Genomic DNA, 288,358 nt, shown 5'->3' with positions numbered 1-288,358 from the left:
AATTCCACACAAAGTTTCTTCCAAGGGATGGAGAGATGGCACAGCAATCGGAAGGGCTCCTGCTGTTCTTGCCTAGGACCCTAGTTCAGTTCCCAGCATCCATATTAGGCATTTCCAAACCATTGTGACTACAGCTATAGGGTATTTGTGTTCTCTCTAGCCTCTTCAGGCACATTCACACACATTGCATATGCATAAACACACACAACTAAATCTTTTGTCCTCTATCTGAAAAAAGAACTATTCATAACACTTTGATTATAAACATTATTCTTTTGTGATAAAACTTCAATATTCTTACATTGCAATAAAATACCACTTGTAATGACTTTAATTTAAAATCTATTAGCTAAACGCATGTTTACTGGCAATGAACATTTTCATTAAAAAAAGATCTCATAATGAATTAGTTGTAAAAGTAGTTATTCACACACAATTCTAATTAGAATTTTAGTAGCATTTAACTGACAACTCAACCAAGGAGAATGGATGCAATATTAATAATAATTATCTAAGAATTAGACAAAATCTTGAGCCAGTATATTAAGAAAAAGCAAATCCATGTTTCAAGTTTCTTCCAGGATTAGGTTTGTCCTAATTAACTTATGTGGAAGAACTATTGATCAATACAGTAAACAAGGAGCATAAACAGAAGAAGTAAAGGGGTGTGTGACAACCTTCAGATTAAATTCAACTGGGGTTTGAATTGAAGCTCTAATGTTATTAGTCACTTAGACCTAGGCCATAATCTATGCAATTTGATAATAACATCCTACAATACTATTGGGTAGGACAAATGAGTTTGACTCATACAAAGCACTCCTTATACCATAGCTATTAACAACAAACAATAAAGGAGTTATAACACTCTATAGAAAAGTATATAAAGGTATTGCTTTGGTTAATACAGATTTGTCGCAATGAAAACAGAAATACCATTGTAATACCAGTGTAGTCATTTTGGGGCACTTATTACTAGGATATACATCAAGCCTCGTGAAAAAAAAAAAAACAAAATGATACAGCCTCTGGCTCTAGGGTCCCACCTTTTCAGTTGAGATTATACTTTATAAAGACAAGACCTGAAATGTTCAGTTGGTTACTAACATGAAGCAAGCTGTGGGAGCAAAACTCCTGTCAAGCAGCCTCACTTGTTTTGAACTAAGGTGTGAACAGTGAGTGACCCTTGGGGCCCATTCTATTCAAGCCAGAGAGTAAGGAGTAGAACCTCTCATCATCACACATGGCACCAGCTTTAGGCAAAACAATGGGAAAGTGTCACCATCTCCCAGGAGAAAGGTGTGGATATGGTAGAAACTTGATTCTTCATGGAAACCTGGCCAGTATAAAATTCTACCTGGAAACTTTACAAACCGGGTTACACAGCATCCAGGATTAACTGTTATCTATTTAAATTCCTGCTCCTGCACTGTGGGCTAAAATCTCTGCTGAGTAAGAAAGCCAGGGAGAGAATAAAACTCAGATTTATTCAATTACCTTCTCTTAGGGGTCAATACCTTATGCCAGTCTGATATGCAAAGTCTGAACACAATTATTTCATATTTTGTCAGCATTTTAGAAAATGTTTCAGGCAGGAAGATATATCTGGTCCCTATTACTCTGTGTTATCCAAAAGCAGATGTCTGTTCTGTGTGTTGGAATTATGAAATCTCAAAGGGGTAGGAGGAAAGAGGATGCCTGGGTGGATCTAGGAGTTCTCAAAGGAGACTGGAGTTTTGTTAAATCGGAGTTAGACAAATTGGTTTAAAGCAAAACGATCTGCTGCTAAGTTTCCATATGAACATTCCAGGGGCTAACTAGAACCCCTGTCAGAGCATGAAAAACAGCAGCCCACCCCCATGGTTGAATTAAATCCCTGCCTCTCCTCCTTGAGAGATGAACTGAAGGTGTCAGTGCGATGACAAGCCTCTTAGAGTCTTTCATTTATCAAATGTATATGTCATATCTGGTGCAGAGAAAACAGTATGAAGCTAAAAGAATGAGAGGGTTCTATACAAGTAGCAACTTCTATAGAGTTGAACTAAAATTGACTCCAGAGAAGCAAATCTACAGTATAGTCATCTGCATGGTTAGAAGAGAATTCTGCGGACAATAGGCATCTACAGGCAAAATATGAATAGTCCCCAGACAGAAGAAGTGGACTGAGCTCTTGGCTTCACCTCCCCCTCAGACAGACCACCCTGCACAGGAGCCACAGCATTGTGAAGCCATTGTCACTGCAACCATATGCTCAACAGTTGCCCTATCAGACCCTGTGCCACACAATGGAGATATGATTAGGACCAAGACATTCTTCCAATATCCCTATGCTCTTTTCAAACTCACGAGGAGGACGAGTCTGTCAGCTGACTCTGATAAGACTAATTCCATGAGCTTCCACAGGAGAAATCAAGTCCTATTATTTAGATACTTCTTTAGAGTCTTGCTAAAACTAAAAAGCTACTAAGAGTGAAAGTGCATCTCTCCTCCCCTACCAGTTTGAATGGCAATGTGAAAACCTTGGTTCCTTATGAGTGTGGTGATATATTATTTATAATTTATTAAAGCTTGCCTGAAGATCAAAGAACCAAGCAACCAAGCCAGTAAATCTTACCTCTACTCAGATGAAATGGCAATCCTGTCCCCATGAATCCTCAGAGGCAAAAGCTATCAATTCCTGTTTCTTCCTGCCTTTTATTCCTTTCTCTGCCCACCCGTATCACTTTTGTCTCCACCTCTCTAATTCTGGGATTAAAGGCATGAGATCCTAGGTGCTGAGATCACCTTTGTGTGAGCTGTTTCTCTTTAGGACTGGATAAATTTCCTGAAGCTCAATGTGACCTTGAACAGAGATCTGTCTATCTCTTAATCCTGAGTCCTGGGATTCAAGGTGTGTACCACCACTGCTTGATCTCTATAGCCTGTGGCTGGCCTTGTTTTCTGAATACTCAGGCAAGCTTTAATAAATCATAAATAATATGTCAACACACATGGAACAGCTGACCATGGTCTAGACTTGCTCTGTGATGACTCTGGTAAGTGCTGCTTCCCAGCTAGTTTAGTGAATCCTTTCCCATCACTCATCCCATTCACCCTCACTCTCAAGACTGTCCATGCACACCTTGTGCTGCTGTTTGTCTTTCATTTCTCACCCTACATAGCAACATTTATTTTTATTTTTACATTTATTTTTAACTTTACATCTCTGTTAGATTTATAACGTTATTGTTTTTATTTCAGTGTGCAAATATGTGTAACTTCACTAGTGGCTTGTACTGATATTAGTAGATCACTCCCAGAAATTAATAGGATCCTCTTCAAACTTCCAACATTCTAATTTACAGTTGTGTCTTTATAGGGTAGCCTTTTGTAAACTCTCATGTGTCTAAGTATCCACCGCTCTTAACATATGCCATACAAAGTTGTCTCTCTATGCATCATGAATGTGGAAGATGAAAATATGACAAGAATGATAGGCAATATCCTTCTGTATATAAGTTTCTCGTATTGGTTGATGAATAAAACACTTATTGGCCAGTAGCCAGGCAGAGCGTATAGGCAGGACTACCAGACAGAGAATTCTGGAGAGAGGATAAAGAGAATGAGCCACAGAGGGATGCCATGTAGTTACCAGGAATATAAGACACCATGTATTCTCCAGTTAGATAAGGCCATGTAGCAATACATAGATTAAGTTATGGGTTAATAATTGAGAGAGTTAGCCAATTAGAAGCCTAGGCCCTTGGCCAACAGTTTGTAATCAAGATAAGCCTCTGTGTATTTATTTGGGACTGAAGGGCAGTGGGACCAGGCAGAACAGAAACTATACAGGAATGCCTCAAAGGAAGAATATTTAGTAAGAGTGCTGAACATTGAGCTTAAACAAACTAGATAACACTTCAGAGATTGACTACAAATTGCCTTCTTCATTGAAACAAATCACAAAAAGTCTTAAGGTATTAGAAATCAAGTACACTAGAAAGCCAATCTCTAAGTGAACAAAATTGTAATATATTCCCTTTAGGATGCTGTTCTTTCATGGTGTAGCTACTAGATACCTAAGGTCATCATTTACAACAAACATTATACAGACTGAACAGGTCATGTTTAAGGATATATGTGTATACACACATGTGATAACAGTGTAAAAAACAGGTCATGAGTTTGAAGGAGAATTGGGGGCTATAGAAGAGTACTTGGAGGAGGGAAGGGAAGAAATGTCACAATTACAATCTTAAAAACAAAATTAAAAATATGTTAATTCCTCAGTTGTACAAAACACTTGGAATGATTCTTGGTCAGTGGTGCTGGTGGGGAATACCACACTGGACATCGCAGATGAGGGCTATTTCCATCCTCAGAGAAAGCTCAGCACCACTCAGGCTATCATGAGGCCACAATTGTCCACAGTAGCCCAAACACAGACAAGAATTAGTTTAATGGAGAGAAGATGGTGTCACAATCATCATTCTGGGCAAGGTATGATCTAGGTGGTACAGTACTTGCCTAGCATTAAGAAGAGACTGGGATGCATGCAAGGAAGGCCAGCTAAAAGGAGATAGATGTATTGAATGCCAAAGCAAAGGCATTTAGTGATTAACTATAAACCCTCAGTGACACAACTGCTATTTCTAAGGTTTTAGATAAAAAGAACCCTAGAAAGACAATCTGCAGGTAAGAGGAACTGGAATTCAGTAAACCCTGAGGCCCTCACTCAGCTATAAGAGTTTGAGCACCCTCTCTGGACTGCGAGGCATTTGTACAATGATCCTTTTTAACTATGAGGAGTTTGCATTCCGTTGGCCAAGGAGTAAGACACACAAGGCTAAAGTTTAAGAACTCCACTTCATACGATTCTATTAGAACTGGAGACACTGATTTCAGAGATAGCAGCACAATAACAAGAGTTTCATTTAAGACAGAATTTTATTATATTCCATGTTTTAAAAACTTGAATTAAAATGGGGACAGAGGTGTAACTTCTCAGACCTGGATGTCTATTCTGCCAAGTCAGCACCTGCCCTGGGGAGCACACAAAACTTGCTTCCTCAAGGCATCAGCCAGTGTTTTCCTTTAAGTAGGCAACTCTCCTGGAAAAGCCTTACAAGTCAGTTTTTAAGTTCTTATCTTTCTATAGTGTATGACCTCATCCCCAGTTTTATCTGAATTGTGTCAGCTGAAGCTGTTAAAGCTTCCACCTGCTGCTTCCTACTTGTGTCTCTCCTTTAACATAACCAGTGAAACACAAATTATGCCCCCCACCTGCCTCCAACAAAATTCTGACAAGTTCTAATTCTTCTGTAGTGGTTTGAATGAGAATGGCCCCCATAGGCTCATTATTTGAATGTTTGGTCACCAGGGTGTGGTCCTATTTGAATACCTTAAGAGGTATGGCCTTGTTGGTGGAAGCATAGTACTGGGGAGGAGCTCTGGGGTTTCAAATGCTCAAGCCAAACCCTAAGTCTCTCTCTTTCTGCAGCTGCTGATCCAGATGTAAAACCCTGCATGCCAGCATGCTTCCCCACCGTGATGAAAATGGACTAAACCTCTGAAATTATAAGCAAACCCCAATTAAATGCTTGTTTTATAAGAGTTGCCAAGGTCATAGTGTCTCTTCCCAGCAATAGTACAGTGACTAAGACATGTAGATGATTTGCATTTCTCTGAAATGTTTTTTGAGACAGGGTCTTATACAGCCCAGGCTAGCCTTGAACTTGCTATATGACCAAAGATGACTTTGAACTGCTGATCCTCTAGCCCCTTCCTCCCCAGTACCGGGATTAAAGGCATCTTCCACCAGGCCTTTTGTTGTTGTTTTCTTAACTATTCTGTAAGCACACTCATATAAGTTCTGGACTTGTCTATAATAAATTAGTCTTATATTAAAAACTATATTAATTATATTAATTATAATTAACTATATTAATAAACATATACTAACAAAATCATCACATGAATGCTAAGAACAGAAGATCAAAGCTGGCCGTGCAGTTTTAGAGACAGGGACCTGAATAAATGAGCAGCTGTGATTCTTGTCTTTGGCTAGAAGCCAGACATGTCCTTGCTTCTGCTGCAGTGGAGGGAGAAATGTCAGAAGGGGGTTCTGCTTCCACTTGGGTCTCTTATACAACCTACATTAGCAGCACCGCCTGGAAGCTGGACATAAGGACATAACTGGGACTGAGAGGCACCAGGATATCATAGACTGACTCTTCTGCCCCCATGCCTCAACCCAGAAATGCCTTACTAACCTGAAAGGTGGGGGGGGGGTGGCATGCTTGTTGTCCTGGAGCTCTGCTTGCTTCCTCTTTCAAGGTGTCACCTATAAACCTACAATAATTACTTTCTAAAAATTCAACCACCTGTGGGAGTTTTGTGTGACGGAGGTTCCCAGCAGCCCGGCTCCTGATGTAAGCCCATCTGAAGCATGAGAAAGCCTCCACTGTTTCCCATGTCCCACTTCACTGGTTTGACAGTGTCTTAAAATCAAAACTACTTTAGTATCCATGTATCGGGGGATAGTTCTTCCCAACTGTCAACTTGAAGACATCTGAAATCACCTGGGAAAGCAGCCTCTCTAGCCGTGCCTATTGGGATTTTCTTGATTTGATTAGTGGGATTGTAAAGTCTGACCCACACTAAAAGTAGGCTATAAAATTCCCTGGGTTTTTGGTCCTTGGGTGCATACAAATGAGAAAGTTAGCTGAGCATGAACAAGCACTGTTCTGTTCTTCCCAACTATGGTTGCCACCTGAATATCTGCTTCAAGCACCCACCATCTTGGTTGCCCTGACACAATGAGCTGAACATTAAACCCATACTTCCTTTAAGTTGCTATTGTCAGGGTATTTTATGACAGCCCCAGGACTGTAGATAAGCACTAAGGCATTTTTCACACACCCTGTCTTTCCGAATTCCTTATGTAAATTGAATTTGTAATCACCAATACTGAGGCATGATACTGAATACTACATGTAAAACAATAGACCTCAGTGGATCCAATGAGATTATAAAAGTATAGCATTTGCCAGCATGCAAATATTAAAAATATCCATAATATGTATGTGTGAGTTTGTCAGTACAAGGAGATTGTGTAAAATTATTCCTAAAACTCTGTCAGTCATGATGACAGCATTTACTTCTCCAAGAATACATGTGTCAGTTATAAATGTCTTGTAGGGTGGTCACTATGTAGTAAACTAACATCATTAACAAAACATACATTGCGTTTTATGAATGTAATTCATGGACCACATAAACACAAGCATACCTGTTTATGTTTGTTATTGACAAGATTGACATTTTTTCTACATTTAAAAAGTAACAAAAGGATGAAGACATGGCTTGGTGATTGAGAGTGTATACTGCTCTTTCAGAGTTCCTGAATTCTGTTCTCAGCAACACATCTGGCAGCTTAGAATTGCCTGTAGCTCCAGATCCAGGGCATCTGACACCTTCTTCTCTGTCTGGCCTTTCTAGGCACACATACTCATGTCCACAAGCCCACATAGATACACCCACATAATTAATAATAAGAATCTTTTTTTAAATAATGAAAAGAATAATGCCAAAGACTTCAACCATGGCTCAAGATAAAAAGGGAGTGGGGGGAGAAGTCAGTGTCAAAGCCTGTATCAGGATTCAGTGGTACCAAGTATGCCTGTGTCTGTACCTGGCAGGTCAAAGAAACAGATCTGAGGTCTAGCTACTATCTGGAAGTAACAGAACTGTTCGCATGATAGCAGAATTGTCCTCCATTGGGAATAATGAGGAAGAGAGCCCACACCCAGCATGGTCTTCGATGATGTTTGTCTCCCTTGGGATGGAGGAAGACTGCTTTTCTTCCCAAACTCTGTTACTGTATTTGGGAGCCCAGCTGATTACACACTAAAGGGCCTTGTTGACAAAACACACCAGGAATAACAATGTTATGGTGCACATTGATGGACAGCAGTAAAAGTTCAGGTTGGAGGATGGGCAAGCAAAGCAGAGACAGTTTCCTGAAGTGATGATAAAGATGGTCACATATTTCAATGGAAAAGAAAACATTTTAGAAGCTGTCTGTTAAAGGGTATGTGTAAGGTCTGTAGTTCTGCTCATTTTGGGCTTCCTGACTGTGTTCTGGTTTTGTAAGTGGTCACTGGGGGGAACTGCAAAAGGACAAACAGTGATCCTTTTCCATTCTTGCCATGTTTGACATCACAGGTTCTACTTCTGCAACTTCTGTGTAAGATCAAAAGTATTTCCAAAAGAACTCTGCAAGAATGAATGGCTCACAGGTTAAGAGCTCTGGCTGCTCTTCCAGAGGTCCTGAGTTCAATTCCCAGCAACCACATGGTGGCTCATAACCATCTATAATTAGGTCTGGTGCCCATTTCTGGCATCCTGGTATACATGTAGGCAAAACACTGTATACATAATATTTTTAAAACAATGATTGTTGAAGAAATTATATTCTGAAACAAGAATATATAGACATATCTTACATATTTTATGACAGTTTTGAGTTCTGTTAAAATTGAAATTTTTTCAAAGCCAACAGGATATTTGTTTGCTTCCAGAACATTCATAGAATTAGGTTCTGGGACATGCAGAGGGCTGTAGCCCTGAAATGACACTATAGACATGGTCTATGGAGAATGCACTGCCTGCTGTGATTGAGCACAGCCCCAAGGCTTCCAGCACAATGCCATGGACATCGTCCACTGAGGATAGCACTGTCTACTGTGAGTGAGCACAACCCTGAACCTTCAGTAGTGGCACTGTGGACACAGAATATCAAGGTTGAAATCATCTCAGTATATCTCAGGGAGCTAAATGTAACTATTTCCCATGTCCCAAAAAAAAAAAAAACAAACAAACAAACAAAAAAAAAAAACAGTGTCTGTCTGGTCCCCCATTTCTCCACAAGAGTTCTGATTCAGTCTCTTGCTACAGACAGATGGCAGTTGGGATAGCTGTGGGTTTACCTGTAAATAACAACAGGAATGCAATTGTGTACCATGTTTATCCTTCATAGAGAAAGGCTGTCCCTCAAACAATACAATTCACTAAGCAGAGTGAGGAGTTGCTAAAATTAGATCATCAAAAAGCAGGAAGAAGGTCTTCTATAAACAAGTGCCAGAAGAGTGCCCTTGCACACATCACTCTCCTGCCAACTGAGCTAATTCTCATCTGAATGCAAAGACTCCTGAATGATGCCAGGAGTCTGAGGTCCAGCAACAGCCCAGGCTTTCTCTGCAAGGCTCGGGGGTGGGTGACACAGAAGAAGTTGCTTCCTGAGAAGGAGACAGTAAACCTATGCTTATGACAAGTGCAGAGATGGGAATGTGGACCCCCGTGCACATTAGGATGCTCCCTTGTCCTTAACAAAAAAGCAATCAGGTCTCTAGCAGAGAAAGATTTATAACCCTTTTACTTCTGCTGCTTAATAATTGAAGCAGGCATCATAGGAAATGATAGGGATGAAACATAAATTATGCACAAGTGAAAAAAGAGGAAGAAGAAATCTCATAAGAAAGGACTAATACTTAAAGAGAAAATAAATATTGTTGATAATAAAATTGAGGTTAAAAATCATTGAGGACATAGTGTTTATTCTGTAACTACAAGTGACTCATGTAAAAATTATTCAAGCCTGTTTTGGTGTACCAATATAAATTTAGGTGTTGAAATCTTGCCGAGTTTCCCAAGCATCCTGCAGACTTTCCGTTCATCATGCCAGCTTAGTTCAAATCCTCCAACCCTGAGTATATCACAGTGAGCATGCTTTCATTGATTTTACTAGAATGAGTAGCTCGGAGAATTGAAGGTCTGTTAGGCTGTTGGGTTTTTTTTTTTTTTAAATAAATAAGTGAGTTTCACCAAGTGTCTGTACTATTACTGTTATATGTTGTCAAGTAAAATAATTAATGTTACCCACTACCTGTCCACTCTGAAACTGAAGTCATTACATACAGTGAACAAATTTTGCCATTTGAACCAAACATGTTCCCATCCTCGAAAGTAAATTATACATAACTATATTGATATACTTTCATAGATTTATCTCTTTTTCTTGTTTGAGACAGGGTCTTGCCACACAGCCCAGGCAGATTGCAAAACCACTATGATCAGATCTGGATTCAAAATGCAATCCTCCTGCCTCAGCCTTTCAAGTCCTGGGATTTTCATGGTGTCAGGGGGTGGGGTGGGGGAGTATTTAACAGGAAAATGTCAAGAGTTTCCAGACACACTTGGTGCTGCAGTGATATTGAGAAAGCATTGTCTTAGAAGAATTTCCCAATAATATCACTACTTCTTCACTTTCTTTAATGATTTTATTTCTATGTTCTAATGATGTGTCTGTACTGGGGATAGGGGGTTACAGTAAGGGTACAAATGAGTGTGCTGCCCATGGATACCAGTCTGGAGCTGGAATTACAGGTGATTGTGAGCTGTCTGACATGGCTGATGGGAACTGAACTTGGGGTCCTCTGCAAGAGCAGTGTATACTCTTAACAGCGGAGCCAGCCTTTTACCTTAAAAAAAAATTAAGTACTATAACTACTGCTGTCTCCAAAAAAGAAAAAAAAATTGTTTAAGTTATAGAACTATCAGGGAATTTCATGATTTGTGTATCAGTTTAAACTAGTTAAATTAAGTCAAAGTGCAGTAGAGTCTGTGTTGGAAATCTTCAAGAACTCAAAATTAGCTGTATGAGTGGAAATGGGGTAAGTGATAAAATCTAAGATGCTCAGAAAAAAAGATTATGAATTTATATAAATATTAATATATGAGAGAAAAGTTAACTTTATGGCCCAGATAAGTATAATTCATCCCATTCTCCAAAGAATATGTAGAACCAAAAATCTAATGATCATTTAACTTTCATCAAACATATTTGCCAATTGCCATAAATATCAATTTCCTATACAGGCCCCACACAAAATCTCATTTAAATGATAGGCTGAGGGGCTACTGACAAAAAAAGCATGGCTAAATAGAGAACAGGGGAATTGTCAGAGAAATGAATTGGAGAGGAAGTTTGTGGTAAGTCACATCCCAGGGCTTTCTGGATAAAATTAAAAACACAATTGGTAGAAGCAGGGAACAGTGGCACATGCGTATAGTTCCAGCACATATTACACTCAAAGATTATCAGTCCCAGGTCTGTTTGGGACACATAGATAAACCCCACTTTTTAAGTTTTTAACACTCTAGAATCAAGGAGATCCAAGAGAGTTCCTTAGGTAGACATAGAGTTATGTTTGACAATAGTTACCCAACATATTGAGGCTATGGGGCAAGGACCTCAAGTGACATGTTTCATTCTTAGGTGGAGAGAAGAGCCAAGGAAATGGAGCCTCAATTCAGAGTTGACTTCTGTCTCAGCAAAGAGCTCCAGTGGAAACCTTCAACGATAGGCACATGACAATACCAACCACTGCATGAGCATGCATGTGATAAGGAAACTCGATGGGTGAGAAAGAGACCCTTCAGATTTCAGAGGAGCTCAAAGGATGTTGGATATAATTTTTGTTTTGATATCCTACTACCAATCCTGGTTCTTTCAATTTTTTTAGTTCTTTTTACTGTTCTGGGTGGATGTTAATGTCTCATGAATCGCATTAGCTATTGAAGCAGTTGAAAGACATAGAACACCTTAGAAAAATAAAACAAAATATCCCATAATTCCACCATGCAAAAATGAGACAGGCATCATTAAATTTTGATATACAAGCTTTCAGCATTTTTCATGTTTCATAGACAGACGTATATATCATTATTATAAAAGTAGGAAAATATAGTATGTACCCTTCAACAGATGATCACATTATCACAATTACTTATTCATTCTTCTCCCCTGCTGCGCCAGGCAAAGACAGTATTTTATTTACTATCATGTAGTAACTATCTAAAATTATATGTCTAGAATAAGAAAAGAGTGTGTGAATATATCCATAGCTTGTACACAATCACACACATGCTTAAGCTCACATCACACACACTACTCACATGCATACTCACAGATACACACACTCACAGACATTATACCCACAGACATTATACCCAAACACATACACACTCTTATACACATACATACGATAATACACACAAATCACTCCATAGCAAGTTGCAGTAATTTAGACCCATACACAATTCTGTTTATTTTTCTTTACCCATAGCAGAACTGTATTGCATTATAGCTTAAGAATCTTTGCCATTTTGATAAAATTGGCTTGTTTCTAATTTTCCTATCTTTGTATTTCTGTGCTATTAAGCTTGACTAATTTTTATTTTGGGCCAATTGTATTGCAAAGTAAACACTGCTCCTTCAGTGATTAGCAAAGACAATGCTAATATGAATTGCTTCATGTGAAAATTGAGTCCATGTTGTGTTCATTCCATTATTGGCCTCCTCTTTTTTGGCACAGCTGGTCAGCTTATTTCAATCCAATACTTACTGAAGGAGGACATCATACAGAGTGGGCATCTGAGCTGTGTGCCACTCACAGGATTCCTCTCTGCCCTTTCGTATGTGATAACAGAGTTTGAAGATGAACATAAATAAACCCTAGAGAGGAAAATGCTAGCCTATAAATTCCAGTCTGGCTCCTCTAATTACCTTGTGACCTTTAGCAAGACAGTAAGTCCCATGGCTTTGAGCTCCTTGTTTAGTGAAAAATAATGCCAATTAGTCTTGTCAGATTGTGCAAAGATCCAATGTTACAAAAATATGTCAAAGCCCTCTATAAATATAAATGTACATTATTGGTGTTGCTCTTGCCTCTGCCTTCCTAGGGGACATTGCATCCATCCATCATCAGTTTGGAAGCAAATTGGCAAAGACAGGTTTTTTGTCAAGGCTAAGATAAAGCACATGAGAGTCTTGATGTGCCCAGGAGAGACATGTGGCTCTTGAAGTTTGCACTTTCTGAGAAGTTAATGAAGCTAAGCACGGACTAACTCCACTGACACTCTGAGACCATCCTCAGCATAACCCAATTTGCTCCACTTGTCTTGCCACAGAAGTGGAGATTTGTGCCACAAAAAGAAACACGTTCAGTTCCCTCTCAAGGGTTATGCAAACATGAAGTGTATTGACCTGCATGAAAAGAAGCCTGGCACTTGGGAAAGGGCTGGGAGGGAATCCTAAATGAGCAACAATGAGTCTAAGACTGGCAATCTCATTTCAAATTTTAGAAAGAAAAATAAAGACTTTTTAATGTCTCTTATCCAATCTTCCTCTGCAGGCTTTTCACAACTCAGACTAGTGCTAATACACAGCAGTTCCCACCTGGGGCACCCTTGCTGATTGAGAAGTCTGTGACTCGGACAGCATTACATAAGGATGCAAAATGTTTGTTAGCCAATTATGTTGATTTTTGTTCACAGGAAAACACCTAAATATGTCATAATAGGTTAGGGCTGTTCAAAGATCAATCTGTGGGACACAATTTTCCTTACTTACAATGGAGACTCCTTGCACACATGTGCACACAAATCCAGATAATATAAAGTGGACTGCCAAGCTCATATTCCTTAAATTATGGCCATCAAGTCCCAGGGTCCTAACAGCCATTTTCAGTGGTTTTTAAAAATTTATTGTAGCCAGTAAACTACCCCAGAAAATTCAGTAGAACCTTTATATCACCTTTGAATCTACACCCAAGTTGATGAGACACTCTGGCTACTATAACTAATATAAAAACAAACCATTTCCATCCTAGAAGCAGAATTCAAAATTTAGGTGACATGATAACTCAAAATTCATATAAGTTAAAAAGTTGGAAACAACAATTTTATTGAACTAGTTTTATAGCTGTGGGAATTTAAACTTAACAGTGCAGTTATTGGCCTGGGATAACATGAGTGAAATAGTAGATCCTACATGGTAGAAGAAGAGCATGGACTCCCTCTTGGTCTCTGACCTCCATACTCATGAGATAGAATGAACACACACACACACACACACACACACACACACACACACACACACTTAACTAAATGTTTAAAGGGAGAGAAAAAAGAAAGGAGGCTTCCTAGACAAAAATAAATGAATAAATGTCTTGTGTGCTCAGCAGGCAGATAGAAGGCCCATGCAGTATGCTTCAGGGCCCCACTTACCCTTGTTGGGGAGGTACAAAGATAAGGCAGACAAATTCCCTGCCCTTATCGAACATAAAGCCTGATGGGATAATATATTTACATAAGTGAGGAATACAAAATTAGAAGTTAAGTGCTGTCAAAGACATAAAGATGATGAGCTCCTGCAGAGGTTACTAAATACAAAGTTTAAATGGTTTTAGTTTCAGGCCAAATAATTCATTAGCATATTAAAAGGCATGTGTTACTAGAGCACCCAGCCAGCTCTACTTAATATTAGTCACTTTCATCTATTAGTGCAAATTCTTCTCTATGGTTTTATCTTCTAGCATAACAGTCCTATACAGCATTGAATTAAGTGTCAGTACGAACAATGGTTTCCTCCATGTGTTTTTTCTGATCATCTCAGTCAACAACCACATGTGGAGAATCCCAGTCCTGCTGTACTCATGGGGCTTCATCACATCATTGGAGCTGGGCATTTTTACTGAGAGAAAATATTCTTTACTAAATGGTAGCAAAGAAAGACTTGATTTGTAGGAGGATACTGTGATAAAGGCTGTAGTCAGGAGCAGAGCGATCAGACCCAATTTCCTAGGCAGTAAGGACCGCTGGAGATTTATAAAGATACAGGATAGGGTTAACAAATAGGAAATTAAGGGGGGAAACATGAAAGTGAGAGGCATTCTTGCTAGACTGACTCAACAGTGTCTTGCTGAAGGCAGATCAGTGGGGTGGAATGCCAAGGATGAGAGGGTTCTTCTGAACAACTTGGCAGGACTTTTATTGACATGGGACTAAATGGGTCATGGTCAGAGCCCAAGGTGAGAGCCAGTCAAAAAAAGAGTTCAAGAGGATAGAAGTTTGATCAATGCTTTGGTCGTATCGTCCTCTTTGACCTTCTATGTCCTAGCATCATGCCATATTCTCTATATACTTAGTTCCCATTTTTCCCATATACGAGATTCCCTTTTTCTTGGCTTCTTCCTGGATGCTCTTTCCTTCTGAAATGTCTTCCTTTCTCTTTGTTCCCTTGGCACGATTTCCTTCTGTAACCATGCCTAACATTTCACTCTGCTTCCCAATTCTGTGTTGTCTGGTTGGATCTGACAGGGACACAAGCAGGTATAAGAAGCTAGGGTGGAAGCCAGCAGCTGCTTCTGTGAACTGAACAGATTGGCTAGCCCCTGGAGGTGTTATTCTAAAGGCAGTAAATAAGCAAAACAGATCAGTAGAGTCAAAGTAGGTAGCAATGGAGTTTGGGAGGCCAATAGAGCTTCTTCCCAAAAAGTAATTTAAATCATTGTTGTAGCTAGGGTTTCTATTGATGTGATTAAAAAGAGAAAACCACACCCAGAAACAACTTGGAGAGGAAAGAGTTTATTTCAGTTTACAACTCAGGTCATGCTTCATTTCTGAGGAAACTCAAGGCAGGAACTGAAACAGGGCAGGAATTCAGAGGTAAAAGCAAATGCATGGAGGAGTACTCTCTTTACTGACCTTTATTATTAGAATTGCCCAAGACGACTAAAGGAATCCCAGTGTTCAAGCTCCAGCCCAACTTAATGGAGTTATACATACTATAGGGACCACAGTATCAGTCCATTCTCAAACTCTTTAGGCAATTTTGAACAACAAAGATTAAGAATCCTGCCTCATTCAATTGGTATCTGAAGCTATTAAGAATATATAGCTGTGCTTAACTGTCAACTTGCCGAATTCCTGGAACCCAGATGCAGACAGGAAGGAGTGATGAGCAAAGGGGTCAAGATCAGGCTGGAGAAACCTGCATAAGCTGACCTGAGCAAGGGGGAGCTCATGGATCCCAGTCTGATAGCTGGGAAACCAGCAAAAGACCGAACCAGACCTCCTGAATTTGGGTGTTAGTTAGGAGAACTGGGCAGTCTATGAGGCCTCTAGTAATGGATCAATATTTATCCCTAGTACACAAATGGACTTTGGGAGCCCATCCTACATAGAGGGATACTCAGCCTAGACACATGGGGAAGGGCCTAGGCCCCAACCCAAATGATATGACAGACTTTGAAGACTCCCCATGGAAGGCCTCACCTTCCCTGAGGAGCAGAAATGGGATGGGCTGAGGTTTGGTGGGGGTGATAGGGGAGGATGGAAGGGTGAGGGAACTGGGTTTGACATGTAAAACAACCTCATTTCAAATTTAAATAAGGAAAAGAAAAAAAGAATATATAGTAACCTAGAGATGAGGTAAGCTCAAGATGCAAAGCAAATCTGATGGATGGTGTTAAGTCAAGATATTTAATTCCAGAATAGGTACCAAAACTACCTGGGAAAGATTAATCCATGATGAGGAGCAACAACTGAAACACTGTGGTCTTGGGCATTTCCAAGAGTTTTCCCATATATGCCATCTTTGAATACAGATGACTCAAGAGGTATGACAGAATACAGGACACCTTGAAATGTTTTTATTTTTCCTATGACTTTCTAATACATCATCATGTGTTTGTTCAATTGTCTGAATATCCATCATATTCTAGGACACCTATTTAAATACCTACCTAAACTTCCTACTCTATTGGAAGTCTTTCCTGAATAAGGAAAATTGTGTTATTTACTTTTTAATATTTTTGCCTATCTGAGGTATTTCCCACATGAAAAAAATATAATTGTTGAGTAAAGGAATTATTTGTGTGTATATAACTTAGTGTATTGGTCCATTAAGGCTACTAAAGAACAAAAATGCCATGACATGGTGGTTTAAACAACCAACATCTCTCACACTTCTAGAGATGGGATAGAATTGGTGGCTGGTGTCTCTTTGACAAGCAGGCTAACTTTATTCATGAGGGGTCTACTTTAATGCATTGCTTCTCCCAAATCCCCACCTCCCAGCATGTCAACTTCCAAATTTTTAAAGAACATGAATATTCAGTCCACAACACCTAACTTTACATATGGCATTGAGTCCTCTCTCCTTTAAAATACAAATTTGAAACCCTTAGATGAAGGACACAAAGAAATTGTACAGGTATTTCCTATAGAAAATGAAGTAAAATTCTTCTCTTTAGGTATCTCAGTTCATGGAAGATAAATACATGTCCCACATCAGAAGGAGACATGATGTTAGACTCTATATGCTTTGGTGTTATGTAAAACACAAAGGCTGGAGACCAGGATGAAAGGTGGCTTGATTCTAATATGTGTTTATAATTAATTCATAAGGAAAAAAGTTCCATTTAAAAAGCTGCTCTTAAAAAATTACATGCTTGAGGCAGGCCAGTCTATGATGCAAATCAGAATGAGCAGAGACTGATTGAGGGTTCAAGTACTTCTTCCTGAGGCTGCCTCTGCCGTGTTCAAGCTGTATTGGCTTTCTGTCAAATAAAACAAGTGTGCCTTCATAAAAGGAATGACCTGCTTACCTGGTTACTGTTATTAAATTAACTGCTTTAATAAAAAAGATTGTATGTATAGATTAAAGCCCTAGAGATAACCATTCCAGTCAACTGAAGTTCAGAATACTCATCCACTCACTCTGAGTTCACGGAACCCATCTCAAGCTATGTCATCCAACTCAGCCTGGCTAAACCTGCATTTATTGTTAAGTCTTGATCAAGTGGATTGAGTGGAATATTGATAAACAGACACTAAAGGTAGGAGGAAATGAAAGAGTTAATTTGTGTAATCATTCAGTCAACTATAATGAAAAACTGGACATGGGGTCCTGCTTTGTATTTAGGTAACAAAGATGCTACAGTAAATAAGACAACCTCCCATTCAATGAAATTTACACATTACTAGGAAAGAAGACAACAGCAATTGAGCAGAATAGCAAAGTGTGAAGCATTTCTGAAAGGGGGGGGAAAAAAGTAGTTGAAAATACTAACAAAAGCCAAAGTAGGTTAGCTTTGATATGCTAAGATCCCCTCTGCTGAGTCCAATCTCTGTCTCCCCTGAGGCCCTGAGAACTCATGCCAGGAATGTGATGATAGCCTTTCTGCACATTGGGAGCTCAGCTGGGGAATCTATGTTCCTGTTGGCTACAAAGGGCCAATCTCCCTGTGTCATAGACTCTGTGCCATTGGACATTCACCATATTTGGCCCTCTTGGGTCTTTAGCAGAGATTCTAACAGTCGTCTAATAGCTTGTACAGCTAAAGAAAAACAAATGCTTCTGCTGAAATAGCAAATATATATTGCAAGTCAAGAGAAGGCATACCAGGTACCTCAGTATTTCAGTAAGGGTGGTTTTTAAAGCATTCTGTACAAACAAGTGGATGACATTGGATGCATTTGTATGAGGGAAAAATCAAGCTTTGATGTATTTAAACATGAAGCTTTTGGCTTAACCAAGCACCAGAGCACATTTTCTCTTGCTATATTTAGGCAGCAGGTTTCCATGTTTAAGGGACTGTGAATTATTGAAAAGCACTCTGCAAAAATTTGGCAGGAATCCCTAAGCCTCAGTCTGAATGGGGTTTTTTAAACTTCTGCTATTTCTTGAGTGCAACCCTGTATGAAAGGAGTGCTCAAGGGATCATAGCACTAAACAGAGTAAGGATCTTGTAATTAAGCAGCCAAATCGGTGACAAGGCAAACTACAGAAAAAGGAATAGAATATCAGATTAAATGTAGAGAACCTGTGGGATTTTTAAATTATTTTTAATTTAAAATGTGTGGCGTATGTATACCTAAGTGCAGGTAGCTGCAGAAGCCAGAGGAATATATTGAAATATTAGCTCCTGCTGGAGCTGGAGTAACAGAATCACCCTGCCTGAGTACTGGCAACTGAGTTCCGGCTCTCTGAAATATGCTCTTTTAACCACCAGGCCATCTTGCATCCCTAAGAACCATGTATTTGGATTACAGCTTTGCAACCTGAAAACCATGAGGCCACAGGCAGCACCTAACTCCTCTAATTTCATTTTTCTTCTATAAAGTAGAGTAAATCTGTTTCAGAGTATTAGCCAGGGACATAAGTGTGTGTGTGTGTGTGTGTGTGTGTGTGTGTGTGTGTGTATGAGCCAGGCAGTGATAGCACACACCTTTCATCCCATTTCATCCCAGCACTTGGGAGGCATAGGCAGCCAGATCTCTGTGAGTTCAAGGCTTCCCTGGTCTACAGAGCGAGTTCCAGGACATCCAGGGCTGTTACACAGAAACCCTGTATAGGAAAAAAATAATTTATATGTGTATACATATTCACATACTTATGTATATACTATTGCTGTTGTATGTACATATATATACTATTATACTATTGTTACCATATATATGTATATATATATATATATGCATACATACACAGGCTAAACATTTATCTAATATTAGCACATATAGCACATAGACCTTTGTACATACACTACCATTGTGTGTGTACATTTATATACTATTCCAACCTTAAAGGAAATTAAAAAAAATGAATGAATCCCAAAATTTCTACTTCTCAGGACTTCCAGGATTGTTCTTTGGGTCTGGCTGGTGCCCAAGGCCTATTGTTTCTCTTATAAAGTCTTTTATAAATTCCTATAAAGAGTTTAATTTTTCTCAATCTTTCTTCATAATTTCTTTCTTGGGCTGTGTGAGCCTCTTAGTTCTCAGTTACAACTTGAAATAACAGTCCACCATCTCACTGTTCTAATGCTGTTGTTAGTGTTAGCACTAATCTGCTCCACTCTGCTCCCTCTCCTTAGAGGCATGTGTATCTTAGAAGGACACTGGAAAGCACTGTCACCCAGTAGAAGTGCTCCAAAGAATACCATTATTTACAGGCATCCCCTTTCTCAAATACCTCCCCTCACTATAACAAATTTCCAAACTAAAGAAGACTTGAGGGCTGAACTCATACTCTAGCTTTCCTTTTGTTAATATCTACATATGTGGATTTATCTCAAATGCTCCTTCTAACTTTACCACATTGGTGTCATACTCCAATATTTTATCATGGATGGTAAGGATTACTCTGCTCTTAATTATGTATTAGAAGGGAAAATTTGACCATAAACACAAGGGATTTATGACTTTTCTCTTGTTTGATATTCATATTTTTTTAATCTAAATGGGCACACAAATTGTGTTTTCAATTGTGTAAGTAAAAGTGTGTGTGTGTGTGTGTGTGTGTGTGTGTGTTCATTATGTACATGTGTCTGTGGTATGCATTTTTGTGGAAGTACATGTGGAGGTTAGAGGTTGATGTCTAGTGTCTTCTACATCACTCTCCACCTCATTTTTTTTTTTTACATGTTCTCTCATTGAAGCTGGAGCACACTGACATGCTAGGTTGGCTGGCTGGAAAACTCAAGGCACTATGGACATGTGCCATCACATCCAGCTTTTAAGGCAGTGATGGGGCCTTGAACTCAGGTCCTGATGCTTGCCTACCAAGTTCTTTTCTAATGAACAATTTCACCAGCCATAAAAGTAGCTTTTAAGACAAGAAAATATGGATAGCCCAAAGGCAGTCACATTCTTAAGCCCATGACAGAAGCAATTATTTGCTTAGACTCATTGCAATGTCCTAACTCCAAACTAAGAAAAAAAAAATCTAATCAAGACCCTAAAGTCGTATGTTTGAAGAAAATAGTCTTTTCTTCCTGAAATTCTCCTCTCCTGAAATCTATTCATTGTGCATATACAGACTTTTAAAATAAACCAAGCCTGGTATAGAAACAAAGCAACAACTTGATGTTGACATAACTGAACCCTTATATTCAACTTCTAAATTGGTAACATAGTAAATGACACTTCAAAGATGGGATCAACAAAATGCAGGTGTGGGGTAAAATGCCTGCTTCTTTAATTAATAACTGGGAAAAATAAAAGACTTTGCAGTAGAACAACAGAATGAGATTTTGGGAAACATATGTTCATATCATGATAGAGACACTTACTGGCTAAATCAAATACCAGACTGAACCTTCTCAAGGAAATTTAACTCTCCTTGGTATTCAATCATATTAAAAGGGAATTAATATTTTAAGAATGAAGCTAGTTCTAGTTATATTTTCCAAAGTGTTCTTTATCCTTCAAATATGCATAATAGTGTGTTTGAATAAAATTGTACAAAATCTGCTTCCTAATAACTGGGCAGTAGAGTTGAATCAGGAGAGTTACAGAGAAAACAGGGTTGTCAATGGCTTGATTGCTGGAACTGGGTGGTGATACAGGAGGTTTTATCATTCTATTCTTTGTTTTTACATACATTTAGGACCTTCCAAGTTAAAATGCTTGGAAAAGCTAGCTGAATCTTAATGAGGTAACTGAATAAATATTCGTCTTTTCAGCTAACTGTGTTGATGTAATGTAGACTTAGGCTGAGTAAGGGATTGATTTATTCTTTCCTTTATTTACCAAGCACAGAAAAGCAGAGACACAGACACTAATGATAATGAAAGCTCTGCAATGCCACTCACTGCAGAAGCTGTTTGTGCCACATCACAGAGAGTGGAGAAAATGCACAGCACTGTCATTTGATTTGAGTAGGAAGGGCTACTTTCTCCTATGTAAGAGCAATAAAGAAAAAATGCAACAGAATGATCTGTCCTTGCACAGAAATATAAGGACCTTGAGGCATTATTCAGGTTTCTGTGTAGAAAAGGTGATGGATTCCACACGTATGGCTATAGCTAGAATATATTCAAATATCATTTATTGAAATATAGCTGCAAAGAAAAGCACACACAGATAGACTTGATGGTTTCTATAATATTTTATGTCTTAAAAAAAAAAGAATCTCACACAAAGAAATTGAATTTGTAGACCAGATACATAGCAGTTTGCTATGGTTTTCTTTGTGTTTCTTTTCTGATCACCTTACTATCAGAAATATTTAAGGTTTTCCTCAATCTGTTTTTATGCATCTTGAGAACTAGAATAAATATAGTCAATACACTTGCAAACTCTGGAAGCCAGAGAAAGCCTTTTCCATGTAGTGTGATTGACAGGACCTTGGAAGAGCCACTTTCTCTGCCTCCTCTCACACTACCCTTCCATATCAGCTACAATGAAGGACAAAAAAACTGAAGATGTAATCAGATTATTAAGTGTCACAGGTTAAAATGTGAACCCTTTCAGGGAGTTCAGATACCAGCTGCCACTCAGCTGAGTGTGTCATAAGATATGCTTGAGTATGTTCGCTCTTTTCCAGTGAGAACTCCTCACTGGTGAGGCCTGCATTTGATTTTCCATAAATACTTATGCCCACTGAACCTTGTGGATAAACTTGAATGTGTAACATGACTCCAAATACATATGCTGCCATTTTTCAAATGCACACTGTTCTTGATTCACTAAACTGAAAATTTGTTTGCCCATGTGATACACATTGAGAAGAAATCATGCTTCAAACTTTTAGTCTGATCATTTCCCAAGGTCATGCTACCTGGTATTGAGGCAGAGTAGAAAAATGGAAAATCATAGGGAAGAAAGAGGAGCCCTCATTCCCAAGTCTGGCTGAAACCTCTCACTAGCTGGGGAATCAAGAATTCCAGCACAATCAACTTTTGCTGTGAAGACTGCCCACATAGAGACAATATTTCTTTTATATAGGGATACTTCAAAATAAGAATGTTTTTAAAAAGCAATAAACCAGGCTCAGACTTGAGCATTTATGACCTCAAATATTGCCTTCTTTCTCTTCTGGATGTTTTCTAAGAGCCTTACAAACAAAACTATTAACTTTTTATACTCTGAAAAGAAAATAATTTATTCACTCTATCTGTAGTTTTATTTATGTCAGGACAAAGAGATGAGCTTCACTTTAATTCCAAAATTATCTAAAAAGCAGACTAATGGCACTGATGAGATCAATAAAATGCAGATGTTTCCCCACAAACAGGGCTATGTCCTGGTAAACCAATCATATGTTTAAAATACACAGGGTTGAAAGCACACATGACTTCCACGAACTACAGAACATCATAGTTTACCTGCTTATCGCCCATGGGAATGACATTTGCTAGCTATCTTTCCGGGTCTGCCTCACTTCTTTATCCTGTAGTCCTTAGACCCATCCAGGTTTGCATCATCAATCTTTGCCTCTGAAGAAGTGTTGGAAATTGTTTTAATGCCCTGTGCCATGCTTATACTCAACAGCATCTCATTCTTCATGTGTCGTCTTTCTTACCTGATGTTGTCTTTTTTAGCTTTCTAAGACGAAGTCTCATTATACAGATATGTAGCCCAAGGTATGCCTCAAACTCAAGATCCTCCTGCCTCATACTCCTGACTGCTAGGATTATAGGCATGCCGGGTCACATGTTAGCACACTACATACTTTCATTTGCAGTTATTCTGCTCCATATGTGACAATAAAGTATAGACTCTCATGAGAAATCCACACCCAGACCTCCCAGTGTGCCTTACTCCTTTCCCTGAGTGTCACTATTCCTAATAAGTCCTTTGCTTAAATCTGTATTAAAGATATCATGTTACTAAATTCAACTTTGCTTCTCTTTGGTTCATCTTTAAATTCTTTTCTGTGGTGAAAGCTAGTGTTTACTTGAGCAGAGAACACTAAAGGGTGAGAGAACATCCAGGCTTCTGTGGACCATGCTGACATATTGCCTTCCAAAAAGGCTGCAAATTTTTTGTAATTCCAAAGGATATAAGAAGGTACCCTTTTCTCTATCTACATATGGACTGTACCATTCCTTTTGGGTTACTGATAAGTGAGTGCTGAGTGAAATTTTGTTGCTGTTTTCATTGGAACTCTGCTTTAAATTTGTGAATTTAAGCAGCTTTTCATGTTTTACAATCATAATGTTTGTTTTTCTGATCATGACTTCCTTGAATATCTCTGATTTTTTTTTTACTTATTGCTCCACAGGTTATTTATTACATTTATTACAGAAATTTCCCCATACAAGACCACTTTTCCACATCTCCAGTTACTTGTTACCACACTCATAATTTTGTTTTTCCACAGAATTACCACACTATCTGAAGTTATTTTGTTACTTTTTTGTCTATGTCTTTCAACAGAATGTAAATTTCTTAGAAGCAAAGAAACCTCCAATTTTCCCTCTAATTTCCATTTCCTATGGCAGTGCCTAGCACAGGACTGAGCCTTAATATCTAATATCATTATGACAAGTATATAGCAACTATATATGACAAGTATATATTTTCTGAAACCATTTTATTATCTGGGTCCCTTAATTATATTTGCCCCTTTCAGGCCACATGTGTAGGATGAGGTTCATTCATATATGTATAAGTTGTGTATGGGTACGAATAGGAAAGCAATGAACAACTGTGGGGCCTTCTTGGAATAGGATTACAACCAACAGTGGTAATAGCATTGGTCATAAAACCAGGTAGGGGATGAAGAAGGCAGATAGGAGAACTTAAGTAAAGACACAGAGATAAAGGTTAGAAGGACATTTATAGGTTAGTGACATGGTGTTAGGTAAGACTACAGTGGGCATTTGAGTTACAGAGAGGAGCAAAATGGTTTGTGAAGAGGAAGGTGGGTGGTGACTAGGTTGTGGAAAATTTACATACACTACTTGGAATTTCCTTTTTCCTTGTAGGAAATGTGGAGAAAAAAGGAGTCATGACAAATTTTCTCAGTGATAGAGGCAGACATAAATCTACAATCAGGAAGAACACTCTGGAGGCAATACTATGAATTAATTAGAGGGCGAAAGAGAAGACCTTATTAATAGCAATTTTCTCATGGCTCTAAAATAACCCGTGCCAAACTGGTCCAAGGATATTTTATGGACAACATTTTTAATAGAACTAGCAGATTCAGCAGCATACATTTCCCAAATCAGATGACAGAGCAGGCACTCTGAATTCCATCCATTAACTTTTACTGTCCAACTTTTTGTATGTGTTGAAGAGTAAAACACGAGTTGTTTTCATTTCTCCAATAAAATGTATTCTTAAATTGATTGATTTACATTCATTTTCTGCCAAACTATATCAGCTTCCTATTCTAATCTAATATTACTGAAATGCTGAGAAACTTTTGAGCCAAGTACTCTGAACTACCTACAACCTAGAAATGAGTTAAGACTAATTGGTTAATATTAGGAAATATCATCACCTAGCCTAAGCCTTTTCTCCTTAGAATAGATATGCCTACGTGGTCAAGGCCAAGAACAGGATGGATATGTCTCTTGCAACAGTTTAATAAATCTCAGATAAGACCCTTTGGCATGGGTTTTCCAATCTGAACCAGCTATCGATCAGCTAAAGTGGTTCACTGGCACATCTCCCTTTGAAAAGGGACATCTTCAGGGATCATTAGATTCTCCTTGATTAAAAACAGTCTCCTCTGATGGGCTGACCCATATGTCATTGAGAGGGAACAGTTAGTTAAAAGGATATGACTTTAGAGTTAGATGCTCCTGAAGTCAAATCCCTACTGTGCCACTTACTAGTTGAGTAATATCCATTTAATAAATGTTGGAGGATTATTTTATGCCAACAATGGATCTAAACATTAGGGATTTCAAAGCCATGGCTTTAAAGAAACATCTGTCTAGTAAGACAATAATATAAATAATGTACAGTAGAAAAAAAAAAACTAAAAACAAAACAGAAGGTAGCCAAAGAAAGGAATTAACGATGCTCTGTGAACCAAAAGAATATGAAGAATAAGAGTGATGAGTCATATCTATGATTACTAAATCGTATGATCCAAAAACTAACAAGATGTGGTTTATTCACATACTGTGCAAACAAATAATTAGTTTAATTAAACCAATGTAATTTTTCATATCAAATGGAAAATAAGCTATATAGTCAGAATAGTGTCTAACATATGGTGAAAAACATAAATGAAATAAAAGATGTGTCTGAAAATAGTGAGAGCTGAGTAGTACTCCATTGTGTAAATGTACCATATTTTCTCCATCCATTCTTCAGTTGAGGGTCATTTAGGTTGCTTCCAGGTTCTGGCTATTACAAATAATGATGCTATGAACATAGTTGAATAGATATCCTTGTTGTATGAATGTGTACCTTTTGGGTATATGCTTAAGAATAGAATTGCTGGATTTTGAAATTCGCAGGCAAATGGATGGGACTAGAAGAAATTGTCCTGAGTTAGGTAACCCAGTCACAAAAAGACATAGTATATACTCACTCATATATGGATTTTAGACATAGAGCAAAGGATTATTACCAGCCTACAATCCACACCACCATAGAAGCTAGGAAACAAGGAGGACTCTAAGAGAGACATACATGGTCCCCCAGAGGGGGAAAGGGACAAGATCTCCTGAGCAAATTGGGAGCATGGGGGAGGGGAGAGGGAGTTCCGAGAAAGAGAAGGAGAGAAGGGAATAAGAGGGGGGGAGAGGAGGGCATGAGGGAACAGGAAAATTGAGTCAGAGAAAGAATAGAGGAGAGCAAGAAAAGAGATACCATAATAAAAGGAGCCATTATAGGTTTAAAGAGAAATCTGTCATTAGGGAAATGTCCAGAGAGCTAAAGGGTAACCCCAACTAACAATCTAAGCAATAGTGGAGAGGCTACATTAAATGCCCTTCCCCCCCTAATGAGATTGATGACTAGACTACCTTATATGCCATTCTAGAGGCTTCATCCAAGCTGATAGAAGCAGAAACAGACACCTGTAGCTAAACAGAGGGAGGAGTGATGAGCGAAGGGGCCAAGACCAGGCTGGAGAAACCCACAGAATCAGCTGACCTGAACAAAGGGAGCTCATGGACCCTAGTCTGATATCTGGGAAAGCAGTATAGAACTGACCCAAAACCCCTGAACGTGTGTGTTAGTTAGGAGGACTGGGCAGTCTATGGGGCCTGTGGGTAGTGGATCAGTATTTATCCCTAGTATACAAATGGACTTGAGAGCCCATTCCACACAGAGGAATACTCTCTCAGCCTAGACACATGGGAGAGGGCCTAGGCCCCTCCCTGGAGAGCAGAAAGAAGATGGAATGGGGGTTGAGAGGGGTCAGGGAAGGAGGGGAGGGTGAGGAAACTGGGATCACATATAAAACAAGCTTGTTACAAATTTAAATAAAAAAGTATTATCAAGAAAGGAAGGGAGGGGGGAGGGAGGGAGGGAGGGAGGGAGGGAGGGAGGGAGGGAAGAAGGAAAGAAGAAAGGAAGAAAAAAGTGACAGCTAATGCTAGGAAACAAGCAGATGTATTGTGCTTAAGCTTGCATTCTAAGATTTGTTCTTTTTCCATGGCTTATAAATATTTATAAATATTTTCCAAATTAACCTAAGTGCTATGCCTTGGCTGTGCTTTATGTGTGTCTCCTGTGATTTTTGTGTGGCTTGGTCTCCTGTGTGGTAACATTGAGATGGTAGAATCCTTAAGAAGTGAGACCTGGCAGAAAGCAGGTCACTGTGGTGCCACCCTCATGAGTGGATTAATGCTCCTCCAAGGACTAGAGAGGTTACTACAATGGGACCAATCCTGGCTCTTCTGTTCTGTTTCTTGACTTACTGTATGAATTTTGCTGCACTTGCTCACAGCTCTGTGGAGCCACCCATCACCAGGCCCTCCCCAGAGCTGAGCAGGTAGGGACTCCATGCTCTTGAAACTCCAGAACCATGTGCGAAATTAGCCTTATTTCTTCGTGAAACATTCAACCTCTGGTGTTTTATTATAACAAATGAAGGCACTAAGAATTAGATTTACTTGAATCCTGGATCCCTTGTTAAAATACAGATTATGGTTCTTGCTCTTTTTTTTTTTTAATAATATGTATGTGTCTGGTATATGCATGCCATATGTGAAGGCCAGAAGAGGGTGTCAGATCCCCTTGAGCTAAAGTTATAGTCAGTTGTAGCTGCCTTATGTTAAAGCTTGGAACTAAACTGCAGTCTTCTATAAATACAGCATGCAAGCTCTTAAACAGCAAGACATCTCTCTAGCCCCTAGAATCATTTATTAATATTTTTTAAATTTAATTAAAATATGCTTGTTATCATTACCCTCCCCTTCCTGCTTTCCACTCTGCCCATGCTTCCCTTACTTCCTCTCAAATTCATGACCTTTGTTCTTTGGCTTCTATTGGCATATATATACATGTATATACACACACATATACACACACATAAATGTATATGCTTAAATGTATATGCATAAACATAAATATAATCCACTGAATCTGTCTAGTTCCTTGTAAGTATATAATTTCAGGGCTGACACTAGATATTGCATCGTCTGATCCCTAGGAAAGAGTAATTCTCCCTCTCTCAGCAATCATTACTTGCCTGTAGCTCTTTATCTAGGGATGAGTCCCCTGTGATAGATACATCCCCTTTCCATATTAGCACATCTGTTAGTATTGTCACTGTTTCAAGATTGTTTGAGCAGTTGTGTTATTGAGGTCTCATGCGTGTAACTTCCCTGTCATTTCTAGGGGAAACTAATCTTACAGAAGACTTCCCAGTCCTCTGGAACTTACAGTCTTTCTATCCCCTCTTTCTATCCCCTCTTTTATGATGTTTCTTGTGTGCAGGAGTTGTACTGTATCCAATGGGGCTGGCACTCCAGTTATTTCTATTTTTCACTTCTTGTGGTTTTCAGTGATGGTCTGTCTCTGTAGATTTTCTTCTAAGGTCCATGACATCACTAGTTCTAGTACTTGTCTATGTTTCCAGTACCAACCATAATTTCTCTTTTAATAGCTAAGAGCAAGTGTCTAGAAAAAACTAAATATGCATATTTTAAATAGTTCTGCATATGAGACTAATGATTAAATGTTTGAGGAGACTGAGGGAAAGGAGTGAATGCTAACCCAAGTCAGTGAGTGATGTTAATAGAGAATATGAAAAGAGGTATTTATTTTTGTATTATACATTAACCAGGCAGACTTGTCAGACTCAATGATCATTGTAAAATAATGAGAGAGGCATATACGTTTGTGATTTTGGTCCCTGGGTTCATTTGATATTAATAAATTGAATGAAGAACGCTAGAAAAGAAACTGGATTTCCCTCCATTTTATACACTGATTTAAAAACATCGTTTTAAAACAGAACTTGAAACAGAGAATCCTGTATGAGTCAACAATGCTTCTCCTAGAAGCCATGGGTTTTCAGATAAAAATCTCAGTGTTGGTTCTGGGACACATCTCCATGAATTTTTGTTCAGTGAGATTTCAGAGGCTCCCCACACAATATAGATTATTGTCACTGTTCTTGACTGGCCACTAAAAGTGGAAAATCAAACCTAACGGCTGAAGATATCACACACTTTGGTTACAAGACACAGAGAAACCATGGTATAACATAGCTAAAAGATCACTCCCTCCAAGGCCAAAGGGCATCATGGGAAGGGGGCAGAAAGGATGTAATGTAAATGGTGCCATAACATGCTATGCAGATTTCTGGGGAAGAAAACATCCACAGTCTTACATAGATGTTAACTATCATATTAACTAACTATCATATTAACCTGCTAGGCATGATATGCCCAATGGTCTAATATAATAGCATGGCTGAATTGGGGTTAATCAACTACTTTCTGATTGGATATGAGGCCCACTTCATAGGAGGAAATACATGCTGAGCATTGTAAATCTGGTCAAATTCTGTTGTTTCATTAAATGGACATATTGTCAAACTGACTTCTAAATAGTTCTACTTATAGCCATAGACTAGTGCTGCTCTCAGCCTTAGGCAGCAGATGGTCCTTTTTTAAGGTAGGCAACAATTAATGCAGAGGTTTATATCTAGTCAAGGTGCATCATGGAAAAGGAGGAAGAATGTAAGAGCTGGAGGAAGGGGATTTGTGTCATGAAACATGCCACATTGATATTGTGGCCCTTCGAGGAACTGACATCAATGACTGTTTACGGCTAAGCAATCAACAGACACTAATTCTCAACACCTTAGGCTGGGTTCACAAAGCCTGCATAAAATTGGGCCTCCAACATTTATCTTGAATGTGAAAGGTTCCTAAAGTCCCAACCTTTCATGGAAAGCTTCTTTAGTTAATGCTTGATGGGGTAAGATTGTCATTTAGTGGTATAGCTTAGATACTAGCAAATAGCCCCCTACCCATGCTCATACTAGAAATGAGGTTAATTTAAACAAAGGAAAAAAGAGACCTGAGAGAAGGGAGGTGCACTAGTTGAAAAGAGGTTCATAGAGGAGGATAAGAGAGAGTAATGGGGGCAGAATATAATCCCATCACTGTGTGTGTGTGTGTGTGTGTGTGTGTGTGTGTGTGTGTATGAAATTATCAAAAGGAAGGAATAAAAATTTAGCTTAAAAGAGGAAACAATAAGCTTTAGACAGCCCAAACTTGAAATGCAAAGGTAGTTCAAAATGTAGAAAAATAGTGGCACAAATCCAAAGGAAATTCAACTCAAGTTGAATATAGGAAATATCTGCCTACAAAAGGTACAATGTGTCATCTACACAGGTTGTCCCAATAACTTATGTCAACAACACATGAAAGTGTCTCCAGCATAACTTTGTAGACCCAAATCCTCCCAGAAATTCACTTAGAATATGCTTGGGACCATTCTCCGTAGTAGGCCCTTGCTCTACTGGATTTAAAACAAAATCCATTTGAACAATAAACAAAATATATGAATGGGAGAGCAAGAGACAGACAGAAACAGAGACAGAGAGATGAAAAGAAACCAAGCTGAGTACATTCAAATGAAGTCATTTCTTCCCAAATGTCCCATAAATGTCCCATCTGTTTTTTCACAATCCTTCCTGGGTCACATAACTCCACTCTGTGCCAGCTGGCATTCCTGAGCCTTGGGTAAAGTCATTACTCACCATCCAGATGTATCATAATTTTCTCAGGTCAGGTCTGGGTGTTCTTTAAGGTTTTCTGTCTCCCAACAAAGGACTTAGTTTAAGTGTTCATCTTTGATCTACCTAAGTAGCACCTCAGTCTGAGGACAAATGGATTCTAGTGGCTAAATCACCTAGTCACAGACAGCATTACTGTTTCTACATATGTCGTTCATGCCACATTCCCATTTGCATGTTTATTTGGCTTGAAAATGTTTAAAGTCTTTTGTTTCCCTTCTCTTTGTAATCTGGTGAAGGTGTCTTTGCAATTATTTCCTCAAGGGTTGGGAAACAGACTGGGATGAAGTAACACAAAGATAGTAAATATCTCAACTTTAACTGCAGTAGGGGGCTACAGCAGTCTCTGTCATCATCTGGACAAATAATCAAAGTGAGTTTGTGGTTTACCAATCTCCACTGTCTTGTGCTGCTTGTTTTCAGAACACAGCTGCTGGATTATTACTCCAGCAAGTACTTCTTTATTTGGGTGCTGAAGTGTAATGGACCATAAAGTTGGTTTTTCAGAATCTCAAAGATGGCAAATGTGGTGGTTTGAATGAGAATAGCCTCCATAGGCTCTTAGATTTGAGTGCTTGGTCTCACCATGGAATGGCACTATTGGAAGGCCATGGAGGCATGGCCTTGTTGGAAGAGGAAGTGTCACTGGAGATGGGCTTTGAGAGTTCCAATGCTCAAGCCAGGCTCAGCGTTTCTCTCTTCCTGCTGCATATGGATCCAGATGTAGAACTCTTACCAACTTCTCCAACACCATGTCTGCCTGCATACTGCCATGCTCCTCACCATGATGATAATGGACTAAACCTCTGAAACTATAAGCCAAACCCAATTAAATGTTTTCTTTTATAAGAGTTACAGTGATCATGGTGTTTCTTCACAGCAATAGAACAATGACTAAGACAACATTTCTTACTTTCAGATATCTTACATCTGACTACAATCCCTAGGTTATTTTTTTAAAAAAAAATTCTCTTATGATTTATGCATGTGTTATGTCTGTGTACCACTTGTGAGCCTGGTGCCAACGATGCCAGAATAGGGCATCAGATCCTTTGGAACTAGAGTTACATTTGGTTGTGAGCACCATATGGGTGCTTGGCATGGAACCTGAATCCTCTTGAAGTGTAGCCACTGTTCTTAACAGTTGAACCATGCCCACAGGCTCCTGTGTTGTCATTTGTTTGTGGGTTTTTCTGTTTTGTTTTTTGTTTTTGTCTTTTTTTTTTTTTTGATACTAGTTTTTAAACCTTTCAGTTTAAAAGTAACTCCAATTGCTTTTTTAAAAATCCTCTTGCGTGCTGTTTTAGCAGCCTTATTATGAGATGCCTTATACAATTTTCTTCATAATTATCTTGCTTATGATTCCAAGCACTAAATTTTCTCCATGCATTTTGGGAAATCTTAGTCATTGCTTCCCAAACCATTCACTTCTTTCTCCTAATATGCATCTCTAATTATACAGTTAATGTGCTACAAGCTGCTTATGTACTTCTTAGAACTTTCATAGTCGTTGGGTTTGTTTTTTGCCTGTGTCAGTATATTTTCCTCTAACTTCTTCTAATTTTCAGACTCCCCCTCCAGCCATGTCTAATCTAATATTGTCTATTAATTCCTTAATGTTATTTTATTTTCCAATTTTAGAATATAATTTTGGTGTAATACCACATATGTGCACAGGCACACAGAGGTCCAAAAAGGACATACGTTCCCCTGTAACTGGACTGGAAGGCAGCTAAAAGCTACTACATAAATGCTGGAATCTGAAACTTGATCTTCTGTGAGAGCAGTAAGTACACCCAACTGATGAGATCTCCAGCCCCTATATGCTTGATTAGAAATCAAAATTATTTTGTGTTGGATGATTAACTATCTGGAAGAAGGGGCTCTCTATATAGTTTGCTTTTTATTTCATTCATCTGTTGGTTTAAGTAATTTTTATTGATACAGTTTTATGGAATGATATTCTAAATGATACTGGAGAGAGAGAGAGAGAGAGAGAGAGAGAGAGAGAGAGAGAGAGAGAGAGAATATTGCAGATTACAGAAGCTGTTATCTTCCAGCAAAGATTTTTGTTAATTTGAGGTAAAAGTTAGTGGCAACTCACCTTAATCCAATTCCAAACGAAACTTATTCAGGAAGGTCTCAGTCAATGATAGGAAGTGTCTGTTTTTATTTTCTCCATAACACCTGAGTTTGTCTTTAAAGCTTGGCATGGATCATACCCTCAGACTATTTTCTCTGTAACTAAAAAGGCATGTAGCTTTGTGGCCTCTCAGCCTTTGGCTGTTTATAAATAGTCTTCAAAAAGCAATACAAAAATATAAAACTCTTCAGTATTTCTCTTAACTCTAGGGACATGGATTATGAAATCCTTAAAGTTTAATTCCTAACCTTCAATATATTCTGCCCTGTTGTGACAGCAGAAGGCCTGGTTTTTTTTGTCTGCCTCTCACCTGTGGCTTCCTGCTGAGCATCTCAACTTCTCACACCAGGCAGCTTCTGACTCCACAAAGTAGGAACATCAAGGCAAACAGAAAAACAACCTCAACACCTCTAAATTGTCTTCTCCTCAAAGCAGCAGCCACTCAAGCTCTGGCTGTATAGATAGCTCTCTAATACCCTCAACTTCATATCCTGTGTATTATATCCAGGCTTTCTGATTGTTATCTGAATAAAGATTGTTTGGCTATAAGGAAGTTCACCATGGCCAGAATCAGAAATTTCAATGATTATTAGCTGATTCTGAACATACTTCAAAGGTAGGATATACACCAACAGGTATATTTCTTAGGATGTGAGGTGTGAGACATGAATTGAGCCATGGTGAGACTTTGGCCTGAGATGTTAGGAACCAAGTTGTAATGTATCAATATGGACAGAGCTCATGATAAGAAGGTTTTTCGCAGGAATACTAGGAATAAATTTTGAGAAGATCATTTAAAAGTTAACAAAATATCCATAAGTATTTTAATACATGATCCTGAAACTCAGAGAAGATGCTCAATCTGGATATGTACATGTGAAACCCAAGGACATATGAGTGAGATTTACAACCAAGAGACAGGTGGGGTTCCCTAGTGTATGAGTGCAAAGGGATCTAAAGAGCAAGGCTGGAAGGATGCTCACATTCACATAGATGACAGGTAGACAAGGAGAAGACACCAAAGGAGAAGTGACAGTGAGAAGTGACAGTAAGTGAGCTGAAATATGACTTGGAAAGAACAAGGAGTCCTGAAATCCAAAGAGAAGTGTTATCTGCTTCTGAAAATCAAGTAAGATCACTGATAATACAGCCATGGTGATACAAGGCTGTGATCCCAGCAGTTAGGATGAAGCAGACAGGAAGGGTGGCTTTAAGTTTGAAGTTAGCTTGTCCTACACAACATTCAGGTAAGCCAAGAATATACAGAAATACTCTGTCTCAGTAAGAATGCACAAGCATACCCCAAGAGCTGAACATTCAGTCAGCTTAGTCATTTAGAACATTTGATCTTTTATAGCATTTGCAGATATCATTTCAATGCAAGAGAAGAAGGCAGGTCTGATTGCTATGAGTTTTGTTGTGGTTTTCTTACTTCAAGTCATACTTCCTTCAATGTTATCTACAAGGTCTGTTCATGGATGAAGACTTTTTGTCCTGATCAGTCACATGTAAGACATGAATACTTTGCATGCCTTCTACACTCTTCAATCTCTTATCTGGAACCCTTATCCAGTGGTATTGGGGACTGACAATGTAAGTGACTTCTAGAACATACAATGCAACAAATACTTGCTATCTGGGGCTCTCCTCAGCTGCTTTGCTCCTTTCATTAAAGAACTATAACACTCCCATTGACTGTTGCAGCCAAAATTCAAAGATGCCCCAGCACTAAGAATAGCACAACCTGAGCAAACATATCCACACTCCATCCTCCCCCACACTATCCCCAGTAGCCATTTTTTGCTATACAGTGGTCCTCTTAAACATGTTTTGGATCTGTTTAAATTGAACTCCAGTGAATATTGGAAACAGAGGGTTGTCCTTGAACCCAGACATTCTGGCAAATGTATCATGTTCTTCTTTTCCTGTTCCAAGTAAAACGTGTTTTAAACACTATTTATTATGACAAAAACACTGATTTATTTTCACATTCACCCTTCTTTAGTTCTGACTCTTGAAGTCTCTGGACTCAAACACCACGATAAACTCCAAGAACAGCACCAGCAGTTGTCCTCTTCCCACCCACTGCACTTGTTTCGAATCTGTACAGCTTTATAGTGAGTCTGGAGACTAGCATCAAAAAACTGTGTGCACTCTAACCCTAGACAGATGCGACTCCTCTCCATCATTGCCCCATACAATGTTCAAGGATAATGAATTAAAATTCCAAGTCACACCTGTAGTGAGATAGTTCTGTGGCACTGACCACGCCCATTGGGGGGTGGAGCCATGGGAGGAGTGACCTGTGGAAGGAGGTCAGAGGGGGCCAGGAAAGGCGCTCTCTTTCTGGTGTGACTCGGACAGGAGAGGATCGGGTTGAATTTCCTGGTGTTCATCTGTCTAGGTTGTAAGTTATTTCTCCCTGAATAAACATCTATTCGGCCTATTTGTTTATCCTGATCCTTATTTAACCGCGTTACACACCAACACAATGCTTTTCTCTCTCTCTCTCTCTCTCTCTCTCTCTCTCTCTCTCTCTCTCTCTCTCTTTCAAATCCAAAGGGTATATTAGAAGTCTTTACATTTTATCCCAGCATTAATTTTATTCATGGATGTATAACACCATGATGAAAATGGTTCAGTGCTCCACTGGACGAGAGGAGCTAAGAACAGAAATTTCTATGAAGTGTTCATAAAACAAGGAACAAGGAAATATATATGGCTGGTTAAAATCAGAAACATCCTGTTTAGCTGTTAATTAATGTTTTCTGATTAGAGAAGCTTAAGCTTTATTTTATAGGCCAATATTAAATTGGACTTTGGTTAGCTTCAGTGGGAATCTGCAGCCTTTTAGCTGCCTCAATTGAGTGACCTCCCAATGGATTGCATAGTAACTCAAATAAGAACTTTCCTGATCACATGGTTCTCCTGGCCCGTTTTCCCACAAAAAGCTTCTCAAGGCCCCAGACTGTTTTCATGTCTTTCTTGCACCTTCAGTCAGCAAAGGAAAGGTAGAGAGAACAAAGCTTCCATAAATGATTTTGTGGCCAGTCTTGGAAGAAAAGACACTTGGAAAAGTGTCCTTTCTACAACATGTCATTGGCCAGAAGTGATTTGTACTTTTAATCTGACCTGGGGAAAAGATCAGAGAAATGTAGTGTTTGTTCCTTTGTTCCCTAGAAGAGAAGCTTATTGCTTTTAGCCTGTTCATAATGTATGTTTGCAGCTCACCCTTCCTCACCTCTTGTTCTGCCTATAAGGACCATTTAGTCATATTACATCCCTGCATCTTGCTCAGACTTCAGAGTCTCCAGATGATGTACAATTCTTCCATCAAGCATTGAAGTGGATTAACGAATGGGGTGTCCACCTTCTGTCACCACACCTACACATGCAGTAGAGGAACAGCAGACAGACAAGAGCAATAAACACTACCCTTGGCAAAGAGAACAAGTGAGAAAGTCTAGAAACCAGAGCACCCACAAATCTAAAGGCCATTTAACAGAAAATAATTAATTTTAGCATGATGGTCAAAGAAGTTGCTGCATAAGAAGACAGCTGCTGAGGTTGTCTGGAGGGTGAATGTACTCATTTTTTTTTCCTGCAATATTGAGCCATCCTCATAATGTTCACAATAACCATTGTTCTCCCATGGGAAACAATAGCAAAACTTTGGGAGTCATTCCTGAGGACAAACTTGTATTAATAGGTTCCAACAATTTGAAGACAATAGAAACCACCAAAATGTTTTTTTGTTTTGTTTTGTTTTGTTTTTCTGTGTGATTGTTTGTGGTTTATCATAATTTATCTTCAAGAATGTCCCAGGATTATCATCACTTTGTTCACCAGCTTTTTGTAGATGCAGGGACCTCATTCATAGACCTATCCTACGCACAATTTTTAAAGATATTCTCTCTCTGCCTCTCTGTCTGCCTCTGTCTGCCTGTCTGCCTCTGTCTGCCTCTGTCTGCCTCTGTCTGCCTCTGTCTGCCTCTGTCTGCCTCTGTCTGCCTCTGTCTGCCTCTGTCTGCCTCTGTCTGCCTCTGTCTGCCTGTCTCTCTATGTCTCTCTATGTTTCTCTCTGTCTGTCTCTGTCTCTCTCTCTCTCTGCTTCTTTCCAACATGGTAACCTCTTTCAATTCATAAAATCCACCTAAAGGCTACAAGTTCTGAATAAGAATGTTCTATCTTGAAGTGTGTGTGTGTGAGAGAGAATCAGAGACAGAGAGAGAGAGAATTTACTTATTTGAAAAGATTCACTGAACTACTGGTAATTAGTTTTCCTTCCTGCCATTTCTTTTCTTTCTTTTTTCCTGCTTTGGATTTTCTTCTTTAGTTCTTTCTATCTCATTCTTTCCTTTGGATTTAAACTGTATATATTCTTAAAAAAAATTCTAGCACTGCAACACCTGACTTTTCATATTCTCTGCATATTCTCTTATTTACACTTGCAAATTAGCCAGTGTTTCCCTGGGTTTTTCTTGGATAGACATAGCTACAAAACCCACACACCACTGTAATTATGTTTTCATTTCTCCTTCTGAAGTTCAATTTCCAAGTGCTCGTGTTTAATGAACAGTTTTACCCACTCCTTTGCCACTGCATAAAATGATTACCATTATTCTGGTGGCCAGTTGTAGTGTCTTTACTGATATCTGCCAGTTACTAAGCAAATTCAGCATATCATAAATTCATTGTATAACAGCACTTCAAGATGGCAATGTGTAATTCCATAGGCTAACCACTGTGGTAAATATCTAAATGCTTATTGGCTTAGTAAGATAATTTTTAAAAATTCAGTTCAGTGCAAATGCTTTTGTGAGTCTCTGAAGTTGTTTTGCTTCAAACTATGATTAGTGGTTTCAAGGCTTTCACTTTTTACGATTTTGTCATTTTACAAATTCAACCTAATCCTGGAATAAGCCAGTGAGCAGCTGAAGGATGTGGGAGGAGAATAACAGAGGGTTTTATGGCACACCTCACAGTGATGTACATGTTTCTTTCCCAGAAGTCAAATACACCCAACTTAACATCAAAGAAAGCTAGAAAGTATGATCTACTCATGTGATGAGAAACAGGAAATAGGAAAACTGAACTACCTCCATCCACATTTAGAGGAAAATACAGGTAGGGTCTCAGATTATCCTAATGTTGGCAAGCAGACATCATCTAAATCTAAAATATGCAACCAAGGCAGATGGAGAACCCAGATGGTATCCTGAAAGTCTACCTTGCTGATATTTTAGCTTAAAAACACTAGGAGTTTACTATTTGCCAGGCACTCTTCCAACTGTTTTGTAATTATGAAATCACTGTTCTTTAAAATAATCCCATGAAGTAGTACCATTGTACAGACAAGGAAATTGGGAAATTTTCTCTGGTCTCACCTGCTCTTATTTAGCCTTCATCCCAGGTTCTAGAGCAGATTTACCCACTATAATATCACACTGGCTCCAGTCTCTTCTTGAGGTTCTCAGGTGACTGGATTATTTAGCATGGTATTTCCCAGTTGCACCTGCATTCTTTCATCTTTTCACACAGAGTCATTTTAAGACCTTTGCGTCCACTTGTCCCCATCCTATAGCTGATTGCACTTTACTACATCCCTGTTCGATCATACAGTTCAGGACAGTTCCCTTACTTGCTTCAGCTGTCAACATGACACAGCTCAGACATCTGAAGGAATCTCAGTTGAGGGGTTGCCAAGGTCAGGCTGTTATGTGTGTACATCTTGTGACATTGTCCTGAATGTTGATTGATGTGGGAGGGCCCACTGTGGGCGGCAGCATCCTTAGGAAGGTGGGGGCATACTATACAAGAAAGCCAGCGAAGCATGAGCCTATTAGTGAGCTGGGGAGCAAGCCAATAAACTGTGCTCCTCCATGGTTCCTGCCTTCAGGTTCTTGCCTTGAGTTCCTGCCCTGACTTCTCTCAGTGATGGATTTCCCCCAATTACCTGAAAGTGTAATATGAAATAGGCCTTTTCCTTCCCTAATCTGCTTTTTGTAAGAGTATTTTATCAAAGAACAGAACAAAACTAGAGAAAGTGTCAAGAAAAACAAAAAACAAAAAACAAAAAAAAAAAAAAAAAAAAAAAAAAGGAAAAACAAGATATGTGCTGAAGGGCTAACAGGATCAAGACAGTGATGTCTCCTTTTTTGTGGGTTTTTTAGGGCAAGAGTGCAAACAGGGGTTTATGTTCCCTGTATCTGTTATTTAAAAATTGCAAATTAATGAGAAAACATCAGATATAGTATGATTTATCCCCTTCACGGAAAAATATGTCATATTTTAGAATATCTGGCTGAATTTAGAATTCTAAGACTCAACATTCCATAGCATAACATGGTGATTTGGGGAAAGGTTAATCTATTTCACACTCCATCCTTCTTTATTCCCATGTGGACCCAGCTTACATGCCAATGTTCTCTAGAACATATTGATGCGCAGGACATTACAGTGTACACATCTGTGCTATGTCCACAGCAGCTAAGCACTTCTAAATCAACCATCAAGTACATAACACAAGAAGAGAGTTCCGGACTGGTCACCATTTTGTGCTGCTTAATAAAAAGTGCCTAGGTTCCAAGCACCTGGATAATAGCCTAGATAGGTAAAGCTTGGTGCTGTAGCCTCCCTTTAGCCCAATAGAATCCTCATTCTAAGGAAAACTTAGCTCCATAGACTCAGAGAACAGCTAGCTAAAGAGCAGTTCTGAGTACCAGGTTTCTCCTCTGGATTTAAGATCATGTTTACTCTCTAGGATCCTCAAGAGTCAGGACTGGAAATAAAATTAAAGAAAGTCCTTCGTGTATAAAGAAAGTGATTCCTTAGGATAATATAGACAACACAAAGAATGAAGAATGCCAAAATGCTAAGTAGCAAATATCGAGCAAACTCCTCATTTTAATCTCTTTGAATTACAGTGATTTAATAACTATGAATTAGAGATCTAATCTCTTTGATTAAAGACACACACTTCAGCACTGGCAACTGAACCCAGATCCTTGGGAGTGAGAATACAAGTCCACAAAATTCTGGGTAGCTTCTATTAATATCAGACATTCCATAATGATAAGGTACTGTTTCACACAAAGAACATAATGATGTTGAACCTTCGTGTATTTCACAATAGAATTTCAAAATGTAACACCCAATTGAAAGGACTGAAACAGGAAAGAAATCCACAATGATGGAACATAAATGGGAAATAAGTGCATTTACATTATAGTAGAAGATTGTGGCATTTCTCCATCAACAACTGGTAGACAAGCAGATGGAAAGTCATCAAGAATATAAAACACTTGGAAAACTATTTCAGCTGACATGACCTAACTGACATTCATGGAATGCTTCACACAATTTCAACAGAACATACACTTTTTCCTTGAACATGAAGCATTTACCAAAGCAGACCATATGCTAGGTCATAAAACGAGTCTTGAAAACTTTAAAAGATAGAAATCTTACCAAGAATGTTCTCAGATCATAATATAGTGAAACAAAGCCACTAAGAAAGGTATCTGGAAAATGTCTCTAATGTTCATAAGCAGAGCAACCCAATACTACACACACAGAGAACCAGAAAAGCAATCACAAAAGATTAGAATATATACTAAACTGGGTGAAAATGCAAATGTAAACTCTCAGAATTGTGAGAAGCCACTAAGAAAGGGTTCAGGGAAGTCCCCAGGTTGAATGTTTTTGTTAGAAAGTATTCTAACAAAAAGGTACATTTGATTTAGGGACCCACGATTTTGATGTAGAAAACTTAAGAGACCTAATGGCATATGCCTATCATCCCAGCACTCAAGAAGGCTGAGGAAGGAGAAACAAATATCTTAGCCCAGCCTGAGATAGGTAATAAAACCTTGTCTACAATAAAAAAAAAAAACATAAAACAAAAAGACCAGGCCAAATTAAACTGAATAGTAGCCAAAAATACAACCACACAATTTTAGTCAGTTGGTCAATTACAAAGGTGCTAATGTACTTCAATGCAGAGAGAGAGAGAGAGAGAGAGAGAGAGAGAGAGAGAGAGAATAGTTTTTGCAACAAATGGAGTTTGGAATACATATAGATATTTATTTATACACATATACATTTACACATGCACACTTTTGTATGTGATTCTAGGAAGCAAAAGATTAGAAGTATCTCATGGCCCCCTTCAAGAACATGTCCCCCAACCTAAGGACCCACACTAGGCCTGATCACTTAAAGGGTCCAATACCCCCAATACCACTACCTTGAGGACAAAGCTTTGAACACAGGGATCATTGGATGACAGTCAACACCCAAACCACAGCACTGAGAGAGAAGCTAGATTCAACAGTCTAAATGGTAAACAGTACACATGTATGTGAAATTTGAAAAGAGAAGAATGACAAAAAGGAGAGCAACATTCACCAAAAGCCAAGTGTGGAGTAGAAGTCTAATTTTAACAAGGCAATATGGAGGTTACAGACATGTTGTGTCTTACAATTATGACTGTGATCTCACAAATCTAAAAATGGATACTTATCAAATTATGCTTGAAGATTAATGAATGCTATCATATAACTACTCAACCCCAATATAACTGATTTTAAAGAACATATAGCCCCAGAGCAAGAGAGATGTCTTGGCAGTTTAGATCATTCATTGTTTTTGCAGAGGACCCTGGCTCAATTCTAAGCACTCACAGGGTATTTTACAACCATCTGTAATTCCTTTTCCATCTGTTACCGTCTGACATCCATGGGCATCAGGCTTATGTATGGAATACATGTATATATACAGGCAAAACATTCGAACACATTAAAATAAATATAAAACAATAAAGATGAGCCTAAAATAATAAAAATTAAATATAAACAAACCTGAAATAAAAAATAAAATAAATAATGTAGAGCCCAGAGCAGGATATGTTATGGAATAATGGAATAAAAGAACTAAACAAATATGTTTACTACCAAAGGTAGTATAAACCCTGATCATTGTGCCAACTAACATCAATATTTTCCAATAAATAGCAACAATATTTAAGATTTATTGAGAGTTCTTCTGTGATCTGCACTTTTCTAGACTTCTTGAATTAACTTTTAATTTGGATAACAGCCCTGGTATTGGGTCAAGTCTCATACTGATGGCATGGCCAGCTCCGTGCGCCTTCTTACAAGAGGCCAAGGATGAGAAGCCTGTGACATCAGTAAAGTGAATGATTATGTATTACAAATGATGGGTCAGGACCAGATTGGTACTGAGTAAAAACAAATTATGAAAATTAAAAGCCTACAGTAAAAATATGGGTATTTACCTATCAATATGTAGGATTTTATCTTTACGATGTTGGCTGAGGGATCAGTGGGTAAAATGTTTGCTGTACAAACGTAACGACTTGAGTTTGATCCCCAGAACTCACATACAAATGGCAGCCAGCCAGTTGTAAGGTCATAAGCACCAGACCAATGAGAGACCCTGTCTCAAAAAACAAAGAATGAAACTGAAGGTTGACATCTGGCTTCAATATACACGAGTGTGTGTGTGTGTGTGTGTGTGTGTGTGTGTGTGTGTGTGTGTGTATGTGTGTATGCGCGCGCGCATGCATTGGCCATGGGGAAGATACAGAATTATGGTCAGTAGAATATTTATTTTCTTAGCATCTAAGATTTCTAACACATTTATATAATATAGAAAGAGACTTAAAAAAGGCATTAGATTGTAAAAGAATGATGTAGACGATCACTTACCCTTCTGGAGACTCAAATGTCTTAACGATAAAAGGGAAAATCATAATTCCAGTTGCAAATATCTTAGTGAAAAGTAAACACAATAAAATTTTCTATGTACTCTAGCATGAAGCTTGCTATATTTATAATTGTAATTCTTTTACCTTCTTTTCCTGTTATTATCAAACTACAAGTTATCTGAGACAGGTACAAAATGCAAGCGTGCAGAAACACCATTGCTTTGGCTTTTCCTAGGAATCTTACTTAGAAGGGCATGAGGGAAGCTTGAGAATGCCTGTCTGTATTACAGTGATTGATGTCTATGCCACATCCAAGTGCTGAATAGGAAATGAAGTATGGGAATAAATGTGATGCTTTGGGGAAGGAGAAAGAGACAAAAAGGGGGGATGGAGGCTGAAATGACAACATATTTATCCAAAGGGGAAAATGATGGACTCTGCTACTGGAGAGCAATAGCCAGCCCTTTATCTCAGATGACTGTGTAAGGAACTAAGCAGGCACAAGTGTTGTCATCATCTTTGATTGTCCTCCATATGTGGCTCAGCAATGCAAATCTGTAGAGCAGATGAACTATGTGGCATTAGCAGCTATAAAATTGAGAAGATTGACTTTTGGATTCTTAGTTTAAAATTTTAAATGACAACAATTGCCTCAGGGATATATAAAAGCATTCAAAACAAGTGTTGAAGCTAAATGTGTTAATTAGAACTTTTTTCTGAGTTTTCCCCCCTTGAGAAGGCTGAATCGCTGTCCTTTTTTTTCCTTGACTTTTGGCTTCTGGAAACTTTAAAACTGTCTGGCACTTCCTTTAAGATTAAAGCAAAAACAGAATAGAGCTAGGGTGATGGATCTATCAATGATGTTCTTGACTTGCTAACATGAGAACCTAGAACAATCCTGACAGCCACTATTAAGAAAAGAAACTGGGTAAGGGAAGAGTGGCATATGCCTTTAAACCCAGGGCTCGGTAGGCAGAGATGAATAGATCTCCAAGTTTGAGGCCAGTCTGGTCTACACAGAGATCGAGGCCAGTCAGGGACACACAGTGAATGAAAAATTTCACCACAGTTGTACTTCCTCTAGCCTGTCCTTTAGTAGAATGTAGGAAACTGAATGATTCGATTTCTGGGGCTCTGAGTTCCTTGAGGTGACAAAGTCATTTTATAATTTAAAGGTCACATTGCATATGCAAATATCCTGTACAGAAGTAACATATTGGTTTACATGCATATGCAGGGTAAAAATACCCTTACATTCATAATCTGGCACATTTTAGTTCTTCTCTCACAAAATTGGAAAGTTATTGGAGACAGCTCAGCAAATCTCTCACAGAAATGGAAAGCTACTGGGACAGCTCAACAAAGGCCTAACCTGTCCTAACCTATTTCATCTTTAGTGGCTTTCATCTCAGCTAATTATTTTATTCCCATGACCACATCCTACACAGTTTCACTTCACCAAAAACTACTGAAACTCTCCCAGTCATCTCCCTTCCCCTCACTGGTATCTTCAACTTCTTATTTTGTTCATGCTGACGTCATTGTCTCAAAGTTTTGCTTGGCACTAAAAGCAACTCCTTCCATCCTTATCAATGTATCTTTCATGTCTCAGAAAGCACATCATCTTGGTACTCACTAGGATGCTGCACTTGGATATAGACACTCACAAATCAGTGCAGAAAGTTGCTACTAGGAAGTCATGACAGGAAAGCCTTGACTAGACCCTTGAATTATCCCAGAAATCCTTCACTTTGTTATTATTCAAAATCTTCCATTCTTCCTGGCATCTATCTCCAATCTTTGATTCTCTCTTCAAACTTGAGCCTTCATTCTCAGAGAAAAATTCACTTGTTTCATAGAGAAACTACAACACAACAAACCAAAAATCAGGAACTTTCTATATCCAAGTAACTTAGGAGTCTGCTATAGTCATGATGGATACCATTCCTTTACATCCCATTTAATCCAACATCACATTCCATTACCTTTCTTGCTTCTTTATATGTTATCTGCAAAATGCAGCACCCAGCTGCGAAATGCAGCTCGGCAATGCATGGATGGTTCAGTGCCCATCCTCAGCATCAGAATCTCAAGGTTTATTGTCGAATAATTGTGCATTTAATTTTTCCAAGGTTTGTCTTTCTTCAAGTGTGAAATAATTGTCTTTTAACCTCATCAGAATTCTTCTGCTTATCCCCAGGTCTTCAATATTTTCTGTCAATAGTTAAAGTTGCACAATTCTGTCATCAATCTTGATTATACGCATGCACATATGTGTATGCTCACAGAAAGAGACTCCTGTTTTGTCTTGTTTCACAAAACTCTTGAAAGAGCTGCTATATTCACTCTTCATGCTCCCTAAACTTTTGGCAATGAATTTATACTAAAAATAACAAAATTAATTTTTGCTTTGACAAGACTGAACGTTTGCCCAACATTACAACCAAGTTAATAATATGCCTGGAGATATTTTTAAACTATATACCTAATGTTAAACTACTGTGTATTTAGCCTGCTTTAAGTTTGACCTGTACTTAAGAAAGCAATATGACCAACCTTAGTCTACATTGGATTTCCCATGTAATCAGCCTTTATTACCTAAGCTAATGTGCAGCCCCAGACCCCAAATAACTTACGTTTGTATGTTTATGTTGTAGCAGTTATTTGCTGAAAATATCCAACAGGTTAGAAGAAACCTTTAACAAAGCAAATGTCCATCTTAAGTGTTGGAATCAACATTTGGTTGTGGGTTAATAATATCTGTGCATTGTTTTGAGTGCTATTCTGTATTAGTTGGGGCCAGTAAAGTAACTTCTTCCCTTGTAAAATTTCTATTAAAGAATTAGTAGGAAAGTAGCCATAACTCCTTTCTCTTATTTTCTGTGATTTTTCAATAAAGACAAAGCAAAACTCTTTGTCAAGGACAAACCTTCAACAGGGACAAGCACAGGCCTCTCTCTCTCTCTCTCTCTCTCTCTCACACACACACACACACACACACACACACATGCACACACGCATGCACGCACGCATGCACGCACACACACGCACACCCCACACAGGACACAGATCAGAAACTATAGACAAAAAACAGGGAGAGAAGTGGAAAATTCAAATTTAAACTCTTTCTTGATCTAAGTTGTCCCTGCACATTTCAAAGTGAGAATTTTGAAAGTTTTTAACCCAAAGAAATGATAAATGAAGAGATAAATATCTTAAAAGCCTGATATAAGCATCACTCTATATAAATATACATCAAGCATCACATTGATATATACAGCTATTAAGTTCTTTGTGTGCCCATTAAAGATTAATAATAATTTTGAAAGGAGTTGCCAATACACGATTGAACAGAGAGCAATCATTACTTGACTTTGAACTTGGAAAAAAATTATGTAATTAATACAGTGGTAGTGGTGAAAGAATGGACAGATAGATCAATGGAATAGATGTGTGAGCCTTTAAATATCTACTCAAATAGTCAAATGGCCTTTAACAAAGGAGCAGACCAAGCCAATAGAGGAAATTTTTACAAAGCAGTACTAGAACTAATTTTTAAAAGGGAGAATCTACACACTTCATGAGGATGAACTCAACATGGATCATAGATCCAAACAACCAAAATAATACTCCTAGACAGTAACATAGGGGAAAAGTCTAGGTTTGAGTATGACTTTCCCAATGCCATGGTATATGAAAGAAAATTGATGTTTGTTTTCATGAAGAGCAAAATCCTCAAATTCTATTGTTTATCCTCATAGGGAATGAAAAACATAGGCAACAAAGAAGAGATACTTCTATAAAAAAAATTACAAATAATGGACTGGAATTGAAAACAGAGTAACTCTTAATGTACAACAGCCCAAATATGGTGGTGTAGATTTACATTTCAGCATCTGAGAGATGGAGGCAGGAGGATCAGGAGTTCAAGGCCAGCCTGGGCTGTATGCAACCCAGTTTCAAACCTCTCCCCACCACACCCCCTAATAAAAACAACAAAACTCAACAGAAAAAAACAGTAACAAAATTTAGAATAGGCATAACATCTGTATAACAAAACACAGATGGCAAATTAGCATGAAAAATGCTCAATGTTGTATGTCATTCAGTGATTTCGAATTACTTCAACTGTGAAATAGAACTACATGACCACCAGAAGGGCAAAGAACATAGCAGGTGCTGACAAGGATGTGGAGATACAGAAACTGACTCTCATTCATTGCTGGTGGCAATACAAATAGAACAGGAAATCGCAGAGAAAAGTAGCTGACAGTTTCTCAGGAGCATAAACATAGGCTCACCATGATACAACAAGCCATGCCTTAGGTATCTGTATAAATGACATGAATATGTAATGTAACTTTATTCACATCCAAAGCAAGATGTCCTTCATTAGATGCATACTTAAATAAAGTGTCATATTCATACAACAGAATATCTTTTAAGCCATTTAAAAGAGAGCTAGGTGGTAGTGCACGCCTTTAATCCTAGCACTGGGGAGGCAAAGGCAGGTGGATCTGTGAGCTCAAGGCCAGCCTGGTTTACTGAGTGAGTCCCAGGATAGGGCTGTTACACACAGAAACACTGTCTTGAAAAACCAGAGAAAGGGGAGCTAGGAGTCACTTGGGTAATCTGTGCACCTCATATTGAATTTTGCCCCAAGCTTTAAACTGTTCTAACAAATAAAGATTTTTAAAATAAATCACCAAGCCCCCACCCCAACACATACACACACCAAAAAATAAAAAGGAAAATGAAAATTAAAAACAAGGTTTCCTAAAAACAAAACAACAACAACAACAAAAAAAAAACCCTACTACCATATGCTATATCAACACCACTCAAAGGACTCTATGTCCTACTATAACAGAAACTGTACCTCTTTGTTCAATGCTGATATAGTCACAATAACTAGATAATGGAGTCAGCTTAGATAAATTTACACAGTGAAATTTTACTGAGCATTAAAGAAAAGATGGAATACGCAGGAAAGTAGATGGAATTGGAAAATATTGTACTTAGTAAAGTAACTTGGACCCAGATGTCATATATTCTCTCTCATATGTGGATTCTAAATTTAAATATTTAGATTTCCGTATTTAATTGGCATGTCTGTCAAGGTCAGGAAACAAGATTAGATCCATGAAAACTGTAGGATGGAGAAGACTATGGGGGCAGGGGCAGTAGAGCACAGGTGATCTGGAAGTAGGAAGGAGGAGCTTGGGATGGAAAGGGTTAAACGTGGGTAGGCGGTGTGGGGTTGGGGGAAAGGAAGAAGAGGGTCAACCAAAACTAATGATGATAAAAAAAAAAAAGGCCATAAAAACCTACTATGCTACAAATTAGCTGAAATACATGTTAAAGGAAAATGAGTTTGAACAAAGCTACCTTGCATGGATGGATAATGCTGTATACCAGAAGCCATAGGTTTTTAAATCTATGTTCTAGTTCCAGGTATAAGCTGTCTCTCTAAGAGATGTAGCCCAGAGAACTGTCAGAACTTCCCAAAATAATGCAGACTACTGTTACTGCATTTAGTTGGCCACCAAAACTAGAGAGTCTTCAACCTTATTATTGAAGACACCATACATTTTGGATACAGAATACAGAAGAAAAATCAAGCTGGAACTGAGCTGGAAGCCCTTTTTCTGGTAGGTAGTGTTCATAGTAACAGAATCATGCAGGCTGCTGGGAAAGAAATTCCATCAAAAGTCTTGCTCAGCTGAAGGCTACGTCGTATAATACTGACTTGCCCGTCAAGACACGCAATAGTGGCATAATGGTTCTAGGGTTAACCAACCATTTTCTGACTGGATTTGACTTTCAAATGATAGGTAAATTCATACCCAGTATTTTAAACATGGTCAAAAGCTTGTGGCCAGAGAGGTCCCTGTTTCCCAGGTAGGGAGTAAAGAGAAACTACTACCAATATTTGATCAAATGAACAAATCATTAACATGTCACTACTCTAGTATAAGATAAGGAAGGATAATGGGAAGTGGATATGATCACAATACCAACTAATTTGGGATATTAATAACAGGAAAACAGTTTATTATGACACAGAGATGGAATAAAACAGTTGAATTACAAATAACTGAGTAATTTTTCTGGAACCTGAAACAGCTCTAAAAACTGAAGTGTATTTTAGAAATAATAATAAATAAAATGCTACAGAGATAAACTAAAATGTCATCCATTTTTCCTATTTCAATTTTCATAGTCTGTCCAAATGAAAGACCAAAAAGTGAAGTTAAATAAAGGACGGTCTGACCTGGAAAGCTAACCAATATCTGTTCCTTGGAACTTGCTAGCTTCCTCTCACCAGGCCCTGAGATGACAAGAATTCACACTGCCCCTCCTTTCTGCCCCTCCTTTCCTGTGAATCAACAGGTGGTAAATAGGGTCCTTAGGAAACAAAGAGATAGCTGCAACTCTGGTTTGCCCAGACAAAATTAATTAGCACCCCCTGAGGCCCTAAGATCTATTGACCCTAATAGCAAACCATCCAGCCTCCAAGGGTCAAGTACTCAATGGACAGAGGGTCCCACCCCCTCCTTAAGCTAGTGGGTTTGCCTTTAAAAACCCCTGGGCCCAGGGGAGGGGGCTTCTCTCTAGCCAGCGTGCTGGAGGAGCCCGTTTGCACAATTGTTTCCTGTTCATTAAAGCCTCTTGCATTTTGCAGCAACTGGACTGGACATTGAGTTCTTGGGGTATCGACCGAACCTGGAAGACTCCTCATTCTGAGGGTCTTACACAAGCTGCTTCTGTTCTTTTCCTGGTTTACTATTATAATGTTTTACCCCCTTCATATTTCCCTCTCTGATCAATAGTCCATGTTGTAGCAAGAGTTCTATTTTATAAATACAAAGAGTCCTGGGCTCTTAATTCTTCATTCATTTCCCATTGCCTTCAATGAGCTGTGTTGTTTTGTCTGAGACTAAATCTTACTTTGCATCCTAGGTTGGCCTTGAACCTATTATCCTCCTGTCTCAGTGCTGGGGTTACAGGCCTGTGTCACCATGCCTCACCAGAATGCTATTCTGAGTTCTCAGCATGCATCATCAAACTTCCACTCACTCTTCTCACCTCTCTATGAAGCCACTCATGCTTCTACGCTCCCTCAGTACTAAACTGCTTACAAGTTTTCAAGGATCTTATTTCCCTTCTTCTCAACCTTGCTCAGGTTAGAGCAGCTTCTCCTTTGACCTCCCTTTAAAATCATAAAATCATCCCAGTGTAGCAAAATAGAAAATAAAATGATGATGGCAAACTTCAAGTTGAAAATACAATCTTACGAATTTCGAATGTAAAATCCAATAATGTACTTTATTACATTCCAGTAAGAGCCTGAGAAAGCATCCCAGCCTAACCTCTGACTTCAAGGATTGAACAAAGTCATCTGAGAAAATAAAATGGGAGAACTCTTATGTCAGCTATATGTGTAATCAGCTTTCCAAGCACAAATATATCTGAACTGGAGATCAGCCTGGTCCCAGCAAGGACTTCTGGGCCCTGATCCCATGTCACAATTAAAACAAAGTTAAAGAGAGCTCTGGAGAAGCTGGCAGGTCATCAGCTGTGCTGGAGTGGATGCAGGCAGCCTACTCTAGGTGACAGTGACTATAGCCATAGGAGGAGGCCTGAACATTGAATAGGTATTAAACACAGTCCAGGTGCAAAGGCAAGTCACTTGTGTCTGGGAGGAAAAGGTGAAGGGTCAAAGCAAAGGTTAAGGTCTAAATGAAAAACATGCCTGGCTCTCAAAGATCAAGCCAGGAGAAAAGGTGTTTTATGAAACACTGCAGACTAAAGCAGAAACAATGGATAAGCATTTTCCTCCCCAATACACACACACACAAGAAAAAAAAAAAAAAAAAAACTCAATGAAATTGCCAGCATCTCTGAGACATAGTGATAATTACAAGTGAACATCTATAAACAACAGGCTTGTATACTCTGCCACAAACGTGTAAATGGCACACAAAAGTTGTATTTCTTTATAACCCAACTTGAGAGGCAGAGATCCAGGCATTCTGGGTAAAGGGAGGGTGTAATCTGAAAACTGTCAGACCACTCAAGCAATGAGAGGACCCAATTATAGTCTTGCTCCTCAACCTACCCTACACCCAAGGTGGCCTTAGTTAGGTTAGGGGTTGGGACTGAGCTATGGGAGGTGGAAGTAGAGCCTGCAGTCACTTCAGCTGCCTCCTGGACACAGTTTCAAGCCTCTGCCCTAGAGTCTTTAGATCTGACTGTTCCGCAATGGCTGCCACACCAATTCATGCTGTCATGCCCACTGCTTCATTTGTCCATCTGTTATCCACCCAACAAATACACACTGCAGCCAGCTACTGGGGCTACAGGGATAAATAAGATCACAGAATCCTTTGGACTAGGAAACTAGCATTTAATTGTGGAAATGGAAGATAAGTAGACATAAACATAGAAGACAACACAACAGGAATACTAAGAGCTATGAGATCTATTAGGAGAACAGAAAGGGAGAAGATACTGCTTAGATTAAGAGGGACCTCAGACAGTGGAACCAGGATGTATTCCTGGTGCACAAAAGGACCTTGCAGGCACATCCCCCATGGAGGGATACTCCCTTAACCTAGAGACAGGAGAGAAGTCCTACTTGACAAGATTTAGATGACCCCTTCTGGATGGCATTATCCTACATGGGGAGTGGGCAGGGAGGGGGAATGGGAGGGGAAGGTGGTGGGGGTGCATGGGAGGGGGGAGAGAGGGAGGGAGGGAGAGAGGGGGGACTGAGATTGATATGTAAAATAAAAAAAAAAGAGTCCCAAAAAGTTCTCCTGGGCTTTAAAAAAAGAGCTCACATAGAGCTTTAAAAAAAAAAAAAAAAATAGAGCCAAGATTTCTGACAAAGAAGCCAAAAATACACATGAAGAAAAGACAGCTTCTTCAAAAGCTGATGAAACTGAATGGCTATATGTAAAATAATGAAAATAGATCTATATCTTACCATGCACAAAACTTACCTACAGATGGATCAAGTACCTCAACAGAAGTCATGTATCCTGCATCTTACTAAAGAAAAAAAGAGAAAGAAAAAGTAGGGAATAGCCTTGAACTCACTGGCACATGAAAGGCCTTTCTGAACAGGATACTGATAGCACAAGCATTAAATCAAAATATTAATAAATTACTATGTGAAGCTTAAAAAGCTCTATGAAACAAAGAACAGCATTATTCAAGCAAAGCAGAAGGACAGAATGAGAAAATATCTTTGTCAATTGTACATCCAATAAAGGGTTAGTATCCAAAATATAAAAGAATTTTAAAACACTGAATATCAAAACACAAATAACAAAATTAAAAATAGAATATAGAATGAAGCAGAGTTTTCAAAAGTTTCATACACAAATAGCTGAAGAACATTTTTTAAATGTTAAATACCCTTTACTAGTAGGGAGATGCAAATTAAAACTTGGATTGGGGTTGCCTTGTCCAGCCTCACTATGAGGGGATGTGTATAGTCATATTACATCTTGATATGTGATGTTTGGTTGATTTCCCTGAGGCCTGCCCTTTTCTGAAGGGAAATGGAAGAGGAGTGGGTCTGGGGGGGGGGGAAAGGAGGTACAGGAAGGGGAACTGAGAGGTATGGAGGGAAGACTGCAGTTTAGATATAATATATGAGAGAAAAATAAGTAAATTTTAAAAAGACAAAGTACTACTTGGAAGTTAGGCATGGTGTCACTTGCATTAAATCCTAGTACTTGAGAGGCAGAGCCAGGAGGGCTGTGAGTTTGAGGCTAGCCTGGTCTATATATCAAGCTCAAGGGGAGCCAGGACTACAAAGAGACCCTATTTCCCAAAATCAGGAGAAAAAAAAATCTACTTAGAGATTTCATCTTACCCCAATAAAAACGGGCAAGATTGATACGACAATATCACATGCTGGAGAGGATGAAGGGAAAGGGCAACACTTACTTATTGCTAGTGGGAGTACAAACTGGTACAGCCATTATGGAAATAAATTTGGAAGATCCCCCAGAAACCAAAAATTGCTCTACGTCAAAGTCCAAAGAGAATCTACATTCTACTATAGAAATACCTGCTCATTCATGTTCATTGCTGTTCTATTCATAACAGCTTGGATGTCCATCAACTGATGAATAGATAATGAAAATCAGCACATATACACAACTATTATTCATATCTTTAAAAAATGGAATTTGGCTGGGCCTTTAATCCCAGCACTTGGGAGGCAGAGGTAGGTATTTATGAGTTCAAGGCCAGCCTGGTCTACATACTGAGTTGCAGGATAGTCAGTGCTATGTGGATAGACACTGTCTCAAAAGAATGGAAGAAAAGAAAGGAAGGAAGGAAGGAAGGAAGGAAGAAAGGAAGAAAGGAAGAAAGGAAGAAAGGAAGAAAGGGAGAGGGGGGAGGGAGAGAGGGAGGAAGAGAGGAAAGAAGGGGAGGAGAGAGGAGAGGGAAAGACAAATGAAACTTTTAGGTAAATGGATGGAGCTAGGAAAAAAAAATCCTGAATGCGGTAAATCAGACAGAAAAATTTTTTCATGTTTTCTCTTAAATAACAATTAGCTTTAAGTATGTGTATTTCAATCAGAATGACTACAAAGTTTAGATAACTAGTAAGAGATCAGAAGAGAAGATTTCCTAAGGAGAAACAGAATTTACCTCTATGGAGAGATAAAGGGGAAAATATAATAGGATTAAATGGGGAGAGAGATTGAAGGGCAGGGTAAAACTGTCAGTATGGTGAGGGACAACTAACATTAAAGGCCTTTTGGAAGCCATATGAAAGCCTAGTACTATAGAAGCTTCCATATATATGGAATTGAAATAAAGTTACCATACAATGGAAGAGACAGTGAACCAACTAGACATCTTACTTCACAAAATAAAAACATTCCATATCAGGGCAAAGAGGTCCCATACACTCACTCAGACCTCACAGGCCAAGACTACTGATTACTCTCTATTACCTGATGACAAGGCCCTCTTGCTAAAGATACAATAATGTCATCAAACATGGAAAAATCCAGCTAGTGTGCAACTAGAAGCTTCATCTCTATTGACTAATATTTGTGGTGCTAAAAGGTTCTTTGTATACTACCAAAGGAGAAATGTAATCATGAATATCACTCTGAGACCTGCAACAATGACATACCTATGAGATACACTAGTGTGATGGTGCTACAAATGCTATGGGTGTAACCAATTCTTTTTTAATTTAATTTAAGTACCAGTCCACAAGATGGAACCCATATCTGACACTGCTAACATGGCCAAGAACCTGAGCCTAGGCAGGTCATGTGCTTAAATGGAAAACCTATGACTATTATTCTGCTGAAGGAAAATAGCAATAACATGACTCCTGGTGACTCACTGTTTTACCTACAGGCCAGACTCAATCAAGCCACATTAGAAAAGCTTCTTCTTGAAGCAGATGGGAATTAACACACACACCCATAACTAGACAATGTTCAGAGAACACCTAGCTAAAAACTGGATTTCGAGACTCAGGGTTCTATTCATAAGAGTAAGGGGAAAGATTTAAGAGCCAGATGTAGAGGATGACTCCAAGGAAAGAGACTTCCAAACACAACAGGATTGATACACTTGCAAACTCACAGAGACCTTGACAGCACTGCATGGGCTCTAAGAAAAGGAAGTAGATACAAAGCTCCACCTCAAACCAAGAAGCTATTTGCAATTGATACCTGATGTTGAAAAGGAAAGTCATTTATCTTCAATGGAGTGTCTCTAGACATATCAACTATACTCCAAGGCAATACCTATGGGTTGGCCAACACAAAATGACTCCATGTCCTTTTTTGTCTTTGTGCTTTTTGTTTTGTTTGGTTTTGGTATTTTTGTCTTATTGTATTTTTTTTTTAGAAAGAATAGGAAGTTGGTGGTTAAGGATGTGAAGGGGATCTGAAAATAAGTTATCAGTGAGGAAAAACATTATCAAAATATAGTAAAATAATTTAATGAAAATAATTGTAAAAATTGAACCAGTGGTGGTCTTAAAAATATGATTTATTAAAATTACTTTGTAAAAATATGCTTTTTAAAAGTTACTCTCAGTACTTGAGAGACAGGGGCAGGCAGAGTTGGTTTTTATAAAAACATAAAGATCTGCACCTTACCCATTCTAAGTATATAGTTTAGTAATATTAAGATTGAAATGAAATTGGGGTTTTTTTTAGATTACTATAGGCAATGAATTCCTTGCTAGCTGCAGCTCAGAAAAGTGAGCTGGGGATGATGAAATGACCAGTAAGCAATGTCTGCTCGGTCCCCTGAGGACTCTGATGATTGTGGTTATAGCCTAAGGAATGTGTGATGTGATATGATTCACCATCTCATGGATAACAGGCTCTTTACTCAAGGAGCTAGTTCCCATGGGAACACTGCAAACTTAGAGCCCCCAGAAAGACCCCACACCTACTGGCTTTCTATTTCTCTAAGTCTGACTTTGGGGTTATACTACAAAATGAAAAGTCCCTTCTGTTGAGGAGAAAACTGTCACTTCTTATTTGTGTTCATGCATAGATTTGTGGGAGGGTTTGGAGACCTGGGGAGCTGTGATTTCTCAATCTCCAGGGTACTTCCAACATGTTCAGTTATTTCACTTTTGAGGCAAAACAGCACACTTTTCACTCAAGCATACTCATAAAGCTGTTTTGCTAACAATGATGTCTAATAAACGGCTTCTGTTTTACCTTCTTTTAGAATATGATCCATAAATCCTTTCCAAGACCTAACCAGTTGTTTAACTTTTGAAATGACAAGCATTCTGTCTCAAGTGCCCAGGCTGAAGTCCCTCTGATAAAAGGAGAAGAGTGTTTATTTTGACATGGTGATCTATCCCAGACAAAGTGCACAGGATGGGCAGCTAGAGGGAGGGGTCGAGCCTTGCTGGAAAAAATAGGACAAAATTAACTCCCTGAAAACCAATTAGCAGCTGTACATTTGCAGGGTGTTTCTACCCATGCAGAGGGGACCTTCAAACAAAAGTCACGACAGGCATTGATGACTGCCTTCTGAGAGGCACTCTTGAAGAGGATTAGACACACGCTCAGGACACAGAAGAATCAACAGTGTTCCCAACAGATAAAACAGCTGGGAGAATGTTTCAAGGAACCACCAAGGTTTGTGCAAGCATGTCCTTTCCAGAGGACTTGTTTTTCATCACAAAATATCTCATACTATATTCACGTTCCCTCAATATTGTTCAAAAAAAAAAAAAATAGTCACTGACATTTAAGGGCTTAGTGACCACAGTGGTTTTCTTTTTTTTTTTTAATTTATTTTTTATTTTACATATCAATCCCAGTTCCCTCTCCCTCCCTCCTTCCTTCCCTCTCTCCCTCTTACCCTTTCTGCCCCCTCACATGCACCCTGACCACCCTCCCCTCCCATCCTCCCACCCCAGTTCCACATGTAGGGCAATGCCATCCAGGTGGGATCATGTAAATCTGTCAAGTCATTTGAAGTAGGGACTAGGACTTCTCTCCTGTCTCTAGGTTAAGGCAGTATCCCTCCATGGGGGTTGTGTCCGCAAGGTCCTTTTGTGCACCAGGAATACAACCTGGTTCCACTATCTGAGGTCCCTTACACTGCTCAGTCCTTCTGGCTGAGACCCATATTCAGGGGGGCCTGAGTCAGTCCCATGCTATCAGTCTGGGGGCCCGATAGTTCCTCCTTGTTCAGGTCAGCTGTCTCTATGTGTTTCTGCAACCTGGTCTTGTCTTCTCTGTCTGCATCTGGGTTCTAGTTTGACTCAGTGTTTAGATATGGGTGTTTGCTCCTGCTTCCAACAGGTATTAGATGATGGCTCCATGGATAAGTCAGTTGTTGATCTCACTATCCGGGAAGGGCATTTATTGCGGTAAATAAGGATCAGGATAAACAAATAGGCCGAATAGATGTTTATTCAGGGAGAAGTAACTTACAACCTAGACAGATGAACACCAGGAAATTCAACCCGATCCTCTCCTGTCCGAGTCACGCCAGCAAGAGAGACCGCCTTCCTGGCCCCCTCCGACCTCCTTCCTCAGGTCACCTCTGCCCATCGCTCCACCCCCCAATGGGCGTGGTCAGTGCTACAGAAGGACTATCTCACTACAGGCATTTATGGTAGCCTTTCCATGGTTGATCAAATTGTTAGTTGGTGGCAGTCTTGTAGGTCTCTAGACCTTTCTTTAGGGTCAGTTTTCTCTTCAAACCAATAATGACTCCCTCTTTTGTTCTCTCTCTCTCTCTCTCTCTCTCTCTCTCTCTCACACACACACACACACACACACACACACACACACACAATGATTTTTCTTGTACAGTATTTCACTTAAAGTGGAAAGTATCTTTCTGAAGTAAGTGGTTTTCCTCCAATAACATCTCTCTTCAATTCTTTTGGCAACAAATATTTTAGGAGATGAGCTTTTTTAAAATTTGTTTTACATTGTCAATCCCAGTTTCCTCACCCTCCCCTCCTCTGTTCCCCCCAACCCCCATCCCATCCCCTTTCTGTTCCACAGTAAGGGTGAGGCCTTCCATAGAGGATCTTCAAAGTCTGTCATATCATTTTGGAGCAGGGTCTGGGCCCTCCCAGATGTGTCTAGGCTGAATGAGTATCCCTCTATGTGGGATGGGCTCCCAAATCCATTTGTATACTAGGAATAAATACTGATTCACAACCAGAGGCTCCATAGACTGCCCAGGCCTCCTAACTGACACCCACATTCAGAGGGTCAGTCCTATGCTGGTTTCCTAGCTGTCAGACTGGAGTCCATGATCATGAGACAAGCTTTTAAAATGATTTTGCGTGTGTGTGTGTGTGTGTGTGTGTGTGTGTGTGTGTGTGTGTGTTTTGGAAGTTGTGTTTACAGTAGAGTACAAGTGCACACAAAGGCTAGAAAGAGGCATATGATGATGCCATGGACCTGGAGTTATAGGGAGTTGTGAGACACCCCTCATGTGGGTGGGGGAACCAGGACTTGCATCCTTGTGAAGATGAAGTGCTCATAACCACTTGAGCTTCTCTCCAACCCCACAATTTTATTTCCATTTTAAGAGCTAGAAAAAGGATAAATTTAAAATAAAAATGACAGAATTGGGTATGCAAGTTATAACTCAGGAATGGTGAGAAGGGGGTAGCCACACATGCTTGATGGCACTGAGGCGAGGCCACATAGCATAAAGTTCCATGTGAGCTCAGGCTAAGATAGCTGCTCCGGGAAAATAAATTTAGAATGGATTTTCCTAGGAGAGTGAGAAGAATAGATGTGGGAAGTGAAAAGATTAAATGGATGAGCGTGAAAGTAAGACTGTGCATTAGCACTGGCTTCCTCTCCAGATCTGCTCAACTTCCCTGTGACCTTATGTGGAGCTGAGTAACCTTGGTCACCCATCTCTAATATGCAATGGAAGGAACTGAATTGCTACTGCGTGTAAAGTAGACTGCCCAGTGCCTGGCATAGGGTGGTCAGTGAAAGCTGGCTGTCTGAATACCTCTGACTCATAGCACCCAGAACTCCTGAAAGACAGACTGCCTATGGGGTGAGGGGCCACACTCTCAAGTTAGAGCAGCCATGTCTGAGCTCAGAAGAATTGCTTTTTCTGCCAGTGGTCAAAACGAGCTTCAAATTCAGAATGGAGTCACAATGGCAAGTAGGCTAGCATAGAGAAGAAAGCTGTTGAAGGAAGAGAATTTCTCTTCCTGCTAGTAGCAAATGCCAGCAGAAGTCACAAGGCAAGGCCCCTCCCCCTGACTGCTTCTCTTTGGCTCACCATAAGTGAGATAATCTTTAACAAGAAGGTTTTCTGTCTTAGCATTTGGTTGCCCAGCCTATAGTTGGACCTGAAACACTCTTAAGTTTTTTTAAATAAAATTTATTTGGTCAGTGTTTGTAATGACCTCACCTTTGCAAAAAGCCTTACATAACCCATTTTATCTTTAATTTCAGTAATTCTAAAATCATCATCTTTTATAACTGTGATAACCTCTGACTGTACTAAAATAGAAGTGATTATAAACAACTGCCAAGTGAATATTGGCTGAGTAAATGATTGTCTGGTAAAGAAAAGTATAGAAACATTGCCATACATGATTGTCATCCATAATTGCTAAAGAATATGTGCTGGTTCATGCAACTAGTATGTTTACCTTGATCTGTGAAGAACAGAAGGAAATTGTACCTTCAGGCAAGCTCAGTGTGGACCCATGATGTGTATGACCTTAGGTTTGCAAATAAACCCGCTGCCTACAAGTACTTTCTTCTAATTTTAAGGTTTAATTAGCAGACAAAGTATCAGGTTTCACTGTGGCAATTTCAAGCATAATTTGTTTCTGATCACCTGCTCAACCCCTGCCCTTCAATACCCAATGGCTTCTTATCTGCTTCCATGCCACAGCTGTTTTATTACCTCCTCCCTTCTTCAATAACCCTTCTCCTTTCCTGGTCCCCTTTCCTGTTACATGATCTATAACTTCACATATATATTTAAAGCTATGTCCCACAGATGAGAGAGAACATACTATATTTGTCTTTCTGAGTATGGGTAACCTTCTTAAAACATTTTTCAAAGCCATCTATTTTCCTGTAAAGTTCATAGTTTCATTTATCTTTATAGTTAAATAAAATACCACTGTATATACAATTGTACTGCACATTTTTTCATTATCCATTCATCTACATATGGATCTAGGCTGATTCCATTTCCTAGATATTGTAAATAAAGCAGCAATAAATGAGGATTGCAAGATCTTTATGGTAACATATATTGTAAGAGGTTGTGCAAGGGACTCAATAGTAACATATACACTGTTAGGAATATGCCCAAAATGTCCACAAGTACTTTTTATTTTTCTGTCTTCTCCCAAAGATCTTCTAGTTTTAATCAGTTATCACCAAGAGATTATACTCCTACTTCTAACACTAATGCACAGACAAAATAACTTGTGTTAGAGACTTTCACTAGGATCTCTCTTAAATGGCCCCTTTCTTCAAGTAAATCCTGAAGCTGTTAAGAAGTAAAATGCAGGAGAAACACTGGTGAGGGAAAGGAACAGAGAAACAAGCTCCTTGCACATTTGCCTGGACACTAACCCTGATCTCAAAGCAAGTCTCCAACTCACAGATTTAACTTTTGGCATTCTGCCCCCACACTTCCTGGTACCTAATTTTGGCCCACATAGCTGTGAGTTTGGCAGAAACAGGAGTCTGCTATGGTGGCATACATCTGTAATCCCCACACTCCTATGGCTAGATATGAGACAGACCAGATAACTGCCTAGATGGGCCAGGTAGCCAGAGTACACAGTACAGCAGAACAGAAACAATGAGAGAGAACATGCCTCAACAAAGCGAAAGGAAAGGATCAACTGCCCCAAATTATCCTCTTGTCTATGTACATACACTATGGCATGTACTTAACCACATTAATACAAACCACACACACTAATGATAATGACAATGATGATTACAATAAAGTGAGTGTGTTTAAAAAGTTTTTTAAGAAGTCCACTCAAAACTATAGCTGTCTAAAATGTGCAATGTGGTAACCACCTTTCAAAGCATACACATGGGAATAAGGCTTTGGATGGAGCCTGGAAAACAGAGGCAATTGTTGGGTTTTAGTACTGGGATTCAACAAATATTTTTATTCTTTAATGCTTAAATAATTAAAGAAACCATGTCTGCTGTCCCTACTCAGTGGTACTACATAGACATGATAGCAGCAGTACCCCCATCACCCCCAATAAGAATCACCCCACTCAAGAGCTGAGGGGTGCTGGCAGATCTCTAACAGGGGCCTGACTCCAGACACCCTATGTCTGCCTGATTTGAGTCAGAACAGCCCTGCTGTTGTCTCCATATGTCCTCACTTTTATTTTTAAGACATTTAAGAGTCTAAGAATTCTGCATTTTAATGGTAACACACTTCCCTTAGAAATTCAGATGCCAGATAGAAACGCCACTAGACACCAAGGTCCCAGAAGATGTGGCATTCTTACAGAGAGCTGATGGAAAACCTGTGTCCTCGTATCATTTGAACAGATTCAAGTAATTTTGACAAAACTCACAGTTTTGAGGATTTTAGTCTTTCATTCAGGAAGATGTCTGTAATGTAGTCGGCTTTAAGCTATTTATCATTTTCTTGAAATGTATAGAGAGGATGCACACACATGAAACACTCAGTGTCAGCAAGATGCAAACTAACGCATACTGCTCATATTCCTTGGTTCAAAATATATCATGTCTCCAGAACTTCTATCTAACCAGTTTGTCATTGTTCTCATCGCTATCCCAAAGGGTAGTCCTCTAAATTGAGGGACAAATGGTCCAGTTGTCACTGGTTTACTACTCCCATGTCCTGGCTTCCTTAACACACAGGGAACTTTCCTCACTCATGAATACCCGGCTCCAAGTTTTTGAAAACTGTGCACAGCTACAAAAACATCAGACAATGCCTTAAGACAAAGCAGAGAGAGCTAGTTCCCTCTGGAGCATGTTAGATAGGAGGCTAGAGGGTCTGGCAGCTGAAGAAACTGTGGGGATTCTTACTCAGGGAAATGGGAACGGAGAAAACACAAGCAGCCACTGAGTGAGACCCTAAAACTCATTTCTTGGTTCAGTGAGGGCAGGAACAAATCCAGGAGAGCTGACAGGTGCAAGGTACAAACCAGGAGAGCAGAGTGAATAAGAGCAAGGGAGTCTTGCCTGGGGCAGCACTTAATCCTAGGTTCTCTCTCAGCCTCTATACAAGGTTAGCCAGATAAACTTTGCCTTGGAAAATATTTTATCCCCTTTCAAGCACTTTTCCAACCCATGTGTGTATACATGTTTGAGTGTGTATGTATATATACATATACACACATACATACATACATACATATAATCCCATGTCACATACAATTGCCCAAGTTCCTGCTCCCTTCCATGTTTGCTGTAATCCTTTCATCTTTTCCTATATTATGCTTACCATGCGTCCTAATAATTATTATCATGATGTTCCTGAGTATAATGCTTTAAACATACCTTAAGAACAAGGCCCTTTTCATTAGCATCTCTGTCTACAGTGTGCTAGTGAGGTTCTTGGCAGTAGTAGATGTTCAATAATCTTTTGATGTATCGGTGGTATCTCTCTAACATAGATATAACATACAGTGGAATATTTCCTATCCCCCACACTGATGTGGGTCCACAGAGGGAAGAAGGGCTTTATTATCAAAAATACTAATCCAGTGCCTAGCACCCAGAAGTGTAGACAGAGTTTCTGTCCCACCATTTAGTCCCAAGGAAACACACTAAGGCTTATATTAATTAGGAACGGTTTGGCCAATGGCTCAAGCTACTTATTGGCTAGCTCTCTCTTAATTATTAATCCATTTCTATTAAACTATGAATCTCCAAGAAGTCTTGGCTTACGAGAGAATGCCCAGACCTGTTGTTCCTTTGTTGGCTACATGGCTTATCTCAGGTGGCCCACTCTGTGTCTTCTCTCCAGAATTCTCCTCATTTGGTAGCACCGCCTATACTTCTGGCTACTGGCCAATCAGTGTTTCATTCATCAACAAATAAGAGAAACCTATGTACAGAAGGGCATCTCCCATCACAGAAGTACCGATTACAGATGTGTTAGAAGGTGGGTGTATATTTAGAGATACATAACTCCCAGCAACTCTTCATTGACATTTTTTTGACAGTTATCAATACAAAGAGAGGAAGAGATATGAGGTTGTCCTCCTTAAGAAATAACATTTATTCACCCCTGTTCTGGTCCTCAATCTATGTGGGCATAGTCTGGAATTTAAACAGCAAGCATAAGACATAATAGATTTTGAAAAGTACAAAACTGCTGCGCCTGTGTCCTGTCCCCATCAAGAGTGTTCTTGGAGCTCTGATACATCCCCACCAACCACCACCACCGAGAGTCTGCCCTAACCTGTGCCCTACCCTGCCCACTGTCCCACCGCTCAAGTTGAAGACTGGGACATAAAGTGGAGCCAACAGTCCAGACAACTTCGGGGAACTTCTAGGAGCAGCTCTGAACACAGGAGACCTGCCTATGCAAGCAGGACCATGCGAAATTTCCACCTGCCTGGTCTCTGACCCCCACCACCAGTCCAATACTGGAGTCCCGGGCCCCTCCCAGAGATCTGCCTATCTCTGCGGGACCACTCTGAGTTCCTGCTGGCAGAATCCTTGACCCCTCATAGCAGGGGCCTCTGCTAAAGAGGCGTTAACTGGAGAGTACCAGGCCCAGGCTAGATCTGCCTATAGGCACAAGGAACATCCAGAGCCCCAGCCTTTGGGATATTTGACCCCCATCACCAGTTTTCTGCTGGAGCCTGATTGGTGACCCCCATCCCTGGGACCCTGCATGTGGAGAGAACTCCTAGAGCGCTTGGACCACCCAAGCTACAGACATCTAACCTGTCACCCACATTAGCCCACTAGGGAAGTACCATAGAGAGAGGGAGAGACCCCACCAACACCTACTGGAAGAAGCTGTGGGAAGATGGCAATACAAGAAAACACCTAACAAAAGAAAGAAGCATGACACCACCAGAATCTAGGAAATCTACACCAACTAGAACAGAACATAACAACAAAACAAAAGAAGCAGAAGGGAACTACTTAAAAATTATCATCATAAAAACAATAGAGGCCCTCAAAGAATATGTGAGAAAATCCCTTAAAGTAATGGAAGAAAAAAACAAATGAAACAGTGTAAGAAATGAACAAATTTCATAAGGAAAGTAAAGAAAGTACAGAAAGCCAAGAAAAAAACAATTAAGCAGGTGAAGGAAACAGTTCAAGACTTGAAAACTGAAATAGAGAAAATAAAGGCAACACAAAACAAACGAATGCTGGAAATAGAAAAACTGGGCAAAAGATCAGGAACTACAGACACAAGCATGACCAACAGAATTCAAGCGATGGAAGAGAGAATCTCAGGCACAGAAGATAAACTAGAGGAAATAGATTCATCGACCAAATAAAATCGTAAATCCAACAAATCCTTAACACAAAACATCCAGGAAATGTGGGACACCATGAAAAGGCCAAACCTAAGAATAATAGGCATAGAGGAGAAGGTGAGGAAGCCCAGCTCAAAGGTGCCAAAAACATATTCAACAAAATCATTGAGGAAAACTTTCCCAATCTGAAGAAGGACATGCCCATGAAAGTACAAGAAGCATACCAAACACCAAATAGGCTGGACCAAAGAAAAAAGACCCCTCGACATATAATAATCAAAACACCTGGCATACAGAAGAAAGAAAGAATATTAAGAGCAGCAAAGGAAAAAGGACAGGTAACATATAAAGGCAGACCTATCAAAATTACACCTGACTTCTCCATGGAAACCCTCAAGGCCAGAAGGTCCTGGATAGATGCTCTACAAGTACTAAGAGACCACGGATGCCAGCCCAGGCTTCTATACCCAGCAAAACTCTAAATCACTATAGCTGGAGAAAACAAGATATTTAATGACAAAACCAGATTTTCCCAATACGTATCTACAAATCCAGCCCTAAAGAAAGTATTGGAAGGAAAACTCCAACCCAAGAAGTTAACTACGCCCACAAAGATGTAGGAAATAGATAATCTAACTACACCAGAAACAAAGGGTAAAGTAGGACAATATATTCACAATGCTACTGCCAACAACAAATCTAAAACAAACAAGCATTAACAATCAATGGTCCTTACTTTCCCTCAACATTAATGGTCTTAACCCACCTATAAAAAGACACAGGCTAACAGAATGGATACGAAGACAGAATCCATCCTTCTGCTGCATACAAGAAACACATCTAAACTTCAAACATAGTCATTACCTCAGGGTAAAGAGTTGGGAAAAGATTTTCCAATCAAATGGAACCAAGAAGCAAGCAGGCGTGGATATCCTAATATCTAACAAGTTAGACTTCAAGCCAAAATTAATCAAAAGAGATAAAGATGGTCATTTCGTATTCATCGCAGGAGAAATCCATCAACACAAAGTCTCAGTTGTGAACACCTATGCCCATAATACAAAGTCACCCACATTCATAAATGAAACACTACTAATACTCAATTTAAAACCGCACACACTTATAGTGGGAGACTTCATACACCACTCTCACCACTAGACAGAACCACCAATCAGAAACTCAACAAAGAAACAAAAGAACTAACAGAAGTTATGTCTCAACTGGGTTTAACAGACATCTATAAGTATTCTGTCCAAACACAAAAGAATATACCTTCTTCTCTGCTCCACATGGAATCTTCTCTAAAATCGACCACATATTAGGTGGCATAACAAACCTGAACAAATACAAGAGAATTGGAATAGTCCCCTGTATCTTATCAGACCACCATGCTTTAAAATTGGAATTCAACAACACAATTTGCAGAAAACCTGCAAACGCATTGAAACTGAACAATGTGCAATTGCACCACACCTGGGTCAAAGAAGAAATAAAGAAATTAAGGACTTTCTAATATTCAACGAGAATGAGGACACAACATACACGAACTTATGGGACACCTTGAAAGCAGTGCTACGAGGGAAGTTCTTTCACTAAGTGCCCATATGAAGAAAACAGAGGATAGTCACATAAGAAAACTAACAGCACAACTGAAAGCCTTAGGACAGAGATAAGCAAACACACCCTATAGGAGTAGACACCAGGAAATAATCAACTTGAGGGCTGAAATCAACAAAATAGAAACCAGGAAAACAATACAAAAAAATCAATGCAATGAAGAGTTGGTTTTTTGAGAAAATTAACATGATAGACAAACCTTTAGGCAAACTAATGAAAAAGCAGAGAGAGAACATGCAAATTAACGAAATCAGAAACAAAAAGGGGAACATAACAACAGACACAGAGGAAATCCAGACAATTTTCAAGTCATACTTTGAATACATGTATTTCACAAAACTTGAAAATTCAAAGGAAATGGACAAATTTCTGGATAACTATCACTTACCAAAATTAAATCAAGAACAGAAAAACAACTTAAATAGACCTATAACCCGCAATGAAGTAGAAGCAGTCATCGAAATCCTTCCAACCAAAAAAAGCCCAGAGCTAGATGGCTTCAGTGGAGAATTTTACCAGACATTCAAGGAAGAACTAATACTAATACTCCTCAAATTGTTCCACATAGTAGAAACAGAAGGTTCATTGCCAAATCCTTTTTACCAAGCCTCACAAAGACACATCTAAGAAAGAAAACTACAGGCCAATATCCCTGATGAACATCTATGCAGAAATACTGGCAAACCAAATTCAAGAATACATCAGAGAAATCATCCACCATGACCAGTAGGCTTCATCCCTGGATTTCAGGGATGGTTTAACATACAAAAAAAATCTATCAACATGATCCACCATATAAAAAAACTGAACAAGAAAAACTATATTATCATCTCCCTACATGCGGAAAAAACCTTTGACAAAATTCAACACCCTTTCATGATAAAGGTATTGGAGAGATCAGGGATAACAGGAACATACCTAAACATAATAAGAGCAATATACAGCAAACCAACAGCCAACATCAAACTAAATGGAGAGAAATTTAAGCCAATTCCTCTAAAATCAGGAACAAGACAAGGCTGCCCTCTCTCTCCATATCTCTTCAATGTCGTACTTGAAGTCCTAGCTAAAGGTATAAGACAACAAAAGGAGATCAAGGGGATCCAAATTGGAAAAGAAGAAGTCAAACTGTCTCTATTTGCAGATGATATGATAGTTTACATAAGTGACCCAATAAACCCTACCAAGGAACTCCTACAGCTGAAAAACACCTTCAGCAAACTAGCAGGATACAAGATAAACTCAAAAAAAATCAGTAGCCCTACTTTATTCAGATGACAAAGAGGCAGAAAAAGAAATCAGAGAAACATCACTCTTACAATAGCCACAAAAAAGTATCATGGGGTAGCGCTTACCAAACAAGTAAAAGACCTATATAATAAGAACTTTGTGGCTCTAAAGAAAGAAATTAAAGAAGATACCAGAAAATGGAAAGCTCTCCCATGCTCTTGGATAGGTAGGATAAACATAGTAAAAATGGCAATCTTGCCAAAAGCAATCTACAGATTCAATGCAATCCACATTAAAATCCCACCACAATTCTTCACCGACCTTGAAAGGATAATAATCAACTTTATATGGAAAAACAAAAGACCCAAGTTAGACAAAACGACACTGTATAATAAAAGAACTTCAGGAGGCATCACCATCCCTGACTTTAAGCTCTCCTACAGAGCTATACTTCTGAAAACAGACTGGTATTGGCACAAAAATAGACAGGTAGACCAATGGAATTAAATTGAAAATCCTGCTATTAACCCACACACCTATGAACACCTGATTTTCAACAAAACAGCTAAAAGAATACAATGGGGCGAGGCAGCATCTTCAACAAATGGTGCTGGCACAATTAGGTGAGGGTGTGTAGAAGACTGCAGATAGACCCATGTCTATCGCCATGCACAACACTCAAGTCCAAATGGATCAAAAACCTCAACATCAATCCAGCCACATTGAACCTCTTAGAAGAGAAAGTAGGAGGTACCCTTGAACAAATTGGTATAGGAGACCACTTCCTGAACATAACTCCAGGGGCACAGACACTGAGAGAAACAATTAATAAATGGGACCTCTTCAAACTTAGAAGCTTCTGTAAGGCAAAGGACACAGTCGACAAGACCAAACGGCAGCCCACAGACTGGGAAAAGGGCTGATCTTCAAAATATATAAAGAATTCAAGACACTAGTTAAAAAAAACACCAAATAACCCTATTTAAAAAAATGGGGTACAGAACTGAAGAAAGAATTCTCAATAAAGGAAAACAAAAAAGGCTGAAAGACATTTAAGCAAGTGCTCAATATCCTTAGCTATCAGGGAAATACAAATCAAAACAACTTTGAGATACCATCTTACTCCTGCCAGAATGGCTAAAATTAGAAACTAATTAGGACTTATGCTGGAGAGGATGTGGAGAAAGGGGAACACTCTCCACTGCTGGTGGGAGTGCAAACTCGTACAGCCATTTTGGAGATCAGTATGGCAGTTCCTCAGGAAAATGGGAATTAGTTTACCACAGGACCCGGCAATCCCCCTCTTAGGCATATACCCAAATGATACACATCCATGCAACAAAGACATTTGCTCAACTATGTTCATAGCAGCATTATTTGTAACAGCAAGAACCTGGAAGCAATCTAGATGCCCCTCAATTGAAGCATGGATAAAGAAGATGTGGCACATCTACACAATGGAATACTACTCTGCAGAAAGAAATAATGGAGTCTTGAAATTCTCAGGCAAGTGGATGGCACTTGAAGAAACCATCCTGAATGAGGTAACCCCGTGCAAAAAGAGGAACATGGTATGTACTATCTCATATATGGATTTTAGACCTAGAACAAAGGATCACCAGCCTATAATTCACACCACCAGAGGAACTAGGATACAAGGTGTATTCTAAGAGATTCATATAAAGTGCCCCACAGAAGGGGGATGGGGCAAGTCCCCCAGAGCACATGGGAAGGGGGGGGTCAGTGAATGGAAAGAGAAATAGGAGAGAGGGGGGAGGAGAGGAAACCACTGCGACTAGGAAGATTGAGTCAGGCTAGGAATAGAAGACAGGAGAGAGAGAGAGAGAGAGAGAGAGAGAGAGAGAGAGAGAGGACATAAAATAGGGAACCATTATTGGTTTTAAGAGAAAACTGAACCTAAAGAAAGGTCTAGAGACCTACAAGACTGCTGCCAGCCAACAATTTGAGCAACCCTGGAAAGGCTATCATAAATGCCCTTCCCAGATAGTGAGATCAACAACTAATTTATCCACCATCATGGAGCCCTCATCTAGTACCTGTTGGAAACAGAAGCAAACACCCATATCTAAACACTGAGTCGAACTAGAATCCAGATGCAGAGAGAGAGGACAAAACCAGGTTGCAGAAACATATAGAGACAGCTGACCTGAACAAGGAGGAGCTATCGGGCCCCCAGACTGATAGCTGGGAATCCAGCATGGGACTGACTCAGGCCCCCCTGAACATGGGTCTCAGCTAGAAGGACTGAGCAGTGTAAGGGACCTCAGACAGTGGAACCAGGATGTATTTCTGGTGCACAAAAGGACCTTGCAGACACAACCCCCATGGAGGGATGCTGTGATGGGAGATGCTATTATGTATATATGTTTCTCATACTGGTTAATGAATAAAGCACTGTTGGCCAATAGGAAAGCAAGATAGGAGGAACTAGGAGACAAGGAGGAAAGAGGAAGTAGTAAGAAGGAGCCAAGATGGAGTCTGGAGAGAGCGTTATACGGCAGCCGGCTCCGGGTAAGAAGACCACGTGAAAATACATAGATTAACATAAATGGGTTAATAATTAAGGCAGAGCTAGCCAATAAGAAACAAGTAACCGGGCCAACAGAATTATATCTAATACAGTCTCAGTGTGTTATTTGGGGCTGGCGCGGCGGCAGGACAAGACTGGGCAGCAGGTGGAAAAACCATACTTGTTACAATACTGCCTTAACCTAGAGACAGGAGAGAAGTCCTAGTTCCTGCTTCAAATGACTTGACAGATCTACATGACCCCACCTGGATGGCATTGCCCTACATATGGAATTGGGGTGGGGGGATGGGAGGGAAGGGTGGTCAGGGTGCATGTGATGGGGCAGAGAGGGTAAGAGGGAGGGAGTGAGGAGTAACAGGGATCAACATGTAAACTAAAAAATAAATTAAAAAAGAAAAAAGAAATTAATTTGTATTTTGCATTAAACTGTTATGTCAGTGTGCATGATTTTTTTCTGAAATTTATAGAATAAATATTGATAGGTGGATACGGTCTAATAAAGCAGTACCTGGTCTCTCTGAAGTAGTTCACTTCCATGGCTATACAAACATACATTCTTAGTACAGGTTTCTTAGAAAATAAGAATGCATAGTAGTTTGTGGGATTGTGGAGACTGGATAAATATGTTCCCACTTACCTAAAATATATACAGATGGGTCCTGTCATTGTGGACTGTGAGCTTCTTGACAAAATACAGACAAGTTGCTGGGATGAATATTAATGGAGTGGTTTGTGAATACATGCTACAGGACATGGTGAATGCTATGAAAAACCATTAGACACATTAAGGACAAATCGCACTGAACCAAGAAAACACACACACACACACACACACACACACACACACACACACACACACACACATGCACACACACGATCCATGAATTGAATGCTTCAGATGAATCTTGATAGCTTAACAGCCCTAGTCAAGGATTATTGTGACATCCATTTCCATAGAAGAAATTCAAATGTATAGAAAAAGAGCAAGGGTAAAATTCCACTTAATGATGATTATACCTGGCATCTTTCCAAAAGACTATAAATTAACATAAGTTAATGCATTTTGTCTGCATGTAGGAGATTTCTTTCCCGGTTAACCAATAACAAATGATACCTTTATGATAAGCTATGTCAACTACAAGAAAAAGGAAGAGAGATACATCAGATGTCAAATTTTTTAATTGTTTTAGGGGAAAGAAACTCAAATTCATGATGCTTTTGAAGAAAAAATATGCCTAGTTGGTCATTATTACTCAGTTGAAGTTGGATATAATGTGTTAGGAAATATTCAGAAGTCAATTCTTGAGAAAATGCTATGAGTTCATTCTGTGACTTGATAAGCAATAACATCAATTAATTCTAGACATATATGCTTTAAAAATTACTGTATTGTACTTAGTACTTTTTAAAGAGCTATGGAGGGTACTTCAAGGGAAGAAGACAATTGAAGAAGATCTTTAAAGAAGATAAAGGCTATTCTGAAAAGTGCACACTTATAGGAAGGATGAGGGATGTCTGAACAGCAATATGGAAAAGCTATTTGCTTTTCACTGATTGCTTAACTTTTATGCAGATGCTATAATAAGGGGCAGAATTTCAAATGGGAATTCAGGTTCTGTCAAAAAAAAATGCCTGCTTGGCTGGACAACATGACACAAGCCTATACTCACAGCATTTAGGAGGCTGAAGGCAAGAGGATCAAGAATTTGATAACTAAAGTCCAGTCTAGAATACACATTAGTTAATAAACTAACAAATAAAAAACTATGTTACTTATGAACAAAGGACATGATAGTCCCATCAATTCTTGGCAGGTTTGTTTTGCTCTGAGAACTACAGTAGCAAAGCTCAGGGAGATGAGGACACAAAATGATCTGGTCATATGGGACAGATGAAAGAACTGGAATCCACTAGCAGGAGAGGCAGGTTGCAAAGGGGGGGGTTAATATCTTCTATTACCTGGAATCTGACTTGGTAGGACAGGAATCTGCCTTGTTTTCTTCTCAATAAGGCTTACCTGAACACAACTAGGAGCATGAGAAAAGGTTGTACACAATGAGGTCGTGGTGGAATGCTCCCAAAAGTGAGCAATCAAAACTAGAAGATATGTTATTAAATTTGCAATGTCCAAAGCTGCCATTTCTTATAAAGGTGATATTGGAATCATGGCACAGGACCAAAGTGGGGAGAACTAGGAATCATTACAGACACCATACTAGATAGAAAGTAAGAGTGATGTTCAACTATCGACAATCAGCATGGACTCACAGGACCCTGCCCATCCAGTATGGCTACTAATGGATACTGATGAAAGGGCAAACATTGTCTTCAGTTGTGTACCAACTGATGAGACCACCAGGATCCAGTCCGTAGCTCCAAACCCATGTTCACCCACACAGTCCTGGCTAAACTCTATGGGGAAAAATAAAACCAAAAGGTAACAACAAAAACATGTCAGAGACATTTCAAAGCCTTAGAACCACCAGGGGGGCAGTGACTTCCCCCATGACCTCACCTCCACAGGCATAAAGATGGGAATGCCCTGTGCATTTTGTGGAACTAAATAAAAGCAAATGGGAAAATCTACCCAAGCACCTTATGCCCAAATAAGGAAACAGGATATTTTGTATCTGTGTTTTCAGCACATGATACACAGGGTCAGTTCTTAAGTTCTTGTCCCAAGAGAGATCAATTTTAAAATCAGAATATGTGTATATAGTGTATACACACACAAACACACACGCACGCACAGACACACAAGTGTGTCTAAAGTTATGCCACCACCTCAACTACAGAGATAAAAGGCTGGCGTCTACTGACAAGTTTATAATACCATATCTTTAGTTCTTGAAAACATGGATTTATAAGACAATCTGTTTATTCAAGTTACTAATTTATAACAAGGTTATGATTCTAACTATCTTTCTCTAGGTTCCATGGATGGCAGCATTGGCTTCATCTTAGTAGTCAGTTTTTAATACCTCTTGCAAGGAATGGTGGTTAATATTTGCCTTCAGATCTGGAAATCATTGACATGTGTATATGAATGACATTTGAAGAAAAGATGCTAAAATGCTAAAGACTCAATCATAATAAAAGTACAAGCTCAGATGGTCTCTGGAGCCTTATGGATGGCTCAGTGGAGTATAGGTTCTATACTATCAAGCCTGACCACCTACCTGCCTTCAATTCCTGAAACCTGCATAGTAAAAGGGCAGACAGAATTGACACAAGTTGTTCTCTGGCTCCACACATTCAGCATGATGCATCTGTATCCACCCATAGGTGAATACTAAATAAATGTAAGGCATTTTGAATCAGCCTGTCCCCAAAAGATTTTATAATATACCTATTCATTTTCACATGTAAGTGATTTTGAACTAAGTACCATTTGAAGGAAATCATTCAGGCTTATAACAAAGTAAAAGAGGAAATAGTTATTATCTAATTAAAATAGAGCAATAAGTTGAGACACTGGTTTTTTGAATGTTTGTATATTTATACATATATGTGTATATAAATATACATATACAAGCAATACCAAGCTTGCACAGAGTATATATCAGTGGGCTTTTACTAATTAAAGAGGGGCCCTTATTCTTAAACTAGGAGATAATGGGGTAAGGACTCAAGCCAAAGACAAAAGGTCAAAGAAGGTATTTTGTCCTTCTACATTAGTGCTCTACCACAAGCAAACAGAAAATCACAAGGGAAGAATTAGACACAGACGTCACAGCTCCAGATTTATCTATTTCTGATCCAATCACTGACTTGTGTTGGTGTGGGTCTATGGATGACTCCATTGAGAGTCAAGTCAGTCTCAAACTTCATCATGAGTTAGGGTTCAAGAGTTTATTTATATAGCTTGATGGATTCCATCCTCAATGTCTGGTCCAGCATGGCTAAGCTAGAGCTCAAGAAAAAAATCTCTATTCCTAATATGTTCTCAAGTGATATTCATTCTGTTTATCTGCGGAACACATTCCTTTAACTACAGGTCCACTTAAATCATGAGTTAGCCTCTTTTCATGCTAAAAGCTCAGGTCCTGAACTCAACATTCAGGGACCTGAACTTCAACAAATTGCCAGTGTTTCTTGTGCAAGTATTACTCTGAGAAATAGCAACTTACACCCTTTGTTCCCTGAGAATATTCACAATAGCAACTTTCTTGTACAACCCACGCATTCTTTCTGGCTCTTTGAAGGCTTGTTTTGTTTTCCTTTGTTTGTTGTTGAGGCAGGCCTCCAATTCAAAATCCCCCTGCCTCGGTCTCATTTCCTAGTTCTCTTCTGTGGGAAGAAGGAGACATTTCAACTCAGTCAAGAAGTGGGGAGTCTCCAGTAATGGCAGAAGTAATGGGTTGGCACTGAGCAGGAACAGTCGTAAGAGACAGGGTTTATTGATCAGAAGTTAAGCCTCTGGGAGGCAGTAACTGAAACAAGTGTCCATTTCCACTTTTAGGGGCCCCAGTTTTGTCTATAAAAAACAAGCTATCCCTACCCTATAATGTGGATAAGTGCTGGCCCCCAGAGCATACTTACTTGTCTGTGGAAAGTATCTCCAAATTGGTGAGCATCAAAAAAGATGGAACTTATCTGAGATTATCCAATAATTAATAACATGATACACTGAAGCTAACTAGTCATATTCTTGTCAACTTAAAGCTGTAAGTGGAAGAGCTTTTGATAAGTAAAAACAGTGGTAAACACGGTATTTGTGTGTATTGAATTATCATAATAAAACCTATTCATTTTTACTAACATTCCCAGATTGGAAAAGAAAGAGTGGGACTAGGGGGATGGCTTAGAGCCCTGATTGCTCTTGCAGAGGACCCAGGTTCAATCCCAGCACCCACATTGTGGTTCATGACTCTCTATAATTCAATTCTAGAGATCTGATGCCCTCTTCTGGACTCTGTGGACACATGGTAAACAGCCAAGTAGGCAGATAAACACTCACAAAAAATAATAAATAAATCTTTTTTTAAAAAAAGAAATAATTGGTCTCCAAATTCAATAAAATGGTTCAAATTCAATAATTTTATAAATATATTTAACCCTCTCTCCCATAGGAAACTCAGAATTTGTATACCTCCCTAGCTTTAGTTTGGGGAAAGATGAACTTCTGTTTTTTATATATAACATGAAAAGTAACCTTATGTCTACTTTGTGTAATGTTATGTAGATTATGTGGGATAATTTCTTTGAAGTATTTGTCACCATATCTGCTATCTAGAAACTACTCAGTCATATCATTTCTTGACACAGAGTTTCCAATAAATGGCATTTCTTTCCAGGAGATTTTTCCTGGACATTATACTAGCCTCTGGGGAAGCATCCTTGCGTGACTCTGACAATGTCTGATATTGATGTGAAACATGGTACCAGACAACCCATTACTGCAACAAACAAAACAAGGAGGAACATTTGTGCACTGTCATTTTAACAGCAGATATAAAAAGAGTATCTGTGGCTCCTCTCCTTCAGAATTCTACAAATGTGGAAAGCCCCACCATAAGATAGTGACTAAGCTGGGAGTCTGGAAATGCTTTCAGCCCGGGATCTTCTGGGAAGACCTACCTCTGCTCCACCTCCAACATGCAGGGGCTTTCCTCACATCTCTGACCTGTTTGTGTAACTGACCTTGAGCTTCAGCCTGACAGCTTTGGTCACTGTCCCTCAAAATTTCCACTCAGAGCCTGAATTAATTATTCATCAGCTTTCTAGGTGGCGCTGTGATGTTGTTGCCAAGTACGCCCTGATAAGGAAATTGGTTACAGGAACAGGATCATTTTGACTTTGACTAGAATTGTATACCCCCTTTCCTATCGGTACTTTGGTTGATGACTTTTTCCCCATTTCAATGATCAGTGGTTTTATTGTAGTGCTTTTTATTGTAGTGGTTTTTATAACATAGATCAATGTGAAGGATCTGCACAGTCTTGATTCATGTCTCTTAAAGGAAAACAGGAGTCAGATTCTAATGTACATGAATTGCAGATTCTTGGAGGGTTAAGTCGGAGAGAGTACTCCTGGAAAATCCTGGTAAATTGACATCATTGGAATTTTCCCAGCCACCTGTCTTAATAATCCCTAGACTCAAAGGTATAAATGTATTTTTTATATAGAATTGAGCCTATTTGAAATAAGAACAGCATTACCCTCTGTTGACAGGGCATTTTAGGTTTCATCTTGCCTTTTTGCACTATATTTACACATTGTAGTGTGTGTCTGAGGGGAAGTAGTTATAGTTAGGCTCATAGAAGTCTCCACAATATATAATCTGCTCATTTTTGAACCAGTTACAAACTATTTCTTAAGACGTGTCCTTAATCGGTTCCTGATCTCTAATTTTTTTTTTTTAAATCTCTTTACTAATCACTGACTGATGCACAATACTGCCACCTTCAGGTACTTCTAGGAAATGCCCTTTGATGTGAAAGAAAAAAGTTAAAAGTCAGTACCCACAAGAAATGGATGAAACAATATTTGTTTGAGTTGCAAGCTGGGAAAGAAAAGACTGTGCTGTTGGGATGTCCCAACAATTGTGAGAAGGAAATTTTAGTTGTTTTAACAAAAACAAAGTAAAAGCAGGCATTTATGAGAGTTCTTGGGGGTTTCCATAGGAGTGGGATGAATGCCCCAGCTCCAAATATTTTAAGGGACAACACACACATGAAATGTCAGCTAGCACAGTTTGCTTACTGTTGGCCAAATTGCCTGAGATCTGTGCCTCTTTGCGGAAGTGCTTTTTGTCATCAAGGTCACTTGGAGGTCCCTCCTCCTCCTGGTCTTTTGTGGCTGAATGTCACCAGTTTTCTGATGGTCCCACGTTAATGTGCAATCAAAGGACATCTTTGTCCCACTCTGTTGGGTTGCAAATGAATGTAGCAGCTCCCACAAGCCTAGAAGATGGTTCTCTTTGATCTCTAAGTAGCTCAAATGGCCAGTGGCCATGACTGTATCACAGATACTTACTGTTCAAATCTCTGCTCAATCAGTGACATCTATTAAGTAAGCTGGAGCAGGCTCTCTGGTCAGGCACTGACCAGGAAAGATGGCCATGACCAACCCATCCTCAGCATGCGCTCCCCTCTTTCCACTCCTATGGAAAATGAAATGCTGGGGGAAGGCTGGTAAGCCTGCAACAGCCTCCCAGACTGTTCACTCTTACAACAGGTCTGCTGTTGCTACAGCTGTGTCTGAAATCTGACCATCAGAGACAGTGATCTTTCACTGTTTTCAAATAGTCTGTTTATCAAACTATAAGATGGCAATAATATTTCCTCCCTTTGGTGCATGAAAGACTATTGCAAATCTCAGCCACTCTTCCTCTGCTTTTTTGTTTCCTTGTATAAAAGCTGCTTTAATCCAGCCCTAGAAATCTAACTAAGATCCACTAACTGCTAGAAACTTCCAGGTGTCACTTCTGGCTTGTCTTGAACTGCTCCTGAAAGTGAGTGGTGAGCCAGCATCAGGAAGGGCACAGTGGACTCACAAGGCAGGAAAGGGGAGTTGCCAGGGATCAAGAGAAGCTGAGACCAAGACACAGAAAGGTTTGCTCTGTCCAGTTACACTTTCAAGAGTATTGTATACACAGATCTGAAGTTCATTTGAAAGGATGACTTGTTAGTTTTTACATTGACTGCTTTATAGCCTAAAAGTGTTTATAACAGAAAGGAGAGGGAGGATTAAGCAAGGAAGAAATGAGAGAGAGAGAGAGAGAGAGAGAGAGAGAGAGAGAGAGAGAGAGAGAGAGAGAGGTAGAAACCTGCATCTGAGCAGTTTGGTTCAAGATGATTCTCTCAAATTCCAGCTCCACGCCCTGATGAGACCAAACAACCCAGCCAAATGATCATTGTTTATCTTTTACATTTAAAAAACATCCCTATAAATCACTATGTTATAATAAAAAAAAAAGGATGCTGAGAAGCCATTAGAGAACAAAATACAATCTTCTAGTGCCAGATAATTAGCTTGAAATATGTCTGATACAGCAGTTCAGCTGAAGAATTAAATGCTATTGCAGAGAATTACAGCAAGCCACAGTGCTCACAGTTGCAAGATGAAATGGCAGAACAGAGACAAAGTTTCTTTCAGCATCTATTCTGAATGCCTAATGTGTTTGCCTTTCCTAATGACCACACTGAGCTCCATTAGAAGGCATAATTTGAAGATTTGCATTTTAAATCTAGCTGACCCCATCTCTTAATTGTTATCTGTGTTCAGAATGAAAATGGTTTCTCAGTGTGCTGAGGGCTGAACAGAATACATATAGGTGCCTTACCCGTGCAAAATCAAAAGGCGATGGTTGCTTATTATTGGCATCTGAACCAGCAAGAGCAAACAAAAAATGTTCAGAAAACTGAAGCCATGTGTTTCTAAATAAGGCATGTAAAATGCTACATAAGACCTATTACAATGGCAGAAGTTTGTGGACTCAGAACCCCAGAGGCTATGGAAGGACTGCACAAGTCCCATGCCAGCCTGGCCTATACTACAAACTGTCACTGTCACTGTCACAAAAAGACAAGCAGAAGTAATACCAGTCAGAGTGTCCATCATTCTTATAAATCCACTTAATGTGACCATAGCTGAGATAGGAAACAGTATCAAGAATAAACATCAAATAAATGATTAGCACCAAATATTAACTTTGCTATGCTGAGAGGAACTCTTTCATTCACAAGGGCCATTCATCATTCATTCATTCATTCATTCATTCACATAGTTCCCAAATATTTAAGGCACTACAATGAAGCATTCCAAGACACAACAATGACAATTCAGTTAGAAGTCTTTTATAATGCCCCATGTGAGAAGTCAATTATAGCTGGTACCAGCAACCAGACTGGCTGTGTTTGTGGGTGGGGGAGATGTTTTATCCATGTGATGGAAGTCAAGCCACATACCTCTCATGAACTTCCAGACAAGGCTTTCATGTATGTTGTTTTACTCCCCTAAAGCAGATTATATTTAAGCTAATTTTTAAACTACATCTTGGACCAGAAGACATCAATGTCTTCAAACCCTGCAAGACTTCTCATTAGCAATTACCACATAAGAACCTTCCATAACTGATGAGTATAAACTCCAGCCCAATCTCCATGACCACACAATACAGGAAAAGAAACATGAAAGCTGCCTTCTAAGTAGAATGCTTTTGGCCATTTCCAGATTGCTAAACCTGCCAAGGTTGGCAAATACCATTATGAAGTTACTGAGGCCTGAATCCCTAGGAGCAGTAAATGAAACAATATTTGTCCGAGCTATACACACAGGAAAGCCTGTTTTGTAGAGATTTCTATTAAGTTATAAAGAGGGAATTGAAGTTATTTTAGCAAAGCTAAATAAAAACTAGAATTCAAAAGTGTTGCCCACTACTCAGCTATTGCTGAGCGAGACTAGCAATTCTGCAGCATTGTGAATTTGCCATTGGAGTATTTGAGTTCTTCAGCCTCCACATTCTGTCAGAGGAAACTGAAGCTTCTCAGAGTGACAAGTGCTCTCAGTTTACTCTACCCACATCAGCTGCTTTATTCTCACAGACTTCGCTCTTGATGGGTTAATTGTATTAGTTCTTTGTCCTGAAAATAAAATTCGTTTTTCTCATATTCTCTCTGCCTCTCTCTCTCTGTGTCTTTTTCTCTCTCTCCCAAGATGATAAAACTCTATTCAACCACTTGGAATAATCCATGCACCCAATAATACCTGTGATTATAGCACCAGAAAGCTTTGCAGCTCTAGATGGTAACATAATGAGATAACAGGACTTCAGAAACAGCTCCTTCCTGCTTACAGGGTCCGGAGTAGTGCATTAGCTGCTAGAGCTGTGACAACTCACAGCTTCTAGGAAACAATATCCCAGAATTGATGGCTTTAAGGAGGACACAGGTGGAAACAAGGTGAGCATTTAGAGCAAAGAAATGTGCCTAAAGGTAAATATCTCTGGAGCATTTGCTCCATTGAAAAAAACAACTATTACACAATTGTGGGTTTGCTTTCCTACTATTAAGTCCAGGGACTAAAGGACAAAGAGGAAGAGGAGAAGGAAATGGAAGAAAGGATGGCTTTCCACAAGCTCTGAATATTGAAGGTGGTGATTAATGGTATGCTTAGTAGTCAGTCACCCATTGAATGGGTGCCTATTTATAGCACCTATTCTGTGCCAAGTCCAGAATTAGGTTCTTGAGGTGAGACATGGCTTCCTATCTCCTGAGGTTCCTGGCAAGGCAAGGAAGATAGAAATCTTATTGCTATAAATGGGAAGCTGAGAATGTGAAAGGGAGCATTGCTGAGGGAGCTTCACCCTCCTGCAGGGGTGCAAAGAAATTAGGGAAGGGAAAAACAATAGTCACGTCCTCCTTGTGGAACCGTGCTTTTAACACCATAGTGAAACAGTTCACACGGGTCATCGATGAGGCAAAATGTCTTAGTTAGGGTCCCTATTGCTATGATGGAATGCCATGACTAAAAGTTGAGGAGTTCATATGGCTTACACTTTCACATCAGTAATCCATCACTGAAGGAAATCAAGACAGGAACTCAAACAAGGCAGGAACCTGAAGGCAGGAGCTGATGCAGAGGTCATGGAGGGGTGCTGCTGACTGGCTTCATCCTCATGACTTGCTCAGCCTACTTTCTTATAGAACCCAGGATCGACAACCCAGGGATGGCACCACCTACAATGGACTGGGCTCTCTCCTATCAATTACTGATTAAGACAATGTCCTACAGGCTTGCCTACAGCCCCATCTTATGGAGGCATTTTGTGAATTGGGTTCCCTTCTCTCAGATGTCTTTAACTTGTGTCAAGTTGACATAAATCTACTCAACACAAGAAGTTAGCGATTTTGTGTACAGTTTTGAAAGCTGTACCATGGCATCTACACCATCTCACTTTTTGGCGAAATTTTCCTGGTAAATGCAGGTGCAGGTGGCAAGAATCATGACCCTCTTGAGCTGTGAAGAAGACACAGCTGAGCGGAGTCAAACAGAGACTTACAATAACCCTGATGTGAGAACTACCACGTGCCTCCAGAACCTTCTCAGAGCATGCCCGCATTGACCTTTCACCTCAGGCTCACCTTACACAGTGCTACCTTGGGACCTAGGATTTTAGCCACAATGGAGACTTGGAAGATGCAAATCATATTCAAACAACAGCGTAGGATGCGAACAATAATAGCTTAACCAAAGATCAAATTAAGTGACAGAAGAAGGTAAGATGCTGAAAGAGAACAAGTGCAGCTGACAACCTCAACATGGCCAATGTCTGGTTTTGCAAATAAATTTTCATCAAACTCCAATCCTGAGTGTTCACTCATATAAGGATCTAAGTAAGGTTTTAGACCATTTTCACAGTACAAGAGCAAGTTATTAGCTACTCGTTACAAGTTTTTCTTTTGTATTATAGCTGTTTGAGTAGTAGATTGGAGTAAATGATATTCAAGTAATGAAACAAAGGCACATACCAGACCTGCTGAAAGCAATCTAAAAATTCATCCTACATAATGCAATTACACAACGATTTATTCATCATTTTTATTCAAATCCAGCCCAAAAAAAAAAAAAAAAAAAGAAACTAGAGTTTTGCCTAAGCTCAGGGTACAACTTTAAAAGCCAATAGAAGAAATAATAATGTAGATAAATATAGTTTTGCAAAAAACAGTAAGAAGGGATGAAATTCATGGGAATTAAGACTTGTATCGATCCAACATGGCACATGTACAAACAGATATTTATAGAATAAATGCTTTTTGAAACTAATATTTGTGGAGATATATCTGAGGTGATAGTTCCATTGGCAAAGTACTTGTAACATAAGCATGATGACCTGAGTTTGAGTTCCAGAACAAATAAAAATGGCAGGTGTGGTGGTGCATACTTAAGTTCCCAAGCTGTGAAGGCAGACACAGTAAGATCCTGTGGGGCTTACTGGCCAGTCCATCTACCCTAATTGGTAAATTCTTGGTCCAGTAGAGATATGGCCACAAAGAAGGTAGACAGCATTACTGAGGATGACATCCAAGGTTGTCCCTCGGCCTGCTCATACACCTATACACACATATAGTACACTCCATAATCATATTGCCTGCACATATGCAAACATGCACAATAAAACATGTGAATAAAATAAAACACAGGTTAATAAAGTAAATAAATGAAATTAGTATTTATAATACAATTTAATGAACAGTATAAGATATTAAATTATAATAGCAAAAAATATTAGTAAAATTGAGAAAATATAGCCTTACCACACCATACACACACATTCATGTGTACATGGGAAAAATAAGGGTTGGGAGAGTGTCATGATTAAGTTTGTGGTGTTTATAACTTAGCACCATTAGCCTGGAATTCAGTTCCATTCTATAATTTAGTTGGTGGTATCATTTAATTTTGCAAGTTGTACCATATCTTTGTGCCTATTTTTCCTTACAAATACTGGTGGTAACTAAAGTATTTTCCTCACAAGTTTGCTATGAGGCTTGGATGAGTAAATGCATGCAAAACATTTTCCAGCACACGGTCAACACTCAACACATGTTAATCACTGTGGTGGGAGAAAATCACAATATAAACATCATTTTCATTTGAACATTTTCCACATTGTGCTTATTTTATCATGTAACATGAATGGGATTCTGAGAGATTTAAAAGTAAGACATATTCTGTCTTAGAAAACAAAGTTTGCACTTGAATGAGAGTTAGCAATGTATCTACTTAACTAGTATGATACAAAGATGAGTTTTGGAGCAAAATAGCAGCTTCCCAGCACAGCCTGACCATGTTGCAGACCTAATTTTTTGTTCAAGTTATTTGAAAATTCTTCCTGTAATAAATTCACTATGCTCCATACATAAGCTGTCATTCATCATTGCAATCCTATCCTTTGGGGAAACAGATTATGAATAGTGTAATAACTATGACCAATAATAAACAAGGCTATTGCTGCTTGCTCTGAGGGAAATAAATCAGGCCAAAGGTAGCTGCATCCACTCCTCCCAAAAGAGAGCTATCTATTACTGGAGAGAATCTATAATTTAAAATATTTGACTGATCAGCCCAAAATCAAGACAAATTGCATCAATACTACAGAAAATTTTTCAAATATTTTAGGATCTTTGCAAAGCATTTAGGGTATGTTCCAATTCTGAACTTCATAATTCAAACCTATTTGTAGCACATTGCATTTTGAAATAAACTCCTTCGTGTTTTGGGGTATCTATTTAGTTTGGGTAGTATCGGGCATGCAGTATCTAGACGAAGACAGTCCTTCTATAACTATTAACTCTTCCAAACGCCTATGAATTTTGAAGGACGTGAACCTCTGAACCAAACTACTCCACTTCTCTTTGGGTCTTGTACTCTCAGATCTGTGGCTTGTGATGACACCAAGTTTCTGGTTAGGTAGAAAGGGCAGTAGCTTATGAGTCCTTTACCCATCTAGTAATTCTCTGGGTCTTGGCATTCTCATGGAATAAAAAAAGATGTGAGGATGGCCTTTAAAGGCATTCCCAAATATGACCCTCTATGAATTTTCTGCACAGTTTATATCTGGCCTGAGCCTGGAACCAAAAGCTCACCCACTTGCTTTAGAAACCTTCCCCTGGCCCAAGTCTGCAGTCCACTTTGAGTGAAAAACTGCCATGAAATCCTCTCCCAGTTTCAATATGGCCCCACTTTATTTGTTGCTACCTCTCTGTTTACTATGGGGCAGCTGTCAGCCAATCACTTTGCAACACTTTCAGGACTCTGTTTTCCCATCTAGGAAATAAAAATAGTATCAGCTATTCTTACTTCACTGGATCGTTGTGACTTTGGGGGACATGGAATGAATCATGGAGCACACTGCATAAACAGAATGGAATGGGAGTATTACAGGGTGGCTTTCCCTGAAAATTGAAAAGCACCAGAGGTCACAGGGGCATATCTTTAACATCGCTGTTATTGTTATCGCAGAACGTGTGACATTTAAATCTTGTTGACCTCGGGTTTGAGAACTTGTTTTACACTTTGACTAAGCATTGTAAATCTGATCTGACATTGATGAAATGTGCCCGATTGCTTTCTATACACCAATCTTCTGAGTGGGTGGCCACACTCAGGAGAAAATTGCCTCTACCTTTTAATGTAATTATGGTACAATTACGAAGGGCATATCATCTTGCTAAGGCTGACTATATAAATTAAACATATCAATTTTTCATCACAGCCAAGAAACTAAACAGAGCATACAAAAAAAAATTACTTGATTCCAATGTTGGTGAAATGTTGACAGAAATTCCATTTCTTAAGTCTCTAGTGGTCACATTGACTCTGCTCACCACCTCTTTTTCATGCTGCTTAAATCCTTTCCCTTTCCTTCAATACCTTCATACTCTTCACATGGGAGATGAGTTTTCTTCCTTTCTATATAGGAAGGAGCTGGGAATAGCTTAATAAAGAAGTGGGTTAAATATGTTCTAATTTGTAAGCTTCATCAGACTGCAACAGCTCTAACATTCGAGAGGTATCTTTTGTTTTAAGTTGACTGTTTTGTTTTGAGGCAGGTCTTTCTACCTAGTGCAGGCTGGTTTGAATTCATGATCCTCCCGCCTATGTACTACCATACCCAGCTCACTAGTTAGCCACGGAGGTCCTGGAACTCACTATGTATATCAGACTCAGAGATCTACCTGCCTGGGTGCTGAGACTAAAGATGTATACCACCATTGTCAACCACATCTCTTTTTTGGCATTCTTCTTCTGTTTTTGTTTGTTTGTTTGTTTGTTTTTGTTTTGTTTTTGCCATAGATCCCTTTCAAGAATGTTCTGTGAAAGTCATCCAGGAGCCTGGTGGTGGTAGTGCACACCTTTAATCCCAGCACTCAGGAAGCAGGGGCAGGCAGATCTCTGTGAGTTCAAGGCCAGCCTGGTCTACAGAGTGAATTCCAGGACAGCCAGAGCTGTTACACAAAGAAACTCTGTCTCAAAACAAAAATTCAAACAAAGTCTCCAGGCTCTTCTCTGAAAATCTCCACCAAAGCTTACCATTGGCCACCTGAACTAGTGATTGACAAGTTTTGTGAGCCCTTTGTAACACCCATTCTGCTTGATCTCAACTACAGATCTTGGTGAGAATGGCTACCCATTCCTTTCAAAGCTTTCTTCCCTTGACACTCATAGTGGACAGTTCCCCAATCTGACTGCACCTACCTCTTCCTTCTTGGTTTGCAATTTTTACTTTGTAAGACAGAAGCATCACCGACTATGCTACATGCAGACTCAAAGCCAAGCCCTACTTTTATATGTAGTAACCAGTTCAGAAGCTCAGGCATAACTATCCAGTGGACCACAGGATAGGTCTAAATCAGCTTGTCAAGACAGTAGTGTAGAAGAGAAAGACTTAGACCAGGATTGGAAGGGTTGACATCACACTTGACTGAGAACCATTGTGAGGGAGGTCTTGGTTTCCTTCTATAGACTGCCTTTCATTGATAGAGGCACTTACTTCCCTTCAAAGTTTAAAGTTGAACCTAGCATCCAAAGGAGAGAATTTCTCTGTATTAAGGACATGATAAAGTAAAGCTTTTGTATTTTAATACTTTAGAGCTTATTGTATGATAGGAAACATAACAGATGCTCAAAAGTTTAATGAAAAATCACACAATTAGTAGTTAGCTATAGTGTAACATCTCTGGACTCAGTTTCCCAATCTGTACAATGAGACAAGATTTAATGAACTCATGTGCTACATTCTGATTTAAAGCAGTCCTTGCTTTTATAAAAATATTACTGGAACAATCTAGTGATTCTTTCATAATATAGAAACTAAATTGCATAGACTACTCTTTGGTTAAAAGAATATTAAAAACAAAGATGGAAAGAATTCCTCTTTTTCTTTAAATATGTTCTCCTACTGCTGGATGAAATGTGTTAGTTCTGGAGAGAAGCCAATAAAGGCTCAGAAAAGAGTTAAGAGCCAATAGAGATATTGCATTTAATTATATTAAAAGCATATTGTAAATTTCCCATCAGTTACATTATAATTTCTCTCCATTAATCATGGAGGACTAATGTTTCTCATTGAGTCTCTTGTGTATAAAATGTGGATATCTGTCTAAGTTTCCTTGAGGCCTTGTCAACTTAAGATACACACACTTACGTGAGTGTGCAGGTGAGTAAGTGTGTGTCATTTGGCCTTCCCTTCACTCCTCCTCTTTCCCTCCCCTAGAGAAAATTTTAGGTCCAAATTTTAAAAAGTAGTTTGGTGTAAGGCAGGCTGACTGTGGTCAATAGATACCTGCAGTGTTTAGAGAAAGGGATCCAATCTCTCATAACACCATACACTGTCCAACCATGCTTCCTCATGACTGCCCTCGACATCAAGCTGCTTTCCCCTTGTCATGAAAGCCACTTAAGTCTCCTTGATGATTTGTGTCATTTCTAAAGGCTTCCATGTCGTTCAAATTTATATTAAGTAGCTTCTTGCTAGGAAAATATAAAGTTTCTACAAATTTAAAGACTAATTGATTTTTATTGATGATTGTAATGCTGGACAAACTCTGTACTATACATTTCAGTGGGTGGTCTGATGAGTTTGGCTCTACAGCAAGAAAATGATTAAAGAAAGCAAAACCATGACAAAAAGGGGGCTGGTCATTCAAAAATGATTCCCTTAAAGGAAGAGAAGTAATGGAGATTCCTAAGCATGCTGGCTTGAGTAAGATGAGTCCCTTCAACTGTTGTTATGAATATCCTGGTAGAGGAAAAACAGGCTGACATCAACCCTCATGACTGCATGACAAGTAGCATAAGTGATTCCATCTGATTTAGTCTGGCCTGCTGAAGCCCAGGAACCTAGTTCAAAACAATTGCCTCTCATGAATTTTTAGTAGTATTTTCAATTTTCAATCTGCCTTTTATTATAGTCTCACACACACACGTGTGCACACACAGTCACACACAAAGATATATGTACACATATGTAGACATGAATCCATGAATATAGATGAACATGCATATGCATGCATATTTGGCAGATACTCAAAGACATACATGTTCTTGCACACACAAATACACATGTACAGACAAAGGCAAACAAACACACACACACATAAACTGATGGGCCCATTTGTTCACACATTAAAATGTAGGCACACATGTGTACATGTGCATGATCATATATATAAATGCATACATGCATATGCACATGTATATGCATACACACAGATACATGCACATATAGCCACACAAAGGTATGTGTACATTTGATGTGAATACACATATGTACATGGACCCATAAATATTCATGCACACATACATGCATTTATACTCTTGTGCTACTACCCATAGTCATACATACACAGGCATGTACATAATCACATAGATGCCAACACTCATGCATAATTATGAACATTCTCACACACACTTATATATTTACACACACACACACACACACACACCACTGCTTCTTTCAGTTGATGCCTCTGAGAAACCTTTAACTACATGATTAGCATCCAAATTATTGAAATTCTATGTATCTGTGTACCTGGCAAGGTTCTTTTCTGTCTGGGCTATGACTGATAGAACCACAGAACTGGGACTCAAACCAGGTGAGTTGCCTTCATCATCTGTCCTGTAGTTCAGGGCAGGGACAAACATAAGGTCAAGTTTGAGTTTTCCCTTATTCATCATCACAAGTCAGCCTTGTCTCACACCTAATCCCAGACACTGTTTCACCCAGGAAAAAAACAGCCTTGGACACAGCCATGCAAAGCAGCTTAGCTTCTCAGTCTCCTTTCCAACATGGGATCTGGGCTCTAACTTTGCAAACACCACAGGGTGTTTTTTTTTTTTTTTCTAAAATTAAAAAAAAAAAAACTATTACCTACACACGCACACACACACACTCATGCACACATGCATGCACGTACACACACACACACACACACACACACATACACATGCATGCACCCACGTGTGCACACACACATACCATCAATTCCAGCAAAAAGGAAACACTGACATTTTTTGGGGGAAAAAAATCAAATAAAAAGTCAGTATGTGTCTTAGGTTTCACATATTTCAGAACCAATTCCCCAAGAGAACTCCAGGTCAAGGTTTTTTTCTTCTCAAAGGTCTCTTTTCAGTTATAGGTGCCATGGCCTGATATGAAACAGCAGAGACCTGTCCCTGGTCTGTGATTACTCCCACCCAAGTAATCACCAGTGGTCCTGGTAGTATTACTTTGAATGTTTATTTAACTCATTAAGGATGATTTAAAAGCAAATGCAAAAATGCTATTAACAACTCAAGCTAACTGAAGTAGAGAAAATAATTTGGCTATCTGCATTCAGTGGTGTATTACAAAGATTTTAATGGTGCCTGTATCTCTGTTCTACTTTTGTCTATGTAACTCATTTTAATTGGTTTTTTTTTATTATTATTTCCCAGTATACCTCTGCTCCTGAATTAACAAGAACAGGCCTGTCCCTTCATCTAGTGCTTGTCCCTTCATCTAGTGTCTTTCTGATACCTGATTCTAGAGGCTAACTAGCTATTATTTCAATCCCAAGGCCCTTTGTGTTGACTCCTAGCCAATGGCATTGTCTGAAGATTCTTTGGGAATTGGAGCCTAGAGAAGGAAATTAGGTTATTTTGGGCATTTCCCTGAAGGGGACACCTCAACCCCATTCTCTTGACTTCACCATTAGATTCCTAACTCTCATTCCATCATGAACTTCCTGTCATGATATTTTGCTTCATGTTTCTACAACCCGGGAGCCAATAGATAGTGTACTGAAACTTCTAAAGCCATGAGCTAATTTGTTCCCTCCTTAAGTTGTTTATGTCGGGTATTTTGTCACAGTGATAGAAAACCAACTCAAAACCCAAGTTCTTAATTTTTAAGGGGTTAGAAACAGAGAAGGAGCCATCAGTAATGGAGCCAAGCCATGCTCATGTAAGGTTACCAGGGCCACTTATAGTGTCTTTCTCTGTCATTAGCCAGTACTCAATCCCATGTCAGATACTAATTTTTAAAAAAGTCATCCAGTGTAATCTTCTAATGACAAAAGAAAATAATAAAATTAAACATTTAACAAATGCTGGAAGGTTTTTGTTTTGTTTCAAGATTGTATTTTAATTACAACATATTTATCCCTTTCCTTTCCTCCCTCCAAACTCTTACATATACCCTTCTCTGGTCTCCTTCAAAGGCATGGCCCTCTTTTTTCATATTGATATTATATTATATATGTATATGTATATACATGTTCGTGTGTGTGTAAATGTATATATAATCCTAACTATAACCTGTTGAGTCCATATACTCTTACTTGTATATATGTTCTCAGGCCTGAGCATTTGACACTGAGCAATCAATTGGTATGGTTTTCCCTGGTGAGGACTACCCTCCCACTCCAAGCTTCACCTAGTTCTCTCTAGAGCTTTGTGTAGAGTTGGGGCCTCTGAAGCTTTTTCCCACCTTGTTTGGCATATTCATTGGTGTCATCCTTGTTCAGCTCAGGTATGGAAAGTCATGTTGGTGAGATTTAACAGGTATAGCTTCTACTGTTATTAGGAGACAATCTCACAGCAAACTCCCTGACCCTGATCTTTCTTTCCCCCTTTTCACAATGTCCCCTGGGCTTTAGGTATGAGAACATTTTGCAGATAAAGCCACTGGGACTGGGTTTGCTTTGTTTTGTTTTTGTGGTGTGTGGTTTTATTGTTGTTGTTGTTGTTGTTGTTTGTTTGGTAGTGATCTCCATCTGTGGCAAAGAGAAGTTTCCTTGGTGAGTAGTTAAGACTACACTTGGTGGTGTGTTTAGGACAAATGTTTAGACATTGTTGTTTGGATTTATGCTGGGTTAGTAAGTTAGTGGTTGTAGATTCTCCCCAAATAACCATGACTTCACTAGAACCAATTAGTTAACTAGATTTCCAGTACCAAACATGATTTTCATCATGTTGGACATGTTTTCGGTCCAACTAGACAGCAATTGAGTCCCATAGCAAGGTATGAGTGCCACTACAATACCTATAAGGCTATTTTGCCATGCTGGTCATTGATGTGGTTCATTGGCATCTTAGCTGGGGAGGACCGCTGTGTGCCCCCCTCCTTTGGAACCCTGAATGGCAACTTCTGATACCATAAAAACTAGTTCTCAATGAGGGGACATTCAGCCCAGTTCCAATGATGGAGGTCTTGATAGAGACACCTTGTGTTGAGAATTGGGAGAGGATAAAATGGAAAGTATAATGGAAGAGGAAAGACTTGCCAAGATAGTAAATCCTCCAGGGCCATAAGAAATGCCAGGCCAGATTGTTTTTGTCATCATCATCATCATTATGCACAATGTATACTCCCTCATGGAAAATATTTGATATGACTGTAATGTTTATAGACCATGATACAATAAAACCCTAATGATGGGTTAGCAAGAGAGGAGCAGGGAGTGTGCCATACTCAGAAGCTTGTGGAAGACTCACATGACTGAGCATAGTTTTATCTCCTACAAGTTATTCCCACAGCCAAGGACACAGAGCACTTTGCATAACTGACCATTTGACCCTGGGCATCTGTAGGTGCCAGGACACTAATTTGATCCCTGCTCCTAAGGATCCAAAGTTATTTAAACCAACCTCTCTCCCCGCCCCTCTTCCCCATCTCCGTCTCCCCCCACCCCCTCTCCCTCTCCCCCCACCCCTCTCCCTCTCCCCCACCCTCTCTCACGCTTCTCTCTCTCACCTCTCTCTCTCACCTCTCTCTCACACCTCACCTCTCTCTCACTTCTCTCTCACACCTCTCTCACCTCTCTCTCTCACCTCTCTCTCTCACTTCTCTCTCTCACCACTCTCTCACCTTGGTGCATGTGAGAGAGAGACAGACAGAGAGAGAGACAGAGAGACACACACACACACACAGAGAGAGAGAGAGAGAGAGAGAGAGAGAGAGAGAGAGGCTGTTTCCACTCTTTGACCCCTTTAAGGGCTCAGCCCCTTAACGCTATGCTTACTGACCACTGAGTATGGCCTAGGCTGTTCATGTCAATTTTTCGTTGTTATCACAAATCAAGTCCATCTCAGTAAGGAACTGTAGCAATCCCTTCTGTGTCCCCAGTCCCACTCTGAGACCACTGGCCCTAGAATTTTTCCTATGCTAAGAATCATCTGTTCAGATCCTAACTCAGCTTGTCTTGTCACTCACTGTCCCATCTTGAGTGACTGACTACAGGAGCTGCCTTCCTTCTGTGAGGGGGATATGGAGACTAATGATACCAGCACATGTCAGGCTGGGAGGAGCCCTCTAGTACCTAAATTGAGCCCACCCCAATGGCTAGTGTTTGTTTCAAATCAGCATCTTGATGACTTTATAGTGAAAGGGACAAGACCCAAACATTCCTACAAGGAAAAATTTAAGATACATTATGAATGGTGGGTATGGGTTGGTAGAAAGATAGACATATGGTTCTAAAATTTCCACATATAAGCTGGGTGTTGGTGGCACAAGCCTTAAATCCCAGCACTCAGGAGAAGAGGCAGGCGAATCTCGGTGAGTTCAAAGCCACCCTGGTCTACAGAGTGAGTACCAGGACAGCAGGCTCCAAAGCAATACAGAGAAACCCTCTCTCAAAAAACAACAACAACAAAACAAAACAAAAAACTACACACACACACACACACACACATATATTCACATATGCCCGCATATAGTGTGTATACTTCTTAAAGATGTCTGCAAGCTTCTGACACTGAACTCTATTGAGCTGTTATGTGAACTCCAGTGGAAGAGCTGTCACTCCCAATTCAAAATGAACAGCACAGGATCATATTGGTGAAGACGTAGGTCCTCGCCCAAGAGCAGCAAAGAGATAGAATATCCTAATTATATAGTAGCAACTTCTAATTGTGAATCTTCATTGAACACCAGATAGTCTGCTAAAAACCTCACTTGGTTCTTTCACTGATCCTCACTGCACCCCTGAGAGTTGCTTCTGTTGGTATGTGCTTTTATAGAGGGCAGGATGAAAGTGTGATGCTCAAGTGACATGCAGGAGTACAAAATGGCAGAACTGGGCTCTGGGCTTCATTTCACAGATGGAAGAAATGGGCCTTCCTTTCTCCTCAGCTTAGAACAGCTTTCACACAACCTGCCTACCACAGCCAGGTTATATGATGTCAGTCCAATGCTTGGCCTACCCCTCCCTGACCTCTAAAAGGGTCAGAGCCACCTTACCTGTTACACTCCATCAACCTGGCTGGGAAATGCTCCTTATTCCCTCCATTTTGAGGATAAATACCCTCAGAAAACTGAGAATTTAGGGGATGAGAGGCAGTTGCTGTTAAATCCTAAAATGTTCTGCTTTGGATGGCTTCCATGTCCTCGTTTTATAGTTTCTAGAAATTCTATTGGAACTTAGCTTTACAGACACATCAATTAACTTTGGTGAAAATAAATGTATGGTCAATGAGAATCCCTTAAACTCTTGAGATCCAAGTTCCTATCACTCCATTGAAAAAGAACCTTGCTAGCTCTGACTGAGACTTTGTGATAAAATGCATACAGAAATATCAACTGACATTGAAGCTCATCTACAGCTGAGGAGAGTCCACAGTGGAAATTATATTTACCAGCACTTTTTCCTCTTGGTCTTCTTGTAGCATTTTGGTCAGGGCATCGGAATAAAGTCATGGCTGATTAGAATAGATCTTTGAAAGTTTCATTTAGAAACTCCAAAGTTTAAACATTTGCATCAATTTCAAATATATTTTATTATTTAATAGTGTCACCTATTTTGAAGTTCTTATAGAACTAAGAAGTATTTTCACATTAAAATGATACAAAATAGAAATATGAAACCCCTTCATCATTTTCATACATTCAACCACCAGAGACAGAACAATGTCTTCTTTCCAGCTTGCATGAGGAATCACCCTGCTGTTTATCTCCTTTGAAATTCAATGATACACTATGTTACTCAGTCTGAAAAATCATGAATGATAAAGAGAAAACTGTGCTTTTAGAGAGCTTTCTCAACTTGCATGGCCCTATTGAGTTCTTTTCTCTGAGAACTGCAAAAATGGAGAAGCAGTCTGCCATGACCATCTCATAAACAAAACAATTTCCCAACAATATTGAACCGCCAAAGAGTGAAAACCCAGTTACATTCTGATCACAGAAAATAAGTAATGCTGCATTGTCTGTGAGTGAATGGAGATAAAATGGTTAAAGTGTAATCAAATATTTTTCTTTGGTAGAGTGAGAAAAATCAGAGGATAAGTTGAATGATACCAGAAAATAAGAATAAAATCTTAAAAGAGCAGAGCAGATACTGGGGGGAGGGCGGGGAGTATATAAATAATGGAAGACAAGCAAACGTGCACATAAATATACATTCAGATAATCATGAAACAATCAACATTCATGTCTGGGAAAGTAGAAGAAACTAAAATCTAAACAAATACCATGGAATATTAGAGGAAAAAAGTTGCTACATACACTATTCTGTATATTTTCCATGAGGGTTTCCCAGAATGCAGTTGTTCACCTTTTCCTTGTTCAAATGGATCCCTACAGTATTTAAACAGAACCTTCTAACTCTTCTTTAAAGGGTTAAGAGATCAAGGCATTTTCAGATTTACATCTGAACACATTTTCTTCAACTGTTTGAATGATGCATTTGAGTCATTCTAAAGTATTGCAATGTCTGAGGAGAGAATGGATCCTGTGAAACTAGGTGGATCTTTGGGGAGACTCCTCCTTTTCCAGTTCTTCTCCCTGGGCCATAAATGACTTTGTATCTCATGACTGGAGATAACTATGAGATGTTGTGGTACAGTGGAAGGAAGTAATTAAATAATAACACCTGGTAAACGTTGCTACTTCACAGCAGCTAAAGTAGAAGGTGGAGATAGAGTTTGTGAACCTCAAGGACAATGAATCAAGCAAGGAAACCCATGGAAAAGAGGGCTTATAATGAAAATACCACGTGCAAAGACCTATTCTGCCATGCAGTATGCGACTGCCAAGGCTGCTTTTTGCTCTCTGCACCCTGTGTCAATCTGAGATCGTGGCTAACACTACCTGTTCAGCAAGTGACTGTTAAGTGGAATCTCATATGAAAGCTTGTAGTCAAGGGCTCAGTACCTAAGAAGCACTACAAAGAAGATTCTGGCATTATTCCACAAGTGTTAGAAGAGATGCTGACAAAAGGGCTTTAAATTGCTCACCTTGTCACCTCAACCTGCTGACACAAGGTAATGACAAGACCTCCAGGCAGATATCTCATGTTAGAGATATCTGTCACCAATGGGAGGCATGTTTCTTAAAGAACACTGGCAGGAAATATAGGCTTCCAAACAAATCAAAGGATTAAAAAGCAATACTTGAAGATTCGAAGACTCCATTTTTGACATGTAAAAAGCAAAATCTAGACAGATTACATTTGAAAGACTGATCATACTCTACCAAGAAGAGCTAAGCCATCTTTTCAACAGTCCACTCATCCTGCCCAACATACTATCTTCACAAAGGAAAGGTTCCCAAGAGTCCCCAAGGACTTCACCCAGCACCAGCCCTACTATTTCAAGCCCACAGCTAAAACAGAACCACAGTAATCACCTTCCAGAACAAGCTTAGTGTATGACATCCAGGAGATGGAGGAGGGGTGTGCTTTTCCCAATCCTAGTCTGCCTCCCTCCTCCTCTTGCCTCCTGTACCCATGTTCTTTCTCAGGAAGTCCTTCCTATAGGAAAGCTAAAGTGAAGTCACAGAATTCAGAGTTATTGTTAAATCAACATTTTTCTGCTCTTATAAGTTTTTTTTATATCTTTCTATATGACCTTGCCTTCTTCTCTATAAAGAATTAATAAAAGGTTTAGAAATATATTTGCCCTGGGTGAATTTTCAGTCCCCCAATCTTTTCTCCCATAAACTCCCCAAACTTGATTTAGTCTACAGTTAAGTATGGCCACAATTCAGTGATGATTGAGGAGAGATTTCTGCACTTCACACATATTACTTTCTTAGGCCAAGAAGAAAGCCATGAAATACAATCTGAGCTGTAAATGGGTTTTGCCTCACCTCCTGAGATGGAAAATTCTTTACAATCAGGGGAGCTGCACAAGATTATATTTAACCAAGGCTGATCTGTGCTCTTGTATTATTAGTATGACACATAAAGACTGCTCTCTGAGCAAAAAATACGTGGGACAGTTCCCTGTGACTATTTTCTTGAGGACAATGCAAAGCAGTCTCACTATGTAAAGAATATCACAGGGCCCTTGCAAAGATCTCTACTACTCCCTCCACCTAGGACTTTTAGGGGCTAGTAAGATGGTTCAGTGAGTAAAGGCACTCCATGTCAAGCATGGCCACCTGAATTAGGTCCCAGGGACTCACATAATAATAGAAAGGAACCAGCTCCCAAAAGTCACCTCTGACTTCCATGCGCAAACAAACAAATGTAACAAAAATATTAAGGAATTTGATTCAATAGATTATACCATGGCTTATAAGAAGCCCTCATATACGTCACTTCTTTTGTTCTGAGACAATCCATGATTAGATAGAAAGGCACTTTTAGATTCATCAGTCAGCTATTAAGATTGTCACAAATAGCAAGTAAGATACATGATATAGACTAATTCTAGATTTTCCTGAATTATATGTTTGAACTGCTTATGCTTGAGCAAACTAATGTGGGATGAACTTTAAAGTGGTAGCAGCTTAGCTATTGCTCAACACCTACACCCTAATACAATTTGTTTCCATGATTTAAAAAAAAAAAAAAAACCCTGAAAGGTGATTTCAATGCTAATGTGTGGATAGGATGTGGGGGTTAAAGCTAGGGGAGTCATAAGAAAGTGACTGGAAAAGGACATGCTAATATTCTGAAGAAAATAACTGTCATGGTAGGCAGACAGGTATATGTCAAATTTATCAAATCATGTCAGTTAAATATTAAAAACATGATCACCAAAGTGACTTTTATCATTCATTAAAATTTGAGAAACGAAAGATGTGGTGAAAGATAACTTTCTCAAATGTCCAGATCCCACCAAACCATCTTTTCATGGACTGGAAGCCAAGGTTCCCAGAGTGCTTTGCCTAAGGATGAACCTAAAATAGTGAAGCCAGGCCCTATTTCAAGTTTTCAACCCCTTGTCTTTTTTTAGCATCCCTAAAAGTTGAGCATGGTCCTGACGATCCAGAAAAGCCTCTTAAAAAGAACTCAACTGATTTTGGTCAAAGAGTAGCCCTAATTAGAATTATTGAGTAGTTAAACGCTGGTTTATAGTATGCATAAAAATTATGCATGTGTGTTTCTTCCTGTGCTAAGACTGCTCTTCTTTTAACTAAACAGTATCAGTAGTTAGGTATCTGCCCCCACTCAACCTTCTTTGGTGATGCTTTTTCTTAGTCATCTCACTGTGCGCTATAAGGAACATCCAGGTATACTGTCTTCTTCCTTCTTGGTGCCCACATCTCAAGTGAGAACTTCACTTGCCAGAATGTTTGAAAAGCATAAAATAGAGCTTGCTCTTCCCTTGAAGATATTTATTTATACTTTTAAATATACTAACAGAGAATGAATATGCCAGCTCAAGCAAGTGAACTTAACTTCTCTAACAGATTTATAGTACTGGAGTAGTAATTTATGAGATGTGTGTTAGTTGTTGCTGTTAGTTCTAGAAGCAACCTCTCATTTCCAGGTAAATCAACCTCTGAAGAATGGTCCTCTTACTGTCCCTATCTGACATCCAGTTTCAACAGAAGTAACAATATTGATATAATTTGAAATAATCTTGGTGACTAATAAGAGTCATGATGCATGATGGAAGGTGAGGCTTTTTTTGTGTGTAAAAACACAGTCAAGAAACATGGTACTTTTTCATCTCATTTGAGCTCTAGATAAATTTTAGCATTTATTTTTTAATGAGTGCTTAAAGAAAAAAATGTCATTCTGGTGTATTTCTTGCTTCACGGAGCCTTTGAAGGGTACAATATGATGGGAAGTTCAAATCTGAGGGATTTTACTCACTTCTGGTGGTTCCCATGCTTTTGACTTGAAAAAAAGTCAGAGGCCACAATAAAGGTCCTTAACTAGAGCAGAATCCTTGTACATTTGCTCTAGGCAAGCAGATACTTTGCTGGGCAATGCAGAACAAAGTGTACAACAGGTCCCCTTAGTGTATGGGACAGGATGTCAGATCTAGGGGATCTGACTTCAGAAAGCTCTCCTTCCCCAATCTTGATATTAGCATATCATTATAAGAATAGGGCTGAAGACTAAAAACAAAAAAATGTTGCCAGGAAATCTGATCTGTCTTAACAAAGGCATTTTTAAAGTTTTGAAAGTTGGGGTTTCTTTTTAATTTCATTGACCATTAGTGCAATTGGGATTAGTCATGACTAGTCACTGAATACGTTTGCCACAGTGACCAACTTTGAAAACCTGGTTTTCATTTGTTTTAATGGAAGGCTTTTGTAACCTAAACTGTTTCCCTTTATCTTCTGTTTAAAACTATGTAATTCTATTATAGTGCTATATTTAATATGCGAACTACATTGCTAAATAATAAACCATTCTATTACAGTACTATTTAATATATAAAGTATATTACTATATATACACAATAAAGTATATTTTTAAGAAATTAAGCAAAAAGGTTGATTAAAATATTTGATTAATGCATAATGTTTATCATTATGCCTTCATTCCCAGATATGTTGACATTTTGTATTACAGCAATCAGCTAGTGTGATTTCATTAACTCCCACGAGCAAGTGGTACCTGAGAACCACCTGTTTCCTCTGGAATAGATTAGAGTGGGCTTTCCTCACAATCCCCAGCCCTCTGAGACTACTGTACCTTTCTTAAAATCAAGTCTTCAGAGCATCATAACAGAGAGGTTATTGCTTATTAGGTTTATATCATGAAAGGTCAGCAGTGAGCAAATACCCTATTCTCACGTGTTATTTTCACTACTTTCATCCTGACTCTTTTGTCTTCACTTGTTTCTTTTATATAGAGGCCATAGAATCTCCAAACATGGAAATAAAATTAAATTCAATAAGCCTGCACGTGTGAGAGCGTTTTCATTTCACACTTTAATAGCTAGAGTGCTATTCAACCTACCTCTAGAATCAACCAGGCAGGCCACAGCAAGGATGCTAACCATTGCACAATGACATTGCCCACCCCATCTGATTCTGTCTTTCAGGCTGTCTATCGGGTTCTCTCTCTCTCTCTCTCTTCTCTCTCTCTCACTCTCTTACTCACTCCCTCTCTCTCATCTCCTTCCCCCTCCCTTTTGTCTCAATGTTCTCTCTGGTCCCTTTCTCTCTCTGGTCTCTGTCATCTCACATCTCTATGCTCTCTCCTCTCTCTCTCTCTCCTTCCCTCAGTCCCTCTCCACTCCACCCCCCGATTAATCACTTATTAGAAGTATAATTAAGGATATAAGTTACCTTCCCATTTTAATAATTGATGCCTAGATCTGGCTCAGCCCTTAAAAATCTGACTTTTCCCTTCCTTGCCAACAGCTCCAACTTGGCCAGAATTTGACGGTTCAAACAAAGCAAGCTGGCATATTTTATCCCATTAAGGAAAATGGTGGCTTTTCTCCTGTGTCACCATGCTGGGTCTGTAGCTCAGAGTTCGGTTGCTGATGTGGGTCTCTATTCCTTGGTGTTGGATTTGTTGAAGTTGTGATTATACAGACTACTTTAAGAGACATCAGTTTAAAAGACAAGAGGGTAAAAATGAGGCTATCTATTTGAGTGGAGGAAGACATTGAAGGGTTAGAGGGAGGGTGCCTCATAGCAGCTGAACATAAGATAGAAAAGAGATGTAATTTTGTTTCAATTAAAAATGCATTTAAAAATAAAAATACATTTTAAACCCAGAACTTCATGACTTCCTCTGCATTTCTGCCTACATGCCTACATTTGTATTAGTCAATGTAATCCAAATTTGTTCTTCCTTATATTCCAAGGAAATGACCAATACTTTGTCTTATTTCCATGGTAACTCCAACCTGCCAATAGCTAGTCTTGAAATTATCTTTGACATCACACTTTATTCTATTCTATACACACAATAGATGAGCACATTGTTTGCTTCTAGATTTAAAATATATCTAGAATTTAGCTACTTTTGGCACCCTTAATTCATTCCTAATATCCAAATGCAAACAATGATCCCTTGTTTGAGGTATTTGAGTAGCCACTGTACAGGCTTCCCTGTACCCATGACTGTGTGTGTGTGTGTGTGTGTGTGTGTGTGTGTGTGTTTCTGCTTTGTTTTGGTCTGGTTTTGTTGTTTTGTTTTTCAAAACAAGGTTTCTCTGTGTAACAGCTTGGCTGTCCTGGAACTCACTTTGTAGAACAGGCTGGCTTTGAACTCAGAGATCTGCCTGCCTTTGCCTCCCAAGTGCTTGAATTAAAGGTGTGTGCCACCAACACCTGGCTGGCATCCATGATTGTGGTAAAGCATATTCTCAGAAAGCAAATCAGACCACGATGCTTCTCTGTTAAAATTTTTAGGTCACCTGTAGTGAAGCACACAACTTTAGTCCCAGAACTGAGGAATCAGAGCTAGCAAGATCTTTGTAAGCTCAAGTCGAATTTGATCTATATAGAGGGTTCTAGGACATCCAGAGACACATATATCTCAAAAACAAGAACTGAGCAAACTTCAAATACAGAAAAGAACACACTACAGATTTCCTTATAGGCTGGAGAGTTGGCTTCATGGTTAAGAGCACTTGCTGCACTTTGAGGGGAGCCAGGTTTCAGTTCCAGCACCTCCATGTGGCAGCTCTCAACTGTCTTTTAACTCTAGTCCCAATGGATCTGATGCCCTCTTCTGGCCTCCAAGATTACTGGGCATGTACACGGTACACACACACACACACACACACACACACACACACACACACACACACACACATACACCTGTAAGCAAAATAATCATACTCATAAAATAACTTAAAAGTTTTAATCCTTGGGAATGTGCTCACTCAGTAAAAAATCAGGAAATTTTATAATCCTTAGAAACACTATTTGAACCCCACACATCTCATTCTGCTCCTGCAATTCTACCTCCCCCCTCCATTCACCTGTACCAGCCACAATGAGGCTACTGTCTTGCTCTAACAATACTACTAATTTCTTTATTCTATCTTAATTTCTTTTCCATATCCTTTATAACTTTCTAAGAACCTTTATACCGTATTTGTTGTGTTCATGACTGTCAGTCTCCCAAGTTAGAGTATGAGTCTTTGCTCTTGTTTTCATTAACTGGTTCATAAACAATGTTTAACACATAGTAGACACTCAGTTTAAAAAATGATCAAATGGACTTAGTGACATAATAAATCTTGCTATCATATTGTGATGTGGGCCATGGGAATTTGTAATGTCCATAGCAGCCAAATAGTGATGGATACTGTCTCAAATGTAGCTAGACACAAGGCCAATGACTTATGAGGGAGGTTGGCAGAAATGTCTCCATACTGGAACCACTCTTCTTGGAATTCATCTGACTCAACCAATCCAGCTGCCTCTAGATTACAATCAGAAAATAAATCATAGACAGCAAGATGCCCAGGAGCCAAATCAGACATATGCTAAGAAAACTAGTCAAAGTCATAAGCAAACAAAAGCCACGAAACTGTCAGTCTATTGTAGATTATGAAAGAGGCAAAAGAATTTAAGACCCAAAAGTGGTTGCCTGTGAGTTATATTTTACACTGTAGTGGATGACAGAATTTATTTGCAAAATGTGCTGTTAGGCAATGCCATTATTTGTGCAAACACCACGGAAAATACTTACACAGACCTAGACTGAATAGTTTAATACACACCTCAACTGCAGAGTGTAGCAGATTGATCTTGCTGGTTCTGCTAGACCACTCTCACCAGATACGTTCTGGCAAGTACTTCCCTCCACAAACAGTTTGTATGGAGTTGCCAGAAATTCCTCAGCCGCCTTCACTTCAGCACTTAGAGACTCCGTATGCACTTTTCATGTTATGTGATAAATAATGATTCTGTTTCAAACACAGAACTAGCAGTAACATCCACATCATATCCTATTTAACCTTTTCATCCAACTTTGCTAGCAAGCTTTTCCCATTGGCAGCAGCGGGCCAGTGATGAGAGCACAGAGCCTTCCGTGTGTGAGCAGTCTTCAGTCCAAGCATTAGAAGTTTATCCATGTCTTACACAGGCCTTTCTCAAAAGTTCTGTTAGTGTTATTGCATCAACAAAGCAGATCCCTAACAGTTTCAGTAGATCTCTCCTTGTCATTCCATATTGATAACTTTGACAAAATGAAACAAACCTGACAGGTGAGCAACCACCAGCTGATTCTCTACTTCTGTCGGTCTTCATAAACACATATGATTCTACTTTCAGTCAGTCACATAACACAGCTTCTTGCTAGCTACAATGGACTGTGTGAGTGTGTGTGTGTGTGTGTGTGAGAGAGAGGGGGGGGAGAGCAAAAGAGAGAGTGTGTGTGTGTGTATGTGTGTGTGTGTGTGAGAGAGAGGGGGGAGAGTAAAAGTGAGAGAGTGTGTATGTGTGTGTGAGAGAGAGAGAGGAGAGAGGGGGAGAGCAAAAGAGAGTGTATGTGTGTATGTGTGTGTGTGAGAGAGCAAAAGAGAGAGAGTGTGTGTGTATGTGTGTGAGTGTGTGAGTGAGTGTGTGTGTGTGTGTGTGTGTGTGCGTGTGTAGGGGATATACTTTAAACACAAGATTGAAAAGATTGAATCAAGTAGGAGATGCAATAAAGAGATGCAGTAAACACAAACTATATAGGCTACTGCAAACAGCAAAAGGCATACTGCTTCACAACAAAGAACCTTTCTAGAGATAGTCTCATTCTGTAGCCTAGCCTGGTCTTGATTGCCTTTATTCTCCTGCCTCTGCCTCCAAAGTACAAGGGTTATAACCATGCACCACCATGCCTACCTAGTAAACAATTTCCTAAAAATAAATGTACACTTTAAATTACTGATAAAATGTAGCACGATAAATGCATAAGCTATTTGTTTTGTGTATGTATGCATGTGTTCAGGTGTATGTGTGCCTATTCATGTGGGTGCAGGTACATGTGAGTATGCAGGTGCACTACAGGCATGTGTGTGCATATCAAAAGACAATGTCAGGTTCATTTCTTCTTACATGCTAAATACCTTGGGTTTTTTGAGACAGGGTATCTCACAAGGACAAGGAGTTCATTGATTAGGCTAGGCTTGCTGGCCCATGAGCACTAGGTACCTTGCTTACTCCCTCTCCAGCATTGAGATTACATGCATGAACAACCATACTGAACTTTTTATGTGTATGCTAGAAACGAACTCAGGTCCTCATGCTGTCATAAGTACTTTATTGAGATGTCTTTCCAGCCCCCAGTTATATCATTATCAAGCATTATGGGTGTAACTATATATGTTGTACTTTATACCACTATAGCATAGTAGATCTGATTACACCAGCAGCCCCACAAATGTGGGTAATATTTTGTGCTATGATGCTACAGGAGCTGGGAACATCACTAAGAAATGAAAATGATCCAAGTCTCTCTTAGCCCTGTGCATCACCATTGTCTATGTAGTTAGTCCCTTGATCAAAGCACTATTGGGTAGAACTAACTACCTTGCAACTGCTATAGAATCATGAGGTTCAAATCTCCATAAAACCCAATAGTTGCATTTCCAGACTTCTGCTTCATTTTCTATCCCAATTCCTACCATTCTGTGTAATGTGAGTTTAGCTTTTCTCTTATAACCCAAATTTGTTAATAGAGTCATGAAATCTTTGCTGGTCTCCCTATGCCTGCCTAGCAACTCTCAAAATTATACCAAGAGGTAGGAAAACAGAGTAATCAGTAATGTGAGTTCTGGAGGCAGGATGGAAACCCAGCTCTGCCTCCACCCAATTATATGAGTTTAAACAGATTTGCTTATTTTCTCTCTACATACCCTGGTCACTTTTTAATGAAAACATGCTGGATATGTATATTAAAGTTTGCTGATTAAACTTAGACATAAACACATTGTGCTTAATTAGAGTCACGTATTATAGTGGTGCCATCATATATATAATTTTAACATTTTGTAGTCATATTTATAATAATAGATAATAGGAAAGATTAATTTTTATTATTTGCCTAAGAACCCAGAATATTACTTCAACACAGAATCAATATAAAAAAAACTTAAGTGAGATAGTTTATATTCTTGAGATATCTTTAAAACTCCAGTGTATGCTACACCTGTAGTATTGTTCAATTCAAACTAAACATATTATTAAATGCCCAGAGCCATAGAAAGCTAGTGACTAGGAGAATGGAATCCTATGGGGAGTTGCCTGCCCTCTTTTGTCTTTTTAGAACCAAAATTTCAGATTAAGATGGACCTTTATAATAAAAAGCCATTGTAACTAGAGCTCAGGTAGAAGAAGGTCCAAGATTCAAGCCACTACCAGTATCAAAATCTGAAAGTTAATGGCAAGATTGAGTTTATAAGTCTTACACTTAATCTTCTCAATGAATCATGTAATTCATCCTTGAGACACCATCCATTTCTTCATCAGAAGGCACCCTAGTGGTGGCCTTCTGCCATCTTCTACTCTTGATAAACATTTTTGCCTCTACTTTGACTCGTGTTATAATTCATGCATTAATTTTCACTTTACATCTTCCTCAACGTCATCTTTTAGGGAGGCGAGACATGAAATTACATGATATCTATGTAGAAAAGAATAGGGCAAGAGAGCTAAAGAAATTGTTTTGTGGCTTGTTCAGTGTTCCCTCATATAACCCAAGGCCTCTTACCCAGGGATGATACCACCCACAGTGGGCCCCCACACATCAATCATTTATCAAGGAAAGGCCCCCCACAGACTTTCCTACAGGCCACTCAAGTATGGGTCCTTCCTCCCAGAAGAGTCTAGATTGTGTTGAGCTAACCAAAAACTAACCAGCATAGACAACAAGGCTGAATTTCTTGCTCTCTTGTTTAGCTCACTATCTCCAGTAAATGTGTGTTCGTGAGAAAACTGGAGAAGGAAAAGAAGAAAAGGCAGAACAGGAGAAATGAAAGAAAGAGGGAGAAGAGTGCTCTTTGATATACATTTAATCTGCTTTTCCCTTCCTCGTTCATTCTCAAACTCAATACCACAGGCAGAAAGCTTATGCTTGGCATTGCCCCTTGTTCATGTCCTGCTTATTTTGATTCACTCCTCCCCTATCAGAACATCCTAACTAACTTCATCTTTTTAGTTCCTGGCCCTCGTTGAAATTATCCCTTCCTTACACCTTTGTTTTGCTGTTCTTTGTTAGGAATTCTCTCTTAGTAAATTTCCCTTTGCCCTTGAAGTTGCACCTTCAATTTTACCAATAAAAGCATGCATTATTTGATCTTCCCACATCATACTTTGTAATAGCTGTTTCCTTTGCAGTATATTGTCATCCTATAATTAGGTATTGATGGATTTGTTTACCTACTTATGAGCCATTCTACCCCTACTTGACAATGAATCCCACAAAATGCAGGCACCCTGTCTATTTCATCCATCTCTGTACACCAGCAACTGGTACAGTATCTGCCATATATTAGATGTTCGACCAAAACACATGGATCTATTAAAGAGTTCCTTGACATAAAAAAAAAAAAAAATATTTCTCTGGCTAACTTACTTTAGTATTTCCTATAATTCTGAAAATATGGAGCATATGAAGAGGTCTGGATATTCTATTTGCCTGTAGTTGGTACCTTTGCAACTCTGTCAAGAGTGATGGTTCAGCATGCTATAGTCTAACTATGGTTGCTGTTCTGCTAACTGTGAAGAAAATTTTAGTGGCATAATTTGATCCTCCACAAGGGCACCTTGAAGCCCAGACAGAGAGTTCTGGGAGAAACACCTCTTTAAAGACAACAAGGAATCTGGTAATTGACAAAACAGTGACACTGGATATTCTGGAGATTACATAGACATATTACTATCTCCTTCATTCAAACTGTTTGCCTCCTAACGATGTAAAGATTTTAAGAGTATCAACAATACAATACCCCAGTCATTCTGATAACACCTAAAAAAAAATCAACATGCTAGAGAGACGGTTCAGTCATTAAACACTAAACTTAAAACAAAAATGTCAAAAATACACTGGCAACTATTTCCAAGTCATCTGTAATTAAGCAACACATTCTAAAGGCTCCTAAATCAAAAGTGTAAAAACCTTTTGAGTTGCCTTACTTCAACTCATCTGCCAGCACTCTATCACTAGAAGCAGATACTTTTTGTTTTACCATATTTGCCAGTATTTATGCTGTCACAAACATGTGTAGACATGCTTTCATGTTCTTTCTGCTCCAGGTATATTTTGGATAAAATCACCTTCATAGCTGCCTCCAGTGTTCTCCATCCCTTTTTGCCAAAAATAAGATAAAAAAATAAACATTTAAAAAATAAAACATTTTAACCTCACATTCAACACTAGAACATAATAATTGAACAGAATAAATTAAGTTAATGTAAATATGGGAGTCGAGGACCATGTTCTGTGTTAATACTGTGGTAGAACCTACCCTATTTTTTTTTTTTTTGCCAATATGGCCAATTTATAGATATAGGTGCTTTGTACTAGTGTTGCCTAAAAAGCCAATGTTGAAAGTAGGAAACAGGCTATTGCCTCAGAGGAAGTAAATGTGCAGCTTTTTAAATTATTTCTTTTATTTTTCATGAGTATAATAGTATAGACCTCAACAAGTAATCTTATCTTTGCAACAGACATCATTAGAGGGAACCACAAACAATCAAAATGCAGAGTGTGAAGCCCACTCTCATGGGACATGCCTATAAAACAATGCCCTCACTTAAGGCTTGGGGATCACTGTAGAAGACAGAGAGGAAATATTGTAAGAGCCAGAGGACCAGGGAGTTTTCTGCAAGATTGTGCCTCGTACTAACATTAGAAGCTACACCCAAACATGACTGTTTAAACAAGGGCTGAACAAAGATGAGATGACACCAATAAACATGCTAAAGTGGGAGGGGGAAACTAAGTTTTAAAAGACCATACCCCAAACTGTAGAATTTCCAGAGTATAGTATATACAAAGTAGACACAAAGAAAATAGAAACATCAGTCTATGAGTACAATTCTGTTTAAAGCTGCATTTTTAATGACTGATAAAAATCAGATGCATTCAGGTCCATCCATTTTGAATCTACCTTTTCATCAAAAATATCAGTAATTCAAGGAGAATAAGTACTTAGACAAATTTTTCTAAAGGGTAAATATAGCAAGACCATTGGGAAGGAACTTCATATGAACCTGGTGCTGGAAGAGGGTTTGTTTAAATATAAACACTGTCTAATTTAATCCTTGTAAAGAGTAGGAATCTGGGGCTAAGATAGGTTTATTAAGATGGAAACCCAAAGTTAAATTCAGAGTGTTGTAGTTCTAATGCTCACTTTCATTTTTACAGCTTAGTGCCAAGTTTTCTCAGCAAGGAATCTTGTGTTCTTTTTTTTTTTTAACTGTTTTGGCTGTTTTAGAAAGATTCTCTATCTTTTTAGAAGTGACAGAAGCAAACTAACATCTAAGAGGACAATCACAGAGGGCTGATCACATTGGTATACTGAGCAAAGATAGCACAAAGCCTGAGATCAGTGCTCATAACTATGTCTGACCTTGGGATTATACCAACTGGGAAAGCATAGCTAACTTCTACAACTCTAGAAGAATCTTTTCCATGATATCCTACCTTCTAGACATTGAGACATTGGCCTGAAGATCTTGAGTAGACCCAACCCCATTTCTTTGCTACATAGCCCTTCACACAGCTCTCAGAGTGGAGGTGTATGTCAACAACTGTCCAAGGCTAATAGTGTGTACTTGACTCTTTTAAGCTGGGGTATTAGAATTAGTCCAATTCTCATGGTACTAGGAGCCATCACCCAAGTAGGAATGTTATTTAAGTCACGCAACCAAGGCTCAAGGCAGCTCAGTCTATATAGAGGTCCCATACTTCCTTGTCCAATGTACTATGAACACTGAAAAAGATAGCACATCATTGATGTCACCAAGGTTTGCATCTGTATCTCTGTAAAGATGGTTACAAGTAACATCACATTTGGTCCAAGTGACCCCATACTTAGGGTAGATGAGGAACACAGAATGAAAATAATGGAGTTTTAACTTGTTTTGTTCCCCATGTCTGTTCACTCAGTCTATGGTACAGGAGAAGCAGCTTCCATCATTACTGCCATGTTCCAGGGTCATTCTCCCATTGTGCTGGCAAATAGTACCTGGCTTTTGTTGACATAATAATCCCTTGGTCATTGGACAGACCATTATCCTCTAAAAAGGCTTTCCCATCTCTTTTTTTTCTGGTGTAATTAGGCTATTATTTTTACAAATTTTAAGGTTCTACTTGCCTTTTCATTCACTTTTCATTTCTCTATAATTTGACCAAGAGCAGTTAGAAAGATCAAAACTACAATTCACTTATAAATTTTCTTAGCCAAATGTAAAAATTTGCTACTCATATAAAGATAAGGGGAAGATAAGAAAGCACATGGGACTAGGAAGATTGAGTCAGGGAAGGAATAGACCAGATGAAAAAGAGAGAGAGAGATACCATAAAAGAGGGAGCCATTATAGGTGTGAAGAGAAAATTGACTCTAGAGAAATGTCCAGAGACCTACAAGACTGACCCCAACTGACGATTTGAGCAACAGTGGAAAGGATACCATAAATGTTCTTCCCTGATATGAGATTGATGACTAACTTATACACCATCATAGAGCCCTCATCTAGTAGCTGATGGAAACAGAAGCAGACACCCACAGCTAAACACTGAGACAAACTGGAATCCAGATGCAGAGAGGGAGGACAAGACCAGGCTACAGAAACCCACAGAGACAGCTGACCTGAACAAGGAGGAGCTAATGGACCCCAAGAATGATAGCTGGGAATCCAGCATTGAACCAACTCAGACCCCCTGAACATGAGTCTCAGTTAGAAGGCCTGGACAGTCTAAGGGACCTCTGACAGTGAAACCAGGATATATCCCTGGTGCACAAAAGGACTTTGGGAGCACATTCCCCATGGAGGGATACTCCCTTAACCTAGAGGCAGGAGGGATGGCCTAGTCCCTACTCCAAATGACTTGACAGATTTTGTTGACCCCTCCTGGAAGGTATAACCCTCCTTGTGGAGTGGGGGGGTTGGGATGGGTGGAAAGAGGAAAGGAGGGAAGAATGGAGGGAGGGAGAGGGAACTGGGATCGATATGTAAAATAAGAAAAATAAATAAAAAATAAAGAAAACTAAATTTTTAAAAAGTCTACCTTTTGTAAATACTAGAACACAAAGATACATTAGTGTCAGTAACATACATGTTTCTCCCAACTGCTTAGATCTTCTCTAAGAGACTGAGGAGACCTTCATCTCCCACTAAACCCTCACCAGAGTGCCCTTATTACTCCATTTAGTACAATGTAGTCTTCCTCTAGCACTCACCTCCACATTCTTTGACCTCTGACACAGCTTTGAAGCCGCTCCACATTTCAGGTCTTTGTTAAGTAATACCTCCACTTTTGGCATCCATTTCCTTTCTTCATATGTTCAGGTTGCAGAAACAAAAGCCCACAGAGGCTGCTAGTTTATAAACAAGTTATTTCTCAGAGTTCTGGAGGGTGGGAAGGTCGAGATCATGGGAACAACAGATTCAATGTCTCTTGAGTCCCCACCACCACCACCCCGGCTCATACATGTGTCTTGTTGCTTTCTCCTCAGGAGGGAGTCCTCTCAAGGAGTAAAGAGTTCTCTTGGGCTGCTTTATTGTTTCTTTATTTGGGATTAGGGTGTGGGTCTTGTTATACCAGGCTTACCAGGCTAATATCAAATTTGCTATGTAGTTAATGGTGGCCTTGAACTCTTGCCTACACCTCATAAGCATTGGGACCCTTGTAAAAGAAAAATCCCACACATGAGGACTCTGCTCTCAAGACTGAATACAAAAAGCCTCATTTATAGATAACCTGCACTGCATTGGTGATTAGGTTTCAACATATGAAGGTTAAGAAGGTTCAGATAATCAGACCAAAGCAGAGAGATACAAGCATCTAACCATTGCCTATCCTGTTACTCAGAGGCCAAGAGCTATGTTGCTGTTGAGATGGTGAGAAACATTTATCTCAAATGGCTGAAATATCTGTAGTGAGCGCTGCTTATACAGGACTGTAGACAAAGACAAAAATATTTGAAATACAAGCTGCAAAACTAGTTTTTAAGAAAATTACCAGTTTAGATGTTTTATAGTGGGGGAAGTACCAGCAAGTATTGAGTACCTTAGTGGCCCTCTGAGTACTACAATGCCCAACAAATAATCAGAGCTTTAAACTGGGGTCTCTAAGAATCAGACACATATAAATCCAGGGGTATAGGAGCAGGGGTCATATTAGCAATGCTGAAGAAGGCTGTTTATACATGGAAGGACTCATTCTTGGGAGAGCAGCAACAATTTAGCTGCTGATGAAGAGGGGCTATCCCTAGACATGGGACACAGAAAGTGTCCATGCCACAGAGCAAAGAGAAGCCCATTTCACCAACCTGTAACACTGGTCAGAGTAACCCAGGAGCTACCTGGAAGTTCATCCACTGTGTGGTTATGTAAGCCATAAGATCTGCCTATTTTGTCCTAGAGACTATTTAGAGCTAGGGGGGGCACAGGGGTGACTGCAGTTATGGGAAAGGAAACTGAAGAAAGTAGGAGCTCTGCCATGCCAAAACCAACTGGGTCCCATAATTGCTTAATTATCTTAAGTATTGTGAAATTTTTATTGGGTAAACATTATCTGTAGAAACTGAGTATTATAGGTACATCAATAATATATTACTAATTAGGGTGTGTGTATCAGAGAAGACTAAATAGAAGCAACATATTTATTCAGGATGCTAAAGATAATAGCTTGGCATGGTGCATTAAAAACAGTACTTAAAGTAGCCAAGAAATTATATACCCTATATCTGCTTTATATATTCTATTCACATATGAGAATACTAAAATAATGAAAAATAAAGAAGTAAGCTAACTAAACCTCTGTTTAACACATTCTCCCTTTTAAAAAAAAACTTATCTTTTAAATAACCATACATGAATAATTTTAAGTCATATATAACATCCAAAGGAAGAATAATTTTTATTTTGACATAATTTCTTTTCACATACTTTTCTTTTTAATCATGGATTTCCCTTTTTTTCCTACCTATCCTCTTTCTACAAGTGGGCAGCATTGGGATTGGAGAGACGATTTAGTGGCTAAGGCATATGTTAGGCAATCATGAGGACCAAGTCTACTGTGGGTGATGCCAACCCAAGGTAGGTAGTCAAGTTGTATAAGAAAGCAGTCTGAGCAAATGATAGAGAGCAAGCTAGTAACAGTGTTCCTATATAGCCTATATTAGTTGCTGCCACCAGGTTACTGCTTGATTTCCTTCCATGGCTTCCTTTGATATAAGAAAAATCAACCCTTTATTTCCCAAGTTGCTTTGGAGAATGGTGTTTTATCACAGCAATGGGACTCCAACTAAGACAATTGTTTATGCCTATATTTTTAGTATTAAGGGAATGAGGCAAGACAGTTGGGTATTCAAGAACAGAAAAAATTTTTAAAAAAGAAAAGAAAAAGAAAACACCGTGAAGTCACATCTCTTATTCACCTGTGGCTTTGAAATTATTCAGAATTGGCTTTGAAATTATTCAGAACATAAGCACAGAAGTCTCCCCTTAGATAGGAGTGGTGAATACAGATGTATGATAAGCTGTTGTGGGGATGTCTGCAATCCTGTTAGGCAGTACCTAACTCTGTAGAGATGTTATGGTTGCTCCCATACAGAGACACAAACAACTGCACTGAAGTTTAATTTATGAATTAGGCACAGAAGTAAACATAAATGTAACAATGATAATAAAATATTATAATCAAAGTTGTTTAAACTGTATGAATTATTTCTGCAATTTCTGTGTAACAAGTTAACAATAGGTAACGGAAGCCACTGAAAACAAAACTAGGGTGGAAAGGTATAATTCAAAACAAATACATCCAATCATTTTACATGCAGAAATTGGCACACAGTTCAAACCCAATTCAGTATTCATTTTCAAAACTTATTTCTTAAAGCATTTGTAAGCTAGTTTAAATCATCAACACTGTCAGAGAACCAAGGTGACTTCTCTTGGCTTCACTGAATACAGCTAGTGTTTACCTGGGGGCTAGATGTCCTTACAATCAACAGGAGGGACATTATGCCCTTGGTCAGATATGTTGGATTTGTTTTGCAGAAACCAGAAAGTAAATCTGATGTCCTCCTTGTTCAATGCGTTACTATATATGCACCAGCCTTCAGTGTAGTTGTACACTGACTAGAGGTAATTTGCATATTCACATTTTCTGAAAATTATTTTCTCCATTTACATATTCACATTTTCTGGACACAATTCATTTTCTCCCATTCAATCTCTATCAACGCTATCGTCTATACCATCATCTATCGTCTATACCATCATCTATCACTATACCACCAATCGTCTATACCACCAATCGTCTATACCACCAATCGGCTATACCACCAATCGGCTATACCACCTATCGGCTATACCACCTATCGGCTATACCACCTATCGGCTATACCACCTATCATCTATATCTCTGAGCAAGTATTCTACCACTGAATTAAATCTTGTTCTTTTGAGACAGAGCCTCATTATATGAGCATAGGCTTGTCTAGAACTCACAACCCTTCTGCGTCTCTCTCTTGAGCATGTAATGATAGATGGATACCGCCACATCCATACTTTGTATGTCTTTTAATATTAATAAGCTTCTAAAATGTTACAAAAAGATGTTGGATTCAAAATACCTGGCATAAAATAGAAAGTGGGTAGCCATTTGCTAGGTGAGTGGAGGAACAAAAGAGTTAATCTGCCCTAGTCAACTTGAACCTGAACCCCTCACTGGCAAGGGGAAAGGGATAGCCATCACCAGTCCCATTCTCATCCTACACAACCACTACATCAATGGCAGTCTCACCATAGAGAACTCTGTCCCTTAAGAGCCTTACCTCATGGTACAAAGACCCAAAGAAAAGCTTTAGTGTTTTAATTTGGTTGTTTTACTTCCATATATGTTGTCCTTCCTTGTTTAACATCTGGGAGAATGAGCTCTCCTATAACTCGTAAGATGGACAGTAGTAAGGTCCCAGTCCCCACTACACAGGTAATCCCCAAAAGTTAGCATAGGAAAAATGACTTTCCAAAAATATGTGTTGTACTCAGGCCTTGGAAGCTTTATTTTATGGTTTGATGTATTTTTATCATTGGGCGTAAATATTTCATTTCTAAAAATAAGAAAAGATGTGTTCAGGAAAGTTAACTATGAGTATACAGTTTTATGTGCACACAAAATAACAAAACTTCTGAACACCCATAAATGTGACTTTATCTGGAAATAGGGTCCATTATGTGTCATCCACTTAAGGTAAGATATTCTGAGTTATAGAGTCTACCTAATTCATTGACTGGAGACCTTAGAAAAATAGTAAAATTTAGACAGAGAATCTCAAGAAGAGACTGGCAATGTATCTATACCCAAGAGGTTTTAAGGCTTGTCAGCAACCACAATATAAGGGAAAGTCAAGCCTTCAGAGAGAACGGGCTTTATTGCCTTGCACACTATCATCTTCCATCTATAGTCTCCAAAGAGTTAGCCCTAATAACTACCTCCATGGGATTTCTATATTCCAATAAAATATATTCAAAATCTCTGGTGGCACCAAAGTCCACCAAAATTAAATTTATAATAATCTAGAATGTTCTTCCATAAATGTAAAACTTCCAGTTTTCATTCTAGGGTTCTGTCTGCCCAGTTCATGGCAATAGTTCTGATCCACAATGTCTATCAAATCCTCAGAGAGCTAAAAAGCCTTTTTGATGCTTTCTCTTCATCTCCTAGTGTTCATAAAGCTACTAATCTAAAATTGGTCATGCAACATAGCCTCCACCCAACAGCCTCCATCCAGTCTCCTGGATCATATTTCTGCAACATAAATACCACCCTCTCTCCTCATCCTTCCTACATCTGCTGCTGATGCTGCACCAATCCATTCATTTAGCCAGTGATATCTATTATTAATAAGTATGGAGAATGTGCTTTGTATAATAAACTACTCTAAGCATTGAGAATATATCAAGTTGAAACAGGATAAGGAGCACTCTTGAAAAGGAGTTCTCATAAGTGAATGTAATAAACTCAAGTGTTGATAAAGACTAAGAGAGAATCAAATAGAATATTTGAGAGGTTTAGGAGCAGATGCCATTTTGAGATGGCAATGTATTGTAAGCATATTTCCTGGTTAACAAAACACAACTACCAAGGACACTTGGTACAACAAATTCTATTTATAGCTTTGAATAGCTATGTATCCTCTTGATTGTCTAGGATGTATCATCCCTTGGATGCTGTGAGAATCACTTTTGCTCTTATCTCTTGGAGGAGGCTTCTCTTCGAGCCCTCACCACTGCCTAGTTGTAACACTCCCCTCCCTTTGGGAATGATATTTGGAAGCCTGTTGTTGGCTTTGTGCCAGATGTGCTTTCTCTGAGCCTGGTGCACAGAACCGATATCCCTTAATCCACATTAACTCTACAAAAATAAAAAAAGGACCCATCACGTCTGCTATTCTTTATTCTGCATACTTTATGTCTAATGGTGCACATTTAACCATGCCCATTCTTATGCCCATTCTTTTTTGCAATAATATTACACTATTGACACATACAGAGTCCACTAGATTGCTAAGGAATTTTTTGTTTGTTTGTTTGTTTCCCAGTTCTTCAACCCCAGGCTCTTTCTACTCCATGGTGTCTCCTCCCTCTTCATTTATTAGCTTTAGAAAAAAATTAAATGAGTTAAGACACTGGCTGTGGCAGTTGGGACACTCAGCATGTAGTGACCTCTAGGCATCTTCTCTGCTCCCTATAATTCTGTCTAGTTCATTAGAGATTTGATTAATGCCACCTTAAATCTTCAAAACACTGAATTACATCTGCCTATTCCCTTCTGCTATTTAAGAAAAGATCAATCAATAGCAGCTCATGTTTCTGTCCTTTGATTCCTGCCAAAGGTGAATCCTGCTATCCCCAAGTGAGAGCAGGCTGTGTATCTCTCTGAAGCCTCCCTAGTTACTAGTAAAGTCACAGAAACATCTAAATTCACCTCGCTGCCTGACACTCCCTCCTCCAGTTATGGCAGCTAAACCATGTATCGGCAGAGGCTAACCCTCCCATGCTCAACATAAAAGTGTATTCTTTTGCATTCTTTCCTTCTAAAATCCAAAGAAGCAAACAAAAAGGTACCAAGAGAACCTACTGCAGCTGTGTTGATGAATTAAACCCACTAGTGAGTAGCTATGGATACTTGGGCACAATACCCAGCTTCACACCAGCTGTACCTGCAATCACCCCCATAAAATGAAGCTAATAACAGTAGCTGCTTTCAGATCATTCAGTAAGCATTAAATGAATCCACATGTCCAAAGCACTTGAGGTATGAACCTGCCTTCAGAAATTACCATTGAAAAGTCACCTTTCATCTTAAAATTAAATGCATTAAATTCACTTTGCTTCCAACCGTTTGAAGGCAGATTATCTGTACCATGATTTCCTCTGAGAAAACAGTTGTGTAATAGGTACTCAAGCCAGACAGACAAGCAGTAGTGTCTGAATTTAGCTGCATGACATTGAAAATTGTATTTATCCAAGGTGGGCCTCAACTGCATCCTAGACAATTGTAGCAGCATGTCTTATGTCATAGAGCTGATATGAGAGTGGAGTGATCATGTTGGGCACAGACACTGAGTGTTACAGCTTCAGATATACAAAGAGCAAAATGCATTCTTATTCCCAAAACACTGGCTTGCCTTTTATAGACTCCCATAGCACAGGATGACCTCTAACTTGCTATGTAGCTGAGGATTACCTTGAATGTCTGATCCTCATGCCTCAGCTTCCTGAATAGGAAAATTACAGGTCTATGTCACTATGGCAGTTTTGCATGGTGCTAGGGAACTGAACCAGAAGTTTCATGAATGCTAAGCAAGTACTCTACTAAATGAGCTACATCCACGGACCCTGACTTGTGTTTTCTAACAAGAGGCCATACTCTTGTTCTGCTGATCCAAGCTGCACTGTCTCTCCATCAGGTTTTAAAAAGTCCTCAGTCTCAATCCTTGTATGCTTTGCCTTCCAGCCCCATGACTTCACAAGGCAATCATCTCCCAAATCGGTTCCTTTTGTCAAGGCCCTGTCCGTTATTCAAAACTATCTTCTAAATATGGCTGCAATATGGAAACCATAAAGACTTTCCCAATGATTAGGGACTTAATAGGTTACCCTTGTGGTTTGTTAATATTAAAGGCTTTCCTTGAACAAGATGCATGGAAAATCAGAACTACGATGGGCACACTGGAAATGGAAGCAACTGCCAATGAAAGTGGAAAGCACAGCACTTCAAAGACAACTCAACCACTCACCAATGGAAGTGGCCAAGTAGCTTGTGTGTGCGGGACTTTTTGTCAGAGAAAACTCACATAATACCAACAGAGCATGGTTCCCAATTGTATCAATTTTTCCTGTGTAAAACATTTGATAGAAACTTAACAGTTCTACTCAGAAAATAGTAATGTTAGACTTACCTTCAGGATCATTTCTTCTACATCACACCTTTGCATGAGAGCTTGTGAGTGACTTATTCATGCCCCAAAAGGGAAGGAATGCTAGCTATTTCTAGAGCCCTGTTTCCAACTTCTGTTTTGTTTGACACAGGGTTTTTACTATGGAATCCAACCTGGCCTTGAACTCACAACTTTCCTAACTTTGCTCTCCTGCTACTGATATGATAGGCACTACCATACCAGGCCATATTTTGTTCTATTGTTCTTTCTACTGCATTAAGCCTTATTCCTTATGAACCTCAGCCCCCCACAATGAGTGTTCTAAGTAGCCTATACTTTTCTCATTCTATTACTCAAACCCAGATTGGTCACTTTAAAGGAAAACAGATTACAACCGTATTTCACACCAAAGCAAAAGTGCTCCATACATTTAACCTTAAAGAAACCATGCCCAAAATGTGCCTGCCATCCCTGATCAACCATTCTGAATGCATTTCAGGCTTGTGCATCTAATGTTCCAGGTAAATGTCATGAGTCACCTTGAAGCAGGTCATTTCTTGCCAACCAACAGCCCTTATCAGGGGTATAGGCAGTCAGTGTGTTCCACCTGGTCTGTAACTGCCGGAGATGCCCTAGCTCCACATTCCTAATTGCTTAAACAAATGGTTTCCATGGGTGGTTAAGCACTATAGAGTGATCCTGGTGCCTGCTGATAACTAAAATGTATCCACATAGTTCCAGAAGCATGGAGTGGAAAGCTGAGAGAAGTGTGGTGATCCTGAAGAGGGGTGTGAAGGTCAGATCATTCTGACAGCAGGGGAAACTAAAGAGTGTGGGCAAGTGTGACAGATGGGTCTGGCAAGAACACTTCAGTGTTAGTGGGATTTTAAGTCTCAGTTATAATTACGTTGAGAAGCTTTTGACAAAGGGATCCCTAAATGGGAGTGGAGGAGCATTGAATTGTCAAGAAATGGTCTCATAGCGTCATGTTATACCTGCTTCAGCAGCTTTCTGTTGCACATGCATTAACACCCAAGCACTGATTTCCTGAATGGAGTCCAGGAGACATGAAGAAAGCTATGTTAGAGATAAAATGAGAGCAAAATGACTGTAATAAATGAATAAATCAGAGATGGCTGTGGCGACCTTCATCCCTCATGCTCACTGTTCTGGAGTGCATCTGCAACTCTGACCTGGAACTTCAGGAAGATCCCCATCATTTGAATAAGAAGATCCTGTTCACTTTGGCTAGAGAGGAACTGGCTTTAAAGAAAAATACTAGCAATGATATCATCTTTCTTTTGACTTGTCTTCATGATGGATTGTGAAAATCCAATGACCTCTCCTATTCTTTGTTCTTTAAAATAGTATATGCTTTCCTCCTATTTATAGTTAAACTGAGATAAGGTGCTTAGGATACATGAAATCTTGACATTTTTCAATACTGTCTGGCAGTGAGTAGGGAAATTACCACTGCTGCCAAAGATCTAGAATACCTGTACCACCTAGAAACAGCCAATGTTAATAGAGAAGAGATGCCCAAAGGCAAGCTTGCTCCCCTGTATCTCCTAGTACAGTGGTTCTCAACCTTCCTAATGTTGCAACCCTTTAACACAGTTCTTCATGTCATGGTGACCTCTAACCATAAAATTATTGCTACTCCATAATTATAATTTTGCTGTTATGAATCATGATGTAAATATTTTTGGAGATAGAGGTTGAGTAGAGGGATTGTGACCCACATGTTGGGAACCTCTGTCCTACTATATACTATAGAATGATTTATCATTATAGCTTATCTATTCCTATGGTAGTGAGTAGAGTCATGAAGCAGGAGAGAGTCCCAAGATTCTCCACTGCTTAACTTGGAAGACACATGGGAGCTAAGGGAAGTCTCTCCCTGAAGTAATCTATGGTCACTGGGTAGGAATAAAATCATGCTTGTGTGTCATAATAACTGGTTTCAAGGGCAAAAATAAGCCATGCTTTTGACCTTGATGAAGGGAGATACAGAGTAAAGTAAAGCCCCTTTTCTGCCATTCTTTTCTAACTTAACTGTGTCCCTGAGGTAAGATATTCACTGCCATTAATTCATTAATGTCTGAGTTTCTATTTGAAGGCAACTTCTGAACAAGTTCACAAAGTAAGGGTTTAACACCTTCTGGCTTCTCCCACTCTGCCTGCAGCACCCAGACACCAAACTTGAATTCCTTGCCTGTCTTCCTTTCCTCTAAAAGAGCCTTAGGTGTTTCCAGCCTTACTTCTCACTTCTTGATCCTCTGCTGTCTTAGTTAGGATTTCTATTGCTGTGACAAAACACCACGACCAAAATCAAGTTGTGGAGGAAAGGGTTTATTCTGCTTACACTTCCACATCATAGTCCATCACTGGAGGAAGCAGGACAGGAACTCAAGCAAGCCTGGAACCAGGAGGCAGGAGCTGATGCCGAGGCCATTAAAGGGTGCTGCTTACTGACCTTTTTTGTAGTTGTTACTCCCCATGGCTTGTTCAGGGTGTTTTCTTATAGAACCCAGGACCACCAGCCCAGGGATAGCCCCATCCAAAGTGGGGTAGGGCCCTCCCACAATACTAATTTAAAAAAAAAATACTCTACAGACTTGCCTCCAGCCTGATCTAATGGAGGTATTTTCTTAGTTGGGGTTCCCTCTTCTCAGATGATCTAGCCTGTGTCAAACTGACATAACACTAAACAGCATAATTGACCCCTTGTCAGCTTGGCACACATTTTAAGACATAACCCCCCTCTCTTATCCATTCTCAAGATCTCAGATTGATAATATCGCAAATATAAGACATTACAAATTTAAGTGATCCAGTCTTTAACAGTGCAAACATTGTGCAAGTCCAGTCTCTATAAAAATTGTTTCTTTTACCCCAGACCTCAGGTAAAGTGGGGGAGGACAGCTAATGGAGAGAGAAGTAGGAGAAAATGAGAGGGAGGAGAGGAAGGCATGTGCGACCAGGAGGATTGAGCCTGGTTAGGAATGGAAAATAGGAAAGAGAGAGAGAGAGAGACAGAGACAGAGACAGAGACAGAGACCATAAAAGAGGGAGCCAATATTGGTTTGAAGATAAAGTTGAACACAAAGAAAGGTCGAGGGAACTACAAGACTGCTCCCAACTAACAATCTCAGCTCCCGTGGAAAGGCTATCATAAATGCCCTTCCCGAAGAGTGAGATCAACAACTAACTTCTCCATGGAGTCCTCAACTAATGCCTGTTGAAAACAGGAGCAAACACCCATACATAAACACTGAGTCAAACTAGAACCCAGAAGCAGATGGAGAGGACAAGACCATGCGGTAGAAGTACATAGAGACAGCTTACCTGAACAAGGAGGAGCTAAGGGCCACTAGACTGATAGCTGGGAAGCCAGCAGGGGACTGACTCGGACCCCCGAATATGGGTCTCAGCCAGAAGGTCTGAGCAGTCTAAGAGACCTCAGACAGTGGAGCCAGGATGTATCCCTGGTGCACAAAAGGACTTTGCAAACATATGCCCCATGGAGGGATAACTGCCTTAATCTAGAGATAGGAGAGAAGCCCTAGTCCCTACTTCATAGGACCTGTCAGATCTACATGACCCCAACTGGATGGCATTCCCCTACATATGGTATTGTGGTGGGGGGTTGGGAGGGGAGGGTGTTTAGAGTGCATGGGAGAGAGCAGAGAGGGCAAAAGGGAGGGAAGGAGGGAGGGAGGGCTGGAGGGAAGGGAGGGAGGGAGGGAGGGAGGGAGGAAGGGAGAGGGAACTGGGATCGACATGTAAAATAATAAATTAAAAAAAAAAAAAAAAAAAACGCTTTGACTCCAAAATTTAAGTTGAAGAACAAGTTACTGGGGAAAAGTATTTCTATTTTTGTTTCCACAGAAAATGAAAAGATGTGGATTCCTTCCAGACTAATGTGGTTTGATCACGCCAGACCGCCTGAAACAGAGTACAAGCTGATCCTACATTCCAAACAGCTGGACAAAACAGCCCTACAGACTACAGCTAGGATATCTGAATCTTCTTCGAATCCCCCAAGACAGCGCCCCTTACCAGCAGGAAGTAGTTTGGAAAAAACGACGCCCAAATTCCCAAATATTGTGTATAAATGTTTGTTTTCATTTAATTGGACTTTGTTATATAAAATTAAATAAAAATAAATAAATAAATAAATTGTTTCTTTTAAAATCCAAAATCTCTTATTAAAAATGTAATCTCTCAACTATGGGTGCCTATAAAAGTCAACCATATGTTAAGTACTTCCTTTCTTCAAGAGGGACGTACCAGAGCACAGACCCAAACTGAACAAAGCAAAACCATGCCCCATCAGTGTAACTAACTCGATTTTCAATACGAGGACTCACTCAGACACTCTGGGCTCCTCCAAGGGATTCAGGTCCTTTCTTCAGCTCTTCCCTCTATAGCACACACAGTTTGTCTTCTAAGCGTGGGCCATCCCCACTCCACTGCTGCTGCTAATCCTGACAGTAGTGCCATGGTACTGGCATCTCCAGAAAGCTGGAATCTTTTCCTGCAACCAAACTGCACTAGAGAAAACACCAGTAGCCTCTGCTGGGCTCTCTCTTCATGGTTCAAAATCTCAGCTGTTCTGCATGACCCCTTCAATCCTGGGGCTTCCATTCCTACTCCAGCTGTACCTTTACCAGTGGCCTCTCCTGATCTCTCATGGCACCAGGCCTCAGCTGTTCTCCACAACCCCTTCATGCCTTCAAAGCTGGTAGCACTTGAGAGACCCTTACACCCGACAAAATTTGGCTGCCAGCACACGGTACATACAGTCTTGGCCACCTATGAACACAGCTTGCATGTGATGACTGAGGAAACATTTCTCAGAAGATTCACTTCATTGATGTTGGCCTCTTATTAATCACAGCTGATTCTGCAGCCCCCAGCTGACCACCATCCACAGGTTTGACCTGAGTGGTTCTGGATTCTTGTTCATCACAGCTGATTCTTCAATTCCAGCTGATCAGCTACCACAGAGTCTTCACAAAAACAGCTCGGTAGAATAGTTCCTTCCCTCTGAAACTTCACAAGCTAGCCCTCCATCATCTGCCTGCTCTCAGCTCTTATCTTCCAAGTGCCTACAGAAGAGCCCACTCAATGGCTTTTCTAGCCCAAACAACCAAAGTTCTTCCAGAATCCTCCCAAATGCAGCAGCAACATCCCACCATCCTGGTACCAATTTGTCTTCATAGGAGTACTGTTGCTATGATGAAACACCATGACCGAAAGCAAACTGGGGGAAAGAGCTTATTTGGCTTACACTTCCACATCCATAGTCCATCACTCAAATGGGGCAGGAACCTGGAGGCAGGAGGTAATGCAAGGGCCACGACCAAAAGGTACTGCTTACTGGCTTGTCCTCGTGGCTTGCTCAAACTGTTTTCTTATACAACCCAGGAGCACCAACCCAGGAATGGAACCACCCAGAATAGGCTGGGCCCTCCCACATCATCCACTAATTAAGAAAATTCTCAACAGGCTTACCTCCAGCCCAATGTTATGGAGGCAGTTTTTCTTTTTTCTTTCTTTATTTATTTACTTATTTTTCTTATTTTACATATAGATCCAAGTTCCCTCTTCCTCCCTCCCTCCCTTTTTCTCTCCCTCCCATGCCCCCACCCCAACTCCACAGGGAGAGTGGTGCCTATAGAGGCATTTTTTCAACTGGGGTTCCCTCCTCTAAGTTGATTCTCACCTCTGTCAAATTGGCACAGAATATCTATGCCAGCACACCCTCTCAACTGCTTGGGACTCTCCTAGGAATATGTTTTTGGCTGACAAAGCTCATCTTAATGCTACTTGCCTTGATCCCCCTAGAAAACTGAGGTGTCTGTTCTGATTGTGCCTGCAGTAAGCACACCTGCCATGCCCATTCCTACTCCATTTACTAACAAAGCTTAATGATGTGTCTCCTTCACTAGCTGCTGATGTGAGCATCGGTCTTGTTCTCCTCTGCATCCACAATCCCTAGTATGATACACTGCACATGATGAACCTTCAGTGAATGTTTTATGGATGGGAAGCTGAAACTGACTGTGCCTGCAACCAACATGTAGCTATCCTTTGGTTCCTGAGGTGGGATCTTGAACGTGTTTGTTCTGCTTTAGCTCCTGTGAACTACAGGAATGATTATCATGCACAAGCTAAAAGGGGAGGAGTCTCAGTTGCTTCTGGAAATGAATCTACCATGATGTACCAACCAGGAGCTTAACTTAATAAGAAAGACAATCTTGGATTTGCTGAGCCCTGAGTGGGGCTTGTAACAGGTCACTTTCCAGAGGGCTCTAGCTGCAACCCCTGCTATAGGGGAAGACTGGTGACATTGAAGGGGATTTGAACACAGTCCTCTTATAATACAGAGGGCTCGGATTATCAGGCTAATTGGCAAGGCAGACATGTGCATGTTCATACCATACATAATGCTGCATACAGATTATACAAGTAGCACTGCAGAAGGATAGAATTTTTAGAGCTAAAGCAAAAGCCAGAAGGACAAAGGCAACAGGCAATCTAATCCACTTAATGGGGCAAGAAGCTCAGAGTGGAGCCACAAATGCATCATTTGATAATGGTAATGAAAAAGACAGCAATCTATACGTACAAATAGCATTAAGGTAGATTTGGTTTAGAGGCCAAACTAAGTTGATGTGAAATTTACGAGACTGACTGTCTCTCAGATATGCTTGGTGAGGGGGTGGGGTGCATTCAATTCCTTTTTATTTCCTTTGGAGAACACTGGAAATTAGATTTTGTTTCCAAGGTGGGCTTTCCTAATATGTGGAGCTTCTTTTTTTTTTGCTTTGTTTTTTTTTTTTAATAGCAATTAATCATTTGCTTCCCAGGCTTGAGTTGGTGATGAGGCTGCCAATTTTATGAGTGAGGCCTATTTAAGGATGCTTCAGAGTATTTTATTTCCTGTCCAGCATTTGGGCTCTTGCAGGAAAACACACACACACACAGACAGAGAGAGAGAGAGAGAGAGAGAGAGAGAGAGAGAGAGAGAGAGAGAGCGTTACAGGTGACTTCAGCTGTAGTTTGTACTAAGACACATGTCTGAATCCTGATCTAGCAGCTGGTCCAAGAAAATATTTATATTCAAAATGTTTCTTGATGATCTGGAGTGTGTGCTTCACAACTGCAAATCCCATTATAATATTCCTGTGCAAAATGCTATTGGCAAGGGGCTTTTTCTGCTTGTGATGCCTCGGCCAATATCAGGTGGCAGGCACAGAGGGTAATGAAGTCTGCTTTCAACACTACTGTGCGCTGATGGACCCTCGCTTCCCGTTGCACCTGGGCTGAAAGGAGATCTGACCTATTGTGCAGCATGGAGCATGTACAAGTCAGATGCCTTGGCAGAAGCTATGAGCTAGTCCCAGCTGCCTGCAACAGGAGGACTTACTTCATCCCTGTTCCTAATTCAGGAAAAGGGAAAGCAGGTGGAGGGACAAAGGAGGGAGATGGCGTGAACATCTATAAAGTACGAGATGCATGTAGGAAAATGTCATCATGAAGCATACTATTTTCTATTCTAACAAAAACATAACAGTAACGAAGTGTATATGACTATAACTGTGTTAGAAGTTTGGAGCTATAGTTGAGGAAATCAGTCTTTTCTAGTGTCTTCCAAAGATCTAAATTGCTTTATGAGAAGTCCTGCAATGGGCAGTCACATCACAGCTTAATCCACAAACCTCACCATCCCTCCTTCCTCAGCAATTCTCTCCATCCCTCCATTTCCAAACAGCCCAAAGCATAGGTACCTGATCCTCATTCCCAGTATCACATTGGCTCGTTGCTTCTGAAGGAAAAAAATTCACAAAACTCCTTTAAATACTGACCCTTCTGGTCTCTGTTTCTGGTAACTTTCTCTCAGCACAATCACCAGAGTAAATGCCTCCACATGGTATATTCTCATATAGTTCTATAAATTACACACTTCTCAAAGATTAGAATGCAGGTCCAGCCAGAGTGAGTAACTCCATTCCTTTTCTCTGTCCCAAACACTCATCTTCTCATGCATCTTACTTGCCATATCTTCTTGATTCTGGTCCTTGTATCTAGAAATCCCATCTCCATGTGTGTCAGAGTGGCAGTCTACCCCAACAAGAATTCATCTGGACCATGTTTTTTCCTCTATCATTTTATCCAGCTCTAGATCCCTTGTATTGGCTTGCATAGACAAATGGATCTCTGGGGCTGCTTGGCCAACAAGCCTAGTTAATATGGCTCCAGGTTCAGTAAGGGAACCTGACTAAATAAATAAATAAATAAAGTGGAGAGCAACTGAGGAAGACACCTGCCAGCCATTTCTGGCCTATCATTTGTCCTGTGGTCATTAGTCGTGAAGAGCCCATCTCTGTTTGATTATAACTCATTGAGTGCACCTGAGTAGTTGGTGGTCAGCATGAGATATTTAACATGTTTATTTTTTACGTTTCTCAGATCGCCGAGGCATAAAACACTGAAACTTTCCCTTTTGAAACTGCCAGAAAATTGCCTCCAATGGGGCTAAATTAATTCCCTCTTTACAACCAAGCAGAGGCCGCTTAATAACATCATAGCTGATGTTATCAATGGTCAGTAGCTACTAGATACCATAATGTGTTGTGATCTGGATGTAAAATAATGGTTCCTTCTTTTGCTAACAGAACATCATTCAAGATGAACAGGAAGAAAATGATGCTGGAAGCAGAATCTCTTTGCATGGTTTTGAATTGCTAAAGCAAAATACATGAGGCTGGGCAATTTATAAAGAAGTTTATTTCATTCAGTCTTGAAGCCTTGATCTGAGACCACATGGCCTCATCAATTTAGCCTTAGGTAAGGGCCCATTTAGCTGCATCACCACAAGGCAGATGGCATCGTGGCAGTAACATCTGTGAGCAGGAGACATGTGCTCAGTACTACTGAGTCACATAGCCAAGGAGAACAAGAAGGGATTAGTCTTGACCTTATTACTACAGTCTGACCTCTTGTAAACTCAACAGAGTCTTGGAAAACCTGCACCAATTCAATAAAAAAGATGTGGTCTCATCATTTCCCTCCAGGCTCCTGCCAAGCTTCAGGGTCACTCTACCAAGGTCAGAGCTATGGAGCTTAAATCTTTGAGGGACAAACCAAATATAACCACAGGAGGCTATTCCTAGACTCACTGTGGTTCCATCCAATTCCATCAAAGTCTGACAGCTTCCAATTAATAGTGTGTTTTCAGAGAAGATCAGCTTCAACTCAATACCATCTACAACTGATAGCCTCTCCCAGAAGGGCCTCACCATCTGTTCACACCACAAATACACCTCCAGGGTAAGCACTGTGCTGTCATGCACAGTATCACACAAGGAGGTATACCCACAGTAGCTGCCCAAGAGGTGATGTTCTCATGGAACTTCTGAGAGTGATGGGCCCTTCCTTCCCTACCCTTTCTGCATGTGACTTCTTGGGAACTAGGGTGAGCTAGAAACTGCTGCCTCAATTCTCCACTTTGTACTATAATCTATCTAGTATGCCTAAATTATGGTCCTTTTCTCTTCAAAAAAAAAGTCTCCAGAACTGAATTCTTGGGGTTCAAGTATGCCTCCAGACCTCAGAGAGCATGTGAGAGCATGGGTCTTGAAGGATGATATAGCATTGCTCCAGGATTCTGGTATGCTCCTCTAACACCCTCCAAACATTGACTACCTAGAACATCTTTATGATTCTAGAGGGTTGATGGCTTAGCATTCACTTACTTGGGACACCATTCTCCAGTTCTTGATGAAGCCTCCAGGCTTTGGATGAGGTTCTTTCACATCTCCCTCTGGCTTGGCTTTGAGACTCATGAACTCCTCTCCTGGAGCACTGCACTGCTCACTCAGCCAAAACTCCCCTTCCTTCCTCAGCCCATCTACTGAAAAAAGAGGCTGGGGAGTGACAACAGCCACACCATACACTTTTCTGCCTTCTCTAGGAATCTCTGGAGAAGGACTGCTGGCCTTGTGTACTGAAGGGCATGTGAGGTATTATGTGTTTAGGGCCTTTCTTCTTCAGCTTTATCTTATATGCAGTCATATCACTGGGAAAAGAATGTTTTGCAACTATTTTAAACATCTTTTACTGTAGAGATGTAGACTTCTGTGTATCTTGTCACTGTTTCATTATATATGAAGTGTGTGTGTGTGTTTATACATATGATAGAATATATAGTATATAATATAGTATATATTATAGAATATACAGAATGTCTTTTTAAGTATGTGGCTCCCTGCATATACTAAAAACCCTTTAAAGGAATACATCCTCCTCCTTTTCTATCTCATTTCTGAGCACAGTCTGGACCATCTTGTGGGCGTGCAATCAATGTCTGTTATACTCTTTTCTAATCCCCAACAAAGCTAAAGGAAAACCCCAGCATCATGAGATGCCAAGCTCCTCATTTTTCAGAAGAAATCCAGGCCCAGAAAGATGAGGTCATTTATCCAAGGGCATACAGCTAGCTGGGATTCCATTTCTCATACAAATTCATATGCTTAATGGTGCTGCAGAAGCAGAAGCAAGCCAAGCACATTTGATGACTAGCCTTTGGAGAGTCGAGAGTGGGTAATGGAAAACACTCTACAAATTCCAAAAGTTAATTTTTGCAGAAGAAGCACATTTCTCATTCCCTAATCTGGTAGAGTTTGCCAGTGTGCACCGTGACTAATGTTGGCTCAGCCCAGACTTCCTGTTTTCGGGGCAGCATGACAGATTTGTTGGTATAATTTGGCTTTAATTCATTTCAGGCCAATCCTGGAAACGAGAGGCTGTGTCATGTCTCATTGCAACATTAACTCCATTCCTTTGCCTTCACTCCTTCTATTAATAAGCAGAGGCCACTCTATAGGGTAGTCTTAACGGCCTACTGCAGGTGACAGCCAGCAGTATAAATAACTTCTCATTTAGTCTTTTATTCCTTTCCAGGAAAGCTGATGGTTCTTCTCTCATATCTTTCCAGTGGATCCAAGGCTGATAAACTCATTCAAGGCAGTTCACATGTTTCTTGGTCAGATGGATTTCCAGGGCAGGCTGTTAGAGAAAGGGTTGCTTTTGTGGTGATAGCTGATGACCTTAAAGTGATTCACGGTTAATAAAGTATTTCCCCCAGGCCCTGAAGGTGTGTCCTCATTAAACCCCATCTACTCAGAGCACAGGGTAGATGAGATCTTTTCTCCTGCTTTTCATAGAGCTCATCTTTTCTAAATTCTAGAGGAAAGCAAGACAGGTGAGCAGCCAAAGTCTGCACAAGAAATTTTCTCCATGGGAAGGTGGCTCCAGACATATGTGATGGAGAGTGGCCTTCAGAAACAGGCCTAGGGAGGAAACATTAGGTGAGTTGGCATTATCTTTCATCCCATGGGAACCTATGTGTATTGTCACCTTCAGGTATTAAAACGTGCCTGATCTAAAAAAACAAAACAAAACAAAAAACAAAACAAAAACAAAAAACTGTCCAAGGCCTAAAGTCCCTTTTGGTAGAGAAATAGAAGCCACAATTCTTCATTCCCTGGTGACATTTGATTTGTACCCACCAATTGCCATGGCACACCCAGTACATAGTCTGGACAGACCAAGATGGCCACATTAGATCCCAATGAAAGACAAAGCAGCACTTGCAGACTTGAGAGCAAGGGAGGGATAGCTCCTGAGGAATCAGTACTACTAGACAGACATCTGTCCATGAGAAAACACCTCCATGCACTTTTTAATTCCTATTTTAAAATCCAATCATTCACACATTGCCTATTCTGGTATTCCATGTGACTTTTGTGTTTCTTATGGAATGTTTAGAGAATCACTTTGACAGAATGCCAGAATATGTTCTCCATAGACTGTTAAACTATTATTTCATAACTAGGAATTATATACAACGTTGTCTTCTGTCCCACCCCCTACCCAAAAAAAAAATACCATACAGAGGTAGAGGCAGAATTTGACCCAGGAAGGATACAGTGTGAGAATGTGACTGTATATTCCAACTGATTCATTTCCTTTCCTATCTTGAAGGAGTCATGTTGGAAAAATATTTGGAAATAAGAATGAAACAGATGGAAAAGCTTCTGTATACCCCTTGATTTATCAAAGTTTTCTATTTTTAAAAAATGGCCAGGTGTGGTGGTACAGGCAGATCTCTGTGAGTTGCAGGCCAGCTTGGTCTACAGAACTGGTTTAGGACAGCCAAGGCTATACAAAGAAACATTGTCTCAAAAAACAAAACCAAAAGCAAACAAACACAAACTTGAACTGTTCCAAGACATTTAGAAGATTTTCCATCACAGTTTGGAATACTCACATTTTCTGAGGGTGAAAGCTGAATTTCACAAGGTCTATTGTAAAAAATTCTGATACCTTTACTCAGGGCTGGAAAAGTAAGAGTCTCTGCCATCATGCTTCTCCTCTCCTTATTACAACACTGGACTCACAACTATTACTTCTGAGACAAATTACCTAACATTGCAAAGGGAAATTAGTCTGTTTTCCCATTCATCACAAGATGTGACTAGGAGTCCCCAGTGTTCCAAACAATGCCACCCCCCCCAATCCCTGAACTTGCATTTCACTCTTTAAGCAAATATGGACAGCTAAGAATTATGAGAACTCATAATGAAGCATTCTGGCAAGATTTAATATATTTCTAGGCGGTCATTGATGCAATAATGGGTCATGGTTATTTTTATAAATGGGCCTTTCCTCTTCGGAGTGGTTTTTACTTGCTTTCCATCCAAAGATTCACTTAAGCAAATGCATAGCTGAAGGGAGAAACAAAAGAATAATGATTCTTTTTTACCCTCTCATCCACCTCTGCCTGAAGATGCTTTACACTAGGGAGGAGAAATGAAAGGAGGGAGCATCTAGAGAAGGAAGATGCTTTTGGGTAAGGCAAGGTGGAAACAGAGAGGTAATTGTGCCTTAGATGTTTGCTGCATCCCAAATGCTCTTTGTCACCAGGGTGCTGACAATGAACATAAGACTGGAGAAATGGTTCCATGCATAAAGTGCTTTGCGTGACCCACTGTCAAGACAGATACAGTAGCTCCTGTCTACAATCCCAGCATGCTCTTGCCTGCAAATGGAAAACAGAGAAAGGAGACTCCCCAGAAGGGAAGAGCGAAGACACACATTTATTATCTAAGCAACACATTTGTTTTACAGAAGGAAAAGGAAGTTGGCTTGCTGGTTTCATTTTAGCTTCTCCGCTGCATCAATTATATTGATGCATGAGCACTGGGAAAGGAAGGGGTCTGAGCTGTTGGACTGATAAGCCAACAAATTACAAATAACTCTTACCAACATTAAATCCCTCTCTCTTCATCCAAATATCCTTTGCCCCAGACCATTATTTCCCATAGCCCAAATGGAACTCACTCACTTCATAATAGGCATAGCACTTCACTACACAACAGCCATCTTCTGTGTGAGTCATCTCAGGATGAATTCGTGTAGACGTCAACCCAGAAACCTACACTTGAGGGACTTTACCAGAATCACCTATTTGTATTATGTTGATAACAGCTCACCTGTTTTCAACTCAAATGGGCAAGACAAAAAGTCCACTGAAAAGTAAGGAAAATGGACTTAAACCAAGGCTAGCCCACTGAACTTCCCAAGAGATTTGCCTCTACTATATGACATGGAGTTGGCCCAGAAAGTGTGAAAAGGCCCTACGGAGAAGAATCAGCCAAGCTTGGTGCAGGATGGACTTACACAGAGCACTAAGGGACATCAAGACAAACAGTGACATTGGGCTTTAATTAGGATCAGGAGAAACAAATAAGCTGAATAGATGTTTATTCAGGGAGAAATAACTTACAACATAGATGAATACCAGCAGGTTCCTGGTCCCAATGATGACTCCTGTCCCCATGCTGCAAGCAAGAGAGCTGGGGGGTGGGTGGCTCTCCTCAGACTTAGTTCTTCCAGGTAATATCTGCCCCTGTCCCCACCCCTGATGGGCATGGTCAATGCCACAGGTGCGGACAAAGTGAGTATCTCACTACAATTCCCCTTTTAGTCTAAAGGAAAGATTTAGGCTTGCTACAAAACTGAATATAAAACAGTGAATAACAAGTGTGCTCTAAGAAAAAGAAAATAGAGAGCATACAAATTTAAGACCTACACAATGAACTAAAGGAGCGAGGGCAGGATTGATCAGAAGAGCTGGAAGCACAGAGCCCAGGGCCCCTGGGAAATAGGCACCAAACCACCCAGGAAGCTGACAGTTGGGACAACATCTGTGGATGAACAGACACACTCACTGCCTTCCTCTACACCATACCAAGGAAGTAAGGCTTAAACGGAAGTAATCGGCAACAGAACTATGAAATAAAACTGCAGGAAATGAAGGAAGAAGGAAATGCATAAAATGCAAAGTTGCATAGAATGAAGGTGGGGGAATGCATCTGTGGGCTTTAGAAGGTGCTTCCCAAGCTCTTGTTTTAAAAAAAGAAAAGAAAAGAAAACTATCCATGCATCAGTAGAAGAGATGAGGACAACAACATTCCCTGGACAGGAAACAGAATAGACAAAGGTCAATCATTGAGAGAGAGCAGTGGACGTTTGATAACAAACATGGGAGCACGGAGTGCAGAGAAGTGAGACTGGGAAGCATGACAGCTGGAACCAAGAGCCCTTGTGGATCGAAGCACAGGACACCAAGAAGCCACGCTCAGCAGCGGACTGAATCAATCAGACTCAAGATTCAAGAAGGCTGAGTTGTTAGGTAACAGCGTGGAGGGCACAATAATAGAAGAGACTGCTGAAGGAGAGGAGGTTTGGAAGGAAGAAGGGGAAGGTTTAGCAATACCTTAGCAGTAAAGTATACTGACACCCGCCTTGGAAGTATACGTCCCTCTTCAACTAGCTTCCTTGTTGATGACCAACAAGGCTGAAAGTTGCTTTTTAAAAACTTACTCTTCGTTTCACTGAAATTGTCAACACATGGGTCAGTTATATTATTCTTATATTTGTTTCCCTGTACCATTTTAAAAGGCAAGTTCTTGTCTATGCCCAGGTCTGGGGCAGAGCCCACAATGTTCTATTTTTTTCTTTCTTTTTTTTTTTTTTTTTTTCACAGTGTTCTATTTCTAACATGCTCTCTAGTCATGCCCTGAATGCTGGTTAGTAAATCACAGCTCAAATACCAAGGCCACGTACAATTGTAGAGTGAAACAGACAGCAATTTCTTTTTCTGAATTCAATTAAAGAAATTTAAAATACACATCTGGCCCAAAAGTATGGGACTGTACCCCTAAGTAATAGAAAAGTAGAAGTCAGAGAATCACAAGTTCAATGCCATCCTGGGCAACTTAGTGAGATGGCATCTCCAAATAAAAACACCAAGAAGAGCTTGGGTTAAAACTCAGTGGTAGAGCTCTCACCTAGCATGTGTAACATGTTCAAACCTGTGTTCAAACCCAGCATCACCAAGCAAAGAGAATTCATTATGCCTCTGTCACTTTGCTCTCTAGTTTCATAGTACATGGATATGACATGTTTTCCACCAAGTGAACAAAGAAGATGTTTAACTTATTTTGAAGCAATGTGACTCTGGTCATTCCTCCAGAAGCCTGAAGCCCTTCTGACTGTGACCCTACACCACAGTGACACCTGCTGGTCAACTGATGAGTTACATTTAAAATCAATGCTATAGGAAGGTTCGGGAATAAATCTGCATCAAGAGAGGACACACACTTCAGACTCTGCCTGAAGTGAATCTTCTGGGGCAGGGGGCTAGGGGAGTTACATATAAATTATAAATTATATTGATCATAGCATGTGATTCACAAATAAAGAAATGTACAACACATTGTGATAACTCTGTATAGAACTGGATTCTCATAGAATGGCTTAGCTTATTTTTACCCAATTGAATACTGGAAGACTCTCTTCAATTCGGAGGCTATTTACAACAAAACAGCTTTTGACACAACACAATTTTAAATCTAATCCATGTTAACATTTTCCCATGTTTTCTTGAGTAGATGGTCAACAAAACAACAAATCCAACCCAAGTGTGTGGGATTTTTTTTAACTTCTTTAAAATAAAAACACATGTAAATAATTTCATTTTAAAAAAAATGAAAGGATGCTTAACATGATGGTTAGGACCCTGCCATAAAACTATAAGATACCACTTCACACCTAGTCAAATGGTTTCTTTTAAGGGAGAATGTGTGTGTACTTATGTGAGAAAGAGAGGACAAGAGTTTGTTAAAACTGGAAAGAAATTGGAGACTTTATGCTTTGCAGATGGGAATGTAAATTAGTATCCCCATTGTGAAAACAGTACCATGGTCCGTCAGAAAATTAAAAATGGATCCAGCAACTCCAGTTGTGGGTGTATGTAATGTATGTATCTATATAAAAGAAACGAAGCAGGGAATAAAGTAGATACTTTTCCATCAAGTTGTTAAGTAGTAGTTTTCACATTAGTCAAAAGATACGAGCAACCCAACTAGCCAAGAAAATGTAACATATACATGTTGTGATATATATTCAACATTAAAACAAATAAAATTCTGACCCATGCCACTATATGGATGGAACTTGTAAACAACAGGCTTAGTGAACGAGCCAAACACAAAGGAAAATATTGCACATTCTACTTTTATGAGGTATCCAGAGCAATTGCACTAAAAGGCAGAGAACAGAAGCATGGTTGCCTAGTGCTGGGAGAAGAAAAAAACACAGGTCTCATTCAGAGTTTTCCTTCGGGAAGATAAAACTTTCTGGAGACAGATATGGGTGTTTTTAATGCTAGTGAACTATATACCTAAAACAGACGTATATGTTACCTCATTTTTACCACAGCAAAGATTTAAAAGGTAAAACACAAAGAAATGACCATGAATCCACCTCTACTTGTGGAGAGGTTGAGTGAGGAACCTAGACCCTCACTCTTACAAAACTGAGTTCAAGCAAGCATCCATGCTTGAATGTTGCTGAAGAAGGTAAAATAGGAAGCTGGGGCTGTTATCCTTGTGGACTGACTCATCATTCAGAGAGAAAGAGGACATGAGACTGAGAGCATAGACTTCCTCATTTCTAGACAAAGACAAGATGAATACAGAGAAGATATAGAGAATACTCACAATACCCATCGTTGCCCAGCAAAAAGGAAATTACACACACACACACACACACACACACACACACACACTTACTTCAGTATCATTGCATACCATATGGGAAGTTGAGCCTCCATTTTTCCCCACTGGTAACAAGTGCTCTCAAAAGCAAAACGAGATGCCAAGATTTACCCCTAAGTGTCAGCGATAAAATAGTGTATGACTTCCCTTCCACTCCTGGAGAAGTGTTATGAAGTCAGTTAAAACTAAACCAAGTCCAGATATTAAGGTATGATTGTTTTATGTCCAACTTGGTCCATTATAACAGGAGTGGGGAAGTTCTCGAACTACAGAAGAAGGAAAGGAGGGAGGGAAAAAGTCAATGGATACAACAATGAAGAACATAGGATTCTTGCGGGGTGGGGCAGGAATTAAAGTAAATGTGATATTTTTTTCATTCCTGATGCTAAATAGAAGTTTAAACACTACAAAGTTCCAAGAAAGATCATGGAGATATAGCACAGATGTGGTTGAAATTTTTTGAACAAAATAATGTATAATATCTAATTCCTGAAAACTCACTGAAAATCAAATGGAGATGGAGAAAAGGATCTATCAAACAGAAGCTGGGGAGGGGAAGGGAATTATCCAAATTACAACAGAGAAAATAGAGTAAAGCAAAACACAGAGAATCCAGGCCTGAGAGACAGCAGAAGTTTAGCATTTATCTTTGCAGTTCTGAAAGGATAACAAAGCTAGGAATGTACATAAAACAATAAGCTGAACAATCTCTTAAACTCTGGGAAAGACAAACTGACAGATTCCAGACAAAGAGACACACATGAACACACAGAAAATAGACACGAAAGTCCACATCAGAATGTGTCATAATTTAAAAATCTTAATATTAAGGCTGGAGAGATGGCTCATTGGCTATGAGTCTCCTGTAGAGGATCCTAGTTTTGTGCCCAGCACCACAATAATGTCTACCAGCAGCACCCTTATGGGCACCTACACACATGTGATACATATAAACTCAGTCAGGCACATACCCATACACATAAATAAAAAACAAGTAAATAAGTCATTTTTTAACTTCCTAGGATTAATAATAAAGAAGGAATATTTGAAAACACCATGAAGTGATGCCTTACTTACTCAGGAAAAACAGCTCAAGAGAGAACTATTTTTTTTTTCATCAAGAAACTATGGCAGCCAGAAGAAAGTGCCAAGAGATGAAAGGAGACGAGTATCAACCCGGACTCCTATACCAGAAGATATGACCTTGAGGAATGAAGAGTTGAAGATCTGTTCAGGTGGAGGAAATCTTCTTTTGACATAAAACCACCTTTTAAACGTGGCTTGACAATTTTGTTGCAAATAAAGTAAGTTATCGAAGAAAGAATACTAGAAAATCAGGAAGAAAGTACCCACTAAATAAAGAGCACACTGAATAAATACTTTACAGGTTCCCCACCTTAGTATTAGTCATAACATGGACTGATGAGACTCTAAAAGCCTCCTGAGCTGATGCTTAAGGCAACTGTAGGTTAAGAAGTTTAAAGGGTGGACAAAAGTAAAATCTGTTTCTTTACCCACTCAACTTGGCAAATCAACGACACTGGCTCTGTCTATTCCTCATTTTTTGGAGGCTTGGGTTTTGTTGGTTGACTGGTTAATTGGTTTATGATACAGGAACTCTCACTAGCTTAGAACTTCATAAATAGACCATGCTGGCTCAACAGCAAGCTCCAAAGTTCTGTCTTTGCCATCTCCTCACTACTGGAATTATAAGCATACACCACCCTGTGGGCTTTTATTTTTCATGTTCTAGAGATTCATCTCAGGCTCACAAATTTGCAAGACAAGAGCTCTACCCACTGAGCAATCTCCCTAGCTCCATACATAAAACTATATTAAAAGCCAAAGACCTAAATTTACTCCAAACTACAAGTTGTGTCATTTGAAATACTTATAAAGAAATACTTATAAAGGCAATGATAAACATATGTTGAATATAAAGTAACATAGAGAGATATCATGCAAATATTAATCAAAGAACAATCACTAACTCCTACATTAATTTGCAATAAGGATACTTAAAAGCCAACCACATATAGAGATAGTTACTATAGAATGACCAAATATTGCCAAGAAAACATAGCAATCCTGAGGAAGTACCAAATGGCAGAGCTACAAAACATGTGACACAAAAGATAATAGGACAGACAGTACAGACAGAAGCAATCACAGATGAAGATAGCAATAATGCTTAAACATTGATAGAGCATTAGATTAAAATAAAAGCTAACCATCAACCAGTAGAATCTTATTGATACTTAAAAATCACCCTTTACCAGAACACATACTCTGTGTGTTTGTGTGTGTGTGTATAAAACTGTCAAAGAAATTTTAAATTCTTGTTTTTAAATATATTTTAAATTAAAATGTAATTGCATCATTTCTTCCATCCCCTTTCTGCCCTCTAGTCAGTCTGTGCTCCCCCCCTTGCTTCCTCTCAAAGTCAGGGCCCTTTTCTTCATTATTGTTATATACATGTATAAATGTGTAAGTACATAAGTATAACCCGATGAGCCTGTTGAGTGTTGTTTACATGTGTATGATTTGGGGGAATATCACTTTGAGTTGGATAATCAATTAGGGGGTCTCATCCCTGGGAAGACTAATTCCTCTCTCAGTAATCTTTGATTTTCATCTGTAGTTCTTTTAGGGATGGGGCCCTGTGAAATTTCTCCCTTCCATGATAGCATGTCTACTAGTATCATTTTTCAGATTTGTAGTTCTTGCCATTTGCTTCACTGGCAATAGCTTTTAAATGTGTATGTTCCTTACATTTCCTTCTCCTAGAACATACTTGATATTTTCTGCCTTTGCATATAGTTTCATATCAAGCCTAAATCTTCTCTTTAGACTAAAGGGAGATATCCACCCTGTCGGCACCTGTTGCACTGACCATACCCAACAGCTGTGGTCACAAGTATAGATGTGATGGGTGAAGGCTAGGTCTGGAGTCCCAGACCCAAGCTCACTCTTGCTTCCTGCTCAGGTTTCAGAGAGCATCCGAGTGTCATCTGTGGAGCAGAAACCGGCTTCAGTCACCTGTTTCATGTGTAAATGAATTCTCCCTAACTAACCTCATGTAACATACTGAGTGCAATGAATCTTGATTCCCATGCATTACCATATAGTTAAGCTATCATTAGTGTAGCTTCCCTGTCATTTCTAGAAGCCAGAATCTCACAAAAGAGTTCTTGGTCCTAGTCTAGTTTTAATTTGTTTAATTAGCCATAGCCTTTTTATATAACCAAGAAATCTTACTTTTATTGTATATGTCCAAAAGAATTAAAAGCAGATGCTAAGCCCAAAAAAAAGATGACATAAACAATTTTAATCCATAGTTAACACAGAATAACTCAAGACCAGATGAATTCACTGACCATTTCCCCACCCTTTTAAAGAAGGCTAGTACTCATGCTCTTTAAACTGCTCTATAAAAGATGGTAGGTCTTATCAATATGGCTTCTTAAACAAGACCTGAACAGTAACACCAGTTGTCACGCCAATGTGGATGGAGAGTGGGGGAACCACGCGGGTCTCCAATCTAAGTGATGAGCTTCAAGCAATTAACAACTGCTGAGAGAACATTCGTTTTCCCTGGAAATGAGCCCCTAAATGGTTATGGACAGCCATGAGTTTGAGAAGGAGAAGCAGTGTGGGGATATGGGAGAAATCAGAGGGAAATGATATAATTATATTTTTTAGGGAACACTATTGAAGTCATTATATGAAGCCAGAATTACTGAGATATTAAAATTATATAAGGACACAGCAAAGAAAGAAAACTATACACTAATTTCTCTAGTGAATACAAAATATTGTTTGTATTACTAAGATATAAAACTTATCAATAAGATTCTTACAAGTTGAATTCACAAACACATTAAGAAGATAACACACCATGGCCAAGTTAGTTTCACTCCAGGGATGCAAAGTCAACATACACAAATCAAAAAGTGTACTTTAATCTATGAAGAGATTTAGAACAAAAATTACGTGATCATCTCAATTGCTGCAGAACAGTTCTTTTACAATGGTCAAGATTTTCATGAAAACGATCCCCCCACAGAAATTAGGAATGGAAGAAATGAACCCCAATATGAGAAATGCTATTTATGACAAACCTATAGTCATTATATCAAATGAAGAAAAATCTGAGAGCATTTCCCCCAACAACCAGAAGAGGACATGTGTACTCATTTTCTCCACTCAAATCAAATATAATTCTCAACAATGTTTTATTGCTTACAGCAATAAATTAAAGAGGAAGGGGGATTCAAATAAGAAAAGAAGTCAGATTCTCCAATTCTGCAAGCAACATTGTTCTATATTTAAGAAATTCAGGTCAAAGTCATGGAAAATATTTTAAACAAAATCATAGAAGAAAATTTCACCAACCTAAAGAAGGGGTTGCCTATCAAGGTACAAGAAGCATACAAAATACCAAATAGATTGGACCAGGAAAGAAAGTATCCTCGGCACATAAAAATCAAAACACTAACTGTATAGAACATAGGATGTTAAAAGCAACAAGGGAAAAATACCAAGTAACAAATAAAGGCAGAACTATTAGAATAAAACCAGACTTCTCAGTGGAGACTCTAAAAGCCAGAAGGGTCTGGTCAGATATATACTACAGACTCTAAAAGACTACAGACTACAATACCCAGTATAACCATCAGTCACAATCAATGGAGAAATAAGACATTCCATGCTAAAACTAAATTTAAGGAGTATGTATTTATAATCCGGCCCTACAAAGGTGCTAGAAGGGAAACTCTAACCTAAAGATGTTAACCACACTCATGAAAATACCAAGAATAAATAATCCCAGACTAGTAAATAAAAAGAAGAAACAGAGAGAGAGAGAGAGAGACAGACAGACAGACAGACAGACAGACAGAGAGCTAGAGAGAGAGAAGAGTTAGTTCCTTTTTTAAAATGGCATTAACAAACTTTATTCAAATTAACTAAAATCCAGAGAGACAATATCCAAATTAATAAGACTAGAAATAAAATGAGGGACATAACAACCAAGGAAATACAAAAAATCATAAGGGTGTACTTTATTTTATTTAACGTATCAATTCTCTCTCCCTCCCTTCCTTTCCCTCTCTCCCACCCTCCCATGCCCCTCGACCACTCTCCCCTCCCATCCCCCCCACTCCACATGTAGGGTGATGCCTTCCAGGAGGAGTCATCTAAATCTGTCAAGACATTTGGAATAGGGACTAGGCCTTCTCTCCTGTCTCTAGGTTAAGGGAGTATCCCTCCATGGGGAATGTGCTCCCAAAGTCCTTTTGTGCACCAGGGATACATCCTGGTTCCACTGTCTGAGGTCCCTTAGACTACCCAGGACTTCTAACTGAGACCATGTTCAGGGGGTCTGAGTCAGTCCCATGCTGGATTCCCAGCTATCAGTCTGGGGGCCCATTAGCTCCTCCTTGTTCAGGTCAGTTGTCTCTATGTGTTTCTGTAGCCTGGTCTTGTCCTCCCTGTCTGCATCTGGATTCCAGTTCAGTTCAGTGTTTAGTTGTGGGTGTCTGCTTCTATTTCCATCAGCAAGGGTGTACTTTAAAAACCTATACTCCACCAAATTGGAAAATCTAAAATAAACAGGTAATTTTTGATGCATAATACTTAGCAAAGTTAAATAAGATTAGGTAAACAATTTAAGCAGACCTATAATCCTGGATTAAATAGAAGCAGAAATTAAATGTTTCTCAACTCCCCTCAAAAAAGGCCTGGGTGAAAAATTCTAATAGACTTTCAAAGAAGAATTAATACTAATACTCCTCAAATTATTCCACAAAAGAGAAACAAAAGGAAGGCTGCCCAATTCTTTGTATGAGGCCACTGTTACAAATACCAAATAATACAAACACCTAACAAAGAAAGAGAACTACAGACCAATTTCACTTATGAACATAGATGCAAAAATTCTCAATAAAATACTCACAAACCAAAGCCAAGAGCACATCAGAAAGATCATCTGCCGTGATCAAGTAGGCTTCATGCCAGAGATGCAGGGATGGTTCAACATACATAAATTGATAAATGTAGTCCACCATATAAACAGAGAGACAAAAACCACATCATCATCATCTAATTAGATGCAGAAAAGACCTTTAATAAAATCCAACACCCCTTCATTATAAAAGTTCTGGGGAGATTAGTGCTACATGGGGACATACCTAAGCATCATAAAGACAGTTTACAGTTATCCCATAGCCAACATCAACTTAAAGCAGTTTCACTAAAAAGACAAGGTTGTCCACTCTCTCCATACCTATTCAATATTGTAAGTGAAGTCTTAGCTAGGCCAATGGGGCAACTGAAGAAGATCAAGGGGACATAAATTGGAAAAGAAGTCATATCTTTATTTGTAGACAATACATAAGTGACCCTAAGAATTTTACCTGGAAACTCCTACAGCCGAAGACAGCATAAGTCTTGTGAAATGCCATTTTCTGGGCACAATACAGCAGGCATTGCCATCATGAACTCACAGCAGTATGGTTACCAACACTAGGCCTACACAAGTCTGATCCTAACTAATTATAGTTAGGATTACAGTCATGTAAGGGGAAGGGGCTCATGGGGCCCACCCCCTACTGCTAAACTATTGACTTTTGACAGGCTCTGGATTAGGGAGGAGCCATTATCTTCAGTCATTTACCCACCCGGTGACCCTACGTACCAGGCTCCTGTGGGTAGTTCCAAACCCACAGTCACACAGATGGCCCAGGTTAAACTCAATGGATCATCAAAGCACATTTCTTGATTATAGAAGAGATTAGTTGAAATGAAAGGAAGTTGACATGGGTAGAAGGGGGATAGGAAAGGGTTGGAAGAATAATCATAACACACTATATAGGAATGAAATGGTCAAAAACCAAAATGACTTCAAAAGGAAATTGTACTGTCACTCGATAACCTTTAACAACCAGTATCAGATGTCAGCATCTAGGCAAGATCCTGTAACATAAAGAGTCACTGAAGACTCCCATGATTAACATTTTTAAATAAGGTACTTTTAAATTCGGGCATATACATTGCTTTTTTTTTTAGATATAACTGCACTGTACATTCCATTAACTATAATATTATATAACATGAAGTTTGTATGTACTGAGAACTGAAAACATTCATATAGGTCACTTCATTGTGGTATTTGCTTTACTGCTGTGATCTAGAATTGAGTACCATAGCCCTAGGCTATGTCTGGTTAATATCCTACTAACACTCACACCAAAGTAGCACATGCAATCATGAAGTACCAACAAGGAAACTGAAGGAGGAGGAAGCAAGCCATCTCCTGTGCTTGCTATATAACCTCTCTATTACAGCACAGACATGATTGCTTTCCAGAACAAATACTAAGTAATGCCTGCAATGTTAGCACTGGGGATGCTGAAGCTAGAAGATCATGAGTTCAAAGTCAGCCTGAGCTAGAGAGAGAAAGAGTGAGTGAGAGAGATAGATAGAGATAGAGAGAGAGAGAGAGAGAGAGAGAGAGAGAGAGAGAGATACTAAAAACAAAGTAAAATAAAACCTAACTTCTTATTTCAGGTCAATGAGTTTTCCTTTGGAGTAAAAACATTTTACTTATCCCATCCATCACATCCTACTTGTCCAATCATTCATCACAAATACCTCAATTATGATATTTGCTAGGAAAAAAATAAAACTGATGATCATTCGAGAAAATATGCAACTCCAAAATTTCAAAGATATAGTTTTTCACCATCATCATCAGTCAGAATAAAGAGTCTTTAGGTTAGGAAGTGTCTGTGTTGCATCATTTGCAAAGTGGTAAAAAGGCAAAATGGGACGCTTGGCCCTCCAAGCCCACATGCCTTAATCATCTTTCCACCTATACAGATTGCATCACAAAGTGCTAAGAATTTATAAGCTTTTCAGGCTTCAAGAATTAAGAGATTTTATTTTTATCTGTTAGTTCCCTGGGTCTGTTATGATGAAAGAGAGAATCACTAAGAACGAATAAATGGAGTTGCATTAAACTGTCCATGTCTTGATGTGCTTAAAATTTTCAAAGTGGGAAAGATGCCAGCTTCTTGAATCCTGCATGGCTAAGAACAAGCTGTGCTCAGGAATTTGAATTGATCACTGGCTACTCTGGTCCTGTGTGCCTTACAGCCTTACACCTTGCAGGAAGGTCCCTTAGTAACCGTGGATCTATGATTGATGAATATTTGCAGGTTTGAGGACCAGGCTTCTGACTCTTGATCTTTGGAGTGAAATTCATGCTAACAGCTCACTGTGCCCTCCAAAAGACTTCCTTGCTCTTAATTGCTGCCAATCTCCCACCTTATCTCAGGCAGCGCTAAGAGCTTCAAATTAAAATGGCTAATTGGATGAAGGCGGTAAACACATCCTTCTAATGGAGAGCGGGATTATTGTCTGGGTTTTCTCCTTCGTTTGCTGAAAGAAAACAAAAACATACATGAAGGCTGTGATGCAGGAAAACAAATTAGCTCATGCTAGAGCTACAGAGTGTATGCCTCAGCTAAATCTAAGTTGTTTCAAAGACTCCTGACACATAGCCAAAAGACCTATAGCAACCCAAGATAGCAGCTTCCAAATTATCTGGGAGGCAGCCTAGTAAATCCCTTGATCAATATACATTTTAACAGTGCAATTTACCTCTACACACAGGCAAGTTATTTTTACCTAAAGATAATTTCATCATGGCATGGTTTCATGGCATTTTTATTACTGTGACACCTTGTGTGGGTCTCAGGAATAAACAGAGCAGCATAATAAGACATCAAAATAAGGATTGGATTGAAACTGCCTAATGCAATTGAGAGTCACATTAAAGCAACATGACATCTTTTTGGTGAGCATTCTGTTGTTCCAGTAATTCCTTATGAACTAATATGGTCTGCATTAAAATCAAATCTGCACTTGATTCAGGAGAGAAGACTATGTTACATCAACCTATTTTATGTAAAGATGTAATTAAAATGTACATGGAGCAACGAGCAATTTCATCTTTTTTATTCAATTACCCTAAAAGAAAAAGCAGTATTGCCACAGAGTGATTAAGACCCACAGATCTAAAGGAGTTTGAGAGTGAGATAAGTTACTGAATTCATGCCATTTAAAAGTCAGGTCCAAGATTAAGGCAATGGTAATTTTCTTCCAACCATTCATGTCCATGTGTGATACATTTTTAGGGTGGCTTTTTTACTTATAAACAATCATTTTACACATCAACCCCCATTCCCTCCCCTCCTCACATGCCCCTACCTTTAGTGTATTTTTATACTCTGTCCTTGAGGGTTAGAAGTAGTGAGTGCAGTGAGGAGGTACTGTCATGATGACAAGGGGGACAGTGAGGGGATCCTGTAACAGTGGTGGAGGGGATAGTGAGGAGGTGCTGTCATGATGACAAGGGGGTCAGTACAAGGATCGAAGTGGCCATAGGCAATTCCCAAGAAAATAGTCTTGCCAGCTGCTCTTCCTCTGGCTTTTTAACAAGAGCCCTGAATGTTTTCCGTGGGATGTTTTAAATATGAGATTTGTCTCTTATCTATTAAGTCCATCTAAGATGACCCAAAACCAATGTGGCCATATCTGTTTTTTAGGATCCTGTGTTCTCGAATACTCCCTGAAATGCAGGGGGGGGGGGAATCTTTGGTGACAAGAGACAAAGTATGTGGTATGGAAATGTCTGCTCTGTGGTAATACATCTCTGCACATTGCACAAGAACTTTCTGGCAAAGCAAACAAGGGACTACGTTCATATGTCAGTGAAGATTAAGAGGAGACAAGTACGGTGACCCACTAGTCCCAGTACTTGAGAGGTGGCAGTAGATGGTTCAGTGGTTCAAGTAGCCTCTACTACACAGTGAGGTCAAGGTTATCCTAAGCTACATAAAATCGTTTCTCAAGATTTAATAAAACATGGAGATATTATATAATATATATTTTAAACACTTACTGTGTGTGTGCGCGCGCATGCCTATGCACACACAAGTACACACCAATTCATGTAACAGAGCACAAGTAAGTTTGTCAAAGGACAGCTTGTAGGATTAGTTCTCTTCTTTCATCATTTGGATATGGGGGTTTGAACTCATGTCATCAGACTTGGCAGCAGTTCCTTTACCCATTGAACCATCTCTATGAACCCCCCCCAATTCAATAATTTACCAAGCCAAATATGTTCAAATTTTAATTTTTTCATAACTCTTCTTGTGTTTATAGTGAAAGAGAAAGAAAAATAGATTTTTATCAGTGAATAGCTAACAGATGGAACAAGAAACATGTAGGGGAGAGGACACAAAGACAACTATGGTTGTCATGGTTTCTTTGAAATTAAGTAAACATAGGGTCCCAAATGAACAAGTGAAATCCCCCATTGGGGAGAGCCACATGTTGCTGCTTTCTTTCTTGCATAATTGCCAAAGCAGACTTTGAATAATGGGAGTCCATGATTGGTAGAAGAATTGTCACTCATCCCTAGTTATTCTCCTATTATCCTTCTACACAACAGCCATAAACAAGTACTGGCTATTTTAAATTAGTCAATTATTCCAGTGGACAGTACCTAAAAGAAATATATAAACTCAAGAGAAGATGGGTATGGTCTGAGCCAGAGCTCTACTTCCCTGCAAAACAGAATGTAACAGAACATTTCAAATGATGAGTCAATTCTGGTAGACACATTCAGATCACTGGTCCTTAGCATCATTTTCCGGTCATCTATAAACTTTTCCAAACCCCAAACTGCCGTATAATAGCATGTTATGTGTATGCTGTCAGATGTTTCCCCAAAATATGTTTGTGTGGGTGATAGAAAAGAAGGGTGAGTGTAGGTAGAGCTCTTTTGAGATTTCCCAGTGCAATGAAGGCTGGGCCTGAATGATGTCAAACAAACACTGAACACATGGTTTGGCTGAACTTGCATGTTTCGTCTAGAGGATCTGATCAAGTTGACACAGACTAAAAAGTCTTTTCCAAGGTCACTTCAGAGGCTGCCAGAGATGAGATCACTGTTTAACAGAGTTCTCCAGCAAGGCCCTTCTCACCACAGCCAAAACAGATTCTAGTCCACACCAGATCACCACGGATGCTTCTCTTTTTGTTTCCACATCTCCCAAGACTGACCCTCCAGTTCACCAGAGAATTGTGCAACCTCAACAGGGCTATATGAGGCTGTGGGGGTGATGGTTTTGTGAATCAAACATCATCAATCTACAGTGATGGTTGGCAATGCTCAGGGCACCTGAGCTTCCCACATTTGGGGCCAGGCAGTGTAGCTTCTCCTTGTCTCAGTGGCATGTCTTTAGAAGCTAATGTGTCACAGGACCCCTCTTACACCATTGAAATTTGTCTCTCTTATGAGTGTGTCCCTGAAGCCCAAAGCTTGCAACACTGTGTTTCCTGTTTGGGAATTTCTCCCAAATGAAGTGTAGGCTTTGTGGGGTAAAAAAAAAAAAAAAAAAAAAAAAAAAGATGACAGGAAGCTTTTCTTTCTGGAACAAGCTATGCATCAGCTTCGCCGAGAAATCTGCCCCAGCAGTTTAACACTCTTCTGTCACCTCAGAAAGGGCTTCTATAACTTTTTCTACATTTTCCATACTTGTCTGCTCCATGTTGCTAGTCTTGCAAAGTTTGAGAAAATTTGAGAGTCTCTTTATAACAGATGGTCCCAGACTTACGATGGCTCAATTTACAGTGTTTTCAACTTCATGATGTTATGAAAATAATACACATTTATGGGACTGTACTTCAAATTTTGAATTTCAATCTCTTCCCACACTGGGTTCATGAAATCTGAGACTCTCTGGTGAGTTTGGGTGGCAGCCGCAGGTCAGCCACCAATGATCCTCAGGGGACAAACAACAGAACTGTGTGGAGCACTTTCTGGCTGTGATGGAATTCAGCACTCTGGATGGGCAGAAGAAATTTTTAACTTACAAATGTTAGGAAAGTACTTTTTAAGTCAAGGAGCATCTGTTTAGTAAAGAATATTTGGGGATATTTATTTTTCAAAAATGGGTGAGAATACAAACTTGGGAAAGAACCAAATATGGATGATATTGATATAGCTATAGATGAAGACAGGCACATAGATAGACAAAGAAATGTCATGAGATTTACCGTGGGATTTACCTCATGTGATTACAGTTGCCAAGAAACCCCTCTGCCTACCATCTGTGGCTAGAGAACTATGGGAGCCCTGAGTATAATTCCTGACCTGGAAATCATATAAAGACTGGAAAGAGCAGGTTGTGGGGGTGGCAGGGAAATTCCAACCTGAGTCCAAGGCCCCAAACCAAAAACATCACCATTTATGGAGAAGAGGTAGACTTCTGGCTCAGGAAGAGCAAGGAGATGCACCTTGCTAGGCCTCACATCTCTTTTAATATGAGCATCTAGCCTTCCTATCTCAATTGTTATCCTTTATAACTATTCTAATGAGTCTAATAATGGTGATTATTAGCTCTTAGTTATTACTGCTTTACAAAGAGAAAATTGGGAAATAACTTGCTCACTGGAAAGCCCCATTTTCAATTGGTATTACTCATTTGCTATTAGATACACATATGTTCCTCTTTCTTCTCCTGACTTTTTCCATCTTTCTTTTTTTCCATTATGAATTGAAATGTCCCTAAAGGCCATTTGTGAAAGACTTGGTCCCTGTTGGGTGGTGTTGGGGTAGGTAAAAACTTCATAAAGCAGAATAAGTTACAAGAGATTAGATGACTGAGACTCATTCCTTGAGGTGTTTGTGTATGTGTGTCTTCATGTGAATGTAGCAGAGATTAGCCCTGAGTTTCTACCTTTATCATCTTATGGATTATTTTTTAAATTACTATTATTGTAGTGTGTGCATAATGTATGTAATGTGGGGGAAGGTACATGCCACAGTGCATATGTAGACATCAGAGGACAACTCTGTGGCGTCATTTCTCTCTGTCCAATTTAATTGAGGGTTGTCCGGTGTGTATGGCCAGGGCTATACCTATTGAGTCACCTTAATTTTGAGACAGGGTCTCTCAGTGAACCTGGAGGTCGCTATTGGTTAGACTGCCTAGCCAGAGAGCTTGAAGGATCTGCCTGTCTCTGTCCCCATGCCCCAGTTCTAAGATGGCAGGTGCATACCACCATGCTGGGCTTTGTGACCTGTTTCTTGAACAGTCTATTGAATCCCTGGATTTCCCTCTCTATATCCATCATTTCTAACTCCCTACCCCTTGTTGCCTTCTTGGACCATGAAATCAGCACACCCAAAATTATGGTTCCAAGTTATATGCATGGAAAACTACAAAATTATTCAATGAAATAAATCTTTCCTCTTATTCTAACTCACTATTTCGTCATAGAGGTGAAATGCACTCCCTTTCTTTGTCTTAAACTCAAGAACTTATATCATATACCATGGCATACAACCAACTGTTCCATTGACCTGGGTATCAATAATGGATTACCAACCCTGGCTTCCTATCACATAAGTCTCTATCTGGGGGTAGGGGGAGGAATAAGAGGTCTCAGTCATGGTTTGGTCTCTTCAGTTCATCAAGATGTTCTAAATAATAGTAAACTTAAAAGACAAGGAGCCTAAGAATTTAATAATGAAACAGCAATTAGATAAACCTAGACTGTGAAATATTCTGCAAATGGTTTTAACCTTTCATAAATTTCAAGATTATAAAATGCCCAAAACAAAGCAATATAAGCAGCCAAATTGTAAATATATATACATATATATATTTATATATATGACTATAAAAATCTAATCTGATGTTTGATATTCAACTGGATCTTAGGTAAGTAGGCCATAAATACCTACTGGTGCTTGCTCTGGAGCACTGGTTGTGTGGGCACTGAGATATGGGTCAACTTTGACAAGAAACAGTGTTGCAGTGTGCTCAGTCATGACAGCTGAATGTTGGAAGACACTCTCCATGGCAAGTCTTAAAAGCCACAAGAATTCGTTCTTAAATGATAGGATTGTGTGCTATTTTCCATGGGAGTTACTGAAAGAAGGAGGACTGAAGCAGGAGAGACTCTACATGAAAAGAAATACTTTTGGTACTATCACTCAAATAACAGTCCTTGGGTCCTTTATAAACCTCTGAGAAGTGCCTCAGAAACTCCTAAGAAATTGGGTGTCTGAAAGATTCGCTTCATCGTTGTTTAACCAAGAGCCAACTACAGTTCTTACCACCAGAGGTTTGTGATTTCAAGGATCTGCAGACACTAGACCTTTCTATAAATCATTTGGTAATTTTACCCAAGAGCTTTACCTGTACCTTTCCCTATAACACCCCACTGAGGACTACAATCCACTATGGCATGTGCCGTGCCATCTGTATCAGCTGCCCAGCTTCAATAAGCTCTCTTGGCTGGAAACCAACTTACCATTTTGGCACTTAAGTCAATGTGAAGACCTACAGTGCGTGAATATGGAAAACAGCACAGGCTTATTGTCTTATTTGTAGTGTCACTGGGTGTGGTGACTGTGGTACCCTCTTCAAAGGGATTTGATAGTCATGACCTTTCTCTAAAGGAGTTGACCTTGTGGAGTCTCTATTATCTCTAAGCATTTCTGCAGGAGTTGAACTTGCTGTCTCTATCATCATCATCACCATCACCATCACCACCAGAAAATCTCCAGAGCTGCTGTACCGGCCAGTGGGGCACTGTCACTGATGTAGTGAACTCCTGTTTGTCTTTATCTACTCCAAGGTCCTCCCCTTAAGAGAGACCTGGGGGCAGCCAGCTCTGAGAGGATAACTATTCATTTTGTGGCTTGCTGCTGCATCATCGTGGTGACAGGAAACTGAGAGTAGAGACTATTGATTTTTTTACAATGATTTGAATATGCCTTATCTCCTCAAAAAATGATGAAATTAAACAATGATGGTACATTAAGAATGGGACCTTTATGCTGTCTAGATGTGTGGCCTCTGGGAAGGTATTAGACTTAGGGAAGGTCATCAGGTGGGATCCCCATAATTGAATACTAGTGGCTTTATAAGAAAAGGGGGTGGGACAGGGCTGCATCTGTGTTAGAGCATTTGCCCAGAAAATGTGAAACTCTGGAGTTAATCCCCAAATTGGGTAGAAACTATGAGAGGAAAGGCCAGAGAATAAATACATACACTTTCCCTGTTTCTTACAGCTAGTGCCCTGCATAATCCTGGGACTCAAACAATGAGAAGCCACCACCAGATATTGCCCTTCCACACTGGAACAGAATGACAAGCCAAAATATTCCTCTCTTCTTCAATACCTTCCCCATCTCTGGTATTGTGCAACAGAGCATCTGTAAGATGGCCATCGTTTCTGCTCTATCACTTTGAGGCTGACTGAAGATTGGTATCACATCCAGGGGAATGGGAAGTAGGTCACACCTGTGATTAATTCTGGTCCCTAGGGATGCTCATCTGAGTCACCTGCCATCTCTCGGCCAGCAGACCGACTCAAGGGCCAATGGGTCTTCATATTAATGGTGTGTGAACTATGCAAAACCAGAGTGAATGTGGCCTGTAAGATAAAACTTTGCCTCTTTGGAGCTGCTGTGGCTAAGTAAACACTGACTCACCAGGGCCTTTCTACAGATGTGCACAGGCTGGACCATTGTTTGCTTCCATGGACTCAACATTGTTATTTCCACCCCCACCCCTATCTGAATTTTTGTCAAAAATTATCCAACTCCCAGGCAACAGGACCAAACACTGAGGTAAAGAGTGAAGAGGAAAAAAAAAAAAGACCTACAAATGACTGCTTCTAGACATGCCAGCTGTAGAACTGAACTCTTCTTGTTATGAATATAGCCCATTTAATACAATCCATAAATATTGCACACATATCACATTTCACATGGAGTAGTAGAGGGGCCCAGAGGTAAATTTCATCTCACCAGGCTCTTATGAAAAGAAATAAAAGCTTCCTTGAATGTTTTATGTTCTGCTGAAATACTGTAACTCTTTATCCCCCTACTAGAATTAAGAACATGATTTGCAACCATTAGACTCACTCTTGCATGCTCAATAAAAATTTTAAATATATTAATAAGTTCTAGGATGTTTATCAAAATAATAATTATTTTCTTGTTTTAATACATACATACATTTTTCTTATTCCTTAGTGCATATTTTTATTTCCCAATTTAAGAAAACTAAAAACCTTCTATTCCTTGTTCAGACCTTTAACTGTTACTTACATTACTGTCATTTTCAAATGGTCAATATTTGGTTTTGTTATTGGTTTGATTTTTAGAGACAGGGTCTTGAGTTGTAACCTCAGTTGGTCTTGATGTTGTGATCCTCCTGCCACAGTTCACTGAGCAGAGCACTGCAATTAGAGTGGTGAGTCATCAATGACATATTTCTATCAGTTTTGTTGAAACCTCACTTAAGGCATGTTTCAAATAAAATAAATGAGAATGAATGAACAATTCTCTCTCCACCACATTATCTCTCTCTTCTTTAGAATTATAGAAACCAACAGTGAAGAACAGCCCCTCCACCCCACCATCTTACCTTCATTCTGTGTCAAACATAACATTTGTTAATATTCCCTCCCACATCTCCACGGCAAAGTCTGTACTGGGCAATTATCAGGTTCAATGCAAGTAGATGCTAGTTTCCCAAAATTTCAGTTTTCACTTGGAGGCTGTTTTGTTTTGTTTTGAATCACTGACAACCAATTCTATCCATCTTTTATTTTTTTTTATTTTTTTATGGATGTCTGGATGAAATGTTTTAATTATCAAAACATTCTTTCAGTTTAACATTAGCTCAGAGACAAAGCAAGGGTTGAAATACCAGATTCAAATCTGTCTTTGATATTCAAAAGGATGAGCCTGGGCCCCAGGATAAAACTCTGCTGATTCGGCAAGCATTACTGTGCTAGTGGACACTGAACATCTGTTGTTACTGGCTTCTGCCTATGTCTGCTCCATCAGTATCTATACCATATTTACTGATGACATTCCTGGTTATACTTTGTGTGAGCCTATTTGTTGCTGTGACAAAATACCCAACCAAAACAACTCTAGGAGAGATTTATATTTGCTCATGGTTTCAGAGGTTTCATTCCATCGTGGAAAGGAGAGTGTTTCCAGGAAGAATTAACTAAGCATGTGTGTGTATGACACTGTCTCATAGTCTGTGTCTCAGAGAGGATAAAGGAAATAAGGGCTGTTTAAGTGAGGTTTGGCAAGCTTGTATGTTAAAGCCTAGTCATCTTTTAAAAGTGGCAGTTTCACTTTGTTTTCAAGAAAATAACTGACAAAAACTTAAGATTGCATTTGTGTCATTTTCCAGATGGCCTTTTTGAGTAGACGGAAAGCACGGGCTCTCTGCTGACATTCCACCACACAGGACTTTCCCCTCCAAGTCCTACTATAATCTGTAACAGAACTGTCTTTATTTAAAGTCTATGTGTGTGTATATGCACCTGTGCATGTTTTCCTATGCATATATGTGCTCATGGATGTGGAGGCCTGAGGTTGCAGTTGGGTGTCTTCCTCAATAATGCTGCCCTTGATTTTGTTGAACAGTGTCTCTCCCTGAACCTGGAGCTCACAGATGTGACTACACTGGCTGGCCAGCAAGCCCAGAGATCCTCCCATCTCTACCTCCCAGCACTGAAATTACAGACGTGACACAGCACACACATTTTTTTATGTGAGTGGTGGGGATCCAAACTCAGGTCCTCAGGCTTATGTGTCGAGCACTTTACTGATTAGCCCATCTCCCCAACCCCGGCAACGTTCTCATGTGCATTTCCAATTTCATCATTATGGATGATTTTAACAACAGCTTGCCACAAATCAGAGTTATCTGCATTGGAAGCCTCACCTGAAGATTGCCTTAATTCTGTGTGAAAAGCCCACCTGATTGTGAGCAGAACCTTCTGGAAGCAGTGCAGAAAGAAAAGGGGCAGCAGAAGACTCACCTCTTGCTCACCTCAGTTCTCTCTTGGTGAGCTGATTTCAGTTGCTGCTTCTGATGATTTCTTCACTGATAACAAATCCAGTGTTGCCAGACTGCCTTCATGGACTAATGGCCAGCAACTCTCCAGGAACCTCCCAGGTTTTAGGTGCCAGTCTGGGACTGCACAGGCACCCAGCCTTGTGCACTAAGCAACTGCTAGGTGGCTGGCCTCTCGTGAGAAATACAGTTGCTGCAGGACCACTCACTGAGCACCTACAGTTTTCAGCTTCTAGCGTGTGATTCGGTTGCTATTACTCTTTTAAGGTAAACTTAATCTAATAAATTCTTCATATATTAAATTCAAATACATATCCATCTGTAGTGATATATTATTTATGATTTATTAAAACTTGCCTGAGGATTCAGAAAGCAAAGTCAGCCACAAGCCTTAGAAAGCCAGGCACACACCTTTAGTCCCAGCAGCCAGAAGCTAGGAGATGGTGCTACACACCTTTAACCATAGGAGTCAAGATTAAGAGGTATACTGATCTCTGTGAGTCCAAGACCACCCAGATGAAATAAGACTGAATCAGTTTAAAAGAGGATTATAGCTCACACCTTTAATCCCAGCACTAGAGGGGTAGAAAAGTCAGGAGAGAGTAGTCAGTATGAGGTGTTCTCTCTGGCCACGCTGAGGAGAGGCAGCAGTTTGAGATTGGTGAAGAACTCTTGCCTGGATCAGCCCTTTCAGCCTCAGCTAGAGGTGAGAGCTAGTGGCCAGCTTCTTTGCTTCCCTGATCTTCAGCCTGTACCCCAATATCTGTCTCTGGGTCTTTTATTTATTAATGTTGCATCCGTTCCATAATTTCTGTTCTCTCGAGAACCCTAAGACAGTCACACAGAGTAAAAAGACATGCAGTAGTTTAATCATTTTTTATTGTTTATCAAGGGCATTCTTAAACAAAACTGTTCTTTCTCCCCTCCTCGAGTAGATTCCTCAAAGGAATTTATGCTGTGTATTTGAAAAACAACTTGACTTCATTACAAAGGCTCTTGGAATACACCCAGCCTCAAAACCATTAATAGCCCATCAACTACAGGAATGGTCTTTAAGTCAGCTAACCAGTTCAATCATTGCTGAAGAATTGAGTCTATGGTATTAAATTTTGAATATTCAATATATTATAAATATATTTATTGAAAATATTATATTTCATATAATTTCTGATCATGGTTCCTCTCTCCAGCATCCTTGATCCTCCCCACTGATCCAATTCCACATCTTCTTTATGTCTCTAATATATATATATATGCATATCTTATTTTTACTTATTATGTATACAGTATTCTGTCTGCATGCATGCTTACAGGCCAGAAGAGGGCACCAGATTTTATAACATTTGGTTGTGAACCACCATATGGTTGCTGGGAATTTAACTCAGGATCTCTGGGAGAACAGCCAGTGCTCTTAATCTCTCAAGCCCTACAAAAATATTTTTGGAACATACTTGTACTTTCTCTTGTACTATCATTATATATTAATTTGTTTGTTTATTGTGGGTCTATAATATGCAGAGCTTTTCTTTGGATCCCCTTGTAGCCCTGACCTTGAGCGGTGCTTAGGATGTAATAAGTAGTCAATAAATAGAACAAAAAAAATTGAATATTCATAACAGCCTATGTAGGCTGGTTGTAAAATTTCTTCTCACACTCTAGATTGAATGGTGTGGTTCTCATTTTTCATGTTAAATAACATGGAGCACACACTTATAGCCCGATACCCAACGTCCTCAGAAGCATTCATCAGTGTCCAGTCCTGAATCATTTCAGAAGCCTCAGTGGCACGGACTGAAGGAACCTTCCAGATTACTGTTCCCAGGAAAATAAAGGGACAAAGCCCAGGAAAACAAATACAGGTGTCTCTTGATCAGGCTAGGGATAGCCTCACCACTGACTGTTATAATTAAGATGTTCTGCCCGAAGGTTGAGAGTATACAATCTTAACAGTCACCTCTACTCCTGCTCACACTGTGACCCTTGTAAACCCATCTCCCATTAAGCCCTATCTCTAGCCCCAGTTAATGTGTGAAAGCCTGGGGAACTAACAGGGCCACAGTTACAGGCAGAGAAGTCACTAGGGTGTAAAAGCTCACTCCTGTGTGTTGTATCTGCAGTCTCACACGCATAGAACACAGAAGGCAGGTCTGCTCAGAGAAGACATATCAGGTTTCTCTTCTTTTCTTTTCCCTATTGATCTTCTGAGAATTAAAAATTGGGGTCCAGTTCTACAGACCTAGTCATCTCTATGTCCTCTTTCTTGGTCCAGGTACATTATATAGCCTGATTCCAAGATTCAGGACAAGGTAATGGAAAGACAACAAAAGATACCTTGGGTTTCAGGTCTGAACTGTATCCATCAATCAAGCAGGAAGGTTTATTAGGGTTTGTCACCTACTATCGTGGGATGGGTTCAGTGTCATTATGTTATTTGAAGCTGTGTGCAAAACTATCAGAAATCCTATGGGGGTAACCAAGAATATTCTGAGCATTCTTCAGTACCTGTGTATTTATATTTTTATGATTTATTTTATTTGTGTGTACGCTTGTGCAAATAAGAGAGGAGGTATATGGGGGATATGGATATGTGTGGAGATGTCCTTGAAGTCCAGGAAAAGGCATTGGATTCCCTGGAACTGGAGTTGCAGCCTGCCAAACATGGGTGCTATGAACTGAACTTGGGTACTCTGCAAAAGCAGCAAGGACTCTCATCATTGAGCCATCTCTGTGACCTCCTAGTCCCTGATTTTAATAGCAACATAAAATCCAAAGCCCTCCCCAGAACCCTTTACTATCTTTCTCTCATGTCTTACATCATTACATTGCCTGTCACAATACCTATTTCACAACACTCAACAAATACATATCAAATAACAAACAAGAACAAAGGGACATCCCCCTAAGACCATCATTCATCACTCTGTCTTACTGGACAAATCTTATCACAGTTTTCTCAAATACAAGAGAAATATAAAGCATGAATGTTTGCTTATTTAATCGTTACAGCTGTCTCACAAGGTTAGCTAGTACAGCAGGTAGAAAACCAAGTAACTTGAGCAAGATAATAAAGATAATACACTGGAGAGAATCCACTCAGGCTATATTTTTCTTATTTGAATGTCATAATGCATAATTCTATATCCCCTGACTTTTTCCAACATTTTTGGCAATATAATTTATTATTATACTATCTGTACTATACTATATAGTGTGTGTTTATTATACTATATAGTAGGTATAGTGCATATATGTTGAGTAAAGATATCCACTAATAAAAATTTTAAAAACAAAGAAATTTAAAGAACTGTAAAAACACTTTATAAAATATTCAAGATTGCAAAGTTTTCTGTAACCTAAACTAATCGCCACTGTTCTTCTTTGAGCTATCATACTACATAATTTGATGATTCCAAGACACATTACTTCTGCAGAATTGTGCCCATCCTGCCCTAAGGTAATCAACCTACTCTACACTGGGGCTATGGACTAAATTTGCTAAAATTTTAATGTCAAATATTAGGCATTTGCCAAGTGTGGTGGTACACCCCTTTAATCCCAGCACTTGGAAGGCGGAGGCATCCAGTTCTCCATGAAATTGAAGACAGCCAAATCTATAAACAGAGTTCTAGGCCAGCCAAGGATACATAATGAGACCCTGTTTTAAAAAATAATAAGGAGAGAGTTAGGGCCTTTGGGAAGTAAGTAGGGCATATGGGTGGATCAGTATTGTTAGAAAATAAACCTCAGAGAACTTACTCGTGTACTGTCATGTAAGTCACAAGAAGAAGACAGCTTTCTGTGAACCAAGTAATCACTGACTGGACACCAAATGGACCAGTACCTTGATTTCCCAGCCTCCAAAAAGATTATAAGTAAACTTTGGTTATTTGTAAGTTGCCAAGCCTGTGATATTCTATAAAACAACCAAGAGAGACTGAGACAGAAGTGGGGTGCTGCTGAACAAGGACCCAAAGTGTGTTAAGTGTTTTGGAACTGGGGAATGGGAAGGCTAGAAGAGATCCCTGATTATATTTAACAGGAACTGTAATGGCTTTGAAAAATGCATAATACTATGTGAGGTTTTTCACGCTCAGGTCTGTCCTGTGCTGTGTTCTATGGATACTGAGCTGGCTTTCCTGTGTGTAATACATAATATATGACTGGGAAATGATACTCATTTTCACTTTTTCTTCTGAGCAACACAGTATGCATCTAGTTACTAATACTAAAAGATATTGTAGCTACTAGAAACTAGTCCTTAAGCCAGAAAGGACTAGTTTTAGTTCTAAAATTTCAAATTTGTTACATGACCAAAGTCGTCTCCATTTTCAGGGGCAGAAGTGAGGACTACTTGCAAACATTAGTAAAAATGTTCATCTTCATAAAAATTCTGGCAGGTTCTCTGTCCACTTTTTCATACTGCTTTGAAACTTTGTTCTTGTGAATAATCTAGGTAAAACACATTGAGGCACTAAAGTGACTATTGCATTGGTATTCCTTATTGCGGCCCCTTGAGGCAGTTCATGGGTTGTGAGGTAAAGAGAAGTGTGGCATGATAGCACAGACACAGGCAAAGTACACTTAGGTATTCAGAGTGCAGCTCTTATTAGCAGAGAAGAGGCCTATTCAATTAGGAGACATTTCTGACATTACAACAGCAACAAGAAGGCATCTTATTAAGGAAAACCTAATTACAGAAGAAGCATATGCTAAGGAACAAAAATAAGCCTTGAAGCACGTAAGTGTCAAATCTGTGGGTATATGAGTACCATATTATCACATTTATTTTCATAAATGTACTCCATTAAAAATATTTTCATTAATTGTTTGAGAACTTCATACAATGTACTTTGATAATATTTACCCCCAAGTCCTGTCCCTATATCTTCCCTGATGTCCTTATGCCCCACAACATCATGTCCATTTTGTTTTTAGGTTTTTGTTTTTTTAATAACCCACAGAATCCAAAATAATGCTATTCAAATACTCCTGAGTGTGAAATGACCCCCATGAGCATGGCTAACCTACCGGGCGCAAGCCATTGAAGAAAAATGATTCTCCCTTCCCTGGAATATATCAACTCTCCTCAGTTCTGGTCAGGGCTCAAGAACTTGTTCCCTCTCCATGCTAGAGCGACTGGCTTGATCTTGTTCTGGCAAGCAGAGCTGCTGTGGGTTCATGAGTGCAACGGTGCTGTAATGTGCAGAAGGTACCATTCCACTGCCAGCCTCCCTGACCTCCACCTCTTACAAGCAAGCTTTCTGACTCCTCTTCCTCAGTGGTCCCGGGGAAGGAGTGATATGCATGACCCATCTGTAGCTGAGCCCTCCACTGACACTCATTCTCTGCACTTTGACCACGTGTGATGTTTCTGCACAAAGAAATCTCTCTTTAGTGTCTGACAGCTAGACTAATCTCCAGTTACAGGGATCTGAGTTCAGAAGGAGGTTTTACATGAGTGAGCACAGGAATTAAAGAATGTTGCAACCTCAAATATCAGTTCAATCACTTCTTTGGGTACAAAACCCAAGGCCCAGGGAGGTAGAGGCTTGCCTAAAATCACATTGGATTAAGGACAGGTGTAAGGTTGAGGAGACCCTCTCCACAGACAGGTTCACCCACCAGCAAGGTGAACTTTCTGCTCATCACAAATGTGTTGGTTTTAATCCTCATTTCTTACAGACTGGCTGCCACGGCTGGAGAGCAATGCTTATGTGTTCCCACAGTTAAGAACACAGAGGCCAGCCAGGCCGTACTGGTGCAGGTCTTTAAGCCCAGCACTCGGGAGGAAGAGGCAGGCAGATCTCTGTGAGTTCGAGGCCAATCTGATCTACAAGAGTTAGTTCCAGGAAAGCTTCCAAAGCCACAGAGAAACCTATCTTGAAAAGCCAAAAAGAATAGAGGCCAACAGTTATCAATAGGCTTTTGTATTGACCAGTGTTGTTTCTCCTTGTTTTCAGAGATCCGGTAAATAGCCAGACAATATGGCTGAACCTTCTCTGATGGCATTAGAAACCAGGAAATGCTCATCTGCAGACTGCCTGCCTACCATGACAGGATGTATACGTCATCATCATCCTAATGACAATTGGCCTCAACCCAAAGAAGAGCCCAGACATTCACTTCCCTCACCTTGACCAAAGCAAATGGCTGTTCACCATGAATCTGACAAGTCTTCCTCTTCTGTTTCATAGTATAAGAAACAATTAGTGACATCTCAATGACAGAAAAACTAGGAGGAGTCATGTCTTTATAGAAAATTCTACTTCTGAGAGAAATGGGAGGAAGTCACAGGTGAAGAGAATATAGACTAACCTAGCTGAAAGGACATCGAAGTCAGCACAAGACCCAAGACCAGGCAGGTTCTCAGTACAAAGGAAACTTATTTGCCCCAGAAGGACAAAGGGCAGGGGAAAAGAGACAGGAGATAGAGAATCAGGGGAAGGAAAAGGAACAAGGTAGAAGGGGAGGGATATCTGCCCCATCAGGACAAAGGACTGCCTCTAGATAGAGAGGAAACCCATAGGCAAAAGGTAGATTATAAAGAATAAAAGAGGAAACTCGTGTTAGGATAAGGTTTTTTATTTTGATTGGGCATGTTAATTAGGGCAGCCAAAGGGAGGCTTTTGATTGCTGAACTTTAACTTTGAGAGCTGGTCCTTGGTGGTAATCCTCAGGGGTGGGAAGTGGCCAAATAGGAGAACAGACCTTGGAGGCTAGCTTTAGGAACGATCTAACAGTTTAGCAAGGAGGAGGGGATGGGGGAAGGGCAAGGCCTGCCAGAGTCATGCTATGTTGGGCCATCTAGAGCCCTTTCACAAGTGAGGTGGCTTGGGGATATAGAGACCAAGGAAGACATGCATGTGTCCTTTGGACTGGGAGAACAGAGACGTGCGACGTGGCTTTTCTTACACACTCAACATCGCTGAGAACAACAGATGGGATCTCTCATTGCCAAGTTCTAATGTGTTTCATTCATTCATTCTCAGCATCAAGAAACTGGGCTTGCCAAATACTAGTGAGCGGCTGACAGGGCGGTGAGTAAGGAGCACATCCACAGCTCAAGCTGCAGCTAGGAAAGCACTTGACCCTAGGTCAGCTTCCACAGAAGACAGGAGTACATGGGTCCAAACACATAAACCGAAGGCAACCAGTGTCCACTCTAAAAAAGTCATTTTTTTAGTATAAAAATACAGAGGAAACCTCTAAAAATAATTACAGATATTACTTGACAGGGCTCTGTGTGAAAACTGTTGCAATTAATTTTTACTCTAAGGGATATTCAATGGAATAGCTATTATCTCCAAATATTAAGGCATCCAAGAAACTTAATCTAATTCTGTTGTTATAGTACCTTTTAAAATCAGTCCTTAAAGACTAGGGCCCAAAAGTCTTCAGATGAAAAATTCTGATTCCTATCCAGCAGCCACCTTAGTGCTTGGGCTTCTCTCTTAGACTGCTGAAAGCTGGGCAACCACAGGTCTCTCAACGATCGCCCATGCAGGGCTGGAGATGCTGGAGATGAGAAGGCGAACAAGGTAGGCTCTGGGCAACTCAGGTGGCTAACGTCTGCCTTCCATTGTTTGGGTGGTAAGCCCTGCATGGAGAGAAGGAGAAAAAGAGTTTCAAACATAACGATAAGGAAATGCAGTCCCCATATCTCTGCCACTCAATAGGAGGACACAGTACACTTTCCATAAAGCAAATGCCTTCCCTCCACGGTCTCGGCAGTTATGTGGTTGAAATGTCCAAAGGGATAGTATTAACATTTATTGAGACTATTCTATGCACTGGACACTCTACAGGTCCTAGCTGACCTCACAATCAAATGAAACAAATACAACCACCATATTTTACAGAGATGGGAAGTGGTATTCTAAGTACTGTCCTAAAACAATATATCAGCACACCTAAGACAAAGCCTAGTTCTCCCCCAGAGTTCTCTTCCCTCTCCTGCTTGTTGATTTAATTAATTACTCTTCTCCTGTATGCCAGTGCCCCATCTTCCTCTGCATAGGGAAGCTTTTTAATGAGATTAAGATAGCTCTTGAAATTTTGATGTAATGTTACTTTTCTATTGTTGTGACAAAACACCAGGATGAAGGCTACTTACAAAGGAAAAAGTATTTAATGGGATTACAGTTTCAAAGGGTTACTCTTTGATAATGTAGCAAAGGCACAGCAACAGGAACAGCTGAGAGCTCACACCTTCATCTCCAAGTAGGAGGCAAAGAGGGCACACTAGGAATGGTGTGAGTGACACCTCAAAGCCTGTCCTAAGCAGTAAACCTCCCCCATAAGGCCACGCCTCCTAATTGTTCCCAAAGTTTCTCCAAATGGGGACCAAGTACTCATACACTTTCCTAGCCCTCATATCTCCCCATCACACATACATGAAACTTTGTTTTTTCTGTCTCTTCTGGGGAGGCAGAAGGAGTAGGATCTCTGTGAGTTCAAAACCAGCCTGATCTACAAAGAGAGTTCCAGGACAGGCTCCAAAGAAACTCTGTCTAAAAAAAAAAAAAATAGGCCTGTAGCCTCCCCACCCCTTCTGCAACATATGAACCCAGAATCCTCTAACCCCTCCTGGAAAAAAAAAAAAAAAAACCTTAAATGGAGTTAAAAATGACTCAGTAATCTTTAAGGGACTGGCCACTGGGAGTTTGGTCATGTTCCAATGAGTATATGGCCAACACAAATTGGACTTGATGTATTTTTTTATTTTTATTTTTGGGGGGGCATAAAGGTAAGAGGGTAGACCTGGGAGGAATGAGAACCGAGTGTGATTGGGGTGCTTTGTGTGAAATTCCCAAATAATCAATAAATATATTATGTTGGAAAGGAAAAAAAAAAAAAACCTTAAACAGCCTGATTTGTGTTAGCCAATTACTCCTGGGACCTGCCCTGGAATATGGCTGACATACTATTCCATTAAAGAAAACTGATTGCCAATTAAAAAAAAAAAAAAAAGTTTCTCTGCAGTGGAACATGCCTGAAATCTGTAATTTAGTTAGTAGTGATATACCAATAGTAATTTCTTAGTGTTGACATGTTTATAGTAGTTATATAAAATATTAGTTAGCATCAGGAGAAGCTAGGTAAAGTGTATACAGGCATCAGCTTTTCACTGTAACTCTTCTGTGAATAAAATTCCTTCCAGGAAAAAAAAATTTTTTTTAAAGGCAATAGCAAAATGCCTTAAAATTCCCAGGAAAATTGATGCTCCCATAGTTACATTTGGCTAAGCTGTGTCATAAACATTATCAAAGAAGGAAGATACCCCCACACACTTGTCAGGAAAGCCACTGGAGATTGTGGCCAACCAAAACGAGGGAGCGAACGGAGATAACCACAAAGCAGTGTTAACATGGGAAAGAAGGGAATTCCTACGGGACCATGGAAGGCTACCACAGGCTGACATCCACATACAGTGCAGAGAGCAACAGTGCTCACAGGCACGGTCACATGGCTAGACAACATCCACGTGGTCAGACTTCATCATTACTGTGAGCAAACACTTCATAGAAAAACTTAAGGAAGGATTTGGTTAACTTGTGCCTTTGGAGGTTCCAGTCCATCATGACACAGGGCATGGTGCAACAGGATTGAGAGTTAGCTGAGAAGCTGGATGCAGACAGGAAGAAGCCAAGAAAGATAGGCACTTTCTTGTTTAGATGATGCTCATTTATTTATTAAAGGGGACAGGTGTCACGGCACTCACAGAAAAGTCACAGGACAACTTGCATGTGTTGGTACTTTCCTTCTATCATGTAGGTTACAAAGAGTAAACTCAGAGGGTCAGGAATAAAAGCATCTTTCTCCACCAAGCCATCTTGCTGGCTTAAGCTATACCTTGAAAATACACCATCGGCGACCCACGTCCTTCACCCACTCCCACTTTACAATAGAGTCTTAAGGTTAAGCCATCGATCCTATACAAGCCCTCTCGATCTAAACCTCTCTGGAAATGTCCTCACAGACACACCAGCTGTGCTTTATAATCTAGGCATCTCAGGACTGCCAGGCTGACAGTCTCCATTGACCATCATACCCAGAGCACGGCAACTCATCAGAGAGGGCTCAGCAAAGACTTAGTGACAAGTCATCCAACAATAAAAAATAATTATTAGTTAGAAGGAAACGAAAAGCTGTACGTATAAGGGACAAGACACAGTATGCTATACAGCTATTCTTGTGGCTGCTGAAGAAAAAAAGAGAAAGGAAGAGAAAGATCATTGGCTTTGTTTTAAATGTGTGGGATTATTTGAGGCTTTCACCTATATTCATCAGTATCTTTTTCTAAAAATAAGTTGTCCAGTATAAACAGTAACAGTAATGTATCAAGTCTGTAATTATTATAATCCTAACCTATCTCAAATTTAGAAAGCAGAGCAGTAGATCAAAATAGAAATTTTGAAGCTACCCATGGTCAGGTCAATATACTTTCTTTTCCTTAAACTGCTCATGGGAAACATATGAGAAGACACTGGGGAATTTAAGGGAGAAGAGAGCTATGTGTGAACAACTTATCTTAAACATCTGAAGGGACCATCAAGGGAAGTATGAATTAGTTTACTTGGGAAGGCAAGCCTTCCCCCACTCTTCCATCTATTAATTTGGTTTCTATTAGTTTTGACACTGTTACTGGAGCACCATCTCTGTCTCCAGTAAGGTGTGGCCTAATGTTAGTGCTTTTCCCAGCACATCTCCTTAGATGAAGAAGTAGAGACCAGAAGGAAAACAGGGAGGGGGAGAGGGGAGACTTTTACCAACACCAGAGTACAGGGGAGGAGAGCAGAGCTTTGTAATAAGGGGAAAATTATGTGGTTTAATAAGGATCAGGATAAACAATTAGGCCAAACAGATGTTTATTTAGGGAGAAATAACTTACAACCTAGACAGATGAACACCAGCAGGTCCCACCATTTGCTCTCCTCTCAGTGTCCGCCAGCAAGAGAGCATTGCTCAGCTCTTCCTCAGACCTAGTTCCACCTGTCACTTCCACCCATGGCTCCACCCCCACAATGGGCGTGGTCAGTGCCACAAAAGGAGACAAAGTGAATATCCCACTACAATTCCCCTTTTAGTCTAAAGAAAAGATTTAGGCTTGATACAAAACTATATACAAAACAGTGAATAACAAGTGTGCTCTAAGAAAAGGAGAATCGAAAACATATCTACTCCTAGGGTGAAGGCATAATGGAGTTTACAATAGAGTTGTCCTAAGCTGGAAAACTTAAGGCTAATACCTAATATATCTAACTAGGAAGAGAGAATAATAGTTGTGATAGTGTAATCTTCAACCTCATCAAGACCTGAGAAGGAAAATAACAATACTAGGGTAGACAGGAAGTGCAAATGGGCAACTTCCAAAAGGTGCAGTGAGGAAAAAAACAGCAAGCTACCTGGACAGTCACCCTAGGTCTCACAGCCAGTTTTGGCTAAGGACAAGAGTACTTGACAGACCACAGCAACAGCAGGGAGGTAGAAAGGCTGTCTTACCCTGACTTGGCAAGGTTCAGCAGTCTTCTATATTTGTCTCCTGCAAGCACATAGGACTGCATGTCCAAATCAGTAGTCAAGGTTGGGGGCAGTTCTTTGCCCAAGAGGCCATTAGCCAAAGTGAGGATGAACTCCAGAAGGAGCAACAACAGTGTCCAACATATTTTCGGGAAAGTGCACGGTGCTGTCAGTAGCAACAGTGTCTCATGTCAATGGAGTACTAATATTAAAACATTTAAATGCCATGTTCTGCATGTCTATGAAGTGACTGAAGATTAAGTATCAATGTCTGACTAACCCCATAAGTAAAGGAAACATGGGTGAAGATAATCTGTAATACTCAGGAACTTAGCTAAAAAAAAAAAAAAAAAAAAAAAAAAACTGAGTAAAACTTCCTTGAGTAAAGCAGGGATAAATAACTAAACAATATAACTATGTACATATATATACATGTAAATCCCTAAAATAGAGGTAGAGTAGAAATATCTAGACAAGAGGTAGAACTATAAAGGGCAACATGATAAATATCCCAAATTGTATCAATATACAAAATATCTTGAATACAAGCAAAAGTATACATACATAGGATATGGCAAGAATAATGTGCATAAAACATCATAAATGGAAAGATTTCACACAATATGACAAAATATAATATACAATTTTTCTGGGAAGGGGATATAAACTTAATTTTACATATTAATTTTACCACAAATAAGAATATAAAACAATGTAAGCTGTATAATACTAATATCTCACTCTTACTAAATAATTCACAAGAAGATAGGCTAATCTACCTATATCCATTCTAAACCATACCTTTCCCAACCATACCCTATTCCTGTCTAAAAGATAAACCCGAGTCTAAGCATCACCTTCCATACCCAACCCTAAGTAACTAAAACAGGCAAAGGCAGACAAAAGAGGGAGGACAGTCACACGCTGTCTCTGACACTTTGTTGAGGTTTTTATTAGAGTGGACATGAAATGAAGACTGCATTTCACTCCCTTGGACCAGTGGAGGAAGAAATACTCACTCTATTTCTGATGGTTTTTAACTTTGGGTCAGTTAAATGCCGTTTGTGGGACCTAAGATTCCAGATGTGTGTGTGTGAGAAAGGAGACAGCTAAATGAATTTACTAAGTGGGTTTACCTATTAGTTTCTGTCCACTGTGTGGCAAAAAGGGTGCGAACAGCACCTACTCCTTTCAGTTTACCTGTTCGTTTTGTGGTCATGGTCAGTTTAAGAGCCCACGTTTTTCTTTTGATTTCTTTTTCACTAAGCAGTCACAAGCAGCTTGCAGACTGCTTTCTGAAATGTTAGCAACTAGATGTTGCAAGTGGCCTTTTTGACAATAGGGCCCCTCTCCCAAATCCCTAACTCTTGACCTTCCCTCATAATACCACAGCAAGAGTTCTTTACCAAGACATTTCTGAGCAGAGACCCAAATTGCAGACTATGAAGAAATGCTGAGACTTAGACTCAAGATTGGGGTTGCTTTGGCCAGGAATTGTATTGGGCTACACTTGGGCAGGAGCTAAACAGATGCTGTGAAAGGGATACCAGAGTGATAACCAGAGGCAGTGGTTCATGTTCTCAGCAGTGAAAGAACCAGAGGCAGGCAGCTAAGAACTCACATGCATACAAATCACCACATAACTGCCCAAACTGATAAACTAAGCTGTCTTTAAAAAGTAATAAAATCACCACCAGTTCTGCAAATTCAACAGGGACAACTTGCCTAATCTGAATCATTGGCCAGCTAGTAACTGGTAACATAACTGGGAGTCTTCCTCAACCAGGACCTTGCACAGATGTTTATATGAGGCCATTGGTAATAAATGCACTTTCCTGCCACTCAAGAGAAGGGGTCCACTGAATGGTGTAGTGTTAGGTTCCATCTGACGGCAATACTAGGGAGAAAAGAAATACATGAAATGTACTTGTTGCATCTAAGTTTTACCAGAAACATCTCACAACATGACCTGAAGTGTGTTTGATGAAATGGTTATGGTATTTTTAGAAATAACTTAGTTTCTGCATCTCCTTCCAGGACTTGAGTAGAAAAACCAGCTGTTTCTAAAATACGATTTTAAAAGACTCTGCTTCCAAAGAGAATATGGCTCTTAGGCCAATAAAGAGAAAAGATTCTGAAAGTCCTAAGATTCCGAACTCTTCCATAGTTTATTAGGAACCGAACTGCCAAGAGTGAGAACACCTTCCCAGGAAATATGAAATGTGAACTGTAGCTTTGGGCATTAAACTGGAAAGAGATGGCTACTACACAGTTAACAAGGAATCATCAAAAAATTTCCCCAAATTCCTAAAGGTCAAGAATGCCCTACATTTTCAGTGGGGAACAGTGGGGAGGCCCAAGGGCAAATAAAAGTGAAATGCCCATCTGTTCTACTCTGTGGGCTATATTAAATACCCAAGGAGCAGTAAAACTAAAGCCCAAAGGGTCCCCCTCTTTAGTACAGTATAAGAGTGATGGATGTTCATGAATCCCAGATTTTTCTTATAAAGAAAACTATCTTGAGCCACTAAAGGATCCTAAGAAAATCCTTCTAACTCTGGATCTACTTCCACAGGGAAAACAAAATGAAAATCATCTTTCTAATGGTTGAGGAAAATCTAGAAATGATTTTGTGACTAGCAGGCCATGGTGACACTACAAGTCATCTGCGATTGGTGAGAGACATGGAATTCTCCCATTCAAACCACCAGGAAATTCAAAATATAGTCTGTCATGGGGAGGAGATGCAGGAAAGTCTACACAGCTGGCCTGAGTTTGAGGCTTCCAAGACAAAGAACCCAGCATGCCCATCATGAGTGTACTACATCAAAATCCACACAGCAGTTTACTATATGGCAAGAGGGAAAACAATGAAGCCTATGGAAAATAAAAGCAAGCAACAAAGGTCTGGGACCACTGCTCAATGGTAGAGTCTGATATGCACAAAGGCCAGACAGTGATCTATAGCACTAGGGGTGGAGTGGGAGGGGGGAGATAAACACAACTTCAAAATACAGTTCCACTTTTAACTAGACTGACTAAAGCCAGGTAGTGAGTGAATCATATCCACTTTTAAATACAAATGTTAGACTACTTCCATGTCTGTCCTGTTGCTTGCAGCACGAGCAATCAGTCAAGGACCATGGGGCACATGGAAAGTAAGGCAATAGCTAAGTAAGCAGTGCCAAGGGAAAAAGAAATGAACAGAAACAGAATAGTAGATGACTCAGACATCGACACTCTCAGAGAAAGCGTGTAAAATTATTACCAGTGACGTGCTAAGTATCCACAGTGGATAATGGAGAAAGTAGGTGTGCTAGGGTGATTTTATTAAGAGTCCAATGGAAACACTAAGTTTTCGTAGCTGAATGGATGTTGAACCCGGTGAGGCCTCTGCTATTTTCCATTCATGTTCTAGGACTTTTATTAACATGTATCTGCTTAGGGAGGGTAGGGGATGCCATATTGCACACATGGGTGTTATAAGACAGCTTTGGGAAGTCAGGCCACTCCTTCCCCGACATAGGTCCTAAGGACTCTAACTCGGGTCACCAGGCTTGGGCAACAAGCACATTTACCTGCTGAGCCATCTCACCAGCCCATCCGCCAATGATTTTAAAACCACCACTTCAAGAGGGGGAGAGAAGACAAAGCAAACAAGGACATGCATGGTTTATATGTGGGAGCTGTGAAGCTACCAACAGTCTCCAACTTGGAACTGTTCCCTCACATCTTCTATAACATAAAAAGCAGAGAAATTTCCAGGCAACTCTTGTTACAGTAAATCCTAGTAGCCTGAAGTCAGGCTGCTTTGTTTAGTGGGAAGAATAGGAAATGTTTAAATTCTCGTGTACAGTCAGGCCAGAAATATCCCCTATCTTCCTATAGCATTAAGCATTCTAAACCCTTCAATGTCATCTCAATTACATAAAATATTGTTTAACATTAAGACATTTGACCCAGGATATAATCATGGATAACTTTTAATAGCTAGTGTCTGTAATACAGGAAATGTTAGTTTATACATTCAGTAGATGTTAGATAAAAGTTTGTTCACAGAAATAACAAGGACTAAATGCTGAGGAGAGGGCTCAGGGAGCAAAAGCGCTTACCTTTACGACCTGAGTTGAAATACCTAAAAGCCATGGAAAGCTGGGTATGTGATAGTGTACACCTGTGAACCCAATGCTGCTGAGGTGACAGGGGAGGCCACAACAGGGAACTCCCCAAAAGCTCATAGGCAGCTAGCCTGGTGTACACAGTGGTGCCACACAGCAAGGCCTTGTTACAGATATGGTGGAAGATGAGAACCAGCCTGAGGCTGTCATCTGACCTCCACACCTCCTCTGTGGTACACATACCCATACTCACACATATAAATGTATACACACACACTCGCGCTCTCTCTCTCTCTCTCTCTCTCTCTCTCTCTCTCAAAAGAATAAAGGAATTCATTCTCTGCTGGCAAATGTCCAGTTGATGACTTACGGTTATGATGAGGCTGCTTACTTTGTACCAAAAGCTATATCTTGTCAGAAAATCCTGAAATGTGACTCCAACTCCATTTAGTTCTATCTTTAGTTACTGGAGTGTGCAGTCTCTGGATAATTAATGGGGCCACTGTTAACAGCTGGGATCCTCAGTACTGTGGCAATTGTACTGAAAAGTTTCTGCCAATAATGAGGACTGCCCTTTGGAAGGTTCTAGTAGAATCTGTACTGTAAATATTCATGTTCCCTATCAGAGAATCTTTCCTTCACAGAGCCCATCAAAGTTAATTTCCATAATTACTCAATGCTGTCTGTTCAAACTGCAAGCATATGACAAAGGCAATGTCTTTTATTGACGGCCATTATCGAAGTAAGACAGTCCAAGATGAGGGAACTGCCTTAGTAATAGTTTTACAGCATTTTTTTTCATTAAATAAAATGGACATTTCCAAGTAAAACAGTATTAACTAGAAACATAGTTTAATTCCATTCTCTCCTGAATTCCCACAAGATGAAAATAATAATTTTGTGTTATGGTATGGATTCATAAAGAAAAATTAAAATGATAAAGAGAACAATAACCAAATTTTGGAAATTATGACTTTAATAGATGGGAAAAAAATGGTTTAGCTGAGTAAAGAAGGCCCAATTCCAGCAAGCAGCAAGTACAACAAGATATTCTGGAACTCAGTGACAGATGGGATCCCTGGGCATGGCTGTAAAGACTGGACTACCAGCAAAAATAAAGCTCCTTGCTATTTGAATAAGAAGCACTTAAGTGCCCATGGCATTATTCTGCACACAAGGGGGGTAGAAAGGAAGTCGGGGGAGGGAACAGGAGGAGAGGAGGGAGGGGAAACTGTGGTTGGTATATAAAGTAAATAATAGAGGGGGCCAATATAGGTTTGAAGAGAAAACTGACTCTATAGAAATGTCCAAGAGACCTACAAGAGTGACCCCATCTAACAATCTGAGCAACAATGGAAAGGCTACCATATATGCCCTTCCCTAATAATGAGATTGATGACTAACTTATCTACCATCATAGAACCCTCATCTAGTAGCTGATGGAAAGAGAAGCAGACACCCACAGCTAAATACTGAGCCAAACTCCTGGAATCCAGTTGCAGACAGAGAGGAGTGATAAGAAAAGGGGTCAAGACCAGGCTACAGAAACCCACAAAGACAGCAGGCCTGAACAAGGGGGAGCTCATGGACCCCCAGACTGATATCTAGGAAACCAGCATTGGACTGACTCAGCCCCCCTGAACATGGGTCTCAGTTAGAAGGCCTGGGCAGCTTAAAGAGCCTTTGACAATGGAACCAGCATGTGTCCTTGGTGCAGGAAAGGACTTTGGGAGCACATTCCCCATGGAGGGATACTCCCTTAGCCTAGAGGCAGGGAAAAACCCTAGTCCCTACTCCAAATGACTTGACAGATTTTGATGATCCCTCCTGGAAGGCATCACCCTCCCTGTGGAGTGGGGGGGGGGTGGGATGGGAGGGAAGCTGGGGGGGGGACATGGGAGGGAGAAGAGAACTGGGATCGATATGTAAAATAAGAAAAAATAATAAATATTAAAAAAAAAGTACTTGGCCCTGTCACCTCCTATCAGCCCCCCCACCTTCTTCCACTGCTTCCCCTCCCCCTCTCCTGGGTCCTCCCTAATGAAACCACAGTCCTTAAGATTCAGCTTCCATTTTTGCTTCCTGTGGGGACCAGGTGGAGTAGTCTCTGGGGCATATTTTACCTGATGACAGTAAATGTTCCACGGCTGTGATAAAGAGTATTAATAAGGATAGCTGCTACCCATCACCAGCTCCGAGAGCGACAGCCTGGATGAACCATAAGAATCCTCTGGCAGACCTGACCAGGCTGTGCTGGCAGAACTCAGGAAGCATATGGAGGCCATCTTGAGGCGTGTGGGCTGAGGTAAAACGTACATAGAATGGCTTTCACAGACCTGGAGGGGACACACTCATGAAATTCAATGCTGTAGCAAGGATAACTGAAGCTGTTGCTAGTGACATGTTGAATGGCTCCTTGAACTTGGCTGCGCTGACAACCTACTGTAAATAGAGATGTCAAGCTTCCTTGGCGTAATACTGAACAAGGTGGTCCAAAAGCTCTGGGAGCTGGAAAAGCTAGGATAGGTTTTTACCATGTGATTATGATCCCTGTGACAGAAGACATCCCCCTTATGATATCAATATGGAAAGCACTGGTGAGAATCCTGACTATATTTTTAATTGTACACAGGATCCATAATGTCTAATTTAAATAATAACAAATATACAATATGACTTGTGAAATTGTAATTACATTTCTCCCTTCTCTTTCCTCCCACCAAATTCCCCTGCTCTCCTTCAAATTCATGGTCTCTTTCTTCACAATTGTCGTGACATGCATATATGTTTATGTCTATGCATATATATTCTTAGATATAACCTGTTCAGACTATACAACCTTACTTGTATGCATTTGTCAGGGCTGACTATTTATCACCGGCCAACCAATTGGTGTGCTGTACCCTGGGGAAGACTAGTTCTCTTGCTCCCAGCATTCCTTGGTTGTCTATAGTTCTTTATGTGGAGCCCAGTGCCAATGGTTACAAATACACAAAACACTCCCTTGCCTAAGGCTCGGGGAGTCCTGCAGAAGACTGGGCAAAAAGACTGTCGGAACCAGAGGGTCAAGGAGTTTGCCCTGCGATTGTGCCTCCTAGTAACATCAGAAGCTATCCCCATAAAGTCTCACCAAGATGATTACCCGAATGTGAGCTGAACAAGGGTGACCCGATGAACATGCCATAGTGGACAGGGAAAAGCCATGAGGCCTCAACCCTACAGTATATATTTCTTAAAACTATGTGGTCACATATATTTATGGTACCTGCTCCTGTGTTACATATAGGCATTTTTATACAATTATATATGATACATTGACTATCATTCCCTCCATATCATACTATTCTCCCCTAAACCCTTCTACTTCCATTAAGTTCCTTTGTTTCCTAGACAGTTTTTTTCTTTTATTTGTTCACATGTGATTTTATGAATCTATATAATCAAGGAACCACATATGAGAGACATTTATCTGAGACTGGATTAATTCATTTAACATGATTCTCTCCAGTTCATCCATTTCTTTGCTGACAATTTAATGTCTCTAGAGCTGAAAAAACTCCATGTCTACGCCACATTTTCTTTCTCCATTCTTCTGCTGCTGGACAACTTGGCTGATTCCATAACAGTTATTATGAATGGTGCTGCAAATATCAGTGTGCAAGTTTCTCTGAGGTACACTGATTTGCAGTACTATATATGAATACCCAGAAGTGGTACAGCTGTGTCATATGATAGAGCTTCCTGAGGCACCTCCATACTGATTTCCATTGTGACTGGACTAATTTACATGCTTACCAGGGTTCTGTTATGACCATAACCTCATCATCATTTGTTGTTTTCACAATGCCTGCCATTCTTAATGGATCATTTGTTGTTTTCACAATGCCTGCCATTCTTAATGGAGATGGAATTTCAGGGTTTTCATTTATCTTTTTCTGATGACTATGAGGTAGAGTTTTTTTTTTTTCTTTTTAATTCATGTTTCAATGGCCATTTGTGTTTCATCTTTTAGGGCTTGTCTGTTCGCTTCATTGACCCATTTATTGTTTTACTTTCTAGTACTAATATTTGCTGTTCTTTATATATTCCAGACACAAACATCCCTGCCTGAATATAGTCAACAGCAATTTTCTCCCATTCTGTATGTAAGCTGTCTGTTGCCTCTGCTTGTGGTTTCTTTTGCTGTGCAAAAGCTTTTTAATTTCATGAAATCCCATTTGTCATTTCTTGAGGGTATTTGCTGTGCTCATGTGGGTCTATTTAGAAAGTTCTTGCCTATTTCTATCCTATACTCTGAAGTATTTTCCTCTAGGAGTTTTGGCCATTTTTAAATTAAGGCCTTTGGTCCACTTTGAACTGATTATTGTGTCGGGTAAGTGAGAGGGGTCTAATTTCATTCTTCTGCAGGTAGATATCTAGTTTGCCAGCAAAATTTACTGAACAGACAATCTTTTTCCTGTGTGCATTTTTAAATCTTTGCCAAAAATATATAGGAAGTCTTAAATTTCAATTAATTCTTTGAGATTTTAATGCAATACATTTTGATGAAATTTACCCCCTAGTCCTCTCTCAACTTCTGCCAGATCCACACCTACCTTTCTGCCCCCCTACATACTCATGAGTTCTTCTATTTTTTAAATAATCAATCCAGTCTAATATATGCTGCTCATATACTCATGGGTTTGGGGTCATCCAATGGAGTATAGCTCTACCTGCCAGGAGTCACACCTTTAAAGAAAACTGACTCCAGCAACTACTAACTGCCTGACCCCCCCCCAACTCCATGCTGAAATTTGTCTGTCTTGAGCTTGCACAAGTCTTGTATGTGCTGTCATAATCTGTAAATTCGTATGTGCAGCTACCCTGCTGTGTTCAGAAAACACTATTTCAACTCTAACCCTAACCCTGACTCACTGCCTCTGACTCTTACTACCTTTCTCTTTCCTCTTCTGCAATGATCCCTGAGGCTTGGGAAGAGAAGTATGATATACACATCCCATTTAGAGCTGAGAGCAAAGGTTCTTATTCTCTACTCCTTGAGCAGTTGTGGGGTCTCTGTTAATCACCGTAAACTACAAAAAGAAGTGTCTCTAATAGGGTTGAGAGATACACTAATCTATGGGCACAATGATAAGTCATTAGGGCTTGGTTTAATACTATCTATAAGTTCTCCCCTAGGGCCTGGGCTCTATCTAGCCACAGCATGTGTTCTTGGCCCTTATAATGGTGTCAGGTGTAAACACTGTCTTATGAGGAAGGCCTTAAATCAGAAAGTGGTTGACTATTCCCATAACATTCATGCCACTGTTATACCAATGGGCATATCTTGACAGGCCAGTCACATAAGTTTATATAATTCACAGCTATCTAAGATTGGTGGGTAACTTTTCTCCTCAAGGAGCATGGACAGCTTGTTCCAACACAAATAAAGCTTCCAGGTCAGTGCCAGATTGATTTCTCCATGTTCTATGGCGTGAGCATACGGTGTCTTCAGCAAGACTCTTACCCAAATTCTGGAAGGTAATCAACAGTGATGGCAATAGCCTATAAGATTTTTTGGGGGGGGGCGGGTCCATGGGACCAACAACTCCAAAAGAAGAGGTAACTCATCCCTAGCCTACAGGGTCTAGAAGGGACACTGCGCTCATATTAAAGGGTATCTCCATCTAATATATGTATGTATATGTGTGTGCATATATAAGTATGCACACACATACATATGCTTCTATAGTAGTAGGTTTCCATAGGACTTTTTCAAAGGTCTCAAATGTTAGTTATCCCTTCCTATAATCCCTCTTCTACCCTAGCAATCCCACTTATTCTTTCTTGCTCCATTATTTCCCTTCCCCCTTCATGTTACCTGTACTCTATATCCCTTACATTGAACCCCTCAAGCCTCTTACCAGTTTCTTGGCTTCTATGGAAATTCCAAAAATATCTAAAGATTCAAAGCTAACATCCACAAATGCCATGTTTGCTTGTCTTTCTTGGTCTAGATTATCTCACAAAGAATATTTGTTTCTAGCTCCATCCATTTACCTGCAAATTTCATGTTGGTTTATGTCTCCTACTTTTCCACATATGTTTTTTTTATATTCATTTGCCAATTGCTACAAAAATATAGGCATTCTATTAAGATTATGCTAAATCCCTATCAATCTTAGGACTAGCATGATTTATCTGACTATTGGTTTAGCTCTTCCTCAGCTTCTCTTAACAGTATTTTTCACTTCTGGTGTGTGATGTTGTCAAACTAGTCAGACAACTCTAATTAGTTCATATTTTATGCTACTATAATAGTATTTTTAAACAATTTGTTTATCTAATTGTTTATTGCTAAAATATAGAAAAATCATTTTATAAGTTTTGTATACTTCAGTTTTACTAAGTTGACAAATTAATGCTGACATTTTTCTTTTACATAGCCCTTGTTTAATATCCTACCTTAGGGTAGTAGTCACTAAGTATTCTACTGTAGCAGAACACTATAAACTAGGTGTTTCGCACAATTCTGGGGTCTGGGTAGTACAAGATAAAGGAGCTAGAAATCTCAGTGTTTGGTGAGGTCCTGTCTCTGTTGTAGGCATCTGAGGACTGACTCAGAGCTGACTCCCTGCTTAAACCCCTCCTGTGGGAAAGTTCCTTTAAAAAATTACCCATCTTTTCCCAGGGACTTTAGACCAAGATGGTCCCCCCAACTGCTGCTGTTTTGCGACTTTAGACCAAGATGGTCCCCCCAACTGCTGCTGTTTTGCTTCTGTTAAACAGCTTGCTTGCTCTACTTCTACTGGCAACTGACAACCTGAATATGGTTTTTGCCTTTAAAAGCTCTCTGCAGATAGTGGTCAGGCTGCTCTGTGAGAACTGTTTCTCTCCAGGCAGTCACCAGCCAGCTTAATAAAGACTATCAAGTGAGTACTCCTGTTTTGTTGGGTGGTTCTTGTGGTCTTTACTCCGTGACATTAACCTCATTGTTATCTGAAATCCTCACATAGGTTGGAGCATCCCTCACATGATACCTGAAGAGCTGAGATCCAAAATGTTCCCAAGTCTGAAACTTTTTGAGCAACAAACTAACACTCAAAACTTTCTAATTTCAGGCTTGGGATTTGGGGATTAGAAATGTTCAATGGGTAAAGGCTATGCAAATTTAAGAATAGAAAAACTTAAATATCTGAAATTCTCTGATCCCAAGAATTAAGGATTAGGAGAACTAAATTATATTAGCAAGCATGAGTGTACATCAGAGAGAACAAGATCAAGAATGGAGACAGAGGTAGCTACACACACATACAAGATGAGTTTCCTTATAGCAGGCTATGGGCTTGAGTGAACAACAGAATTGATGGCAGACTATAGCACTGTTCATGCAGGTGGCAGGCAGACATCTTAAGTTTCTGATTTGGAGACCTTCTCCCTCTTCTGCAGCCCCATGTGTCAATGCCCAGCACCTGTAGTAAAAGTATCCTTCAGAAGAAGCAAGGAGAACCAGAGAGCTTCAGAAGGTCCTGCATTGTAAGTATGACAGTGTCCCCAAAGAGTAAAGCCTTCTTCTACCTTCATGGGTGGCACACCTCTCTGCTAGAAATGGAGAACAGCGGCAGGCAGCAGCCACAGACAGAAGGTCAACACCACACAGAGAGGCAGAGACAGGACACACACATACACACACACACACACACACACACACACACACACCAAAGTTCCCCTCGCTTACCTGCTCCTGTAGCCTACTGCTTTCCCACACCCTGCTGCACACCATACATTCAAATGTATCAATGTAGTTGTCCTGGTTGATGTCTTGCACTCCCCACTTCCGTTCCCGGAGAGCTGTCAGAAGTCGCCTGTTAGAGATCTCGCCCTTCAGCTTCCATTCTACATAGGCTTCATACAATCTATCATCATGATCCAGCTGTCTAATGAAACTTGCCAGTTCTCTGGGGTGAGAAAACTCTGAAACAAGAATGGCACTTTTGTTACTTGGGAGCCAGTCTGCAATGGTGGGGGATCCATAATACACAGGCACCACCCCCAGCTTCAACGGTCTCCAGAACTTCTCTGTGATGTAATCGTCACAGACTGCATTCTCAAATGCAAGGATGAACTTATACTGGGCGATGATCCTGTAGAAGCCATCAGCATCCATGGAGGCTGGATTTTTCAGCGGCTGAGGAAGCTCTTTGTTTTGTAAACACTGACCATAGGAATCGACTTCAATGTAAGCCATCAGCTCACGAACATAGCTGTCCCTGTCTGACGGTGGGTCACAGTCTGACTGTACGTATACCACTGGAGCAAGCTTTTGTCTTAGCTTGTTTTTAGACTGCAAAGGAACTAGGTATCTGCGTGACTTCAGGACTTGAACACCTTCCAGGTACTGGGTGGTCAGCGGCAAGTGGGAATGCCTGCTGAACGTGGCTGTATGGTTGAATAAGGTGATGACCGGCTCATGGAAGAGCTTATAATTGTTTTTGGGGGACTCTTCATGGAAAAGGGCCCAGTCATGATAGGCTTTCCGAGGCAGAGGCAAACTGTCTATGTTAAAGTCAGTACCTAGGAGGAGAAAATAAAATATGAATGAATGTGTCCAAAGGAAGTTTGGGATCTCAGTGTAAGATCATAATATAAAGGAGTTAGATGTTATAAATAATAAGTGTGTATGTCATGGCTCCCTGCAAGCATCTAGAAGCCAATTGTGAAGCATGAACCCCAAAATCTAACAAGGAAAGAATCACCAAATATAAGCATTGTTGTTTTCATTCTTTAAAAGAAAGAAAAAAAGTATGAGGAGGAGTGCCTGGGCAGATTTAAACAGAGGCATTATTCTATTACCTTCTACAGATGGTTCTTCATTCCAGAGGCATTGTCTAAAAGACTGAATGAGAAATTACGACATCAAGATACACAGACAGTTCCTTAAGAAGAGAAAAGCAGGAAAAGGAAGCCCCAAATGGAGAAAAGCAACCAGGAAGATTGATTAATCGGGTTAAGAGGGGAAGAACTGTGAGAGAGTAGCCTCAAGAAATATGCAGGATGGATTTTTTTTTTAATCCAAAATGATTGATTTTAGCAGAGTGATCAGTCTTGGTCAAAGGCAGACAGGAGGCTTTTAAAGACAAAAGCACTGATAACAGCACTATGTTCAGACTGCTGCAGGGGTAGGCATGAATTAACAAGTACATCAAAAAATAAAGAGGCATAACAGGCTTATAATTAGGAGTGATTCTGGCTTCCACAGGATTAATTGGAAAAAACCTCTGAAATATGATAATATGCAGATAGACAAGATGGATGTGGTCAGCAGTTATTTCCTGACCGTGTGGGTAGAGATCCGCTCAGGAAGAACTGATTTCTATGACTAGGGAAGAAAAATTAAGACTTTATCACAATATGGAATTTCTGAATGCTCCTTCCTGACAATGATACGGTGAACACCGGCTTGAGGTTGTTAAACATTAATGCAAGACAACAGGGAGACCAAAACATTCTTTCTCTCTCTCTCTCTCTGTCTCTCTCTCTCTCTCTCTCTCTCTCTCTCTCTCTGTCTGTCTGTCTGTCTGTCTCTTCTACCACCTACTGGGGGATTAAAATGTACCAAACAACTACAGCAGCATAGACTATATAGTCTCTCATGGGCTAGTAAAAATTGGTTACTTAATGTTAGCACAAATGCTCTCAAATAAATGCAAATTCTTTGATGCTAACAGTACATCAATGAGAAGTCAGGTAATCAAATGGGCTTTTAGTCCAAATTGGTGAGAATTAATGTGGCAACCAGAAATGGCTTACTCAAAACCTACTGTGTTCACATGGTATTCAGGGTGAGGGTCCTGTGGGTCACACTGTACCTCCAAGCCAACAGTCCAAGGTCCCCATTAACTATGTGGAATTCAAGCCCAACTTCACTGCTACATAACATCCAAAGAGAAGGGACTACTGCTTATAGAAGCAGCATGTAGCTCATACCTGGCTGACTATGAAGTATGAGCATTACAGAGCATTTCTGACAATACATACCACACACTGCTGGAATAGACATGTGAGAGGGTCCCTGCAACGACCAGAATCTGTGACGTGTTTCCCATCAGTGCATGATCCCACACATACTCAGAGTAATGAGGGAACATCCCATACATGCTGCAAAGTGATGGGGGGACTGACACATAACCACCTTGGCATTTTGTTAGTGTGTGTACCTGTGTTGCTCACTAATCCTTTCCTCTTCACTAGTTCTGTCACATGTAACAACAATTCAACCCAGTGACACACTGAGCAGTGTTCCTGAGCTTCATGACACATGTATTTTTCTCATTTGTGACTCAAGACAAAGAAGAAAGAAGGGGGGGGGATGTTAAACCTTTACAGGTGACATTACATTAAGTCAAAGACTACATACTTAACACAGAGAAATTGCCAAAAAGACACCTCTACCTCGGTGATGGGCTTGTGTTCTCAATCACCAGAAAGAGCGAACATAGCTGGTGTTGGCTATATTTGATATTAAGCATCAAAAAGAATTCTCATCCACACGATTGAAATATAACATACATAGTAAAGAAAAGGAGAGTGTGATGGGATTGTTCACGGAGGTTAATAGCTATCAACACAGGAAGGCAGGAGGACAAGAAGGGAAAGCTGGGAAGAAAGGCATTCACCTGCTGAAGCTCCGAGAGTCTAGGCTGGCAGAGACTAATGATGGGAAAGGGAACCCATAACAACTGAACATCAAGACTCTACCTATGGCACAACAGGGGATGGAGGCCATGTACCCGGGAGAAAATATTAAACCCCTGCTCAGAGAAAGTAGAGGAGTAGTTCAAATCTGTAGCCCTAGAGGCTGAAAGGGATATGATTAAAATAAACAAGGCCCAAGACATACATGGGGGCCATACTTGTACTCCCAGCATTTGTGGGGGTGAGGAATCCTATCTACTGGAAGGTTAGGACTCCTAGCATTTGTAAAATCAAAGAATCCTACGTAGTACATAAGAGGCTAAAGTAGAGAGATCAAGGGCTTGAGATCATACTGGGCTGCATAGTGAGATCCCTGTTTAAACACAGAGAGAGGGGGAGAGAGAAAGAGAAAAAGAGGAGAGAGAGAGAGAGAGAGGTCTAGAATCAACTATTGGATTAGTCACAAGGGTATTGAGCAAGGAATTCCTACCCATTGGCTGCCCACAACTCTTCGGTGTACGTAGGAGATTCTTAATCCAGATCATGGAAAGCACAACAAAAAGTCTGAACTACAGAACAGTGTAGGGAGTGGAGGAAGCCCTGAGTCTGTGAGGTACTCTTGGCATTGGCTTGGCTATATTAACAACCCTAGCATCAGATCCATGGGCAAATGGCAAAGACATCCCATATCATCCACACGCAGATGTTGGCAGATGTTGACAGTGTATGCAGAAAACACCCTCCATAGCTTTCTCTCCTTGAATACATATGGCTGGATGGCTGCTCCCCTACAGAGACTGTGTCTACAGAAATTAGCTAAGCCTATCTCCTGAATACCATAAACCTCACCTCCTTGTTTTTCTATATATGATACTCTTCCCTCCTTGTTCAACTGTATGCAATAGCCCTGCTGTTCAACTCTATATAATATAATAATCACAATGAGCTTTGGGACTGCTGCAGTTTCTTCAGCAGAGAGCTAAGACTACCCAATCCCAACAAATCATATGTCTATCTGTCTATTTTTCTTCCTTCATTCCCTCACCATCTAGACAAATACATCTCTGGAGCCTTACTATGTGCAACAGAGAAAGGACACAGAAACCACAAAGCATTCTCCAATGTTCATAGAGTGAAGAGAGCCTGAGCTATGCCTCCGCTGTCTACACAAGTAAAATGCAGCAGGTAGAAAAAACAGCCACAACAAGGTTTCTGCAACAACTGTGAAGGTCCAGTCATGTTGTGTTAGACTGAAAAGAGCCTGTTATTCTTAAGTGTGTAGTACCCCTAGGTGAGCAGCTATAGAATCCAAGTGTCAGAAAGGACAGCAGATAATGAACCCCTCACACATGGAATCTACAATAACAAAATCAAAACAAAACAATACCTTGCAGAGTCTAAGCAAAACTATATTTGTTTATTCAGAATCAATACACATAGCTGGACATGGTGGCACACACCAATAATCCCAGAATTTGGAGACTGGGGAGAACGAATGCATTTAGGGCCAGCCTGGACTACAGCCTGAACAACACAGCATGACTCTGTCTCCAAAGCCAAGTATTGAGAATTTACCTCAATGGCAGAACATTGTGCCTAGCATACACAAGAATATATATATAGGTTCAATGCCCAGTGCCCCCCCCAAAAAAGCTAAATGTTCAAGTGTGGAGTTCCCATTCTCTAAATTCTGTTGAGTCTGCAGGGGTAGGAGAATGTCCCCATTAGTGAGATGTGTCACTTTACTAATGAGAGAAGTTAAAGGACCTAACTTACCAGAAATATTTCACGTGTCTACTGTTTTGAAAAGCATTTCCCAGCACTAGGAGGTGGTGCTACACTCCTTTGATCCCAGCACTTGGGAGGCAGAGGCAGAGGCAGATGAATCTCTGAGTTCAAGGCCAGCCTGGTGTACAGAGGGGGTTCCAGGACAGCCAGGGCTACACAGAGTAGCCCTGTCTCAAACGAAAACAAAACCGAACAAAAAAGCATTTCTCGATATCTATCCTGAGACATACACAAAATATAACACAACTGTAAATCCCTAAGCATTAACAATATCACATTAAATAAGTCTTCTGTTAATTGCCTCAAGCTAAAATCCTCCAGGAAACAGGTTTTAAAATGACACTTTGCCCCTATAATATATATATAAGCTACTGTCCTAGACTTAACAATTAGTTAGAAAACACCTAGAAATAGGAAAAGCAAAACCACCACGGATCTCTACACATCACAGCCTACAGCAGAGTGTCAGTGCTGGACCATTCTAATGGGGAGTTGCTTCAAAAAAACAAGTGAATGACTTAACTTCAGCTCCAGGATAATGTGTATTACAAGGGAGGCAGTGAAATGGAAATGAGAAGAGGGTGATGCACAAAAACCTGACTGTGTATGTTCACCAGTTTATACAGTCACTTCTGCATGTAACAACTTTGGGCTGAAAATTTTTATTACTCTGAGTTATTTTGTGTTTATTGAACATTGATACATTTATTAGTTCCTTTAAACAGCTGCTGATGAGCAAAACTTACACACTAAAGTGTACTGTAAAGGCAAATGCAATTTGGGACAGAGTTGATGCAGGCAAATCATGCCAGATTGCTGACTACAGAGATTGATCTGCAATACAATGAGAGGAGTGGCATGCCTTATGGGATGGGTTTATGTGCCTTCTTGCTTCTTTTATCAACCCCACACAAACTGGAGAAAACAGAAGACAACCTGGATTATTGGCCACACTTAAACCACAAAGGTTGAATCACTCATATAGAACTAAAAAGCCAGATGAGGAACAGGAGTCACACTGGCCAATGGCAGGAGACCAGAATAATCACTGGCCCCACTGTGACGCTGATTCTAGAGAGTGGATAAATGAATGAGTATGAATGAATGAATATGAGCACCCTCGAGTGCTCCCACAAAAATACACAACACCCTTAGCACTCTGGTAATATGGCAGATACAGTCTGCTTCAAAAGAAGGCACAGCTTGGCCTAAAGAGAGATGCGCTTCCCAAAGCGTCTTCCTAAAAACAACAAAATATTCCTACCATGAAGATGAATAGCCTAGAAAAACCCAGTCCTATCAAAAATACTCAACAAGGAGAATTAAAACTTCCTAGAACAAAGGGACGGCTGGTGTGTTGTTCAGTGAGTACATTCACTGCTGCTTTTAAATCCTTTTCCTGTGAATTTTCTTGACTTATCCACACAACTCCATCAGGTTATTTAGTTCTCCCAGGGTTATAAGCAGTAACCAACATTTTGAAAGGACATCAGGAAGAGGATCCTGTCACCTAAAGCTAAATTGAACAATTCTGAACTAGCCACATGCACCTCTACAGACACCCTAGCCAGTTCAGAGGGGCTCTGACAGGACACTTGACTCAGAGAGTCCTCCAATTAACTGGTTCTCCTTCTCTCTCTAATTGTCTCTGAGGCTCCCTTTGCCTGGCCCTTAACCAATTCACCATCACACAGTCACCCTCTCTCAATTACACACACTCATTAAACATGCCTATTTCACTACCTGACATGGAAACTTCTCAATCTCCTTATGGAGGCTGTGTTGAGGGTCAGTCAGTAACTTTGCATCCCCTTCCTAATATGTGCAAGGCCTGAAGCAAAAGAAAAATCGAGCCTGACACGCCACATGCCTAAATATTTTAAAGGCTAAAGATCAATCTAACAAGCTATTCAGTGTTCTCTCCTTTTACCTTTGCAAGTGTAACTTTATGATTGCTAATGTGCACACACATGCATGTGTGTAAAGCAGTAAATGTCATGTATTTAAAACAAACTTTTTTTAAGTATGGTACTATATGCCCTTAATCCTAGCATACAGGAAACTGAGGCAGGAAGATCAAAAGTTCAAAGCCAGCCTAGACTACAAAGCAAGTGAAAATAGCTTGGGCTTTATATATAATGGGACCTGTCTTTAAAAAAAAAAAAGTCAGGCATGCCTGTTATCCCAGCATTCTAGAGGCTAGGGCAGAAGGACCACAAGTTCAAGACTAGCCTTGGCTACATAGTGAGATCCTGTCTCAGAAACATTAGTTTTGTCAATGATGATGGTTCTCTCTAGAGGCTGGTTGGTGAAGAAAACAGAACTCTCTGGTTAATATCATCAATGTGACAGAATCCTGAGTCACCTAGAAGATAAACCTCTAGCTGCGTCTATGAGGGAGTCTCTGGGTTGGGTTGACTGGGTGGGACCATTGTGGGCAGCACCATTCCAGGGGCTGGAGTCCAAAACAGAGAGGAAGCTGGGCAATGGTGTTCACCTCTCTGCTCTCACTGTGGATTCAATGTTCACAAATTAGATGCCAGCAGCCACAAGTTTCTACCCCTGTGATTTCACCACCATAAAAGTAGCCTTGAACTGAAAGCCAAATAAACTCCTTCTTCTTTAAATGGCTTCTGTCAGAGTTTCTATTATAGCAACAAAGTCAGCAACTAATACACTGACTCCCCTTTCATTCATTGGGGACCACCACAGTTGATATACCCCTGTTTTCTTTCTCCCACTGTTGGGGGACTCCAGAAGCACCTCTGTTTGTGCCTTCTGAGGTTTCTTCCCAGCTTCTCTTCCACAGACAACCTCTGTCCTACATTCATCCCTGCTAGCACCAGTGAGTACCAGTGGGTTAATGTAGTCAAAGCAAACAGTAGAAGCAGGGAAGATGGGGTTTATGTTTAGAATGCTTAGATCCTCGAGGGTGTAAGCAAGACTCCTCCTACAGTTGGACCTGTCCCACACCATGAAAATCAACCTATGAGTGAGTATGCATATGACTACCTAAATCTACAGTCCCAGGTTTCATAGCACCAAAATCTCCCTCCTCCACCAAACTTCAGTCAAGTTCCCCAGAAAGCCCTTCACAGGTAGATCCTATGCTCATCCTGATGAGTCTAGGTGTTTCAAAGAATCCTGCTATATCAGGTAAATAAGAATCTCCTACCTGGGAATCCTAATTTCCTACACTTGATGTCTAAGATCCCTGCCTGCCTCTATACTCTTGATTTACTGTCTGCCATTTTCCTTCCCCAGCTTTGTTTCCTACATTCATGGTTGAGCTCGGGTTTATAGCAAAGTATCTATCCCCTACTGTAACAAAGCAAATAAAATGTCTTTCACTTTTTAGTGAATATTTAGTACAAAACTTTTATGGCCCATAATTTGCTATCACCCTTTGGCTAAGCACCAAGCCCTAAGTACACACTAGCTGCCCTGGAGACTACACACCAGGAGAAATGCCAGTGTAGATTCTGGAAGTGGACTGACGCTAGGCCTTTGGGGCAGGGAACTGTGGAGTACTATTTCTTGAATATGATGTTGTGCCAATGTTCTGTATTATATGGGACTTCATCTTGCAAACCAGCTCTCTCAGAAACCCTGAACAACTGGCCTGCAATTAGGTCTGGCCAATAGGTCAGAGAGTGAGAAGCAACCTCCCTCAGTAGAGCCTCAAAAGATGCAGCCAAGGTTGTCACTCTTCAAGAAGACACTGCCCCCCGCACCTCACCAGCCTGCAGGTTCACTATAATGGTTCCTTTTCAGAGCCTCCTTCTTTTTTGCTCTCTTGCTTCAAGACTGTCAGACTGGCCCTCTAATAAAGGTCTTCTGCTTGTCACACCTAAACCAACTTCTGCCTTCTCATCAGAATATGAGAGACATAAGGCCCATCTCTACTTTACCTCTGCCAACAGCTCATCTCAAAATTTACTGTAAATTTCCTCTTGTTCTTCTGTTCCCTCACTTTTCTGGGAATACTATTTGTTTGCTTGTTTCATTCACATGTTTAACACCTTGTCAGCACCATTGGTCTTCTATTTCCCTTAGTACATCTGTGAAATGTGGAAACATAAAAGTCCATGCTTCCTTTTTATATAAAATTATAAAAGTAAAGAAATATCTTTATGAAAGAATCATCAAATTACTTAAAACAAAACAAAAACCCCACATTTTTCATTCCTGTACTCCATTACAATTCTCTTCTGAGATGTGAGTTAAAACATAAGGACACTAAGATACATGTAACAACAGACAGATTTAAAAGCTTCAAAGGAAAACTTTATCAGAGTCAGCAGGTGAAGGTACTTGCCGCCAAGCCCAAGGACCTAAGTTTGATCCCCTAGTTCCACCTGGGGCAAAGAAAGAACTGGCTCCAAGGAGTTGTCATCTAATGTATGTATGTGCCATGGCACAAGCATGCCTTTCTTCCCCTGTACACATGCAGTCACATATACACATACACATGTACATACACACACACACACACACACACACACACACACACACACACACACACCAAATGAGAAATAAATGTGAAAAAAAAAGATTAATGCCATGTTTAACATCCTTCCATGAAGCACATTCTTGTTACTCATATATACAGCCATCATATATGAAGTCAGCAGTACTAGCTGAGAGAGGTACAACCACTCCCAAAGAGCAAGATTTGCTAGTTCCTACTAATTGGACATTAAATCTCTGGAACTTCAAAGAGGAACAAAATGAGCCTCAGGGGATCTTATGATGATGATGTAAATGTTAAGTCATTAGCTGAAATTTAAACTAGAGTATGATGCATACACGCTGTCATTGCAGGGGAAAGAAAAGAGTATGTCTGGCTAGTCAAAGAGATTTGTGCCAAACTATTGACAAGTATACAGAAAATCTAATAATCAAAAAAATAGGTTCAGTTGCTAGCTCAAGACAAAGAAGAGAAGCAATCATTGTCTTCTCAGGTTTAGCTATGAATGTAGTATTCTGCATCATGATGATGATAATGTAAGGAGTGACTATTGATCTACCAAACATGGTAATCAACCTACAGGAGGGTGGAATACAGGAAGACTGAGCATGGGTGTCAACAGGAATGAGGGAATGAATGAATGAATGCTCCTCTTGTAAGACAAGGAGTCATTGGACAATACTTAATACTGAAATTATGACAGGACACTATCAACTGTCATACACATACTAATCAGAAATATGAAAATCTGAAAAAGGAAAAAATGTTCTATAACAAAGAAACTTTTTAACATAAAGTGAAATATGGACAGTTGTAAACCTGGCATTATCCATGTAAACAGCAGGGTGTATTTCCACACTGGTACACACAGAGCTGTCCTGTTCTTCTGACTGTCACATGGCATTACTCCACTGTGTATAATGCAGTCATGTCAATGCTGTCCCAAGATCTCCAGCTTGTGAGGATAGATCAGTGGTATGAAAAGGGGATCAAAAACAAAAAAACAAAAAACAAAAAAAAAACATTCTTTTCACAAATTTTTCAATGTGCAGTATCTATCTACCACAGACCCTTGATAAAAGTTATAGTTTACTTAAGTCAAAACCCAATACTGAGTCAGTCTACAGTCTAATTAAGATACCAATGACTCACTTTTTTCAAAGCAAATCTATCCAGCAGGTACATATGTAATGTGCCAAGTCATTTTACCCCACTCTTAACCTTATCTAGAAGACTTACAAAAATAAATTCATTCTCCAAACCTGTGGTTTTTAACTCCATTTAATCATGGTAAAGTCTCTCTCTCTCTCTCTCTCTCTCTCTCTCTCTCTCTCTCTCTCTCTCTCTCTCTCTCTCTCTCTCTCTCTCCTTAAGAGAAACAATGCATTATAAAGCACTGGCCTCCCATGTCAATCACATCTATAATAAATCCAGCCATGTCTCATCATTCAAGTGACAGATTTGATTAAGGATCTGAGATACACACTCAGAATCTCCATGAATTTCATCTTAGAAGCTCAGATCTAATGCTATAGACAAGACTCAAGTCTGTCAGCAAACAAAAAGCAAGATGATAAAAGTGTGTAAAACAACAGAAAACACGTTTCAAATAGCTTTTCTGTAACTATGACTCGAAGAAAGAATAGAATAGGCTCCAAATAAGAACAATCCCTGTTACTCTGATCATATAACAGGAATACCTAACAGGCAAAGCTCCCTGCTTCCTGGCTCATTCACCACTAACCCTGGAAGTGAGTGTCTGCAGCTGGGCACAGAGGCAATCAGCAGGCAAGCCGATACACAGAGGCACAAGAATAGCACATGGAAACTTCTCAGCGAGGGAGCTCATTATACAAAGTTTAGGCTTTGCTGGCTATTCTTGAATAAGTGATGTCATAACTCCATCTGATACAGCCATCATTTTGTCCTATGGAAAGCCTCGCCAACATATGGGGAATGACAGACTGAAAAATATATTTCAATGGCACTGAACTACTAAACAAAAGATGTCTGCTTGCTCTGGACTTCTGCTTAAGTTAATAAATAAATGAAGGTCCTTATCACTAAGCCATTTTTGGCCAGGCTTTTGACAGTTGTAATCTAACACACCTGAATGACACTGACATTACAGTGTGGTCTAATATACGGAGGTCTACACATGGGAGTTTAAGAAGCAGTGTAGATGGGACCCTTCCCAGTTTTCTTTTCTCAGTTTAAGTTGATTCTGACAGTGAGACTCTGGGAAGCAAATATTTGTCCAGGAAGAACTTTTCAAGTTGCCCAGCTCTCTGCTGGATGCTTCTATTTGGTTATCACATGACCTTTTGCAAGTATCTTGACAACAGCACTTTCCATATTCAACATTAATTGCACATTTCTTAGCTGGCTCCCCATGAGTCAGGGAGCACTTAAAAAATACAAGTTTGTTTATCTTTGCCTGAAGAACCTGACATAGTGACTGAAATCTAGTAGGTATCCAAAGGTACTCAGAGCGGGGGGAAATGTATTGTGAGCTCTTATTTTGTAAAAACTCAGGCGTTGTTTATCCTGTCAGTGTTATGTTAAGAATAAGGAAGAGCTTTTTGGAGCCCATTCCCTATGGAGGGATACCTTGCTCAACCTAGATACAACAGAGAGAGACTTGGTTCTTCCCCAAATGATGTGACAGACTTTGATGATCCCCCATGGAAGGCCTCACCCACTTTGAGGAGTGGATGGGGGTGGGGTGGGGTGGGGAGATGGTGGGGGGAGTAGGAGGACAGGAGGAAGAGGGAACTGGGATTGGTTTGTAAAATAAGATTGTTTTAAAAATACAGGTCAGATGTATAAGTAAGAAACAAATGAAATTTTCTTTAAAACAGGGAAAATTCCTGACTTCTTGGTGCTTGAAATTCTTCACTATCCATTTTTTGTCTTGCTTCAAATTAGTCAACTGTTAAAAATATTCAAATTTTGAATGTAAAGTTGGTACTTCTTTCAGAGGCCAACTCAATAGTATGTGTCATCATTTTGATTTATCTATTGTTCTAACAATTCAGATAGGGAATAACACACATGAGCAAAGAACAACAAACACATTCATAGTAACTGTTACAGTTTGGGTCTGAGGTACCTACAAAGACTTGGTGATCAGCCTGCCATTGGTCTGCAGTGGTGGAACCTTCAAGACACTGGGCCTAGTGGAAGGCAGTTGGGACATTAGAGCAAATACCCAGGGAGGATGGTGGGAGCCCGGTCCTCCCCTCCTCTTTGCTTCCTGGCTGCCATTAGATCAGACTTACTCCATCACAGGCCCTCCACCAATACCCTGTGCTGTGTCAGTACAGATGGAAAACAATGATGCAAGGGCCATGCTCTGACACTGTGATGCATTTCCTTCTCTTGTGTACCTTGAGTATTTTGTCAAATGGATAGTGATCTTAGTAACACAGCACAGCACAAGAAGAGAGAGGGGGTGGGGGGAGGGAGAGTGTTAAGTACATGTACACTAAGGAGTCAACATAGCTTTAAAACAAAGTGTGAAAAATACTTTATGTGTGTAGACATATATTTATACGTGTGTGTGTGTGTACAATGTATGTGTGAATCAGCTCAATAAAGTAGACAAAACTACAGGCCAAACAATTTTACATTAAAATTCTAGAAGAACAGCCTTTAATATGACTGGAATGTGCTTGTAAAAGATGAAATTTCATTGTTTCCTGGGAGACTTCTTTATGGCTTAAATTTTTCTACAGTGATATGTATTCGTGCACTATTTGCCTAATTTTCAAAACCAGAAATTTATAGAGAAAGACAAAAGCATAAGAAAGCTTCAGAAATGTAGTAAAGTGTGGAAAGGCTCAGATATATTCCTAAAGCTGCCACATGGTCCCCTCTGCTCCTAAGAAATACTGCCTCTGGCATCCTGCCTGCTTGTAAGTGTAGCACGTGTCATAATTTACATGGGAAACTATGTGGTACAGTAAACTGCCAGGGGTTTCATCTACCTCAGAGAGTGAAAGCACAGATTAGACTTGAACATCAGCAGGTGAAGCACTCTGCTAATTTCCACCCTGTGAATTATTGCAGATGCAGATGATCAATACACACCCTCTGAGAAGTTGTCATAGAAAATGCCCTACAGTTCAGCCAAAAAATAAAAAAAGGCTAGATTTTAAAAATTAAGCTGACATCAAAATAACCAAACTGGAGCCTATCAAACCCAGCACCTTACCTTGAAATAACAATACCTCGGAGTTTTGTGTATTAATCTTAATGCTTTTGACTGAGTATTACTTTTCAGTATATTTAAAAAACTATATGTTGGTGAAGTTGGTGCTCTTAAAATAGCATGGTGGGAGACAGAAAAGTAATAAAACATAACATGGACAAACGTTTTCAAAAGAAACTAGGTTATAAAAAGAAGTTTTTTGTTTTTTGTTTTCTAATCTTAACTCGTTGAAATCAGGTGATGCTTATACCTTCAGTAAAAACTCTAGCTGGATTTGGCTCTCAAACAGAGCCTCTCCAAGCGCTTATCCCTGTCCCCTGTGTTCCCTACAGTTCGTCCTAAAGGAGGCTACAATGGCCAGTTAATCCCAACTTACCCAGAATGCTTATTTTCCCACTGAAAACCCTATAATGAACAGCCTCCCTGATTCTGGAGAAACTTGAGATGGATCCATACTCTTATTTAAAACAAAACAAAACAAACAATTACAACAACAAAAGCCCTCTAAAAGTATCAGCATAAGCAGAAAAGGCATGTAACTATGCTCAACCACACCTCTTGGTCATAAAGTTGGCAATGTGGGCTAAAGATCACAATTTAGTTCCTTGGTTGGAAAAAAGAGGAATACCAAAATCATGCTGTTCAAGAAGATGCCAAACTCAAAAGGCAAGAATACTGAATGTACAATCCAATTCATGTGTGCTTCAAACTAACAAAAATGAGACTCTAGTGACAGAAATCAGGTCAGTGCTTGCCTGGTTCCTGGGGAGGTGGCAGGAAGGAAGGTGACCTTATAAAGGGCCAAGAGAGAACCAGGTACAACAGCAAAGACAAAGAATTATCCAACGTGTCCGCCTGTAGGTGACTGCACATAGCAAATACATGCAATGAGGCTTCCTCAACCACATGACATTTGCAGCAAGATGGATGGTACTGAAAAGTGTGAGAAGGATAGGACTAGAAACCGTAAAGGAAGGAATGTTGAGTTAGATCCATTCATGCTATAAGAAAATACCACTTTAAACCCATTAATGTAAACACATAATACATGTTCATAAGAAAGGTTAAAAAAAAACCTGAGTATGTAACAAGTTCTAGTAAACCCTGCACATTGAAGGCTAACACAGGAGAATGGTGAGTTTGAGGCCAGCCTGGGCTATATACAGCAAGACCCTATATTTTTAAAAAAAAGTTGTTTAAAATAAAAAATAAACTAAAAGCAGAGCTTCCACGTGATTTAGCAATCCCAACACTGGGTGCATATTCAATGGAAGTGAAAATGAAGTCAGTATGTTGACATGACATCTACACGTCCACGCCTACTGTACACTACACTCAGTCACCAAGGAATAGAAACAACCTGAGTGTACATGAGCTGGTGACTGCAGAGGATGAAGTCTTGTCATCTGGAGCATGACTGGAACTAGACACCATTTTTCTAAGTGATATAAGCCGAGCCCAGAAAGAATATGCAGAAACTTAATTGTGTAGATGGTTTAAGTAGCCTAGTGGCTACTGAAGTCTGGAGAGACTAGAGTGGGTGGAGAGAGAAATGGGAAAAGTTGATATGGGTATCAGGCCACAGAAGTAAGAAGCCTCAGTGTGCCGCTTCACAGAAGGGGGCCATCGTGTTTTAAGGAGCTAGACAAAATTTTTAATTTTTATGAATACTCGTGAAGATGTTATAAATGAAGCACTAGAAATGTTTAAATAGACTTAAAGTAATTATATTTAAACAAGCTAAGCATGGGCATGTATGTATACATAATGTATATATGTACTGATGCAACATAACCTGAAATCCTGTTTATAGGTCCAATGAGTGTGGATCTGTGTTTGAAAGACTCACTATGTTTACAAGGCTGACCCTGAACTCAGAATACTCTTTCCTGGATCTCCTAAGTGCTGAGATTATAGCCACCACACCTGGCTAAACTTGTGTGCTTGTAATGGATCAGCTTAAAAAATATCTAAAATGGGGCTGGAGAGACGGCTCAACATTTTAAAATGTGCATTGTTCTTACAGAGGACCAGGTTCCATTCCCATTACCCATGCAGTGTCTCACAACCATCTACATCTGCAGTCCCAGGGGATCCAAATGCCTTCTTCTGATCTCCTCAGTTACCAGGCACATACATGGTACACATACATGCATACATACATACATACATACATACATACAGGCAAGCATCCTACACATAAAACAACAATTTAATAATGATAATAACTGAATAATAACATTGGTCCAGGGGTGATCTGTTTTGGAGTTGGTTAGATACAAGGTAAGAGGGATAGACATTCCCAACTGAAGGACAAATGTACCAACAGGGGACCAGGGAATTCAGGCAGATGACCTTCAGTGTACAAATGCAGCCTATGAACATGTGAGTTTTAGAGTGCTAGTGTGCCCTGATCGAGGAAACCATGATTGTAATGCATACCAGAGGATGGGTATGCACTGTACAGAGCTGGCATGTGGGGCTGCAACTGAGGAATCCATCTTGTTGCTATGCAACCAGAGATAGACTACAGCAACCACAGACTGGAAGGGCAGTGCTGCCTGCCAGTGGTGATGGTAGAAGAGAAAGGCTGCTCAACCCTTAAAATGATCCACAAGGACCTTTCTGTGAACTTGCACTGAAAATGTATCCAGCACAACAGCCAGAAGTCTCTCACTTGATACATATTTGGCAAGGGAAAAGGCTTGGGAGCATTCGGGTGTGTGCAAGCACATACATTTCTATGTGCCAAAAGTCTTGCTGGTTTCTGTTAGCCAACAAGGCTGCTCTTTGCGCTACACCAATCGAGCCAAACATCTTCCTGGAATTATTTCCCGGTTGGGAAATGGAAAGTTGCTGGATAGTCTCTTCCATCTAATGGTATGTAACAAAGTGTAGTAAGCAGTGGAGATCCTGGCCCAGTAAACATCAGAGCCAATTGGATCCTCTGCAACCTGAGAGTCAAACTGGCACTCAGGGGTCTAACACAGTGCCGTCTGCCCAAGCCAGATCCTTCAGGAAGGCAGCCTGTTCCTGATGACCACCCCTAACAGCCACTGTGCTCAGGTTTCCTACCACATGCTGGTCCCCTCTGCCTAATAATGTGCAGTGGACAGCCGTAGGGTGTTACAGGCTGGGCTATTTAGATGCCAAATGGTGAAAATAAATCCTCCCCCAGTACCTCACAACTAGTGCTTAGGAAAATAATGGCACTATAGAGATATCACTGTGTCTGCATGAAAGGAGTTAGAGGATTTGAACGGGTGAATGACGTTATGAGAAAAGAACCACGTGTACTGATCCAAGGTGAGAAAATTGAGATAGAATAGCACAAGGTAGAAGGAACGGAAGACAGGAAACACAGAGGCAGTTTTATCTACAGCATGGCTAGACCTGGGCCAAAATGAACTGCTCACATCTTCACATTTTATGAACCTGCTCTCTGACATACAGGGTAAAGAGGGTGTGCTGATTTCAATTTATTAAATGACTCTGTCTCAACGAGATAAACCTATAGCTAATAAGAAAACAAAAGACAGACATGGCTGTACACATAATCTCAAAGTGAACTCTAGATGGTTGAATATTCATTTTGTATTTAAAAGAGTTGTATGACAAACTAGGAGGGGGAAATCTAGAACACCATCATAGGACCAAGCCCAGTGAGTGTCACCAGATGACATCAGAAAGCCCTGCAACTCAAACAGTCATGATGGCTATGCAGGTATCTAGCACTCTGTCTTCTCAATGCACATGGATTTGCAGGCTCCTGAGTTTGGATTCACAGACTGCACACCAAGAATCAAGTCTCGGGCACTGTGCAGTAACAGGAGACATTTGTCAGAGCTAAACCATGAACACTGGTGTTTTGAATGATGCCTCAACATGTCTTCAAAGACATTAGATACAAGGCCAAAGGAAATGAAAGTGACAAGCTGAGAATTAAAAGTCAACTGTGAGCTGGTATAAAGGCCTCCAGAATAGACAGGGATGGTGCTCAGACAGGCTGCACCTGCTTCTGTTCCATTTACTCTGCCACTACAGAGACAGACACGGGAAGGCAAGGGTCAGAGCCTCTGTCACTCGCGCACCTCATCATGGTGGCACAGCCTAGGGAACTGCGCAGGCTGTTCCATGAGTGTTGCTCTGGGTCTGAGCATAATCACCATGTAAAAACCTGCCCAGCTGTTTACAAAGATGTATTCTGTACCTAAACCTTTCCAAGCAATTACTGTATTTCTATTTTTCCATCTTAAGACCTTGTTTACTGAGCTAAGGGCCTATGAATTAGAAAATGAAAAAGTGTACTCCCTAGGTATATAATGCCGTAATAATTTTATTTGTTTATATTTATCTTCAAAAATGAAAAAGCTAATACTGTCTTCCCCAAAAATTTAAATGTTAAAACCCTAATTTGTAGCCAGGTTTGGTGGCACAAACTTTTGATACAAGCATTTGGGAGGCAGAAGCAGGAGGCTCTTTGTGAGTTCAAGGCCAGCCTGGTCTACAGAGTGAGTTCCAGGACAGCCAGGGCTGCAGAGAGAAACCCTGTCTTAAAAAACAAAAAACAAACAAACCCTAATTTGTTGATATTTTAAGGTGTCATGAGATCATGAGACTAGTGTCCTCCAAGAGGAAGAGAAACCACCCTCTCACTACCTCCACCAAGTGTAGACACAGCAAGAAAACAAATATCTATAAGCCAGGAAGAGGAGCTTACCCAGTGCAGGCTTCAAAGCTCCTGGATCTTGTATTTCCCAGGTTGGGGACTGTGAGAAGTGTTCCTTAAGCATGCAGGCTGTGGTATTTGTAATATCAGCCCAAACTAAGACATACTGCTACCTGAAGCTACGCTGGAGAACTGTCATGTCTTCTTCCTTTTTCCACTGCCTTTACTATTGTCAAATTACACTATCCAATTTCAGTACCCTATTTCACCAAATAAGTCAGCAAGAGATGAGGTGAGCAATGTGATGATGGTGAGTATGTATATATATTAGTGTACAATGCCATAATATCTTATCAAGAAAAGCAAGCTGATTCCAACACTTACAATGAAAGTACATCTCAAGCTCTAAAATAAGGTGGAACAGCTGGATGTTTAACACATGCAAGGTCATGGGTTAAACTCCCACTGCGCATAAACAATAAATAAATAACAAATAAAAAGAGTTTGGTATAAAGGTGGCTTGCACTTATAATTTAGTAAATATATGCACAGACTTTAGTATTGTAAGAAACATGCAGCTGAATCAACTTGTGATGAGAACTTTTATGTTGGTGCTGAGCTTTGGAGCGTCCAGTCCATGCTTTTAGGGTCATGGTTGCACATGCTGGTTGAGCACATGATGGGCAAAATTGATTATTTCATGACTGGAACATGAAGAAATACAATGGGAGGGGCTGTAGTCTCCACATCCCCATCTGCAGCATGCTTCCCAAAAACCTAAAATCTCCCACTAGGCACCACCTTTTAAAGGCTCCACTACCTCCAAGTAGCCCCACATGGTAAATGTGGCATCCGGGAAGCACCTAAGATCTAAACTATGACAGTATCTTTCAAAAGCACAGAGATCTGAAATTATCAACCAAAATATATTGTCCATTTGTCTCTCTCTCTCTCTCTCTCTCTCTCTCTCTCTCTCTCTCTCTCTCTCTCTCTCTCTGTGTGTGTGTGTGTGTGTGTGTGTGTGTGTGTGTGTGTGTGTTTTAAATGCCACAAAATAAAGTTGGAAATGTGAAGCTCTCAAGCAGGGTAAAGGAAAGTTCACCTCACTGAATTACACATTCCTCAATCTGGTTAAACACAAGCCAGCTCTTTCCCCATCCTCAAATCACCACTGAAATGGAGAAACCAGAAACTTACAATATAAAGCTAGAAGAAGTTGCTGAATCAGTAAGGGATTTAAATGCATAGTGTGAAAAGTACAGATTGTGGTAGTTTGAATGTAACTGGCCCCCATAAACTCATACAAAGTGGTACTATTGGGAGGTGTGGCTTTATTGGAGGGGGTCTGGCCTCGATGGAGGAAGTATGTCACTGTGGGGGTGGACTTTGAGGTCTCATACTCAAGCCATATCCAGTGAGTGTCTCAGTTCACTTCCTGTAGAAGGTACCATGTCTGCCTGCATGCCACCATACTCCCTGCTGCCATGCTCCCCATCATGATAATGGACTTAACCTCTGAAACCTTAAGCTACCACCTCAATTAAATGTTCCCTTGATAAGAGTTGCCATTGTCCTGGTGTCTCTTCACAGCAATAGTAACCCTAAGACACAGATGAAAGACCCAAGGAGGAAGGAAGAGGGGCTGTGGTTCTACTGGATCTTGAAAACTGCAGTATCATGCCAGTAACAGAGAGGCCTTGGAGGATGGAAGTAAAAAGGTTGGGACTGACAAAACGTCTAATTACAGATAAATCAAACACCACACAGCAGGTGACTCATGAGCTCCAACGCAGAAAAACAGGGTCCTCTCTAGTTTTGAAATGAAAATCAACATTCTTGGTTTCACACGGTACAATAAAGGGTAGAACTAAAAGTAGGAGGCTTAAGAGAAAACTTGACACCTCAGCAACAACCCCACCATCCCAGGTCCCATAATTTTGGTAGCTGGTTTATAGGGAGGAAACACTTCCCTTCTGAAACTGAGCAGCTCAATAAAAATGACCCACATTAAGCGTGATGCTTAATAATCCCCTGGGAGGGAAACCAGACCAATCAGCTTCCCCTACAACCCACCAGACAGAAGCAGCAGACAGCTTAGATGTGTGAGGGCAACCACTTGACAAAAATACTAAAAGAAAAAATGACATCAAAAGCACTGTATGGAAATGTTATAAACTATGATGATACAGTTGAAGATGAAATAGAAATCTCCATGAAAGCTGAACAAGGGCTAAAGAGCTAGCTCAGCAGGTAAAGACCAGAGTGGGTGACCAGTTCCCTCCGCAGCACCCACATGGAGAAAGGAGAACAGACTACCACAATCTGCCCTCTGACCTCAGTATGTGTGCTTGTGACATGAGCATACACCTATGCATGCATGCACAAATAAGTCAAAGTCCAAAAGGGAATTAAAACAAAATGGCAGGGCTGGAGAGATGGCTCAGTGGTTGGGAGCACTGACTGCTCTTCCAGAGGTCCTGAGTTCAATTCCCAGCACCCACATAGCAGATCACAATTGTCTATAACTCCTGTTCCAGGAGATCTGGCACCATTACACAGGCCTATAAGCAAGCAAGCCACCAACTTACACACAATAAAAATAAACTAATTTAAAACAAAATGACAAAATAATGGAAAAAATTAAAACTAGAAAGATTGAAAATTTCAGTGTTATCTTCACAAAAGTTGCAATCAGAGGACACCACTGAGAAAACACCATGGCACACTTTTTCAGAATGAGTGACAGCCTTAGACTACAAGGTTTGCTGAGTGACCATTCTGAAGAGGGGACAAGCCACATCTGTGCAAATTCTTGAAATATTACTTATGAAAGAAAGAAAATTAAACAATTCCACATCCACAGAGGATTGATCTAAGAGTCAATCCAATTCTAGACAGCAACATTTGTACTTAGAATGCATGTTTTATCTTCTTCAAAGATAAAACATGGGGTAGTTACCCAGTGGAAGATGACAACATGATGAACTCTAAGGAAATTGCCCTATGTGACTCACTGGTTACAAGAGTCCCTTAAGGGAAAAGGGTAGAACCACAGCCACATCTGAAAGACAGAGGCAAAGCCTTCAGTTCTTGGAAAATCATGTCCAGACTCAACTTCACACTCCTTTCACACAGGTCCTAGTTAGGGTTTCTATTGCTGTGAAGAGACACCATGGTCACGGCAACTCTTATAAAGGAAAACATTTAACTAAGACAGGCTTACAGTTTCAGAGGTTTAGTTCATTATCTGCAGCGGTTTAGTCTTTTATCATCATGGTAGAAAGCATGGTGGTTTGCAGACAGACATGGTACTGGAGAAGGAGCTGAGAGTTCTACATCTTGATCTACAGGCAGCAAAGATAGACTGCCACACTGAGCATGGCTTGAGCATAGATGAGACCTCAAAGCCTACCCCCACAGTGACACACTAGTTCCAAGCAAGGCCACATCTACTCCAACAAGGGCATACCACCTAACAGTGCCACTCCCTATGAGCCAAGCATTCAACCACATGAGTCTAAGGGGGCCATAACTATTCAAACCACCACAACACCCTTCCTGGGAAATGAATAGAAAATGGGCAAAAGCTACTCAGGGGGAACAAAACACAACAGCTAGGCAATAGGACAGACTATCATAAAGCAGCAAAAATGGGGAGGAGAAAAACCCTCAGGCTATCCGAAACTCCAAAATGAGGATATTCCAGAATATTCAGCAGTTAAAAAAAGAAAAGAACAAATGTTCCCTATGACAAAATCAGATTAACAGGTCCTTGTAATAGGAGACCATTTACTTCAATTTTATTCATTTAAAATTTATTTACAGATAATTTTATATGTGTTGGATCTGTCTAATGAAATGCAAGATTAACCATAAGTAATTAATAAAATTTCAAAAACTTTAAAGATTTAGTTCAAGGTAAATAAAATGTACCACCCCCACAAAAAAAAAGGAAAAAAGAAAAGAAAGAAGAAATGGAGTCATTGGCTCTCAGCAAGGTTTCCATGGTGACAGTATCCTAAACAATGCTGGTGAATGATGATCTGGGATCTATTTACAGTAATATGAAAAAGATGACTTGGGAGCAATCAAACCCAAACAGGAAGCTGACGGCTGCTGCAGAGGGTAAAGAACAGGAGACACTGTTCATTCTATGCGCTCTGAGTCTCCTGTGAAATGCACCATGAGGAAAAGTTAAATTACAACATTATATTGTAATCGATTTCTGATGTAATATAATATAACTATATTAGATTTGGGATAGAAAAATATATGCATCTAGGGAAATTTACAAATATGAAACTAACAGGGCCAGTAAGATGGATAGCAGGTGAAGTACTTGCTGCATAGGCTGATGGCATAAGTTCGATTCCCAGGACTGACATTAAGGTGGAAGGGGAAAAGCAACTCTGCAAAGGTGTTCTCTGACCTCCTGCCATAAACCATGTCACATATGCACCCTTATATACACACTGCATGAAAAAATAATAGTTCTTTTTTTAATTGATAAAACTAAGTTCTCAGGGGCTGGAGATGTGGCTCAGCAGTTAGGAGCACTGGCTGTTCATCCAAAGGACCAGAATTCAGTTCCCAGCACTCACATAACAGCTCACAACTGTCTATAACTCTCGTTCCAGGATTTCTGACACCCTCACACAGACATACATGCAGGCAAAACAATGAATATAAAATTAGAAAAGAAAAAAACATAACAAAAACACCTAACAGCTGTCTCTATGAGAGACTAGAGAGAAGACTGGGTGGTTTAGAGGGCTTGCTGCTTTTTCAGAAGACCCCAGTTCAGTGCCCAGCTACTATGTCAGGCAGCTCACAACTCCAGTTCCAGAGGACACAATGCTCTCTTCTGACCTCTGCAGGCACCTACATACAAATGCACCTGCCATACATGTACACAAACATACATCAAAGCTAAATAAGAAAATCAATTTTTTAAAAATGCACATATTATTTAGATGTGGAATGCATTGATCTCACTGCAGGACCTAGAGATATCAAATGAACTGGAAGCTTCTTCCCTACTGGGGAGCCCTCAGAATGACAGAAGACAGGTAGGCAGGCTGCTAAGGGAGAAATGTCATATACAGTCCTATTGAGCTGTGAACTCCTTCATGCTATGCTAATGACCAGCCAGACAAGATACTCTCACTGACTCAATCATAGCCAACAACTTATGAGGGTAACTAAATGCTTTCTGATTCCCCCCTCAAGAGGAAATTCACACATCTGGTCCTATAAACCTGGACAAGAGCCCATGGTTAGGAAGACTATATGCCCTAGTAGGAGAGCTATAGCTATTGTTTTTCTAAGTGCCCACGATGTGCCTCCTAAATAATAATATTAACATCCATAGACTAGTGCTGTTGTCAACCTCATGCGAGGAAGTTTTTCAGCAGAAAGTTATAAGAACAAGTGATGGTTGAATGCTCCAAGTCTTGGGGAAGGAACATCAAAGAGGAGGCAGAGAAAACAGAGCTTGACTTTGGAGTGCTGTGGTATACTAGCTTCCTGGCATAATATGGTCACTGCACTATCACATTCACAGCAGCTGAGTTTGCTTGCAGAAGACTTGCACAACATTGGACCCATCAGCGTCTGTCATGGGCAAGCAAGATGTCTGAGTTGTTGAACTTGCTTGTTGTCAAGCCTGACAACCTGAGTTTGACTCCTCAAAGCCAACATGGTGAGAGAAGAGAACCAATTCCTGAAATCTGATTTCCATATGTGCACCATGGTATAATGCATACATGCACACACACACACACACACACACACACACACACACACACACACACTCCCAATAAATTGATGTAGTAAGCTTTTGAATAGAGAAGAGAATGAGCAGACCCCCCAACCCTTCCCTGAGTATGCCAGGCAATAGCCTGGATGGAGGGCTCCTGAGGCTCCAAACCTCTCTGGAGAGCTACTGCAAAGTTGCTGAGGTAAAGGAAGGTGTTTTCTCCCATAGTGTGGTTGCTGGTAAGATGGCCGTGCTCCTATAAATAACCTCACAGTTTTCACTCTGTAAGCATCCTTAATGAAGCTCTTAGACCACACCCCCATCCCAAAGAGGAGGAGGAGAAAAAGCAGGAGGGAGGGGGCAATGGGGCAAGGTGACACACAGGACAATCCCGTTCAAGGTCATCATCAGTTGTACAGAATTTGAGACAGCCTGGCTCCATGAGACCTTGTCTGAAAATAAGAGGTGAGGATGAGAGAGAGCAAAAATACAAACATAAATACCAGAGGAAAACTTCAGGATGAGTAATTACGGAGGAAAAGAACTACCCATTTTGTTTCTAATTTTTCAGAGATAATTCCTTCCTACATTGCCTTGAATTGATCTTGCATTACAATCCTGTGGCTTGAACCTCCTGAGTTCTGCAACTAAAGGCAAGGACCACCGCACTAAGAGGGTGTGTGTGTGTGTGTGTGTGTGTGTGTGTGTGTGTGTGTGTGTGTGTGTGTGTGTGTGTGTGTGATTTTTTAATTGACTTTGAACATTAAATTTAAATGTTAACTTGATAAAATTATCTAAATTCTTTATCCTATATATTAGCTAATATATAACTCCAACACTGATTTTTTTTTCCTTTGTGTAGTGAAATGAAGCATTAAAGACTGACACATAAACATTTTAAAGCATAATTGGAGGAATAAACATCGATGCCCTGCTCCATTACCAGGTTTAACGATACACAGCGCCCTCTAGTGTCACCTCACGGGAAACCATCCTGAAATCTGTAAATGAAATGTACTTAATGCCCTCTTGAATCCTCTATTCTCTTCATGTGCTCAGTCTCCTGAATCTTGCTAGGAAGATTTCTTTGATAGCATTGCTTCAGTTTCACTAGACCATCATGGAACCTAGTTAATGATAAATTTAGAGAGAAATATGTTGCAAGCAAATGTTTCTTTAGTCGGAGAAAAAAAAACTTTTACTGATGCCAGCGCCTTTCCAATCTACAGGTGCTTTCCAAATCAAAAAGCAGAGTCAGACAGAAGCTTGCCATGATAGGGGGTGTGCACACGGAGAACAGGAAGGGCCTGTGGCAGTGGCTGCATCCATAATCATACTGGTCTGTAGGCATCTGAAGATACTGTTGCCATTAGTAACTGCTTCCACAATCTACAGGCATCTGAAAGGCAGCTATACTGTTGCCATTAGTAACTGCTTCCAAGACCCATGCTGACATCTGCAGGCATCTAAAGGGCAGCTATACTGTCCCCATTAGTAACTGCTGGACCAAAATTACCTAACACAGATAATATACCTATATCGTTCCTGCAGGTGAAAATGGGGAGAGTCAACAGCAACAGGCCACACTGATGCCTCCCACCCCTTCTAGGAAGGAAAAAATGTAAAATTCAACAGTAACAACTGCTTTTATCACTCACTCCTGTGCACTGAGAAGAATGTGCTTTCTTCCTAAGTGTCATTTACTGTTTGATAAAGTTGCATATTTCTCCCTGCCAGAACATTGGCTCATGTTCAGTTCTCTGCTGCTAGGTGACAGAGAAAGTGCCCTACACTGCCTTGACTTTGCTGGCTTTCAGTGTCTTGAGATGATGCTCTGTCATTCCAGGTCACACACCTCCTACCCTCTCTAATTATGAAGTCAGGCCCTGGGATGGGATGCTCAGGCATAGCAAGTCAAAGCCTCGTGGGGACAGTGGGGACAGTGAGGTCAGTGGGGACAGTGGGGACAGTGGGGACAGTGGGGACAGTGACAGTGGGGACAGTGGGGACAGTGAGGACAGTGAGGACAGTGAGGACAGTGAGGACAGTGAGGACAGTGAGGACAGTGAGGACAGTGAGGACAGTGGGGACAGTGAGGACAGTGAGGACAGTGACAGTGAGGACAGTGAGGACAGTGAGGACAGTGGGGACAGTGAGGACAGTGAGGACAGTGAGGACAGTGAGGACAGTGAGGACAGTGGGGACAGTGGGGACAGTGAGGACAGTGACAGTGAGGACAGTGAGGACAGTGGGGACAGTGAGGACAGTGACAGTGAGGACAGTGGGGACAGTGAGGTCAGTGGGGACAGTGGGGACAGTGGGGACAGTGAGGACAGTGGGGACAGTGAGGACAGTGAGGACACTGACAGTGAGGACAGTGGGGACAGTGAGGACAGTGGGGACAATGGGGACAGTGGGGACAGTGGGGACAGTGGGGACAGTGAGGACAATGAGGACAATGGGGACAGTGGGGACAGTGAGGACAGTGGGGACAGTGGGGACAGTGAGGACAGTGGGGACAGTGAGGACAGTGAGGACAGTGACAGTGAGAACAGTGGGGACAGTGAGGACAGTGAGGACAGTGAGGACAGTGAGGACAGTGAGGACAGTGAGGACAGTGAGGACAGTGGGGACAGTGGGGACAGTGGGGACAGTGAGGACAGTGACAGTGAGGACAGTGGGGACAGTGAGGACAGTGAGGACAGTGAGGACAGTGGGGACAGTGAGGACAGTGGGGACAGTGAGGACAATGAGGACAATGGGGACAGTGGGGACAGTGAGGACAGTGGGGACAGTGGGGACAGTGAGGACAGTGGGGACAGTGAGGACAGTGAGGACAGTGACAGTGAGGACAGTGGGGACAGTGGGGACAGTGAGGACAGTGAGGACAGTGGGGACAGTGAGGACAGTGACAGTGAGGACAGTGGGGACAGTGGGGACAGTGAGGACAGTGAGGACAGTGACAGTGGGGACAGTGGGGACAGTGAGGACAGTGGGGACAGTGAGGACAGTGACAGTGAGGACAGTGACAGTGAGGACAGTGAGGACAGTGAGGACAGTGACAGTGAGGACAGTGGGGACAGTGGGGACAGTGGGGACAGTGGGGACAGTGAGGACAGTGAGGACAGTGAGGACAGTGGGGACAGTGAGGACAGTGGGGACAGTGAGGACAGTGAGGACAGTGACAGTGAGGACAGTGAGGACAGTGGGGACAGTGAGGACAGTGAGGACAGTGAGGACAGTGAGGACAGTGACAGTGGGGACAGTGGGGACAGTGGGGACAGTGAGGACAGTGGGGACAGTGAGGACAGTGAGGACAGTGACAGTGAGGACAGTGAGGACAGTGGGGACAGTGAGGACAGTGAGGACAGTGAGGACAGTGAGGACAGTGACAGTGGGGACAGTGGGGACAGTGGGGACAGTGAGGACAGTGAGGACAGTGAGGACAGTGGGGACAGTGAGGACAGTGGGGACAGTGAGGACAGTGAGGACAGTGACAGTGAGGACAGTGAGGACAGTGGGGACAGTGAGGACAGTGAGGACAGTGAGGACAGTGAGGACAGTGACAGTGGGGACAGTGGGGACAGTGGGGACAGTGAGGACAGTGGGGACAGTGAGGACAGTGAGGACAGTGACAGTGAGGACAGTGAGGACAGTGGGGACAGTGAGGACAGTGAGGACAGTGAGGACAGTGAGGACAGTGGGGACAGTGAGGACAGTGAGGACAGTGAGGACAGTGAGGACAGTGAGGACAGTGGGGACAGTGGGGACAGTGAGGACAGTGACAGTGAGGACAGTGGGGACAGTGAGGACAGTGAGGACAGTGGGGACAGTGAGGACAGTGAGGACAGTGAGGACAGTGAGGACAGTGAGGACAGTGGGGACAGTGAGGACAGTGAGGACAGTGAGGACAGTGAGGACAGTGAGGACAGTGAGGACAGTGGGGACAGTGAGGACAGTGACAGTGAGGACAGTGAGGACAGTGACAGTGAGGACAGTGGGGACAGTGAGGACAGTGAGGACAGTGAGGACAGTGAGGACAGTGGGGACAGTGACAGGAGGACAGTGACAGTGAGGACAGTGAGGACAGTGGGGACAGTGAGGACAGTGGGGACAGTGAGGACAGTGACAGTGAGGACAGTGAGGACAGTGGGGACAGTAAGGACAGTGAGGACAGTGACAGTGAGGACAGTGGGGACAGTGGGGACAGTGAGGACAGTGAGGTCAGTGAGGACAGTGAGGACAGTGACAGTGAGGACAGTGAGGACAGTGACAGTGAGGACAGTGAGGACAGTGAGGACAGTGGGGACAGTGAGGACAGTGAGGACAGTGACAGTGAGGACAGTGAGGACAGTGACAGTGAGGACAGTGAGGACAGTGAGGACAGTGGGGACAGTGAGGACAGTGAGGACAGTGAGGACAGTGAGGACAGTGAGGACAGTGAGGACAGTGGGGACAGTGAGGACAGTGAGGACAGTGACAGTGAGGACAGTGAGGACAGTGAGGACAGTGGGGACAGTGAGGACAGTGAGGACAGTGAGGACAGTGACAGTGAGGACAGTGGGGACAGTGAGGACAGTGAGGACAGTGAGGACAGTGAGGACAGTGGGGACAGTGACAGTGAGGACAGTGAGGACAGTGACAGTGAGGACAGTGAGGACAGTGGGGACAGTGAGGACAGTGAGGTCAGTGAGGACAGTGAGGACAGTGGGGACAGTGAGGACAGTGGGGACAGTGAGGACAGTGGGGACAGTGAGGACAGTGAGGACAGTGACAGTGAGGACAGTGGGGACAGTGAGGACAGTGAGGACAGTGAGGACAGTGGGGACAGTGAGGACAGTGACAGTGAGGACAGTGAGGGCAGTGGGGACAGTGAGGACAGTAGGGCAGTGGGGACAGTGAGGACAGTGACAGTGACAGTGATGACAGTGAGGACAGTGGGGACAGTGAGGACAGTGAGGACAGTGAGGACAGTGAGGACAGTGAGGACAGTGGGGACAGTGGGGACAGTGAGGACAGTAAGGACAGTGGGGACAGTGAGGACAGTGACAGTGAGGACAGTGGGGACAGTGAGGACAGTGAGGACAGTGAGGACAGTGAGGACAGTGGGGACAGTGAGGACAGTGGGGACAGTGAGGACAGTGACAGTGAGGACAGTGGGGACAGTGGGGACAGTGACAGTGAGGACAGTGGGGACAGTGGGGACAGTGAGGACAGTGAGGTCAGTGGGGACAGTGAGGACAGTGGGCTGAGAGCCTCCCCTGAGGGGAAACTCTCTTCAGAGGACCTCACAGAATCCTTCTCGCTCAAGGTCAGAAAGCTGGTGTCTCTGAAATAATTCTTATGCTGGTTGCTAGCTGTGAGCCGATCGACCACTCCCTTCTCTATGCTGGTGTCAGCTTTGACCAAGAAACCCTCACAAAGTGTTTGTCCTCTTCCATATAAAATCAAGAGAACAATCCTGACCAATTTCCCCTTTACAGTCCAGCCACACAGCACTTGGACACCAGCCTAAAACACAGTATTACTTCCCTGGAACCAAGAAATACATAATTAGGGTAACAGTTTCCAGTGTAACTTTTCTATGTTGGATGCTGGGAATGGAATCCAGGGCCTTCAAGTACACTTAAACAAATTCTCCCCCACCAAGCTGAATTCTCCACCTTTCTTATGTAAGTGTTGATCCTACTGTAACAGAATTGAAAAGCACATATGTCTCTTTACACACACAAAGTTTAAAAAAAAAATGCCAGAATCTTCTCATCATCTGAGTATATTAGAGACAAATTTGTGATGCAAAAGGCTAGGGTTAAGAATTTTGATTAGTGTGTGAATGACAGTTGTGACTGTAACTCATAGAGCAAGGCACATTCACCTTTCCAGTGAATCACAGGGGGGTCTCCCCAGGCTGTTTTGTGTGTGTAACACAGAGAACTTGGAAATGTTTGTTTCTACCCTCTTCCTTGTTTTGAGGTCCAGTCTGTTAGTTCTGGATCCTGTGGAGGGACAGAACTGCCACCATATATGTGCAACTGTTGGCCAGAACAAAGTGGCCCCCATCCTCATGCACGAACCACTCTGCAGCATGGCTTACTGACTGGTGTGGGGTCCTCCCCAGCCCTGGAAGGACCCCTGTGAAGAATACCCAGCTAAAGATGGAGGCATGCTCACACATCCTGCCAGCCCTCCCCGCCCAACTCCAACTAGAAGCTTCTCATTCTCACCCCATTTTTCGTCTCAACAAATTGTTCTCTGGCTTCTCGGTTTCCAAATTGACATTTCTCCTTCCCCTAGTCTGTTCCTAATTAAAGGGCCTGACAAACTCGGTTTGCTAACCTCACAATGGCTCCTACTCTGACAGCTCTCTGCTGCCCCCACTTGTCACCATGTAAAACAGGAAATCTTGAAAAACCACTTTGGCCATGACAGCTCTTTCTAGGGTGCTTGGCATGCTAGATACTATGCTCAGTTCTAGAAATGCAATAGAGAGCAAAATGACAAATGCCCTCATTTTGTGGAGCTTAGGAAATGTTTTAAGAGCAGGTATGACCTTGTCTGAGATCAGAAGAGGCCTGTAATGATATAGGGGCTTCGATGGAAGGATGGGTGGAATAAGGAGAATGAGGGGTAGAGGAGGAAGCAGCACTGTGGAAATACAGTAATTACATGAGAAGAAAAAAAAATCAGCCTGTTTAGAGGAAGCTGCAAACTGGAAGGTGGAGCAGCAGAGGAGGCAAGCAGCTGCAAGTAGGGCTACTAGAGACTTCTGGGAGTAGGCAGTGTCCAGGGACGAGGTTATGGTACATAAGGCGAGAGGCTAAGGTAGAACTTAGAAGGGACACAATTTGGTAAGGGGCAGGAGCAAGGAAACAGTTTCAGGGTTTAGGAAACATGGGGGACGCAAGGGAAGCTTATGATGGGCTGGTTTCCTGCAAAAAGGAGGAGACTCAGGGATGACTTCAAGATTTCATGACGGGTAAACCCTAGAGTTATTTTCTGAGTTTGGAGGTAACTGTATGGCCCTTAAAATGGATAGCAAGCACAGAATGGATTAACACAGAATGGGCACTGTGGTGAATGAATGAAAATGGCCCCCATAGGCCCATAGGGAGTGGCACTATTAGGTGTGGCCTTGTTGGAGGAAGTGTGTCACTGGGGGTGGACTCTGAGGTTTCAGAAGCCCAAGCCAGGCCTAGTGGTACTCTCTCTTCCTGCTGCCTGTAGATCCGAACAACTCTCAGCTCCTTCTCCAGCACTGTATCAGCCTGCATGCCACCATGCTTCCCACCATGACAATAATTAACTAAACTTCTGAACTTTAAGCAAGCCCTAATTAAATGTTTTCCTTTAAGAGCTGCCATGGTCATAGTGTCTCTTCACAGCAACAGGACACTGAGACTGAACTGACACTCAGACTGAACTGAGCAACCAGGGAGCCTACTTGGGAATGACCTAAGCCCTCTCCATATATGTTACAGTTGTATAGCTTGGTCTTCTCAAGGGACTTCTAAGAGTATGATCAGGGGCTGTCTCTGATCCTTTTGCTGGCTTTTGGGACCCTATTCCTCATTCTGAGTTACCTTGTCCAGTCTTAATGCAAGGGGAGGTACTTAGTCTTACTGCAACTTGATATGCCATGTTTTGTTGATACCCACAGAAGGCTTTCCCTCTTCCAAATAGAAACTGAAGAGGAGTGAATAGGGGGAGGGGGCAGAGAAGAGGAGGGACTAGGAAAAGACAATGGAAAGGAAACTGTGATTGGAATGTGGAAGGATGGAAGGGAGGGAGGGAGGGAGAGAGGAAGGGAGGGAGGGAGGGAGGAAGGGAGGGAGGGAGGCAGGCAGGCAGGCAGAAAAGATATCTGCAGTAAAGAGGTATGTTGTACTTGGGCCTTCAGCCTGGGTCACCTATAACTCTCAACAGTAAGCAAGAACTTGCCTTAGTTCATTTTCTGCTGCTATAATGGAATACCCAAACTAGAAAATTATGAGGAAAATCAACTTTTTTCTAAAATTTTTGGAGTTTAAGAAGGGGCCCAATGTTTGCTCAGTACATTGTGAAGGGCATCATGGCATACATGTGAGGGCATGCAGGAGAGAGAGGAGGAGGAGCCCACTTTTATAACACATTCACTCCTCAAATAAGCCTCTCGTATAGTGAGAACATTACACACTTATGCAGGGTTCCCATGCTCTAAATACTGTTCATTAAACCTCACCTCCAACACTAGGAACCTCAGGGAGCCCCTTGGGAGTTGAGGGAGTGAGATTCCTTGGGCAGCTTGTGAGATTTTTTTTTTAAGAGTGGTGAAATGGGACCATGTTTCTTACAGTGATTTGTAGTTGCTACTGTCACCTATGTGAGAGGTCCAGGGAGACCAGCAATCTTGCAAATCTCAGTACAACCCAGAGAATAAATGTCCATATCCCATTGCATGGAGGATGCTTAAAAGGCTTGTTTTTAATTAGCTGAACCTGGAATCTAGCCTAATCTTAGGTATCAACTCCAAGGCTTCTACCTCTTCCCTATTTTCAATTTATATTCAATTTTCCAGGGGTGTATGACTGCATAAATGATAGGAAAGTGGTCTGTTGTTGAGTATCTCCCCATTATTACTCCCACATGAGGAAATCACATCAGCACCAATGGGAACTCAATGTTTCTCTTATCATCTATGCTGGGGACTCTGTACAGGACCCACAGTCGGTCACCATCAGTGACTCCATATATGCATACAATTGTCTATCTACTACACCTTCCACATGCCCAAGCACACAAACATTGAAACACTTGTCAGATACAAATTATTTTTCTTTTTATGTAAGAAGAGCATAATATAAATTTTAAATTGCTGTTCCGAGTGGGCATTTAGGCTGATGGGTTCATAAACCACCATCCTAAGGAGGACAACTAGACTGAGAAACCAGGCCTTGCAGTGAGTGGTGATGAATTCCAACACAGAGTTCCAGCTAGACAATGGTGAACTTGCAAGTCAAACCAAAAAAAAAAAAAAAAAGGCGAGAAGCCAGGAATTCTGGGTAGGTGGAGACTCATCCCTGTCACAAACACTAGAATGAGCACAGCAGACACCTTGATCTTATTCAGCAGTATGGGCAATTTTACAATGGTGGAGTCTGGGAAAAATAGGCAAGATCTAGAATGCAAAGAATGCTGAGGGTTGAGTAGAGACTAGCAAGAGGACAGAGACGGCTCAGCTGGAACTTTGAGTATAGAAGAGGAATTGCCTGTGGCCATGGGAAGAAGAACTGGAAATTATGACTTCACTTTACTACTGTGGTCTTCCCTCTTTCGGTAGGAACTAATTCTCTAGACTCCCTATATTAGCAAGTGAGGAAGAGAAGCTGCGATCTCAGAAGCACTGGAAGAGGGATCCAGATTACAATTTGGTCCGGTACCCAGTTAGTATGTGACACTTCAGGGTGCCCATAAGACTGACTTTACTGTATTTCATAAAATTAAGATCCAAGCTATGGTGTCTAAATTAACCCTTCATATTCTAGTATCTCAAGAGCAAATCATCAGCTAAGAAACGGCAAGATCTGCCCAACTCAGCCTGTTATCAAGACAAAAAGAAAGAGCTGTTTTAAAAATACCACATAGAAATGCATCACATCAGTCAGTCGGTGGTGGCTCAGTGAGTTCGAGGCCAGACTGATCTACCAAATAGTTTCAGGACAGCCAGGACTGATACACAGAGAAATCTTGTCTCAGGAAAAAAAAATCATCACATCTGGATGAATATGATTAAAAATACATTGTATAAATTTAAATTTATCAAAGAATTAATAAAAATAGTTTAAATGTGAGTAGTATTATTTTCAATTTCCCAGGAATATACATTGAATTTTCCAGGAAAATGTAGGGCATATAAATTAAAGAGAAAGTGATCTGCTGTTGAGTATCTACCCAATATGCTCCTCAGTTGAGAAAACTGTATCAGTGTTGATGGAACTCTGAGCCAATATGGCATTTCTTGGCTGTCCACACCAGAGTCTCGGTAAAGGGCACATGGTCCCCATCAATGACTTCACACAGCCATACAAGTGTTCACTATGCCTTCTGCATGCTAGAAAAGTCTTATAGATACAAGAAAAGGATTCTGACCATAAATGATGACCTTTATGTTTGGACAGTACTGGGATAGTAGGAAAATGAAAATGGGTGCACAGTGAGGAGCATCACCTTCCATTTGCTGCTGGATATTTTTATAAGCAGTGTTACCAGTGAGCTGTGAGGCTCAGCAATAGTCTTGTCTAAATAGCCTGAGACACCTTTGGAAGGATGCAGGCAAGGATGCACAGTAAGCCAGAAAAAAGGCATCAGTGTGCAGATGATGCTGTCAAATTTGCTCATGTGACACTCAACTATAGGAGGAAAGGAAGTGCAAGTGCACTTTCTGGAGACCAATGCAGTTTCTCCCAAGAGCTCCCATACACTAGGCATAAAAGAAAACCAGATCAAAGCAATCTTAAAGTAAAACCTTGAAACCATTCTCCCAGGTGATGTTCTTCCTCTCTGGGTGAGAAGGTCTATCTCCCTGATTTTATAGATTAAGTATGAACAGGCCTATAGAAATTAATACTTAGTGATTGATGCTTTATTGACATTTTTACCTGCCAGGAAGGAGGAGAATAACTGAACTAATATTTTTAAGGAGTGTGCTACCACTGCCTGGCTGCTTTTCTTTTTTATTAAGATTTATTTTTCATGTACACAGTGTTCTGTCTGCATGTACGCTTACACATCAGAGGAGAGCACCAGATCTCATTATAGATGGCTGGGAGCCACCATGTAGTTGCTGGGAATTGAACTCAGGACCTCTGGAAGAGCAAGCAGCCAGTGCTCTTAACCTCTGAGCCATCTCTCCAGCTCCCTTGATCGACATTTTTACACATCATGATTATGGTAAGTTGGAAAAATAAGGACAGATTGCCTATCAAGCCAAGGAATTAAATGAATAAGCTGTTAATTTTTCTCTTTCTACACAGATAACTAGTCATCAAGACATAAATTTAACTCCACTCACATCTCCAAACTTTCCGGTATTTCTTCTCCACTGACACCACCCTCATCTAGGGAACCCTCACCAACATTTGTTCTGAACCACATTTCAGTTTGTTTTCCAGGAAGACACATAAATCAAAGCCAAACAAAATAAAATACTGGTCATGGTGCTGTACATCCTAACACTTAGGAGACAGGACAAAGATCATGAGTGTCAGGCTAGCCTGGGCTACACAGTGAGATCCTGTCTCAAAAACAAAAGAATTACATGAATAACTAAATATCCAATCATGCCATCCCTGCTTAAAACATTGATGCTTTCTCACAGCATCTTTAACAAATCAGAATTCTAAGATGTACCCCCTATCTGGTGGCACCCCACCCATGTTTCATAAACTTTACCTTATGTGACTAACACCTGACACAAATATCACTGTCTGATATTTCCTTGAAAATTAGAACTCCATGGACTATTTCATCCATACCAGACCACTAACATAGTTCACTTTTCTACTCTTTATTATTTAAAATGGCTATTGCCTGTCTAATAAATCCTGTTTGTTTGTTTGTTTGTTTGTTTGTTTGTTTGTTTGTTTTTTCTAGATGGGGATGGATGTTTTGGCTGCATGCATGTCTGGGCACCATGTGTGTGCCTGGTGCCACAGAGGCCAGAAGAGGGCATCGGATCCCCTGAAACTGGAGTTAGACAGCTGCAAAGTATCATGTGGCTGCTGGTAATTGAACCTAGCCCTCTGGGAGAGCAGCCAATGATATTAACTGCTGAGCCATGTGTCCATCCCATACTACTGTCTCTTAAGACATATGACCTTTGTCTTCACTTCCAGGGTCAGCACCCATAGCTGCTTGCATCATAGGGGCAGTGTTTCTTACTGATCATCACACTTTTCAGTATTTCAAGGGAGTTCCAGCACATGCCACAGTGTATGGCACAAGGCCATTGTGACAAATGCTGGCAGACCATGCCACAGCAGTGACTCTGCTTCCAAGCACTCACACTTCTCAAAGGCCCCTGGAATCTATACTGCAGAATAATCCACACAGGACAAATCCAACTGCAAACAAAGACCTGTGAAGGCAAGGCCCTGCTGCTCTTACTCTATAGGTCTACACTGAGTTTGGATTTTAGACGTATTTATTCTGCTTTATCTGTATGAGTATTTTGCCTGCATGAGTGCTGGATCCCCTGCAACTTGAGTTACAGATAGCTATGGGCTGCCAGGTGAGAGCTGGGAAATTAATCCAAGTCCTCAAAAGCAGTTAGTGTCATCTCTCCAGATCCCTAGTATGATTTCTCTTAGAAGAGAAACAGACTAACGCTACACTTGTAATCTGTGTTAATAAGAAGCAGCTGTCTGTGCGGATGACAGAACCCCCAGCCTGTCTCGGGGGACTTCCAGCCTTCTGAGCATCTGCCTATAACTGAAGGAGCCAGACTTTCCACATGCCCAAACTGCTGACTTGCAGTCTTGGACGCCACTGGCTTTGCTGCCTCCCACTGCCATTGGAAAAGAAGAGCCAGGGATGGGCATTCATCCCTGCTTTCTTTCAGATTGTAAAGTTAACTCAAGAAACTAGGTCAGATTCTCAGGTAGCTTGGCCCTTCCTTCCATTCTCCAGTTCTCACGTGCCAGGCCAGACCAGAATGCTCGCTCAGAAGGAAGCTGGGACTCCTTCCTGGCTGGTCAGCCCTTATAATGAATAATGTTATATCCTCGTATCACATGACTGTGATTTTCTTTTAACTAGGAAGATTAAAAGTCAAGTAACATTAACAGATAGTTTCTTGTTTTGTTCTGTTTTTAATGAAAGGAAAGCTGTTTCTTAGCTGTAAGAAACACTAAATCCTTTACATGTTACGCTGTTCCTCAAAGCAAAAGAAGCCAGGGAGCTGTTAATTTGCTTGTAACTTTTGTTACTGCCTTTGTGCTGAGCTATCTCTAAAGACAAAATGACTTTGTCAATTACAGTTTTATTTCAGCCCAATTAAATTACAAGCCTTTAATGATCAAACACCAGTTTTATCAGGCAGTGCACTGACATTGGTGTCCTCCCCACCCCCACTCCTTACTGCCACAAGCCTGAGATCACTACCCCTTCAAGACTTGAGTGTCAGTTTCTATTTCCTTGTCAGACAGACCACATAGATAAGCAAGGGTTCCTTCCCTCCATAACTCCTAGAAAAACAATGGGATATTTGGGCTGCAGACACAAAGCTTAGTTGAGATTAGAATATCATACTGAAGAAATAATTAGTTTACAGACTAGATATTAACAGCTCAGCTGCCTTTTCCAACTCAAGTCCCAGAAGGTTGTCATTCTCGTGTTACCTTTTGAGGACCCTCATCCAGTCTGATTTCTATTGCTGTGATTAAACACATACACACACACAGACACACACACACACACACACACACACACACACAAACTACTCTGAACAAAAGCAACTTTGTTGATGGACATTAAATGCGGAACTCAAGCAGGAGCCTGAGGCAAAAACCACGGGTGAATGGGTGAATGCTGCTTGCTGCTACTGGTCCTGTATGAACCAGGACACCTGCCATGGAAATGATGCTGCCACAGTGAGGTAGGCACTCCTATATCAATTACAACCCTACCATCAAGATAATTCCCCTTAGACATACCAGTCTAATCTGGACACTCTCCCAATTGAGATACCCTTCTCAGGTGACTCTAGACTATGTCAAGTTGATGGTTAAAGCTGACTAGGTCATAGATGCTCACTGGGAAATTTGACCAATCCAAGAGAAAACCCTGTGTAATGGTGACATGATGTAGTTTTAAGTTCGCTGTGAACTGAGCTGTAACTGCAATCTTGAGTTATACTCCTATAAATCCTGACAATAACCTCTCCAAGAACAGCTTTGTCCTTAACTGCTAAGCCACCTATCTCTCCAGCTCCAAGACCTGAGATTTTAATGAGATTCGAATCATTGAAAAGTCTCAACAGAGCTCCACAGCTGCATTTCTATGCATTAAACACAGCTAATTGTCTGAATAGAAACAGAAAGTCTACTTAAAATATGGGGATGGGTTACAGAGTATAGTCTTCAGTTGATTATAGCCATCTTTTCTCTGTTTTATTTTACCTTGCCATCACCCTCTCTGCTACACACAGTTAGCACTGTGCTTGGAAGATAGTAGATGGGCATTCAGAGGAGGAAGTTCCCCTGATGGAGAGGAACCAGGGCTGGTCAATAACTCTTCTCCTTGAAATGACTTTTGAGCAGCTAGGAACTAAAGTTAGGATCTTGTGCATGCTAGGCAAGTGCTCTACTAGTGAGCCACACCCACAGATCTTAGCTGGGGTTTTTCTATCCATTCCTCTCATCTGACTCTTACAGGGGATGTTCAGCTGTCAGTGATTTCCCCACCCCCATCCTCCTACTGGATGCAAAATCATCACCAACATCTTTGCTTGGTCCCATTGTGACCTTCAATCCTATCTCTTTCTTATCTAGACCTCTTTGTTGTATGTCTCAGAAAATACACTCCATTTTCTTCCTCCACATCCCATGTTATCAAATCCTAAAATACCTGTGGTGGTTTAAATAAGTATGGCCCCCATAGGGAGTGGCACTATTGGGAGGTATGGTCTTATTGGAGTTGGTGTGGCCTTGTTGGAGGAAGCGTGTCACTATGGGGGTGGGCTTTGAGGTCTCATAAGCTTAAGCCTGCCTGCCTAGTGGCTCACAGTCTCTTCCTGCTGCCTGCAGATTATGATATAGAACTCATATCACCTTTCCCAGCACCATGTCTGCCTGCATGCCCCCATGCTTCTCACCATGAAGACAATGAACTAAACAAACCTCTGTAACTGTAAGCCAGCCCCAATTAAATGCTTTCCTATATAAGAGTTGCAGTGGTCATGGTGTCTCTTCACAGCAATAGGGTCCCTAGTACAATCCCTAAAGGGCAACTTCAGATTCCTCCTACTTTATCTGGATGTGTTGTTTCTCTTCAGGGGATTGGATGCATAGAACTTCACATAGACAAAGCACATGTTCTCCCACTGAGCTGCCGCCCCTCGTCCCGTTCCTATTTCATGAAGGAAGCCTCAGAAAACATTTTTGGATGCTCTCTCCTGCCTCAGAAACCCCCCCAAGATCTTTGGACATTCCTCTAATACACAGTGATTCTCAACCTTCCTAATGCTGCAAGACTTTAATATAGTTCATGTTATGGTGGCCGCCAACCATAAAATTATTTTTGTTACTACTTCATACCTGTAATTTTGCTACTATTATAAATCATAATGTATGTGTGTGGTATGCAGGATGGTCTTAGGTGACCTCTGTGAAATGGCCATTAAACTCACAATGGGGTTGAGACCCACAGGTTGAGAACAACTGCTCTAAGGGACCAGACGTCAACCAGCCTTCTGTATACTGGGTATCATCAAAACTACTGTTTGTCTACATTGCCAACCAAATACAGGCTATGCACTAGATTTTTCTGACAAGAAAAATACAGACAAATGCTTTAGGATACAAAGACTGAAAAAAGGATGATGCCAATCCACAAACATTTGTGTTGCTCACCCAGGATAGTTGCTGTTCCAGTCTCACCTTTATACTCATGTGTAGCTAGTAGAATCAATGATTAAGCATGAAAGACTGAATTAGACCCATGGAGCCTTGAATGGCACACTAACAAAAAAAAAAAATCAAAAAACCACTTGGCACTTGATTTTCAATAAGAGTATTGGCAAGTTAGAGACCTAAGGTATGATGACAGTCAGACGCATACCGTTAGCATGCCAGGAAGCCAGATGAAGGTGAGGCAACCCCCTGAAAAACCACAGATCCCAGCCTGACTAGAAAATTAAGTGTGGGGCATTAAGTCCTGGACAGTCACCAAGCAGAGTCCTGCTTCACTGGCTTTCACCAACCAGTTATTTTCATTCCTTCCACAATGGGACAAAACAGTCACCCATCAAAGCAATCATTACTTCATTTTAACTGATAAAAGCAAGAAGGTTCCATACATTGCCTGAGAGGGAGAATGAGGTAAAAGCACACTATGCACAATGGGTGTGTGTGTGTGTGTGTGTATGTGTGTGTGTGTGTATTGGAAGACATAGGTGCTCAATTTGTTTCCCTGGGCAGAAGGCACTGGCGTGTTTAAATAAATATCTACTAGAGATTCCTAATAGCATCCACAATATTCAGTATTTTTTATGTTTCAGAAATTGTAGGCAAAGGTCAAAGGTCAGTGATGAAACTCTTAATAAGCATACACGAGGCTCTGGGTTCAGCCCTCAGCAGAAATAAGTAAATAAAGATTCAGCAGAAGTACCTGAGGTTCATCCCCAGCACTTACATGAAAAAGAGAGATATGGTGGCCCATACTTGTAATCCCAGAGACAGAGACAAAAAGATCCAGGCTCACTGTCCAGCCACCTGGACCTAATTGGTAAGCCCTGGGTCCCAGTGAAAGACCTTGACACAAAACTCAAGATGGATGGTTCCTGAGGAATGACATCCAAGGTTGATCTCTGGCCTCTCCATGCAGAGGTACATACACACACATGCATGTACCCACATAGACATAAACATGCATATACACAGGCCCACATAAACACAGACATATTCAACACACACTACAGAATCATACAGTTCTAATTATGATGTTTTCTTTATCAAGTTTGGAAGACTGCTACAGTGTTGTTAAATCTGATGGAAATTAAACCAAGCGTTTCAATTCATGGCTACAATCCCAACAGGCAAGAAACTGAAACAGGAGGAGGCCAGCCTGAGCCACATCATGAAACTCTGTCTCAAGAAGGAAAAAACAAGAAAGGAAATTAATTAAACTCAGTATTTAATCTTGCTTCATATTGAAACACCACACAAATAGCTAATCACAGTTTCTCATCAATACCTGTACAACATGGGTTTCTGAATTCACAACATTTGGATTTTGGAAGGACTTTAAAAATATAACTTCACATCTAAATTATATCACACCTTCAGTGTGATCTGAAATTAGATGTTCAGAACAAGCACTCAAACTGTTCTGTGGCCTTTGGTCTACTCTCAGAACAATCAAGCTGCAGCATGGCACTGAAGAGCCAGACCTCACTCTGACCACATCCACATGTAGTAAAGAATCCATCATCAAGGTCAGGATTGTTAATACAGATTGAGCATCCTTAATCCAATTAAAAAAAGAAAAAAAATATCCAAGTCCAAGCTTTTTGACTTCCAACAATTTTGCAGACTATTATTTTAAGATGTGTTATGTTTGTTTATGCTGTGGAACATTGGTCTAATGATGCAAAGATGTGTTATACAAAGATGTGTTGTACTATTTTATGGTGCATTTCTTTAACTTGTAAACTGTGTTACTTTGCCTGTCTAAAACACCTGACTGGTTTAATAAAGAGCTAAACGACCAACAGCAAGGCAGGAGAAAAGATAAGTGGTGCTGACAGGCAGAGATAATAAATTGGAGGAGAAATCTGGGGAGAAAAAGATCAAGGAGTAAGAAAACAAAAGGCTAGCCACGCAGTCACACAGCTAGACATGGAGTAAAAAGTAAAGAAAAGATATACAGAAACAGAGAAAGGTAAAAACCCAGAGGCAAAAGGTAGAGGGGATAATTTAAGTTAAGAAAAGCTGGCAAGAAACAAGCCAAGCTAGGGCCGGGCATTCATAAGTAATAGTAAGTCTCTGTGTGTATTTATTTGGGAGCTGGGTGGTGAGCTCCCCAAAGAGTAAAGAGTAAAAACAACCAACTACACCCTGGCAGCTTATAAAAGGCAGCGTTTAATTGGAAGATTGTTTACAGTTTCGGAGGGTGAATCCATGCCCATCAGTGTGGAAAGTACAGTGGCAGGCAGCAGACATGGTGCTGCAGGGGGAGCTAAGAGCATATATCCTGCTCTGCAGGCATCAGGCAAAGACAGGGGACAGTGAGCCTGGCACAGGCTTTTGAAACCTCAAAGCCCACCCCCAACGCAAACCTCCTCTAACAAGGTCATACCTCCTAAACCTTCCTAAACTAGTTCACCAACCCATTCAAACATATGAGCCTACAGGGGCCATTCTCATGCAAACCAGCACAGTTGGCCAGGATTATCTGATATTTGCTAAATGCCTCAGGCCTTCAACATAACCAACACTGAAGAAATCAAGTGTCCTAACACATGTTCAGAGAGAGCTCTGGCCTCACGTGGTGAGCAGTAACTCACTTTGAACAAGACATTAACAAGTGAAAGGAAGGAGAAGCCCAACTCACCATAGAAGAGGAAGGCCTTGGTCATATGATGGTGCTGGAAGGTCCGGTTGATGGTAAAGAAGCAAGCATCTGCCCCACACTGGCCAAGCCTGCCATTCTCTCCAGTCAAGGGGGACCACCACAGCACAATCGGGTAGCTCCCAATATCCACCACATTTCTCACATCTAAGGCTAGTGCTTCCTTTTTAGGAAATGGATTGAGATAGTTAGACTCTTCCTCGACTTTCTTGTGTCCATCTTGCAGATTGGCATTTTTAAGCTTCTTCCTTTCAAATTTTCCAAGTTCGACCACTACCTGAAAGTGAAGACAACCATTATCAGGAACTGATTTTTCCATTTCCCCTGGCACAACTCCCGTTGTTGTGATGAATTTAGCTTCCTGCCGGTCTTCTGTAACAATGTACCAAACCGCCTTTAAAATAACACTTAAACCATACACTTCTGGAGGTCAGGAGCTAGGCATGGGCGGACAGTCTACAATCAAAGGGCCAGCATATGGACACTCCTACAGGCCCTAAGGGACAGTCCACCCTCTTGCTCTTTCTATCTTTTAGGAATAGTTCACAATATTTATTTGGCTTGTAACCCATTTCCAATCTTTATATCTATCAATACCACTTCTCTCACTCCTGACACTGCCTCTCTCTGTGACAGCATCCAGGGAAAGTTCTCTGCTTTTAATGACTTGTGTCATTGCCTTCGACTCCTGTGGATGATTCTGGATAATCTTCTGTCTTGTTCCTCAGGCGCTGCTATAACAGAATACCCCAGGTTGATAATCTTAAAGAATAAACATGTGTTTCTCATAGTTCTAGAGGCCAAGAGAAGGAAAGGGAAGGAAGGGCTGGGGTGTAACTTAGTGCTGGTATGCTTACCCACTATGCTCAAAGCCATGGACTTCATCCAGGCACATGCCATCCACCAGAGATTATTTTAGAGCCAGAGTTGTAGCATATACATGCAATCCTAGTGCTGAAGAGGCTAAGGCAGTAAGATACCAAGTTCATGGTCAACATGAGATACATAGTGAGATCTTATCCCAAAATAGGAAAGAGAGAGAGAGAAGCATCTTTTTATCAGCAACTCACCCCTAAGATAGCCCAGTTCCATTACAATGGCACTAAGTCTTCTACAAAAGGACACACACCCAGCAGCCAAGGGCAGCTCCTTTTTAATGGGCTTGTTATTCCTGGTGTGAGAAAAGGGCCACTGACCACCATGCATACCTGAAGTCTATAACTCCCTAAGGAAAGGGTAAAATTTTAACTAGATTCTCAAAAGTACCCATGCCAACTAAGACGTTAAGACCTTCTCTATGAAAGCCAAATGCTATTCCAGGAGAATAAAAAAAAAAAAATACATTAGCTTTAAGTGACCTACACTAAGTCAGCCCTTGCCAAGAGCTTCCTCAGCATTTTTATAATGTCATAATGTGGCTCTTCCCCAAAAACTTCATGGGAGCAAGTTCATTTACGGCTCCAGGCCCTCTCTTTATTTGACCTTCCTTCCTACTAATGTGCAAAAAGAAAAAGGCTGTCAAAACTCCATGAGATCAAACTTCGATACATGTCTCACCCATGTCTCCTGTATGAAGTTTAAGTTCATTTATAAATAATAGAGGCAGTTTTAAGGAGAGCTGTTTCTGCTCTTAATATGTATTTATCCCTAGATGTCATTGTCAGGTTGTAGGAAATATGAGAGGTAGAAGGACATGAAGCAAAACCTTAAGGATAAGATCAGCCAAATCCACCATCCAAAGGACAAATACACCAGTTTCTTCAACATATCCAAGACATGGAATAAAAATGGGAGAAACCTCCCAGACAACACAAAATAAAATACAAATGCAAAACTTGAGATTTGCCAGACAAATGCAATGAATGGGGATGTGTTTACTGTAGTGTTGTAGAATATTATTTTAAGTAGTCAAAGATGTGTTCCATTTGTTTATGCTACCTTTGTTAACTATGTAAAGGTTTGTTACATTTGTTTATGCTGCATTTGTTTAATGACATAAAGACCTGTTGCATTTATTTTACCTTGCCTGCCTAAGGCACCTGACTGGCCTAATAAAAGCTGAATGACCTGAGACAGATAAGTGGGGCTGGCAAGCAGAGAGAATAGAGAGGAGGATAAATCTAAGCTTGAGAAGAATGGGAGAGAAGGAGGGGGAGAGAAAGAGGTAGAAATGGAGGGAGACACCCAAGGCCAGCCAGCCATCCAGCCAGGAAGCTGCCAGGCAGATTGATGGAGCACAATATAAGGAAGGGCAGAAGAATAGAGGCAAGGAGGGAGAGAGGGAGGGAAGGAGGCAGGCAGGCAGGCAGGCCCCAAGACAAAATATATATGAAAATAAACAGATTAAGTTATAAGAGCTAGCAAAAACCAAGCATAAGATAAGGCTGCGCATTCAAAACTAATATTTAGTCTCCATGTTGTGACCTGGTAGCTGGTTGGTGGCTCAAAAGAAAGCCTAGCACGCTGCAGATTCAGAATACCACTATAAAGGGCTTCTCTGGGAGAAATCTAACATGTCTACTACAGAGGGAACTGAGAAACATGGTTCACTGCAGCAGGTGAGACAGCAGTCATGTGGTTATATGGTCATGGCTCAGTGATTAAGTACACTTACTGCTCTTCTAGAAGACCTGAGTTTGGTTCCCAGCACCCATATTAGATAGTCCAAAACTGCCTTCAACTATAGCTCTATAAGATCTGAAACCCACTTTTAATCTCTGTAGGAACCCATACAAATAAGGCACACTTGCACAGACATGCACACGTGCTTGCACACATACACACACACACTAAATAAATCATTTGAAGTCTATCTGGTTGATGTAGGGAGCACACTCACAATCCCAGCATTCAGGACAAAGAGTCTAGAACATGAGGACAGTATGTCAGAAGTTATCCTGGGCAGATGAGACAGGGACAGGGACAGATCAATGCAGTCTCAAAAAGAAAAATGATCTATATTTGTTAGTAAAACATACTGGGGGATTCTAACCCCAGCCCACCAGCGGACTCCAGCACCATGCCTATCCCACGCCATGTGGAACTCAATCAAATGCACCAACCAAGAGCCTATCTGTACCAGGTGTCCGGTACTATAATGACCTCTTTGTGATGAGGAAGCATGGCCCAGCACAGCATAATGGCAAACTAAGTGGGACCAGGAGACCCAAACACATCTCTGGGGCTATCTACCCCAAGCTCTGAGGAAAAAACATGGGCCCACCTAGCACCTTGCAGCACCAGCCACATGGGCACTATTAGAGTGAGCAGAGGTATGGTATGGTGTGGTAAGGTGGGGAGAGGGAGAGGGAGAAAGACAGACACATGGGATGGTTTTCATATCCTGTGGACAGGCATATCTGAAGAGGTGAGAGAGGAATGGAGCAGGCTGAGGTGAGTGGCTCAATTGCCACCCAGGGCCAAGGTGATATTTGGGCCTGGGCTGTTCCTGGAACCTGCATCTGTGTTCCTGGCTTGACAACTGTGTTTTAGCAGATGTACCTGGCCTCTGATAGCAACAAAAGCAAAGAGAAGAAGGCTGTATAGAGTTGGCCCCAGGCTATTATCAAGGCTATTGGTTGCTCTCCACAAACTGACAGTGAGGCCCTATTGCTGAAAGGACTACTTACTTATGTCACTGAACACTGAGACATCCATCTGGTGATCAACTAGAAAGCTTCACCCCTATTGGGTAGCATTCATGGTGGTAGAAGGTACTCTGCACACCATCAGAGGAGAAAGGCAATGATCAAGATCAGCCAGCAACAAACCCTGCAACCTACAACAGGGTACACTCATACAACAGTGGCACATGTGTCATGGCAGTAACCAATCACTTTTTGATTGGATTTCAATGCAACTCCATGAGATAGAACTGCTAGGGTGTCCGAAAACATCAGACGAGATAGGGCATGGGCCTACGGGGAAAACTATAAATAATATTGTCCTACTAAAGGAACATAATAGTAAAATGACTCCTAGTGCCATTCTGTTATATCCATAGATCAGTGCTTCACTCAGCCCAGATTAGAGAAGCTTCTTCTTACAGTATACATGAATCAACACAGAGACTCACAACTGGACAACATGCAAAGAGTTTTAAATGGGATGTCTTTATCAAACCTCTCCTCAGTAATCAGGATCTTCATGGAAGGGGAGACAGAAAGATTATAAGAGCCAGAGGTAATCGATGACTCTAAACAAACAGTGCCTTCCAGACACAACAATAGTGAAGCACACATGAACTCGCAGAGATCATGGCAGCAGGCACAGGACCTGCACAGATTCAAGTAAATGGTGTCCCAGCACTGAAACAGTAGACTGGACACTGGCTCCCATCCCTATCCAAGAAGCTATCTAAAACTGATACAAGCTGGCAATGGAGAAAAAAAATCAGTTTTCTCCCACGGAGTGTCACTGGGTGTATCAACCACATTCCACGGCAGGCTCCGTGCCAACAAAAAAGGATCTCTCTTTGTTTTTGTTTTGTTTTGTTTTCCTGTGGGTTTTTTGTTCCATTTTGGCATTTTTGTTGTTGTTGTTATTTTGTCTTATTTTTGTTTGTTTTTAGTTTTGTGTTTTCATGCTTTTTTTTTTAAGAGAAAGAACATAAAGTTGGATAGGTAGGGAGGTGGAAGGATTGGAGAGGAGTCAGAGGAGAGGAAAAAACATGATCAAAATACACTATATGAGGGCAATTTTTAAATAACATGGTAACATGACTATAGTCACAACACTTGGGAGGTGAGAGGCAGAAAGATCATATGTTCAAGGTTATCCTTGAATATGTGTCAAATCTAAAGCCTGCTTGGGCTATATGAGACAATGCTAAAAAGAAAATATTTTCCCAAGTGGGCATGGTGGCTCCTTCCTTTAATACCAACACTTGGAATCAGTAGCAGAAGTATCTTGAGTTCCAGATCATGCTGGTCCACACAGCAGAAAATACTCACACATACACACACACACACACACACACACACACACACACACACACACACACACAAACACACACACACACACAAGAAAAGAAGAAAAATAGAATTAGGGTGTCCTCCTTTTATATTGTGTAGCATGGGCTCATGATGCTGAAAAGTTAAGCAGACCTCATTTACTCAGAAGTCTCTGCGGAAAGGATCTGGGGAGGAAGGAGATGGTGAGGGCCTAACAATGAATCTGCTCTACACAGCCCAGATTCCCAGTACCTGCAGTGTAACCATCAGAAAGACAGTAGCTGTCATGCACAGGCAAGAGGCCAGCAGCTTCCTCCTCTGAATCCGCACCATGCTGCCCTGTCCTGGATGACTGAGAAAGGGCTGGCCTGACCACCAGGTATCCTCCAGTCAGCCCACAGCCAGAGACAACTTCACACAGAGGAACCATCTGGGTGCCAATTTCCTGCTGGGAGCTGGTCTCCATGAAGGACTAAAATCCAAGTTTCTGAGTGGGCCCAGCTTGGGACTGGGAGGGAACAGCATGAGTTCTTCTTAGGCCATCATCAGAGCAGCTGGGGTCCTCAGACACAGTGCCATTCAAAAACACTGCAATGAATGAACAATCTTTTAGCAACAGTGCAGAGCTGATAGACATAGGCTTACTGCGTAAAAGTTAAACTAAAATGAACCTTTTAGATCATACACCTTACAACTCCTGATACCTAATCATACACATACCTAACACCTCAGAAAGGCAGCAACTAAGACCAGAAAGGTTTCCTAACTTGCTCAAGGCCACGCAACCCCATCAACTCCCGTGTCTCAAATCGCTCCCTAATTTCTCCCCCATCAGAAGACTGGATTCCAGGGTTACTTAGATGATGTCACTTCCTAACAAGTCTCAAAGGAATAAAGAATCAGACCACGCGACCACTTCCAAAAAGGCTAGGGGGATAAATAATAAAGGTTCGGGTTTTTGTTAAAGATGGGATAGTGATCACCTAAAGAAACCAGCCAGCTCATAGGGGAGCTCTGGTTACTGGATTTTCTGCTGTGTCTTTTGTGGAAAGTACAACAAAGCACAAGGTTGTGTGGGCAACAAGTGTTTCTGAAAGCTTTGGGCAAGATCTTCATGCATCTGCACTGGCTGCTCTTTTTGCCATTTTTGATACAGGTCTGCATGAAACCAGGCTGGCCTCAAACTCACTGTTGTGGCCCAAGACAGCCCCGAATCTCTAAGCCCTACCCCACTCCTCACTGAACCTCCTAACTGCTAGTATTATAGGCATCCACCAACATGCCCAGATTCATGAGCTATCAGAAATGAAACCTAGGGCCTTGGGTATTTGAGGTGGACAGCGTACCAACTCAGCTACCTTCCCAGCCTTTTCAGGAGAGAAAAACAAAAACCTCTTAAAAAGTGTGCATGCGTGTGTGCATGCATGTACCAACAGTGGTCATGGAAGGCACTGAACACACTGTAACTATAGTTAGGTCAGGCTGTAGACCACCCAACGATGGAACTCAAAACTGAACTCCAGTGCACTCCAGGGACTCCCAACCACTGAGCCATGTCTGCAGACCCTCTGTTAACTGACTTGTAAATTTAGGATATTCTTCTTCCTCAATAGCACATTGATTCTTGTTCTCAGAAATCATCAAATATATTTTTTTCCTCTTTTGTCCATGGGATTTACCAAAGTAAAATAGCTAAGTGGACAGGCTCCAGAGCCATCCTTCAAGACGGCATCTCATTTGGCTTAACCTAACCTCTCAATACTTCCACTTCTGAATGCAGTAGTAATGGCAACTAATCAGAGTTACTGTGGGCATGATGTGAGATAGATAAGTCTACCTATCAAAACATGACACAGAGCACCAATGTACACACCAGCATGGAAGGGGAAATCTCATAGAGCCCCAAACACAGACAAGGAATTCTGGGAACAGGTGAAATAGTGTTCCCCACAGAAGGGCCCTGAAATTGGATATACAATACCAAGTGGTCAGCTCTATTCATGCTAGTAACATTCTACACACTGAGCAGTTTGTATTTATATATTTATACACACACACACAGAGTTGTGTATAACAGCAATTTTTTTAAAAAGAGGCTACGAATTTAAGTGAGAGCAAGGGGATCTATGAAAGGTGTTAGAAGGATGAAAGGTAAGGGAAAAAATAATGTAATTATGTACACATATAATCATATTATATCTCAAAAAATTATTTTATAAAATCATAACTTTGTTAAGTACTACAACTAAGTTAGCTCTGAAACCATGTGTTCTTTGCTATTTTTTAATGTTAATAATACTATACAATCTACACTAAATGGTGCAAACAGAGAGAACAAGCAAGCCTGCGTAGAGCAGCTGTCATCTGGTGGGTCAAAGAGGAAAGGAACAAAAGACTCTAAGAACCTCAAAAGCGCCCTGTAAGATTCTACTTAGTGCATATTAACTACATAAAATGTGGACCTAGCATTTCAAATTCCAGTTCCAGATTCTAGCATTCAAACAATATAAAATTGGGGAAAGTGACTATTTCTATTTTTTAAATGTTTTTATTAATTTATTTTTTACATTCTAATCCAGGTACCCCCTCTGTCCTCTTCTCCCACTCCCCTACTTCCCTCCTCCAACCTCACATCTGCTCCATGGAGAGGGTAAGGTCTCCCCTAGGAAATCTACTAATCTGTCCCATCATCTCGTTGAGGCAGGACCAAGGCACCTCTCCACCCCCTGTGTCTAGACTGAGCAAGGTATCTCTCCATATAGAATGGGCTCCACTAAGTCAGTTTGTGCATTAGTTAGATCTTGGGCCCACTGCCAGTGGTCTCATATATTGTCCCAGCCACATCATTTCCACCTATATTAAGGAGAATCTAGTTCGGTCTTATGCAGGTTCCCCATATGTCAGACCTGAATAAATGATTTCTCACTATCTTGGGTCTGCTGATTCTGTGGGTTTCCCCATCATGGTCTTGACTCCTTTGTTCATATTATCGCTCCTCCCTCACTTCGACTATACTCCAGGAGCTTGACCCAACGGTTAGCTGTGGATTTCTGCATCTGCTTCCCTCTGTTTCTAGAAGAGGTTTCTAGCTTCTCTGGGGTTGTGGACTGTAGGCTGGGTATCATTTGCTTTATATCTGGTGTCCACTTATGACTGAGTACATACTATATTTGTCTTTCTTGTTGTGGGTTACCTCACTCAGGAAAAATGACTAAGTATTTCTAATACTTAGTGAATTCACAATAAGTAATAAACTTCATCCTTTCCCTTGCATGACAGAAAGATTATTAAATTTTCATTTTATGTGCAAAAGCAATTTACCATAGTTATAATTAATATGACCCAGATTAGGTAGTGAAACATTAACATCTTAGATGGGGATAAAACTCCATCACTTTTAGACCAGCAAGAAGATCATGCAAAGCCACCAATCTGTTTGATCCCTGAACTCATGGTGGAAGACTAGAAACAACTTCTGGAAAGCTGACATTTGACCTTCACATGTACTCACTGGTACATGCCACTCCATCACCCCACACCAAATAAATGAACAATCATATAAATCACTAAAAGTAAATTTAACACTGTAACATTTTCCAAAGAGTTTTAAATTGGTCACTTCATTCAATATTACTTATAACCACTTTGGAAAAATAGACAAGATAGGTACTATTAATTCCAGTTATTACAAAAATGAAACTAATAGGCCTTACCAATTTTAGGAAATTGGCCTGAAGTCCTATTTTTAGCAATAGTTCTAGAAATCAGGTCACCTGACTCCAAGATCACTAGAAAGGAAAGAGACATCAGAAACAGTAGCAGTTTTAGGACAGAAAGTCAAGGGGAAAGGAAAACAGAAAGCAGAGGGAGATTCTGAAGCTAGTGTGAGATATATTTATAGCTAACGTCTCTGGACAGTTGGTGGACCTTTTTGCAATTTTTAATCAGTTATATCAACTACCGAAGAATTCAAGAGTACAAATTCCCTTGCATGTAGGAACCTCAAGTTAGGTTACTGCAAAATCCAGAGTGCAGTAAGGTTTCCAGAAGCTGGCTGTGATTAAATATTCACCACCGAAGAGCAGACTCCAGTATGTGAATTACTCTCTGCAGCAACCCACCAGGGCTTAGGGTACATTTACAATAGTAGCACTCAATCTAACCCATGCTAGTACCAGGAGCATGTCACCAAGTCAGAATTCCTCCAACTGGTGAGGACAGGTGGACCCACAGAGAGTACCATGAAAGCCCTCAAATCCAATGTAATGGCACTCCAAGAGGAGGAGGCTCCCCCCTGTTTCTCTTTCATCATTGCCTACAGGGTGAACCTGAGTCGTTCAGGACAATGCCCCATAATATTCTTTCCCAAGGCAGAGGACTCTATCTGTTTATAGGTAACAGTATATAATGACTGAAATGTTCTCTGACTAACCAACTCCTGACACTGATATCCGAGCTTCTGCAATGTATTGCATGGCTTGAGTACACTATCTAGGGTTGCCCATCTGCTGTGCAGAAAGGATCTGGATTAGTGGAGCACCTATCAGTTCTCTTCTACCAAAACCAGCAGCACCATCATCTTAAGATAATTCCTCTTTTCTTCTACAGAAGTTAAGTAACTCAAAGAAAGTTAGCAGATTGTAGATGGGTGCCTACCCTCAAATTTTGCCTGTGCAGGGCTGGCAATTGAACCAAGGGATGATCTCTGCCATGTTTCTGATGATGGTGATAAACCAGGACCACTGGTATGCTTGACACACTGAGTTATCTAACTCTGGAACAGCTAATTTTCTTGTCCCTGTAACAATGTTGCAAAAGTAACTTAAGGGATGATTAGGTTTGGCTCCCAGGCACAGAAATAACAGTGTGAGGTTGCTGCTCATATTGTATCCTTGGTCAAGAAACAGGGATGGATGCTAGTGCTCAGGTCACATCCTCCCTTTTATCCAGGACACAGAGTGTTGTTGCCCTCAAAGCAAAGCTTCCCTTCTCCACTCAGCCTTTTTGGAAACACCCTCATGACATTTCCAATCATGCCATGACTCTCACAATCAACATTCACCATGACAAATTCTGATACTCAATGTGTACCCCTCCTCCTCCTTCCCCCCACTAGTAGGAAGTAGGCAGAAGACAGACAGCTCTAAAGTGACTCTTCTGATTGGTTCTCTATTATCAGTGGGGAGTCAATAGCAACAGTCTTCTGATGGGTTCTCCAATTGGAGAGTCAATAGCCATTGTTTTTACTGGGCTAAAGATAACACTAGGGAGGGGTTTCTGAAGAATCTAATCATCAAACCTAAATTACTCACAGTAATGCTTAATGTCTCAAATAGGCTTGGTTCTCTAAGACACTGTCACTTTACACTGCATAAATCCCTATGTTGTGGGGCATGCCTTTAATCCCAGCCCTCCATAGGCAGAGGCAGAAGGCTTGAGGCCAGCCTGGTCTGCAGAGCGAGTTCTAGGCCAGACAGAACAACACAGAGAAACCCTGTCTCACCAACCAATAAAAGCAACACATATTTGCAGCATACAAAAGGCCCTCTCACAACACAAAACAAGCAAATACCTCCATTACACCCCTTAAACTGTGGCTATCCTCAGAAAGAAATGACATGGTAGGCTGGCAGGAATGTGTCATATTTTCAAGCATGTTTTACTGCCTCCTTTCAACCATGCCACATCAAGACTCCTCATTTATAACTACAGTAGTTGCTCTCAAAGCCCCAAAACTGGAGTTTTTCCCAGTCCCATCCCCTTGTATTCTCCACTCAGCTAGATATAATGTCCTAGAATGCAAACAGTGTCTTGCCTCTAAGACTGTGCATACCTTTGCAAATCATCTTAAAGAGAGGCCAGGGTATGGGTCTGTAGCTCTATGCCCCATCTATGCCCCATCCCTAACACTGAAAAAGAACATGGATGTGTACCCACTCTATTTCTCTAGCTCCCTTCCCTAGTCTCTTCCTTGAGGTCTGTGTTCCTGACGCTCCTGGAATATAACTTACATTTTCTGTACTGCTGAGCCAACTTTGAAGACCAGTACCTCTTACATTGTCCTAGACATCCCCCAAGACTTTTTGATGAGAGGAAAGATGATGCTGGGGACTTAACTAATTAGGCAAATGATCTACCATTGAGCTTTGTGATAAGCCCCATTTTCCTTTTTGGTATTATTATTATTATTATTATTATTATTATTATTATTATTATTATTTGTTTTATTTTTGTGGATTTTGTTTTTGTTTTATCTTGTTTCCAGATAGTGTTTCTTTGTGTAGCTCTGGCTGTCCTGGAACTTGCTCTATAGACCAGGCTGGGCTAGAACTCACAGAGTTCTGACTGCCTCTGCCTCCAGGGAGCTGAGACTAAAGTTATGTACCTCCAAGTCCCAGCTCCATTTTCCTTTTTAGTAATTCAGCATTTCTTTCTGAAAACTAAAGTTTTTACATACTTTTTTAAAGTATTTAGAAAGCATGTAAATTAAAATAAACTTAACATTTACTTTTTCCAAATCCTACTTCAAGAATACTATCGACATTCACTAAGGTCACCACTGTAACAAAACAAACAAAAAGAACCCTGACAAAAGCAATTTACAGGAGGAAGGGCTCACTTTGCCTTTCCATTTCAAAGGATTTCAGTCCATCCTGTTGGAGAAGGATGATGGACAAAATAGCTCCCTCCAAGGTGGTAGGAGCACCAGGTGGTGGGTGTTCCCACAAATCAGAACAGTGGCTAACACCACCCTCAAAGCCCATCCCTAGTCACCTCCTCCCATCACCCAGGCCACACCTCCTAAAAGCTCTACAACCTCCCAAAACACCACCAGAAGCCCAGGACCAAGTGGGCAAACATGAAGCTTAGGGGGAGGGTGTTTGGTGCAAAATGATGAAAGCCAAGTAAGATGCTGTTTCTTGAGAAAATCAACTCTACATACGTATAAAAGCACTTAAATATAAGCTGGGAAGGTTTTTGTATTATGCCATACTTATGCATACATTGGCCAAATTATAATCTTTTCTTTTATTTCCTAGGTATCAGCCTACGGAGGGGTTTCTGAATGTTGTTTCTAAGAACAAACTTGAAAACTGCTATACTTTTGTCCTGGAAGAATGCAAAACGAGCAATAACACAGTAACAATAGAGTCTTTGATTCACTATTAGACACTGCCATCTAGCAGGAAGCCAGCAGATGAGTTAGAACAATTTCAAAATTTTTAACATAACTTATTGATCATCTTTGACTTATAGGCAAGAGATGGGTTTTGGTTCTTTATCTTGTTTTTTGTTTTTTGTTTTTTTTTTGTTTTGTTTTGTTTTGTTTTTTTTTTTCTCTTCTAAGACAGGGACTGGCTACATAGCCTAGGCTGGCCTCTAAATCACCTTCTCTTGCCTTGGCCTCCAGAATGAGTGCTAGTGATACAGGCCGCTGAATGAAAAGAAGAAGGAGAAGAAGAAGAACAACAACAACAACAACTAAAAGGAGGACACAGCCACTCCTAGATGTAGTGGAGAAGGTTTACTGTAGATATGAGGAGAGGCTAGCTATTGACAGGGACATCTGGGACAGTCCAGAGTAAACATGACTGGCAAGCTGAGCCGAGAGCCATGTGAGGAGACGTAGAGAGATAGAAGGCCAGGAGACAAAGAAGTCACAAGGGCTAGCATAGCCAAAGTGGCTGAGTTGTATAGGCAAAGTCTAGCCCAATTCCCTGGGCTGCAGAAGTTTAGGGTAGGAGTGGGACTGAGGGTTGCAGAGAGAACCTAGCCTGCAGCCAGCATCAGCTTTGATATGTTGATGGGCACATCAGTTAGCCAATTGTGCACTACACTCTTGGAAAACATTTGAGAGACAGTTATAAGAGAGGAAGAGCAAAAGTGCCATGCTGTCTGTATTGGTGGATGAAAACTCCAATATTCAAACACCTTGGCTGCTTTATTCAACGCAGAAAACCATTCCAAGCCCCACCTGAAAGAACTCTATCTGCGAGTATGGTGAACCAAAAAGGCCCAAAACTCTAGTTTGTGGTTAGACATTTCTAACAGGCCTAAGTATGTGAGGAGTAGTGCCCTTCATCTGAGAGAAGGAAAGTTACATTTGTAGGCCTTACTCAAAACTGGACCTAGCTGGGTTGTGTGCATTGCCCAACACAAGACACTTCATTTATGGCCAAGACTACCAGCTGTTTCAGAGCATCATGTCAGTGGTTAGGGGGTAATCTGTTGGGAGTTGTTATGCTAAGAAAAAGTAATTTTGTGTAAAATTTGCTAGCAATTAACCAAAGATGGGGAAGTCCCGATCAAGTGTCACTAAAAGTCAAAGTCCTGTATCTTATGATACAAAATGAATCTCATATTGAGCGCCCCAAATTGGTACAAAAACCCTAAGAAAGCAACTTGTGTGTATGTGCATAATCAAAATCAGCTCTTGCAGAGGTTTCCACCTCGGGAAAGTGAAAACCACTACTCGCTGGGGCACACGATTCTATCAGCAAGTGTTTCTAGATGAGCACCCAAGTACCAGGGGCAGTTCCCAAGCTAGCGGGGCAGTGAGACTTTTGCCTGGGGCCTTGCAAAGGAAGCTGAGCTGCCGCCCTGGAAAGAGAACTAAATCACACACTCTGAATACCGTGCTGCTCCTCCCAGCTCCCGAGCGCAAGGCTCTGGGGTCACAAGCTCCCATCTGTGCTTTTAGGGGCCACCTCAGCTTGCACCACAGTTTCTCACTCTGAAGAGCGATGCCGGGGTTCTTCCAGAAAACTCGGGTTCTTTGCCAGGGCCCAGCAAACTGTTCCCTCTTAAACCCCGCTTCCGCGCAGAGCAGCGGTATCGTCCAGCTAGCTCCAGTAGGAGCCCCAGTCTCCACCTGCCCAGAAGACTCACCTTAGGATTGTGAGCATCAAAACAAGTGCCCATCCCTGTACTTCTACCAGCCTCAGGCTGCCGGGTGCTCTGCGTACCCCAGAGTCCTCATTTTTCTATTTACGCCCCTGAGCTCCTCCGAAGACCCGGAAAATAAGAAATGGAATGGCAGGTGCAGCTCTGGGATCATCCCGCCGCATACAGCCTGAAAAATCCCGGATCCAGGTTTTCATGGATGCGGTGTTTAAAGGCTAGCGGTCTCCGCTTCAAAAAAAAAAAAAACTGTGGACTGCCCCTCACCCACGTGTTCTAGAATCTTCAAGTCCTGGAAAGTTTGTAAAGTTCTCTGTAAAAGCCCCCTAGAGCTGCTCTTCCAAAAGGACGGGGTTCAATTCCCAGCACCCACATGGCAGGGCACAGCTATCTGTAACTCCTGGATCCAACACCTCACACAGACAAAACACCAATGCACACAAAATAAGAATACCTCACACAGACAAAACACCAATGCACACAAAATAAGAATACCTCACACAGACAAAACACCAATGCACACAAAATAAGAATACATTACTATTTTCTGTGAGGGAAAATTAATAACTAAAAGATGGCAAGAAGGGAAAACCATAAAGAACAAGCACTTCTGCCAATAGATATAGATAACTCTCTGACTGGAGAGTACATTCTCCCTGCTCCCCATTATCTTAAGGACAAGACGACTGAGCCTGCTGGTCCTAGAGAAAGGAAACCCCCTAACCTTGCAGGGGCATTAAACAATCTCGCCTTGTAAAAACTTTGTACTTTATGAAATCTCTGTAATCTTGGAAACCTTATGGGCTGAGACTAACAGTCTCAAACCTCCCTTTAAAAATGCTTCACAATTGTAAGCGGGCACCTTACCCTTCTGATAGAGTGAAGTCCCAGCTGGTTTGGATCTTAGCAATAGAAACCTTTTGCTTTTGGAGTCAGAAGTCACTTCTTTGGAGGTTGAGGAAACCTGGTAGGCACAACATTTTTACAAAGCCCTCAGGAAAGGAAGACTCTTGGTGACCCTGAGACATGTGGGGAGAGGGGAAGGGAGAGGGGAAAGGGCAGAAGCAGGTGTAGCAGCCAGGAGGGCCAAATGTACAAAATGAGTATATAGGGAAGAGCAACCCAGCCCTGTGAGCTGCAGAGTTTTAGGACAGGGGACTGAGTGTGCCAAAGAGGTGGGCCCTGTAACAGGTAGGGACTGAGGTATGCAGGTAGAATCTGGCAGCTAGGTTTGCTTTGTATGTTTAATAGGCACCTCAGCCATTTGTCCCATGTTTGAAACCTAACATTTTTAAGTCTCAGACACTGTGCTCACTCTCTTGTAGGACTGAAGCACAAAGTCAACTTTCAATTAAGTTAAATCAAGGCTCCCAGAAAAGGGTTGCTATGGTCTCTATGTCTTGGATTCCCACACATTCCTGATACCCATGGGAACTGAGATACCTTGGTGACTAAGTCAATCCTCACTAATGAGATTCGACCCCCTATGAAAAGGTAAGGGCACCCACTAAGAGTGTACGCATTCAAATCTTAAGAGGTATGTTACACAGCCATGGCTAATAGGGAAAAAAAATAAACAGCATCTGAAATGGTCTGTTGATGTTTTTGCTTGTTTGTTTTTGTTTTTCGAGACAAAGCTTCTCCTGGATGTCCTACAACTCACTCCTTAGACCAGACTAACCTGGAACTCAGAGATCCACCTGCCTCTGCCCTCTTGAGTACCGGGTTAAAAGGCTTACATTGCCGGGCTTGGAATGGAAGTGGTCTATGTTGTTATGAAAGACCCCCACTATGCTTATTGCCTGTTTAAATTGCTCTTGCTAATTTGCCAAGGTCAAGTTATGAGAAAAGTACAGGAGGGAACCAGGTGCTGCTCTCATCCAACGCCAACCAGATATCTGTGGTCTGCAGCTTGGACCAAAACAAGGTCAGCAGGACAGTGTCCAGTATGCTGAGATAGTCATAACTGAATTCTTTGTATTCTTTGTGCCCAACCCAAATAACCAACTGTCCTTGGTTAACTACAACTGCTACATTTAGATGAAACAATGAAATCCCTGTAACCATGCTTCTGCTTCTGTAAGCCTTCTTCTTGCCACCCCAACCCTATATAAACTGCCTGAGTTTTAACCTCGGCACGCTCAGTCCCCTGAAAGACTGAAGCGTCCACAGGTACCTGTGTAAACAATAAACAACCTCTTGCACTTGCATCCACTGGTCTGGTCTTGTCTCTTGGGGGCAAGGACCTTCCCCCTGACAGGCTCCAAACTCTTGGGGTCTCTTGGGGGTCTTTCAGTTATTGTTGCTGCTGCTGCTGCTGGTTTTAACAAGACCACTGTGGCACACTGCCTTGGGACAGTGAGGTGCACAAAGGCTGAAAAGACCAGTAACACTTCATTTATTTGCTCAAATTTAGTTACTATATGCTGAGTCCCAGTAAGGACACAAATAATAGTGCGCTTTCTGCTCAGTCATTCCAGAAGCTGAATGGGGAATATTAGGGGACATGTGGCTGATCCTGAGTAATAACCTTATGAATAATGAAAAATATGTCTTACTGTCTGTGGTGCTACCTATTAAATACATGGACATTGAGCTAAGCAGTCTACAAAGCCAAGTCTAAAGAACCTGCCTTACTCCAAAGGGGATCTAAAATTTAGAGGGTTTTTGTAATCATTAAAGTAATATGAAATTGCATCTGTTTTAATAATTTAAAAAAGATTTGCTATTTACTTTGAAATACTTAATATTTAATCATATTTAAGTAAGATTTTGTGATGATCCATTGCTTGTACAAATAAAGCCTGTCTGAGGGTCAGAGCTGGCCACTAGCTAACCATAAAGGTCTGGAGGTCTGTACAGACAGACAGGAAGTGAGGTAGCTGGGCAGAAACAGATATAAGCAGGGAAACAAGATAAAGCTCTTGTCTGTTGAGATGCTAAAGAGGTAAGGTGTGCTGTGACTTGCTTCTTCTCTCTTATCTCTCAGCATTTTCCTCTATATCTAACTCTGGGTTTTTATTACTTAGATTGATTAAGAACTCCATTTATAACATTTTAGTAAATGTATATATTTTATATTTGCTACAGTATTTCACTGATTTAAAAGTATGTGTAACCAACAAAAAAAGAAAAACGAAATTGCATCTGGTTCTTGTGAAGATGTCTATAATCCCAGCACTCAGGAGCCTGAAATAGAAGGATGAGTTCCAGACCAGCATGGGCCACATAGTGAGACACTATCTAAAATAAAGAATTTTTTAAATGTATACTTGAAGGGACACTAGCCCACTTTAGATAAGGCTCTTGCAGGCCTTGCCCCTCTTCCTAATTTATTCTACCTTGCAAAAAGAAAAAGAAAACTACTAGTTCCATTCCTAAAGCTAGCATAATTGGCCACTTCCTCCTCCTGAGACTGACTACCAAAGTTGAACAGCCAGAAGCCCCCTTTGGTTCACCTAAATAGCATATCCAATTAAAATTAAACACCTCACCTTAACACGGGGTTTCCCATTTTACCTTTATAAACCACCATTTGCTGTGTGCCATGTCCGTCTACCCTCCATCCAGAAACAGTCCTTTGTTCCTCAGGGACAGACACCTCTGCCCCTTTCCCTTGTCCCCTGTCTCCTTTACCACTGCATCCCAGACCATTCTGATACAGACTTCCCCTTTATACCTGCAAGATCATTTGCTGCTGTTTTCTGCCTGAATCAGAAACCAGCCACTTTAACTTTTCTTCTCTGATTAATAAAGGGTCTCTCTGTGAAAACAGGTGTGGTTTGTGACTAATCCAGAGGCCAGAAGGAAGCCCCCATTGTATAGGACTCCCATTCAGTCCTGATTGGGTTTTTTGTATGGTTGGTTTTGGTTTTGCTTTGTCAAGGTGGCACAAACTAGAGTCAATTGGAAGGAGGAACCTTAACTGAGAAGATACCTCCACCATATTGGCCTGTAAGCAAGTATGGGGGGAGGGGAGTCATTTTCCTGAGTAATGATTGGTGTGGAAGGGCTCAGTCCACGGTAAGAGGTATCACCCCTGGGCAGATAGTCCTGGGAGATATAAGAAAGGTAGTTGAACAGGAGCATGAAGAGCAAGCCAGTAGGCAGTGCTCCTCCATGGCCTTTGCTTCAGTCCCTGTCTCAAACTCCTGCCCTCACTTCCCATCACAACAAACCATAAACTGTAGGCTGAAATCATCCTTTCACTCCCCAAATCGCTTTAGGTCATGGTGTTTTATCCCAACAACAGAAAGAAAACCAGGACAAAAAGAAAAAACAATTATTGTAACAAGCATTAGAATATTTAAGTCTTATATAGTTATGGAAACATGTGGTAAGCTCTCCCCTCCAGCCACTGCCCACATATAAAGCACACACACTGAAATTCTATACCTTTAGATGTCAGGTAAACATACTGTGCCCGATGGTATAGCTGCATCCCAGGTGTAGACCAGGTTATAGACCTGGCTGGTCTCGAACTCACAGACATCTGCCTGCCTCTGCCTCCCATTAAAGGTGTGTACCATCACTGCCTGGCAAGTCTTAGGGTTTAACAACCAAGCTTTCTCTCCTAAGAGAGGTTTTGCTTGATGCCTTGTTTGAAACAACCTTCTCACCACTCCCCAGTCCTTGTCCTAATTGCTCTTCTCATTCAGCATGACATGTTATCTGTTCATCTTGTTTGCTGCCCCATCAGAGTCTCAAGTTTTCTGAAGGCAAGATGGTAAGAGGTCATATTTTAAAAATTCAGACACATTTTAAAAATGTAGCCTATTTCCAGGGAATCAAATATTGCAGAATCCCTAATGTCTAAAGGGTAATATAATACATATGTGATATAATGCTTATACTAGGGAATTTGTGCATTATGAAAAATATAAGCCTTTCCTTGGAATTTTAGACTATCCTTGTGGGCTGGGGTTACAAAAACATACTTATCTTCCTTTATTGTTCAGCTCATAATCTCTTGAAGAATGCCTCAAAAAGACTCTCTTGGAGATTGCTTTCAAAGAGAGAGATCAAGGATAGAGGATCAAACTGTCACTTGAAGGACTCTTAGCCCTGCTTTTTCAAAACCAATCCACAGCTGGGTGAAGGCTGCCAGCCAGACTTTCCACATCCTTTAAGTGAATTGAGGTTTCTCTGTGCTAAATGTAAAGAGATAGAAGTGGGAGATGAAGCTCTTGGTACCTTCTTTGTTCTGCCTTCTGCATTTTCCCACTTTGCTTAAGAAGTACACCTGAGTCTCAAAGCAGATGTTCCTCCAATCTTGTCCCAGGAACCCTTCCACTCCACCAATTCAGAAGGGCAGGCAATTGTCCTTCTTAAACACAAGGGGAAGAAAAACATAACCATTGTTCTTTTCATCCCCAATAATACTGTTCTAACAAGTCTCACTCAGATAGAAGCCCAGTATTCAGAGTCATTAATACAAACGCTTTAAAAAAAACATATGTACACATATATATATATATATATATATATATATATATATATCCCTCTCATGCCAGAATGTTGGCTATTTCTCTTTGGGGAAATTAAAAAAAATGTGTCTACAATTTCTGCCTGACCCACAGATGTGGCTTCTGGGGCACAATCATGTGAGAACAGTGGCAGGCTACAGAATAGGGAAAAATATCTACCAACTACACATCTGATAGTGGTTCACTACAATTAAAAAACTGGATATCAAGGAAACAAATAACCCAATTAAAAACAGGGTACCCATCAGTTAGTGAGAAATAACTTTCCACCATCCCCAAATGAGCTTTCAAGGACTTCCCAAATGTCTTGGCATTGATTGAATTTTGGATCTTGATGGTTTAGGAAGTATTCTTGCTGCACCAAGCTGTCATTTATTTCTTTTTCCTCTGTGTAGCTTTGGAGCCTGTCCTGGTACTTGCTCTGTAGACCGGGATGGACTTGAATTCACAGAGATCCACATGCCTCTGCCTTTCAAGTGCTGGGATAAAAGGCGTGCTCCATCAACAACCAGCTTAACATATTTTTTATTGTAACCTCTCTTCAATGGTTATCTGTGAGAATCAATACCATGATGCTATGTTCTGTTATTCTGTTTGATCAGAGATGCAATCTATGTGCCCAGATTTTTTTTTTTCAAGACCCCACGAGTTTAGTGTGAAGGTTGCATACCCTCTGAGTCTGGTTCCTCCTGATCTCATTTCCTTCTGTTGTTTCCTCTTGCTTTCCATTCTCTGGCCGGAATTTTCCCTTACTAGTCTTTCCTCTAAGCATTACCTGTGGGATTCTGGCTTCTGCATTTGCTCTTTATCCTTCCTCACTGGCACTCATGTTGTCATGACTTACTAGAGCTTCCCCTCATTGGTGTTCCCTATTCAGTTATCGCTTCTATGGAGTTCCCCAGTAACCCTTTCTAAGAAACCCCCTCTATTTCCACTAACTGCCTTTGCTTTATCATTATATCTATCATCATCATCATCGAGATGTGGCCTCTCTATAGGACTCAACCTCCTGAACAAAAGCAATCTTCCAATCTCTGCCTCCCAAATAGCTGAGAGTTGTATATGGTGCATAACTGCTTCATTGCTTTTACAGCACTTACTAGAACGGAAATAGTACATTATACAGTATATGACATGTCTTATTTATTTTCTAAAAACCCTGTTACTAAGTAAGCACCTTGAGGGCGTAGAATCCTCTTTGCTGTTGTTTCCCTAGACAGACCCTAGGACTGTATCTGGTACATGGCAGTTGCTCCAAAATTGCTTGATATTAGTGTTCTTTAAAAAGCATTTTTCTCAGTGGATGATGATTCAGGAGGTTGTATGAGCCTGGTAACCTGAGTTTGATCCCAGCACTCCTATGGGAGGAGCAAGGATGAGACATTGAATCTGTCAGTTTGGGTTGCTTGCACACAGGTTTTTGTTTGTTGTTTAGCTTTAAAGTCGTTCTACGGTGTGTATTTCAACGTGAGGACGGAGATGACTGTTAGAAGTCGCAGCAGGATGGTAAAAGAGCTGACACCTTCAAGCAGGACAGGTTCGTGGCCACAGCCCAGAAGTAGGGCGGTGGTGGCATTAAGTCCCCGCGCGTGCACGATGGGGGGTCGGGAGGGCGCCTTCAATTAGGACAAAGGAGTCCCGCTCTTTAGAGGTTGGAGCGAGTCCACATGATCTGACAACATAGCCTGCCACTGAGGAGGAAGACTCCAGGCGCAAGCGCTCCAAACACTTAGCGAAAAAGACGCGCTTGCTGCCGCCTCTGTCTCTATGGCAAAGGACGCCGGAGGCGAGCACGCCCAGAACCCGCCCAGCGCTAGGACGCGGAAGCGCGCACGCTCAGTCCACTAGCAGACGTCATGGGCTTCCGCGAGATTGAGGCTTCCTCGCGATAGGTCAGGCCAGGCTATCAGGAAGTGACTCCCCGGAAGGAGCATGTCTGCTTTCCTGGTCCTGCCTAACGCGGCGTGCTGACCCGCCGACACCATGCAGTCGGATGATGTGAGTTCGCTCCCTTTGGTCTGGAGCCCCCGGGTTTGTGCAGGACATTTCGCTCATTTAGGACTCAGATCCATATACTTAAATGGCTTGTTCGTCTTCTGTTTTCTCGGATTGCGAGACTTCCAGAACCCCGATTTTCCAGTGGGTTCCCAGTCTAGTTTATCTCAGCGCCTCCACTGCGGTTAAAAGGCCAAGACACCCCAACCTCAGCCCATCGGCTCGACTTAATCTCTGATGCCTAGCAGTAAAGGCCCCTGTGGCAGTACAGGCTGGATGTTAGTTGCCCCGGGCCTTGGAAGGCGGGAGAGGTGCGAAGTTTAGAATTCATATTTAAGAGCCCTGATCATCCATGAGCGTTCCTTTTAAGTCTGCTTTTCCTGTGTTAGAATTTTCTTTACCTTGCTCTACTGCCTGAGTCGTAATTTCGAAAGTATCGTACGTTCGTCTGTTTACAGGAGTTGTAAATACTTAATCAATTAAGTGTGTAGGCACTGTGGTAATAATTACCGAGGATTTTGTTTACCAGTCAGACAAAAATACTTCTGCTCACAGAGCCCTCTGGGGATGGAGAATAAACATGCAACGTTTGCATGGTAAATGGTACCACGGAAGATGAGTAATGGACAAGGAGGAGAGAGCACTGCAGATAAGGCCAGGCAGACATTTGGATAAAGACAAAAAATGGGAATGAGCCAGCCACTGAAGGAGGGTAGGAATGGTAAAGGTTTAAAGACTGGAGATGGATGGGGAAGGTGGAATATAGAGGACACCAATGGGACTCTTTACAGGAATCAAGAGGATGAGAGAGGGGTGATGGATTTGATACACTTGCAAGGTCAAGTTGAATCCTGGAGGAAATTTTTTAGGTTCTTTTAGTAGGAACTGGGAGGAATGCTGTATTCTTTGGAGGAGTGTGGAACTGGGAGTTCCATTTGGCTGTGTTTATCATCTGGATCCTTTTAGAGATGCCAGGTGGGCAGCTAGATGAATAGACAAATCTGGTGCTTAGGAAAACCGTCTGACCCAATGATGTTTAAACACAAGCTTGAATGTTATCCTCCTTTCCCATTTCATTTTTTGTTTCCTTCCTCCCCCATCAGACATCCCTATTAAATCCCCAACATGTGTTTAATTCTTTGACATTTCTTCACTTTTCCCTTTAATTGCACTAGTCTTTCTCAGTTCCTGAAGGTAGTCCATCCAAAGACCTCTATATTCTCATACACCCATATACAGTTCTTAAATTGACTGCAACTTGTTGATGCATCATTTATGTACTATAGATGGTGCCTGAAGGACTGTTCTTTCTTTTATCCAACAAACACTCAAGAGTTTATGGAGACGTCAGTGCTTTTGCATTAGAATAAAGAACACATGAACTAGTGAGAGGTAGTAAAAGGTAATAAAGTTGTGGCATGTATATCTAAGTATCTAGTAGTGTGCGGCCTTCATAAATAGATAATGCAGACATGTGAAAAGTTACAAGGTATATGTGATATGATTAATTTTAACACTATACAGGGGTTCATATTATAGATGGTAGAGTAAATGTATATACTGGAAAAAATTGGGGAAAATAGTTGCCAACTGTTAATGAAATTCTGTTGCTAAGTAGTTAAGTCCTATAGACCAGGCTGGCCTTGAATTTACAAAGCTCTGTCTCCTTAGGGCTGGGATTAAAGTTTGTCAGCACGGGCCGCTATATTTAGGTGGATTTGTTTGTTTGTTTTATTTTACAAGTCTATGTTACTGTGTAAAGGAAAGAAATCAAACCTATTAAAAAAAATTTCTTTTCATTCCCTAAAAGCCCTTTCCTCATTGAGGTACTACAGCACTGTGCTATGGCAGGGTTCTCATTTTCTGTTTGTGTTTTGGTGATGGTGGAGACTCAACACCTTTGCACATGCTAGGAAGAATTCTACCATTGAGCACTGTTTGTAGCCTGGAGAACACTGTCTCTTTTTATATTCAGCAACATCTTTGAGGCCAGAGCAAAAGGGCTTTTACTTTGTCTTGCAGGTTATCTGGAATACACTGGGAAACAGACAGTTTTGTTCTTTCAAAATAAGGTGAGTATATTGCAGCCTAGACTGACCTGCATTTAGTTGCCCCCTTGGTTGTAAACATTATTCTCCTTGCATCCTAGAACCAAGACTCAGGGCTTTTGCAGAAATGAATATAGTCTGACTGGGCTGTGCAATCGGTCGTCCTGTCCTCTGGCAAATAGTCAGTATGCTACAATTAAAGAAGAGAAAGGTATGAAAACTTCACAATAGTTTATAACAGGTTCTTCCTAGTCTCTATAAATAATAACACAGCTGTTTAACTTCTCCTCAGGACAGTGCTACCTGTATATGAAGGTTATAGAACGAGCAGCTTTTCCTCGGCGGCTCTGGGAACGGGTAAGGCTCTGAGAAAGCTACAGTGACCACAGGTTAAGAGCAAGAATGCAATGTGCTTCTCTCTTCCCTGGGCCATCTCTAGAATTTGAAGCCATCTTCATTATGTATGCCCTGTTGGTACTGACCTAACCTGATTTAACCTTTCCCCCTCATGTTTCCCTTTTCTATCCCACAGGTTCGACTTAGTAAAAACTATGAGAAAGCATTGGAACAAATAGATGAAAATTTAATTTACTGGCCTCGCTTCATTCGGCACAAGTGCAAGCAGAGGTTTACCAAGATTACCCAGTACCTGATTCGAATTAGAAAACTTACACTGAAGCGACAGTAAGGACCAAGTTCATTTCTTTACTCACTTTTGGCCTACCACCTTTTCCTAGACCACGGCACAAGCAGTGTTTTGTATTAAATTCAACCATGACTAATCTGATATGGCAAGAAAAAACTTTGGGATGAAGATGTGTTCAATAGCTCTGCAGGATTTTAAAGTAGAATATGTGATTGTTATCCTGCCTGCCTAGAAATTGTTCTGTGGGAGTCCCTCAGAAAGGCTGAAATGAAAGGTTTCGGAATGGTCTAAAATTGTGATTAACAGGCGTATGAACTCCACTCTGGAGTCAAGAGTGGAACCCACAGGACTAATAGAATACCTTCTGAGGGTGTATGAGATAAAGGCCTTTTCATTGAGATCAGCAGAGAATGTTAAAAATCACGTGAACCTTTTCCAGAAATTCCTTTTTCTTTGAAGGATTAATTTTATTATGGTGAACCTAAAGAAAACAAAAGTAAACACATTAAAACACATGTTAATATCTGACTTTTATAGCTGGATGTGGTTGCACATAATTTTTTGTTGTTGTTTTGAGACAGGGTTTCTTTGTGTAGCTTTTGAGCCTGTCCTGAAACTCACTCTGTAGACCAGGCTGGTCTCGAACTCACAGAGATCCACCTGCCTCTGCCTCCCAAGTGCTGGGATTAAAGGTGTGCACCACCACCACCACCACCACCACCACCACCACCACCACCACCCGGCAGTTGCACACACTTTTAATCCCACCACTCTTGAGGTAGAGGCAGGTGAATCACTGAGTTCAAGGACAGTCTAGTCTACAAAGCAAGTTCCAGTACAGCCAGGACACAGAGAGACCCTGTCTCGAAAAACAAAAACAAACAAGAAAAATCTTTTGGTAGAGTTAAGACATCAAGCCCTCCAAGCTGGCCTGGAAACTTACGTAGTTTCCAACTCACAGTGATCCTTCTGTCTCAACTTAGTGCTAAGTTACTGATGTGAGCTGCTACTACCTGGGCTCCTGACTTTCATATAATTCAACTGTAGGTGTTGTGTGTGTTCATGCACATATGTACATGTAGAGCCTTGAATGTGCTGGACAGATGTTCGGTCACTGAGCTCTACGAGCAGCCTGAGTATCTAGAAACTTACATGCTCTATCTTGCCATATGGAGGTTAGCCACACAAAATCAGTTCTAATTCAAAATGAACTTGAATTTTCTAATGTATTTGATTTCTTCTAGGAAGAAACTTGTTCCTTTGAGTAAGAAGGTTGAACGAAGGGAAAAAAGAAGAGAGGTAACGTGTTCTGATATTTACAATGTTTGTATTTTCATGTGAGAAAGGAGTGAGATGCATGGAACTCATAATAATGAGTCACAGATGGGCAGTTATCGTCAGACATGGGATCTCTTTCATGTCTTCAGATTATTATGATTTTCACTGAAGGGTAAAAATAGATACTTTGGGGTGTTTGGATATAATGGGAAAAAGGTATTTTAGATAACTCCATGTCTAAAATTCTTCAAGTCATTAAACATTTCTGAATTTAGAATTTTGACATTGCCTGTCTCATACATTACCTTCAGCAGAGTTTAAACCCTGTCTTTAAGTAGCCTTGTGGCTATTTTGATTATATTACTTAGAAAATTGAAAGGTTTTGATTGTGGGATTCTTGTAAAAAAAAACAAAACCAGGACACACTGCTCTGATGTTGGATTAAGCTGCTCTGAAGTAAAGAGGGGTGGTGATGGCATGCATGAAGAGAGAATAGCCTGTTCAAGACTCTCCAGATTTTGTTCAGAGGATATTCTGTCTGTCCTTCTCACTGATTCTTCTGAGTCGAGCTGAGCTTCTATGATCTTCAAGACATATGTACACTTATCAGCTGTTCCCGACAAGCTCCAGTTTTCATTCATTTTTTGGCATTTCTATTTCTTTCTCTTTCACCAGATAACATCTCCCTCCCTTTGTCCTTTTAAGGAGCGCCTTCAATAATCTTTGGTGCTTTTATATCTCTAATCTATCATCTCATTGCTGTCCATCTTACTGTGTGACCTAAACTGGTCATACATGATCCTCCTTCCTCAGCATCCCATGGTACTGGAATTGCAGGTGTGTACTGCACATAGCTTATGTGATTGGAGACTACAATCATTATGAATTCTTAATTCTCCATTCATTATGCACCCATTTTTTTTCAAGTCCAGCTATTGAGTCTCCCATGTTCAAGCAAACTTTTCAGAGTGTGTACACTTTCTCCCTGTGAATTCAGAGGCCTCCCCTTCTTACCAAAAGTTTTCTGACACTTTTTTAATCCTCTAATGTATTTACATATTGTGTTCAGTGCACACTTGCATGGTGTAGCATGTGCATGGAAATCAGAGGACAGCTTTGGCTGACAGTCCTCAGACTCATTCTACTATTTGAGATCTTTTTTGGTCTCAATTCTGTAAGCAAAAATCTTTCCCACAGACTTCCAGGGGTCAACCTGTCTCTGCCTCCTCCCTTGCTCTTGGCACAATTAATGGTATGTGCCATCATGCCTGACTTCCTGCGTGGATCCTGGGAGTATAAACTCAGGTCCTCATGTTTTCAGGTTAAGCATTTTACCAATGGAGCCAGCTCCCCCAACCCCTATGATATTTTTTAAGTGTATGTAGGCATATATGTGTAGTCTTGTCTATCAAGGGCTCATTGAAAACTTAGAATACTATTGCTAAAGCCATAGGATTTATTTGTTACATTTATGCAAATTATAGAAGGGAATTGTTTAATTGAAAGGTTCCCAAGAGGCTTTGAGGGGGGAAAGAAGAAATGTATCTGACTAGAAACAAAAGCCTCACTAATGGAGGCCAGTAGGAAATAACCACATTACATTATACTGTTATTAAAAACTGGTAATTTATTTGTACAGATGAGAAAATGAGTCCTAACAGAGTAATGGATTTGCTCTTTTTCTTATAGGAAAAAGCATTAATAGCTGCCCAGCTGGACAATGCCATTGAGAAGGAATTACTGGAAAGACTGAAACAAGATACGGTGAGAAAGCTAGTAGTGTTGGGAGCATGTGTTTTCCTAAGTAGTAGTAGTATGCTAGGAAGTACAGAAAGAGCATTTCCCCCAAACTGTTTATTTGCTTACGTGTTTGTTTGTTTATTTATTTATTTATTTATTTGGTTTTTCGGGGCAGGGTTTCTCTGTGTGACAGCCCTGGCTGTCCTGGAACTCACTTTATAAATCAGGCTGACCTCCAACTAGTGATCTATTTGCTTCTGCCTTCCAAGTGCTGGGATTAAAGGCATGCACCACCACTACCACCCCTAATGTATTTATTTTTAAGCATATCACAAATGGCCTTCCCACTGCAGTTTGTCCAAATTCATGTGGGCCTGTCTTTCTGATGAGACTTTTTTCCTTATTTCCAGTTTACACTCCCAAGATCAACAGTTCTATATAAAAACATAAAAGTCCAGGACAGCCTCTAAAGCTACATAGAAATCCTGTCTCAAAAACCATAAATAAGTAGTCTTAGGCTTTTTGTTTTTCCTGTCCATGCACAGCCTCCAGGGACAGACCTGACTCCAGGCAGCAATGAAGAATAAAGATAGATTGGCAGAAAGTTGCGATTGGATGGATTGGGCTTTTGGATGAGAAACCTGAGAACCTTCCAAGCTCAGCATGTTTACTATAGAGAGCTGAACAGGAAGGCTGGTTGTTGCACACAGCTGAACAAGGGAGCAGGGACAGGTTCAGCTAAATCTCATTTGGAGCAGTCTTTGTAGTGAGGACTTCTTCAGACCATAAATGTTGGGAGATGCAGAGCTATAGTAGCCATTTTCTGCACACACTGTCAACATGTGTATACAGACCAGAAGACAGCTTTGCCATCCCTCTCTGAGCCTCACCCCGAGAGGAAACTTTGCCATTCTTCCATGGATCTGATGCTCTGGGGTCCTTGGCATGGCCATGCCCATGTCATCAGCAAACTCACACACTTCAGCACCTCCCTATAGTTTATTTTGTTGTTTTGAGACTGTAATTTCATGATACCCCAGATAACTGATGATAGCCTCAGGAGTCACTATGTAACAAAAGATGAGTTTAAATTCTTGATCCTCCTGCCTCCAACCTCCCACATGCTGGGTTATAGGTGTCCATCACTGTGCAGGTATATATGATGTTGGGGATTGAACCAGGAATTTTTATGTGAACTGAGCTCCATCCTCAATCCCGATAAGAGTTTTTGCTTCTATGTCTTACTCTAATTTGATGCTCTTTAAAATGAGTTTTTAAAAATCTTTTTTAAGATGTCTTAGCCTTTTGACTAAGGTCAGTGTCATTTAGAAAAATGGAAAGGTGATTAAAACATTATTTCCCTTTCTAAACAAAATTAGATTTGTCCCAATGCATGTGGTTGCATAAATGAGTAGTTTGAAATGTTGTGGTTCTCTTTTCCATAGAAGCCTTCTATTTAATACCAACCACTGATTGTTAAATGTAAACATACTGTACCTAGGTTGGAAAACCATAGAACAATTGTTCATCCCAGGCTTCTTATTTAGTCCCTGTTGATGAATAATGTGCTTGTCAGGCAGAAGAATTCTGAAAAATGTAATTCTCAAAAATAGTTAAAGGCAGTCTGTTTGTTCTTCAGTATGGCGACATCTACAACTTCCCCATACATGCCTTTGACAAGGCCCTAGAGAAACAGGAAGCAGAGAGTGACTCTGAAGATGAAGAGGAGGATGAGGAGGAAGATGAAGAGGTGAGTATGGTTTGTCTTGTTTTAAAACAACGTAATCTTTATTATGATAGGTCCTCATGTAATTCAGAAGGGAACATTACTTACACCCCCTTTTGTATCATAAGTTTAAATTTGGTTTTTCTTTCTAATGTTAAGCTTGATAGTAGATTTTTGTAGCTGAATATGTAGGTAGACTCTGATTCACTCATTCATGAAAAGAGGTAAAATTAGATACCTAAACTGGATCTTCATTGATTTCCCCCCCTAATTGTTAACTGTTTTATTTTAGGATGTGGGGAAAAGAGAGTTTGTAGAAGATGATGAGGTAGATGAGAGTGACCTGAGTGACTTTGAGGTGAGTTCTGTGGGGTAAAGAATGTCCTGTGCCTGCAGCAAGCAGGGAAAGCAGGGAGGATCTGAACACACAAGAGCAGATGAGCCCTATGGTCTCTCCTGAACTGGCAGAGCCGGGAAAGGGAGTTTGGAGAAACCCTGCACTTTCCTGCTCTGACTTGTGTCTCTGCATATTAGGATATGGATAAACTGGATGCTGGCAGTGATGAAGAACAGGATGAAGAATCCTCCAGTGAAGAAGAAAAGGCACTTAAGGCCAAGCACAAAGGCAAAGCACCCTTGAAAGGACCTTTGCGGAAAAAACGGGCCTATGTGGAAATAGAGTATGAGCAGGAAACAGAGCCCATGACCAAAGCCAAAACCACATGAGTTCCAGTCACATTTATCCCAAAAAGTCAACACTTTCCACTGTGCTCTTTTGTGCTATATTTCATACAGTATTTATATTGTTAATATTTATGTCACTTCAGTAGAGCAAAAATCTGGAGTGACTGGAGATTCTCAATTGTAGACTATTTTTCTAACATGTACTGTAACAGCTTGAGCCCAAGGGGCCTAACAGATGAGTTCCTGGGACTGGAATGACATTTTGCCTGTAAATATTTCTAAATTACAAATGCTAAACTCTCCCCTCCCCATTTTTACTTAGAAATGTCATTGCTTCTTTACCCTTTTTGGTTTTTGAAGACAAGGTTTCTCTCTGTAGCCTGGGCTATCCTGGAACTCTTTCTATATAGATCAGTGTAGCCTCAAACTCAGACCATTGTGCCTCTGCCTGCTAAGTGCTGGGATTTAAGGTATGCCACCACCACCAGGCTTCAATTTCTTCTTTATTGTTCAGTTTCTCTCATAAGGATAAACTGAAGGAAACAAAGTTCCAACTTACAATCTTTAATATAAAAATAGATTTTTCCATAATTTTGTCCATAAGATCTGGGATAGGAAAAACGCCCATCTAAGTGTTATCACAGGGAGCAGCTGCAGAGCTCTGCTGCACTTTCCTGATGTAGCTCACCACTGTGCTGTCCTCACAGGATAGGACAATTTTAGACAGAAGACCCTGAAACATGAAAGCAAACAGTCATTAATTTTTATAAGACCTGTTTTCCTCAGTTTTTTCCCACATACTCAATAAGAGTGCATGGCACTAAGAGAAAGTGCCTCCATCAAAACAGGTGTTAGCTAAAAACTGTCCAGTGCTTGTAAGTAACCCACTGGCTCTCAAGAGCCTGCTTCATCCTAGACAAAACAACTCAAGCTGGACCAGAAAACTGTAGAAAGTAAAGGGCAGCAATGGAATGTTTTAATAAACTGAAAAAAATAACAAATCATACTTTAGCTGGACATATTTTGGGGCATGAATTTCTTCTCAGGTTCCTTTAATCTTTAGTAGATTTCTAACTGTGGTAAAGATGGAAATTCATCTTCTACTCATATGTAAATAAATACACATTAGACACCATAAACTACAGATGTGAGAATTTTGTGGAATATGAAACTAAAGGAGAATTCCCTACTGGTAAACTGAGTATTTGTGGACTGGGGTGAATAGCTCTGTGAGATAAGCACTGGGCCCTGAGTTCAGTCCCATGTTTAAATCATGCTTGTCAGGAGTGAGAACACACACCCATAATTGAGTATGAGGAGACAAGCAATTCCTCAGGGACGACTTGCCCACTAGCCAGCCAAGCCTGCTTGCAGAGTTCCCCATCAGATCCTATCTAAAAGGAAAAGTAGAGATGGTGCTTAAGGAATGACACCCTCTGTCACCTTTACATGTACATGCACACATGACACAAACATCTCAGAGCTGTCCCTCCCGCCATGGGAACATTGTGATATTTCAGTTATAGTATTACTCCTTGGCAGCTTACAACCTCATTTCATTGAGCTTTTTTGGTACTGGTTTTAATTTGGAGTCTAGAACAGAACTTTAATGTATCTACCTCACTAACATAGAAGGTGTCTTGTCAATCTCAGAACTTAATTTTTATGAAATCTTGGTGGCTTAGCTAGTTCGTTCTTGTCCTAAATGCCAATAACATCTGATCCTCTTTTTTTCTCAATGGTTTTGAATAGTATTAAAAGAGTTTGGCCCTAGCACCAAAAATAAATAGGGTAAGGTATTGAACACAGTCCAAGACCCAGAGAGTACAGAGGTAGGGGGCTACCACCCTTCATGCTCATGTCTAAATTTGGCTGCGCATACATACAGTAAATTACAATTAATTACTGGAGTTACCTAGGAACCAAGAGGCCAACTGAAATTGACTTGCAGAGTCTGCCTTACCTTCACCTGCCCGTGAGAACAGTGGTCCAGGAGAACCAGGCAGTCTGTGGCTTCTTGGAGCAGGGTGCACTTAGTAGCCTCAGTTGTGAGGCTTGTGTCCCTTGCTACATCGCATATCAGTTTCAGGAGAGCCTTCAGCAAGACCACAACTCTGCAGGAAATTCTGGAATCAGGAAAAAAACCTTCATATTGCAAATTAAAAAAGTTAAACTTGGGTAAGACCTGGTCCAAACATGGGAAAACTGAAATCATTATTTTTTGCTATCAAAGGGCTGCAAACAGGACCAAAGACAGACTATAGATTGTTAGTTCCTTTCTACTATACCCAGACTGTGTACACACATTGACTTGTTCAAGAATACTTTATGCCAGTCAAGAAGCAGAGAGACATGTGGGTTCTGTGAATTTTTGAGCAGCCAGGGCTATAGTGAGGCTCTGTCTCAAACAAACCAACAGAAAACTCAACTTTGTTTCCTGCCAATGCTTGATCCTGTTCAGGGAAACTGCCCTATTATGGGCTGAGAATGAGATGGGCCAAGATCTCTCCTATATTCTTGACTCCAGATAAGACAGCCCAGTCATGTAACTTAATGCCTGAGACATTAAGAATAAGTGAGGTATGTGTTTATAATCCCAGCACTTTGGACACAGGAGAGTCTAGAACTTGGGCTTTACTACAGAGAAAAACCTTGCTTTAAAAGAGAAATAAGGATGACTGGTAATGCTTAAGTGTCAATATGAACTTGCAGTCATTGGCTACTTGCTTGCCTATTCTATTATTCTATTACTTTTCTCTAAGTCTTCATCCTTCTGATGAAATGAATACAACTAATGGTTTTATAACATTCTGGCTGTAAGTCATGCCACTAAGTTATAGCCTTTAACTTGGTAAGTTTTTTGTTGTTGTTGGTGGTGGTTTTTTGTTTTTCAAGGCAGGGTTTTTCTGTATTGCTTTGGAGCTTGTCCTGGAACTAGCTCTGTAGATGAGGCTGGCCTCAGAGATCTGCCTGCCTCTGCCTCCTGAGTGCTGGGACTAAAGGCATGCGCCACCAACGCCCAGCTTAACTTGGTAAATTTTACAAACTAAACTTTGATGAAAGGTGGAAAATAACATATACTGTGTGAAAATATATAAACAAACCATATTTCTGGATAGAACTGTGACTAGCAAAAGCATTTCTAACCTTTCATCTCAAACTGTTTAGTGTTTCCCTATAGCTTATGTTTCTCTGTAACCATTCACTCTAACACAACCTACTATGTTCAAACTTCCCATGCTTTGCCTCTACACAGAGACACACAAGCTCCTGCCCTGACCTCCCTACATTTCTTCACTCCCTTCTTGGAGTCTTTACCCTTTAAAGGCTCACTACAGAATCGGTTTGATTCAATTTCATTTATTCATCTACTCGTTCTCTATAAACTTATGTACTTAATAACAGGTACTAAGGACCCCAAATAAACTTTCTTCTAGAAATTGCCTTGTTCATAGTATCTTACCATAGCTATAGAAAAGTAAGACAATCTGCAACTTTCCTGACCATATGAATGTTTGTTGTTGTTGTTTTATGTGTTAGATTTTTTGTTTTGTTTTGTTTTTTTTGTCATTTTAAGAAAGGGTCTATTGTAGCCCAGGCTGGTCTGAAACTCATTATGTAGGTTAGAGTGGCCTCAAACCTACAGAGATCTGCCTGCCTTTGCCTCTTGAGTATTGGACTTAAAGGGCTGCGCCACAGTGCCCACCCTTAGAACTTCTAAGGAATAGAGTGATTTAATTGTGTCAGAATCTAGAACTACTGGCTGATGAAATAAGGTAAAAAGAGATTCAGATACATGTCCTGAATATTTTGTCTCGGCGAGTTCTGAGGTGAAAGTTAACCTAAGCATGCCCTTTTAGCACACCTGTCAGCTTGGATGCTATACCTGGGCCAAGTATACTGCATGACAAGTTTCAGGGTTTCCAGTATCTTCAACCTAGTTTCTTCTTCTGGTCCATCATAAACCTCCAGATAACCAATGATAACTCGCTCCAGCCTCTTCAAGTGCCAGACAGTTAGAATCCCCAACCTAAACAATAAGAGAAAATGAGATGCTAAGAAGTTGAACATGGTGTCTATGACCAGAGAAGCCCAGGCACTTACTTTTTCACAAAAGCTGGCAGGTTTCTGGCATAAGTTCTACGTAGGAGAAGGCGATGCTCGGGCTCCATGTGGGTGAGAATCAGTTGTAGGACATCGTGACATTGTGTAGTGGCTCGAGCTGCATCTCCCTTCCAGTGCCGAGCTTTCTCAAGGACAGGGAATAAATCTAGGAGACACAGGAGCACAGCCTAGAATAAATGAATAAAAAGAAAATGAATAAAAAGAAAGTTCATTTGCATCCACAGCATTTATGACTTTTCTAAGATCTTCATTAACCTACTGTCCCTGGGATATATAACAGAATTCTAAAAGATACCTGTAATTAATGTATGAGGTACATATTACTGCAAATTTTCAAGCTTCCTCTCCAGAAATGTTCTTTAGTAATCTGTGAATGGAAAAAATGGCTGAACTCAGGCCTTACTTAACCCAGGGCACTTATTTATCTGAAGTTGTGGTGTCTAGGGATTCCTTTTTAGCACTCTGGGAACCTCTGTCTTTCCTAGGTGTCTGATGATTTTAAAATCTCCTTTCTCCACCATGTTAATAAATTTTCAATTTGATAGCAAGTGGATTCTCAGTACTCAAAATATTACTGTAGCAAAAGCACAAAGCAGAAGCAAGGAGCTGCTGGACACTTTGTTATGCACCCACCACCCCAGCACTTAGTAGCCAGGGTCAGAGCACGTTCCAGGCCAGCCTGGGATAGAATCAGACCCTGTCACAAAAAACAAAAGGTTGAGGAAGAGGCTCAGAATAGAGCACCTTCCTTACATGTATGAGGACTAGGATTCAGTCCCAGCACAAAGGAAAACCAGATGTCTCTACTTACAACTTTCTATAGCTTGATTCTTCTGTCTTTACAGTGTTCTTCTCCCTCCTAAGAAACCACTCTTTACCATTCATAAACATCTATCCCGTCTCCTAAAGCCACCCTCAACCTTGCTAGTTGCCTACTGCTACTGGTTACACATTACAGCTCTTGTAATATAGCTATTGCTGTATTGTAAATTCAGAGATATATGTGTACAGTCATATATTTACATAAAAGCCTTCCAAAGGGTTTCAAGCCAGAAACACTCTGAGTCACTTATTCTTGAAGCCTAGCATCGAACACAGTAGCTATCAGTTAATGGCTGTTGGCTGAAAGAATGACATGAAGTTTCAAACACATGTGTTGACATGAAGCAGCACAGACTAGAACATATAACTTAATAAAACCAGACCCACCCACAGGTGGCTTATAGTTGACACTCATGAAGATAAAACCCTGCTGCCCTGATGCTCAGGAGAAGAGATGCCCTCTTAACACTGAGATGCTCTCAGTTAGGAAGCAGCTTTCAGGTGCCCTCATTTTCCCAGTGGAAAACAGCTCTAAACTGCTCCTACTAACATAACACCACCCTCTACTCATACCAGAACCCAGTTAGGAGTAGCTCTTACAATACCTGAATGAGATGGTGCTCTGGCATGTACAAGTGATTGAAAAGGGCATGGTATAAGACCTGGGCTCTGTTGTACTGTAGCAAATCAGCAGCTGGCTGCAAACACACAAGTTATCCAGTTAAAGGTTTCTCAAGAGAGGCAAAATGTGAATGATTTTAAATGAGACATGGGCATATGCAGACTCAGTAAATCATCCTCTTCAGTATACATTGTAAAACTTCACAATATAGAAGTCTCTTTTAGTAATACCCTGTACACTTTGGTATGATCACTTTTAGAGTTCTGATTTTTTTTAAACTTGAGAGCTACCTGTTAATTTCTATAAGCAAGTTTTGGTTTTGTCTTTGTTTTCATTTTTATAATGAAACATGACCTTGTCTCTTCTAAAATTACCATTTTATTTATTTTATTACCAATGAGGTACTATTTCTACCAGGTTGGAAGAGAAAGGTATATACATATGTACTGAGAGAGTGGTAAAATATATAAATAAGTGAATTAAATGACAACATGAAAAGAAAGCTATTTATAAAGACATAAACATAGAGTAAGAATATGCATAACTCAGTCTGCCCATCAGTAGAGGCTAGAGCTGGGCAGCTTACCACATTGATCACAATGTGATGGAGGCACTGCACACCCAGGACTTTATTCTCAGTCTGATAGTCATCTGAGATGAGCAAAGACGGAGGAAGAGTCTTCTCCAGGTGCTGGCTCAGCCAGGGTTGAGTGACTTGTTGCAGGGTCCACGAGAAAACATGTTTGACAGCAGGATTATTCTTCCAGGACTCCCTGCCAGGACACATGAAAACCACACTTAAGAGTGACACAGCTTCAGCAAAGAGAACTAGTGAAACTTAACAAGAGCTTCCTGTTTTGTCTTTAGCAGGTTTACACGTGTGTGTGTGTGTGTGTGTGTGTGTGTGTGTGTGTGTATGTATGTATTTCCTATACAACTATTGTTTCGTCAAATACATTTTATGATTGAATTGGGTTAATTTACATAGCTTACACTATATACACTTAGCAACTGCCCAAACTCTGGGTAATAAAAGCTTATTCAGTAAGTAGCAGCCATTCACAACTACAGCTATGTGAAAGTCCTGTGGGGTTAATGGTGGTCATGTGTGTTGGTGGATGATGTGGCATGTGACATGTGCTGGCAAGGGGAGAGGAGAGTAAAGGTGTCTCACACTATGTGTCCACCAACTTTTATAAAACAAGTGTGCACATCTTACTCAATCTCCTCAAAATAATAACCATATAATAGGTGTATTACCTTTACTTACAAATAATAAAACAAGATTCATGGAAGCTTCCTGACCTAGTCCTACAAAGAAACACTAAACTGGGCACTGTGTTGCACCTCTGTAACACAGAGGAAACATAGGAAAACACTGGGGAAACTGAGGCAGGGGGATCTCTCAAGGTTGAGGCCAACATAGTGAGTCTAAAACAGCCTATAATCATATCTTTAAAAAAAAAAAAAAAAAAGACTAGTTTCAAAGCCTTTTGGCTCCAAGTTTATTTTGTCTCATCATACTGGTGCCAGAAGACTGGGAATCTACTCAGATGGTGAGGTGCTTGCCTAACATGCACAATGTCCTGGGCCCAATCCACGACAACACCAGGCATGGTGAGGCATGCCTGGGGGGCACATGTGCAATCCCAGGACTTGGAGGAAGGATCAGAAATTCAGGGCCACCATCCTTGGCTACATGAAAACATGCCTGAAGGGTGATACACTGCTCAGTGGTCAAGAGTATTTGCTGCTCTTACAAAGGACCCAGCAACTCTGTCCGGTGGTTCACAGTTACATTTAAGCCCAGCTCCAGGGGATCAGACACCTCTGGCCTCCTCAGGCACCTGCACTCTCATGCAGACACACACACCTATACATAATTAAAAAATAACAAGATCCTAAAAAGAAAAACAAATTCTGCCTGGAACAGGTGTGATGGCACACACAGAAATTAGATGCAAACCAATCTCTCTTAGTTCCATGCTAACCTGACCTACATAACAGTTTCGGGATGGCCAAGGCTACACAGTCAGACCCTATCTTAAAAATAAACAAAATATAAATAAGCACAATTAAAACCTGCCTCAAAACAAAATACTAGAAGTAGCAAGTCAAAACCGACGGCAAGTATTTTAATCCCATCCATTTTATAATAAAGGGTTTTCATTATTTTATTACAACTATCACTCCCTTATATTATATATAACTTAATAACTAGAGTTATTAGAGTTAGAGGCCCCAGTATTTAAATTCAACCTAAAAGTCTGGCCCCTTTCCAAATGCTCATGGGTACTTAGCATAAGATAGTTGATTCCATATAGAAGGGGCAGGATTTCCAATTTCCATTGCTACTGTCAGAATTTCCAATTTCCCAAGGCAGTCAGTCATTCAGTGAAGAAAATGGAGCTTGAAGACTTCAGTTCTAATCTGGAGTTTGCCTTCTATCTAGTTACTTCATTTCTAGCAAGTCACAACCGTTCTGGGCCTTAAGAGATCTAATATGCCAGCATCTTTACCTGCCTGGTAAATGGTGAAAGGCGCAGTACTCACTTATTCAAATGGGGCTTAAGAAGCCCCAAGACCACAGCAAATCGCCCTGGATCGTCTTCATTCTCTCCGCACAGGAATCCTGACACGGAACTGCACCCACTAACTCGAAGCAGTGAGGACAGCACCTCGTCAGCCACGTACTGAGATCTGGGACTGGTCCACGGCTGCTTCAGCCTGTGTGTAGTGGCAAAAACATACGCGGGTCCTGCCAAGTGGCGGAGGCCCGTCTTCCAGGCGGCGGGGCACGCGGGAGAACTCTTGGCAGCTTCAACCTTCCCCAACAGCTTAACAAAGAGTAGCCCGACTTCGGTTGCTTTCCCGGCCACTTCGGAATGCCCGTCGCCTCCCTGTTCCTTCTCCTCGGCTGGGGCTGCGAGCTTCTCCAGGGCCTTCGCCACCTGTCCCAGGACCTCGGGCGTGCCCCGGGGCGACTCACCGCTCCTCGTCCCCTCAAACAACTCGTCACATTCGGCGGCTGCTAGCAGAGCAGCGAGGCCTTCCAGGACGCCTGACTCCTGGCGGCTCAGGCCGCGCAGGATCTCGGAGAAGGCTCGCTCGAGGGTCCCGGGAGAGCCCTGTGCGCGCGGGGCGGGGCCGTCCCGCCCGAGTTCGTCCTCAGCGCCGCCAGGCTTCATTGCTGACGGCGCCCGGCTGTGCCGGGCTCCCCGCGGGGACGGACGCCGACGCGCGGAGGCACGGGCGCCCCGGGGCCGGGACTCCCCCCAACCAGCAGAGCCGGAACCATAGACGGTGAAGGGGCGAGCTGTCGAGGCAAGGGCCGGCTGGGGCCGGGAAGCGGGTGTGAGAAGGGGCCTTGCTGCGGCGAGAGCTTCAAACTCCTAACACGCGGAGGAGTCAGTCTCTCTGGGGATTCAAAGGTAAACGACAGAGCCGTGACACGGACGAGGCGCCGGGCACCCACAGCTCAGCCTGTACAGCCGCTACTTCCGGCCCCCGGGTAACTGTGTGCCGTAAAATGCAGAGATAACTTCCGGCAGCGGAGCCGCAATGCTTCTTTTCACGACTCGCAGCCGAAAAGCAACGAACAGCCCGACGGAGAGGGAAAAAGTAAAAGGTGGAGCTATGAAGACTATATTTGCATAATTCAGCGTCCGCTCAGTAATTTTGCTTCTGATTTCATTTTCCGGGGCAGAAGCAGGAGAATGCTCACAAAATTGCAGCAGTAGTTTTGAAATGTATGAGATTTTTGTGTGTAAAAACTAAACAGAGTTGCACTGCGCTAGTCACCCTCTCTGATAAACTAGTAGGAGTGAGTTGATGCTTCCCTGCGCAGCCAGCCCAGCGATCCTTTTTTGGTTCATAAGCGTGATGATTGGGGGTTCACGCCTTTGCGTGACTTGTGCCGCCCATTTAAACCTTGTTACGACGTGGGCACATTACCCGTCTGACGTGAACTTAAAGGATCCACTAGTTGTGTCTTAAGCTGAACAGCTCAATTTTAGTTGCTTGCTTATACTGTGTTCGCTTATTACTCTCTTTTCCGTCTTGTTTAGAGTTGGTATGCTGGGACGGCTCATTTAAGAAAGTAGTATGTGTTATGTATGTATCTTATTGCTGGGACGGTTCATTTAAGAAAGTAGTATGTGTTATGTATGTATCTGCAGGCGTACATATTTTTTATCGAACAAGCCCTCTCTAAACAAACCAGGTAGTAAAATAAAGCTTGTTGTTTTTAATTATTATTTTATGTGTTATGAGTGTTTTGTCCACATGTGTACCCTTGTGTCCACTGAGCGTGCTTGGTCCTTATGAAATATCTAGTTTACTGAATTTTGAATTTCTGAGGGTTGTTACTTATGATATGCTTTTAACTGCTGAGTTAACTCTTCAGCTCCGTGACATACACTTCTTTTTTATTTTATTTTTTGACATACACTTCTTAGTAAACTATTTGCAATTACCCTTTCTGTGGTGCCTAACTGCTTCCCCGCCCCTCCCCCACACAGTTCTTTTTTGTTTGTTTGTTTTATTTTGTACTTTTTTCTATGTGACCTTTTGCAAACATGCAATAACTCAGATCTCTGTGTCTTAATGTCTGTATTATCTTTTAGATAATAGTCCTCACTTCTTAGGGGACTGTCGGGAGATTTTTTTTTTTTTTAAGTTTAATGTACATAAATGCTGAGGACATTATCTGATCAGCATAAAGGTCATACAAATGTTAGCGCCTACTCTTATGCCACAGCACTAGTATTAATTTACATTTCTTCTTCCAAGGAAATTTGGTCATTAGAATCCTAACTCAGGGTCTCATTTATTTGGCTTTCCCCGCTCTGACCAATTGGTGGCACTCCTGATCAATCACTGTTAAGCACATTCAAGGGAACCTTCCCACATAAAGGCCCACGGGCAGCAGCATGATGCTGGTTAATAAGAGGTTATTGTGTTCCTTCTGTGTGGGACGTTTCTTCTCCATACATGTGTCCCTTGTATTCAGTGGATTCAGGCATGCTCTTGAACTTAAGGAATGCTCTTTATTGTAGAGATCTCTTGCTGAGCTTCCTGAAGCCAGAGCTAGCCTTGCCTTTACTCCTAGTGCCTGGCACGATTTAGTTAGGCAACAAATGTATCCTAAACCCCCGTGTCCACACACAATGCAGCTGTATGCGGCTGCATCCACACAATACAGCTCAGTACCGATGCACTGAGGAAAAGAGAACCATCTTCATGCAATGCTGTGGAACTCCAGAGTATACAAATAGGTGAAAAGAGTAGAGGGGATTTTGTCTTGAAAAAAAAGGGGGGGGGGATAGAGAGCAAAATGCATTTCCTTGTATGAATGTACAAGACTCAATGTAGAAATTGAGTCTAAATAACAAACTAATAAAAATTATATTTAGGCTGTATTACCCTGTTTTGTGGCAATTTGACACAAGCTAGAGTCATTGGAGAGGAGCCTCAGTTGAGGAAATGCCTCCATGAGATCCAGCTGTAAGGCATTTTCTCAATTAGTGATCAATGGGAGACAGCCCAGTAAATTGTAGGTGGTGCCATCCCTGGGCTGGTGGCTCTGGTTCTGTAAGAAAGCAGACTGAGCAAGCCATGGGGAGCAAGGCAGTAAGCAGTACCCCTCCATGGCCTCTGCATCAGCTCCTGTCTCCACGATCCTGCCCATTTTGAGTCTGCCCTATTCCTTCAGTGATGAAGAGTGCTATGAAAGGGTAAAGCTGAATAAACCCTTTCCTCCCCAACTTTTTTTTTTTGTCATGATATTTCTTAACTGCAAAAGAAATCCTAACTAAGACAAGGGAATAGCAGAATGAAAGGAATAGAAATGAAGGCCAGACCTCTCTATACACCCTTCAGTAGTTTTGACTTTGGAATCATTTGAATGCCTTTCATAGTTATTTTCAACAGAAGATAAATCAGGTTTAGTGGCACATGACTATAATACCAGCATTTGGGAGGCTAAGACAGGAAGGTCCAAGATCCTTGAGTAAATAATAATGTAGCTCATTTGGGGACATGTTTGCCTGGCATGCACAAGACAATGGACTAGAACCCACAGCACCACATGAAACTGGGTATGCTGATGCATGCCTGTAATTCCAACACTCAGGAGGGGAAGGCAGCAGGATCAGAAATTCAAGGCCAGTCTGAGCTACAGGAAGCCCAGACTTAGAAAGAAGAGAAGGAAAAAAGGAAAAAAGAAAGAAGGAAGGAAAATGAAAGAAAAAAAAGAAAGGAAGGAAGAAAACTATAGTCATATTCACTAGAATGGCTCGAAACAAAAAGCACTGAAAATTTTTGGCAAGGCTTTTGGAAAACTGAGAAAGAATATGAAATGCCCACATGACAGTGAATGAAGCCATGAGAATGTTGTGGAACAGTCTGACAGTTTCCCTGGGAATTAAACAGACTTAACACAGAGATGAACAGGATTCAACAATTCTCTCCCTAGATATATAGCCAAGATAACTAAATTCTTGTAGTGATACAAAAACGTGGACAGGAGTGTTCACAGCTACAATCTCCTTAGGCAGTGAAATCAGTTCAACAGAAAACAATGGATAAATGCTATAGTTCACATTGCCCTAAGGCCCATATCAAAGGTTTCTGTCTCACCACCCAGGCCCATATCAAAGGCTTGTGTCCTGCATCCCACAGGATGTGGTCCTCTTGGGAGAGAGCTGAAACTGTAAGAGGCAAGCAGGCATGCATTGCTGTGACAAGCACTTGAGACTGCTCTTATAAAGAGGGAAAGGTTATGTTGGCTCATGGTTTCAGGTGTTCTCTGTTTTGGGTCTAGGGTAACACAGTAGATGGTGATGAGAGAAAACAGAAAAAAGCTGCTCCTCTTGTGGTATCTGGGAAGAAAGAGAGTGAGAGACAGACAGACAGGCACAAGCAGACAGAGGGAGAGAATGACTAGGGCCATATTTCCAGTGTCTCCTTTGAAGGCAGCCACTTATTGATCCAAACACTTTCTACCTGGCCTTTCTTCTAAAGGTCCTGCCACCTTGCAGTAGAGAACAAGTTAGAGAACAAGCTGTCAACACATGGGCCTTTGGGGTTTTAGTTCATATGCAATCAAACCTATGAGGTAAATGGTTGTGCTCTGGCATGAACATACTGGATGAGGCACCACAGGTCCAATGCAACCTGGCCAATAGCTCATATGCTAGAATTGGCAACAAACCTTTTTTTCTTCATAATTTGACTACACTAGCTGCTTTGTTATGATGACAAAAACTAACACAGTTTTATGAAGTGTGATAGATACATGCAAGGGGATTTTGCTTAGCCAAAGTTAAAGTTTTCGGTTTGTTCTGTTTTGTTTGTTGAGCGTTTTCAATGCTGGGGATTGAACCTGTGACCTTACCCATGCCAAACACATGCTGTATCACTGAGCTGTGCCCTCTGCTGTAAGTGAGATTCTGATGCATACTACAGTATGGATGAACCTTCAAGACATTATCCAAAGTAAAATAAGCCAGCAATAAAGGCACAGGTTATATAATTTTACTGGCATAAAATTCCCAGTGTACATGTATCAATAAAGTCACAACATAGACCTGTGATTCCTAGGAGATGGAAGGATGGTTGCAAATATTTACAGGGATTACTTTTAGGATGCTAAAAATATCCTGGATATGGCTAGTGGTAGTGACTTCCTAGTCTTGTAAACTTTTAGTGAGCTATATAGCCTAAAATGGAATATTGTGGTTTGCACATTAAATTTCAGTTAAATAGTGCTAAGGGCCAGCAAGATGTCTCCACAGATGTAGAACACACTGAGATCCATGGAAATGTGGGAAAAGAATCAAAACAACTATCAAATGCAAATTATTATATGTAAAGATATGGGCTCTGGACTGCAAGGACAAATAAGTAGCGTCTAGTTAATACAGCAAAAACCCAAGGACAAAGGGTAGGCTCTTCAATGTTGCATTTACACTAGCTGAATACCAGTCATGCTTGTTTGTTTGTTTGTTTGAACAAATGCTAAGTCAAGTAAACTTTCTAAATGATGCATGGACAATTCACAAGGTAATATGGGGCTGATGGGAGATGTTATTCTGTATATGTTTCTCATACTGATTAATGAATAAAGCACTGTTGGCCAATAGGAAGGGAAGATAGGAAGGACTAGGAGACAAGGAGGAAAGAGGAAGTAGTAAGGAGGAGTCAGGATGGAGAGCCTGGAGAGAACAGAACTGCCATTCCTCCACTCTCGGTAAGACCACGTGGAAATACATAGAAATGGGTTAATAATTAAGACAGAGCTAGCCGATAAGAAACTAGCACCTGGCCAATAGCATTGTATCAAATACAGAGTCTCTGTGCATTATTTGTGGCTGGCGCGGCGGCGGGACCAGACTCGGCGGCAGGCGGAAAAAAACGTACTCTTTACATGGGGCTTCACCTATATGACTGTGCTTTAAAAAAAAAAAAAAAACAGTGCCAGGCTTCTGTAGATTCATGCAAACATCAAAGGTGAAGCCTAGATTCACAGCACTCGTAGATGACCTTGAGGAGCAGAGAGGACAGTGCTGATGTAAGGGAAGGAGGGAAGGAAGGACTGAGAAGAAGAAGGAGACAACCAGGAAAAAGACAATTTCATGTTTTACAAGTCATATGTGTACTTATCTAAAATAGGTACCAAGTGCATTTATGTATAAAGGGATTACATTTTAGATATTTCCTCTGATGGGAAACAGAAGACTGTAGTCACTTGAAGGAAGCTCTTGACTAAACATGCAGGAAAACTTCTTAGCCATTCAGGGACTGTATCATGAACAGTTTGGGGCTGCAGTAGAACAAGCTTGTCAACTCAGCCCTTGAGAGTTTGATGAAAGAGGATCAGAAGTTCAAGGCCAACCTCTACTATATTCTATCACCAACCCTGTCTCTAAAATTAAAAATAAGAAACTCAAAGGAAGCAAGGCAGTAAGTTGCACCCTCCATGGCCTGTGCATCAGCTCCTGCCTCCAGGTTCCAGTCCTGCTTGAGTTCCTGTCCTGACTTCCTCCAGTGACGGACTATAATATGGGAGTATAAGTCAAATAAACCCTTTCTTCCCCACCCTCCCCCAAAATAAATTAAATTAAATTAAAAATAAGTTGGGTGGTGGTGGTGCCTGCCTTTGATCCCAGCACTTGGGAGGCAGAGGCAGAGGCAGAGGCAAAGGCAGACAGATCTCAGTGAGTTTGAAGCCAGCCTGATCTATAAAGCAAGTTCCAGGACAGCCAGCACTGTAACACAGAGAAACTCTGTTTCAACAAAAAACAAAGTAAGCCAGATGTCAGGAGGCAGAGGCAGGTGGATCTCTGTGAGTTCGAGGCCAACTTTGTCTATAGAGCTAGTTCCAGGTCAGGCTCCAAAGCAATACAAAGAAACCCTGTCTCAAACAAACAAACAAAAACCAAAGTAAATAAAAAATAATAAAGATAAAAATAATAAAATCCAAAACAAACACTAAAACTATTTTGGGGAAAATCATCTTCATAAGGAAAAACAAAATGAGAACAATCTAGTTTCTTCTTTTTACTGAGAATAACAACTATAGTGGTTGAAACAGGAAATTATTCCTGATTTGGCTGTCAAGGTCTCTGTGGCCCAAACATGGTTAATAACAGATTTTGAAATGCTAAGTCCTCCAGTCCCATTTGCTTTGAGTTGTCATTACTCACAGTTTTAGAAATTGTGTAACAGCATCCGCTATCAGCTTTGCTGTGGATGTCACCTGACACAGAGGTCATTATTGTGGCAATTTAATTTTTGCAGGAATTCAGTGGTAATTCACATAGACTAACACATGGACCCTTCACTTATGTCAACACTCCAATGGAGAGTGCTCATGCCAAATTCTCAATATATATATATCCTGTGAAGAGCATAAAATGTAAGCACCTATGGACTCCTTCACGGTCCTTCCTCTGGCTTTGTAATGTGTTTTGGGGACAGGGAAACCTATTGCTGAAGCTTCCCATAGCATTTGGCCCTAAATGAGCACAGGACTCTATATTAATTATGAAACTGTTGGCCAATGACTAGGGCTTCTTATTGGCTAGCTCTGTCTTAATTACTAACCCATTTCTATTAATCTATATATTTACACATGGTCTTATGTTACTGGAGAATGTGTGGTGCATCCTTTCTTCCCTGTCTTTACATGGAGACTGTCTTAGCGGGCTCCCTCTGCCTACCTTTCCCAGAATTCTCCTCCTCCTAGTCCCACTTTCTTTTCTGCCTCATTGGCCAGATAGTGTTTCTTTCATCAACCAATAGGAGAAACATATACACAGAAGGATATACCCCACCAGAAACTGAAGGCTGAGGCTTTCCGTCAGGACACAGATATTTTGAGAGGTTGATTTGTTACAAATTTCCACATCTTCTTTGCTTTGGTGGCTTTAATAGAACCAGCCCCTGATTGTTGCTTAATTTCATTACTTCATTAAGATTATGAAATGGGAATTTTCTAATTTTATTTCTTTTGGCATTCATTTAATGGGAACTATTCTTTAAGCAGGACTTTCCATCTGCAGCTAGTTATTTGATCCCCCTGAATACAGCTTGCACAGAGAAGGCAGGAAAAATGCTTGATTCTTTCCCTTTCTGTACCAATGTTTACAGTAATGAGTGTAGCACCCCAATGACCTTCAATCAACACCCAACATTTATTCACTGTTGTTTCTGCCTGTCTCATCTGGTCCTAGCAACTCTGAGGATGTGATGAGTTTTTCCCAAAAGTTATACTCAAGTTGCCCAGACTCTTGCCAACAGATGTCTTTTCATTCTGGCTACTATGTCCCTGTCATGTAATCTTGGAATGTTTCCCAGACTTTCAGAGATGGCAAGATTGCATCAGTCTTTCTCCAAAGAGCCCCAGTACTTTTTGAGAGGAACATTGTTTAAAAGCTACAGCTCAGCATGGAAATGCCGTTTCTACAAGAGTTCCAATGAAGTTCCCTCTTCACTTTGGCTTCACTAGTCTTTCTTGTGGATACCTCTAGGAAATACAGACTTGAGCATCAGAAACTAACTTGAGTTTAATTCCTTCCCTTCCCACATGCAACCAATCAAAAAATTTTATTGATCTTTACCTCTCAATTATACATGAATTTTCCTCCTCCTCCACCGTCTCTTCTCTTCCTCCTCCTCTTTTCCCTCCTTCTCCTCCTCTTTTTCTTATTCCAGTGCTATAGATGGAACCTAGGGCTTCATCATGCTCAACATTACTCTACCATTAAACTACGGTCCCAGCCCTCTCTTCCTGTCTCATGCCAAGCCTTCAAACTGACTTTTTTTCCCATTCATATCTGAAGTTTTTTTCTATTGAAAATTTAGACACTGGGGGCTGGAGAGATGGTTCGGAGGTTAAGAGCACTGGCTGCTTTTCCAGAGGTCCTGAGTTCAATTCCCAGCAACCACATGGTGGCTCTCAACTTTCTATAATGAGATCAGGTGCCCTCTTCTGACCCGCAGGGATACATGCAGGCAGAACACTATATACATAATAAATAAATACATTTTAAACTTTTTTTTCAAAAAAAATTCAGACTCTATCACTTCTCTGTTTAAGTCTCATTGCCATAACTGAAACTCCTTAATATGGCTGCCAGGCCCTATGTGGTCTTCCTGTCTTCCTATGACCTCATCTTGTACCTTTCTTCTCCCTGTCTTGCTATGCCCCAGGTACACGGAGTTTTTTCTTCACTCTAAGTTCTGTTGTGTCTCTGAGTTCTTCTATCTGCCCTTCTGCCTAGACTCCATTTCCTACCAAGCTTCTGTTCTGAGCTGAGACACCTCCTGCTGGGAAAGGCCTTATTCCATGCATAGCTCAGTTTAGTGTAGGCAGGACTCTGCATAACTGACCATGGTTGCGGCTGTGGATATGCATGCTTGTTTAATATCCACAGGACCCAATACCTTACGGAGGGGGCGGGGTAGGAATCATTTAACACTTGGTCACTAGAACAGTACTGGTGTCTACAAGGCACATAATTAATATGTGCTAGCAGGTGAATATATTTGAAGGCTTTGACAGAGTAAGATTATCCACATCAGACTTCTCTATGAATGACAATATTCAGTGGCTGTCAACTACTTCCCCTGAAGTAGAGCAAATCCTGACCAGAGTCCTGTGACACAGCTATGGTCAGCAAGGAAAACAACATCTGTATGCATCCAGATGATTATTTTGTTGGTTATTCAATTGTTTTGTGTTTTGATACTGGGTGTTGCTATGTTGGCCTGGCTGGTCTGAAAGTCACAATGTAGACCAGGTTAGCCTCAAACTTGCAGCAATCCTCCTGTCTCTGCTTCCTGGCTGCTGGAATTACATATTTGGCTACACTTTATGATTTCTTCCCCTGCCCCCGCCATGTGTATGAGTGGGAGTGAATGTGTGTTTACAGATGCACATGCGTTTGAATGTTTGCATGTGGAGGCCAGAGGTTGACATCAATATCTTCATTGATTTCTCTTCACCTTCTATATTGGGGCAGGGTCTCTTACTTATATTCGTAGCTCATGAATTTTCCTAATTTGCCCTGAGAGTCTCTTGACTCTGCCTCCTAAGTACTTGGATTACATAGTGTGGTGAACTCCTGGCATTTACACAGGTTCCAGGAATCAAAATTCTGGTCTTCACATGAGTGTGATAAGCTTTTTATTTACTGACCCAAACCCAGTGCATTTTGTTACATCCTACAGTCTGTTTATCCAGTATCCTTGTTTATTTGCATAGCTCTCTATGACCTCAGATGTGAAAATATCTCACAAATATTATGACTTCAAGAATTCCATGTGAATTTTTGTATATGCTTTTCTTAGCCACATTATTTCCTATTACTCCCATTGATAAAGGAGGAACCATGTGTTCAGCACAGCTTAGGACTTGACATGACTGGTGTGATGAAGAAATAAAGAAGGGACAGACATATAGACTCATGTATAGAAGATCTGGAATCAGGTGGGTCTCATGTATATCTACTATACAGATCCACTCAGGACTTTGTTCTCTCCTTACACATTCACCCAGGCATCCTTGACTCCCCACAGGGAAAAAAATTGATCTTAGAGAGATTGAGGAACTAGTTGGGCAAGATGAGACACATTTAAGGTCTGTCTTGGATACATAGTGAGTTCAAGGCCAGATTCAGGGTACATGAGATACTGTTTCACACGCACACCCTCCACAATATTTTTAAAAAAAAAGAAAAAAAATTGAGGAGCTAGACTTGGAATTCCCAGGTGAGGGAAGGGTGACTTTAAACTCCCTCTTCGGATTCCAGTCTTAGCTTTGTTTACTCCACTACATCTCATAATGAGGAGAGAAGAGTATCCATATTTTCCTAAAACATAGCCACATGTCATCACCGATTCTTGGCAGAGGGCTTTTTGTTTATAAAATACTGGGAACTTGGGGGTTGGAGAGATGGCTCAGCAGTTAAGAGTACTCGCTGTTCTTCTAAAAGGACCCAGTTCCCAGCACTTATAATGGATGGCTCATGACTGCCTGTAAGTTCAGCTCTAGGGGCTCTGACACCTACTTCTGGTCTCCATGAGTACCCACACATGTAGCATAAGTAACCCACACATACCCATAAATAAAATATTTTTTATTTTAAATTTTATTATTAAAATAAAATGCTGTTTATTTCCACACATGGAAATAAACCATGACTATACAACTCAATGAATTTCAATACAGTTGGAATGAAATATATAAAGAAAATACTGAGAACCAGCTGTCTTGTGTTTGCTGGTGAGGCAGGAGGACCATCAGTTCAAGGTTAGTGTGGACTACACATGGTGAGATCCTATCTCCAAAACCAGCAAACAAAGCTAATTTCTGCCTTAAGACCCTAGTATAATCAAGAGACCATGCACCATAGTTCAGTCAGATTTCTGACAGCATCTTCCCCTCAAGGACAGGGAGGGAGGGCAGAGCTAGATGTGGCCTAGAGTGAAGACTTCATCTGTCTACAACTAGCAGAAGGCCTTCTATGGCATCCAAGATGTCACAGCCATGGAGTCTGGCAGTTTAGTATTGAGTTCAAAGGCTGAGCCTTGCTGGGAAGGGGTGGGAGAAAGGGCAGCTTTGAGAATGTTTCAGCACAGGGCTGGGAGTTCCTCTCCTTTTAAAAGTGATCGCTGAGTAAAATTAATTAGAACTTTGTGATTGTCTCTTCCTAAGACTTCGAGGAAGTAATTCCTAATTGTTTTTTATACACATGCCCCACTTGAAAACAAACTCACTATTTTGTAGGCAGATTTTAAAGTTTCAAGTCTTTGAATATGACTTCAAAGGATGCTTTAGGGCTAGGGATGCAGTTAGGGAATGGTGCTTGCCTAGCATGGCTTAGGTCCTAGCTTTGGCTCCCCAGCACTGTCTTTTAAAACACTGCTTTAGCATTCAAAAGTTTCCATGTAACATTCCTTTAAATATTAAGAAAAATCCTGGGGTGCATGGAAGGCCATTATAGAGCATGTGATTCATTGCCTGGTGGAGTCTGTGTCTCAACCTGAATGTGTAACTTTTGACTCTTACACACCTGGGATCAATCTCCTGGATTTCTGTCTTTGCTGAGTCGTCACATATAATAAGACTCCCGCTCCTTGCTCCTTTTAAGCAATCCCCCCTTGTCGGCATTCCTTTCAGAAAGGTTGCTCAAAGTGGTGCTTAAAAGATAATTCTAGCTTGCTAAATTTAGGGTGTGGATAAAGTCCAAAGTGAGAATAGTCCATTGGTAATTGTGCAAGAAATGTTAATATGTGAGGCAAGGGAGGGTATTTCAAACTCCGGATGATTTTTTCCTCCCTCCCTCCCTCCCTCCCTCCCTCTCTCTCTTCCTCCCTCTCTGACACACAACATGTAATTTAACAATATTCAAAGTTAACTGAGACAGTGACAAGTTCTTTATCACCATCACTGAATTTTAAATATAAAACGAGGGCAGTTTTACATATAAAATATGATTTAATGGTACAGTTCATGCTTAGTATGTGCTAAGTCCTGGCTTCAATTGCTACCACTATAAATAAGTAAATAAATGATTTAATATTTGAATTATCCTTTTAAAATGCCTTTAAGTTAGAGACAGTCTTCAAAATCAGCAAGTTATGTTGGTATTTTTGTGGTTCCAGGGGAGAGCATCAAATGCAGTGCACTGGGCAAAGCTAGGGAAGCACCTTCTGCTAATCTCATTCCAAGACTTTGAGTTTTTGACCAGTTTGAATGGCTGGCTGGCCTTGAAATCCTGATCCTTCTGCATAAGCCTCCAAGAATCCTGGTTCACAAAGGTATGTTAGGGTGCCTAGCTAGCTTACCTTTGTATCTAAGATATTGTTCAGGTCATCTTTAGTCTACTGTCCAAACAAAACAAAACAAACAAACCAAAAAAGCAGCAGCAGCCCCCTGTACAAACTGGTAAAGAAATGTACCATTACCTGTAGCCTGCTTTGAAATGCATTAAAAAAACATATTGATGATGGAAAGATAAGTCATAAAGTAGATGTAGCAAAATGTTTTGGGAATAATGCAAATGGTTCATGCTACAACCTTTTTGCTATAAAAGGATGAAAGGCAGGTACCACACATAGTTGAGACCAGATTCCCTTCCCAGGTGTGACTACAAAGCTGGTGCCAGACAGGGCAGTAATGGGGCCCTAGATGTCTTCAGCTTTAGACATATCATTAAACTCACCTTCTAACCTGGGCCAAGATCACACACACACACACACACACACACACACACACACACACACACACACACACACACACACACACACGCACGCTCCAAAGTTAACAAATACAGAAGGATGGAGTAGAGGGTGTTGATCCATGGTCCCTGAATATTTCAGGAAGGGATATGTAGCAGTTTCAAAGTGAAATGTCCCTGACAGGTTCCCACGTTGAACATTTTATACCCCTGCTGGTATTGCTGTTTGAAGAGGTTATAGGAACTTTAGATGGGGACCTGGCTGGAAAGGTGGTGGCCCTTGAGGTTTTATAGCATGTACTTGCTTCCTGTCTCAATGCTGACTTAATGGAACCAGCTGACATCTACTGCTAGCTAGCACCACACAGCTTTTCAGCACCGTGCCATTCCTACAAGGATGGGCTGCATCTCCTCAAACTATGGGAGCAGAGTCATTCTTTCCTCCTTCATGATTTGTCTTGCAGGGTTCTGGTCACAGCAATGAGACCATGATAGAAACACAGACAGGATGTGTTCCCATGATCTCAGAAAGGAAGTGGGCACGAACTTACAGCAAAAGCAGCTTGCTTAAAGGCCGCCAGTGTCTTGCTTGTTCTTTGGTCTTCATCTGTCCAGACACAATCTTTCAGTTTCTTTCTCTCTGGGCTTTTTGTTTAGGGAACACAGGAGACAGACTCAAGACCTTTCCTCTGCTAGGTGCTCCACAACAAAGGACAAACCCAAGCCCTGCACAGGAGTTTTAAAGCCATCCCTGTCTGGCTTTCTATAGACACAAAACTGGAGTCAAACCCACAGAGATTTAAATGTGGAAAGTGGCAGAGAAAACAACCCCTGGCATTTGGTTTATTATTGCATTTTGGATGTGAGTTCCAGTAGTTTCTCTTCTTATTGGCTTCAATTTTTAAAAATTGTTCCAGTTATCACAAATTTCATTCATGCCTTTGAGGACTTCAGCACCTTGAGACATGACGCTTATTCATTGACCATTTAGAACCATTTAGAACTCAAGAGACAGTCTCAAGTGAGGAGTCACGCCATCACTTAGTCATAAACCCTTAGCAATTACTGTTTTTATTTGGGGAGGGGTGTTTGTTTTCCTTTCTCTGCAAAAGCAGCTCATCTGGAAAATTCTACAATGATATGGCATAGATGAGAAAAATGTGCTACTTTGTAAGAGGTTATGACTGAGTACACTCAGTAGCCATCAAATGTCCCCCAGTATCTTCTGGTGCTGATGTCCCCCAGCTATTCCTCTACAGTGCAAAAATGATGATCTCGTGAGGAGCTGTCACAGAGGGGAAAACAAAAATCAAAGCATCAGAAAGGAAATGGGTGTGGCTTTTACTTTCTTACATTGGATCAGTTGTAGTCCAATGCTACCGAGTGGAACAATAAACAGCTTAATATGTTCCACAAATTTGTACAAGCTTATAAAACTGGTCACTTTGTTCTTATCTCCAACTCGGTCACATTTGTGCCTCCGGAACCTGTGCACATGGCTTCAACGGAAGACTGAGCTGTGAGTGACATGGTCAGGATAGTACAGATGTTAGTCTGCTGCTCAGAGACATAGGAGATAGTGGAATGGAGGGCAGACAATGGGTAAGAGGAAAAATGACCAAACTGAGGAATAAAAGACAGGGAAAATGGGGAAGGCCCTGGTCAGGGTGGGGGAGGGTTGAGTAGAAACTACAAGGAGGAAAGGTAGCACTTTTTTTGACCCAGGGTCTATCTATATACCCTAGGTATGTATCTGACAGTCCTGCAACTGTCATGCTGTAGACATGCTGGCCCTGAACTAAGAGATCTGCCAGCCTCTGCCTCCCAGGTACTGGGATTAAAGACATGTGCCACCACGCCCCATCCAAGGTGGCACATCTCACTCTCACTGAATTTCAAATTCTGCCCTAAAAGAGCTCTGAACTCATTACTTCAGTTACCCATTTTGTAAGTGATGGTTCTATTTAAGGCTTATGACATCCTCTGTGGAATTAAAACAACACAAAAGCCCCCAAATGGAAACAAAAACAAAGACCATAAATAAGTTGCAAAACACTGCCACACCCCTAATAATGGCTAGGGCAAAGATCATGGGAACAATGGGGTTTTGTCATCAGGTTGCATCAGGCTCAAAAGCACCTTGTCTTCTGAAAGTCTTCAGCTTCATCTGCTTCCACAACAGTGGGGTGATGAAGCTGACATTGAACTTGGATCTATTGTCTGGGGTTTCATGTTAGCCTTGACAGTGTTTAATTATGGGAGCACTGTTTGTTTTTAACATCCTAATCCTAAATTCAGTGTATACACAAAAGCAAGCAAAGTATCTTTTGTTGGGGGTGGGGGAAGGAAAACCCTTGGTTACACCTCCTCCTTCCTTGATACACCTCCTCTTTAGATACATTCAGGGTATAAGTTTTTTGTTGATTTTAATAGGACTGGGCATGTTGTACCTGCCTATGACTATGTGGCACTAGGAGGAGAAAAATAATTAGCTTAGTTCTCAGATGATACTTAGTGGCTTGTTTAAGTTTTATCTGCATAAACTTCAGGGTGCTTACTGTATCAAATCCTTTGTTCCTGGCCTCCATACAGTTCTTATCCCCTTCAACCCCCCCACACACACCATATCTCGCCCCACTGTCCTTCTTCACACTAGCTTCATATAGAATGCACTTTCTGGCTCCCAATAGTCTGGTTAATTATGGTAAATGGCCATATTACAACTCTCTCAAGGTTGGACATCGTGTCTTGCCATACATTCCTGCTATTGCTGGAGCTGAGTAGAGCCCCCTGCCATATATTCTACCCAAATATAGTGCTCACACCATTTACCCAAGGTCAGGATTTTCCTGTTAAGTGGTTGATCCAGGTACCAAGTGTTCTAGAAAGGTGGAACTAAGCAACAAGACTTCATCAATGACTGTCTGAATTGGTAATATATTACCTAATTGAGCTCTGCAGCTGCCAATTCACAGCCAGTCAGCTGAACAGCATCATTTTCCCTTCTCTGTACTCTAATACATGTTATTCTAGTTCAATATAACTGAATGGAAGTGCTGGGTATAAAACGTGTTTCTCCCTCCATCCCCCAAAACACACACACACCTTATTTTGACCTCGGGATACTGACATAAAAAACATGCATTTTAGTGCTAACATTTTCATCCAGATGCTAACACTGATGAATTATCCCAAAAGCAAGGAGAGATAGTGAGACAGGAGATGCAACGCTGTGATCAATTTGCCTATCATATTCCAGCAATGCATACACCAATGGCAAGATGGGAGCCGAGGCTGAATTGGGCTGAGAAAATATTTTCACACTGACAGTGTTAGAAGAGGATGCAGTGACCCAGTGCAGAGATCAGGTTCTGTAAGGCTGGCAGCAGCAAGCAGGAGTTACTTAGCATGAAAGATAAGGGCACCTTCCTGCAGAGGACCCCATACCCAGGTACACCTTAGTGTCGTTCAGTCTCCCAAAGATAATGGTTGGGTAAGAAGGCACCACACCCACTCTTGGTGGCTGGTACCCAATGGATAGCTCCCATATAGCTGGTGTCAATACACTATAGTGAACTCAGCAAATGGCATCCCTGATCTTAGCACCCAAGGAATATTGCCTGTTTGACTGGCATTGACCTGTGCTACCAAGCAGGGGCCAACCAGGGGCTAGCTACTTCATACTTAAGAAAGGTGTCCCCAACACCATTTTATTCTGTATATACTAACTGTTGATGCAGTAGCCATTTGGGGGGACAGGCAAAGCTAAGTTGGATGACACAGGTAGACAATCTGGATACACACAGGGCCATGAGTTGCCACCATGTGGAATTCTAGATGGGGTGTGGGAGGCTAGGATAAGCCACCCAGGGATTCTCAGCACAGAAGGAGAGAAGGGGCACCAGTATAGCTACATGGGACCTCTGACGTTACCAGGTCATAGGTAGTCAGCTTACAGGTTGAATGTATCAGTTCCAAGACTTAGTCAGTGAATGGCTCTTGAAAACACCGACTGATGATTGATCCTGGCTTCATCAGGTCTTATTTCACACTGGTGTTCAACAGGTAATCCTTTTTCTTTGTCATTGCTGGGAAGTGAACCTAGGTGCCCGAGCATATTAACCAAGCACTGGATCACTGAGCTACATGCCCAGTCCTTGATTTTCTTCTTTTAAAGGGTTAGCTCTTAAGGATTAGAAATGTCAAGTGTGTTCTGACTTGGGGAGGATGAAGAATCTGGTGAAGAGCTGCTGTGCCTCGTGGCACAGAGCCACAACCACAAGTCAAATTTGATTAGAGGAACATGTCATTAAATTTAATTTCCTTTAAATACATAACCTTTTTCCACTCTCAGCCACCCTGGCTGAAGATGGGGAGACCCCACCCCCTCCATTCTTGGGGACTGCGTACGTAAAGCCTGAGATGGTGAAGATATAGTATAAAAATACTAGTTACAGGGGAAGCAGGCACCTGCCCTACTGTAACCTTCAGACACCCCGTCTCAGGGTCCTTTTTGTTTAAAAAAAAAAAATGTGATGAGGATAGAAAAAGTCCCTTCCCTTCCTATAGAGTGGGGTCTCTTCAAAACCAACAAGGAATTATTGGAAGCTCTGAGATTACCCAGGGCCAGGGAGAGAATGAATAGCACCTAAGACTCTAACAGGGGATGGTTGGTCCCATCACCCTGCGGTCAGCCAGGACAAGGCTGGCCTTTGTTTCTACATCCCATGTAAACATTGACTTTTCCCTTTTCTAGGTCCCCACCCTCCTTTATTTCATGCTGAGTCTTTCACCTTTTTTTTTTTTTTTTTTTTTCTTTTTTTGATCTTTCCTTCCTTCCCTTTAAATCATCCCAAGGCTCTGGCAGGAGTGAGGGATGTGGTGGGCACAGCCACCTCATCCTTTCAAGGTCAGAGTAGCTTGTTCTCCAAAGGGGACGTGTCCATGTTCACAGTCACAGGGTTGATTCCTTCCCAGGGAGGTGCATGAGGCAGGTGCATAGTGTAGTACCAGGATGGAGTAGTCCTGCTGGGTGAGGCCATTGGAACTGCGTAACAGGGAAAGAAACTCTGGGAGGCAGCGCACAGGCAAGCCTGGTACTGGTCCGGCACTGCTGGTGAGAGCCCAGTTAACACTCAAACGTCTTGTTCATTGTGTAGAGGAACCCTGGTGCCCACAGAGTAAGCTGTCTTTTCCAGTGTCCACATACAAGGAGCGCTCACACCAGCTCATCCAACAGGATTCCAATGCTCTGCGAGGTCTCTGTGGGGCCAGCAATAGGCTTGTTGCACATGGGGCAGACACAACGCACTTCTAGCCATTTTACCAGACACCTGTGAACAAGGGGACTGTTATCTTTGAGGAGACATTCCAGATGGCTCCAGCTGTCTCTGAGTCCAGCTGCTTCTGAGAACAAAGTGCCCCTGTAATCTGCTCTTAGCTAACCCCTCTGGTGTGCTGAACCTAGGCATCACTGTTGAATAGCATTCGTGGGGATTAGAAGGTTCTTAAAGACACCCCCTGATTATTTCTCCCCTACAGGACCCCCCCCCATCACATCCCCACGTACTTGCGGTGAAAGGCATGCTGGCATGGAAGTACACCTAGCTCATCTTTCCCCTTGAAGTCTTCCAGACACACTGCACAGGTCTGCTATGGAGAGGGAAGGGGAGGGGGAGAGAAGGAGAGAGGGAGAGAGAAAGAGAGAGAGAGAACCTGTGAGTTAGAGGTTATCTTCATCCATCCCAAGTATCCACCATATAAGTTTCAGACAAGGAAACCAAACTCCAGCCCAGTCTCCAGCATCAGCCATATTTATAAAATTGCATCAAGAGGATAAACTGAAATCAACCCAATGAAGGCACTATAAACAAAGATCAGAAGTGCTAGCCACGTTTCTTCAAATGTCTATTTCAGTATGAAAATGTGGGCTGGGGATGTGGGTCAGTGGCAGGGTTTTTGTACATCATCCGTGAGATCCTAAATTGGAACCCCATACCACAATCAAAAACCCTAAATAAAGAATGCATGGTGGCGTTTGCTGTTAGTGATATGGTTCTTAGGAGAGAAAACATGGATCTCTCTGCTCAACACCCTGGTTTTATTTTAGTTTTTTTGTTGTTGTTGTTGTTTTGTTTGTTTGTTTGAGGTGGGGGCAGACTCACATAGCTCAAGCTGGCCTCAGACCAAAGCTGTTGCTTGAATTTCCCATCTTCCAGCCTCCACCAGACTACAGATTTGTGCTACTACTTTCAGTTCATTGTTTAGAAGCATGCCACTTCTCCCACGATGTGCACTGTTTCTTCATGCCACCACCATTCCAGGTTGTTCTGATGCTCAGTAGCTGCCATCTCACAATCATGTTTCTAACAAGTCATAATGTGTTCAGATCCCTACAGTCAGTACACCTTAGACATGGGTGCAATTATTAAATGCCACTGATAACTTCTCAGGTATTCAAATTATGTATATTTTGCCTCAGAAGAGAGAGTTGTGCTCATAGTGCCTACTTAGTGGGTGCAGGCTACTTTGATATGAGTTCTACGCCTCTCTCATACCCTGGAGGTGGAGCCATATTTCCAATGCTCAATAGCTACCCGTGGCTGATGGGTCCCAGACTCAGGACATTGTTATGAACACACAAGTTTTGAATCGACAGTGTTGATCTCCAACAGTTTTGTCCTTTCTAGCCTATAGCATGGGCTAAGGAGGCACACAGTAATAAAAAGTAAGACTGTAGGCTAGATGTGACGGCAATCTTGGTTGTCAACTTGACTATATCAGATATTTACTAAAATCCAAATGGCTGGGCACACCTGAGAGATTCCCCCCCCCCCCCCTTTCTTTTCTGAGACAGGGTTTCTTTGTGTAGCCCTGGCTATCCTTGAACTCAAGAGAGCTGCCTGTGTACCATCACCACCTGGCAGTGAGGGATTTTAATGAAATCTGAAGTGGTAAGATCCACCTCTAATCTGGGCCACACCTTCTGCAGGCAGCCTATGTAGAGGGCAACGAAGAAGGAGTGTGCTCTCAGTCTGCTTGCTTTTACTCTCACTGGAAGGCCCATTCCTTCACTGGCATGAGACCCACTTCTTTGGGATTCTAGTGTTTAATGAAGACCAGCAGAATGAAACATCCAGCCTCATGGATTAGACCTTTTTGGAGATGGCCATTATGTGGACCACAGGCTGTAAGCAATTCTAATAATTCATATACATATACATATACATACATACATACATACATACATACACACATATTCATTCTCTAAGTTCTGTTCCACTAGAAAACCTGACTAAATACAGATATATGCACTGTTACATTCTTTAAATCCAGACTTCTATCCCCATTTATGAAACTCTAAGACCTCAGCTCTACTACTCCAAAAGGCTTAGGAAACACCCAAACGTTTTTTTTTTAAACAACCTGAGGTGTAGTAGCAACATGAAAAACTGAGTAAAATGAGACCACATCCAGAGAGTCTCATGTTTGGTGATGCTGGAATCATATTCACTTTCAGACAACCACAAAAGGCCAACTCTCTGGTTAGGGTGTCTGTGGTTATGGGTGGAAACCTTGGGAGATGACTTAGATGACCTCAAAGGCTGAGGGGACTGACCTGGAAATGGTCCATTAAAGGAGGGGGTGAAAGGAAAAAAAAGGGGGGGGACTGATGTGATTATATTTTAATTGAAATAAAAATAGACCTTATGGGGGGTGGGGGAAGGATACAAGTTACTGATCTGTTGGGACAATGTAATATATGAGTAAAAGGACCTTATTTTCTTTAATCACAGGCCAGAGCATAGGTACCAAATAAAGGGAAAGTTAGCAGCACACTGCCTATGGCACAGAATGGGTGACACTCTTATTGAGGATTCTGCACACCACAATGCCTAAGGCATGGAGTCTATGGCACCCTTAAAAAGTTTGCACAGCACACGGCCTAAGGCATAGAGCCTGTGACAACACTTATAGGTTCTGTACAACATACTGCCTATGGCATAGAGTCTGTGACTCTTACAGATTCAGTGATCCCTTTGTTTCTTGCTTTACTTGACTCTAGACAAAATGTATTACCTGCCGGGATGAATTCCTTCTGTTTGGACACAGGCAATCTGAAGGCAGAGACTAAAGAGCTAGAGAAGGATGCCTAAGCAGGATCTTCCCAAATATTAGTTATCCCAAGACACTTACCCCATAGAGCTGCAACTTCTTAGCATCACCTTTAAGCACCACCTAAGGAAGAAAGAGACAGCTGATGTCTGGAGGTACCAACCACAGAAGCCAGGGAGGTTCACCCAATGATGCTCATCTCTCTCTCTCCATGAAAGTGGAGGGCACACCCATCTTGAGAACAGTGGCAGGAGTGGTAACCCTCCCAGGATGTCCAGGAGGTCAGGGGATGTAGGCTATGTAAGCTTGGGCTTGCTCTCCTTATGGTAAAGGAGAAATGTAGTGGTACTTTACCTCCTTGTAGCCATACCGCTCGCTCTGTGCCTGGTTCCGGAGTTTACTAGATGAAGAAAGAAAGAGAAGGCAGATTATTATGTTTTGTTTTTTAAGTAAGATATATAAGTTAATGACAGTATATGACTGCTTGGACATATTTCTGGAGGTGAGATGAGTACTTGTTTCATAAATGCCAATGGGGCATAGTTCAGAAGTATGCAGGCCAACCAGAAATGATAAGGATTAAGGATTTATTGCCAGGTCCCAGATACATTCTGAGCTGTTCTCTAGCAGGGCATTCTAAATGGCTTATCTGCTTTCTTTGCCTTTTTTCCAGTAGGTAAATTCCTACAGATATTCACACTATGTAGATCAACAGTATGCTTACCACGTGCAGAGGTAGAGAGATACTTCAACTGGTTGCCTGCATGAAGCCACTCTTCAATAGCCAAAACACAGCATGTTGTTACTCATAGCAATGGCATAATAAATAGTTCATCTAGGCTATGTTGTATGTCCCCTGGAGGCTGACATTGTCTCACTGAATCCAAACGATTCCAGGAAGGATGAACTTTTCATTTTATAGATGAAAAATAAGAAATGAACCCTAAAGAAATCAAGCAACTTGTCCAAACTTTACAGAGCTGATGGGGAACAGGGTTAAAGAGTCAGTTTCTGTGATTATGGAGCCCATTGTCTTTACCATAGTACATGATCCACCTGCCTTCGTAGTAATCAGATGGGATATGAATCAGAGTCCTGAGCTCATCTTGAGATACATTGCATGCTTTATTAAGCCTTTGACTTTGAGCAACCCACTGTACAGATGGCTGGAAGCATGATTAGCCCAGACTGACTTCAAATTCACGATCCTCAAAAAGGAGGTATCATAGACATTTGCTGCAGGTAGGTATAGATGCCTCCTATATATGGGCACAGAACTCTTTCTCACCTTTTTGTTGTTGAGTGCTAGGAATTAACCCTAGTGCCTCAGGCATGCTACAATGATCAAATTAATTTAATTAAGAAATACTTGAATATCTTGAGCTGGGTGGTGGTGGTGCACACCTTTAGTCCCAGCACTTGGGAGGCAGAGGCAGGCAGATCTTTATGAGTTCAAGGCCAGCCTGGTCTACAAGAGCTAGTTCCAGGACAGGTTCCAGAGCTACGCAGAGAAACCCTGTCTTGAAAAAACAAAAAAGCAAATAAGAAATACCTTAAAAATCTCAGTATTACATGAAGTATATCTCAGGGTGAGTCTGTCATTTCCAGACACAATCCAACCATGAGTTTTGACCTAGTCCTTCCATGGATTCAGGGTACAATAGCATTCTGTAAGGTTGTAGAAAGAGGAAATCTTGCCCTGGCCCCTTTCTGTCTCTTGTCTAGTAAGAGTTGATAAATAGTCTGTCACAAGCTCCTGCCACCACCAGTTTTCTGCTTAAGCATTTGAGACTAAGTGACCATGGATGAAACCCTCCAAAACCATGAATCAAATCAGGTACCTTTCAGAGCAATGATAAATGAATATTTGATATACATGATATGTTTACTGTGTACATGCCTCACCTCTGAACTATACACCCAGCACTTTCTAACATAGATCTGGCTGGAGTATGGGAGGGAAGCCTGGCTACAACTCACTACCTATTCTTACTGGATGGACAGTTAAGAACAGCTTTTATTCCTCACTGGGTGAAAACAAGGAAAAAAAAATCAACATCTCGTAGTACAAAAACTTTTATCTCATGACCTGAAGCTTTAGGGCTGGGGCATAGCTCAGCAATAGAGCACTTGTTTCCTGTGTGCCTGTGCGTGAAGGCCTGGGTTTGATCCCCAGCACTACAAAAGAAAAAGAAATCCTTTCTTGTTTGTTTTGTTTTCTTTCCTTTTTTTACATTTAAATTAGAAACAAGCTTGTTTTACTTGTCAGCCCCAGTTCCCTCTTCCTCCCCTCTCCCCTGCCCCCATTAACCTTATCCCATCCCTTTCTGCTCCCCATGGAGGGTGAGGCCTTCCATGGGGAATCTTCAAAGTCTGTCATATCATTTGGATCAGGGCCTAGCGCCCCCCCCCCCCGTGTGTCTAGGCTGAGAGAGTATCCCTCTATGTGGGATGGGTTCCCAAAGTCCACTCGTATACTAGGGATAAATACTGATCCACTACCAGAGGCCCCATAGACTGCCCAGTCCTCCTAACTAACACCCACATTCAGGGGGTCTGTCTGGGTTGGTTCTATGCTGGTTTCCCAGCTATCAGACTGGAGTCCAAGAGCTCCCACTGAAATCCATTTTTTTTTTTTAATGCCATTGGTCCATTAGCTTATGTATTGGTGCATGATTGCCTTTGGAACAGGCTGTGATGGCTGGGTGGTTGTGACTTTACAACCCAGGAAGCCCATGAACAAAAGGTTGCTGCTCTAAGTGACAAACACAGAACACCTCATTTCAGTGGTTGCAGCAGAGTGCATAGGCATGTCTGAGAGGTGGATCCGGATAGATAAGATCTGGCCACCAGGCGCCTCCATCCTGCCTGACAGGAAGTAACTTGGCCTGGCAAGGTTGAATGTTCCTGGAGCCTCTGGGAAAGTCCCTGCCAGGTGGCCTCCTGCCAGGACTTGGGGCTGAGGCTGCACCACCATTGCTGCTTGCCCTGGCCCCACCCCACCCCCTTCTACTGTATGTTTTCTGCTCACTTTCAGACCTGGACTAAAAACCCTTAGTGTGCAAAACTCTCCAGTCCTGGAAAGGTTTTCGTATATAATACAAGCATGTCTTTTTCTCAGCCTCCAAAAGGGATGGGCAGGGAAGGGTGTGTCCAAAGCACAAATGAGCTATTACCTGACCATACTGTGTCTGATCTTTCTTTAGAACTTTTCATTTTCCTTCCTATTTTTAAGGCTTCTCTGTGTAACATTCTCAGCTGCCCTGGAACTCGTTTTATAGACCATGCTAGTCTTGAACTCAAAGAGATCCATCTGCCTCTGCCTCCCAAGCGCTGATATTAAAGACATGTGCCATGGCTGCCCAGCCTTCTTTCCTGTTTTTGAGAGTCTTATGTAACCCAGGCTGTCCTCAAAACCGGCTGCTTGGCCAAGGATGACCTTGACTTCTGATCTTCCTTCCTCAATCTCTGAGATGCTAGGATTAATTATGTGAGAGCTCTGGGCTAGCTAGGCACTCTCCAGTTTAGCTATAACCCAGTCTGTCTGCACTCCTGATCTGATTCTTCCCCCGCCCTCGAGGTCTAATGACCAACCGAATGCTTGCTAGGTCATTGAGATACATTTCAACCCTGTGCGGGGTAGAAGTTTAAAGAGGAGAATGCCACACATGTTTTAAAGGTTCAGCTGCCTCACCAATAACACTGATATGTTGAGAGATCTACCATGTGCAATTTGTAATTCCTCTTCTACCACTGATACACTTGTAGTACACTTTATGGCCACAGGATCCTAGCGCCTGGGGTCCTCTCACCTATTGTGTATGGTAGGCTCCCTTTAATGCAGGGATCCAGAGCCCTCACACCTCCATCTTCATCCTGCATGGCTATTTTGGCTCCTGAGGAGATAGGGCTCAAACCATTGGAAAGGAAACAGCAAAAATCATGCTCTGGGCCATCCCAGATGGGGAGGGATAGAGAGCCAAGGACTCTAGACAGGTGGCTTTCTCAGCTGTTGGCTGAGCAAAGCAACTAAAAATACCACGATTTCAGTGAGACCATTGCAAGCCACCGCCAGCAGGCTCTCCCTTCCCTCCTTTCCCTTTGAGAGTAAGACAATGCAGCCAGCTCCTGAAAATAATTGTTCCTTTCCTGCCTGTTTGTACTCCACTAGCCCCTCCATCCTGTGTAAGCAGAGGCCAGCTCTGAGGGAAAAGAGGAGAAACAAGGGGCAGCTGGCAGTTGATGTGTCCTTGGCTCATGAGCTCACCGGGTCAGGAGTGGCAGTCATGGACCTATTTTGGCTGAGGTGGAAACTGAGAAGCAGGGAGAGGAAGTGGCTTTTGTGCCTGTGTGTCTTTCTATATATAGACACAGATACCACATGCCAGTGAGCCTTTGGAAGCATGAGACCTAGGGGTCAGCTGGCTCTGGACAGACTATGGGACACAGGGTGGGGTGGTGAAGGAGCCAGACACTGCAGAGAGGACAGATGGCATCACAGTGGGGATGGCTTTTAGTGTCATGTGGTCACTACTCTGTTCTTCTGCTGCAACCCAAACAAAGCAAATCAGTAAGCAACAGAACAACCTGTCTTCTGTAGAGCCCTGACACCCAGCTGAAAGGGGTTAGCCACACAGGTCTCAGCCACTCTCTCTGCTTCCCACACAGGGAAGACACACAGAAGACAAACATGGAGGACAGCATGAAGGGCTAAATTGTCAGACTAACCCACCTCAGCATCTTCCTGGACAAATTCTGAACTGTCTGGACATGAATGTCTACATTTATGCAGTTCCCTAAGCCTTACATTGAATGCTTGTTCATAGAATTAAGTGAGCTAAATGCTTTACTACATTTAGCCCTTAGCAAAGACTAGCCCAAAGCACAAGGTCATGCCTGGTAGTGGCAATAGGAAACGAACCTCAGTCATCTACTTGCTGGTCAGAGTGTTAGCCTCTGGATTTTCTTTTGTTTATCATCTTTGGTCCTTGTTTGGTGTGTGTGTGTGTGTGTGTGTGTGTGTAGAAAGGAAGTAAATATAGTTTTATGATTTATTTTCCCTTTTGGTTTTTTGAGGTAGGGTTCCTTTGTATTGTTTTTGGAACCTGTCCTGGAACTCTGTAGACCAGACAGGCCTCAAACTCAGAGATCCACCTGCCTCTGCCTCCCAAGTGCTGGGATTAAAGGTATGCCCACCAACGCCTGGCCTAGTTTATAAATTTATTTTTCTTTTCTATCAGTCACATCCTAAATACATCTGTGATACTTGAAACATGCACACCTTTACCCTTCATAAGAATTTAGTTAATTACCTGCTAAAAGATTTGAGGGAAAAGATCAGTGAATAAGAATAGTCTGGGGGAGGGAAGCATAGGGATTATAGACCAGGAAAGAGTTAAGTCTACATTCACTCCCACTTAGCAGTGAAGTGTGGATTTTGCACTAGTTGTACCAGAGGAAAAATCAAGCACTATTTTCTCTGCACACTTACGTGGAGAAATTCAAATTTTAAAGACCTGTTTGGAGGCCAGGCATGCAGATCTCTGTGAGTTCAAGGTCTGTCTACAGAGTGAGTTCCAGGGCTGTTACAGAGAAACCCACAAAAAACCAACAAAACAAAACAAAACAAAACAAAACAAAACAAAAAGACCTTCTTGGCAAGGTTCTGAAGAGCTTCACAGCAGCCACAGAGTGTGGGAGCAATGCTTGCCTCCTGAACTTCCAAGCATCTGCCTCAAAGGCAGAAGCCATCCCCCAGCAGGGAATCCCAAGAAAGTACCAAGACTCCTGTCTCTTAATTTTCTAAACTAATTAGACCCTACCCCATGTCTCCCCAGGCATTGGATATGTGTGTGCCAGGGAAGGGGCAGTTGTCACAAGGAGGGACTGCAAGTACTATCAACATGTTCTATTCACCAGAAATGTCCCACCCTCTCCAATGTACAGGGCAGACCATGGGACAAAGACCCCTGAGTACCAACAGAGCACCCCACTAGAACTCTGCTTTCTGCTCTAAGCACCATGCATGCCCAATACTTTCCCCCATGTGCATGTGTACTCACACTCCTGTATATAAGCATGCATGTGTATTATGTAGATTGACACTGGCAGTCTTCCTCAGTGGCTCTCCACCTCATTGACTGTGACAGCTTCTTTCTATAGAATTCAGAGCTCCCTGATGTGGTTGGTCTAGATAGCCAGCTTATTCTAGTGATCCCATGTCCACATTCCAGGGCTAGAATTACCTCAGGCTGCCATGCTCACCCAGCATTAACATGGGCTCTGGTATTCAAATTCCACTACTAATACAGGCACTTTAACCACTGAACCATCTCCCCAGCTTTAGTAGACAGCAGCCATAAGCTCCTATATCCTTCACCATAAGGAGAAATAGTTCCTGGAACTTAGCTACCCTGATAAGCTCAAGCCCTTCCCTTGATCCCTAAGCAACTAAGAGTAAGTGTCATTCTTCCTTCCCACTCTCATAAATAAAAGCTTACAAGACAGAATAAACAAGGAGTTTTCTAGCATTAACTTGCTAACATCAGCATTGGGAGAACTGGCAATTAATTTCACAGGTGAACAAGAGAATTGAAACCTGCCTACCTCTCCCTGGCTGTGAATGGGAAGCAGGTTAAGAGTACTGGCTTTATCTCTCAGCTAAGTCATTCTAGACAACCCTCGAATAACTGGCTGAGAAGTGGAATGCAGTCAAACACTTGGTGATCTTATGTGCTCTGGGATAACTTGATGAGGCTGATGCAAATTCAAACACCAGGGTCTTAGAGAAGGGCGGGCTAATGCACATCCTCCATCAGAGGCTCCAGCACAAGGCTCTGATGTGTGTATATTTGCACTTCTACATGCCTTGCTCAATATCCTCTATGAGCTACTCTCCTTCCTTCTTCATTTCCCTCCCCAGATGAACCAGCCAGCAACCAACCTGATGAAGTAGCAGCAGAAGATGAGACTGAGCATGAAGACAAAGATGCCCGTACCGAAGATGACCATGTAGATGTTGAGGGGAAGGTCTTGGAAACTGATAGGTGGCATTGAGCAGGACTTGTTGGTACTCACCAGTCCCAGGCCACAGAAACACCCTGCAAAGCAAGAAGCAAATAATACTAAAGTTAGATACTTTTTACCACAGGAGCCTGGGGCATTGTGTTGGCAGGGACGTCAGGTTCTAGCTTAAGCTTATATCCCAGTACTAACTACATGGTCCTGAGTAAATGGAATGCTAAGCAAAATACTTAAAATGGATTCAGAATTTAGAAGCCTGGAGTTTTTAGTCCTAGTACTCTGTGGCAGCAGAGGCAGGTGAATCTCTGAGTTCAAGGCCAGCCTGGTACACAGAGCAAGTTACAGGACAGCCAGGGCTACACAGAGAAACTCAGTCTCAAAAAAAGCAAACATAGAATTTAGGCTAGGGCAGAAAGTAAAAAAAAAAGAAAAAACAAAACAAAAAACAACCAACCAAACAAACAAAAAACAAAAACAAAACTGCCTCCAAGTAGGAGACACTCATTGAGTACATAGCAAAAATAAGAGCTTACTTAGTAAGAAAATATATTGAGTCCCGACCCATGCTTCCTAAGCTAACTATGTGACATTCAATGAGTTATTACTATAGAATTAACCTCATCAAAGGAAAACTAGCAAAATAGAGGAACAGAAATGATCGCTTAAGAAATAGTAAGCTGCAAAGGTCATTTGACACTAATAAAACCACCCATTCCAGAAGACAAACCATGTCAGAAAGCAGAAAAGAAATTGTTCACTAGAAGTCCAGGCCATCATTCCAGAAGGTGCTGATGGGGACTGGTGCCAGGGACTATGTCTTCCTTGAGTGATCACCTTTCTTCTTACAGCCTCAGGGTACTATCCTGGAGTATATCCCCTACAACTTTTAGAAATGTGCAGCGTGGGACTACACCACACTTACATGAGGAGTGTCTACTTAGGAGGCTGCAACAAGGAAATGATGAGTTCCAGGCTAGCCTCAGCATTGTAGTGATACCCTGGCCCCAACACCACCACCACAAACAACAAAGAACCAAATTCCTTTAAGGAAATATTTTCTTCTTGTTTTATCACCTCAGACATCTAGGAAGGTATACATAAAACACAGCTGAAAAGAAAAGAGCCAAAAGCATTGAAGGGCACTAGATATCCCCAATTAACTGCGCTCTACAACTCCTCACCTTTTTACTTTCCTAAGACCTGCCAGACCTCAGGGGCTAGGCTCTCTCCTAGCCTTTTGGTAAGGATCCAGGATTCTACCTAGTAATTACCATGACTGAGTGCTATCACAACTCTGCAAGTAGACAAGTTCCAAGACTGCAATCAATCGTGACACTGTTATGGTCTGCACTTTAGGTATCCCTGCAGCAGACACTTCTTCCTTTCTGCTTCTTGGACCCCATGAGGTAAAGCTACATCTTTTCCACTTGCTAGACTTAAACCTCAAAAATCCATGAGCTAAAGTTTTCTTTCTAAGTTATGTATGAGTCTGTCACAGTGATGACAAAACTAAATGCCACACATGATACATGCCACTCCTCTGTGTATCTTTGTGGTATCTTTTTGTTTGTTCGTTTCATTTTGTTTTGGAGACAGGATTTCCCTGTATTGCTTTGGAGGGCCTTGAACCCAGAGATCTGCCTGCCTCTACTTCCCAGTGCTGGGATTAAAGGCATGTTTCACCAACACCCAGCTTCCTCTGTGTACTTATAAGTAGATGATGTAAGCCTTCACCCAAAAGTCTAAGACCATGCCCCATCCTTTTTTTACATACCTATGTCAGTCTTATTGATGTCACCACTGTTTCTAGTTTCTCTAATTATCCTCCATGTCCATCAGTATCCTCTAACTCCACTTACCAATTTCCAAACTCTTGTCTGGTTTCAAGTCTATATGAACATGTACCCCACCCCTTATAATTATATCTTAATCATATCTTGCCCACCCATGTCCTTGTCTGTCCCCACCTTTGTCTATGTCACCTTCTCTCCCTAGAATTCTTTCCTTTCTGTGGAAGTCTAGTCTTGGTCTTTGTGATAATTTTCCTTTCCAATGCCAGGGCTGTGGGTTGAACTAGTACCTCACATAGGCTAGGCAGTGAGTGATCTACTACAGTGCTGAGTCCTCAGCCCCTGCATGGTCTTTAGGATATTCTAGGGACCTCTCTGGGATTCTACAATGCTAAAGACTTGCATCACTTGCCATGGTTTTTGTTCCAAATATCTCCTATTATCCTGATGTTGCTAGCATAAACTTAATTTGATTCTTGTTGCACTCTGCATCGATTATATGATAATAATGACAGTTGAGAAGAATAATAAAAGAAGCATACAGCAATGACTGGATTCCATTTAGGACAGGGAAGAGATAGACTCAAGCAATCACCTTCCTTAACAAAGTTAGATGCGACAGTGGAGGTGAATACAATTCTGGGAGTAAGTGCAGATGTCCCCACAAGCCTGAACTTTGCTCAGCCTGTGAATACCAACTTGAACTCCTAAAGCTGCACCAGTGCTTGGTCTGTCTACACAGCTAGTTAACAGACAGCTCCCTGATTTCTCAAAACAACCAAGTCTCCTTGGCAAAAGTTACTTCAAAGTGGGAAGACTGATGTTTGGGAAAACTGCCCAGAAACTGCCCTCAGCTAATAAATCACCAGTCAGCCAACAGGTTTTGTTCTGGGTGTGCTGTATACACTGACCTAGACCTTGTGGGGAAACAAAAAGTGAAAAGAAGCTCTTGTTTTGAAGGCATTTTCAATTAGGGGAAATTAAAGAAGCAATTAGCTACTAAAGTTTGCTTTGCTCAATAGGATGTTTCTTGCTTCTAGATTATACTGGAGGGTTAGAAAGAATACCATTTTCATCACTGTTTCCCACTTGAGAATTTGCTTTCTGTGGGCCTTTCACAGAGCAACTCTAGACTAAGATATCATGCTAGACCTGTCCCAGAATCCTTCACTCTCCACTAGTAAAGGGCCTCAGGTATTCTCTTCCAGAAAACTGCACCTTCAGGACCAACATTACCTTCTACTGCCAATAGCCTCCTTCATCCTACCACAGAAATACCCAATCCTCTCCACATTTACTAGGGCTCCTCTATGAACCTTATATAAGCAGGATCTTACACATAAGAAGGATCCTAGTATCTACTGGGTCCTAAAGAACCTCATATCTCTATTCTGAAAAAATAAGAACTGTGTTTGGAGGGCATACACTTGCACCCTGCAGGTACTTTGCTTCCAGCAGTCCCATATCAGTTTATCTCCATCTTTACCCATCTTCAAGCTTTCCCTGGGGCTCTAGGACTGAATCAATGAACTTGGGACTTATAATCTATAAGGAGGCAGATTCAAAAGTAGATGTTCAGCCTGTGTTGTGTAATAGTTTCCTCTGAGATTCAAAGATTTCATTCTGCAGGAAGCTCCTTAAGCAGGAAGGTAAACTCAAATAACTTCAGGAAGTCCCTGAAGCTGACCAGTTTCACCAGGTCCCTTCCTGTCAGAGGAAACAAGAGCTGAGAATCTGAACTCAGATGGAAGGAAGCTAAGCTGCAAAGAAGACTCTTAAAACCAGACTCAGTCACTTGGAAAGAGTACTCTCCAACCTGCAGTCTGTACAGTGTGTTCCAGGTTCCTAGTTGTTGTGAGCAGTCACCCATGCTGGGTGGACTTTGGTGATAGAGTTATCAGAGTCATTTCTGCTCCTGTGAGTAGTAACTCCTCACCCATAATCCTGTAAGTAACCCCAATAAAACTCATTGATTCTCTCAAGTTGGACTTCAATGGTATCCATACTTTGGTCTGTCCTGGAATCTCTAACTGGGGTGAATAGACATAAGTTGCATCTCCCCAGGTAAAAGCTTTGTCACACAACAGCCTGATGTCACAGCAGCAGCTCATGTGTGTGACCCATATAGTCTGAGGCTCAGAAAGAGCAATGAGTTTTCTTGAGGCCAGCATGGATGACCATGAAAACTCATAAAACAAAGCAAGAGATTTGATTCTATTACAGTGAGTGAATTTCATTCATTTTATACTTTGGAGAACAGAACTGGTTTAGATTTGAAATATTTTCATTTTAGAATATTTGGGGGCAAGGCAAAAAGGGGTGGTGCAAAAAAAATTTGTACATAGTAATATCTCTAGGATAGAGCTCAAATCTAAACACAAAACTCATCCTGTGTTTTATATGCACCTTATTCACACAACCTGAAGATACTTTTGTGCATGAAGCAAAGTTTAATGGTGTGAAATTATCTCTTTTGATTTCACGTTTGAATTTTATACAACTTGTACTTTCCACAATTTTTAATTTTCAGATTGGGATGTTCAACTTGTACTATTGAAGAGAAATGGGGAAAAGTTATCTAAAGTGGACAATAGAGTTTTTCCTTAAAACTTTAAGGTCAAAGAATACCCATATGGGGTCTCCATGAGGATTTTCAAGGGGGCATATATGGGGTTGCATCCCCTCTGGAATCAAGAGACAGGATCTGACTCACTCTATCTATCTATCTATCTATCTATCTATCTATCTATCTATCTATCTATCTATCATCTATCTTTTTGGTTTTCTGAGGCTGGGTTTCTCTGTGTAGCTTTGGAGCCTGTCATGGATCTCTGTGAGTTTGAGGCCAGCCTTGTCTGCAAAGCTACACAGAGAAACTCTGTCTCTAAAACAAAACAAACAAACAAAAAAGGAAGTGCAAAATAAAGAAAGGTTGCATTTCAGGTCAGTGATGGAGTTTGTGTAGTATGAACAAGGCCTGGGTTCCAACACTGCGAGGGATGGGGCAGAGAAGCAGGGAAAGATAAAACACTTCCCAAAGGGAGCTGCCAGAAGGTCGGGGTTACTGACAGCTTAGTCCTCCCTAAATCTCTGGTCCATTGTCTTTGACTTGACACCAGAATGTCTCGTCTCAGCTGGCAGGCTACAAGAAGGAATGACGTCAGGGCAGGTCTGGCCAAGACCAGCAGATCTGGGAACTGTTTCTTTCAGCCAAAGGGAATCTTTCCCAGATGCTAGGATACACCGTCAGGCCTCAACCCCCATCCCCCGCCCCTCTTCATTACCCGCCTATCACACACAGCTTGGTTCATTTTCAGGAAATTAGATCCGACTAGCAAAAGGAGGAAGGAGGGGGGATGGGGGCCACTCATACACATGCGGCCCAAACCCTGATTTAAAACAAAGACTCTTGAAATAATTAATCCAAGATCTGGCAGAAACCTACTCAAGAATGGATTTCCCCCCCTCCAAGTAACCAGCCAGCTATTAAAAAAAAAAAAAAATGTGCCAGTTGCTTTCCACCTCGCCCAACTCTTCATGTCAGAAAGTGTCCAAGATTCTGGTGACCCTTGGGGGTAAGGGTAGGTGGTATAAAGTGCATCAGGTAGATGCATCAGGTAGCTTAGATGGGAAATCCAGATCCGCTCCTTACCCGAAACACCTGAGCCACCCAAAAAGCCTCAGGTGAACTAACTTAGTTAACATCATTACCCCTTGGGGTATGGATAGGAGTTGGTGGCCAGTGGCTATGTCTGGAGGCGCTGTCACTACCTAAGCTGAAAGCAGACCCATGGTCTGGCCTCCTTGCCAGAAAGCCAAGCTCTTGCCAAGCCAGCCCTTAGCTGGGGGTCCAGCAGTCTGCAAGGCTTGTCTATTCAGCAATGATGCTCTTTAATCCAGAATCTTGCCCTTAGAAGCCGGTGGGAACCAACAAAGAGGAGGAAAGTCACCCGCGCCCTGTCCCGCAGGTTGCACTGTAAACGTATTTAAAAGAGCCTGCAAAGTTCAGAACCGGAACTTGAGCTCCCTCTAGGAGGAGATCTAGCTGGAGCGCGGATTTAATTCTCTAACCACCACAACAAAGAACAGAGTTTGAGAGCGCACAAAGGCAGGCGAAGGGGGTAGAAGAGCCGGACCACCACACAAAGGCCGGGAAGCCCTCGGCGCACATGCTGCTGGCCCTCCACTCGCTTCTAGACCCTTTTTACCCCCATACACTGAGAATGGGTCGTTTCAAACTGAGCGCTGTCGAAAACACCACAGGACGCCAGGACGCCTTCTGGGCCACCCCAGAGATGGGGAAACTTGGCTCAGGACGTGGAACTGAGCGGTGTCCACTCACCCGCCTGTCGAACTCACCGTTACACCACTGGAATGGGTGCATCAATGAAGTCAAGGTCGGCTTCCCGGAACAAACGGAGACAGGGTGCTGAGACCTGGTGGGGTTGTGAACGGCGATCGCCGGGCTGGAGATGCAACTCCTGGAGTAGTCAGGGGCTGCGGAGAGGCGGGTTTGCAGAGCAACAAAGAGAACAGGGGAGGAAACAAAGTCTTTCGGAGCGGAGTCCTGCAGAAGGGCGTCGTGAGGGCCCGGGCCGGTAGAGCAGCGGAGTGGGCCAGGACGCCCGGCCGAGGTCACAGCTGCCGGGGCACGAAGCCGGGATGGGGTCCCACCGCGCAGAGGAGTGCGCGCTGGGATTCCTAAAACTGACACAGAGAGGCGCACACCCCCTCCCTATGACTGCCCCCTCCTGGAAGCCCGCCCCCTGCTCGTCACCTGCCCTGCGGCCAATGGGAGCCTTTCTCCTGCCCCCGGGTATTATTTACTGGCGGGTCCCCCTCTGGAAAGGGGAGTTTTTTGCTGGGTAGTCTCCTATCCAGCCTCCTAGCCAGACCTGGGGAGTCCCGGGTCTGCAGGGACGACGCCCGCAGGGGGCGGGGACCGCCACCTCCCAGGACTCAGGCTGAGGGAGGGTGGGTGGGTAGCGTAGGGGGAAGGACCCGGCGATTAGTGCCACTTTTGTTTTCCGCCTACAGATCCGTGCCTGTCTCGAATTTCTATAGCTCTGTAGCAGCCAGTCCTGGAGGGTT

At 41.1% G+C, this 288,358-nt stretch overlaps 4 protein-coding genes, 1 long non-coding RNA gene and 1 other non-coding gene across 7 annotated transcripts; 2 read left to right on the top strand and 4 right to left on the bottom strand.

The window, feature by feature from the left end:
* Nucleotides 1-157,276: 157,276 nt before the first annotated feature.
* Nucleotides 157,277-229,473, bottom strand: Fut10 (fucosyltransferase 10). The gene is made up of 5 exons (XM_051182232.1): nucleotides 229,410-229,473; nucleotides 220,773-221,108; nucleotides 215,551-215,845; nucleotides 173,389-174,224; nucleotides 157,277-157,630 (listed from the first exon to the last, which is right to left on the bottom strand). Exons 2-5 carry the CDS (start codon nucleotides 220,851-220,853, stop codon nucleotides 157,397-157,399), a joined length of 1,446 nt encoding a protein of 481 aa, XP_051038189.1. The 5' UTR covers nucleotides 220,854-221,108; nucleotides 229,410-229,473; the 3' UTR covers nucleotides 157,277-157,396.
* A 7,326-nt stretch (nucleotides 229,474-236,799) lies between these two features.
* Mak16 (MAK16 homolog) lies at nucleotides 236,800-245,324 on the top strand. Its single transcript, XM_051182233.1, has 10 exons — nucleotides 236,800-236,905; nucleotides 238,925-238,974; nucleotides 239,052-239,161; nucleotides 239,243-239,307; nucleotides 239,483-239,634; nucleotides 240,841-240,895; nucleotides 242,564-242,638; nucleotides 244,254-244,364; nucleotides 244,633-244,698; nucleotides 244,875-245,324. Exons 1-10 carry the CDS (start codon nucleotides 236,891-236,893, stop codon nucleotides 245,064-245,066), a joined length of 891 nt encoding a protein of 296 aa, XP_051038190.1. The 5' UTR covers nucleotides 236,800-236,890; the 3' UTR covers nucleotides 245,067-245,324.
* LOC127220400 (uncharacterized) lies at nucleotides 238,887-240,044 on the bottom strand. The gene is made up of 2 exons (XR_007834367.1): nucleotides 239,958-240,044; nucleotides 238,887-239,140 (listed from the first exon to the last, which is right to left on the bottom strand). It is a non-coding gene; the product is annotated as an uncharacterized LOC127220400 (long non-coding RNA).
* Nucleotides 245,325-245,509: 185 nt separating the features above from the next.
* Nucleotides 245,510-253,796, bottom strand: Tti2 (TELO2 interacting protein 2). Its single transcript, XM_051182231.1, has 7 exons — nucleotides 253,147-253,796; nucleotides 251,180-251,366; nucleotides 250,577-250,669; nucleotides 249,129-249,316; nucleotides 248,911-249,054; nucleotides 246,988-247,150; nucleotides 245,510-245,757 (listed from the first exon to the last, which is right to left on the bottom strand). The coding sequence occupies exons 1-7, from the start codon at nucleotides 253,779-253,781 to the stop codon at nucleotides 245,653-245,655; spliced, it is 1,515 nt and encodes a 504-aa protein (XP_051038188.1). The 5' UTR covers nucleotides 253,782-253,796; the 3' UTR covers nucleotides 245,510-245,652.
* A 655-nt stretch (nucleotides 253,797-254,451) lies between these two features.
* On the top strand, nucleotides 254,452-254,557 carry LOC127220523 (small nucleolar RNA U13). The gene has a single exon (XR_007834389.1). It is a non-coding gene; the product is annotated as a small nucleolar RNA U13 (small nucleolar RNA).
* Nucleotides 254,558-270,627: 16,070 nt separating this feature from the next.
* Nucleotides 270,628-287,816, bottom strand: Rnf122 (ring finger protein 122). Of its 2 annotated transcripts, none has more exons than XM_051182228.1 (6): nucleotides 287,627-287,816; nucleotides 281,398-281,554; nucleotides 274,809-274,854; nucleotides 274,536-274,577; nucleotides 271,909-271,991; nucleotides 270,628-271,672 (listed from the first exon to the last, which is right to left on the bottom strand). In XM_051182228.1, the coding sequence occupies exons 1-6, from the start codon at nucleotides 287,649-287,651 to the stop codon at nucleotides 271,558-271,560; spliced, it is 468 nt and encodes a 155-aa protein (XP_051038185.1). In that variant the 5' UTR covers nucleotides 287,652-287,816; the 3' UTR covers nucleotides 270,628-271,557. The 2 variants fall into 2 exon arrangements, with proteins under 2 accessions (XP_051038185.1, XP_051038186.1); XM_051182229.1 differs by having other exon boundaries at nucleotides 271,909-271,988.
* Between the last annotated feature and the right edge of the window lie 542 nt (nucleotides 287,817-288,358).

The sequence above is a fragment of the Phodopus roborovskii genome, unplaced genomic scaffold (genome assembly GCF_943737965.1).
Source record: "Phodopus roborovskii unplaced genomic scaffold, PHOROB, whole genome shotgun sequence".
Taxonomy (NCBI): Eukaryota; Metazoa; Chordata; class Mammalia; order Rodentia; family Cricetidae; genus Phodopus; species Phodopus roborovskii.
This window is presented reverse-complemented; position numbering and strand designations above follow the sequence as displayed.

What these genes read in the sequence shown, in the direction of transcription:
- Mak16 (XM_051182233.1), top strand. An exon ending in TTTTGTTCTTTCAAAATAAG is followed by an intron (nt 238,975 to 239,051) that starts GTGAGTATATTG and finishes CTTGCATCCTAG; the next exon opens with AACCAAGACTCAGGGCTTTT. An exon ending in TACAATTAAAGAAGAGAAAG is followed by an intron (nt 239,162 to 239,242) that starts GTATGAAAACTT and finishes ACTTCTCCTCAG; the next exon opens with GACAGTGCTACCTGTATATG.
- Tti2 (XM_051182231.1), bottom strand. Translation starts at nt 253,781, where the DNA reads ATGAAGCCTGGCGGCGCTGAGGACGAACTCGGGCGGGACGGCCCCGCC. An exon ending in ATCACATTGTGATCAATGTG is followed by an intron (nt 250,670 to 251,179) that starts GTAAGCTGCCCA and finishes GTGTGTTTGCAG; the next exon opens with CCAGCTGCTGATTTGCTACA. An exon ending in CTGCCAGCTTTTGTGAAAAA is followed by an intron (nt 249,055 to 249,128) that starts GTAAGTGCCTGG and finishes CTTATTGTTTAG; the next exon opens with GTTGGGGATTCTAACTGTCT.
- Fut10 (XM_051182232.1), bottom strand. Translation starts at nt 220,853, where the DNA reads ATGGTGCGGATTCAGAGGAGGAAGCTGCTGGCCTCTTGCCTGTGCATG. An exon ending in TTCTGATGGTTACACTGCAG is followed by an intron (nt 215,846 to 220,772) that starts GTACTGGGAATC and finishes CTTCACTTTCAG; the next exon opens with GTAGTGGTCGAACTTGGAAA. An exon ending in CAAGGCCTTCCTCTTCTATG is followed by an intron (nt 174,225 to 215,550) that starts GTGAGTTGGGCT and finishes TTCTCCTCCTAG; the next exon opens with GTACTGACTTTAACATAGAC.
- Rnf122 (XM_051182228.1), bottom strand. Translation starts at nt 287,651, where the DNA reads ATGCACCCATTCCAGTGGTGTAACG. An exon ending in AGCGGTATGGCTACAAGGAG is followed by an intron (nt 274,578 to 274,808) that starts GTAAAGTACCAC and finishes TTTCTTCCTTAG; the next exon opens with GTGGTGCTTAAAGGTGATGC. An exon ending in AGAAGTTGCAGCTCTATGGG is followed by an intron (nt 271,992 to 274,535) that starts GTAAGTGTCTTG and finishes CCCTCTCCATAG; the next exon opens with CAGACCTGTGCAGTGTGTCT.